The sequence below is a fragment of the Cydia fagiglandana genome, chromosome 20 (genome assembly GCF_963556715.1).
Source record: "Cydia fagiglandana chromosome 20, ilCydFagi1.1, whole genome shotgun sequence".
Classification (NCBI taxonomy): domain Eukaryota; kingdom Metazoa; phylum Arthropoda; class Insecta; order Lepidoptera; family Tortricidae; genus Cydia; species Cydia fagiglandana.
In genome coordinates, this window is record NC_085951.1 from 14,753,949 (window position 1) to 14,998,714 (window position 244,766).

General features: G+C 38.3%; 22 protein-coding genes and 2 long non-coding RNA genes across 25 annotated transcripts; 14 read left to right on the top strand and 10 right to left on the bottom strand.

The window, feature by feature from the left end:
• Positions 1-714: 714 nt before the first annotated feature.
• Positions 715-9,290, bottom strand: LOC134674689 (probable ATP-dependent RNA helicase DDX55 homolog). The gene is made up of 9 exons (XM_063532811.1): positions 8,913-9,290; positions 8,531-8,725; positions 8,020-8,154; positions 5,592-5,734; positions 5,043-5,243; positions 4,407-4,647; positions 3,238-3,376; positions 1,678-1,886; positions 715-959 (listed from the first exon to the last, which is right to left on the bottom strand). Exons 1-9 carry the CDS (start codon positions 9,207-9,209, stop codon positions 732-734), a joined length of 1,788 nt encoding a protein of 595 aa, XP_063388881.1. The 5' UTR covers positions 9,210-9,290; the 3' UTR covers positions 715-731.
• A 401-nt stretch (positions 9,291-9,691) lies between these two features.
• On the top strand, positions 9,692-16,788 carry LOC134674698 (transmembrane protein 134). Of its 2 annotated transcripts, XR_010099657.1 has the most exons (4): positions 9,692-9,968; positions 11,636-11,877; positions 12,484-12,810; positions 12,935-16,788. XR_010099657.1 is itself a non-coding variant. In XM_063532821.1 (3 exons), the coding sequence occupies exons 1-3, from the start codon at positions 9,814-9,816 to the stop codon at positions 12,585-12,587; spliced, it is 501 nt and encodes a 166-aa protein (XP_063388891.1). In that variant the 5' UTR covers positions 9,692-9,813; the 3' UTR covers positions 12,588-16,788. The 2 variants fall into 2 exon arrangements, 1 of the variants encoding a protein (XP_063388891.1); XM_063532821.1 differs by having other exon boundaries at positions 12,484-16,788.
• Positions 16,035-18,621, bottom strand: LOC134674706 (uncharacterized). Its single transcript, XR_010099658.1, has 2 exons — positions 18,506-18,621; positions 16,035-17,956 (listed from the first exon to the last, which is right to left on the bottom strand). It is a non-coding gene; the product is annotated as an uncharacterized LOC134674706 (long non-coding RNA).
• A 5,184-nt stretch (positions 18,622-23,805) lies between these two features.
• LOC134674924 (translation machinery-associated protein 16 homolog) lies at positions 23,806-24,427 on the bottom strand. The gene has a single exon (XM_063533084.1). The coding sequence runs from the start codon at positions 24,307-24,309 to the stop codon at positions 23,818-23,820; it is 492 nt and encodes a 163-aa protein (XP_063389154.1). The 5' UTR covers positions 24,310-24,427; the 3' UTR covers positions 23,806-23,817.
• Positions 24,428-24,696: 269 nt separating this feature from the next.
• Positions 24,697-28,416, top strand: LOC134674663 (RNA polymerase II-associated protein 1). Its single transcript, XM_063532785.1, has one exon. It carries the CDS (start codon positions 24,773-24,775, stop codon positions 28,343-28,345), a length of 3,573 nt encoding a protein of 1,190 aa, XP_063388855.1. The 5' UTR covers positions 24,697-24,772; the 3' UTR covers positions 28,346-28,416.
• A 1,320-nt stretch (positions 28,417-29,736) lies between these two features.
• On the top strand, positions 29,737-37,333 carry LOC134674821 (cell division control protein 45 homolog). The gene is made up of 11 exons (XM_063532972.1): positions 29,737-29,928; positions 29,998-30,288; positions 30,929-31,006; positions 31,822-31,953; positions 32,216-32,389; positions 33,535-33,692; positions 34,190-34,324; positions 34,813-34,879; positions 35,639-35,833; positions 36,228-36,391; positions 37,169-37,333. Exons 1-11 carry the CDS (start codon positions 29,878-29,880, stop codon positions 37,314-37,316), a joined length of 1,593 nt encoding a protein of 530 aa, XP_063389042.1. The 5' UTR covers positions 29,737-29,877; the 3' UTR covers positions 37,317-37,333.
• Positions 37,334-38,610: 1,277 nt separating this feature from the next.
• On the bottom strand, positions 38,611-42,762 carry LOC134674668 (venom serine carboxypeptidase-like). The gene has a single exon (XM_063532790.1). The coding sequence runs from the start codon at positions 42,690-42,692 to the stop codon at positions 41,310-41,312; it is 1,383 nt and encodes a 460-aa protein (XP_063388860.1). The 5' UTR covers positions 42,693-42,762; the 3' UTR covers positions 38,611-41,309.
• A 2,507-nt stretch (positions 42,763-45,269) lies between these two features.
• On the top strand, positions 45,270-46,729 carry LOC134674666 (venom serine carboxypeptidase-like). Its single transcript, XM_063532789.1, has one exon. It carries the CDS (start codon positions 45,317-45,319, stop codon positions 46,712-46,714), a length of 1,398 nt encoding a protein of 465 aa, XP_063388859.1. The 5' UTR covers positions 45,270-45,316; the 3' UTR covers positions 46,715-46,729.
• A 1,637-nt stretch (positions 46,730-48,366) lies between these two features.
• LOC134674907 (venom serine carboxypeptidase-like) lies at positions 48,367-49,650 on the top strand. The gene has a single exon (XM_063533064.1). It carries the CDS (start codon positions 48,367-48,369, stop codon positions 49,648-49,650), a length of 1,284 nt encoding a protein of 427 aa, XP_063389134.1.
• Positions 49,651-54,046: 4,396 nt separating this feature from the next.
• Positions 54,047-55,879, top strand: LOC134674908 (venom serine carboxypeptidase-like). The gene is made up of 2 exons (XM_063533065.1): positions 54,047-54,170; positions 54,608-55,879. The coding sequence occupies exons 1-2, from the start codon at positions 54,047-54,049 to the stop codon at positions 55,870-55,872; spliced, it is 1,389 nt and encodes a 462-aa protein (XP_063389135.1). The 3' UTR covers positions 55,873-55,879.
• A 2,740-nt stretch (positions 55,880-58,619) lies between these two features.
• Positions 58,620-60,314, top strand: LOC134674767 (venom serine carboxypeptidase-like). The gene has a single exon (XM_063532899.1). It carries the CDS (start codon positions 58,733-58,735, stop codon positions 60,167-60,169), a length of 1,437 nt encoding a protein of 478 aa, XP_063388969.1. The 5' UTR covers positions 58,620-58,732; the 3' UTR covers positions 60,170-60,314.
• A 958-nt stretch (positions 60,315-61,272) lies between these two features.
• On the bottom strand, positions 61,273-62,894 carry LOC134674648 (ATP-dependent RNA helicase WM6). Its single transcript, XM_063532768.1, has one exon. It carries the CDS (start codon positions 62,748-62,750, stop codon positions 61,473-61,475), a length of 1,278 nt encoding a protein of 425 aa, XP_063388838.1. The 5' UTR covers positions 62,751-62,894; the 3' UTR covers positions 61,273-61,472.
• Positions 62,895-64,302: 1,408 nt separating this feature from the next.
• LOC134674703 (nucleoredoxin-like) lies at positions 64,303-133,053 on the bottom strand. Its single transcript, XM_063532828.1, has 7 exons — positions 132,184-133,053; positions 104,856-105,086; positions 102,316-102,425; positions 69,078-69,282; positions 68,071-68,161; positions 67,688-67,891; positions 64,303-64,520 (listed from the first exon to the last, which is right to left on the bottom strand). The coding sequence occupies exons 1-7, from the start codon at positions 132,592-132,594 to the stop codon at positions 64,303-64,305; spliced, it is 1,470 nt and encodes a 489-aa protein (XP_063388898.1). The 5' UTR covers positions 132,595-133,053.
• LOC134674650 (uncharacterized) lies at positions 72,248-73,965 on the top strand. The gene is made up of 2 exons (XM_063532770.1): positions 72,248-73,741; positions 73,840-73,965. The coding sequence occupies exons 1-2, from the start codon at positions 72,568-72,570 to the stop codon at positions 73,881-73,883; spliced, it is 1,218 nt and encodes a 405-aa protein (XP_063388840.1). The 5' UTR covers positions 72,248-72,567; the 3' UTR covers positions 73,884-73,965.
• Positions 74,807-78,644, top strand: LOC134674649 (uncharacterized). Its single transcript, XM_063532769.1, has 2 exons — positions 74,807-78,097; positions 78,184-78,644. The coding sequence occupies exon 1, from the start codon at positions 74,836-74,838 to the stop codon at positions 78,040-78,042; it is 3,207 nt and encodes a 1,068-aa protein (XP_063388839.1). The 5' UTR covers positions 74,807-74,835; the 3' UTR covers positions 78,043-78,097; positions 78,184-78,644.
• Positions 79,824-81,555, bottom strand: LOC134674651 (uncharacterized). Its single transcript, XR_010099649.1, has 3 exons — positions 81,208-81,555; positions 80,886-81,110; positions 79,824-80,046 (listed from the first exon to the last, which is right to left on the bottom strand). It is a non-coding gene; the product is annotated as an uncharacterized LOC134674651 (long non-coding RNA).
• On the bottom strand, positions 87,441-88,808 carry LOC134674833 (venom serine carboxypeptidase-like). Its single transcript, XM_063532985.1, has one exon. The coding sequence runs from the start codon at positions 88,806-88,808 to the stop codon at positions 87,441-87,443; it is 1,368 nt and encodes a 455-aa protein (XP_063389055.1).
• On the bottom strand, positions 89,077-90,471 carry LOC134674834 (venom serine carboxypeptidase-like). Its single transcript, XM_063532986.1, has one exon. The coding sequence runs from the start codon at positions 90,469-90,471 to the stop codon at positions 89,077-89,079; it is 1,395 nt and encodes a 464-aa protein (XP_063389056.1).
• On the top strand, positions 91,018-92,447 carry LOC134674835 (venom serine carboxypeptidase-like). The gene has a single exon (XM_063532988.1). It carries the CDS (start codon positions 91,018-91,020, stop codon positions 92,407-92,409), a length of 1,392 nt encoding a protein of 463 aa, XP_063389058.1. The 3' UTR covers positions 92,410-92,447.
• On the top strand, positions 92,637-94,040 carry LOC134674836 (venom serine carboxypeptidase-like). The gene has a single exon (XM_063532989.1). It carries the CDS (start codon positions 92,637-92,639, stop codon positions 94,038-94,040), a length of 1,404 nt encoding a protein of 467 aa, XP_063389059.1.
• Positions 133,054-136,092: 3,039 nt separating the features above from the next.
• Positions 136,093-143,167, top strand: LOC134674297 (crossover junction endonuclease EME1). The gene is made up of 10 exons (XM_063532326.1): positions 136,093-136,327; positions 136,452-136,544; positions 139,116-139,307; positions 139,805-139,935; positions 140,482-140,655; positions 141,187-141,427; positions 141,922-142,027; positions 142,457-142,539; positions 142,691-142,803; positions 142,960-143,167. The coding sequence occupies exons 1-10, from the start codon at positions 136,282-136,284 to the stop codon at positions 143,113-143,115; spliced, it is 1,335 nt and encodes a 444-aa protein (XP_063388396.1). The 5' UTR covers positions 136,093-136,281; the 3' UTR covers positions 143,116-143,167.
• A 169-nt stretch (positions 143,168-143,336) lies between these two features.
• Positions 143,337-153,816, top strand: LOC134674682 (required for meiotic nuclear division protein 1 homolog). Its single transcript, XM_063532806.1, has 8 exons — positions 143,337-143,818; positions 144,906-145,064; positions 145,419-145,496; positions 145,632-145,709; positions 146,483-146,609; positions 146,801-146,956; positions 148,682-148,845; positions 153,685-153,816. The coding sequence occupies exons 1-8, from the start codon at positions 143,448-143,450 to the stop codon at positions 153,779-153,781; spliced, it is 1,230 nt and encodes a 409-aa protein (XP_063388876.1). The 5' UTR covers positions 143,337-143,447; the 3' UTR covers positions 153,782-153,816.
• On the top strand, positions 148,836-152,689 carry LOC134674681 (titin homolog). Its single transcript, XM_063532805.1, has one exon. The coding sequence runs from the start codon at positions 148,865-148,867 to the stop codon at positions 151,970-151,972; it is 3,108 nt and encodes a 1,035-aa protein (XP_063388875.1). The 5' UTR covers positions 148,836-148,864; the 3' UTR covers positions 151,973-152,689.
• Positions 153,817-156,170: 2,354 nt separating the features above from the next.
• LOC134674941 (apolipophorin-3-like) lies at positions 156,171-161,880 on the bottom strand. The gene is made up of 4 exons (XM_063533099.1): positions 161,780-161,880; positions 159,217-159,420; positions 158,299-158,457; positions 156,171-157,021 (listed from the first exon to the last, which is right to left on the bottom strand). Exons 1-4 carry the CDS (start codon positions 161,819-161,821, stop codon positions 156,872-156,874), a joined length of 555 nt encoding a protein of 184 aa, XP_063389169.1. The 5' UTR covers positions 161,822-161,880; the 3' UTR covers positions 156,171-156,871.
• Positions 161,881-244,766: the final 82,886 nt, after the last annotated feature.

A 244,766-nucleotide genomic window follows, 5' to 3' on the forward strand; every position in this document is an offset into this window, starting at 1 on the left:
TTTTACTATTTTCATTGCTGGTATTATTTGTTATCCTAACCTTTATTATTTTGTCAGTCAGTCAGTTAGTTGTTCACAATAATCTACAATTAACATTATAGTTATATTACATTAAAAGAATAAGAACTCATTTATATCATTTTGTCCCGCTTCGCAATTTTCTCTGCTGATTGTTTGAAAGCAGGTTGGCTATAAAATGTACTAAAATACTCTGCCTTTTGTATATATACAATTATTCGTAAAAGTTATAACAAAACTTTTTTAATTAGCGGGCTTTGACCGCCAAAGATTTCAACTGATGCGCGCGGCTTTCCCAATACAAACCTTCGTGCATTCCGACAATGATCACGATGACGCGCTGCACATGATAGGCATGGCGTAATGGCGTTCAAAGGGTTTTAAACTAAAATAATATCTAGACCCTGGTCACGGCACCAATTTATAAAGCATCAATCTAAACAATGTTGCCAGTGCAATAGTTTGTAAAATAGTAAATTCCTTTTATTATAAATAAATACGCTAAGATATTTTTATTGGTAACTTTACTCCTACGATTAAGGAAAGCACTTTTATTTACTTATTTTTACATAAATACAAGACGCGCTAGTAAAAAGTGGCAACATTGTCTTACTTTTTTTGGTCTTGAACTACGGTTTTCAGTTTAGAGTTCAAAGAATGGATTGAATTCTAGACAAAACTATCAAGATAAAAACACAAATAATATTACACATTTATTTATCCCCATCGAACTGTTCGTCAAACTGTTCTTTGGTGATCTTCCGTTTCTTCAGCTTCTTCATCAGCGCCACATCGGCCGCCAGTTCGTCTAGCTCCTCCTGCGTCACCGCCCGTCGCTTCTTGCCTTTCTTCCCTTCCTGCTTCTCCACTTTGCGCTTTTTTCGGCGTTCTTTCTTCTCTTCTTTGTTCTGTTTTGCTTGCTCCCAGGGTTGAGTTTTTACCTAAAAATAAAATATATTATTACGATCTAAAAGAAAAACAACATAGAACTTCTAAACCTCTAAAACTTCCGCGTCAAGACTTGACTACGCACAGCTGAACAGTCGCCAGTGTGGCCATGGAAGATAAGTTATTTTTCTTCTCAGTCATTACACTCTTTGCAGAGTGTCGTGGTCAGATGTCGGAAGGAAGATAAGTCAGGTACCTATTAGTGTTATTAATCAAAATGGCATTGGGCAAAACCATAGACTAGGAATCCTCTAGACTTAGTTTAGAGCAATTATTTCATGCAACCGATGACGCCAAAAATGCGGGGGTGCGCGGGACGAGGTGAGCGAAGTCCCGTGCCGTGATTGTTCCTTTCAAAGACACGGACGTCACACAAAGACACTTTCGACTCGAACATGGAGTAAAATTACCGTATGCGTGGCAGAGGGGGTAGCGCGACTATGCTCAGTCTAGAGCAGCGGTCGGCAACCAGCGGCCCGCGAACCTCTCACTTGCGGCCCGCGAGCCTCCCTGGCTATTTTGTATGTAATATTGACAAAAGACAATGTCTGATATAGTCATAAATATTAACAAAGTGCGGCCCGCGTCAACTTCGGTAACTACTATTTGGCCCTTGGCTGCTAAAAGGGTGCCGACCGCTGGTCTAGAGGATGTTTTGTCTGTGGGTACCTATTAGTGTTATTAATCAAAATGGCATTGTGAAAAACTTACCATTTTCTTTTTCTTCTTACTCGGCCAGACCCCCGTCTTCCTATACTCCTCTAACTTCTGCAACCTACTAGTTTCCTTCTGTTTATCCTTGTACGGTATGCTGTTGAGGTCCACTTCCCCCTTGGGTCCCACGAACTGGTCTTTGTGTTCCGGTTTCAGTTCCGGCATGAGAGGGAGCTTGAGGAGACCGTAGCTGGTCGCTATGTGTCCTGCGATAAAAAACCGGTCAAGTGCGAGTCGGACTCGCATTCCAAGGGTTCCGTACATAAGTCCGACTCACGCTTGACTGCACATTTCTAATAGGTTTTCCTATTATCTATAGGTATAGAACTATTTTGTAATTTTTTCAAAATTTTAGGCCTACTTTCAGAGATAAAGGGAGGGGAATGGTCGAACAGACAGAGAGACGCACGAGTGATCCTATAAGGGTTCCTTTTTTTCCTTTTGAGGTACGGAATCCTAAAAATAATAATTGTGACGTTCTATATCAAAATGTACCACGTTGGCGCTTGCTTTAAGGACGCTCTGACAGATTATTCGTCTTTTATCAAATGTCGTCTTTATGCTAACCGACTAAGTGGTATCTTTTGATTGAGAACGTCACAATTAATATAGCTGAAGTAAGGACACTAAGCACGATTAATTTCGTACATTGACCCGCCTGTTCCTTTCCCTATCACACGCGTAGTTATGTTACTGTCGCGCTCGCACAGTGGCATTGACCGCCGGCATCATGTGATGTGGCATAGAGATAGCAACAGGCGTGAAATTCTTCGTGCTTACCGTCCTTACTTTACACACAAAAGATATGTGCATTTTGCCCAAGATGTCTCGTTGTAGTCACTGTAAAGGGGCCCACTGATTACCAGTTCGCCGGACGATATCAGCCTGTCAGTTGTTTGGAACCTTTTGCGATTAACAGACTGGCTGATATCATCCAGCGAACTGGTAATCTGTGGGCCCCTAATGTTAGACTCTACCGTCTGTAGGTACACCTATAGGTAGCTGCTTGAACCACATGAGCAAATTGCACTCGTGTGCGATAAAATTATATAATGTTAGCAGCTCCACAGTTCACTGACCATAGTGGTAAACCTTATAGCTGCGAAATAATCCCGATAAGGGGTCATCCATTAATTACGTCACACGAATTTCTAGGTTTTTTTTACCCCTCCCCCCTGGTGTGACGTCACATTTTTTCAACGAAATCGGCAAATCGGATTAAGTAGGTCGTACCTATTATTAATATGTTATCATAATATTTTTGAATGGAGAAATATTAAATTAAATAATTATACGCTAGTTATAGTTCGTTCTTTTTAGCATTAGAAATAAGGTAAACAATCTTGATGTGTCTTTTAATTGAAAAACACATTTTAAAAATAAGTTACGGCAAATATGTAACAATTATGAATCTAATACGATCATTTATATTCTTCTGTTTTTATAAGTAATAGTTTTTGATTTTTAAAAAGCGTTTTTCAATTAAAAGACATGTCAAGATCGCTTACCTTCTTGTAAGTTCTTTCTAATGCTAAAAAAACGAACTAGAGTAAGTACCTAGAGGTAACTGCTTAAACTGTAGTAATAAGTTGCACTCGTGTTTGGTGTAGGCCCGCATGTGCGACACAAAAGCTCGTTGGCCTTTGTCCAAGATGGCGCGGTCCCGCTTCTGGTGCTCGTGGAGAATCGATGTTACCTGGAGAAGGGCTTTTTTATTTCTTGGATTAACATTCCTTCCATTCTTAATGTGAGAGCTTTGCTCGGAAAACATATAAAAACTCAAAATTGCGCGTTTTCCCAGAGATAATTAAGACATATAGCTGGTCAAGCAAATCTTGTCAGTAAAAAAAGGCGCGAAATTCAAATTTTCTATGGGGCGATATCCCTTCGCACCTACATTTTTCAAATTTGCCGCTTTTTTCTACTGACAAGATCTGCTTGACCAAGTATAGCTAGATTGATTTTTCGCCCCCGGAAACCCCCATACTTATAGCAAATTTCATCGAAATCGTTAGAGCCGATTCCGAGATCCCCGAAATATATACATATATAAATAAATTAATCAAGGATTGCTCGATTAAAGTTATAAAATAGGAGGACGTGAAAATGGTGTACATTTGCATGTATGAAATGATTTCAACATGGAACGTATCTCCAGTCACAGAAATCAATTTTATCAAAAAGATAATTATGTGATTGTGAATGTCAATGAGTTTCAAAACAAAATTTATTCAGGAACGTGTAGGCATTTCTAGGCATTGTGGATAAGAATTCTCGTGTTATATGTGTCTGTCACTCTAAGATTTTATGAAAAACCGGCAAGTGCGAGTCGGACTCGCGCACGAAGGGTTTCCGTACCATAAAGCAAAAATAAACGGAAAAAATGCAAAAAGAAAACGGTCACCCATCCAAGGACTGACCACGCCCGACGTTGCTTAACTTTGGTCAAAAATCACGTTTGCTGTATGGGAGCCCCACTTAAATCTTTATTTTATTCTATTTTTAGTATTTGTTGTTATAGCGGCAACAGAAATACATCATCTGTGAAAATTTCAACTGTCTAGCTATCACGGTTCGTGAGATACAGCCTGGTGACAGACAGACGGACAGACGGACGGACGGACGGACAGCGAAGTCTTAGTAATAGGGTCCCGTTTTACCCTTTGGGTACGGAACCCTAAAAACGAAAGATTAAAAAAAAGGTAGGGTACGGGAAGAAAACTAACCTTGTCTCTAAGTTTCTGCGTAATCTTAATTTCATCTCCCGACCCTCGCCAATCTTTCAGCTCGACCTTCTGATTGGCCGCTATGAACGGCACATACGTGTCTTCACTAGGTAGAAGCGGCAGCAGCGAGCAGCCCGCCGCGCCGCCGCGCGCCGCGCGCCCCACGCGGTGCACGAGCGAGGCCGGGTGCGTCGGCGGCTCCCATTGGAGCACCCATTCTACCTCCGGGATGTCGAGGCCTCTGGGTGAAAGATTAAAATCAGTAAATAGGGGGTTAAAGTCGCAAATCTCTCAACCACACTGAAGAAAAGAATTTGAAACTTAAATCACCAATAAGTAAATAAAATTGCAAATCACGTAACTCTGTTTTTGGGGACACGAAGTTTGCGAGAGACGAAATGTACCTATGTTTCTTAAATAAATAATAGACGAGAGAAGCCAAGGGCACATAGCACCTTATGGTTTAATATTAGGTATCCGTCGGTAAAGACGGCATTTGACGTCAATCGTTTTTTGATGAAAATTACTGAAAAACACTAAATTTTAGGTTGGGATTATTTATTCACAAAACTAAATTTTAAGTCAGTGGCACGGCAAATAGATGCGCCGTTTGGCGTTCAAAAAGTTAAATCTCACCTAGCCAATAAATCCGTACACAGCAGAATAGTCCCCTCGCTCTCTCGGAACTGGTCGAGGGTCCTGCTCCTCTTCTGCTTCATCTTGCCGTGGATGGCGAACACCTTGACGTCGGGGAGGAAGGCGGGCAGCACGCCCGCCCAGTAGTCGACGCACGCGCAGGTTGGTAAGAAGAATAGGCCTTTAACTATCTTGCGGTTTCTGCACAGAGGAATATTTTGGCTATAACTTAACCCTTTGCCGCATACGAAGCCATATATGGCGGATATGATATTCAACTATATAGGTGGTGTACTGACCTGCCCAAAATGCGATCGAGTATTTAGCAAGAAGATAGGGTACGTGAGCCACCTAAGGGCGCACCAGAGAGAGGATCAGCTACAATCTAATAACACGCGTTAAAAATTGCCTACTCCAGAGCACACAGTTGCTGTGGCCGAAATCGGTCAGGAGAGCATCATCATCATTATCAACTCTATTGACAGCTATTAAAGTGTAAATTTAAACATTTTTTTTATTACATGCAGTAAGGGATTAATTCCAACATACCTGATAAAATTTAACAGAAAAAGGAATTTGTCCTGCGGTTCCACGATGACGTAGTAATTCTCCAGCAATAGAGGGGTTGATATCGTGGATTTTTCCTTCACGCTCACCACCACTGGGTTCCGTAAACCCGCACGCACCAGATCCTGAAAGAGATTTTTAAATCAAGGGCCTGCCGGCCTAGCCAAGGTTACAATCGCTATCGCTTCGACAACGAAAAGCATTATGTCTCTCTATCACTCTTCCATATTAGTGCGACAGTGACAGTTGCGTTTCGATCGCTACGGAGCGTAAGCGATCGTTATCTTGGCTACGCGGCCTGTAAACTAAGCCCCGTAATGAGCCAGATTCCATAAAAGCTGACCCACGAAAAGGGCTTCAAACCCGAAAAAGCTTTTGAAGTTTTAGAAGCATGGGCGTGGAAATCGTAAAAAAATTTGGAGCATTAAATCATCATTGCTTCACAGCATCCTTGTAGCATTTTCTTACGGTTGACAGGAGGCTGGTGACCGCTCGGCTAATTTCAAGAATTGGCACATCGTTGTACAATGTCATAATCTGGCACACGAAAAAAGAGTGGAATAGCGGAAGTAGTTATAAAGTTGACCCAAAATTTTTTTATTAAGCTATGAGCTTCATCACATATGTTCCTTGAGTAATTCTAAGCATTTCAAGCCTGGGAGGCAATAAGAAATGTGTGTCTACTCGGATTTGTAATGGATTTAAACTTTCAACCCCTTTTTAACCCTGTTAGGGGATGAATTTTACAAAACGCTGAAATTACTTTTCCTGTCTTTTAATAATATCCCCAAATACAAAGATTCAAGTCCCGCGTTCGAAAATTTTTTTGATATCCATACAAACTTTCAACCCCTTTTTCACCACCTTAGGGGATGAATTTTCAAAAACGCTGAAATTAGTTTTCTTGTATTTTAATAATATATCGTTTTACGAAGTTTCAAATTCCTAGCTTAAAATAAAACTTGAACCCCATACAAACTTTCATCGCCTTTTTAACCCCCTTAGGCGTTGAATTTCTCAAAATCGCTTCTTACACATTATAAATGTAATCTAGTGTGCAAATTTCAACTTTCTATCTTTTGTACTTTCGGCTCCGCGTAGCAAAAATCTCCAACCAAATTTTTCACCTTTTTACGTTTTTCTTGTAAAATTACTATGAAACTGAAAAAAACAAATATCAGCAATGAATTCTACGTCTTTGGTTTATACGAAAATGATACCAAACTTGCCCTAGTACCTACCAGGATCAGAATAGATTTTTTTTAAAGATGACGGGTGGCGGCCGTCTTTGTACCCCACCCTCCCCCCCCCACCCCAGGCTAGAAATGCTTAGAATTACTCAAATATCAGATGTGATGAAGCTCATAGCTTAATAAAAAAAATTTCGGTCATGTATGGCAGCGTTACATAACTGATTCCAGTAGAAGAACGGAAGGCCTAGCCGTGGCCCTTGACTCTAAAAGTTTGGGGATTCCTACATTAGGCAACGAAATGATAATGTACAGCCAAGGACTGAAGAAAGAGACTAAGGGTGGGTTGCACCAACAAACTGTTTGTAATCGTTAAAGACCGCTAAATTTTATTGTATGGGATAAGTTTCATAGTAAACCTCCGCGCCGCAACGGGTGACGTCGATCAGTCTGTCAAGTGCAGATGGTGCAACTGGCACTAAGTGATTAAATATCTGGGTGACTGGGTGGTAAAAATTCTTAAAAATAACTAGGACATGTCGACTGGGATTATGGACTGTGATTACCATTTGTATTGTTTTCGAGTTCCGATATTTCGACGCAGCTACATGCATCTTGTAGTCCAGTGAAACTAACCGTGAATCATTCAAAACTCTTAAAAATCGCAAACAGGCCCAGAAAGCCCCATAATGGCATTGTTTTCTTTTTTACCCAAGATAAAGAGATAAAGATAAAAGGATAAAAAATAGTTTATTCAAGTAGGCATATTACAATGCGCTTATGAACGTCAAATAAACCTTTACCGGCTCCAACCGTACACCTCTGCCCCGAGAAGATTTAAATCCCCCCTCAATTGGAGGAGGGTATCCCAATATGGGACCGGCAACAAACTCGGCGGGACACATCTTTTCAAAACATTATTACATCTTATAATTAACATGCATTACGAGTAATTAAGAAAAATACAATTTAAATTACTATAGAATTCATGCAATTATACTCAGTGAGTACATAACTTTATAGAATTTGATATAAAAAATAAACATATATGTACATGAAATCACAAATACGTAGCTCTTTCAGAAAACATATCAAATCTTACAAAAGGAAAAGAAATTAAAATCAATAAAAGAAATGAGAATACATATTATATGAATCTGACTGACCCAATGAACTTACGTCTGAAATAAAGGATTTTTTTATTATATTTTTTTGAATACCTGCAGCTGCTTGGTCTGTGTGGCAGAGAAGAGACCAGTGCGTCGCTGGCGCGGCAGGTACTGCAGTATGGTGGTGAGTGCTGATGAGAATCCCAGGTCCAGGAGACGGTCTGCTTCGTCCAGGACTAGGAACTCCTAGAACCAAACCATATATCTGAATAAATTTCTTCTATTCTATTCTATTCTATTCATATAGATAAATTAATGTTTTAGGGTTCCATACCCACAGGGTAAAAACGGGACCCTTTAAGACTACTAATAACTCAGAGACTATTAATCTCTTGAGCCAGTTGAACCAAACCATATCTCTTCGTAAAAAAATTAGCTTTTAAATTGATTATATTGAAAATTCATAAGTAAAGTAGTTTTCTGGGAAGTTATATTCGTCCAAGGGCACTCCTAGGGCCAGCAAACAATGGCTTGTGAGCCACTTGCGGAGATTTGAAGGTACAATTCTGGCTCTTGTTTGCATATATTCTGATCAAACAAAAAAAATTATTGAATTCCTCACCAATTCCCTAAGTCTTCCAGCCAAGTTAGCTTGTTTCCTTTCCGCCAACAAGTCCTCCAACCGTCCCGGAGTGCTGACTATGATGTGCGCTCCTTCCTGCAGACTGGCTATGTCCATGTCCACGGAACGGCCTCCGACGAGCAAGCAGCGGGTAACGTGGGAGAGCTCGGGCTCTTCAAGGAATAACTCTATAACCTTGGTTAAAAATAAAAATACTTATTGATAAGTATAGGGCCGAGGAGACGAGTGACACAAGCATTGGTTGGCACACTGCTTTATTGACGTAAGTAAATATGGATAGTGGGCACAGCCACACACACATGCATACATATACAACACTAATAAAAATTTAAAAATACATTCCTGTTTTACATTTACTCACTTTCAAAATCTGTGTGGCAAGCTCCCTCGTCGGGGCTATAATAACCCCATAAACAAAGTCCTTCCGCAGCGGCGCCTCCTTCTGCTTCTTTAGCAGCATCTCCAGCAGCGGTACCACGAACGCCAGCGTCTTGCCCGACCCTGTGACGGCCTCCGCCACCACATCTTTACACGACAAAATTAACGGTATCACCGCGGCTTGAATAGGCGTCATAGACTCGAAACCCTGCTTCTTTATGCAGTTTAGCACGGGCGCCGACAGCCCAGGCTGCACTTTTGACCAGTCCTTATTCACCATTTTGATTATTTACATTAAAATCAAAGAAAAACACAAAATATCGCAAAGCTGCGGAGTCCCATGTGCGCTTGACATCTGATAGATGACAGCTGATTTTGACGTTTGCAGTGTTACAAGATACGAAAAAGGGAAATATTGAAAACTTTATCGATGAACTATTCAGTAAATTTTACATTTAAACTAATAATGTATATAAAATGTACTAATAAGAATATAAATACATCAATAAATTTAGTATAAACATCCAACCAAAGCAAATCATAAAGGTCGTTTTTTATTGTTTTGTTGACGTTCTGAATCCTCTTGTGATGTGCGCGTAGTTTCACTCGCGCGCCATTTATTTAAAGAGTAGTGAGCGGAAACGACGTTACTGCAAATAATTATTCTTTGCTGTCTAGTGCGGTTCACAAAAAATATTCTGTAACGAATAAATAACATACAAAAATACATTTCAATTTATATAATTTGATTAGTAATGGTTTTTGAACATAGCGAAATCAATATGGCGCATGTTGATATGACAAATTGACAGCATTGTTTTGTCTTTGTAATAAGTTGTAATGTTTCTTTTACATATCCAATTAAAGAATAATAAAATTTAAGAATGACGAGATCGTTCGGTAATAGTGACAAACGATTTTCAATCGACGACGCCTTCGAGGAGGAGACAGACGAAGCTATAAAAGTGTATGGCGCTACGGGCGACAGATCGCCGTTGCAGAATAATAAATATAAGAATGGAAGTGAATATTTGTCCAGGTAATTATTTACTACGTTATTGTTCTATAGCGCAACAGCTGTGAGTTTAATTGGGCGTCATTCCGGACATTTCTTTGTGGCATACTGTCGCGGTCTTGACCTTTACGTGAGTCAGAGACTGGCCTTAATGGGGCAAAAGGCTTTTGAACTGGTCTAATCGAGGCAGCCGTTACTCGCGCCCCGCAGACCTACTTCACACTTCATTTTACGCTAATTATCGGTCTAATTATTGCTAATTATAACTAGTGCAATGACCTGTATTTCCTTGTTGACAAGATTATTGTAATGAGAAGTGAAGTAAGTCAAGTATTATCGAAATATCGGTCATTGTTTAATCGGCGATAACTTTTATGTTTTATTATTATGTGTGATAGTTGTTGCAATACGCAATGTGATTATAAGATTATGTTTTACAACTTGCCCTGTTGAAACAGTTAAGTAGACACTGTAAATACTTTGATAACAATATGTGTGCAGCTTATTGCAAAATCTTAAACCAACAACATTGTTGATATTTACTTCTCAAATATGCTATAGCAAATATGACACCAACTTATTAGATAGTGACTACTACGCTAACTGAAAGTGTGTATTTGTCTGATTCAGATATAGACATTTTCAACCAAGGCAACAACATGAACAAAATTTAAAAATGATGTTGAATTTAACTATTAAGTATGACATTCTCTTCAATCTTATGGTAAAGTCAATGTGGCTAATTCCGTCATAGGGACTATTCCGTCCACAAGCATTTATATTTCTTTGATTTTCAACTGTAGGAATAAAAAAACCATTTGCTTTTGATAGCTGAAACTAAAAGCAATTGCTGCTTTGTCTATGAAATTATCAATTTAATTCCTTGTTCAACAAAAATCCTAGTAGACAGAATAGCCCCTATGACATAATTAGCCACATTTAAAAGATTCTAAAAGTGATAAAGAAAAAGAATTCATCCAACATTGGAAACTTACCAAATTAACGTAAAATAAACATAAATAAGATCTTAGTATAATAAGCATTACAGTAGACTAGGGCTGAGATCACTGACCTCAATATTAATTAATGTAAAACCAAATTTAATAACTTAAAAATAAGTTTAAAAGTCCATTTCCAAAAATACATTTTATTTTGAGGTTTTCCTGTAAATGTTGAGGTCATTTATGAGTTTTATGACATATTTATTTTGATCTTCAGTCTGTTCTCATAGAAAGTTGATTCAGAGTATTCAGAATGAATTATGTTTCTTTATGAGTTGCATACCTATCATGTTAGTCTGACATTATTAGATCTGTGTGCTGTAAAATAATTGTCATCTGAAGAAATAATGTTGTTCTGGAATTCATTTAGATGTAACTATAACTAACTGCATTTTAAATACCTGCAGAATGTAGAACTAATAACATCTTAAATAAATGTTTCATTCGTTGGGATTATTCATTAATAAAGCCAATAAGTTAATTAATTAAAAAGATAATATGTGTTTATCTTAATAACTCCTTCATGTAACGAAAGTTATTCTTTTAAATTTATGACAAATTTTTGTTACATAATGGAATCAATTGTATATGAAGTAAGGCTTTAATGTACCTGTAAAAATTTACCCTCATTGTTATTTACCCCATTTGTACCTGTTTTGTAGCACAAATGAATGTTATTTCTTTTTCCAGTAATAAAACATACAAATGCACAGACGACACGACCTCCCGAGACTCTGACTCTCTAATCCACGAGTATGTAGAGGCCACACAGGCAACATACTGCTGGAACCATCCCAAAGTCAGGGAGAACTGGAAGACGGTGTGCGCAGCGGTCATTCTGTTGGTTGTTGGCGTGGGTTTACTGGGGATGGGAGCCTTTGCTGTTGCTGAACCGGAGAATGGACTGCAGGGAGCAGTGTTCTTCGTAGCAGGTACTTTAAAAAAAACGCATTACCCAAAAACTTAGAGGATATAACCAAATGGAGTAGCCATTAACAAGTGTTCCCCTCTGTCGAAAATAGGTCTATACACATTGTATGGACTGCCGACTGATGTATATCTGACATGGCTATTTTTACGTTGCGTATACATTTGACGTCGCCCTTTCCCGCAAAAAATGGGCTTTTTTGAACCGAGAATTACAGACAAGGCGTCTCCATTTGGTTATATCCTCTAAACCCAAAAACTACTACAGTCGCACCAAACAAAGTCTGCATCGGATTTGATAGCCCACGCAGTGTAAGTGTTATGTATACGTCATAATTTCATAGAAGTTTGACGTTTCAAATGACACTTGCACTGCGTGGGCTATCAAAATCGCTGCAGACTTTTTACGGTCTGAGTCTGACTATATCAGGACATTTCTATATACCCTCAAATTGCATTTTAGATTTAGGAGTTTTATAATTTTTCCGCTCAGAATCACGAGCTCTTTCGATCCTAATACGAGAAAAAAAAGAGTCCCCAAAATGTCATACAAATTTTTTTGTACGTTTTACGGTCAATTTACTTAATTTATCTTATTTACTTTGTTGTAGGTATGATTTGCTTCGTCCCCGGCGCGTACCACGTGGTGTACATCTGGCTGGCGGCGCGCGGACAGCGAGGCTACGACTTCTACCATCTGCCGCTCTTCACCTGATCGCCTCGCGTAAGCCTTCGAATTCATCTCATCTTGTTAGGTAGGACCAGTCAGCTGCTAATTTAATGTGTTCAAAATTATACATAATTGTGTTTTTAATTAGTTAGAGTTTTTTTAATTAGAGCGTTTAAATAAATTCACAAATAAAAATTAAACATCACAATAAAGCCTAGTTTACCCTCTGGGTTGGAAGGTCAGATGGCAGTCGCTTTCGTAAAAACTAGTGCCTACGTCAAATCATGGGATTAGTTGTCAAGCGGACCCCAGGCTCTCGGAATGAGCCGTGGCGAAATGCCAGGATAACGCGAGGAAGAAGAAGACAAATATAAATTAAAATAAAAACATAGATAACCGTTTGAACGCTACGCGTGCGTGCGCTGCGCGTCATCGTGAACCTTGTGGGAATGCACGAAGGTTGATATTGGGTTGTAGCCGCGCGCGTCAGTTGACGTGTTCGGCGGTCAAAGGGATAATTTGTGTGGAGGTCCAAAATTGTCGGTTCAAACCTCGGTTCTGCTGTATAGAGTAGAAAAAATCCTTCTCGATAAAAATGTTAATAAAGACTCAAAATTCGGTCAGGATTTTTATCATATACACATACAATAGGTTTCATTTATACGCCCACGCCCAGAAACGTCAATTAAACTCTAGTTAATTAAAATATCACAGTTGTCTTGATCTCCTAAACATAAAATGTAATTCTGAACACTTAGTAACATTTGCTGCTGACTGTACTATCCTGTAGGAACTTTGGAATAATGACTGGTACCATATTGGGAACATTCCTAACATGGGAATATTCCTGTAAATGGCATATCAGTATTCGCTATAAGTGTCATCCGCGGTTAGTGATGCTTTGTCACCACATTTTGAAAAATTCGAATTGTTTGGTTTTATCTTCTCTTAAGTTCTCTTAGTCTTCTCTTTAAGAGGAAACCCTTCAAGAGAAAAAAGAGTACCTTATTTATAACCTACTTATTGTCTTTGGACTATAAATTGAACTAGAATTGAATTGAATTCAGTTCATATCAGTGTTTAAAATAATGTAAGCAATCAAAACTATCGGACCAATTCGAACTTTAAGATACGTCAATTAATAGATCTACAAACGATATGGATTAGATATGTCAGTGTGAAATGCAAACAAAAACTTCACTTTTGACACTGACACATCTAATCCATATCGTTTGTAGATCTATTAATTGACGTATCTTAAAGTTCGAATCAGGCAGTATGTGACTTTAACATTCTGCCATTGAAATAATACCATAGATACAAATCACTATTGTTCTATTAATCTTAGAATCCTTTCATATCGATGGTATTATGTCATAGGCTAAATGAGTCACTCAGTCATGTTTGTCTGTAAACATTCTGTGACTATATATGACATAAAAGAAATGGAGCATTTTTAAAATTAAATTAATATTTCATCAAGTTATATTAGTGATCCTCCTACTGGAAGGAATAAAAGATAATGACGGATTTTAATTTAGAACAACTTAAAATTGAGGCTTATTTAATTGATTCCATTATGTAACGAAAATTTGTCAAATTTATACTACAGGTTACTTCGGTACACAAAGCGTAAATTAAATTGTAGAAGAGTAGTGCTTACTGTTTGGGCATCCAGCTTGATATTTTAATTCGTCGTTCTGTCAATAAGGATACAAAATAAATATGATACAATTTCTTGCGGAATGGTCAGAAATATAAATAAACAACTTACACAGAATGTATTAAGAATTATTACCTTTCTTAAATTTTTCGAAAGAACCTCGGTTCCGCGCACGCCTCCGCAATATCAAGAATGCCATTGTTCTAAGAATGACGATCTGATAATAAAGAATTTGATTGATTTATATTCTTTGAATAACTAATTAACTTTTACTCATAATTTAATATAATGTAAACTTATAGATAAAGTTAGAGAAAAATACCTACCATATAAAATACCATTATTTTCATGGAATTAAAATAAAATATTAGGGCAGAATCAAAGGTCCCTCTTTGTAACTTGACAAACATTGAGTTTTGCTCTCTATGTGTCCGTGTGTTTCAGTAATGATTGCAGTCTATCATGTAAATACATGATATTGGTTTAAACTGCAAAAAGATACAATGTAGCTTGTTCCTCCCCTTTGAGGTATTTTTGCTGTCAAATTTCATGACATAAATTCGATGACGTCGCAATTATATAATGCTATACATACAGGGATAATTTAAAATAAGCGTTTGAAAAAGAAGCGATGTTTCGAATTAGGTACTCTGATATTCGTAACTAATTAATTAGATCACTTTGTCCTATTTATGACATTTTGTTTTGATTTATTAATAATATAACGAAATACATAAATGTTTTAAATTATCTCCTTATTATATTATATCCATTTATACAATTATTGAGTCAAGAAAATAGAAAAATAAATAACTGCATCCATCTCCAAAATATTTAGTTAGTTTAAGAGTTTTTTTACATGTTAAGAACTTAATTTGTGTATAAATCAATTGATTCCACTGTGTCACGAAAATTGGTCATTCATTTAACCTAATTTTAAAGGACTATTAAATTATGTTACATTAAGTTTCAATTTAAATTATTATAAATACGTGGTACAGTATTAGGTACGCGGATTAAATTAAAGATATGCAAAACAGTTCGAAAAACAAAGTTCTTACACAGGCACATAACACATAACAATGAGTAGGTACCTTTACCTATCTAGTGTTGTATGGATGAATAATAAAAATACACAGTTAAGCAATTTAATTGGTTAATTCATGTACTGAAAACAAATTTTATGACTAATGAGCGTTACACAATGGAATTAACTCGGCGTAATTAACAAGGGAGACGCCATGTCTAAAATTTTCGGTACAAAATAGTCTGCCGTTTTTTGCGGGGGAGGGGCACATCAAATGTATAGGTACGTCATGTCAGATAAACGTCAGTCCATACATATGGTTGACCATTGGCCGCCTATTTTCGACAGAGGGGAATGCCTGTTAATGGCGGCTCCATTGTTAATTACTCCGAGGGAATTAATGACATTTTATAACCAATTAATGCCTTAATGTGTGCAAAAAAATGAAATTATATTGTAATATTAATATGAAAGAATTGGGGTTGTATAACTGTCTAGTCTATATTTTTTATCCATTAAATCTCACTTGAATAATCCATTAATTTGCCATGCGTTAGAAATGTATATCACTACTATATGTCTTAGACGCGTAGGAGACACATTTAATAAGTTTATATTCATACGGCACCTAATTGAAGAGTAAAAATGTGTTACCTTTACCTGAGTACTTCACAGGTGTCAGATTGTGTATACATTTCGTCAGTGTTTTGTGTTGTGTATTTTTTGTGTGATAATTTGTATTTTTATAAATAAATCTGTCCGACTAATATGTATAAAGTCTTATATTAATGTATGTATTTAGTATTAATCATTTGTAAATATATCATTAAATTATTCAAATTACTCTAAAATTAAGATAAACTGGAATACTTAATGCTTATTGTAATAAAGAAAATATTATTCACGGAAAATATGCTGTACTTGAAAAAATAGTAAAAAGCCAAAAAATGTGTTGTTAGAATGAAGATTCTTTAATATCAGTTATTATAATCCTTGATACTCGTAATTTTATCTGAATACATTATTGCTTAATATTATAGTTATGGGCTTGAATTTTAACCCTACGTTTTATTTTATATCATAGGTTCTTGACATACATGTATTAATTTCAGTTGTTTCCACGGTGTAACGAAAGCTACCCTTATTTATTTATATTTTCGTTACACAAATGAATTGGAAAACTATTTTGCGTGTATTTAAATATATGTATTTGGGTCGTACAGACAAGCAAAAGTTGTATCTTCATTTTTCTTTCTTAGTTGTGAAAAATTGCCGCTGATAGCGACGATTTTTGACAAAACAGTGAACATTCGTTTTTCCCATGTAGCGCGGTCAAACTAGATAAAAAAAGCGTTTTGAGGAATTAATTCCCAGCAAGCTAGAAATCATTTTAATACCTTCATTTGGTCCTAAATGCGTATAATCCGAGTTTGCTCCATCCCAGGAAGTGTGGATAAATTTTGGGAGCCTTCGGAGATACATTTGACCTTGGATTGACAAAACCGCTCGATGTAGAAGAAACCCACCATCAATTACAATGTCACTACCAGCAAGGTTGATGTGGACCTGACACGGGTGAAAAAAAAATCGGATTTTTATACAAAGTGGCGGCTATTTTTTACAATCTTTGGCTATGAATATATAATAAAACCGAAATAAGGTACCTTTCGGATCCTCAGATGTTAATTTTTATCATGATTAGAGCAAATTTTCCGTCGGACGTACCGTTTTTGAACTACAAGCAAAAAACTGAAAAAAGAGCAATTTTTTCCCTCAACTCTTGGAATGGAGCAAACTTGGATTACACTAATTTAGAACCAAATGAAGATATTAAAACGATTTCCAGCTTGCTGGGAATTAAATCCTGGGAAAAATCTAATTTGACTGGCCTATCTATAAAATAATGTTGGCCTGTAAAATAATCGTAAAACATGATAGTTAGACCAAGAAAAGTCTGCAGCGATTTTGATAGCCCACGCAGTGCAAGTGTTATTTTAAACGTCAAACTTCTATGAAATTATCACGTACTTATAAATAACAGTTGCACTGCGTGGGCTATCAAAATCGCTGCAGACTTTTTGGTCTAACTCTAACATCCTTAATTTTCAAAAATAGACAGGACCTAAACATCTGCACATACTATATTAAATATTTTACTATATTTATAAAACTCTCAGAGAATTTACTTGAATGTATGATGTTGACTGTACAAAGTCCATCCAAAAGAACAATCTTCATTAAATCATTATGTTTAATGTACAGTGGCGTTCAAAAGTGCATGGATAGATGTCGACCATAATGCCTTAATATTACGGTTGAACATAGAGGTACAATAATATAGAGAAGACATGGGGGAGGGGCCAAATGACCGAACGAGATACACTTATAGAACTTTCAGTAGGAGTAGCGAAAGCGGTACTATTGCTTGTCCTTGTCACAGTCTCACTTTTTGTTTGTTCCCCACCTTTTTGTTAGTATGGGCTATGGTGGGCAACAAATAACCCGACCGAATTACGTAGATTGTTTTTGGTATATTGTCAGGAATGTTAAAACGTGTTTTTAATATGTTCGCATTCCGTATGTTTTGTCCCTCACGGAGGCACGCGCACACCACTTCTATAGGATGCTACTTCTATGCGGTTGAAACATGTCCATGCACTTTTGAACGCCAGTGTACTTTGGAGGCAATTGTTTAAAGTAATTAAGTTAAGTAATGTTATAGACCTGGCCCCAATTTCACATCGGTGACAGGTGCGACGAATTGTAAAATCACTGTTGCTGACGTCACAGGCATCCATGGGCTACGATTACCGCTTACCATCGGGCGGGCCGTATTCCTGTTTGCCACCATCATTGTATTATTGAAAAAACTTTACGATATCGGAAAAAAACAGATATTTCTCTTGCTAAGTTTATGACAATTGTCACAAGAAACACTACAATTGTCACGAAATTCCGACATATAACTCATTACCTGTCAAGAATTACCTACAATTCTTCTAAATCTTTGACAATTGTCAGAAACTTCGCAGGAGAAATATCTGTTTTTTTCCGATATCATAAAGTTTTTTTTAATAATACAATGATGGTGGCAAACAGGAATACGGCCCGCCCGATGGTAAGCGGTAACCGTAGTTCATGGATGCCTGTGACGTCAGCAACAGTGATTTTACAATTCGTTGCACCTGTCACCGATGTGAAATTGGGGCCAGGGGTCTCCAAGCCGGGCCACCGCCGGCGCCGGGCCGGGGTTTAGAGGCCCCTGTCATAGACTATTCAAAGTGCCTAGACATATGTTTGAGATCTAAAAGCATCATTTACATCCTTTCCTCATTAGTATAAAAGCAATAAAAAATGTTTAAGCTGAATTGTGTTTTATTTCTATGTAATAACATTGGTTTTACATTAATCTTTCATATGCTGGAAAAGTATGGCTGTTCAAAACATGAACTTATATTGATATGCTTAAGGGTGGTATTCCACCTATCCAATTTCTTTCTCCAATGTGTACAACAATATAGAAATGACACAGGGAAACCAAACGACCGAACGAGATGCACTTATGGAAATTTCAGTAGGATTAGCAGAGAAAGCGGTATTATTGCTTGTCCTTGTCACAGTCTCACTTTTTGTTTGTTCCTCACCAAAAATTTAGTATGGTTTTTAGTGGGCAACGCTTTGCGTATTATTTGTCCCTCACGGAGGCACGCGTATAGCTCATCCATGTAATACTAGGTCTATATTTTTAATGAGAGAGTGAGATGCACTGACATTGGACAGGTGGAATATCACCCTAAGCAGGGGTGCGAAGCTCCTGACTTCGGCCTAACTCGGCTCCGCTCGGCTCAGCATTGCTCCGAGCAATTTTTAGGGTTGGCACCACTTGACTTCCTTTTGCGTGCACGACCACAGATAAGATAATCACTTAAATTTTGACAACCCTAAATAGCCGAAAGGGATAGTGCCATATATTAGAAAGGGATAGTATGATTCGACCCTGAACCGCTGTCAAACTTCGGTTTTGTAGGAAGCTTCCTTTCTGTACGGTAGTACTATTATTTATTCTGTGCCCTAAGTTGAATGTCATATGTTAACTGTTGACTTGGGATACTTGGTATCCACTGAAACTGGACATTGAATATTAGTTAAAATATGAAATATGCTGCCACACTCGGCATAACTAGTTATTGCAAATGCTTAGTGTCTAGTTAGTCCATACTATTTCTCACATGGTGTCTCATTCTGTGTGAACCCACCTATTGTCAAAAGATGACCACCATATCAGGCAGCTACTTCTCATTACTTTAGCGCACCAATTGAAGGTGCAAGTGTTTTGTTATTGTTAAAAATTAAATTGGGGACAAATGGTGACACAAATTGATAAGTAACTAAATACTAAGATTGCCATAGTCACAGATTGAAAATTAATGGCTATATAATTGCTAATCCAAATATCTAGACACGCGGCAGCCTGTCAAGCCAAGTTCAAGCAAAGGAACTGGCTAGCCAGCGCCGAGTGTAATATTACACGAACCACTTGGTGCCACTTTTGACCCTTCTATAACTCAAAACATCTTTGACGTAAACACATAAAACTACGTGTGTTTAATTATATCCATAAGGATATCTAGAAGCCCAAATTTCATGAAGTTAGCTCAAACGGTTATAAAGGTATGAAGGTCAAAAAGTCGTAAATTTTAAGACTGACTTATGACTTATAGTACCTAAACCTAACCTACTTCCAGATGACCTAGAAGGATGAAATTTGGAATCCAGCTCAGTTATTGTGTGAAAGCGTAGGAAAAAATCTAAAAATAAAAAAAAGTTATAAAATAGGGGGGGTCCCCATACAAAAAAAACCATTTTTTATTGTGACTGACATATAAGTACCTAAACCTAACCTACTTCCAGATGACCTAGAAGGATGAAATTTGGAATCCAGCTCAGTTATTGTGTGAAAGCGTAGGAAAAAATCTAAAAATAAAAAAAAGTTATAAAATAGGGGGGGGTCCCCATACAAAAAAACCATTTTTTATTGGGACTGACATATACCTAAACCTAACCTACTTCCAGATGACCTAGAAGGATGAAATTTGGAATCCAGCTCGGTTATTGTGTGTACCCGTAGGAAAAAATCTAAAAATAAAATAAAGTTTAAAAATAGGGGGGGTCCCCATACAAAAAAAAAACATTTTTTATTGGGACTGACATATAAGTACCTAAACCTAACCTACTTCCAGATGACCTAGAAGGATGAAATTTGGAATCCAGCTCGGTTATTGTGTGTAAGCGTAGGAAAAAATCTAAAAATAAAAAAAAGTTAAAAAATAGGGGGGGTCCCCATACAAAAAAATATTTTTTTATTGTAGCGTTGGAACCGTTACAAGCAGATATTTGAAACTACCCCAATATATGTATTATTATATTTGCTATATTAAAATAAAGTTTAGTCAAAAAATAAGTGGTGTCCCCATACAAAAAACTTGTAATACGCTCTAAACAACCGGCCAACGGTGTGTCGTCGGCGGCGCGCGGCACCACATAATTATACAAAGAACAGAAGTAAAAACCATACAGCGGAAACACAAGAAAAAACATTAAATCTCAATACCTGCCTAGTTTTCTTTACAAAAAGTATTGATATCCCACCAAAAACATAAATGTAAAAAAGGAGAGCCAAGTTCAATACAAAAATTATGCTTGGCTGTGGGGCTCGCCGCAAAAAGAATGGAGATCTAAATGAGTGCCACTGCCAAGTTCTATGCAAAATCCAAATATGTATTTATAGGAACAAAATAACATTATAAACAAGTATTAAACTCTATTTCTTTGCTTTATTGGATACCTATAACAATTGCTGTTATTTAAATAAAATGTGAGATCTTAAAGTAGGTTAGATTTGGCTTGGCCAGATTTTATCAGAATTACAATACCCATCAAAAACATAAATGTAAAAAAGGAGAGCCAAGTTCAATACAAAAATTATGCTTGGCTGTGGGGTTCGCCGCAAAAAGAATGGAGATCTAAATGAGTGCCAAGTTCTATGCAAAATCCAAATATGTATTTATAGGAACAAAATAACATTATAATAAATAATAATAAATAAATAATAAACAAGTATTAAACTCTATTTCTTTGCTTTATTGGATACCTATAACAATTGCTGTTATTTAAAAAAAAATGCGAGATCTTAAAGCAGGTTAGATTTCACTTGGCCAGTTTTCATTACATCAGTCATTTTATAAAGTTATTCAACATACATATTTTGTAATTTTGATAAAAACTGGCCAAGCCAAATCTAACCTACTTTAAGATCTCACATTTTTTTTAAATAACAGCAATTGTTATAGGTATCCAATAAAGCAAAGAAATAGAGTTTAATACTTGTTTATAATGTTATTTTGTTCCTATAAATACATATTTGGATTTTGCATAGAACTTGGCACTCATTTAGATCTCCATTCTTTTTGCGGCGAACCCCACAGCCAAGCATAATTTTTGTATTGAACTTGGCTCTCCTTTTTTACATTTATGTTTTTGATGGGATATCAATACTTTTTGTAAAGAAAACTAGGCAGGTATTGAGATTTAATGTTTTTTCTTGTGTTTCCGCTGCATGTTTTTTACTTCTGTTCTTTGTATTAACTATGTGGTGCCGCGCGCCGCCAACGACACACCGTTGGCCGGTTGTTTAGCGCGTATTACAGGTTTTTTGTATGGGGACCCCCCCTATTTATTAACTTTTTTTATTTTTAGATTTTTTCCTACGCTTACACACAATTACCGAGCTGGATTCCAAATTTCATCCTTCTAGGTCATCTGGAAGTAGGTTAGGTTTAGGTACTATATGTCAGTCACAATAAAAAAGAAATTTGTATGGGAACCCCCCCTATTTATTAACTTTTTTTTGTTTTTAGATTTTTTCCTACGCTTGCACACAATAACCGAGCTGGATTCCAAATTTCATCCTTCTAGGTCATCTGGAAGTAGGTTAGGTTTAGGTACTTATATGTCAGTCCCAATAAAAAATGGTTTTTTTTGTATGGGGACCCCCCCTATTTTATAACTTTTTTTTTATTTTTAGATTTTTTCCTACGCTTTCACACAATAACTGAGCTGGATTCCAAATTTCATCCTTCTAGGTCATCTGGAAGTAGGTTAGGTTTAGGTACTTATATGTCAGTCACAATAAAAAATGGTTTTTTTGTATGGGGACCCCCCCTATTTTATAACTTTTTTTTATTTTTAGATTTTTTCCTACGCTTTCACACAATAACTGAGCTGGATTCCAAATTTCATCCTTCTAGGTCATCTGGAAGTAGGTTAGGTTTAGGTACTATAAGTCTGTCAGTCAGTCTTAAAATTTACGACTTTTTGACCTTCATATCTTTATAACCGTTTGAGCTAGCTTCATGAAATTTGGGCTTCTAGATGTCCTTATGGATATAATTAAACACACGTAGTTTTATGTGTTTACGTTAAAGATGTTTTGAGTTATAGAAGGGTCAAAAGTGGCACCAAGTGGTTCGTGTAATATTACACTTGGCGCTGGCTAGCCAGTTCCTTTGCTTGAACTTGGCTTGACACGCTGCCGCGTGTCTAGATATATAAAATGATTGATGTAATGAAAACTGGCCAAGTCAAATCTAACCTACTTTAAGATCTCACATTTTTTTAAATAACAGCAATTGTTATAGGTATCCAATAAAGCAAAGAAATAGAGTTTAATACTTGTTTATTATGTTATTTTGTTCCTATAAATACATATTTGGATTTTGCATAGAACTTGGCACTCATTTAGATCTCCATTCTTTTTGCGGCGAACCCCACAGCCAAGCATAATTTTTGTATTGAACTTGGCTCTCCTTTTTTACATTTATGTTTTTGATGGGTATTGTAATTCTGATAAAATCTGGCCAAGCCAAATCTAACCTACTTTAAGATCTCACATTTTATTTAAATAACAGCAATTGTTATAGGTATCCAATAAAGCAAAGAAATAGAGTTTAATACTTGTTTATAATGTTATTTTGTTCCTATAAATACATATTTGGATTTTGCATAGAACTTGGCAGTGGCACTCATTTAGATCTCCATTCTTTTTGCGGCGAGCCCCACAGCCAAGCATAATTTTTGTATTGAACTTGGCTCTCCTTTTTTACATTTATGTTTTTGGTGGGTTATTAGTTACGTCAACGATTGGTCACAAAATTTTAGATTTAATAATTGAATGTTTTGTTTTGAGTCAACCAACACCATTCTATAGTTCGTTTTTTTAGCATTAGAAAAAAGGTAAACAATCATAATGTGTCTTTTAATTGAAAAACACGTTTTAAAAATTAGTCACGGCAAATATGTAACAATTATGAATCTAATACGGTCATTCATATTCTTCTGCTTTCATAAGTAATAGTTTTTGATTTTTAAAAAGCGTTTTCAATTAAAAGACTTGTCAAGATCGCTTACCTTCTTGCAAGTTCTTTCTAATGCTAAAAAAACGAACTATAAGTAATGTAAACAGTGTATTGAAGTGTGTGTATGTTAAAGTGAGAAGGGCGCATTAAAAGACAGTCTTCTACTTAAAATTATATTAAATGCTTTCTAGCAAATCTTTTAAGCTTGAAATGCTGCAGAAACCTCAGTTCTCCGTTCCAGTTCCTCAATACTTGCATCTGCTCCGCATCCAGGAGGTCCGGCATCTCCAGACCACACGTCTCAAACTCATCCTGCTCCCTCTTCTTAGTAATATTAATGATGTCTTCCCTACTCGCGTGCTGATGACGATTCTTACGGTGACCAATAGAATTCTTTAAAGCAATCTGTTCTAGCTCTTCGTCAAATCTTGCTAAATAAGTTTCTATCAGCTCCAAAGTCTGCTCCCTAGTTAATACTAGACAATCTTCAGGAATCCGCTCCTTGAACCAGAGGATTTTCTCACCAATTAAATTCTGTTTGATGTGAGTGCCGAGTTTGTTGTTGTCTTTTCTTTCGTTTCTCTTCATTTTCGTTGCTAGTTTTTGAGTTTTCCTGCTGTTTGGATGTTTCAGTTTCTCCATATTTTTCTTCATGTTAGGCATTTTGAGGTTTATTATATTTTATCCTTTACAAACAAAACTAAACAGTAGTGATTTCAAAATAAAATCCTGCCCTAACCTATAAACCTTATGTCATTGTCACGTGTTCGTTGAAATGTCAAATTGACAAGTTTTGCGTTTACGAATAGCTCTATTTAAAAACCATGTCACGAATACTTTTAGATTATACAATAAAATTATCTCAAAGTGATATTTTGAACTTGACAAAGTAAAATTATAAACATTTCATTTCATTTACAAGAGTTTTTCATTAAAAATATTTATAAGTTGACGTGTTTTTGTTGACTTGGCTTGTTATGATCGTATAGAATAGCAATCTTCACAAACCTTGATCTAATGTCACATCATAAAAACAATCTGAATCGCACTCGCAGCATTTCATAGCGAATTTATCGTTATTAGCACATTTTTGTCGATATATCGGCAATATTATTTAATATACAAAATGCTCAAACGTCCAAACCCTGAAGAAGATGAGGACGACATTCTACGTATGCAAGAAGAATACTTACGTGAAAAAAACAAGGACAAAAACTTTCGCCCGTCGGCTTCAGTAACAAATCTGCGGCCACAAGTGTCGGAGACTCCAAAACCCCCAAGCAGTAAGTCTGAGAAGTCTGTTGGGCGTAAGCCTTCAAAATACGCACAGTCTAAGGGTCTCAAAAATGAAAAGCAAGTCCGGTTCGAAAGCAGTACTGGCTCCGTTATGGGAGATATTTTGGAGAAGAATATCGAAGAAGTTCCCAAGGAAACAGAAATGGACGATGATAAGGTATACTATCCTAAAATCATACCTTCAGTTATGAGCAATATCATAGAAAAAAACACAAATTATGATGTAGATTTGAGTTTCAAACCAATGCCTACTCAAGGCTTTCCTGTAGCTATGAAATGCGATTTTAATGTAGCTCCTGGTTCAAAAAGTATCCATTCATTATTCATTCAAAAGAAGCAGCAAGAGAAAGCATCAAAAATGGATATTGATGAGCCATCACACTCAAGTAAAACAGACCTATCTAAACAGGTTAATCTTCCAGAAAAAAGTTACATTGTATCTTCAAAAGATGCTGATGTCATACATACTGAAAATGTTAATCTGTTAAGTAAAATGTCTGAAAAGGAAATATTGGAGGAACAGCAGAAGCTACTTGCTGAAATGGATCCTAATTTGATAAAGTTTATTAAAGCTAAAAGGAAAAATGAGAACCCAATCTCGGTAGATGATAAAGGTACACCAAAGAGCCTGAAAATGACACCACAGGATGTACCAATGGAGTCATCACTCACTGATGATGGAGCTTGGGATAATGACATATTGTCACACCCAAATGTCAACAAATGGCTGCATTTTGACTCATTAGAGAAGGATAAACTTGAGTGGATTAAAGGCATTGAGGAAAGCAATAACATTACCCCTGACAAACCTTATGAAGCCCGCTTTGATTTCAAAGGGTACCTGTTACCATACACATTACCTTATACGGAAGAAACCAAAACTCTTTTCCATCACGGTGAAGAACCTCATAGACCGGGATACACGCTTACAGAGCTCTTTGAACTGACTCGCTCCATGGTAACTCAGCAGAGAGTCTTTGCTTTAAACACATTAGCAGGAATACTAGACTACTACTCCGCAGGCACTTACAAAGGCATAATAGACATACCACTCAGTAAAATACTTTTTGTATTACGATTTTCATTAGATGACAAGGCAGAAGGTATTATTGAACCCTCCTTGAAAGCAATAAGAAACCTAATTTATAATAGGATAGATGAAGCAGGTTTAGATGCCTTATTAGGATTTGAAGCCGGCCTGCAGCAGCCTTGTCTCGAAAATGACAAGTCAGAAATTGAAGAACTGGAATCAAAAGAGTCAGAATTAAAAGATTACCACTTGGCTGAAGTAGATATTATAGCAGCTCTATTAAGAACTGATATTCTTACAAGAATACAGTATGTTTTAGGAAATATAAAACCAGATGTGAATTCTGTTCAATATTGCCTGCAAATTTTGACTAGACTTGCTAGAGATTCACCTGAAACAGCAATGACAATAGTTAAAATGGAACATTTGATGAACAATGTTAAAGATATCTTTAAGAAATACAAGAATATCCAGTTGTCACAACTAGCTATGAGGTTACTCAGAGTCCTTTCTTTACAATCAAGAGAAATCGGAGATATATTACTATCAAAATACTCTATATTAGAACCTGTTGTGGAATGTATAAGCACAGTAGCAGACAGGACAAGTGGCCTACGCGTCCAAATAGAAGCCTTCTGCATCATGACTAACTTGCTACATCATAATCTTGGTGTGGATGAATCCCTATCCATATTCCCCATTTTATTATCAGCTTTATACATACATGTCCAAAACACAGATGTGTTTGTTACATCATCAGTATTGAATGCTACACATGCGGCAGTCATTCTACAATTTGCGAGCAAAATATGGTGCACTCAGAAGCTGCCAGATAGTAATAAAGGGCAGCTCTGTATTTTACTGAAAGAAGGAACGAGAAAATGGTTAGCACAAATATCTCAAAGTGAAAGTTACACTTGTGGTCATCTGCGCCTGCTCTGCTCCGTACTGGACTGCTGTAAAACAATTATTACATTTGATCAAGTGGATATGGGCTTCTTGAAGGAATCCCTGAGCAAACTTTCGATTTCTGCTGGATTTTTAAACATCTTAGCACACCTCGAGTCCAGTTCGAATCTGTTATCAGGAATAGAAACTAAAGATTTGCATTTCACTATAAACTTGATGAGCCTGGGATCTTCAGTTGTTGACTCTGAACTAAAAACATTACCGATACTTAACAGTTTGTCACCTGTGCCATTCTTAGCATCCTTGTTCAATCTTCTTGAAGCTGTGAACGACGATAAAATTGCACAGACTTTCGTACAAAACCTTGAACCGTATATCGGGAAGCTCGCTCAAAAATCGCCGAGTCTGAGTGACAATTGGTTTACAAGAACGGAGACAGATCTTGTAATCAGCATAATAAAAATTGCCGTGAAAATTGACGTCCCTGAATCTAAGAAAGACTTATTATACACTGTGGCTAACAAATTATGCTACATTCTTAGAGTTGATAAGAGTGGTGACCTGGAGTTCTTGTTTAGAAACATCGTGTTCAATAAGCAGTGGTTCACAGCAGAGAGGTTAATGAACCTGGTGTCTTTATCTGACGCCGATGGCTTCTCGAAAGCGCTCACATCAATAGAAGAGATAAAATTGTGTTACAGCACAGTTATAAACCTTAGTTACAAAGACACTGGCGCTAATATTGTACTCAGGAAATGGCAAGAACCGATTCTACCAAGAGACTGGATATATTTACCCATTTTACATCTGTACAGCAAGAGTCAAGAGCAGACTCCTCAAAAAGTTCTTGGATTAAACGTAAAAGAATCAACAGCGAAAGAGTTCGTCATCAGGAGCAGTTTAGAATGGATCTTATTCAACGAATACTGCTTTCCTGATCTCCTAAAAGACATAAACGTGACGGATAGATTCTGTCGATTAATGTGCGTTTTTCTGTGTGATAATTCCTTATTCTTGGATGCGAGGATCAAGATATTGTTACAGAAATGTCTTGAGGTTTTGTTTAAGAGGAGTAGCGAGTTCAACTTCGATCAACAGCTTACTGGATTGAGTAATTTCCAAGGATTTTACACGCAGTTCCTTGAGCAGTTCCAGTCAGTTAGTTATGGAGATTGTAACTTCGCTGCTTGTGTTTTGGTACCTCTAGCTCAGAAGCATGATGTAAAATGGCGGAAGCTCATTTGGTCTGAGTATGCTGGTTGCTTGAGGGCTCTGGATTGCCCAGAAGACCGCTTGTGCTATGAATTGAAAGACTATTTGTATCCAGACGAGACTGAGGCGTCTCTGATAAAGTCCTACCAACGCGCTTTGACATCGAATCTGGTCAGACCTGGTACAACTGCGTATGTAATAGCGCAGCATCACGTTGAAGCTTTGAATCGCCGGAAAGATCAGCAGATCTAGTATATTATATGTACCTAGATAAGAATCAAAAACTCAAGCTCCAAAAAGAAGTTAAACGTCTAATATATGAAAATCTAGCTTTCTAAGATTTAATTTTGTAAATGCTATTGGCCTATTGTATTGTAATTACAACTGTCCAACGAAAAAATGTGTTTAATTTTATTTCTAAAACACTTTACTGACTAAGGCGATATCGCTACCCCACCTGATATTTTAATACCCCAGCCCCACAGTGGTGTGGGAAGTAGTGAGGGTAGTATGGCGGGCGACGACGAGTAGCGCGGCCACATTACGTCTCTACGTAATTCTCTCGCTACTTCCCATGCCACTCGTCGTGTATGTGGCCGAGGTAATATATTGCTGCAGTATGGTTAATCGGTGTGGTATGATAAACCTTCTTTTCGAGCAAAGTTCTTGACACATTTATCACAACTTTATGGTTTCTCCCCAGTGTGAATTCTTATACGTCACGATAAGGCTGAACTAGGAGAATATTTGTGTCATTTTCAACCTTAAGGGCACTTATTGTCGGTTGTCAATAAGGCGCTATATCCATATATCTATTTGAAACTAACCTTATCAACAATCTTTACCTTAGGGGTTGTGCACAAATGACACGAGGTATTTTTGGCTACTTTTTGACCCCCCCTCCCCCTTGGTGATATTTGGTGAGGTTTTTGGCTACCCCCCACGCAACCTCACATGTATTTTTTGATTTTTTTTCATTCGACCTAATTTTAAGATAAATAGTATTTAGAAAATATTGTTTATTTTTCTATTTTCGTTAAATACATTCGCTATTTTTAAGTGCAGAGTGAAGATTTATGTTTAACGAAACCGAGAAAAGGTATTTACTCATGTGGTTGGTTTTTTTTTCTTAGTTTTATTTACTGTAGAAAAATACACGTGAGGTTTCCTTATACCCCCCTCCCCCAACGTGATCTATCGCACAGATCTATCGTCAGTTTTTCGTGCCCCCCTCCCACCATTGAACCTCGCGTGATTTGTGCACGACCCCTTACCTTTTGGTTAAAAAAGTCACATTTAATACGCTTTAAGCTCCGTGTGCAAGTATATGTTTTTTTATAGCTTGTCTCATTTCAATCATAGACAGAGAGAATCATACTATCTTTGTCTTACACTAGTACTAGCACCCAAAAGAAAATGATGAGTATAGTTTTCTTAGTTCTTACTGACTGACAAATTGGTTTGACCAACTATAGTTTATTTATTTGAAGCTATAAAATTATTGTAAAATTAAATACAAACTTGAACATAATGCAAAATAAATGAATCGCATATATTATTTATTGTACTTTCAATGGATCCCAATATACGCATGCTAAATTTCTGAACGAACGGAAAGATTTGGCGCGAAATACGTGACATTTCTCTTCTGACAGATATTTTCGACTCGACAGGTGTTCGTGTTTTTGTCCTGCGATAACGGTGAAAATAAAATAATATCGTCCAATTTTCAAAGCAAACATGAAATCCTAATTATTCGACAATAACACCCGTGTAGATTGAAAATGTTCGTCGAGGACCTAAAGAACGATTTCTACAACGTACTTTTAGGCAACGTAAGTAAATTGTGTATTTACGTGAATGCGCTCACATTTCACGCGTGTAACTTTAAATATTTCTTGCAGAGGGTGTTGTTGCTGGTCCACTACGACGTCGACGCGATATGTACGTGCAAGATACTCCAGGGTCTGTTCAAATGCGACAATATTTCGTATACTTTAGTGCCTGTGGGGGGTATTGCTGAATTGAAGCAAGCTTACGAAGAGAATAATGAGGAGATAAAGTATGTGTGCCTGGTGAACTGTGGGGGCACTGTAGACTTGGTGGATATCCTGCAGCCCGAGGAGGACGTGGTGTTCTTTGTGCTGGATTGTCATAAACCTACAGATGTGTGCAATGTTTACAGCGATGGACAGGTTTGTGCATTTATTTTTATTATTTTAGCTAGTGTATATTTGTGTGTAAATACTTCAATTATTTATTAATGTATGATGTTGAATTGACTGATGATGATTGTGTTTTCTAAGAATGTTTTTATTGTTGAGTAGAAACATGTAGGTTTCAATTTAATCTTGTCATATTAACACTTTGACTACCGAGAACCCGCCTGGTAGGCACTCGTAATGTTTGCTCAGATGCTGGACAACCCGCCCAGCGGGTTCTTTTGTACGCAGATATAGACGACCGGTTTCTGGGGTAGTGCGCCGTTTTTTGCCCGGTTGCGAAAGTGTTAATATTATAAACATTGAAAGTATTCTAATTTCATGCTAATCTAATAGGAGTTAACATATTTATGGACACAAATGCATGCACGAATGATGAATGCATTCGCATAATTTTTTCATTTTTTGTTTCTTTTGGCCTGTGACACATGATGTCATTACATTGTCCGCGAACATGTAATGATATTATATGTGGTCAAATAATTTCAAAACAGAATCCAAAGCGAGATTAATTCCAAAATGAACATAATATTTATATGCTACACTAACAGTATATGAGTTTATCTATTGATTATGCACTCATTCTGCATATGAAGCTATCATAATATTTCAGGTGAGACTAGTGTACAAAGATGAGGAGGAGAAGATCCCGAACTTTGATGACATCTTCAGGGACGATGATGATGAGGAGGTCAGTTGTAGTCATGTGTATAAACTATGCATAACTTAAACAAGAAGTTAACTAACACCTGCATGTGTTATAATATTGCTTTACAGTACATCTCGTGTTCCATATCATCAGGTGTTCCATTACGACACCCTGTGCTATAAATAATAAGCACATTACGTTACTACGTCGAAAATTTAAAGGGCCATATGTAATGAAAAACATTGTACAATACATGTAAACACACACACACACACACACACTTGTATCGTAAATACCTATTTTAATTTTTAATAGTGCTTTAAAATTCTAGAAACTAATATCATATATTTAATGCATAGTTATAATTTAAATAACTTGTAAATTTTATCATACTAACCAAATCCTTTTTGCTTGCAGTCAACCAGAGGGATGATTAGGTATACACAGTATATTGTATAGGTAGTTGTTTATTTTCAAGAGTCAACTTACTCCCCTAGGATATCTTTTAGGACTGTGGTGGCCGAACTTTCCTCACGAGGGGCTTGAAGGAATTTCAGAGGGTAAAAATGGATTTATATTATAAGGACGGCGGGCCGGAAAAACCCCTTTAGCGAGCCGTACTTTGCCCACCACTGCCTTAAAAATAAAATAAAATAAATAAAAATAAAAAGCCTTTTATTTCGTTTCGTTATACATAAAGTTTGTTAATATAATTTTGTTAATTTAATTTGTAGGAACCCGTTAGGTGAAGCCACTGCCTTAGGAGAATAATACCTTTCGGATTTTCATTGTTCTCTAAAGAGTCTAAAGAGTTCTTCTGTGGTGATAGGCCATAAGTAAGTAAGGTGTTATTTCAGGAGGAGGAGTCCTCGGGCGGGCGCTCGGGCCTGGAGGCGCGCGTGGAGCGCCGCCGCGCGCGCCGCGCCTGGGAGGAGCGCCGCGACACGCTCATGTTCAACTACACGCAGTTCTCATACTACGGCAAACCAGTAAGTCTTAACCCTACTGAGGCGCTTTTAGCACACTGGATACGATTCGCGCGTCGTTCCGATGTTTGAGCGAGACAATGCTATGCTTGTATTATAGTGACATGCCGCTCACACATCAGAACGACGTGCGTACCAACCATATTATCCAGTGTGCTAAGCGTCATTCTTATTAATCTCGGTCTAGTCTAGTCTTCAACTCCTAGATAATCCTGAAGACATTTTTACAAGCACAGTTTGATATTTTTTTTTTTGTTGATTGTAGAGCGCACTGGTAGCCCTAGACTTGTCCTGGCTAGTATCCCGCCTAGGACCAAGAGAAGCCTGGGCCGGGGCAGTAGCGAGTGCGGCGCACGAGGCGTGGGGAGCCCGAGGGGCGGCCGCCTGTCTCCTGGACGCAGCTTTACTGACCCGAGCGAGGAGCCACAGCAGTGATAATGTGAGTACTGCCCGAGCCCTAGGGCTGCAGCCTGGGAGCGGTCAGCGCAGCCCACGAGGCGTGGGGAGCCCAAGGAGCAGTCGGCGTCTGCTCAACGCAGCTTTACTCACCAGGCCCCAGAGTCATGGCACTGAAAATGTAAGTATTACCCAATAACCACCAAAGATATCACGTTTTCACGTGAACATATGTAGTGTTGGCACCAGAGTTGAAATCACGTACACGACAACACGTTTTGCTATGGAAGCAGAATTTTGAAATTACTATTCGTTTTTGTAACAACAGCAAGTTCAACAACGAACTCCAAGATGGGCCCTAAAGTCACGTTCCCTCGTTCATTTATTCACGGAAGTTTTTGCAATATGTAGCTGTATGTGTAATAATTTTGCCAACAATGCAAGTTGAACTTTTCATACAATAATTGGCTACTTTCCTACTAGTCAAATCAGCTTATTTTTGAGACCTTTTTTTTATAACTTGTGTATCTAAAATCTATTGCATATTAATAAAACAGAGATTAAAATTTAAAACTGTCAAAACGATTAGTTAATACGGAATGTACGTGAGTATTATATTCTTTCATCCTGGCGTTATCCCGGCATTTTGCCACGGCTCATGGGAGCCTGGGGTCCGCTTGACAACTAATCCCATGATTTGACCTAGGCACTAGTTTTTACGAAAACGACTGCCATCTGACCTTCAAACCCAGAGGGGAAACTAGGCCTTATTGGGATTAGTCCGGTTTCCTCACGATGTTTTCCTTCACCGAAAAGCGACTGGCAAATATCAAATGATAATTCGTACATAAGTTCCGAAAAACTCATTGGTACGAGCCGGGGTTTGAACCCGCGACCTCCGGATTGAAAGTCGCACGCTCTTACCGCTAGGCCACCAGCGCTTATCAGAGTATTAAGAGTATTATATTCTTTAATGTACATAAAAACGTGTGTAGTGACGTCACGGTTAACTCACATACGTTTTATATTTCAATCAAAATTAAATAGAAATTGTGGTTAAAAATAACTGATATCTTCGTTTTTCTAATAATTATCTGGTGTTTTATTTCGTGCACAGTGTGAAATAAATTATTTTAAGTAGAGGAAACTACCCAAATGATGTTTTATTTTAATTTTCACTATTTTCAGTCAGTGGAGCTAGTTTTAGAGAAAGATGCCCCTCTGCCGCTATACCGCTGGTGGTCCCTAGAGAGCGCGCTGAAGCACTCGCCCAGTATCGGGCCGTTCCTCAAGCTACACTCCCTCGCCGGGGTCTCCAGATTACGGCAACTGTTAGCGGACATGGGGTAATATAATCTTGGATAATTTTACATTACTTCCGACTGTCGGGTAATTCCTAAAAGAATAATGAAATTAAGCTAATTTTACGCTTTAACTAGCGTATTTTATTTACTCGCGCGACATGTTACGGAGAGGCTGGGTTTCATTTTTAGGGTTCCGTACCCAAAGGGTAAAAACAGGACCCTATTACTAAGACTCCACTGTCCGTCTGTCTGTCACCAGGCTGTATCTCACGAACCGTGATAGCTAGGCAGTTGAAATTTTCACAGATGATTTCTGTTGCCGCTATAACAACAAATACTGAAAACAATAATAAATATTTAAATGGGGCTCTCATACAACAATCGTGATTTTTTTGCTGTTGCGTAACGTACGGGACCCTTCGTGCGCGAGTCCGACTCGCACTTGGCCGGTTATTAATGTACTTAATCAATTTTTTTATTGACGATTTTTTTTCTTTATTAAAATCTGGTTAATAATAATAAAATTGTCGTAATTTTAGATTCCCGTTACAACAAGCACGACAAGCATACCGCTCCATGGATGTAGAGCTACGACGGGGGCTGCTCGAAGCCCTGGAGACCGCCGGCGGCCGCCTAGGGCTCCGCGATGTGTCCCGGACCACGTATATACTCAGGTAGTTACTGTATAGCACGGCAGATTCCTTTCTTATGCCCTTCACTGCGCTCAGTAGTCAATTTAGCACTCTCGAAGCTGTAAAACTGTATAGGGACTGTGCGCGTTGGAGGGTCTGCCATCTCGTGGCCTGAATCGGAAGCATATGTGCACATGTTGGTTGCCAAAGCACTGCCATCTACCGTTCTCGTTGGTACGTTTCCTTGTGCATAGTAGGTTATGCCATCTTGTGGGCTACATCGGAAGCATAAACGAACATTTACGCCTCGCGCCAAAAATCTGACGGCTCCTATGCTGCCCCCTATAGTTCATGTACGCCCCTATACAAAGATTGAAGCGTTTTCGTTTCAGTTTAAGTGCGTTCGGCTGTTCTCTACATGTAGGTCACATTTCTCAAACGATTCTGGTGATTTTTTTTGTCGATTCAGCTTTAGGAGACTGTATTCAAGATGGCGATGTGTGATATTATGGTGATATGTATGTTTGCAGACGCGCGCACGCGCCGCCGCTGTCGGCGCTGGACGCCGTATACGCTACTGCCGCGCTTCTCGAACACGTGAGTCCGTCTCTTTCTCAAAAGAATAATAACATAAGCAATACTAATAAAGTAAGGACGCTAAACACGCAGACTTTTGTACATTGACCCGCCTGGTCCTTTCTCTATTGATTCGGTTGCACAGACAAAACATCCTCCAGACTAGCATAGTCGCGCTACCCCCTCTGCCACGCATACGGTAAATTTACTCCATGTTCGAGTCGAAAGTGTCTTTGTGTGACGTCCGTGTCTTTGAACGGACTAATCACGGCACGGGACTTCACTCACCTCGTCCCGCGCACCCCCGCATTTTTGGCATCATCGGTTGCCTGAAATAATTGCTCTAAACTCGGTCTAGAGGATTCCTAGTCTATGTTAGGTTTTGTTCTAATGTATGAGGAAGACAAAAAGAGATGGGGAAGAAGATGGGACGCTAGTGTGCGTAAAGTACCATACCCAAAGGTATCCTACTACATTCATTGAATGCTAGCTTTAATTCGTTTTTCAAAAATACACAATTTGACCGATACATATCGCACGCGCATAAATTATATTTTAGTTCCGCCATTCTGTTAATGTAAGTTAGTCAGTAAATAAATAAATTTTTGCCCGCGGTCAATGCCATTGTGCAAGCGGGGCAACAGTAAAATAATGCGCGTGCGATAAAGATAGGAACAGGCGGGTCAATATACGAAATTCTTTGTGCGTCGCATCCTTGTTTTAGGTAAAATTCAATTACGCAACAATTATGCAAAGTATTAAATTACTTTTTCATTTCAGGAAACTATACCCCGCTCCGAAGGCTTCCAGCTAGCATTATCCGCCTTAGACCTAGAAAGCCAAAATGAGAGTCTACGCCTAGGCATACAATCCGCACAACGGTCATTAGAAGCTGTGGCTAGACTGGTTAATGCTACATTATCAGCGAGAGCGCTACATTTGGCCGGACCCTTCACATATTTCATCGTTCATGAGGTAATATTTAGGTTAAATATAAATGAAAGGGCAAATTTTTGTGATGGCCGCTGGTAGCTTCCGTTTTTCGTGATTAGGTCGTTGAAAACCACCGAAAATCGCGCCACGCGTGCCCGCGCCATTATTGAGTAGGAATCCCATAATTTTAGCATCTAATGTTTTCTTTAAGTCCAAATGTCTTTCTGTTTCTTCATGTTCATGTCTCTGCACATGTATAATTGTATATAACTGTAATGATAATAAATTATTTGTATTTATGTCGGGTCGTTATTTTTTTCAATACGTTTAACAGGAACTTACGAAATCGCACTGAGGTATTAGAATTCGATCGAGACGTAATTTAGGGTCGGTGAGGCGTCAGGAGCTTAATTAATATTATAATGTTGTCTGGCAGGGCACTCCGGAGGCGGCGTGGGTGTCGGGCCCCACCTGGCTCGCGGTGGCGGCGCGCTGGGCGGCCGACGCGGCGGGCGCCCGGGCGCTGGTGGCCAGCGCGCCGCTGGACGGCCAGCGCTGCATCATGCTGGGCGTGCCGCCGAGGAGACAGGAACCCGCTAAGTAAGTCTATCGTGCGTTTCCATTTAAATCCATACCGCAGAATAAATAATAGTACTAGGTCCGGAAGACTCCCTCTCTAACGAAACGCGTCTGTTACGATCGGCGCAGATGTGGCCGCTAGGTGGCGACGGCGCCACGCGCGGCCTATGGCGAACCCCAAAATTGGGGTGGAACGGATGTACTTTTAGCTACCTGTAGCGAAGCGACGAAATCGCGGAGTGAGCCACGCCCGTCCATACTAATATTATAGAGGCGAAAGTATGTCTGTCTGTTACCTCCACGCTTAAATCGCTGAACCGATTTAATTAAAATTTGGTATAGAGATAGTTTGAGTCCCGGGGAAGGAAATAATCCCTGGACAGAGTGCAAAGAAGGGTGGAACTGAAAGAGTTAATGAATTGCCTAATAATTGAAGTGAGCGATGCGCACATTGAATGATTGCTATTAGCATTATCCAGGCTCTATACCTACTTTAGCCGCTGTCAGTAATTCCACGCAGTCGAAGTCGCGGGCAAAAGCTAGATATTAATAAATAAAAAAAATCGTCTATGAATTAAAATCTCATTTCGGCTGCTCGGCGTCGATCGAAAACAAACAAACTGAACTATATAAAAATCGAAAATATGCAATTCAAATAAACGTTGAATGTTGATACAAGGCGAGATTCCACCAGTGTAATTTTCAGTACAAAAATGCTTGTGCCTCATACTGGTGGAATACCGCCTTCACGAATCGATGAACAAGGAAACAAAAGTAAAAAAAACGTTTTTTTTACAGCTTATTCGGCGCCGCCTTCTCCCAAGCCGCCGCCAAGAGCGGGGTGTCAGTATCCCTCGACCACGTGGACTCGTCCGTCGTGACGCTGCCCACGGCACAACGGGCCCAGTTCCTGGACGCTCTCACTGCGCTACTCGCCGATACCTGAACCAGACCTTGCTACTTGCACCATCTCACTAGCCCGGGGTTAACCGGGGTAAACCGTTCACCCAGCGTCAAATTGTACTGGTAACCATGGTAGCTCCAGGTTTAACCGGCTCACCCCGGGTTAGTGAATGATGCAAGTGGCCCTAATTAGAATTTTAAAAAATGGAGAGTCGGGCCAAGGTAACTGCATGGCAATTTCTATGAAAACGACGTTTTTAGTAACTTCCACTTTGTTCCATTTAAGGGCCCGCCCACATCTGGCGTCTTTCGAGCGTCGGCGTCTACAATTCTATGGCCAACGTCGACGTAGCGTCGACGCAACTGCGCAGCGACGTAATTTTCCATAGCGCTGGACCGACGCCGACAGACGCCGACGCTCGAAAGACGCCAGATGTGGGGGGGCCCTTAAGTCAGTGCAAAGTCAGTTAGACCAGGAGTCACCTGAAATGGCGGACCACGGTCTGGATCCGGACTGCCGACCTATATTATTTTAATACTTATTTAATAAACTCAAGTAGACACGGACCGCGATGGTCATGTTATTTAAAAAAATCGGACCCCTGAGTTACACCAAGAAAAGTCTGCAACGATTTTGATAGCACACGGTGCAAGTTTTATTTCAAACGTCGAACTTCTATGAAATTATGTTGTATATATAACACTTGCACTGTAGTATGCTATCAAAATTGTTGTAGACTTTTCTTGGTCTAATTCTAGCTGAGACGGTCTCGGTCTAACCTAATATGGAAGTTCTCAAATTGAAGTCATTTAATAACATGGACTTTACGTGAAAACTGGATGTTCCATCTATATTCTAGCTAGACCATTCAGCTGAGGCCACATTCATTTTATCATCGCTTTCTGGGACTGTATATAGTGGAAATGGGTTGGTAAAACAGTGTTATTCTAATGAAAATAATAAATTGTAATGATACTTATGATAATAGTGTGACCCTTGGGTGATCCTTACTTAGAAATACGGAATATGACATTAATTCTGTTGCACCAATTAAATATCCATACAAATTTTGATTCTCTATGATTGTTGATTAATTATGATTTTTTTGCTGAATGGAATAATAATGAATCATTATTAATGAATAACAAATAAAATAATTAAACTTGAAAATAACAGCCAAATTAACCTCATTTCTAATATAAGTTTAATTGTAAGTATGTATTTATTAATTAGATAAAGAAAATAAAAAGTAAACAAATTAAAATGTATTTTATTCGTAAAAAACTTAAGTAGGTAAGTATACCACAAAATTGTATAATAATACCTACTACTGTACAGTCAGCAGCAGATATACCTGAGCGGGCAAGGTGTCCAAGAAAACATATACACTTCAATCGTCACAAAAATAAGGACATCTAAGATGTCATTTTCACGTAGGCTTTCAGTTCGTCACAAATACCTTAACTTCTGAGTTTTTCTTTAACACATACACCCTTATTTAATCACAATGACAATAACGGTTAAAAAGTCAGTGGTAACTAAGCAATCAAATTCAAGCTGCTGTCATTAATACCTACACGCACTGCCAATCACGTACGTCAGCAGCCAGGGTGCCACCAGTTGCTAAGCAGTTGTTATTTCAATGGTAAACTAAGCATCAACATTTTATCTGTTTAACTTTAAAATAAATACTGTAGCACTACGAATTGACACCTCCTTTCTTAAAGAAGTATTTTATCGTTAAGTGTCAAACTTATACAATAAATAAGTAGGTTTCCTACTAGAATGATCGGTTTTTTTATTTTAACTGTCATATGCAGCTTTCTTCCAAACCGTTGATCATATTATATACCTATGTTAATATATTTATTTAGCCCACTTATTGTAGTAAAATATACTATACAGGGTGGCCCATTTAGATCGGCCAGTATGGGAAAATCTGATACTATACGATATACACCGATCTCTTCTTAGGAATCATGTCATCGATTTTAGTAACACGAAAAACTGCATTCATACATTAAAAAAAATGTGTACTCAGCTCGGGAATCGAACCCCGAACGTTTTGAAAAATAAAACTAAGACTATTTCTATTTAGATATCGATTGTGTAGGTCTTAAGCAATAAATGTTACTATGAAACATGATGTCTGAAATTAATAAAATGCATTGTTTTCATATCCTTTAATTTAATTTAAGGTACTTGCGCCTAATAAGGCCCACTTTTAACTTAATTTTTTATATTTATCATTTTTGATATGAACTTGCAATTTTGTCTATGGTACTAACATGAAACATGATGTCTGAAATTAATAAAATGCATTGTTTTCATATCCTTTAATTTAATTTAAGGTACTTGCGCCTAATAAGGCCCACTTTTAACTTAATTTTTTATATTTATCATTTTTGATATGAACTTGCAATTTTGTCTATGGTACTAACCAAACATGGGCGAGAAATTTAAACTCATTTACACTTATAAAAGTATAAAATTTTGAAATTGAGCAAACTTTAAAACTGGGCCTTATTAGGTGCAAGTACCTTAGTCAGTTTTCGAAGAGACCAGCATTTTTAGGGTTCCGTACCCAAAGGGTAAAACGGGACCCTATTACTAAGACTCTGCTGTCCGTCCGTCTGTCCATCCATCCGTCCGTCCGTCCGTCTGTCACCAGGCGGTATCTCAGGAACCGTGATAGCTATAGACAGTTCAAATTTTCACAAATGATGTATTTCTGTTGACGCTATTATAAGTAACAAGAAATACTAAAAACAGAATAAAATAAAGATTTAAGTGGGGCTCCCATACAACAAACGTGATTTTTGAGTAGTAAATATCAAATGGCATTCCGCACAGGAGTAATCTAAGTAACGCCCACTGCGGGTTCAAACCTACAACGTCCTGATAGAAAGTCGTACATACGCTACATGTGACATTATCTTCAAAAATTATATAAACTAATGCGAAATTAACATAAAACTAGAAGACACAAATTAATAATAGAAATGAAATCCAAAAAAAACAAAAAGCTGTAATCTCTAGGTGCGTACGACTGAGATTTGAACCCGCGGTCTCTGCTTTGAAAAGCAAACGCCTGTTACTGAGACCACGACGTGCCTTGACAATTGGCTCTAAACTCGGCTTCAGTTAGCTTTTGCTATGTGTCATTCGTCTTGACGATTCTGTTAAAAGAAATAGTTTGCAGTAAGTTGACCGAGAGGCTCCTGTCAAATGGTTGAAGGGCAAAACGTGAGATAGATGTATGTGATGACAAGACTGTACTGCTTTCGATGATTGTCAAAACGCTTTACCTGAAATTAGCATGGCTATCTTTTATTCAATATTCGACCATACTTGTATGCTTTAAAGTCTATTTTTCCATATTGTTCAGATATATTTGACACGTTGACCGCTTAGATACCATTGGTTTTTTGACAGCTAAGGTATCAATGACTTGTTGTAAGTATAGAAATTAATGAATAGCGACTGTTAACATATTTGTGACACGTTGAGCGCTCACAAGTAAATACTACCATGACAGTCAACAACTTTTTGACAGTTTAAACGTTTACCTCTCTCTGAGCACCTGGAGTGTACAGCGACTTCTGCTGCTGACTGTACGTACAGTGTACATAACCTATACAAAAACAATGTCCAAGCCAATCCTGGTGGATTGGCTTGTGGTGCAAATATGGTGGTCCATATTTATATAATAAAGTAAATAAAACCTTCGAAAATATGAGATTCATATTAGTTACAATTTCTAAAATGTTTCTAACTTGTTACTTAGCTACCATAGACATTAACTGACTTGCATGGCTACTACCTAATATCGTACTATCCTAATAATAAGCGACTCGAATCTTGCCATACAATTAAATAAATAAAAACTACCTAATATCAACCTTCAGGTATTGCCACAAGGTTCACAATAATGCGCCTCATTCATTCACAGCATACCAAGGTTTTTAAATTAAATTATTTACTACACAATGAGATAAGTATAGTGTAATATTGTCATGTATATAATGTAATGAATCATATTTTGTCTTGAATAAAACGCGTGATCATATCAAATGCCCACTTGGGCTGATCATGTGGCACCATATGGCCCGCATTTCTCACTAGCAGCTCTGTCAAGTTGCCAGCTTTCTTCCTGTACCCTGCCACCTCATTCTCGACCCACCATATCTTCCTCGGAGCAGTTTTATACTCCTTGGCAGAGCTGAAGTCTAAATTCTGTAGAAACTTTTCCGTTAGCGGATAAGCAACAATTATATCTAACTGTCCGTTGTATATAAGTATTCGGTAATGAGAGAGCAATGTTTTAACGTACGGTGCTACAGATTTCAGTATGTCCAATGCTAAATGTAACTGCACTTCTTTACCGGCGTGGAAAGGCAGGTTTCCAACATGAATGCTCTTTCGAGCTTTGTCGTCCTGCAGCAACTTGGCAAATATAGTAATATCTACTTCACTTGTTTTAAGAAAATTATAATAGTTATCAAAACCAGTGTAGTTCTTGAAGTATGAGAAGTTTTTCACGTTTCCGTCCATCATTAGATCCATCAGTAAATCTGCTTGCACCCAGTTCTCTTTGCCTATTTCAGCTGCAATCTTCGCTTCAAACTTCTCAAATACTTGTAGTTGATTATAATCTATAAGTCCATGTTGATACAAGTAGTTACCGTAATCTAGCTGGTTAGCGGGATCACAGTAAGCATTTCCCATTGCCATACCTTGTAGGTTAATTTTATTAACAGCTTTAGGATTCCGATTATGTATCACCATACCTAAAGCTGGTATATACTTCCCCGCATAAGATTCCCCAGTTATAAAAAACTTGTGGCTTCTTAAATCAGGAAATAGGGTGAAGAATTGTTGCATAGCATTGTACAAGCCGAGTGCAACACAGTTTTCATCAGTACAATAACCTTCTTTGTCGTTAGTGAAACTAAATCCTGTGCCAACAGGGTTGTCAATAAAAATAAGATGGCTGTTCAATGCCCAGTGGTGCTTCCTCAATTTGAAGCCTTTTTTAGTTGCTATTAAAGGCCCTATTTCCGTGAACAGTCCGAATAAGGAGCTTCCGCCGGGCCCGCCTTGCAACCACAGGATAACTGGTGCATTTGGATCTTTGGAAAACGTTGGAAAGTACCAGAAGTACAGGTTAGATTGATAATGTTCGTCCACCGTAAAGAAGCCGGCATGGCTCTCGAAGCCGAGTTTGGCAGTCAAAGACACTCGGGAAAGCTTTTGTGCCGCGTCTATGGAGCCATTTTTCAGGAATGGCGTGAGATATAATGGTGTCCCGGCATCTCCAGTGAGCGATGCTGCAAGTTCAATCTCAGGATACACGTAAGGAAACAAAGCAGATGCAAAACTTATGTATGTAAACAGAAATAATAAAATTAAATGCATTTCAACAATAAACAATTACATAAATATCTTCAAAACCTTCAAAACAATTTACTGAGTTTATTTTGACGTTCGACGTCGGCGTCAACTTCAAACGTCAATTCAACCCACAGACAAGATAATCTCAATCGGATTGTACCTTATACAGTGGGGAAAGATAAGTCGGGCCCTGGAGGGAAACTACCTTAAATCCTTAAGCTGGCTCATTTTACTTAAAGGAGACATTCCTTTATTTTAAAAAAGAAACAAAACTGCATTTTCAAAGGTTTTTCATGTTTTTCTTCAATTTGGCTTGTGCTTGTCTAAAAAAATCTTAAGTATTACTAAATATTAGATTTTATGGATATTTTGTATGACAGACGAGTGTAAGACCTAATGTTTCTTGGAGATATGTTATCATTAACATTAACTGTAACGACTACTAGAATAAAATTGCGAGTGTTTATTTTTTGGAATTTTTAGTAGGTTCGAGTCCCGGGCGAGGCAAGCAAGTATTAGAAAAACTTTGAATGCAGTATTGTTTCTTTTTAAAAATAAAGGAATGTCTCCTTTAAATAAAATGAGCTAGCTTAAGGATTTAAGGTACTTTCCCTCCAGGGCCCGACTTATCTTTCCACGCTGTAGTTTACATCCGTGGTAAGTTGGAAAGCCTCGACAACTCAGGGACGCAGTTATGCATTTAGAGATTTTAGAGGGAGCAAGCGATATTGCTATCTCTTTCAACCGCCCGCGAAGTATTTTCATCGTTTAATTTATACAGAATGATTTTACATAACGTGATTATAATAGTTATTTGTTTTACAAGGGAGCAAAGTTGTTGTTTAACCGCTCGTGCTAATATTGATATCCGAGCAAGCGAAAGATTCCAAAATGGAACCACGAGCGTAGCGAGTGGTTCGAAAAATGGAATCTTGAGTATTGCGAGGGTTTCAAAGCACGAGGGTTAAACAAAATTTTCCCCCGAGTGAAACGCAAAATTTTTCACCACACCAACCCGAAGCAAATATCAAATGTAAAATATCAAATCCAAATGAATGGTTTTAAATATTTATCATCCAAAATCATCATTTAATAGTCAATTCTACTAGCAAACATAAGAAAACAACTCAAAATTTGCATTTGATTACTTTGCCTCACATGTGAATAAAATGCAACTTTGCTATCAGTTTTTGAAGTGCAAAGCTGCAAAGTATGCCTTTCCGAGCTGGTGTGGTGAAAATTAGTTTATTCGGAAAAGCTGAGTAGAACCTGTATAGAGATGGGTAGTGAGTAAATACTCACGGGTAAATACCGAGTAAATACTCAGTATTTACTCAATATACCCGTATTTACTCGTTTATACCCAAATTGGTGGGTATAAACTATTTAGAGTGCTGAAAGGGGTATATAAATTTGAAATATAGGTGTATTTTGTTAGCCGCTACTGGATTAAGTACTTAAAATTGTAAGAAATGTATTTTTAAGAGGGGCACTCCATACATGTAACTAATTGTCACAAAAAAAATTTCTCAGAAACCACCAACATGTTGCACGTCATTAAATGGGTCTTTAAAAATAACTGGAATGTTTCTAAGAACATTTTTGGATAAGTTGAATATTTTTGGAAAAAGACCGTTTCGAAAGGCCAAAATAATGTTTATCTCTCTATAACTTTAGAACCAAAGTTCAGAAAAAATATGAAAACATATCGGGAGATTAGCCGTATAATAGAGTACAAAAAACAATATTTTGAACATCATCGGTTGAGCTATTTTTGAGTTTTCTTTAAAAAACCCTTAATAAAAGGTCGTAAGTGCCGCGTAAGTAAACACGCACTTTTGGGCGACATGCACTTATCTAGAACATCGGCAGAATTTAAGTACTCATATTTTTAAAGTAAATACCTTCTTATTTAAAACAAAATTGTTAACAAAATTTGCCTCTCACTAATAATTACGTTTTTTTCCTAAATTAAGCGTCCTCTATGCTTTTTATTTTATAGATATTGTTAATACACGTTAGCACTCTTCAATAAAATACAATTTTGTTCTTAAATCTCACTTGTTGAATATTTTATAAGCAATCGTTTTTACCCACCTAAATGAGTAAATACGGGTATTTATCGGGTGCTTTGAGTAAATACCGAGTAAATACTCAGTATTTACTCACCCCTACCCATCTCTCTGTATAACTAGAGGCCCTAGCGCAAACAATGAAACTCGAAATTTCTTTATTTTCTCTATCGCTCCAATATGCATAATCGTAGTGAAATAAATGTTTTTGTGTGCTGTCTGTAGGTACCATCGCCCGCACTAAGGTCCACCGATGTACAGTTAAGAATGTCGCTGTTTGTACATGGTGTAGCCCATATAAGTTAAAAAAAAATTACCTACCTTTAACAAATTAATATATTTACAAGACATGTCGTATTGATGCCTGTTCATTTCGCATTGTTACGTGATAAAAACGAACAATTGATGGTAATCCATAAATCATTGTTTGCTCTTTTATTATACATATTGTGTGACAATATACATAGTAAATCATGCTTAAGAGATGTACATAACTACTTTGCCTAGAGACTAACTTTATATAAATACCACTGTCGAGAGGTACTTTACTGGAGTGTTTGATCACAAACTGTAATAATGAAGGTTGTTCTGTGGATTATTTTTCAAATCATTGCATCTTCCCAGTGCCTTCATCCTTACCCGAAGATAAACCTAAGCAAAAGGGCTGTCGGAGATTGTGGTGAGCCTCTATTACTAACACCACATATTGAAAATGGTCAAATAGCCGAAGCGAAGCAGCTAGCGCGAGTTTCGATAACAGATGACTTGGGCATCGAGAGCTACGCGGGCTTTTTCACGGTCAACAAAACCTACAACTCGAATCAATTCTTCTGGTACTTCCCGAGCGTGGAGACGGATAAAGACAAAGCGCCTGTACTTTTATGGCTACAGGGTGGCCCCGGAGGCTCATCCATGTTCGGTCTTTTTAAGGAAAATGGACCAATACGAGTGAGGAATGGCAGTTTTGAGCGTAGAGAATACCACTGGGCGTTGAATCACCATCTCATTTACATCGACAATCCCGTTGGCGCAGGATTCAGCTTCACAAACGAGGAGGGATATCTCTCTGATGAGATACAAGTCGGCGAGCAGCTATACTCCACCCTGACTCAGTTCTTCAAGCTGTTTCCAGAATTACAGCAAAATGAGTTCTTCATTAGCGGAGAGTCTTATGCTGGAAAGTACATCCCAGCTCTAGGCTACACTATCCATAACAAAAATCCTTCAGCGGAAAGCAAAATAAACCTCAAAGGGTTAGCCATCGGCAATGGTATAGTCGATCCTGTGAACCAGGTGGTCCTTTATAGCGAATATTTGTATCAAATAGGGCTTGTCGATTTGAACCAACGAACAACAATTGAGGGATATGAGGATAAACTTAAGAAGCATATAGAAAACAGTGAATGGGACCAAGCGAGCGATATATTTGACAGTCTTCTTGGGAGAGACATGCTTGAAGGCAAAAGCTACTTAACCAATGTGACCGGTTTCAATTCTTGGTTTAATTACTTACGTACAGAGGACTACGGTGACGGAGAGGACTTCGGTCCCATGCTGCAGAACAGCACTCTTCGGAAAGGCATCCATGTGGGACAAGCATCTTACAACGAGTCATCAACGATAGTAGAAAAACGATTCAAACACGATATAATGCAGTCAGTCGCTCCATGGTTGTCAGAACTACTAAGTCACTACAACTGTCTTATTTATAACGGGCAAGTAGACATAATACTAGCTTATCCTTACACGGTCAACTACTTGCGGAAGCTGAACTTTTCAGGGTCAGAGGAATATAAAACAGCTAAACGTAATTTTTGGAAAGTGGACGGGGAGCTGGCCGGGTACGTGAAGCGAGCCGGGAATCTGGTGGAGGTTCTGGTGAGGAACGCTGGGCACATGGTGCCAACGGACCAGCCGAAATGGGCCTGGGACATGATTACACGGTTCACACATCATATGTCCTATCTGACTTGAAGTTGAGGAAAAAAACTGATAAATTAATATTTATTTTTGCAAGTAAGTAATAAATAAAATGTACTTAGCGTTTAAAGCGTACTCCTTTATCGGATCTCGAAACTAAACTTTCCAAAAGCCACTTTACAATTAATAATTTATTATAAACCTTCAGCAGTGCTACGCTGAAGTAATTAGGCGAAATATAATTTTGGCTCGTAAATTATCAATTAAAAACAAATGACAAAACTTTTACAACACACGCAACTATAAGTTATCATTATCACCTATTTAAGTAGGTACCTTCACCTGAATTGCCTCCTTGTGATGGCGCAAATTTGGTGCCTGCCCTGGGCGCCATATACTCTAGCTACGCCCCTGCTTGTGATGTCCCAGACGTGGAATGGTCTGGACATAGCACTTTTCTGTGGGACATAGGCATTACGTTCTGCAGCTAAGGGACATCTTCACGTCATACGAATTAAGGGGGGAGGAGCTCTGGAAATATCACCAAACCTCACCATGGGAGAGAGGGGAGATAGTCAAAATATTTTGATAAAATAGTAATAATACTTTATTCGATTTGCCGATTTCGTTAAAAAATGTGACGTTACACCAGGGGAGGAGGGAGGAGGGATAAAAAAACCTAGATATTCGTGTGGTGTAATGAATGGATGACCCCAAACGGGGAGTACCAAAGGATCTTACTACAGTTTATTAACCTTGAAAAAGCCCAACTTTCGCTAATTGTCGCCTGGCCTCAGGGTTTTGCCTGCTTTCGACGTACCTATGTACTAATAAAAGATTGGCGGACCTTATATCTGATATTGATATCATCTCGTAGCAATAAGAACTTATAAAAACATTGATTTTCCAAATTATCTATCAACATCTTTGTCACTCTTACTTAAAATTGAAGTACTTAATGAATTTCAGAGTTTTCATAAATATACCTACTATAGTGTACGTTCAATTCTAGATAAAAAGTAATGGATAGACACGTGCAAGCTGTAAATTTTAATTTTTATATTCAAACATACCTCATAGACACTATAGACAGATATCTTTTACAACGCCTATACAGGTTGAATAAATAGGGGGAAAATAACAGAAACATTATTATATGCGTAATACTAATACATCATTAAAGTAAGTTGTAAGGTGGTTGTAAGTGTAAGTATAAGGTTTCCAAAGTCATCAGCTAAATACAATATAGGAAAATAAGTAAATAAAACCAATAATGAATGCGTTATGGTTTACTTTAGTTTTTGACATAGTCTTTCTTAAGGACACAGAGTGTGTGATAATTGAAACGTTTCTTCATGTGCCCCGGATTACTCAAATTGTTTATACAGGAGTTTTGGTTAGTACTGGAACAATCACGAACGTTTCAGGGGGCTGACTAAGGGGCTCAAGGCACCTACCAAAACCTACCATACCTCTTTACGTTCAAGTCCCCCTCAAACAAAAAACCTGGATCCACCACTGCCATGAACTGGGTGCAAGAACCATACAGACAAACACTCGTCAGCTTTCTTACCCTAGTCACGTTCCTAATGTTAGGTATTTTTTTAAAGAATGCGAGTTCAGATAGTATATTATCGTATCTATTTAAAAGAGACATTTATTTATTGAAGTCGTATACTTTCAATATTATGCTTCATGTCGAAATAATGTTGCATATATTGTTGGTGTTATTAACCTGTACCACATTATTATGTGGCCTGCTCCAAGACGCCACAGGAGAGCGTGTGCCCGTGACTGACGATACGGGTCCAGGAGAGCCCTTATTTCTGACGCCGTATATCGAGCGAGGCGACATCAAGGAAGCGAGGCGGCTGGCACAAGTTACGCTCAACGACAGCTTAAACATAGAGAGCTACGCGGGCTTCTTCACCGTCAATAAGGCCTACGACTCAAACCAATTCTTCTGGTACTTCCCTAGCATGTCCCCGGACAAAGCCAAGGCACCCGTGCTCGTGTGGCTGCAAGGTGGTCCAGGAGGGTCATCGCTGTTCGGTTTATTCGTCGAAAATGGACCCATTAGAGCAGTAAAAGGACAGTTCGAGCGCAGGAAATACCACTGGGCACTGAATCACCACCTCATTTACATCGACAACCCTGTGGGCGCAGGATTCAGCTTCACCAATGATACAAACGGGTTTTGCACAGACGAAAAACAGGTGGGTGAACAGCTATATTCAACCTTAACACAGTTCTTCCAACTTTTTCCGGAGCTGCAACAAAATGCTTTCTTCATCACGGGTGAATCTTACGCTGGAAAATATGTCCCAGCTCTTGGTTATACTATCATGAAGAAGGGCTCAACGGCAACAATTAAAGTTAACCTTAAAGGTCTCATGATTGGTGGGGCTTGGATAAATCCCGACAGTCAGAAACACTATTGGGCATTTCATTTCTGTGACCACAGACACAATGTTCAAAACCTTATGAAAGGAAATCAAACGTGGACTTTGAATAGCTTTAACGAAGAAGACGAATACATTTCAGTATTAAATAAAAACGCTGTAAGAAAAGCTATCCATGTTGGGGACTTGTCGTATTCTAAGTTGAATCACTCTGTGTTTTACAAAATGGACGTTGATTTTTGTCAATCCATGGCTCCCTGGTTGTCGGAAATACTAGACCATTATCCAGTAACGCTTTATGGCGGAGAATTAGACACTATAGTACCATATGTTGGGATTGTAGATTTTTTGCAGAACCATTTCAATTTCACGGGCGCCTCGGAGTACAAGTCTGCAAAGCAGTACGAGTGGCGGGTGGACGGCGAGCCGGCGGGGTGCGTGCGGCGCGGGGGGCTGCTGACGGAGGTCTACGTGCTGGACGCGGGGCACTACTTGCCTGCAGACCAGCCCAAGCGCGCCTGGGATATGATCACGAGGATCACGAGCGGGAAGGGCTTTGACCAAAAAGAGATTTGCATTACACCATGATAAATAAGTACGAGTAGATAATAACAATTTAACATTTATTTTTGGTTCATATGAATGAATGTTTTTTTTTTTATTTCAGGCAACTAGTGGCCCATACAAATATTCGTGTTTAATTTGATATAGCTATCTATTAAACTGTTTAGGATTATTTTGTTTTTGCGCAACTCATATGTATAAGTACGCTAAATTTAATAATTTTCAACTATTTCTCAGAAACTTGTCAGAAACAATATTTCTATTACGATTAAGTAAATTTACAAAAAAAGTTTACTTTCGGTAAGTAAAAGTAAATACATTATTTTGGGATGTTTTTCATGGTTCTATTTAATTTCTACCCTGTATAGCTACTAAAAAAGAATTGCTTAGAGGACGTTTCGTGATTTTGTAACGCAAAAGCTACAATATCTAATATTGTAACTGCGTATTACTTATATACGCTACAATACTATTTAGGATCCATGTATAATTTTTATAATATTGGTTAACTATGAGCAATTAGCAATAAATTGTAATATTATAGAGCCAATAAGATACTCTAAAGGCTCCTCCTACACGATGTGCCAGCGCCGGACACTCCATGGGACGCATTTATGCATTAGAGGGAGTAGAGTACGTGATATTGCTATCTCATTCTACCGCATGGCTGCGTACCTTGGAGTGGCCGGCGTATGCCCATCGTGTAGAGGAGCCATAATTTGCGTATTTACCGTTTGGCTTCAAGAAATGGTTGTAGCTTAGTCTTGAAACATGAAAAAAAAAAACAATTTAATCAAAAAGTACCTACCTAAGGCCCCATTCGCACGACAGCTTAAAAAGCGTTGCGTTAAAACCCGACGTTGGCGCTTTTTTACCGTTTCCAATATTTGTGTTCATATGAACGCTTAAAAATCACTTGTGAGTCGTACTGCCACGTACGCATCTCAGCAAAGCCATACTTTATTTGCTATTAAGACGTATTATTTGAATATAGCTTGAATATTTCAGGAATTTGTAAGCATAAGTTGACATTTTTAAGGTGAAACTAATAATAATCTTGACGATTGACACCAAAAATTGACACTTGACAGCCAACTGACAGCAGCGCCGGCGCTTTTTTAACGCTTGTGAGAACAGATACACGGAGTTCCGTATGCTCTATTCAATTTGACGCCAACGCTCAACGCCGAAAATCGAACAGTGCTCGATAAAAAAGCGCCGCGCTTAAAAACCGCCTTCGTGTGAATACATACATGGTTATCCATTTGTGTCATTCAAACGCTTTTTTAACGCGCGTTGAAAAAGCTGCCGTGCGAACGGGGCCTAACCCTCTCTCCCTGTATTTCTGCCTCTATTTCCCTTGCCTGTATTTCTGTGCTCTGCCTGTATTTCTGTTTTCTTTTGTATTGTCTTCTTTTATTGAGGTGTGCAATAAAGAGTATTTGTATCGTATTGTACCTAGTAATATTCAATTTTGATACCCTCTTTGCCGAAATATGAATTAAAAAAATAAGTGAACATGGACCATGAATCTAGGATATACCTGGATCTGGCATGAGTGGTGGGGGTAACTGACAGAACGGGATAGTCTTATGTATCTTTCAGTAGGAGTAGCAGAGAAAGCGGTATTATTGCTTGTCCTTGTCACAGTCTCACTTTTTGTTTGTTCCCCACCTTTTTATTAGTATGGAGAATGGTGGGCAACAAATGAATTCGACCAATCACAGTGTCGCATTTGCGTATGTTTTGTCCCTCACGGAGGCACGCGTATACCACTTCCATGCGATCCTACCTTCTATGACATGGACAGATTCAATTCGAAATTGTAAGAAAGGTAAAATATTTGGACATATAATATTGAACTACTTACATAAGCACAAGTAGATATTAGGCGTTTGCTTTGCTTGTAAACTTGAACGTAAAGTCTATACAAGAATAAATAATGTTATATTGATATGATATTTTATCGACAATTGTCAAAAAAAAGTAGTTACAAAAAAAAATCTAAATTTATTAGAAACATAATATGTATTCCAGTTTCAAACACATTTATGATTCAAAGCCCAGATATTTCCTGCGCTCGAATTGTCCTTTTACTGCTCTAATGGGTCCATTTTCGACGAATAAACCGAACAGCGATGACCCTCCTGGACTGCCTTGCAGCCACACGAGCACGGGTGCCTTGGCTTTGTCCGGGGACATGCTAGGGAAGTACCAGAAGAATTGGTTTGAGTCGTAGGCCTTATTGACGGTGAAGAAGCCCGCGTAGCTCTCTATGTTTAAGCTGTCGTTGAGCGTAACTCGTGCCAGCCGCCTCGCTTCCTTGATGTCGCCTCGCTCGATATACGGCGTCAGAAATAAGGGCTCTCCTGGACCCGTATCGTCAGTCACGGGCACACGCTCTCCCGTGGCGTCTTAAGCACATTGTATTGTTGCCTGAGCAATAATTACTCACAATAAACTTGCCCTTGAAACGGTGGTGAATTAAATGATGGAGGAAAGTGTACCAAAAAACTCCATGTATAATATTGAGCAGAGCTCCTCCCTTCCGACATGTTGCAAGCCGGCGTTGAGCCTCCTCGACACTCGTGCGCGAATCGCGGCGCGAAGCCGCGAACGCTAGTGTGGCGTCGATTTTCGCAGACAGCGAAATCGACTCCATACTCGCATTCGCGGCTTCGCCCGCGATTCACGCGCATAGTCTGGAGGGGGGCTTTGGTCGAAGATCTACATTCTACATCTTTGCCTCTCTAACTAAAATTGAGATAGGTACTTAGTGAATTTCAGAAATATACCTACGATAGTGTGCGTTCAACACTTGATAAAAAGCGGTCAAGTGCGAGTCGGACTCGCCCATGAAGGGTTCCGTACCAGTAAGAAACATAATAAAATTGCAGTTTACGATTTATGACGTATTAAAAAAAACTACTTACCAGATCAAACCAATTTTCGGTGGAAGTTTGCATGGTAATGTACATCATATATTTTTTTTAGATTTATCATTCTCTTATTTTAGAAGTTACAGGGGGGGGGGGGACACATTTTACCACTTTGGAAGTGTCTCTCGCGCAAACTGTTCAATTTAGAAAAAAATTATATTAGAAACCTCAATATCATTTTTGAAGACCTATCCTTAGACACCCCATACGTATGGATTTTATGAAAAAAATTTTTGATTTTGAATTCTAAAGTATGGGGAACACTCCAAAATTTATTGTTTTTTTTTCTATTTTCGTGTGAAAATCTTAATGCGGTTCACAGAATACATCTATTTACCAAGTTTTAACAGTATAGTTCTCATAAAGTTACGGAAAAAAGTGGCTGTGACATACGGACGGACAGACAGACAGACAGACATGGCGAATCCATAAGGGTTCAGTTTTTTGCCATTTGGCTACGGAACCCTAAAAAGTAATGGACTGACAGTCTGACACGTGCAGGTTGTAAATTATGTATTTTATATTGAAACATACCTCATAAGCCCCCTCCACACTATGCCCGTGAATCGCGGGCGAAGCCGCGAACGCGAGTGTGGAGTCGATTTCGCTATGGGCCCGGCCACATGTCAGCGGTGCGTAGCCGCCGCCGCCGCGCGGCGCGGCACCGCAAAAATCTGCGGTGCCGCAAACCGCTCTGCGGCAACGCACGCCGCACCGCAAAATTTAGCGGTGCCGCCCGGCGGTGCCGCAAGGCGGTACGTGGCGACGCGCGCGGTGCCGCAAAACGTCGTGCGCGCCGCGTTGCATAAGAATAAAATTCGCCTACCAGACATGGCAGACATGGATCCCTTCACACGTGTTCTGCTTATTTAAGTTATTTTACAACTGTTACTTGGTTTTTCGAAAATTGTGCAATTTAATAGTATTAGAGACAAGAATATTGGATAAACATATTGTAATTAAATAGATATTTATTTATTTTGTTTCATTTGTTAGGAAAACTTACAAATACAAATAGAATAACAAGTTAGGTGATAACATAGAAACAGTGATTTTGGCACAAAATACAAAACAAGGCCAGCCCTGGCGGGGAAATATTTCGTACAATGTGATTAATTTCTCATTTAATTTGTGTCATCTACTGGCTACATGTATAAAATTAAATCATCAATTTTAATATAAAAAATGAGTTTGTGGTGAAATGACAAAACACGTCCCCATTATTTATTCCTGTTCTCCAACATATAACGAAACCAGTAATTAATTATCAATTTTTTTTTCAAATCTCTTCTCAGAAATTAGAAGGTTTGGTCAATTTTCAGTACTTTGAAGGCCATTTTCTCCTAACAGGTTGAGTTTGGGCAGCTAAAAAAAATACGTGTTCGTTATTTTAGACTACTCTATAACATGTATCAAAATAAATCAAATCGGAGTCGGACAGTTGGGTACCCTTCCTTGTTAGTCGAATTTTATTCTTTACTATGCAACGCGGCGCGCACGCCGCTCGGCGGCACCGCGCGCGGCGCCGCGCACCGTTTTGCGGCACCGCGCGCGTCGCCGCGCACCGCCTTGCGGCGCCGCCGGGCGGCACCGCTAAATTTTGCGGTGCGGCGTGCACCGCAGATTCCGCAGACCAATAATGAATCCGTTATGGTTTACTTTAGTTTTTGTCATAGTCTTTCTTAAGGACGCAGTGTGTGTGATAGTTGAAACATTTCTCCATGTGCCCCATTAGCCCATTACACAAATTGTTTATACAGGAGTTTGGTTAGTACTGAAACAATAACGACCGATTTAGCTAGGCGGCTCAATGCACCTACCAAAACCTACAGATTCTACAGAACCGTACAGACAAACACTCGTCAGCCTTCTTATCCTAGTCACGTTCCTAATCTCAGGTATTTTTTAAAGAATGCGATTTCAGATAGTATATATATATATATATATATTATCATGTCTATTTAAAAGGGACATTTATTTCTTAAAGTCATATACTTTCAATATTATGCTGCATATCGAAATAATGTTGCATATATTGTTAGTGTTTCTAGCCTATACCACATTATTATGTGGCCTCCTCCGAGACGCCACAGGAGAGCGTGTGCCCGTGATTGACGATAAGGGTCCAGGTGAGCCCTTATTTCTGACGCCGTATATCGAGCGAGGCAACATCAAGGAAGCGAGGCGGCTGGCACGAGTTACACTCAATGACAGCTTAAACATAGAGAGCTACGCGGGCTTCTTCACCGTCAATAAGGCCTACGACTCAAACCAATTCTTCTGGTACTTCCCTAGCATGTCCCCGGACAAAGCCAAGGCACCCGTACTCGTGTGGCTGCAAGGCGGTCCAGGAGCGTCATCGCTGTTTGGTTTATTCGTCGAAAATGGACCCATTAGAGCAGTAAACGGACAGTTCGAGCGCAGGAAATATCACTGGGCGCTGAATCACCACCTCATTTACATCGACAACCCTGTGGGCGCAGGATTCAGCTTCACCAATGATACAAACGGGTATTGTACAGACGAAACACAGGTGGGTGAACAGCTATACTCAACCCTAACACAGTTCTTCCAACTTTTTCCGGAGCTTCAACAAAATGCTTTCTTCATCACGGGTGAATCTTACGCTGGAAAATTTGTCCCAGCTCTTGGTTATACTATCATGAAGAAGGGCTCAACGGCAAAAATTAAAGTTAACCTTAAAGGTCTCATGATTGGTGGGGCTTGGATAAATCCCGAGAGTCAGGATCACTACTGGCCATATCATGCGTGTGACGACAGTCACAATGTTCAAAACTTTATGAAACGAAATCAAACTTGGACTTTGAATAGCTTTAACGAAGAAGACGAATACATTTCAGTAATAAATAAAAACGCTGTAAGAAAGGCTATCCATGTCGGGGACTTGTCATACTCTGATCTTGACTCGACTGTGAGATCTAAATTGAATGTTGATTTTTGTCAATCCATGGCTCCCTGGTTGTCGAAAATACTAGACCATTATCCGGTAACGCTTTATGGTGGAGAATTAGACTCTACAGTACCGTATGATGGTATTGTAGATTTTTTGCGGAACCATTTGAATTTCACGGGCGCCTCGGAGTACAAGTCTGCAAAGCAGTACGAGTGGCGGGTGGACGGCGAGCCGGCGGGGTGCGTGCGGCGCGGGGGGCTGCTGACGGAGGTCTACGTGTTGGCCGCGGGGCACTACTTGCCTGCAGACCAGCCCAAGCGCGCCTGGGATATGATCACGAGGATCACCAGCGGGAAGGGCTTTGACCAAAAGGAAATTTGCTTTACACCATGATAAGTACGAGTAGATAATATCAATTAAACATTGACTTTTTTCTCATATAAATATTCGTGTTTAATTTGATATAGGTACATAATAAACTGTTTAGGATTATTTTGTTTTCGCGCAACTTACATGTATAAGTACTATGCTAAATTTAATAATTTTGAATTATATATTTCTCAGAAACAATATTTTTATTACGATTAAGTAGATTTACAAGAAACGTTTATTTTCGGTAAGCAAAAGTAAATAGTTACACTGTTTTGGGATGTTTTTCATGGTTCTATTTATTTTCCACCCTATATAGCTACTAAAAAAGAATTGCTTCTAGAGGACATGTCGTGGTTTTGTAATGCAAAAGCTATAATAATATTGTAACCGCATAGATAATACATATGTATTAGTTATAAATTCAACTTGTTATTTTATGATCCAATGAAATGATATATTATTTTATAAAAAAATATATTTTTGAAATTCTCAAAACGAGCTCTTCCATTTGATAATTATGTATATATTTTGTATTTTATTTTATTTTTTTCCCCTTTTTATCTGCAATCGGCTGTTTCAGCCATAATCAGATGTTCTGTCTTTTGAGAGTTCTGAGAGGTATTCCATCAAATACTCTCTCTTGACTTTGATAGAATTTATCTTCTAGTGCCTTTGGTCTAGCCGCAGTATTTGCCACCTTTTCAGCCTACTCGGATTGTCGTTGGTGTTTACCAAGTCCCTTGCAAGTTCGTTTGTATGATTTTTTAGTCGTTCTTTGTATTTAACACAATATCTGTTAACTTCCTCTTTGATTGTTGGTATCTTTACGTATTCATGTATCTCTGTATTTTTTGCAAACCATGGTGCACATGTTACAGCCCTTAGGACATTATTCTGAAACCTTTGTAGAATTTCGAGGTTTGAGTTACTGGCCGTTCCCCAGAGTTCAATCCCGTATGTCCATATGGGTTTTATAATGCATTTATACACTAACATTTTATTAGTTAGTGTCAGAGGTGATTGTCGGCCGATCAGCCAGTACAAGCGCTTGTAATGAAGGTCTGCTTCTTTTCTCTTTGTTTTGATGTGAACATCCACATCCACATCAAAACAAAAATTATGTATATAACACGATATTGTTTGTAAAACTTAATTTTTAACGTTCTCATTTACTCCCCAAAAGTGGCCCCCATGATTAAAATTCATCTGTTTAGTGTTAACGCTACATGTCCGTCTTTGGGTCACTAATTTACATATGTGTACCAAATTTCAATTTGATTGGTCCAGTAGTTTCAGAGAAAATAGGCTTTGAAAGACGGACAGACACACAGTCGCACGAGTGATCCTATAAGATTTCTGTTTTATTCCTTTTGAGGTACGGAACCCTAAAAATGATTCGAGTCTTAGGTCTTATTGACGGTTAAGAAGCCCGCGAAGCTCTTTTATGTTTATGTTTAAGCTGTCGTTGAGCGTAACTCGTGCCAGCCGCCTCGCTTCTTTGATGTTGCCTCGCTCGATATAAGGCGTCAGAGATAAGGGCTCTCCTGGACCCGTCTCGTCATTTGCGGGAACACGCGTTCCCGTGACGTCTTGAACACATTGTAATGTTGCCTGAGCAATAATTACCCACAGTAAACACATCATTGAGACGGCGGTGAATTAAATGTTGGAGGAAATGTACCAAAAAACTTCATCGTTCTATTTAAAGTATTGAAATATGAGCAGTATAATTTAAGCTATGAGTTATCTAAGCTTCGCATACTTTTGTAAAAATATTTGAGTTATTAAAATATGATTATGAAAGAACAGATGACGGGTGTCCCTACTCATAGGCCCCAGACCTTCCCGGTATAATCAAAAGCGACGAGATACTTACGCAACCCAGAGTATGTCTTCGCCTCCAACACGACTGCTCGCCACTGATCCCGGTCCTGTGCAGTTTCTTGACTTTCTTGCCAGTTTTCAACCCGAGCTCGCGCAGATCAGCGTCCACCACATCCGCCCATCGATAACTAGGTCTTCCAACCGGCACAAAGCGACGAGATAGTTGTTTTGAATTCGCTTGATATCCCATTTATTTTCCACCCTGTATACCCGTAGCTATTTACTATTCCCAGGTACATTGTCATTTGAATAGTGCTGCTGACGCTGTAGCATGCTGCTCAAAGATGCCAACTCCCTGATGACGTGACGTGGTGACGTGATGAGACATATTAAATTATTTTAAAGTTACCTTAATAGCAGAGAAATGTTTATTTTTGTATAATAATTATGATAGATATAAAACAAGTTTTGAAAGTTTTACGAAATGTCATCTACTTCCACAGATAAAGCAAACAAAACAATCCAATTTAAGGCATCTCCAGACGAGTCAATTTTTCGCCAATCTGATTCAATTGTCCGATCGAATCAGGCCGTGCGGACGCAAACGCCATTTTTTTTTTGCATTAGAGACTCATTAGAGGGCTCTGATATCACCATTAAATCTAAAATTGGTGATCAATTCGGAAATTGACGCCATTTACATTTCTGATCAAATCGGTCGATTTGATCACTTCGTCTGGACTCCAATAAAACGTGTTTATGTTGTTTAATTATTTGCAGTTCTTCTAAAAAAATTACTTCACTTACTTCATTTTACCGTTGTGGAAGGCACGGAGCGACTTTCTTATAATTTCAGCTCTGAAGTTAACTAGAAAATAATACCTAATCCAATTTAAAAATAACTACACTGGGCTTGCTACACTGATAAGTGATAACCTACGGTTTCTAAACGGTCATATGTCAACATGAAGTTTTGCGTTATCATAGCGGCCAAGCGTTATTTAATAATATTAATTAGCTGCTTTGTTAGTCAGTCAGTAGTTTACACACTTTCAGAATGGCAAGGTTTCTGGGGGTGATTTTAATCGTTCAAGCAATAGCTTATTCTCAATGCTTCTTCCATCGTTATCCAGAGCTGAATTTGGGCGATAAGGATGGCGGAGACGCCGGGGAGCCGCTATTCCTTACTCCGTACATCGAGAGCGGGAATATTACTGAAGGCAAGCGGCTGGCACGCGTGCCGTTCACAGAAAGTCTGCGAATCAAGAGCTATGCCGGCTATATCACTGTGAACAAGACTTATGACTCAAATCAGTTTTTCTGGTACTTCCCGAGCATGTCGCCGAACAAGGAGTTGGCGCCGGTCATCGTGTGGCTGCAGGGTGGTCCCGGGGCGACGTCTCTCTACGGCCTATTCACAGAGAACGGCCCGATCCGCGTGAGGAATAACAAGTTTGAGCGCAGGAAGTACAATTGGGCTTTGAACCACCATATTATTTATATTGACAACCCTGTCGGCACTGGATTTAGCTTCACTAAACACCCGGAAGGCTACTGCACTGATGAGACACAAGTCGGTGAGCATCTATACTCTACTTTGACTCAGTTCTTCAAGCTCTTCCCGGAGCTGCAGCAGAATAAATTCTTCGTAACAGGGGAGTCTTACGGCGGGAAGTATGTACCTGCGCTCGCCTATACTATTCACAAGAAGAATCCTACAGCCGAAACCAAAATCAACCTAAAGGGTATTACAATTGGTAATGGGTTAAGTGATCCAGAGCATCAGCTTATTTACAGCAAATATTTGTACCAAATAGGCCTCATAGACTGGAACGCACAGAAGGTTTTCGAGGATTATGAAGCTAAGGCTAGAAGCTACATTCAAAATAACCAATGGGATGAAGCGTTTGATACCTTTGATACACTCCTGAATGGAGACCTAATTGATGGGAAAAGTTACTTCTACAACGTCACTGGATTTAGCTTTTATTTCAACTACTTGCACAGCAAAGATTATACTAGTTCCGAGACTGGAGATGACTTTGGACCTATGATCCAGAAGAGTGCTGTCCGCAAAGAAATCCATGTCGGAGACATGCCATTCAATGATGGAAAGGAAGTAGAGAAGCATTTAAAACAAGATGTTATGAAGTCTGTTGCTCCATGGATCTCTGAACTACTAGACAACTATTACTGTGTCATTTACAATGGACAATTAGACATCATTGTCGCATATCCTTTGACTCTTAACTATTTGCAGAATCTGAACTTTACTGGTGCAGAAGAGTACAAGACAGCTAAACGCTACATCTGGCAAGTGGACGGAGAGATTGCCGGCTATGTCAAGCAAGCCGGGAAACTTGTGGAAATCATGGTTAGGAATGCTGGTCACATGGTTCCTGCGGATCAGCCTAAGTGGGCATTAGATCTTATCACTAGGTTCACTCACGAAAAGACCTTTTATGATAAGAAAACTGAGTATAAAGGTCATTAATTATACTGTAATTTAAGTATACTTGTTATTGAGGCTTAGGTGTTTTGTTACTATGTAAATGAGTACTCATACATGAGTCATGTTCATGTTAAGTTTATGTTGATTTATCGTTTTGTACTAAATACCTACTTTTATAACAAAGCTGTTTGAATGTGCTCCTTTCATTTAATTGTTTTACATTCTCAGGTGGCAAATAAAAACTTGTTACCTACACATGTTAGTAATAAAGCTTTATCATTAAAAATAACTTGCTTAATGATGCACTATACAAGTATTTTTAGAACATAAAAAAATAACTAACGGGCTGTAACTGTGCAACTATAGGTAGCTATTTATGTATGGTATGGTACATCATAAGTACCGTTCATACAATGGAAGGTAGGTGAATAGTCTTATGGTTACTGGATATACATAGATAGTAATTAAATTGACTAAATAGCCCTTATAAATGGTAATTAAATTCAGACCTGAGTATTTTTTGTTCTATATCAGGCGTGGCTCAGTCCGCGATTTCGTCGCTTTGCTACAGGTAGCTAAAAGTCCATCCGTTCGACCCCAATTTTGGGGTTTGCCATAAGCCGCGCGTGGCGCTGTCGCCACCTAGCGGCCATATCTGCGCTGATCGTGACAGACGCGTTTTGTTAGAGAGTGAGTATTCTGTACCTAGTACTATTATTTATTTTGTGTCTATATCTAATTAAATTTATTGTTCTTCAAGTATTCATGATAGCTATAAATTACTTAACTGATGGTGTAAGTTAGTAACTTTGTACACCTAGCAAAAAACAATAAAATAACTTATACTGTTACTTTTTTTGTTTTTAGGTGGAAATTAGCATGTTTTGTTATGTTATGACACATTAGGTGATATATTATTTTTATTGAAATGTATAAAATACTATAATTTTGAAAAATATCTTTAATTTCAATATTTTGGTACTAAATGTACAAATTTTAATAAATGTAAATGTGTCTGAAAACTTGTTGCTTTTTGGATTGGATCCAAATTGTTATGCATTGTGCAAGATTATTTATTTTTATAAAGCATAATTCCAAAATACAACAAATTTCAAGTATGGTATTGATTGAATAATAGTCTGAAGTCACAATATCAAATGTCACTTTAATTAACTTTATTTACTTAATTTCTACTATTAGTAATTTAAAGGTATTGACCGTGGGGCCCTACACTCAGGTAGATGTAACTTTTACAAACCAAACAACTTATTCTAGTCACTGTAGTGAGGAAAACAGTTATGATTAGGTAATTACAAAATTGGTATTATGGAATGGAAAGCTAAATCTATCGCCCTTCAATGTAGGTAGATAACTCAATCTCTTCGGGTAGCTCGGTAATGTTGACATCGAAGCGGTCTTGCACTTCATTCAGGATCTTAGCGTCACCTTCGTCAGATACCATGGTGATGGCCAGGCCTTTGGTACCGAATCGTCCGGCGCGCGCCACACGATGCAGGTAGGTGTCGGAATCTTCAGGCATATCGTAATTGAAGACTATGTTGACTCGTTCAATATCCATGCCACGTCCAAACAGATTAGTAGCAACAAGGATTCTCTTTTGGAAGTCCTTGAATTGTTGGTAGCGGGACAGACGCTCGTCCTGGGTCATGTTGCGATGGATTCCAATAGCAGGGAAGTTCTGGTCGGTCAGCAATTGAGCTAGAGCTATGCAGCGCTGCACAGACTTCACAAATATCACTACTTGGTTAAATTCCAATACATCCAGCAGCTCAAACAGTTTCTTGTTCTTCTCGTTCTCCTTTAGCTTAACATAGTGCTGCTGCAGACCATGCAATGTCAGCTTAGCTTCGTCATCTACGTACACCTCCATAGGATCTTGCATGAACTTCTTGCACACTGGCCTGATTTCCTTGCTCAATGTAGCGGAGAACATCATCACTTGCTTCCCGTGGGGTGTATTTCTGAAGATCTCCTGGACGTCTCTTCTCATGTCGAGCGACTCCAACATTTTGTCACATTCGTCCAAGATGAAGTGTTTCAAATGCTTCAGGTTGAGCTTCTTGCTGTTGACTAGGGCCAGGATTCTGCCCGGCGTGCCGACGACGATGTGCGGGCAGGCTGTCTTCAGCACCTCCTCGTCCTTCTGGATCGGCATTCCACCGAAAAACACAGAAACTCGCACGCCAGCCATGTATTTTGAGAAACGCTCGTACTCTTTGCTGATTTGGAACGCGAGCTCACGAGTGTGGCACATAACGAGCACGTACACATGGTTTTCCGACGGCTCGATCTGTTGAAGCGTCGCTAAGACAAACACAGCTGTCTTACCCATACCGGACTTGGCCTGGCAAAGGATATCCATACCGAGGACGGCCTGCGGAATACATTCATGCTGCACTTCTGAGGGATGCTCGAAACCGCAATCGACTATAGCTCGCAATATTTCGGGTTTTAACAAGAAATCTCTGAAGCCGGAGCTGTGGATAGATACGTAGGATCCCTTAACCTCTTTCTTTGGCGCCGCTTCCGTCGCTCCGTCGGCGGTTTGCTGCTCTGCCTGCTCCTCGTCTTCGTAGTCCAAAAGATCGTCATTGTCAGCCATGATTTACTAATTACGTATATTACGGTAACTGTGTTTTTAAGTTTTTCACGCTAAATACACGTGAATTTTATTTTCAAAAACACAATTTTGTGATTTCACAATAATGGCGTCGGCGGCGTCGTGAGAAGAGTGTTGCCATATAAAATTAGTTATTTCTACTATCTTGCTTCTTATAAACCTTACCATTCACGTATAGACTTTTAAATCTTTTGTTTACAGTGTTCGAAAGGTGAGTTATTTTGTTGAATTCTAACAATGAAGTAAAAAAAACATAGTTGGTCAAACCAAATTTGTCAGTAAATAGCAGCAAATTAGATTTGCCCTATGGATTTGCCGGATATTTTGGCTGAAATATTGGAAATATTATATTTATTTTATTGTGGTAACTTTAGCGGGGAAATGTCATCTTCAGGGCGGCAGCAGTTAAATTATTACCCTGAATTTGGGGTAAAAAAAGTATGATATTATGAGCGTAATTATTTTATTTTCATAAAAACAAATGATCACAGTTTTACAAAAATACAAAACTTATTAAATAAAACTACAACATTAATGAAAACTATCGCATTCTACATGCCTACACAAAACTGTTTTTCATTCAGATTTTATTTTACTATTTGAAACACTACTATTTTCGACATACATAATACTGAAATTCTAATTAAAACATTTCTAGCGTATATAACTATTAATTCATTTATTAAAATGATTACAGCCAAGATTTTTCCTTATATAAAACAATATTCTTAAAATTCCAAAGTTAATCTTGACTCAATTTGATTGTAACATTTAACTTACATTACTTTTGCATAATTGAATACAACCAGCGGCTGTATTGAATCCTAAATTACTGTAATTGAATGTGATAAAGTGAATTGTAACCCTTAGGGCTAAACTACAATGAGAAGATCTTTCATAGTCGAACAAAATTATTTATACGTGCAACTGTGGCGCTGTCATCGCAAAACCGCTAACATTTAGTAGGGGGAAACGTTAGTTTCATTTGTTGCCACTGCAGCAGAAAAAATTGTACGGTAAAGCCCCTTTTGAGGGTGATTTGGGAACCTATTTCTGCGCCTGAATGCATCGCCGGCTGATTGTCCGGGTGTAAAGGGATTATTTGATTAGGTTTGCCGAGGGTTTTACAGTAATCAGTTGTTTAATTGTGTTATATTTCTATGCTTTCTCATCTTCGCTTTTGTTACTTTTGAGGAATAACCAAGAATTTGAAAAATGCGTGAAATTATTCGGTGGAGTTGGCGGTAATGGCGACGCACATGGGGCTTAGCTAAAAATTGTTACTTTATGGTGTAGTCTTTCTTCATAAAGTAGACTTTAGGCGGAAACCCACCCTCCACAAGCTTTTGTAGTAGTAGTAGTAGTAATCACTTTATTATACACAACACAGGTTTACTTTTTTTGCAGGGCTACTTTTTGATTCGGTTCCAGTCCTTACAAAGTTTACGGAGTTGATTTATAAGAAATCCACATAAATGGAAACCCTAGTTACAAACGAACAAAAACATTTGACTGACAAGTTTTCCTATTAAATCTAACATTTATCCGTCTGTGGTTGTAGAGGCACGCACGCCGCCTGACCGCTCAAGTAAGCGTCGAGAAAGTGCTGCGTGGAGTCGGCGGTGATAGCGGCGCCGACGCGCATGGTGGCGGCGCGCCGCTTGGGGAAGTCGACGGCGGTGAGCAGCGGCACGGCGTCGTCCAGCCCGACGTGTTCGCGGAGCATGTCGGCGGCTTCCGTGCCGTCTATGCCTGGGGAAAGTAAGCAAGTTACAGCTTGGCAAAAAAGAGTAGAAATTTTTAAAGTGGTAACACTGTTGTGTCGTCCCCATAGACTTATAATATATAGAGACGGTGTCTCAGCGAGCTGTCACTGTTGCCACTTTTGTTTAGTGTACGATTAACAATTTAACACCACCTTGCTGTAGCCATGTCGATAAAGTCATATCGATAAACTATCGACATTTCTTACTATTTTAATTTTACTTCAAAGGTTTGACGATATCTAAAATGAACAAAAACGCTTTTATTCTTTATTGTGGTTATCAGATCACAATTTTATCGTCACGCCCCAGCAGGGAACCAAGGGAAAGTTCGGATATTTAATTAAAATACATAAATACCTACTAAGATATGTGTTCCGCAATAATTGAAATATTTTATTATATTCTAATATATTTATTATTCATTAGCATTTCAATTATGTATATGTTTAACGAAGATATTGAAGCTTCAATTAATAGCTATTTCGTTCCGCTGTGTAGCGTTTATCGATATATAACATGATTAAAATCGACTTTTCACATCCCTAAAAGAGCACACATACACGTTTTTACGCACACATACACAGCCTGGATGCATCAAAAAAGGCAACACTTGATTTGAAGTTCACCTTGTCAACAGTATGGTTGTCCTTTTTTAACAAATGGCATTTTAAAAGAGCGAGGAGAGAGAAATGATATTAGTTGCTGCGCCGTGAAAGAGAACAGAAAACGTAGGGGCCTTGGTCGTCCCTTTCAAACCAATTTATATAAGAAAACGGGACGACACTACAGTGTTGCCACTTTTTAATTTCTACTCTTTTTTGCCAAGCTGTAGTTTTGGCGTTAGGTAGAGTTAGACCAAGAAAAGTCTGCAACGATTTTGATAGAACACGTAGTGCAAGTGTTAATATAAACGTTAAACTTCTATGAAATTATGACGTATAAATAACACTTGCACTGCGTCTGCTCGTTTCATCGTTGCTGACTTTTCTTGGTGTAACTCTACCTACTGTTAAGGAGAGACCACAGGAGAGACCCTACACTAGCATCTCGCGTCAGCGTCTAGTCAACTCTATGGCTGATAATTAATTAAATTATTAATTACCTAATCGTCATCGTCAGAGATGTGACTTATTTAAAATACTTGTATTTAAAATGCAAATACAAAATGCAAAATACCTATTTTGTATTTTACATTTAAATACTTTTTGAAGAAAACTATTTTGTATTTTATTTGAAATAGTTTTTGGGACCTATTTTCTATTTTCAAAATACAAAATACTTTATAGTAGGTAGGTAATGTAGGTAGGAGTTACAATCTCTTCTGATGTTACAATCCTGGCAACTCTCTCATTCTTTTAACATGGAACTGTTGAATCTTCTGTTTAGTAACGTCGCACATGACCACAAGCGTAGCAAGTGGTTAAAAAAGTGGAATCTTGAGTGTTGCGAGGGTTTTCAAGGCACGAGAGGAGAACAAACTTTTTGCCCTGGTGAAACACAAACGAGACGTTTTCATCACACTAACGAGAGGCATTATATATTTGTATTTTGTATTTAAATACTTTTTATAAAGTATTTTTCACATCTCTGGTCATCGTCATCAGAGGAGATCTGGTACGGGCAGAGAACCCTGGGAACTGGATGCTGCACTCCTCGATATCTAATGGCTGTTCATCCTTTAGGTCCCATATTACTTCTGTTGGAAGTCTTATATACATATAACCAACTTACCACTGTAGAACATGACGTGTTTAAACGGCTTCTTCTTAACGACCACGTGACGTGGGATAGTCAAAGTCCATGGTATCCTCAACATAGGAGGTCTGATACGAACCAAACCCTGATACTTACCTATGTAGAACATGACGTGGTTAAACGGTTTCTTCTTAATCTTGTGAGCCCGTGACGTGGGATAGTCAAAGTCCATGGTCTCCTCAACATAGGAGGTCTGATACGAACCAAACCCTGATACTTACCAATGTAGAACCTGACGTGTTTAAACGGCTTCTTCTTAATCTTGTGAGCCCGCGACGTGGGATAGTCGAAATCCATGGTTTCGTCATCAGAGGAGGTCTGCATATTCAATTACACAAACGGGTCTACCGCGATATAATTTCATTGTTTTTACCTTTAATTCCGACGTTTCAGCTGAGTTGCATCAGCTGTGGTCACGGAAAGACTGACGTCCCAACAAATGTCAACGGAGATATTAATAAAACAACACTAAACTACCCGAAATTAGTTTATAAAAATGTTCGGGGTAGACAAAGAAATTGCAGCTACCCGTCAAAGTTTAATGTTTATTGTCCACGGCACGACACACAACACTCACAGTATCCGTACACTGGTCCGAAGATATATCTGCTGGTTTCAACATTTGAATCACTGGTCCCCAAGTAGACGATAATTTGTAACCGTCCTCTCGATTGAAATTTTTAGGGTGTTTTTTGATTTCAATCGCCTCTCTCACGATCCGCGGATAATAGTGTCGCTCGTTGGAGAGGACTTTGGGTTTATGTAGCTCAATCCAGTGATTCGTTCCTGTTGTCAGCAAGTGCTCAGCTATTGCGGATTTGTTTACATGGCGATTTTTAACAGCTGCTATGTGTTCCTTTACCCTCTCTTGAATACTGCGCTTTGTTTGGCCAATGTACGCACTTCCACAACTGCATTCTATCTTGTGTGTTGTGAGAGAGGCGATTGAAATAAAAAAACACCCTAAAAATTTCAATCGAGAGGACGGTTACAAATTATCGTCTACTTGGGGACCAGTGATTCAAATGTTGAAACCAGCAGATATATCTTCGGACCAGTGTACGGATACTGTGAGTGTTGTGTGTCGTGCCGTGGACAATAAACATTAAACTTTAACGGGTAGCTGCAATTTCTTTGTCTACCCCGAACATTTTTATAAACTAATTTCGGGTAGTTTAGTGTTGTTTTATTAATATCTCCGTTGACATTTGTTGGGACGTCAGTCTTTCCGTGACCACAGCTGATGCAACTCAGCTGAAACGTCGGAATTAAAGGTAAAAACAATGAAATTATATCGCGGTAGACCCGTTTGTGTAATTGAATATGTGTACAAAACGCGAGAGTTTAAAGTGTTATAGAGGAGGTCTGGTACGGAACGGACAAAACCCTGATACTTACCTATGTAGAACATGACGTGTTTAAACGGCTTCTTCTTAATCTTTTGAGCCCGTGACGTGGGATAGTCGAAGTCCATGGTCTCGTCATCAGAGGAGGTCTGGTACGGGCAAAAGCCTGGGAACTGGATGCTGCACTCCTCGTAGTAGGACTCCGCTGAGGGCGTGAGGACGGACTCGGCGAATTCTATCTCGGAATCTTCGTCATCTGCGGATGAAAATAATTTCATTCTAAAAACCCAGAAGTTTTTTGGCACCTTTAGACTGAAATTTTAGTTTTTTTATTATTATTATGAATGGGCTTACTCATGGCCACAGACTAGCCGAGGCGTAGACGTGGCCTACGATGGAGCGAGCTCGCCCAGCGGAGCGGATGTCAAATCTCACCTATAAATAATACGACTGCGGGATGTCGCGCCATCTTCAACAGCGCCTGTTCGGTCAACACCGACACCGGCCGCTGCGCCCAAGGGAAGTTCTGCAAATAAACAATATCATACATGATGCTTGAATGCTCATATTTCATGCTATAACTCGCAAACATTATAAACAAAAAAAAACAGATGAAAGTTTACCATGGTTACGTTGACTCTATTTTGAAATATGGTGAAACACTATGGGGAATACTTGTTCACAGAATACTTGTAGGGTAAAAACGGCGTATAATGTTATTTAATGTAACCTGCAATAAGGGGTCATCCATTAATTACGTCACACCAATTTCTAGGTTTTTTGGCAAACCCCTTCCCCCCGTGTGACGTCACATTTTTTCTACGAAATCGCCAAATCGAATTAAGTAAATACCTAAGTATTATTAATATTTTATCAAAATATTTTACGATATAAATATTAGTAATTTTATAACCCAAAACCTCTTAGGAAAGAAAATTAAACGATTAAAAACTATTTTCGTTTTAAAAACTTGTTATTTAAATGTACAACGAACTAAATAATTTAAATAAATTTTCGGTTACTGATGAAGTTAAAGTGACGTCACAAAGTTTGTGTCTCCCCCCTCCCCCATGTCACAATATGTCACATTTTCTTGACCCCCTCCCTCCCCCTAAACGTGTGACGTAATTAATGGATGACCCCTAATATATTTATATTACACAACGAAGGTCTCAAAAATATCTGACACGATCTTATGTGTAGAGCCATAAGAGCGTGTCACATATTTTTGCGGACTTCGAAGAGTAACATAAATATGAGAAAATAATGCAGGACTGTACGTGTGTTAGGAGCGTGTAATTCGTGTTTGTTGGCTTATATAACTTATATTACAAGGCTGTCAAAGGCCTTTGTGATACCATTCCGAAATAATTAATTTTGCTTCTAATTCGGGCACTCACAATTGCGAAAAAGATATCAGTTTCTGAAGTAATCATGCTTACCAATCCTAAAGGATCTCCAGCAAGATGCTGTCTTCCGTTCACAGTCAGCACCTTCCCTGCCGAGTCCGTGATGACCAGGGCAGGGATCCCAGCGACTCCCAGGGCCGCCGGGAGCGCCGCCCGGGCTTCGGCGGCGTCCCAGGGCACAGCGAGAGCGCCCACCGAGGACACGGACTGGACTGTGCGGGTGAAGGATTGCTCGCTCCTGGAACAAATTATCACAATTTAAATATGTGTAAATAAAAATAAAAACTACGTAATCCTTGGGATCACATTGAAAGCGGAATTTCATGATATATGTTAGGGCAGGCGCGACTCTCTCCGCGATTTCGTCGCTTTGCAATATGTAGCTAAAATTACATCCGTTCTACACCAATTTTGGTGGCTAGCTATGGCGTGGCGCTGTCGCCACCTAGCGGTCATATCTGTCCTGATCGTAACAGACGCGTTTTGTTAGAGAGTGAAGTCTTCTGTACCTAGTACTATTATTTATTCTGTGGTTAGGGGTAGGTAGAAATAAACTTCTACGAAATCACGGGCAAAAGCTTATAAATAGTGTATGACATGAATATCTATAATCACATCCATGCTCCAGGTGATTTTAAATACAAAAACCTCCTGAAAACAGTCCTGTCTCTCATCCTAATCTCTGTTCAACCTGAACACAAAGATTAAACGTGTACCTGGATTAACATTTCAATATCTATCCGCTCCCCAAACTATAAACCAACACCAATACCATTCCAAATTGAACCTTACAACAACTGCATAAAGTTTAGAATTACACTAGCTTTAAACATAGATTTACGTCCGTTTTCGTGTGAAGAGTTGTCCCGCCGGGGTCGCATGTTATGCTTTAATAAGGGATGTATCGATATCTCGTGTTCGTACTTGATACCCATTATAGACAGCCGAAGGTAAGGTATACATTTACAGCCGTATTCATAAACAGTTAGAGCATTGATCATCAGTTGCTGATAACCGGATGTCACAAAACGTGATTCATAAACACTTTTTAGCGCTAAACAGTTGATCATCTCTTTATTAAATCCTCGGAAAGTTACGGAGCCGAGGACCCTTCTTTATCTGTTTATTATCTGCTATTTTACAAGATGGCGGTCACAAAACAGCTGATTTTGGCAAGAATCACAAGAGCAAGAGGAAAGAGTACGTTTTGGTTAAAATTCCAAATGTGAATGAAAAACAACTTGAATATGTGCAATTAATTACGTATTAGATATCTGGATATAGTACGAAAATGGCGCGAAACCTAAATATCCCGTTTTTTATAAGTTGTTTATGTGATTTTGTGTATGGTGATTTTCGTTTAACCAAAATATCGATGGCAACAGAATTCTATGATCGCGTAGTCGGAAAAATGCATCATAAACGGAGCTAGTTCCTCCCTCACAGCTATTAGGCGTTTGGAGAAATAGCTAGGTAAACCCTCAGATTCACTTAAATCTATGGCGGCCAGCTTCATTGCGCGCCATACAATCGCATTTAATTTTCGAAACCAAGTTTGGCTTGGCAAGTAATATTAGAGCGTTCTATTTATTAATTTAAGATCAGGGTGTTCGCATTTCGCAAACTTAAATTCAATTGAATTTCTGGCGCACATTTATACCTACCTATATAATATTATAGACCCTGTTGTCGCGACGTACGCGATCCTCAACAAAATAGCAGGTAAGTGTATGCCTTGGACAGTTTTAATTGTTTATACTGGCAGCACTGACAGAATGTTTTTAAAACGGTTAACGAATCTTTGACAGTAGGAGGAAGAAGAGATTTTTTCCCCAACGGAACAATGTTCGCGTGGCGGGAAGTAAGTTGAATAGAAAGAAAGAAGACCTGCGGGTTTAAATCGGTGAGTGTTAGAAATATAGTCTCATCTGTGATTGTATTAGAGAGATGAAGGGATAATTAAGAATGAAGAATGAGAATTAGAATAGAAACAGCCAAGAATAAGCCAAATGGTTGTGAGTGGACAGGGTCGGGCTATAAGGGGAGTTGTGGAGGCCCGCGGCGGAGAAAGAATCTCCGCCAAACAATCAGAATAGAATTTACGTTGTATCAGAATCTAAAATGAGTATAAATTTGGAAATCACTTCATCTCTCACTCTGTAGTATTATGTTGTATATTTTCAGATATATATCTTGTCGTTATGTCTCGTTAGAACTCAGGCATGGTTGATACTTTGGTTGTCAACCTTGCATATGTATAGACGTCACGACAAATTGGAGGAGATGCTGTGCGAGCATATTATTAGTAAGCGAAGCATGTACAGTAGAACTTATACCTTTTCGTTTGGCTCGGGAGGCTCCGAGGTAGAACGGAAAGGTGTTAGAACAGAACGGTGGAGACCTAGAAACTCACAGGACGGTGGAGACCTAGAAACTCATAGGACGGTGGAGACCTAGAAACTCACAGCACGGTGGAGACCTAGAAACTCACAGCACGGTGGAGACCTAGAAACTCATAGAACGGTGGAGACCTAGAAACTCATAGAAAGACTCAGAAGTTAGATGTACGTTTCACAGTTAGACATACATGAGGTACAGAGTCCATAGCCTAGGAATCCTAGTTTGGTCTCACATTAATAGAACGTATATATTTTTGTTGTCATTTAGAAGAACCCTATGCTAGGAATCCTAGCTCGGGCTCATTAATATAATATACAAAAGAAAACAATAAATACAAAAGGAAAATGTGTGTTTTATTTAATTGTGAATTTATTTGATGTATTTACCAGCTAATTATTGTATTTTGAAATGATGCGATATACGTAACGATGTATAAGTGTAAAGTAAAATGTCACAGGTGTTGGAGAGTGTGAAGTCGATATAAAAATCGATAAGAGTTGTAGGCGAAAAAACGCCTCATGTTCGTTAGGTTGGCAGCAGTGTGATGGTTTGTTCTTGTTACCATAAATTTATCCTAACAAGATCTAAGCGTTTCTTATTGGCCAATTTAGAAATTAAGGTTATGTTATTGGTTATTAAGGCCGATTACCAGATGACATATGGATTTGTAAATGGAAACGTACTTGTCAGCTTTGGCGCTCTTTTAATCTAAGGATAACTTCAGACGGATGTTTTGTATGAAAATGTTTGGTCTGAAGTCAGGGTATGAATGTTCGCAATCGTGATAAAAGTATAGAAAAAGAAAAGAAAAAAGAAAAAACATGGCTTGGCTAAGATTGTTATTGTTTGCAAGCGTTATTTAGATTAGTGGTTATTGTATTGTAAGTAATCTTATCGTGAAAGCGTAATAAGTATAGTTAACCACGGAAGATACACTGGGCCATTATTGTGCTATAGGCATATTTGTGGATAATCAAAGGAAGCAAGGATATAAACGTAAGTTTTCTCTAAGTTTCTTATAAGAATCCAGTACCACGCTAGTTTGGCAAACGTTATACAAATGAAACAAGAATTACAATAGGCGTAGGATTGTAAGGTATTATTTACTTTCAGTACGTTCAAAATGGATGACGCCATGCTAGTTCGTCTGGAGCTCATCCATGAGCGGCTAGCCAACTTGTTGAAGCAAAGCGCCGCCATGGAAACTGTCACTGAAGATGATCTCAATAAGCAGATCCAAAAGGTTGAGGAGTGCAATTCCAAACTGACGGATGAAATTCATTTTTATTTGGAGAAAAGTAGTCGAACATCAAGCGAAAGTTTGAAAATGTTCACCCAGACGCAGTTTCAAGCAGAAGAATGGAAAGTAGAGATGAAAGGTCTTATAAAAGGTCACTCTTCGGTCACAAAGAGCACAGCCAAACTGCCGAAACTCACGTTACCAACTTTTAAAGGAGATACTCTTAGGTGGGCCGAATTTTGGGATAGATATAAGAGTAATGTACATGACAAGGACTTACCAGATTCTGAAAAGATGGCATATCTTCTCGGCTGCCTGGAAGGGGAGGCTCTTCAGACAGTGGAGGGCCTCGGTATAACAGCAAAGAATTATGACGTAACATTAGGAATTCTAAAAGAAAGATTTGGGAACCAGCAAAAGGTAATTGATGCGCACTACGATGCCATCAACAACCTTCAAAGAGCAGCGTATAATGCCACAGACTGTAGAACGAATTTCAACATAGTAGAGAGGCATTTGAGAATTCTCCAAAGCTTAGGGGAAGTCATAAATGGTAACCATTTAAGATCGGCTATATTGTCCAAATTCCCAGAGAAGGTGGTTTATGAGTTGCACCTGTTAACATTGACAGACAACATAGATAACATACGAAGCGGTCTCCAAAAAATAATTACAGCAATGGAGATTGCGAAAGAAGTTCCAAGTAGTAGTGAAAAAATCTCCACAGCTGCACTACATATTTCTGCCTACCAGCGGAAAGGGAGGCCGGATAGCAGGAGGATATCACACAAAAAAGGAACCCTTAAAAGAAAACTACCTGACACGGAAAAGACGTCGAAAAATAAGAAAGCTAAGATGGCTTGCATTTTTTGCCAAGGCGAGCACTACAATGCATCCTGCACAGTGGTTAAGGATATAAATGATAGGAAAAAGAAGCTCGGCAAAAGATGTTACACTTGCTTCAAGGAAGGGCATAGAGCAACAACATGCCACAATAGGAAGCCGTGCTACTTCTGCAAAGGAAGTCATAATCAAGCTTTATGTCCACAAAAGCCAGGTAGGAGTAATAATAATATAGAATTATCTATGGCATCTGTGTCATCATCTAAAAATAATGACATCAATATTAAACATAATAATTGTTCTTACCCACAGACGGCAATAGTGGAGGTGGGGCAGAAGAACTCAAAAAAGACTAAGACACGAAGACTGATTCTTGACAATGGCAGTGGTCGCAGCTATATTACCAGGAAGCTTGCACAAGAACTTGACTTAGCAGCAGATCAGGAAGATGAATTGATGGTATTTGTCTTCGGTGCTGACGACCCCGTTAACATTTCCAGCCCATCCGCTGACATCCAAATCAGAACAAGAAGAGGTATCAGAAGAGATATTCGAGTAAACATTGTGCGCCGTATAGCGAATTATCTTGGTCCTCCCATGAGTATGGATGGAATTCATGGAGTAGATGTTATAGCTGATGACGGGTCTGCTAGTGAAGAGCCACAACTTTTGATAGGTGGTGACTATTGTTATTCATTTTACAGAAAAGAAATGATATTGCTGAAGGATCACTTATATTTAATTAACACAGATTTTGGCTGGACAATTGCCGGCAAGGTCCTACAAGAAGAGAATAACAATACACTATCTGTCATCATGTACTGCCAATGCCAAGATTCAGTAATACCCTATTTTGTAACACCAGACTTGCCACTCCGGGAACCAGACATCAGGTTTCTTTGGGCCTTAGAAAGTATTGGGATTGTAGACTCTCCTAAAATAACTAGAGAGGAAGAAGCAATCAAACATTTTAACGAAACGGTCAAATATGAGGATAAGAGATATCAGGTGAAGTGGCCCTGGATAATATACCCACCTGACTTGCCCACTAATTATGGTCTTGCTTATGGGAGACTGTCGAGCTTAATTAGAAGATTAGAACAAGATGCCATGGAAGAGTATGAAAGCATTCTGAAAGAACAACTGGCCGCAGGGGTTATAGAAGTTATAGATCCTTCGGAAATTGATTCTAAGACACATCCTGTTCACTATCTTGCCCATCATATTATCCTTCCAAAGGGAAAGAAAGGGCGTGTGGTGTACGATGGTTCAGCTAAACTTAAGAATAGTAAGAGCCTCAATGAATGCATGTACAGAGGACCTTCGATGCTTGAAGACTTGACCGCTCTCCTTTTGAGATTCAGAGTCAACAAAATTGGAATAACAGCAGATGTTGAAAAGGCCTTTCTTCAAGTAGGGTTACAACAGGAGGATAGAGACGTGACCAGGTTTTTATGGCTTAAAGACCCCAAACAAGGAGTGACTGAGAAGAACCTTCTCCATCTGCGCTTCTGTCGTGTCCCGTTTGGGGTAATATCTAGCCCATTTTTGTTGACGGCTACAATTCGACATCATTTGTCAAAGGGGGACCAGAACCTTATGTCGAAAATAGCAGAAAGAACCTACGTGGACAACCTAGTCACTGGAACAGACACGTTAGAGGAAGCTCGTGATCTTGTAAACAAGACTAGGGCGACGTTCACAGAATTGTCGATGAATATAAGAGAATGGACATCCAACAACAAACTATTGTTGAAAAGTATACCAAAACAGTTTCGATCAAAAGACACTGAATCAACAAAGGTATTAGGACTCAACTGGCACATGGGAAAGGATACACTGAAGCTAAGGGTAGGTGATGTGCTCTCAGACACAAAGCAAGACAAAACAACTACAACAAAACGAGGAATATTGCGAACTCTTGCTTCATTATATGATCCTTGCGGATTAGCGGCACCCTTAATTTTGCCTGCGAAGCTCCTCCTTCAAGAATTATGGAAAAGGAAAGAAAAATGGGATTCTCAATTGCCAGAGGACTTAGAGGAAGAATGGCAGAAGGCAGTAAGTGCTATAAAGACTGCGGCTGAAATAGAAATTCCTAGACATGTTGGCCTGTCACCAAATGAAGACACAGAATGTGAACTTCATTGCTTCACTGATGCATCTAAAAGAGCCTACTCAGCTGTAGTATATCTGAGGTTAGTAAATAAGAAAGAAAAGAGCACTAAAGTGATGTTCATCATGGCTAAATCTCGGGTTACCCCGATAAACCACACAGAAGACCTCAAAATACCAAAATTAGAATTACTTGGATTTGTCATCGGAAAGCGACTCTTAACTTATGTAAAGAGCACCCTTAGAATAGAGTTGAAACGACTATGCCTTTGGTCCGACAGTGAGATAGTTTTATACTGGATGAAATCAGAAAAGTTATTGCCGCCATTCGTCTGCAGAAGAATAAACGAAATTAAACAAAATAAAGATATAGAGCCTAGATATGTCAATACAGAATTGAACCCTGCAGATCTAGCAACACGACCGGAACTTTGGCACACGAAGAAGGAATTGTGGTTCAATGGACCTCAATTTCTTTCGCTGAGTGAGGAGGGCTGGCCGAAGTTGCAAGAACACAGCCAGTCAGCTCTTTTCGCAGGAACCGATTCGACAACGGATACCATGGAGATGGACCTATCATCTCAAGCAGAAGAATCAATCGGAGGAACCATAGAACAGGAAAATACGGAAGGAATGACAATACATATAGAGAATATAGAAGACAATGGCCAGATGCAGGTTTCGGCTACCGGGGTTGATACAAATTGCACAGAGATAAAGAATTTACAAAAATTATACTTTCCACAAGAGGCAGCAGGAAAGAAAACAAGCCTATCAAGGAATTTAGGACTATTTGTGGATATGGATGGATTATTAAGATGTAAAGGTCGGCTTATGAACACAATGTGTTCATATGACACCAAATATCCGATACTGATACCTAAGAACTCAGAATTTACAGACAGACTGATCCTGGAGACTCATCAGAAGTACTACCATGTGGGAGCCCCACATACACTAAGCATTATTCGCCAGAAATACTGGATTCCTCAAGGAAGAGCTAAGGTCCAGCGAATAATTAGAAAATGCCAGCAGTGTATTAAACACGGAGGTGGTCCCTACAAACTTCCGCCCACACCAGCACTGCCAGCAGAACGTGCTAATTATAGTGCTCCTTTCACATATACCGGAATCGACTATTTCGGGCCAATCTTTGTCACGGAGGACGGACACATGAGAAAAAGATGGATTTGTCTGTATACATGTCTGGCTGTACGCGCAATTCACATGGAAGTAGTTAAGGATTTAACTGCAGAGGAATGTTTACTTGCAATGAGAAGATTCATATCTACACGAGGAAAACCAGAACTCATAGTCTCGGACAATGCATTACAGTTTAAATTAACTGCAGAATTATTGACGAACACATACTTCGTGGACAATAAGATAAGGTGGAAATTTATCCCTCAGCTCAGTCCATGGCATGGAGGGTTTTATGAAAGGCTGGTCGGCGTTGTGAAGAATTGCATGAAGAGAACCTTAGAGAAGAGAGTTCTAAATGACTCACAGCTAGGTACAGTTGTGAAAGAAATCGAAGCTGTGGCGAACTCACGTCCACTTACTTGTGTTGGGTCTGATATAGAATATGTTTTACGGCCGGCAGACTTTCTAACCTACGGGAAATGTATAGCGATTGAACCTTCTATACAAAATCCTCATCCAGGTGGTACAGTCACAAAAGAAAATCTAATTGAAGGATGGAAGAAGGGTAGAGTGATCCTAGAAGAATTTAAAAGAATGTTTCTGGGACAATACCTTTGCAGTCTACGTGAAAGGTACCAACATTCACACAAGGAACCCCGAGTTAAAACTAACCAAAGCCCTCATATTGGTGACATAGTCCAGATTAAAGGTGACTCTAAAAATAGAGAGAACTGGAAGGTGGGAAAGATCATCAGTTTAGAACGAGGTGCCGACGGAGAGTGCAGAGTTGCAAAGGTCAATGTTGAAGGAAAGGAATTTATAAGGTCGATAGGTCACTTATATCCACTAGAGGTGGAAGAAGATACACTAGAAGATCCAAGAACCGAAGAAAGAATCCTAGAAAATCCAGATGTAAGGGAGACAGAGGAATCTTCACTACAGGAAATCCCAGAGATATCTGAAAGAGAAACCAGATGTCCTGAAAGGGAATCAACAGAACAGATGCCACAAGAAATTGCAGTAGAGGATGATGTTAGATTGGAAACCAATGGTTCAGACGAAATGCTCACTCCCGTAGAACGTGTGCAGAGAAATGGCAGTGTTGAGCGTGCTAACGTGGTGACTGAAGGTGACGAAGAGGTAGAGAGAGTAGAAACTGTGTCAAATGCGAATGAAGAAAGAATTAGGAGAGCAGCTGCTGTCCGGGCGAGAGAAAGGATTGCCCAATGGACTAGCCAGCTGATAGCCCTGCTATAGAAACTCGCGCCGCTGGGGAATGTCGCGACGTACGCGATCCTCAACAAAATAGCAGGTAAGTGTATGCCTTGGACAGTTTTAATTGTTTATACTGGCAGCACTGACAGAATGTTTTTAAAACGGTTAACGAATCTTTGACAGTAGGAGGAAGAAGAGATTTTTTCCCCAACGGAACAATGTTCGCGTGGCGGGAAGTAAGTTGAATAGAAAGAAAGAAGACCTGCGGGTTTAAATCGGTGAGTGTTAGAAATATAGTCTCATCTGTGATTGTATTAGAGAGATGAAGGGATAATTAAGAATGAAGAATGAGAATTAGAATAGAAACAGCCAAGAATAAGCCAAATGGTTGTGAGTGGACAGGGTCGGGCTATAAGGGGAGTTGTGGAGGCCCGCGGCGGAGAAAGAATCTCCGCCAAACAATCAGAATAGAATTTACGTTGTATCAGAATCTAAAATGAGTATAAATTTGGAAATCACTTCATCTCTCACTCTGTAGTATTATGTTGTATATTTTCAGATATATATCTTGTCGTTATGTCTCGTTAGAACTCAGGCATGGTTGATACTTTGGTTGTCAACCTTGCATATGTATAGACGTCACGACACCTGTAAGAGTACATCAATCTCGTTCATAGTTTGCTATTGAATAACTTACCATTATACCTAATGAGATCATAATATTTACTACAGTTAACTTGTTTTATAGACATATTTAAACAACTGTGTTTAATAAATATCACAGGTAAGTAGGCACTACTTAAAAGTATCAACTTATTTACAGGTAAAAGAAGTGTGCACTCTGTCAGTCTGATAAAGTAATGAAAAATCTGAAGAAGTCACCGGTATATGCAGTCATTGCATAAGCAGTTTGCTCAATATTGGCTTTGAGCATAACGATTTGGCCTCCAGGTAAAAATATTGCATTAAATTATAGTCACCATCATGTTATCAATAATTAGTTGACGTAAGCTGAACTTCATAGAATGAAAGTTTCATTTATGTCAACTAATTATTCAGTATAGTTATCCAGGTTGGATTCTATACCTACCTGTTCTTGACGCTCCGGTTTCCAGTGCTCCCAAAAATGCACTGTTGGCTATTTGTAACTCCGCTAGTTGCCTGTAGGCTGCAGTGCTTAATATCAGATGGGCAGCACTAAACTTGTCTTGTCATTGTCTGGTATTAAAAAATACCTTTTAATTTTATTCTACATAAGAACCATTAATTACCAATATTATTTTTGAACTTCTTTGAACTAGGTACATAGCATGTAAGTACCTATGAATATCTACTTTATAAAAATTGTACACTTTCATTAGAACAATATTGCAAACACATGAAAATCATAAATATGTGCAAAATAGGGTCCTACTTTCCTTTTAGTTTCCTTTTTAGAACTCTCAAAATGATTTGCTATTTATGGAATTTATATGAACATTTATTTTCTAATAATAATCTGGTGTTTTATTTTATGCATGGTATGGTGTGACATAATTTATTTTAAGTACAGGAAACATCCCTATTAGACTGCCATCTGATATGTCTAGATACATTTAAGATTTTATTGCATTGTAATAAGAAAAATGGAATTCTGAGTATTTCAATATAGATACAGTCGCCTCCAATAATATGTTACTCTTCGAAGGCAGCAAAAATGTGACATGCTCTTATGGGCCTTTGTCGTGTAACATATTATTGCAGGTGACTGTACATCATTAATAACAATTGTACAAACCTTAACAAGTCAAAAAATATATTTAAGTAGTAAAATAAAACACCAATTAAATTAGAACAATTTTATTACTTCAACCTAAATCAAGGTTTCCATTTTGATGTTTTTTTTTTCTTTTAGGTTTCTTGCTGATTTCCTGCTGGGACTTGCAGTGTACGGAGTCAGTTACACTTCTCCGACCAATATTCACAGCTGTTCGCAGGCCACAGCTTTTCTTCCAAAGCCTGGAGTTATTCAACAGTAACAGTGGCTAAAGATGGTACTTTCAGGATCTGAAAAGATGCAATAATTTGAATAAAAGTATTTTTGTATTCAACAATTTTCTTTAATTTTTAGCTTATGATGTAGTTATGGTAAACTAAGTATCATTTGAAGCTATAGACAGAGATCAATATGACTTCATTCATTACCTATTAGGTACTATAATATGATATCATTGTACATTGACCTTGCAAACTCTCTGGAATAGATGTCCAAACTGTCTGATGAGATATAGATTAGCCAACTTAATTATAACCAACTGTACGCAGAAAACATCTTATTTTTAATCAGCAGGTACACAGTTATTTAAATACTGCCTAATTTGTGAACCATCCTTCCCCGTAGTAAGTAGGTTGGCTAGGTGGCCGAGTATAATAACCATTGCATTGTTCCATGCATAAATAGCATTACAAAATTATTACTAACAAAAGTTGCACCTACAAGTAAACTCGCGACACAAAGGCTTGTTACAATAAAACATCACTTGTACATATAATTATCATTTGGTTCCATTGTATGGTTAAGAAATATAATACCTATATTAGGTAGGTATGCATAATTTTAAACAAATACACCAAGCTCCACAAAGCACGGATAGATTTACCAAATTTATAAGTTTTATAACCTTTAAATAATGTCAAAGCTGTCAATGCAAGTGTCATTGTTAACACGTTCAGATACAACATTTTATGTAGTTACCTATGTCTATAATATATTATAAATAGATGGTCATGCCCAAAATTTGAACTGTACCTAGAGTTATCATCAAAATCGCTGCAGACTTTTCTTGGTCTAACTCTAAACACTGCAGGTATGAGGTAAACAAGAAAGTATAGGACATTGTTCATACCTGATTTAGTGAGTTTGAATGGACCTTGGTTTTGTTGACCCGTTGTGAATTTCTGCCGCAACCAGAATAAATTAGTGTGAACTCATGAACCATTATTCAATGGTTCTTCTTGCGGAGGCGACTGGAGGCCTGGTACGGTATCTGGCTTCGACTTCTTCTTTTCGCTAATTATGCACTTCGGCTAGAACCCCACTTCTTTCGACTCCATTCCACATAATATTGAAACTAAAAGCAATAAGAGATAGGTATATCAACATTGCAGTGACCTCATATTATTACTTATTGCTGTATAGGATACTTGTCTGTAAACGTAGTTACTTACCAAGTTTTATAAAATTACCGGCCATGCAGCAATCTTTGTTTATTTTTGTGGCACAGAAGCTATTTTAATATGAGATAATTCCGAAAATTAGTCAAAATAGTAAATCAACTTTTTCATGATATTACGATTGGCCGCTAGTGCTGCTGTCAAACTTTTTTTTTAAATTAATGTTCAGCCATATTTTTGTCTATGATGTGCCAAGATGCCAACATAACGCGTCTAATCTGCTTATTAGTTAAGAAGCCCCTAATAAACGTTTATAAATCATGGTTCTTATCAACGGCTTATTAAGCCTAAACAGTGGATTAGCTAATAAGCTGATCATTCCTCATTTAAGGATTTTTTATGAATACGGCTGTAATTTTTTTTATTTTTTTTTATGTTTGTTACTCCATATCTCCGTCATTACTAGATCGATTTTGAAAATTCTTTTTTTGATTGAATGTATATGCATACAGATTGGTCCCGTTTTTGTCAAAACCCAGTTCTGATGATGGGATCCATGAGGAATCGAGGGAACTCCTCAAATCTTAAAGGCATACATATAGTGATTTTTGGGTTTTTATCAACAAATCAAGCATATACACCCAAAAAAGTGACATTTGATGAAGTGGAACTGCTGATGATGATCAGAACGGAACTCTTTAACGACGCATAGTTCACGGTTGGCGATTTGTCCTCTTCGTTATGTTTGTTAAGCAAGTTAAGTTTTTAAGCCACATTTTTGTCAAGCTCGAGTTCTGATGATGGGATCCATGAGGAATCAAGGGAACTCCTCAAATCTTAAAGGCATGCGTATAGAGATTTTTGTATTTACATCAGAAAATCAAACATTTTCATTAAAAACTGTTGCATTTGATGAAGTGGAACTGCTGATGATGATCAGAACAGAACTCTTCAACGACGCATAGTTCACGGTTGGCGATTTGTCCTCGTCGTTATGTTTGTTAAGCAAGTTAAGTTTTTAAGCCACATTTTTGTCAAGCTCGAGTTCTGATGATGGGATCCATGAGGAATCAAGGGAACTCCTCAAATCTTAAAGGCATGCGTATAGAGATTTTTTTATTTACATTAGAAAATCAAGCATTTTCATTAAAAACTGTTGCATTTGATGAAGTGGAACTGCTGATGATGATCAGAACAGAACTCTTAAACGACGCATAGTTCACGTTTGGCGATTTTTCCTTTTCGTTATGTTCGTTAAGCAAGTTGTTTTTAAGCCACATTTTTGTCAAGCTCGAGATCTGATGATGGGATCCATAAGGAATCGAGGTAACTCCTCAAATATTAAAGGCATACGTATAGATTTTTTTGTATTTTCATCATAAAATCAAGCATTTACATTAAAAACTGTCGCATTTGATGAAGTGGAACTGCTGATGATGACCAGAACAGAACTCTTCAATGACGCATGGTACACGTTTGGTGATTACGAATTTCGATTTTGACTTGGACTGGGACCCGGACTCGGACTCATACCCGGATCCAGTTCGGACGGATCCGGTTTGGACCCGGACCTGGACTCGGACCCGGATTCGGACTCGGACTCGGAACCGGACTCGGACCCGGACTCGGACCCGGTCTCGGACCCGGACACGGACCCGGACTCGGACCCGGACTCGGACCCGGACTCGGACTCGGACTCGGACCCGGACCTTGATCCAGAAAACCACTATGATACCTTAACTAAATAAACAACTATGATTACCTACCATAAAATTAATGTAGGTATAAAGTACGATGATGCCAATCTTACTAGCCCCTCCCGCTTAAACCCCCGTACACCGCACGGCATGCGCCATTAAGTGGGTTAGGTTAGGTTTGAACTGCGATCCTCACAGAACCGAACAAGGATTAGGTTAGGTTAGAACTGCGAGCCTTACAGAAACGAAATGCTACTTGAAAAGTGGGTTTGATTAGGTTCGAACTGCGATCCGCACAGAACCGAACTGCTATCTGAGGAGTGGGTTAGGTTAGGCTAGAACTACGACCCTGATGGCTCCTCTTCACGATGGGCCAACGCCGGCCACTCCAAGGGACGCATTTATGCGTTAGAGGGAGCAAGTGATATTGCTATCTCATTCTACCGCATGGCTGCGTCCCTTGGAGTGGCCGGCGTTGGCCCATCCTGTAGAGGAGCCATTATACAGAAGCGAAATGCTAGTAGAAAAGTGGGTAGTTTTACCTCCTTTTCTACATAGTGTACCATCTACAGTAATCTTTCATCGGCCCCCATGGAAGTCGGTTTTTTTTTCTTAAAAATTATTCATGTGAAAGTTAATACTATATGTAGAAGGTGGCGACTGTTTATCAAAGGCGATTCGACACAGGGACCGGAACCGGTTTTATATACTCATATTATGTTTATATACTCCAAATGTAGGACTAAGCTGTGTTTTAAGGTAACGACGTTTTCGTTCCCATACAAAAAATACCGGTATGCTGCGATCGCTGATTCGACATATTACCCTGTAGGTAGTCAAATTGTAATTTTAGGTAAGTACGCTTTCTGTGGCTATGCTCACTTGCCAATCACGCGTCTGATTCATTGATCTGTTACCCAAAATCAAATAATAGGGATTGTACGGGCGCGAGTGCTACGTGTGATAAAAAGCGATTTTTAAATATCTTCATTGAAATACCTACTGTGAATCGTATTCGTCCTGCAAATAACAATAGGTGGTTCCGTTTCAATCCGCCAAGTATAATACGTAGAATAGAATGGAAATAGCTGCAGTACCATGTAGCTATATTTCGTAATACAATGGCAAAACCATGTATAATATACCGCCGTCATCCGCTGAACGTGTTTAATGACCCACAACTTTGTAAGCAGTATTAGTTCACAAAACATTGTTTCACGCGACCCAACTGTTTACGATCGCTTCATTGGCATAGCAAAAGTAGGTGTGAACGTGGTGTGAATACAAACTAAAACCAAACAAAACTAACTTTTATTCCAATTAAAACCAGCGGCTCTGTGAGCTGTAGACCTCGTGAGCTTAACTTAAAATTGAAAAATTTTATTGTTCTGCCATTTCAAAATTTAACAAATAATAAACCGGTACTTAAAAAAAAATTAATCATCGATCCTGGCTCAAAAAGTTTCACGAGAATCGGTACCTAATTATCTATTGAGTATTGCGACCTAAGGAAAACATCCCAAAACCCAAAGCATATGGCAAATATAAGCTGAAACTGAGACCTTCGCTCGCTCGGTCAACTAAAACTAAACTGAGCTAAACCCAACTGTCACGTAATACACAATAAAGTCGGAAGATGGCGTTTTTACGAGCAAACTTCGGCCATAATCCGAGGATATACGACGGGTATTACTGATATTGTCTGATATTAATTTTGAAGATTAGCTGGCTTCTGTTTACTTAGATCTTCGTGCTGATACATTGTAAGCTGAAATGAAAACTTAAGACAAAATCCACAACAAATGGGGCACTATCTATGAAAAGGGACCTTATTGTCGATGGCGCTTACGCCGCACAGCGTCGCGCGGCATTGTATTTATATCGGAGCATCGTTCATAATGGCGTAAACGCCATCGACAATAACCTTTTCATAGATAACGTCACAAATAATTAAAGCTGCACAGCGTAATTTGGACCTAAAATAGGTTTTCGACTCGACTATAAAAGGAAAAGCAGATTTTGCGCGAATACGAGGGTCTATTCTATTTTTTAAGAGACGGCACTGATAGTGGTAATTCTATGAAATCATGACGTTTAAAATAACACATGCTGCTATGCTATCAAACACAGCGATGCAGAGTTAGCTTCGCCTGACTATGTGTAAAAAGTTATACTAACTTATTAGTTAGTATAACTTTTACACGGACGGTACGGTATTCCGTACAGTCAAGATAAAGTGTTTTGTGTAGGGACAAAACTTGGGACAAACGACATCCGACCGGCGCCAGATACCGTCGGCAGATATGTCCGGTTTGTGAGCTTTTTGCTGACTGTACTGTCGGTGATCTGGCCCAAAGATGTAATAACAGACAAATTGCAGGTGACTTTGCAATAAGTAATAATTTATACAAGGAAGCGCTCGAAATTTTAATAATTACTTAAATGTAAAATGGTCCACTGATTAACAGTCCGCCGGACGGTATCGGCCTGTCAGTTGTTCGGAGCTGTCAAATTTTTGTTCTAACTGACAGGCCGATATCGTCCGGCGGCCTGTTAGTCAGTGGTCGGCTTAAGTAATAATAAGCTTGGGCCTTGCCCCGCTGCCTGCAGCACCGTAGGTTAGGTTTTTTTATAACATGTTTATATGTATTTTTTTATTGTATTGTGTTTTTATATTCGTATTATAAATAACCTAACCAAAGATATTAAATGAATAAAGGGAATAATAATGTTGGTTGTATCAGTATGCTTATAGCGGCCCATGTTTTAAAACCAAAAATGCATTGAGTGACCCACCCTGGTAGGTAGGTACATAAAGAATGTTGTGAAAGAGAGTAGCAAAGTGTTAGTAACTAGAAATCCGTAATTTCTGCTTTCTCCTTCGGGAAATAGACGTTGATATTAATTATGTATGTAAATGTACAACCCACGCTTGTAGATAAGGAATGCAAATGTTACTTGCTCTTAAGGTAGTCATTAATTCTTAATGCTATTCATCATCATCATCATCATCTCAGCTATAAGACGTCCACTGCTGAACATGGGCCTCCCCCTTATGGGGGGTGAATGCCATAATCGCCACGCTTGGCAGGCGGGTTGGCGATCGCAGTCGAGTACACCGAATTTGAGGGACGCTGCTGCCCGTCCACCGGTGGTCTTGGACGTAGTTTAAGGACATACCCGGGTCCGGGTCTTAATGCTATTACAGCTAAGTAATATGTAGCTAAAAAAAGATTCAGTTAGGCAGAAAGTATAAAACTTTTTTTATATACCACGTCGGTGGGAAACAAGCATATGATCCGCCTGATGGTAAGCAGTTACTGTAGCCTATGGACGCCTACAACTACAGGGGTGTTACTTGCCTTACATAAAAAAATCTATACACAAATGGTTGTGGAATATCTGAATTTTTTAAATGATATCATAGATTTAGGCTCTGAATCTACTGCGAAAATCGAAAGTAATCTGTATGTGTGTGATGTGGCTAAAAAGAAAGTTAAGTAAGGGTGTAATAACCGCCCAGGGCGGCAAAAGTGAATTATACGCGGTATAATCCAACACGTCGAGATTTACCCGAAAATGTCGGCAATGGAGGGCGATATTCCCGCCATAACTCTCGCACGCACCATTTACCCCCGCTCGGCTTTTCTGCGTTATAAGCTAAATTAAAGAATGAAAAACTGGCCGAATAAATTTCAGGATGTCGATTCCAATTCAACAATTTGTAATGGCTTTGAACTGGTTTTGATACGACCTTGATTGACTATTTGGCTAGCCGATCCCACTATTAATTTTGTAAGTGTGGACGCTAGATGCGATAGACGCTAATTTATTTTATGATCGAATTGGCAATCCGATTGTCCATGGACTGGCCTACTAAATAATTCCATGGTTTCCAATCACAAAAAAAAACAAAACCAGTGTTGCCCCCCTAAACAAATAAATCTACCAATGGCAAACTGCCGACACTGGCTGCGTAGTAAGTAGGTAACAATCTAATTTAGTTAAAGTAATGGAATCCTTTCCGGGTAAATAGGGGTAAGCCAGGGGAGTTTTATCAGGGTCCGCAGTATAATAAAAGCCGTGTGTTTTTATTACGCTTTATGTTGAGCATAAATTGGTGGCTGTTTGGCCGACGCCTTTGCCACTTAACGGCACGTGGTAGAAATAAAATGGTGTATGAATTATTTACCATACCATTAATGTGGCTTATCTTGTTCATAAAGTTTTAAATATTTTACATGTGTGCTATAAAAACCTTGTTATTGCGTTGTAAAAGTCCTAGTAGGTTATTTACACGTTTAAATACCTATTTGAAAATATTTCAGATAATAGTTGTACAAGAGTATCATAATTGTCAAGTGCCTACTACAATCAAAGAATAGACAATAAGTTTAGTCATATAATTATAAATAATAACATTAATTAGTAGTAGTACGAAATTAGTACGCTGATAAAACAGGAAAGCTCTAAAATTTGAGGTAGGTAGGGCCTACCCTTAATATTACACTGCTTTACCATTAATATTCTTCGCCAATAAATATGTTTCCTATTTTTATTTTTCATATGTAATAAGTATAAGAGAGTTGTCTAGCTGTCCCAATGTTTTGTATTATGGGTAAAACGTTGGATCATATCCATTGCCCACTTGGGCTTGTCCCATATTACCGCGTGCCCGGCGTCCCGGACCAGCACCTCCACCAACCTCCCCCCCTGCTTGGCGTACCCCGCTACCTCCCCGTCCACGCGCCAGATCGAACGCTTCGCGGTCTTGTACTCCTCAGAACCACTGAAGTTCAGCTTCTGCAAGTAGTTGAGTGTCAAGGGATAGGCAAATAAAATGTCCAACTGTCCCGTGTAAACCAAACAATAATAGTGATTCAATAGCTCAGACAACCACGGAGCGACTGACTTCATTATATCTGCTTGTAAAATCTTCTTCAATAAGGAACTGTCATGGAACGTCAGATTTCCCACGTGGATAGCTTTTCGAAAAGCGTATTGTTTCAATATAAACTGGAATTCAGCTTTAACATTAGAATCAACTTCTTTAAATTCTGTGTGTAAGAGATTATAATATTCATCGAATCCAGTAAAATTGTTGAATAAGGAATTATCTTCGAGAATAAGAGCGGCATAAGTGTTGAAGGCTTGGATCCACTGGCCGTTTCTAATATAATTCACTGTCTTAGCTTCGTATTCTTCAAATATTTTTCGATGATTTAAATCAATAAGACCTATTTGATATAAGAACTCCCCGTAATTTAACTGGTTTTCAGGATCGGTCATACCATTACCGATAGCTAAACCTTTGAGGTTTATTTTGATTTTCGCTGTGGGGTTCTTCTTGTGAATAGCGTAGCCTAGAGCCGGGACATACTTCCCGCCGTATGACTCTCCCGCGATGAAGAACTCATTCCGCTGCAGCCCTGGGAAGAGCTGGAAGAACTGAGTCAGGCTGGAGTACAGATGTTCAGCGATTTGTGTCTCATTTGTGCAATAGCCATCGTTATGTTTAGTGAAGCTGAAGCCAGCGCCCACTGGGTTGTCTATGTAGATCATATGGTGGTTCAGAACCCAATTGTGCTCTTTGGGTATGAACGTGTGGTTCTTCAGATAAACCGGTCCATTTCCCATAAAGATATTGATCAGACCTGAACCGCCTGGTCCTCCTTCCAACCACAAGATGACTGGGTCGTTGTCCCTTTCAGTGGACATGCTCGGAAAGTACCAGAAGAAGTGATTGGAGTCGTAGGTTTTGTCGACGGTGAAGAAGCCGGCATAGCTCTCGACGTGTAGGTCGTGGAGGAGCGGCACGCGCGCCAACCGCCGCGCCTCAGTCACGTCACCGCGCTCGAGGAGTGGAGTAAGGAATAGTGGTTCACTTGAGTCACCGTCTGCATTTGCCCGTAATATTACAATTTGCAGAACAATGTTTAGAAAAAGGCACTTTTTCATTTTGACTGCTTGTTGCTTAAAGTTGATAGTAAATGAAGGACCGGAAAGGCAAGGTGGTGTTTATAAATGTAATAAGTATTATTTTGTACGTGTTTGACACATAGTTTATTTTATTGAATACAAGTCAACGATAGATCATTTTAATAGGACAGCTTAGGTATAGTTAATAAAAATACATATTAGGTACTTATATATATTTTTGGTACTGTTTTGCAAAACTTTATATAACAAATACTTCACAAATTGCGATGCTAAACAAGAGACTTGTTTAACTGTCCCAATGTTTTGTATTATGGGTAAAACGCTGGATCATGTCCACAGCCCACCTGGGCTGGTCCATTGGGACCCCATGTCCCGCGTTCCGGACCAGCACCTCCACCAACCTCCCCCCCTGCTTGGCGTACCCTGCTATCTCCCCGTCCACGCGCCAGATCGAACGCTTCGCCGTTCTGTACTCCTCAGAACCGCTAAAGTTCAGCTTCTGCAAGTAATTGAGTGTTAGAGGATAAGCGACTATAATGTCCAGTTGCCCGCTGTAGATCAAGCAATGATAATGGTCCAAGAGCTCAGACAACCACGGCGCGACAGACTTCATCATATCTTGTCTTAAATGTTCATGTGGTACAGATCCGTTATGAAATGTAAGATCTCCCACATGGATCGCGTTTCGAACAGAGTTATTTTTCAAAACACTCTCATATTCTGTTTTTAAATGTGCAAAATATATTTTAGGATCCAAGAAATTGTAATAGCTATCAAATCCAGTGAAGTTATTAAAATAACAATCGGGCCCCGCAAGTAATTCGACAACAATATCTTCCGCTTCTATCCACTGACTGTTTCTAATATAATTCACGGCCTTTGCTTCATTTTTCTCGAATATTATCCGTTCATTGAGATCTATGAGTCCTATTTGGTACAAAAAACTTCCGTATAGGAGCTGATGTTCAGGATTAACCACACCATTACCGATAGCTAAACCTTTTAGGTTTATTTTGGTTTCAGCTGTGGGGTTCTTCTTGTGAATAGCGTAGCCTAGAGCCGGGACATACTTCCCGCCGTATGACTCTCCTGCGATGAAGAACTCATTCTGTTTCAGCTCTGGGAAGAGCTGGAAGAACTGGGTCAGGCTGGAGTACAGATGTTCAGCGATTTGCGTCTGATCGGTGCAGTAACCTTCCGAGTGCTTGGTGAAGCTAAATCCAGTCCCCACTGGGCTGTCTATATATATCATATGATGACTCAGCGCCCAATGGTGCTCTCTGCGCTCAAACGTGTAATTTCTTATGGCAACCGGTCCATTCCCCATGAATACATTAATCAGCCCCGAAGTTCCCGGTCCTCCTTCCAACCAGAAGATGATTGGGTCGTTTTCTCTGTCAGTGGACATGCTCGGAAAGTACCAGAAGAAGTGATTAGAGTCGTAGGTTTTGTCAACGGTGAAGAAGCCGGCGTAGCTTTCGATGTGCAGGTCGTGGAAGAGAGACACGCGCGCCAGCCGCCGCGCCTCGGCGACGTCGCCACGCTCGAGGAGCGGCGTCAGGAACAGCGGCTCACCGGGTCCACAGTCGCCATCCTCCAGGTTAACCTCCGGGTTACAATGAGTAAAGATTTTATGCGAAAATAAGGCCTGTAGAAGGATAGCCAATAGTTGCTTCACCATTATTATTAATAAATTAAATTAAGGAATGTCTCGCATTCACTGATACTTGTTGAAGTCTGACAGTAAATGGATCACTAGAAGCATAACAATATTTTAAAAATAAATAAATAACAACATTTTATAACCGTTTGTTAATTATTTGTCTTTTGTCATAGTTTTTAATGAATAATACCTATTCAGCAGAGGCGATAGTAAAATTAACGGTATATTTTTAAACAAGTGACCATAAATTGTTCAGTAATATGACATTTAAACATGCAATTAATAATTTAATTAAATTACAAACAAATAATTTAATAAAATGTCAAATAAATAAACTAAACAATAGGGATGTTTAAGTAACTATTATTAGTCTATTGTCTCTAACCAGAATCACGCATAATTCAACGCTTGCTTTTCAATTTCATGCTGTAACATTAACGTCATAAAAACAAAAGAAAATGCGTCCAGGTATGTAATAAAATGTGGCATGTGTACCTATAGAAATTACCTCCATGAAGCTTCATTACGTTACTTAACAGCCTTTAGCAAACAAGAGTCCTAGTAATGGTGAGTCTATTTGCATTTTTCATACTGCAAGTATTATTGTGGCAATGCTTAGTCTACGGCGATCCGGAGGTTCGACTACAGGATGGAGATAGTGGCCCAGGTGAGCCGCTGTTCCTGACGCCACTCCTTGAGCGTGGTGACGTGGCGGAGGCGCGGCGACTGGCGCGCGTGCCGCTCTTCCACGACCTGCACGTCGAGAGCTATGCCGGCTTCTTCACCGTCGACAAAACCTACGACTCCAATCACTACTTCTGGTACTTTCCGAGTATGTCCGCTGACAGAGACAACGACCCAGTCATCGTCTGGTTGGAGGGAGGACCGGGGTCTTCGGCACTAATTAACTTATTCGTGGGAAATGGACCAGTTTCTGTGAGAAATCACACTTTCGAGCGTAGAGAGCACCATTGGGCGTTGAGTCATCATATGATATATATTGACAGCCCGGTTGGTACTGGATTTAGCTTCACTAAGCACCCGGAAGGTTACTGCACCGATCAGACACAAATCGCTGAACATCTGTACTCCAGCCTGACTCAGTTCTTCCAGCTCTTCCTAGAGTTGAAACAGAATGAGTTCTTCATCGCGGGAGAGTCATACGGCGGGAAGTATGTCCCGGCTCTAGGCTACGCTATTCACAAGAAGAACCCCACAGCGGAAACCAAAATAAACCTCAAAGGTTTAGCTATTGGTAATGGTTTAACTGATCCTGAAAACCAGTTACTGCATGGACAATATTTGTATCAAATAGGTCTCATAGATCTCAATGAACGAAAAATATTTGAGGAATATGAAGGTAAAATTTTAAATTATATTAAGCATGATAAATGGAGAGAAGCATATGATACTTTTGGTATTCTAATTGAGAGACCTGGTTCTTATTTCAGAAATTTTACTGGGTTTGATAGTTATTACAAATTCCTAGATTCTAAAGTATACTTTTTACCTGGCATTAATGAATTTCAGTATATGTTGAAAAATAATGCTACTCGAAAGGGAATCCATGTGGGAGATCTGACATTTCACAACGGATCTGTAGTGTTTAATAATTTAAAACAAGATTTAATGAAGTCAGTCACCCCGTGGTTGTCTGAGCTCTTGGACAACTATCACTGTTTGATCTACAGCGGGCAACTAGACATTATAGTGGCTTATCCCCTGACACTCAACTACTTGCAGAAGCTGAACTTCAGTGGTTCTGAGGATTATAGGACGGCTCGGCGTTCGATCTGGCGCGTGGACGGGGAGATAGCGGGGTACGCCAAGCAGGGGGGGAGGTTGGTGGAGGTGCTGGTCCGGAACGCGGGGCATCTGGTGCCAGCGGACCAGCCTGAGTGGGCCTTGGACATGATCCAGCGTTTTACCCATAATACTAAACGTTGGGACTGTTAGACAACGCCATTTTTTACATCTTTTATATATTGTTATTTTAAAGCGATTAATGTAAGTTCTTAAGAAATTATTAAACACATACAAAATGATTTATGGCTGATCTATGAATGACACCTACCTATCATAAAAATAAGTTACACGTGTAACAAAAATGTTCTGTATTTAAACACATTCAATATCTTTCTAGTTCCTTATTTACTGTCAGACTGCAGCAACGACCAGTCAAAATGACTAAGTGTCTATTTGTGGCTATTGTACTACAAATTATATTATTACGTGCACTCTGCACATGTCTGGAGGTTCAAACAGAGAATGGAGACAGCGGCCCTGGTGAACCCCTATTTCTTTCACCGTATCTCGAGCGCGGTGACGTGGCTGAGGCGCGGCGGTTGGCGCGCGTGCCGCTCCTCCACGACCTACACGTCGAGAGCTATGCCGGCTTCTTCACCGTCGACAAAACCTACGACTCCAATCACTTCTTCTGGTACCTGCCCAGCATGTCAGCTAACATAAACGATGACCCCGTTATCTTGTGGTTGGAAGGGGGTCCTGGCGGTTCAGGAATGTCCAACGTGTTTATGGGAAATGGTCCTGTTGCTCTGAAGAACCACACGTTTATACCCAAAGAGTACCACTGGGTTCTCAACCACCATATGATCTATATAGATAACCCAGTAGGCGCTAGCTTTAGCTTCACCAAACACAAGGATGGTTATTGCAGAAATGAAACACAAATCGCTGAACATCTGTACTCCAGCCTGACTCAGTTCTTCCAGCTCTTCCCAGAGCTGCAGCGGAATGAGTTTTTCATCGCGGGAGAGTCATACGGCGGGAAGTATGTCCCGGCTCTAGGCTACGCTATTCACAAGAAGAACCCCACAGCGGAAACCAAAATAAACCTTCAAGGTTTAGCTATCGGTAATGGTATGACCGATCCTGAAAACCAGTTAAAATACGGGGAGTTCTTATATCAAATAGGTCTTATAGATTTAAACCAGCGAAAAATATTTGAAGAATACCAAGCTAAGACAGTGAATTATATTAGAAACGGCCAGTGGATTGAAGCCTTCAACACTTATGCCGCTCTTATTCTTGAAGATAATTCCTTATTTAACAATTTCACTGGATTCGCTGAATACTCTTACTACAATTACTTACATACCGGATTTAAAGAAATCGAATCGAATGTTTCAGCTGAACTCAAATATATATTGAAACAAAACGCTTTTCGAAAAGCAATCCATGTGGGAAATCTGAAATTCCAAAATGGTTCCTTATTGCGAGAGATTTTGCAAGCAGATGTAATGAAGTCAGTCGCTCCGTGGTTATCTGAACTGTTGGACCATTATCATTGTTTGGTGTATATTGGACAGTTGGACATTATAGTCGCTTATCCTCTGACACTCAACTACTTGCAGAAGCTGAAGTTCAGTGGTTCCGAGGAGTACAGGATGGCTCGGCGTTCGATCTGGCGCGTGGACGGGGAGATAGCGGGGTACGCCAAGCAGGGGGGGAGGTTGCTGGAGGTGCTGGTCCGGGACGCCGGGCACGCGGTAATATGGGACAAGCCCAAGTGGGCAATGGATATGATCCAACGTTTCACCCATAATGAAAATCATTGGGATAACTAAACACATGTGAATTGATATTGATGAAAAGATAAACCAAAACAAGATTCGGCTTTCCTACTGACAATTTTTGATGCCCTTCTATTAATAAGATAACATCTATCTCAATTATTGATAAACAATGTCACCATAGACATTTAGATCAGAATTTAAGACATGTCTGCGGTTCTTCTGTGTAGTCTACATGGATTTTAAATCCGTCTACATAGAGAGGTTAAAACCGAACAGACAAGACCAGAGAATTGCATTATGCAGAAGCTTGATTAGAGCGATAACGCTCCATTACACGCGCTTTGATGTCGCGCCTCTGTCGCGGTTACAGTGGTTACCAGGTGTGAAAAAATGCATGGTAGAGTTACTATGAAAGAATGTAGGAGGAAAAAAAAACAGGAAAACTGTGATCGGTGAAAACGGTTATTTTTTTAAAAGAGAGACCAAAGTAGATTTTTGCTGCGAATGTTAAAAAGATTCCGTACTTTAAAGTTTCTCGAGCATAGCTAGCTAACTGATAATTTTGGACACCAACTTTGCCACTTCTTGCTGATACTGTCTTCAACTTAAGCGTCTTACTTTAAACGTTTAACCTATCGAAATATGCAAATACGTGGAGGTACTTTAGGGGTAAAAAACTTCCCCGCTTTTCCCAATTCCCAACGCGAATTGTATCACGAAATGGAGCTGGTTAAAATTTTACAAGATCGTATCACCTGTTTTCTTATAGTTCCGGTACTTGGTGTGCATTCCCGTTGCGGGTGCAAGTGAGACGAGCTCTCGGTTAAACTGGAGTAGCGTGGCCTTGAGATTCGCTACTAGACGCTAAACATTGTTTTTCTATCCAAGATCCGTACAAGAATCTACTTTGTATTTTTTATTTAGGATTCTAATTAGGTGAATTAGGAAAAAAAAAATTGTAATTTAGGTTTTATTTTTATTAATTTAGTATAATTTTAGTTTATAAGTTTTTATACAACATTTATATCTTCTTTTCTATGAATTAGGATGCTTGAAATACGGTGACATTTTTAATGATGAAGAAGGTAACCCTATGAACGCTATACGTCATAAAAATTAGCGTCATTCACACGCCAACGTCATACGCGCAAGCAAATTAGTGTAAACCAACTTGCAAGTGTGGGTTACTTTGACGCCTTTGACAGCGTACGCCATAACACTTATATGTGTTTATGGCGCTGCGGGCACGACTAGTTACGGCCCCTTTAGGTGTTCTTAGCGTTAAAAAGGTTAATTTGACACTGGTTCGTCAAAGCGCTTGACTCATACAAGTCTCATTGTATATAGGAATAAGTGTAGGTAGGGGGTATGACGTCACCGTCGCGCCGGCTACCTGTCTGCCCCCTCGGTATAGATAGGGGTTCTGGAAATAGGTGCGCCGTTTATTGGTAATTGTCAGGGTATGGAATTGAATAGAAGGGAGACTTCGAAAAACCGGACAAGTGCGAGTCGGACTCGCCCACCGAGGGTTCCGTACTTTTCAGTATTTGTTGTTATAGCGGCTACAGAAATACATCATCATCTATCACGGTTCGTGAGATACAGCCTGGTGACAGACGGACGGACGGACAGCGGAGTCTTAGTAATAGGGTCCCGTTTTACCCTTTGGGTACGGAACCCTAAAAAGGCACAAGTAATGGTGTTATTCATAAACGCGCTGCAACCCTCATTAATAGCTATCGTTTATTTGATATTGTGTATGTAAGAGATGAGATACAGCCTGGTGACAGAGAGATGGACAGACAGACAGACGGACAGTGGAGTCTTAGTAATAGGGTCCCGTTTTTACCCTTTGGGTACGGAACCCTAACAACTTTTCTTTTTGCAGTCGGTTAAACAAAATCCAAGCATTGAATTTCACCGCCGCCGCTTTTGTGAACGAAACAAAAAACGGCCAAATGCGAATCGAAATCTGAACCTCTCTTAGGCCCCGTTCGCACGGCAGCTTTTTCAACGCGCGTTAAAAAAGCGTTTGAATGACGCAAATGGATAACCATGTATGTATTCACACGAAGGCGGTTTTTAAGCGCGGCGCTTTTTTATCGAGCACTGTTCGATTTTCGGCGTTGAGCGTTGGCGTCAAATTGAATAGAACATACGGAACTCTGTGTATCTGTTCTCACAAGCGTTAAAAAAGCGTCGGCGCTGCTGTCAGTTGGCTGTCAAGTGTCAATTTTTGGTGTCAATCGTCAAGATTATTATTAGTTTCACCTTAAAAATGTCAACTTATGCTTACAAATTCCTGAAATATTCAAGCTATATTCAAATAATACATCGTAATAGCAAATAAAGTATGGTTTTGCTGAGATGCGTACGTGGCAGTACGACTCACAAGTGATTTTTAAGCGTTCATATGAACACAAATATTGGAAACGGTAAAAAAGCGCCAACGTCGGGTTTTAACGCAACGCTTTTTAAGCTGTCGTGCGAATGGGGCCTTACTTTAAAAAAATAAAAGTGCTCGCAGGGCAACAGAAATTACATAAACTGCCTATTTAGCTGTTTTTCGCGAACCTTAACTTTCAACAAATTAATCTTTTTTTCAAGTTAATTGGTCCTTTCAACTGGCCGTGTTTATTTTTAATATTTTTAATTACACTTCTTAAATTGTAATAACAGCTAATTAATTTTCTGGATTTATTATGGATATAATATTTCAGTGTCAAAAGTGACGTTTCTGGTTGTCGAAATGTCACTTTATTCGTTATTAATGTTATTATTCAATTTCCATCTAATAAGATTTTTAGAAGCTTAAGAAATTTTTATATAGATTCTGGTACAGTCTCGATAATTTCCAATTTCCTTCTTTTAGGCAACGGCTATTTTTTAACATTTTCCGATTTGCTCATCAGCATTCAAGGAGCCGCGATCGTCCGCTCCTGTTTCAATAAATCGAGATTTTACATCGTCCCCTCCTGCTGTTTTACATATCGCTGCACACCTGAGAAGTTACGGGGATTTAAGTAGATTTCGTTTTCTTCCGAAATTAACACCGATTTTGTGTAAAGTTGGAAATGTTGGATGAACCAAATTGAGCATTATATTGACTAATCACCAGTGATCGTACATTTTCAACCCTAATAATGGTTAATTAGCGTTAATTACGTTAATATTAACCTTAATTTACCATTTCAATTGAAATTGCTGCACCAAAAATGCTGTAAAATGTACGATCACTGCTAATCACTAAAGCAAAAATGCGAAAGCTTATTAGGGTAGCACCTAAATTGTAAGGTATGAGATGGGATGAAAAACTTCCTACAAAATATTTTCTACCAGGTTGTTATAGAGATCGTTTAGGTTTAGCAGTTAAATGTGAGATATTGATTATATTAATTTAGGTACGTAGGTATTTTAAAGAATCACAGTACAAAAATTGAAGGCAGCCGCGAAGGCAAAATTTATCCATAAATGCATGCGCAATAACTGTGTTTGTGGATGTGTTGAAATGTTGAACTGATTTTGTTTTTACATGTAGAAAAATTAAACCCTAGGGGCCAGGGGCCACTTGCGCCCAGCCAGCGCCAGGGTTAAGGCCCCCCACATCTGGCGTCTTTCGAGCGTCTGCGTCTACAATTCTATGGCCGCTGCTCGACGCAACGTCGACGCAGCGTCGACGCAACTGCGCAGCGACGTCATTTTCCATAGCGCTGACCAGACGCCGACAGACGCCGACACTCGAAAGACGCTAGATGTGGGGGGGCCCTTAGCCAACTAAGCCTGGCCGCAGACAGTCGGAATTTTCCGTACGGAATGACATGTGCAAGCGAGACAGCGCTATGCATTTGTAGAGTGAAGTCCCGTTCCCACCCGTCATCCCGTGCAGAAACAGAATGAAAATTCCGAAATTTCGGGTTAAACTGTACTGTATTTAAACGGTTTACTCCGAGTTAGTTGGCTAACCCTAAACGCGCAAGAGGCCCTAAGACTGAACATAGGCTACGGAAAAATAAAGACTATACTGGGTCAAGCAGATCTTGTCATATCAGTAGAAAAAGGCGGCAAATTTGAAAAATGTATGCGCGAAAGGATATCGTCCCATACAAAATTTTAATTTCGCGCCTTTTTCTACTGACAAGATTTGCTTGACCATCTATAAATCACATGCAGGCCATTGCATGCGCAGTCACGGGCACAGCCAGTAGTAAAATATAACAGAATTAAAAAGAAATGGTAGTTATTTTCTTTGTTAAAATCCGTAGATTCAATGAAGGTGGAACGAGCGAGTTGTTGAATATTTCATGACCAGGCTTAGATCATTTCTTCCGGTTTATTACCTTCGTTACGGATAATGGAATCTAGGAGTGGAACGCAAGAATAATTAATAAAAAGAATAAATAATAATAATTCAAGGATTGTATTTATTTAAGTGCATTAAAAGAGAAGAGATACTTGTCTCTTGTTTAAGTAACTTAGATTCGGACCAAGCTAACTCTGCATAGCAGTTGCAATGAATGACAGAATGTGGTTATGAAATTATGACAGTTACAATGACACCCACTCACTTTGATCTATTCAAATCAATGCAAAGTTAGCTTAGACGGACTTTAGGTGCTTAAGTATCAGTCACCTGCAATAATATATTACTCTTAGAAGAACGACAAAAATATGTGACACGCTCTTATGAGTTATGGCTCTACAAATAAGATCGTGTCAGATATTTTTGCGGTCTTTGTTGTATAACTTATTATTGCAGGTATACTGTACATAGGTATAATACAAGAATAATAATATAATATAAATTCTAACGAATTTATTCATCATACATTTATTGTTTTTTTTCCAGCTTTTTGATTTCCTTACGAAGTAAATCGAACTTCTTCCTCGCGTTATCCCGGCATTTTGCCACGGCTCATGGGAGCCTGGGGTCCACTTGACAAATAATCCCAAGAATAGACGTAGGCACTAGTTTTTACGAAAGCGACTGCCATCTGACATTCCAACCCAGAGCACAGATTATATAATAGTTCTTACGAACAGATACTTTTCTCTCAAACAAAACGCAAATACCTACCGTTTTGATACCTACACAAAAATACAATGGAGTGACCTTCAACGCGCCGCTCCCCGCACCGCGCGCACCGGCACAACGCTAGGGTTGCTGACGCTTAGAAATGATAAATAAATACCTACTTAAACAGCGGAGTGAAATAAAAGGAAAGCTAAATCTTAAATTATACCTAATATTCCGATTATGCGTGTTTGCGAAATAGTCATTTTAAAAGGTCATATGTCCCTGCAGTAACCGCAGTGTTTACGCCGTTTTATAAACCGCGCAATAATCCCAGCAAGAATTATTTTAAAACTTCGTGTAATTTAAAACCAGATAGAGATTAATGTTACACAATAAAGAAAAATAATATAAACCCCGTGAATAAAAGTAATTAATTATAAGTTAACCAGAGCAAAAATGAGTAAGTAGGCACTTTCCGGTGTAAAGTTAACTTACTGTCGTTAAACTAAACATTTACCAAAATAAATTAAAAATATGCTACCTATTTCAAATAGATAGATATCTAAAACTATACATTTGTCATACATAATAAACATTACATGTTTAATTAAAGAAATTCAATACTAGGTAGGTACCTACTACGTAGCTTGTAACTATCGTAAAAAATGACAGTGCGGTGCGGCGCGCGGTGACGTGCGTACGTGAGCGCGTGTGGCAACCAACTGGCTTGCTTTTCTACCGTGAACGGGAGCGGATTCGTAGGTATTAAACCGAGCTCGCGCGGAGAGTTCCATAGGCCCAGAGGGTCAAACTAGGCCTTATTGGGATTAGTCCGGTTTCCTCACGATGTTTTCCTTTACCGTAAATCGACTGGTAATAAATGTCAAATTATATTTCGTAGGTACATATGTTCCGAAAAACTCATTGGTACTAGCCGGGGTTTGAACCTGCGACATCCGGATAAGCTACGCTCTTACCGCTAGCCCACCAGCGCTTCTACACGAAGTAAATGGAATAATGACGCCATTATGTGTCAAAAATGTTAAACTGCCGTAATCGAACTTCAAGATATTTACAAGAGACGACACGTACTAGATCCATTCTAGATACGCTATAGTTTAGATATCAACTATAGTTCTCTTTTGCAGCGCAATTCGGGCAACCAATGTCACTTTTACGTTAGATAGAGTAAGATATCTATTAGATATGAATTAGATCTCTAAGTCATATCCTGTTCAAGAGTATCTCCAAAATCGCGCAAATGTCAAATTAGACAGGTTAGATCTTTAACATAATCGTTATCGTATCTTGGTGATGTCACCTCTATGAATTAACTTGCCAAACACTAGCATGTTTCCCTACAGTTTGGCTTCGTAGTTTAATGCTCAGTGATCAAGATGATTGCACAAACTTTTTGGAATCTCAGTAAAAATAACAACCCCAGTGATTTTCCTCTAGCAGTAAACAACCCCTGTTCCCTAAGTACCCTATTCTGAGCCTTCCTGAGCCATTCAGATAAGGGCCGTCCCCTTCTTAGTAAGGGTAGTGGGGGGTTTATACAAGAACATTTCTGATGAATCTCGAGAAGCCACATGCTCTGGTAACCAGTATACTTAAGTTCTACTGTAGCCTTTGATAGTAAGATTTGACAGTTCACCACAGTGTTAAATAAAGGCCTAAATTAATAATGACACAGGTGCTTTTACGTCGTCACGAAATTTTGTACCACAGTAGGTATTAAAGTTTCTTACATTCTTTGTATGAAATTTGACTACTTAATCTATAAAATTCATAAACAATCGAATTGATGCTTTCTCCATTTGATGTCTAACATTGGGGCTGTCCATAAATTACGTCATCGATTTTTGACGATTTTTGACCCCCTCCCCCCTATAATCAAAAATCATGCTTCAAATGACCCCATTTCCTCCTACTTCATGCTACCGTCATCCGATATCCAGACCCCCCCCCCCCCCTAATTTGAAATGACGTAATTTATGAATACCAATGGGGCTAATTGGTCTAATATAGGTGATTTTAGTTTAATTTTGAATTAAAGGATGGAATTCAGATACTCTGTGTGTACATAGACCACCTTAGGCTGGATCGAGTAAGCATTCGACTCGCTTGCACTCGCAACAGTCATGCGAGGGTGAAAGAGCCAGTACGAGAGTATTTGATGAAGGGTGCCAAGCAAATTAAGGTTTATGGCTTGAAGCTTGGTACTAAAGTTAACACAATGGAAGTTTATAGTCTTCTGTGTCGTTTATAATGGCGGGCCAAGGAAATGCGATACGGGACATTAAAGTTAAGCAATTTAAGTGGATTACATTTTATGGCCTCTCCAAACTTCACCGACAGTTGTCAGGTACATCCCATAGAAAATGGACCAGCCAAAATGTATGAAAGAGCCAAATTTTTCGCGATTTCTCGGTTGGTCCCATACTAAAAGTTGCTTAGTATAATCCCCAAAACCTCCCTGGCAATGGGAATGCAGTTATTATTAGTATACGGTACTGTACCTATACATATACAGGGTGTTACTGACCATGGGGCTTTAAATTCAGGGCTCGATTCTACTCGCTAAACTGAGCTACTTTTATTATGATGGCACCAACCCCGAAATCCCGAAATTTTTTTTTACTTTTTCATACATTTTGGCTGATCAGATGTCGACGTTTTCTATGGAAAAGCCAAAAAATTTTCCCCGATTTTAGGGTTGGTCCCATAGTAAAAGTAGCTCAGTTTAGCGAGTAAAATCAAGCCCTGGAATTAAAGCCCCATGGTCAGACACATACTGACCAACACAAACATATTTCTCATTCAGACAGGACTCATAAAGGGCTGAAGTTGATTGCTTCAGAAGTCTTTTGTCACAAGTTAGTTAACATTCGAAGTTCTTCGCAGGAGTCGGGCTTCAATAAAACTGTCTGTTTGTTGTTTGAAACTCCTCCAGTGTCGCTTGGTATTCTTGACTCTTCCAAAATGAAGTAAGTTGGGGCTACTTTGACAAGGTGACATTCATTTATTACGTAACACGATTTTTGGCAGTTTTTGACCCCTTCCCACCCTTTTTAAAGGAAAAATGGTTGACCGCCCTACGTAATAAATGAATGGCGCCCAAGAATTTCGTACATTCAACCGCCTGTTCCTACAATGTCAAACAAGTGTCAAAATTGACGTTTCTTCAAACAAAAACGTCACTTCTGACACCCGTTTGACACTGAAATCCATAATTATCCTTTCAATATCTAGTATTTGACGTATCTCATTGTTCGAATACCGCTGTGTGCTACCAAAAGCATAATTTACCTGTCACTGGAGACGAGTATGAGATGTGTGTTCGCGTACTTGGCGCGTCGCTTGCGCACCGCCGATAATGCTGCGCAGAGGCTTGGAGCGAACGCGCGGCATGGCGGACACTGTAAAAAGTGACATTATATAAAATGATTGAAAGTAAATCATAGAGTTAGACCAAGAAAAGTCTGCAGCCATATTGATAGCACGCAATGCAAATGTCATTTTAAATGTCAAACTTCTATGAAATTATCACGTATAAATAACACTTGCACTGCTTGGGCTATCAAAATCGCTGCAGACTTTTCTTGGTATAACTGTCTCTACTAGTGACGATGGAGTTTGGTAAACACTGGACTGGAGTTACTTTACAGATAGAGCAAACCCGGTAACGGTAAATGATACTTAGAAGTAGAGATACTCTACAGACGGGTCATCGGTGGTATTGTTAGTAAATTACTCCACCATCTTTATATATTGAGTTCGGGTAACACAGAAGTAGAGTTACTTTACAGACAACACTAGTTTTGTGCAACTAAGTTACTCCACTTACCCAATGAGCTGCAAAATAGAATACTCTAATCCCATCCCCCAGATCTTTATAGGCTTTACCTATTCCCATCAGATCCTTGAAGCTGCACTCCTCTAAAGCCGACCACTGACTAACAGTCCGCCGGACGACATCGGCCGGTCAGTTGTTCGGAACTGTCAAATTTTTGTTCTAACTGACAGGCCGATATCGTCCGGCGGACTGTTAGTCAGTGGTCGGTTTAAGAACTTCATGTAAAAGCAGTTCCAGGGGAAGCTAAAGCCGGTTGGATCAGTCACTATAGTGACTCTACCAGCGATGAACATGGAGTTTAGTTAATACTGTGCTGGAGTTACTTTACCCTATCCTGTGTGTGATAGCGGACAGACTTGACTGCCCGTATATGAGACACTGCTGCGAAATGCATGTTTCGAGCAGTGTATATATATTGTAATAGTTAATTAGGTACTAACATTAGGAACGTAAGTCTACTAACAAATCTGTATGAGTCCATAGTTGCTCGAAATAAATATTTTTCATTTCATTTCATTCATTTCATTTACAGACGGATCATACTCCAGCGGTAGGATGGTATAGAGTTGGAGTTACTTTACAGACGAGGCAGTGATGATGTTGTCAGTAAATTACTCCACCATCGTTGTACATGAAGTTTGGCTAATATGGGGGTAGAGCTACTTAACAGACGGGTCGTTGCTATATTGTTACTAAGTTACTCACCCAATGAGCAGCAAAATAGAACACTCTAACAGCATCCCCCAGATCCTCATAGGCTTTACTCCCATCTGGACCTTGAAGCTGGACTCCTCTAAGGACTTCATGTAAAAGCAGTTCCAGGGGAAGCTAGAGCCTAGAGATGGGTAGGGGTGAGTAAATACTGAGTATTTACTCGATATTTACTCAAAGCACCCGATAAATACCCGTATTTACTCATTTAGGTGGGTAAAAACGATTGCTTATAAAATATTCAAAAAGTGAGATTTAAGAACAAAATTGTCTTTTATTGAAGAGTGCTAACGTGTATTAACAATATCTATAAAATAAAAAGCATATAGGACGCTTAATTTAGGAAAAAAGGTAATTATTAGTGAGAGTCAAATTGTGATAATGCAAAGTTAACAATTTTGTTTTAAATAAGAAGGTATTTACTTTAAAAATATGGTACTTAAATTCTATTGATGTTCTAGATAACTGCATGTCGCGCAAAAAGTGCGTGTTTACGCGGCACTTACGACCTTTTATTAAGGGTTTTTTAAAGAAAACTCAAAAATGGCTCAACCGATGATGTTCAAAATATTGTTTTTTGTACTCTATTATACGGCTAATCTCCCGATATGTTTTCATATTTTTTCTGAACTTTGGTTCTAAAGTTATAGAGAGATAAACATTATTTTGGCCTTTCGAAACGGTTTTTTTTTCCAAAATATTCAATTTATCCAAAAATGTTCTTAGATACATACCAGTTATTTTTAAAGACCCATTTAATGATGTGCAACACGTTGGTGGTTTCTGAATTTTTTTTTGTGACAATTAGTTACATGTATGGAGTGCCCCTCTTAAAAATACATTTCTTACAATTTTGAGTACTTAATTCAGTAGCGGCTTACAAAATACACCTATATTTCAAATTTATATGCCCCTTTCAGCACTCTAAATAGTTTATACCCACCAATTTGGGTATAAACGAGTAAATACGGGTATATTGAGTAAATACTGAGTATTTACTCGGTATTTACCCGTGAGTATTTACTCACTACCCATCTCTAAGAGCCGGTTGGATCAGTCACTATAGTGACTCTACTAGCGATGAATATGGCGTTAAGTTAATATTGTGCTGGAGTTACTTTACAGCGGTAGGATGGTATAGAGGTGGAGTTACTATAAAGACGAGTCACTGATGATGTTGTCAGTAAATTACTCCATCAGCGTTGTACATGAAGTTTGGCTAATATGGGGGTAGAGCTACTTAACAGACGGGTCGTTGTTATATTGTTACTAAGTTACTCACCCAATGAGCAGCAAAATAGAACACTCTAACAGCATCTCCCAGATCCTCATAGGCTTTAGTCCCATCTGGACCTTGAAGCTGGACTCCTCTAAGGACCTCGTGTAAAGGCGGCGCGGGCCAGGGGAAGCCGGAGGCGGTTGGATCGGCTAGCAGGGCGGCACGGACTGGCCGCCCTCGTATGATGAGGGTGGGGACGCCTACTGCGATGCTGTATTTTTGGGTGAGGCGACGCTGTAAAGAAAATTTAAAGGAATTAGAATTTAGGTATACGCGTACTTTATACTTTTATAAAGTGCATTGGGATAAATCCGAGAGCAGCCGGCCTAGCCAAGGTTACAATCGCTATCGCTTCGACAACGAAAAGTATAATGTCTCTCTATCACTCATCCATATTAGTGCGACAGTGACAGTTGCGTTTCGATCGCTACGGAGCGTAAGCGATCGGCATCTTGGCTACGCGGCCTGATCTTTTTTAATAGCATAGTATGTATTTTCTGCTGTAGCAACAGTAAGGCAAGATGCTTTGGGAAGTGTTGCTAGTATGAAGTCCTTGTTTTATACATATTTGCTATTTAATTTTTTAACCGACTTCCAAATCTCAAAGAAGGAGGTTATCAATTCGGTTGTATGTTTTTTTTTATTTATTTTTATTTTTTTTATTTTTTTTTATGTTTGTTACTCCATATCTCCGTCATTACTAGATCGATTTTGAAAATTATTTTTTTGATTGAATGTATATGCATACAGATTGGTCCCGTTTTTGTCAAAACCCAGTTCTGATGATGGGATCCATGAGGAATCGAGGGAACTCCTCAAATCTTAAAGGCATACATATAGTGATTTTTGGGTTTTTATCAACAAATCAAGCATATACACCCAAAAAAGTGACATTTGATGAAGTGGAACTGCTGATGATGATCAGAACGGAACTCTTTAACGACGCATAGTTCACGGTTGGCGATTTGTCCTCTTCGTTATGTTTGTTAAGCAAGTTAAGTTTTAAAGCCACATTTTTGTCAAGCTCGAGTTCTGATGATGGGATCCATGAGGAATCAAGGGAACTCCTCAAATCTTAAAGGCATGCGTATAGAGATTTTTGTATTTACATCAGAAAATCAAGCATATTCATTAAAAACTGTTGCATTTGATGAAGTGGAACTGCTGATGATGATCAGAACAGAACTCTTCAACGACGCATAGTTCACGGTTGGCGATTTGTCCTCGTCATTATGTTTGTTAAGCAAGTTAAGTTTTTAAGCCACATTTTTGTCAAGCTCGAGTTCTGATGATGGGATCCATGAGGAATCAAGGGAACTCCTCAAATCTTAAAGGCATGCGTATAGAGATTTTTGTATTTACATTAGAAAATCAAGCATTTTCATTAAAAACTGTCGCATTTGATGAAGTGGAACTGCTGATGATGATCAGAACAGAACTCTTAAACGACGCATAGTTCACGTTTGGCGATTTTTCCTTTTCGTTATGTTCGTTAAGCAAGTTAAGTTTTTAAGCCACATTTTTGTCAAGCTCGAGTTCTGATGATGGGATCCATAAGGAATCGAGGGAACTCCTCAAATATTAAAGGCATACGTATAGATTTTTTTGTATTTTCATCATAAAATCAAGCATTTACATTAAAAACTGTCGCATTTGATGAAGTGGAACTGCTGATGATGACCAGAACAGAACTCTTCAATGACGCATGGTACACGTTTGGTGATTACGAATTTCGATTTTGACTTGGACTGGGACCCGGACTCGGACTCATACCCGGATCCGGTTCGGACCCGGATCCGGTTTGGACCCGGACCTGGACTCGGACCCGGATTCGGACTCGGAACCGGACTCGGACCCGAACTCGGACCCGGTCTCGGACCCGGTCTCGGACCCGGACACGGACCCGGATTCGGACCCGGACTCGGACCCGGACCCGGACTCGGACCCGGACTCGGACCCGGACTCGGACCCGAACCTTGATCCAGAAAACCACTATGATACCTTAACTAAATAAACAACTATGATTACCTACCATAAAATTAATGTAGGTATAAAGTACGATGATGCCAATCTTACTAGCCCCTCCCGCTTAAACCCCCGTACACCGCACGGCATGCGCCATTAAGTGGGTTAGGTTAGGTTTGAACTGCGATCCTCACAGAACCGAACAAGGATTAGGTTAGGTTAGAACTGCGAGCCTTACAGAAACGAAATGCTACTTGAAAAGTGGGTTTGATTAGGTGCGAACTGCGATCCGCACAGAACCGAACTGCTATCTGAGGAGTGGGTTAGGTTAGGCTAGAACTACGACCCTCATGGCTCCTCTTCACGATGGGCCAACGCCGGCCACTCCAAGGGACGCATTTATGCGTTAGAGGGAGCAAGTGATATTGCTATCTCATTCTACCGCATGGCTGCGTCCCTTGGAGTGGCCGGCGTTGGCCCATCTTGTAGAGGAGCCATTATACAGAAGCGAAATGCTAGTAGAAAAGTGGGTGGTTTTACCTCCTTTTCTACATAGTGTACCATCTACAGTAATCTTTCATCGGCCCCCATGGAAGTCGGTTTTTTTTTCTTAAAAATTATTACAAATGACCCCGCTTTCGAACTTACTCCTATGCACTATTTAAGATACAGAGTCGACGTCAAGATACGAGTAAGTTTAACTTAGGTACTCCTTTGTTATAAGGCAATGTTATCATACAAGCCTTCTTGAGCTTACCGTGGGGCTTAATCAATTTGTGTAAAAATGTCCATATTTTGACTTCGACTGTACCTACTGTATTTATTTATAAAGAAATGTTACAGAAATTCGGTACAAGGAAGTCCCCAAAGCAATTTATCGGCTATCAGAAATCGCAAAGCTAAACACACGATTACACCCGGAATGTGTCACAGAACAAAACGCCTTTACGACATTTTTGTATAGCGTTCGTCAAAGGACGTAAATGCCATTGGGGGTCATCCATTAATTACGTCACACGAATTTCTAGGTTTTTTGACCCCTCCCCCCCTCCTTGTCACACTTGGTCACATTTGGCAAACCCCTCCCCCCCTAGTGAGACGTCACATTTTTTCTACGAAATCGCCAAATCGAATTAAGTAAGTACCTAAGTATTATTAATATTTTATCAAAATATTTTTGACGATATAAATATTAGTAATTTTATAACCCAAAACTGCTTAGGAAAGACAATTAAACGAATAAAAACGATTATCGTATTAAAAACTAGTTATTTAAATGTACAGCGAATTAAATAATTTAAATAAACTGGTTACTGATGAAGTTAAAGTGACGTCACAAAGTTTGTGTCTCCCCCCTCCCCCATGTCACAATATGTCACATTTTCTTGACCCCCTCCCTCCCCTAAACGTGTGATGTAATTAATGGATGACCCCTTGACGACATACAGATATAGTACTAGTACATACGCGATGACCCAAAATGAGTCTTGAATATACATATATAGATGTAATGCATAATTATTTTCCATCGTATTTTCACGGAAACATACGAGGGTCAAACAGAAAACTGTGTTACGTCTTTCCTGTAGACATACACAAGAGTTAAGGGCTATAAAGGTTAATTTTCTTATTTAACCCTTATCCACATGTTCTCTCCTGTGGGCATTAGTTATATAACAGCTTGTGGGCATGTAACTTATGATTTTATCATAGTTCTCTAAATAAAAGGAGGACCTTTTCACGTGGATAAGGGTTAAATAAGAAAATTAACCTTTATAGCCCTTAACTCTTGTGTATGTCTACAGGAAAGACGTAACACAGTTTTCTGTTTGACCCACGAACGTGTCTTGCTATTTCAGTCAGTCTTGGTACAAAAAATACTGAGGTTGACTGAAGTAGCATGACAAATACGAACGTTTCCGAGAAAATACGAGGGAAAACAATTATGCAGTTACATCGTGAGCTCGATTCAGTTTAAAAAAGTTGTTATGGTTTTTTACTAGTTTTGATGTGACGGCATGCGGCTCTTTGGTTGGACCTTGGACCTGCAGTACTGTGGGCAATAACCGCGAAAATCGAAGTTCGCCAATTTCACCACTTTCTCCGCCACTCTTTTAATTACGTCTTAATGAGAGCAAAAATCGACAAAAATCGATGACGTAATTTATGGACAGCCCCCTTCTCCCATTCACTTGGGGTCGGCGTCGGCGCAGCATTTCTTTTTCTTCCACACCTCTCTGTTGCCCGTCATCTCATCATTTACTTGCGTTCGTTTCATATCATCTCTCACACAGTCCATCCACCTTTTCCTAGTATGGGAAGTCCACAATTCCACATTCGTTCGTAATACCTTTCTCGTCACAATTCATCCCTCCGCATCCGCATCACACGCCCGTACCACGCTAGGCGATTTGCCCTTACTTTTTCTACTGTGGTTGGGTCTTCACTTCAAAAGTTTGCCGACTCTGACCAAGGTCGTATCAAAACCAACCATACCATAACAAATTGATAAATTTGAATCGGGCGCCCAGTCCTTATTTCAAAAGCACTTACGTCATTTTAAACATTAGAGCGTAAGATCCATTTTCCTAAATCAACGCATTTTGAGTTACGCCATTTTAGTACAAAGCGTGATTTGTGTATAGAATTAAAAAGACTTATACGCTGTTGAAAATCTATGGACTTACACCCGTTCTAAAACGATGAGTTTAGCTATTTATTATGCTGTACGTAACGTAGCGTAGTTCGGGTGTTACGTGATCCTCATAACCGCTCAAGCGAAATATTTTGTTTATGGAACATACAGGGTGACAGCGGCGACGTGCTCAGAAATCGAGTAAACGGTAATTGAGCGTGTACTTACATGTTAGTTTTAACCGACGTATTATGGGAAAGTATTTTTATAAGCCCATTTCACTTGCAATGTATGTATGTTCTGGTCAAATTTGAAAGATAAATTAAACTCATTTCCCATTATCCAATTGAGCTGAAGCTTCACATACCTACATAGGTATGTAATTTAGGTAACAATGCAATATTATGGTACCATAAAAAACTTATTATATCGTATATTATACCGTATTTTACGGCAAACCTGAGTTCTTTTTTATGGTCTGAAAAGGAATAGATTGTATGTAAGAACCTAGAACTGGTTTAAAAAAAGTATTGCTTAAAACTTTGAATTTGGCTGACATAAAGGCCGTCATGAATAATAAATACAATGTGTGGAAAAGCGTGTGTTACCTAAAATTATTCTCACTTTTTCATTGAAATTTAATTGTGGAGTTTTTACTTAATTCACGCAAAAACCATTTAGGTGAAATCTACGGATTGTCGCAAAAGGTCTACACCTTAAATTATGTTGTACCTATATAGTTATCGCAGTTATAGGTAGATAGTTATCTCTCCCACAATCAGCAGGCGTAAATATTATTATTGTGTACACGTGTCAAAAAGTCAGAATGTTTACCGCGCCAGACGTGAGGGAGACAGTAGGCATAATACTCATAATGTGGAGGGGAAATTCTCGTGCGTAAAGGCCCATTTACATTATACAACTTTCTTGCACATTCCATACAATAAAACTGAGGAGATAAAAAATTTCTTAGTCTGTACTCTGTACTTGTTTGCAAGTGTGAATTGTAATTTGTGCACTGTATGTTAGTAATATTTTGCAAAAACCACCAAATACGGCAATGTTTAATTGATATACACTTATAATAGTAGCAAGTAAGTAAATATCCTTTATTGCACCATAAAGTTTAAATAAATACAAAAAGTGAAATAGGTACAAGCTATAAGACTAGCGGCATATTAAAAACCCCTTCTACAGTTCTCAAAATTTGATATCAATGAGGTATGTTCTGTAGATATATTGCCTGAAAACAATTGGTCCTACATCGACTCAATTGAAGACTGATAATATAATGTTTACTATAATAAAAGGTGACCTTTTAGTCAACTTTCTATTTCTACTCCCAGGCCTTTAACCGTATGACCTTACCTGCACTTTATTGTTGTGTGAATAGGTACATACCGTGAGAACACATCAAGTATGAAGTAAAATGTGGGTGAAATTTTTATGCCATCCTGTATAGTTCGGTTTAAAAGTTAAAACTGTACAATTTAACTCAATAAGGAAAAAGAATCACCCTAAAACCTAGCAGAATTCCTCCGCATACAATCAAAAATATGAATGCCTTATTCACCATATTACATACAATGAAATAAGGATCAAAATGGTAGGGATATTATTGACTACACCAATTGCTCGTTTTGTTATTTTGGTTAGACGCAAACCAGACCTGATAGCTTACAAGTAGACGTTAATACCCTAAACACGGTAAACATGTGGATGGAAGAGAGAGGGGATGGAAATAAACAAAAATAACAAGTAATTTACAAGTAAGTATGTTTACCGTCTAACCAAAATAACAAAACGAGCAATTGGTGTAGTCAATAATATATATATATATATGTTTATGTATGTCTATTTGTATTTCGTATATGTGTATGTTTATTCAATGTGATTGTGTGTGTCAACGTAGGCTCCATAATGTTCTCTTTGCAACACCTACTTTTTAGATTAAGTACTTCTCTGTTTCCGCTACCCAAAGGTTGTCTGGAAGAGATCGCTCTTTAGCGATAAGACCGCCTGTTGTCTGCCTCTACATTTAATAAATTGTATTTTTCTTTTGTATCTTTTTACTGAGGTGTGCCAATAAAGAGTATTCTATCTATCTATCTATCTAATTTATACCTATTGCTATAAATACGCCTGTATTTGAGGCTAGTTGTCTGGGCGTGTGCTCCTTATTTTTGTTAAAATGTAAGCACATCCAAAGCCTAAAGTTATACGTATACATATTATACATTGCCAGAAGTAGGTAGGTAGATCATAAATATATTACGAGTAAAATATAAACAATTTAGTAAATGCGACAGTAATTCACCTGTCACCCTTTCATGTTAACAGATTTCGATGAAATTTTGGTATAGAGATAGTTTGAACCCTGGGGAAGGATTTTTTCTAAATTAGACATGATTCCTCCTTCTTCTTCCTCGCGTTATCCCGGCATTTTGCCACGGCTCATGAGAGAGCCTGGGGTCCGCTTGACAACTAATCCCATGATTTGACGTAGGCACAAGTTTTTACGAAAGCGACTGCCATCTGACCTTCCAACCCAGAGACATGGCATGACATGATGTGATGTGATTAGACATGATTCCCTGTTAGTTCAAAATTCCATTTTGCTATAAGTCGTATATGCCATTATGTTTTGCGACTCTTGTATCGCTACATACTATATACTATGCGCACTGTCTGTCTGTCTGTACGCACAATGACAAGCAATCAGGCTAAAAGCCCCGGCTCGGAGATATCGGCGCCGCCGACACCAACCTATCGTGTCATTCCGATCTCGTGTGATGTGATTGTTTGTTCAGAGAGAGTGCTATATGCAACCGCAAGTGTCAACTCTGTAATTATGGGTCCACTGATTAACAGTCCGTCGGACGGTATCCATCAAATCGGTCGATTTGATGGATGATCAAATCGACCGATTTGATCAGAAATGAAATTGGCGTCAATCTCCAATTTAATCACCAATTTTAGATTTATGGTGATATATGGAGCCCTCTAAATTGAAAAAATTCCCCAGAATGAAAATACTGGCGTTACAAATAGGTATTCTTGCGTCCGCACCTCATTTTATCGGTAATATCGGTCATTATCGGCGGTTGAACTCGGCGAACCAAATTAGCGTTTGCGTCCGAACGTCCTGATTAAATCTGTAATTTAATCAGATTGGTGAAAAATTTACTCGTCTAGATACGCCTTAACAAATGTTATGAAAAATATGACCAAGTAAATTCGTAGCAAAACTGTAAATTGAAATAAAAAAGTTAAACAAGCTTTTTGAACGAAAACAATTCCACTCTCAACTTCACGTTTACGCACTGAGGAACAATAAAAATCTAAATTGAACGAACCGACCTAATATCAGAACAAAACATGGCCCCGTCGAAAAAAATTAAAAAGATACTTTATGCTCTAGGGTGGGCGGGGAGGCGACCATAGAGCTAGAACTGTAGGAAATGCTGATAGACTTTTAAACTTAGATTTTAAACTGTCGTCTAACATACTAACATTTAATCATTCAATCATTCACAAAGTGAGTCTAAACCGTAAAATTATTCAATACCAGTAAACTTGTTAATTTCAGAGAAAGTCTTCCTTGGATTGAGATCGAACAAAAAATAATTAATAAAAGCAATTCTTTAAATACATAATCATAAGTCGGTTGTACTGTAGGTACATATAATTATATAGAGCAGAAAAAAATGTTCACAAAAAAATCTTAATGACTAATAAAAATTCGGCCAGGATATATCAAACAGGCTGATTTTGTTAACTCTGACCAAACTCTGAGGGGCATAATGATATGTGGGGCCAACCCCCCCGATTTAACCCCGAATTCGCGAAAAATATCTGCTGTCTCTTACATTTCGATGAATGGACGGACTTTGGCCAGAGATAAAGCCTGACCACTGCTTTATCGCGCTGGTGGCCTAGCGGTAAGAGCGTGCGACTTGCAATCTGGAGGTCGCGGGGTCAAACCCCAGCTCGTACCAATGAGTTTTTCGGAACTTATGTACGAAATATCATTTGTATGTATGTATGTATGTAAACACTTTATTGTACATAAGACAGGTTAAATTACAATGGAACAAAAAATATATATAATGTACAAAGGCGAACTTATCCCTATAAGGGATCTCTTCCAGTCAACCTTTGAGCAATTGAGAGTAAATTAAAACAAACATGATAGACAAACGAACACTATGTACAAAAAAGTAAACTAAGGTTCAATTATTACGCAATAACCATTCCATTGATATGTTTTTCTTGCTCCGTTTTATATTCGTAAATATCGAAACTAGTTATCATAAGCATTGTCCAGACGGAACAGTTTTTCGCACAATCTGATTAAATTGACAATTTAATTGTGTGGCCTGGACGTAAAAATGGTTATGGGTATCATTTGATATTTGCCAGTCGCTTTTCGGTGAAGGAAAACATCGTGAGGAAACCGGACTAATCCCAATAAGGCCTAGTTTACCCTCTGGGTTGGAAGGTCAGATGGCAGTCGCTTTCGTAAAACTAGTGCCTACGTCAAATCATGGGATTAGTTGTCAAGCGCTCCCATGAGCCCAGGCTCCCATGAGCCGTGGCAGAATGCCGGGATAACGCGAGGAAGAAGATAAAGCCTGACCAGGAATATACGATCACGCGCCATGTTGCGGAATTTCACTTCCATGTTTCGGACTGAACTGTCAGCGCCCCCTTCACAATGATCATATACCTATATTACTTGTCAGGCTGTAATACAAAATCATACTGTAATACAGAAAAGAGGTTTAATATACTCTTTTGGGTGGCGCATCACATCTATTGCTACTAGCTCCATGGCCCACCCCCTAAAACAAGGGAGGGTATCGTATCGTCTGGTTCACTTTCGCTAGCGCCTGTCGAAAGCGCTCGAGCGTAACGCACTGAGGTTTGAGCCGGAAGCGAATGGCACTCCAAATTGATTGCAAAAGTGGGAAGTGTTTTTTCTCAAACATGCAATGGAATATTGATGTTATGTTCCTTATAATAGGCTGCGAAGTATGACGTTTCAGGTGCGGTTAGGACAAAAGGTAGTTAATGGAATTTCATACAAATCTTGCAGGCCTAGGCCGGCAAAGTCCTCTTTTTTAATTTTCATTTCACAGATATTTGTGACACAGCATCTTGGCATTCATCCATTAAAAAAAAACTAGAGGCAGTATTTGCTTTATGGTTCGTAATGACACTCTGCCACTACGCCTATAAAAATAACAAAAAACAATGTTTGCTATAATTTGCAGTTTTATTTGTATAAAATCAACATGAACTTAATAAATAATACATTATTAACCAAATTCTATATTTTTTTAAATTATAAATTTAATTACACAAATAGAAACATTTAAAATATTTCATCTAAACGTTTGCGGTAAAAAGGTCTACTCAAACACGCGTAGTTATTTTTTAAATTGTTATGGAGGTAAAGTTGAAAAAAATTCATTCTGTTTTATTGGATTTATGGTGCGTTGTTGATTTTTTTACTTTAATATGAGTTCCGACGAAATAATGAAATTAATATTAATTGTAATCGTAGGTGTTGGAATTGGCAGCGTAAGCAGAATCGATTTTAAATAACTTGCTACCTCTGCCGCCAAGTCAAAGACGAAGTATGTATATGGTTGCTTATGGCAATTTTATTATTTGAGAAACTAAGAAAAATGGCTTACAGTTTATTATAAACAGTTTTGTGGCATATTTTAAATGAATGTAACTACAAATTCGTCAACACTGTGGAAATTATACTTATTTACTCCATGCATAAAGCAACGATGTATGTGAAACATGATATCAACATGAAAAACTATGTAAACTTATGTGACGAAAACGACAGTCAGACGGATACAAGGCGAAAAAATCAAAGATACATGAAAATATACGGGTAGTAAAAATACACGACTCGTGTAAAACATATGCGTGATAATGATATAGGTACGTGTTGGTTATATTTTGGGTGTGGTTTACTTTTAGTTTTTTCTATAAATAAAACTTGGGTTTCGTGGATTTTTTATTTTATTTATTTCATTGCATGTTTGAGAAAAGCACTATACATACCTCGGCGGGAAATGGGGTTGCCCGCGCTCAGACCTATCCGGCCTCGCTTCGCTCGGCCGTCTATATGTCTTCGGCCGGCAACCCCTTTCGTCCCGGCCTCTGTAGTAATGTACTATAACGTTTTGTTACAATCTGACAAGTGATTGAAAGTCGGTCCAGGAAGTGAAGAGATCAAAAGGGCCAAAAATTATTTCTAGTTTATTGTCAATCTCATCTAGAGTTGTATCGGTAAGTGGGATCGGTAAGCCAAATTTTTACGTCCAGGCCACACAATTAAATTGTCAATTTAATCAGATTGTGCGAAAAACTGTTCCGTCTGGACAATGCTTATGATAACTAGTTTCGATATTTACGAATATAAAACGGAGCAAGAAAAACATATCAATGGAATGGTTATAGTGTTCGTCTTGCTCCGAGAAAAAAAACTATTAAGCTTAGAATAAATTTAAAAGTGGAAAAATTACTGTCTTGGGTGAGACTTGAACTCACGGCCTCTGGAGTCAAGTCTCACCCAAGACAGTAATTTTTCCACTTTTAAATTTATTCTAAGCTTAATAGCATCGTTTGCAGACGTTTCTGCTTGTTAGGCCCACTTGCACCATGCCACTAACCCGGGGTTAAGCGGTTAAACCTAATAACCTAATGTCAAATTGTACTGGTAACCATGGTAACTTCAGGTTTAACCGGTTATCCCCGGGTTAGTAGAATGGTGCAAGTGGGCCTTAAAAATAAAAAAAAATAAAAATAAACTATGTTCTTTTTACCCCACTTTTATTAATTTTAGTGCCAAACCGGTAGGTTCAGGTACCCATTTTTTTTTGTTCCTACGTTTAATCTGGCGTGAGTTTGCGTGAATTACCCTCCCCCCCCCCTATTTTCCACTCACAAGACCCGCAACACTCCGCGGTACTTTCCTGCTTTAAAACGCAGCATACTTTACTTCCCTGCGTATAATTTACATAATAATGTTAACGCCAGTACTTTGACTAAGCTCTGATTACCTCTATAGGGGCCTACAGATAACCAGTTCGCCGGACCATAAATCAGCCTGTCAGTTGTTGAAAAATCAAAAACTGACTATTTACAAAAAAAAAAAATGAAAAATCAAAAACTGACAGGCCGATATCGTAATCAGTCTGGTAATAATAATAGACTTGGCTCACGAGATAACCGCTATGTGGGATGTTGATTCGACGATCATTGTCCCTATAGTCGTTTCAGTGAACGGTCTAATAGCGAAGAGTCTCGACCGACATCTTGAGAGACTCTTGCTAGGTGGTTGGATCAAGGGTCAGATGCAGAAGGCGGTGATCTTGGACACGGCGCGGATAGTCCGCCGGTTCCTCTCTCTGCGGCCCTGACCACCGGCAGCTTGGGCCCTGCCCCGCTGCTGGCGGCACCCTAGGTTAGGTTTTTTATAATGTGTTTATACTTATTTTTTGTTGTTTTTTATGTGTTTTTGTATTTTACTTTTATATTCATGTTATAAATGACCTAGCCTAAGAAGAAAAATAAATAAATGATTATAATAAGTTATTACACATTTTTTGCTTTGATGAGACTATAAACCAAAATGAATAAAAAATACTTTCGTGAGACATATTTTAAACTGTTTACGTTTGTCCCTGTTGTGCACGAAGTGCAGCCGCCGCGAGCACTCGAGCCTGAGGAAGGACCCCCGATGGGCCCGAAACATGTCGCCAATAGCGACTAAAAATACAAGTGAAACCGTTGTCATCTAAACAGTTTAATAAAAAATACTGTTTAATCTACTTTAACTGTGGCTAGGTCGACGCCTGCTGTAGGGCTCTTCCTTAATGCAGCCCTTTCACTGCGTTCTAAGGAGAAAAGAAACCCACACGCATACATTATGAACCTTAAGTCTTAGAGTTAAGGTTCAAAATTGTATTGAAAACGAAAGCTAAACAGAGAACACAATATGCATACATTATGTACCTTAAGCCGGTGAGGTAAGGTCTGAAATTGTGTATTTTAAATCGAAGCTAAACACCGAACACGTTTAGCAAAAATACAAGGAAATGTTGGTAAATTCTGTTCAAAGTTTGAAGAGTGCCGTATGTGTTGAAAAGCTACTAAACATAAAGACAAAAGCATACCAAAATGCGTAAACTAAAGTTAAATATTGAACAGAAGTAGATGGCGCTGCAGAACGACGGTATATGTTTTGTGGTAAAGTTGTATCCAGACGAGACAATTTTTCGCCAATCTGATGAAATTCTCCGATAGAACAGGGCCGTGCGGACGCAAATACCAATTTGATTCCCCGATCACATCAGCAGGTGCGGACACAAAAATGCCAATTTTCATAGTAGAATGCAAATTGGTGATTTGACCAATTATTTTCCTGAACAAATCGACTGATTTCGTCAGTCCCGTCTGGATACCCCATAAGTTTACTGGTGCCTAGCCAAGATGATCCTACTTGGTAACCATGGTAACTCCAGGTTTAACGGGTACAAGTGGCCTTAAGACGAAACAGCTGAGTTTTAAATATTTTAGGTAAATATACCTCTCGCTAACGGAAGCGGCTCCTAAAACTAGTGCGATAAGGACAAGGCGAAAAATCCTGCGTAAAAATCTCAAAAATCGAGGTTTCGTACTCGACTGTTTCCTCCTCCAAAACTTAACCAATCCTAACCAAACTTGGAAATCTAAATGATTATAAAATTATCTATGTCAGACCTTTTTGCTTTTTTGGCTAATTGATATCAGTTTTGAATACTACGCCTCTCATTGCGGCATAGTCCATTAGGCCATTATGGCCATTTTTGAAGGGTAGAGCCCTTCAAAAACAAAAATATCAAAAAAATATTAATCTGTGTTGAAAAAATCATTGCTCTAGCATCAAAACAAAACCCATGTAGGAAACAGTCGAGTACGTTTGTATGGAGAAATGACCACTCCTGTTGGCTCTTAAGTGTGGATGATGGTACGATGGGCCAGCGCCGTCCACTCCAAGGGACGCATTTATGCGTTAGAGGGAGCAAGTGATATTGCCATCTCATTCTACCGCATGGCTGCGTCCCTTGGAGTGGCCGGCGTTGGCCCATCGTGTAGAGGAGCCCTTAAGTGTGGATGATGGTAGGTAATTATTTTAGCTGGCAGTGCAGCCAACCGTGCCGCTCCCATAAACTGTAACGTCCAGGGTTCCGTAAGTAATTTACCCTGTCCAGCCGCCTGGAACAATCTTGTTACAACTGTTAAAGTCCTATCGAAATATTAAAGCGCATTCAAATATGAACTCTGTCCTATAGTTGTTACGGTTGATTTTGAATCGAAATAAATAAGAGAGATATGAAGTTTTGAAAGTAATACATGCGTCTGGTACAATAGCCCAAAAAGGTGAACGTTTATCTCATATCAAAACGCCTTTAAAAATGAACTTTAACCTATAGCATATACGGTTTAGTTTTCCTTAATCTAATTGGAAGAGATAGGAGGTTTGTAAATTAAGATATCTAAACGCCGATCGTCTTTTGAAAAGGCTTATCAAGCCTAAGCCGTTAATGTCATTTAAGATGTTTTGGAAGTAAAGAGAGCTTGCGCGGTCAAGCATAGTCCTAGTATTCCATTCCCTTATAGTGTCGCATGTCGCCCTTAAAAAAACCAGTGTAAATAGATCCATGGCTACGTTTATTTGTTATGAATTTCTAGTTCATACTTATAATGGTTAAGTGAAAGTGATGGGTTAGTAATGGATGGACACTGCCCAAGTAGCACAGATAGCTCTATAACTAATCACTTTTAGTTCTATCTAACGCTCTGCGCGTATTAAGACACTTATAACAGCACTATCGTGGTCCTACAGCTGTATAATAGATCTCAGTGATATTTATATACCTTAGGGCTGATTAAAAGCTGCATTACCGCTCTGAAAACTACCATTAATACGCAAAGAGTGATATAAAGGTATATTTGCTACGACCCTATACAGCTTTAAGGGTTATCAAATGCTTTAACCGTTATAAGGTCTGTTTAGTGGATAAAATTACGCTATGTGCTGTATAAGGAGGTAATTGTGGACTTTTATTACGTTGACTTATTAAGGGAGCACAAGTGAACTATTATGAAGCTAATAGACGTATAATGGAACATATGTGGCACATAATACAGCTTGTCGCTGAACATGTTTACCGCTAAGCAGCTTTTATTACGCTGACTTTTAAGGGAGCACGAGTGAACTATTATGAAGCCAATAGACGTATAGTGGAACACACGTGGCGCATAATACAGCTTATAGCTGAATATGTTTACCGCTAAGCAGCTTTTATTATTCTGACTTTTTAAGGAAGCACGAATGAACTATTATAAAGCCAATAGACGTATAATGGAACACGTGGGGCGCATAATACAGCTTATCGCTGAACATGTTTACCGCTAAGCAGCTTTTATTACGCTGACTTGTAAGGAAGCACGAGTGAACTAATATGAAGCCAATAGACGTATAAATGGAACACATGTGGCGCATAATACAGCTTATAGCTGAACATGTTTACCGCTAAGCAGCTTTTATTATTGTGACTTTTTAAGGAAGCACAAATGAACTATTATGAAGCCAATAGACGTATAATGGAACATATGGGGCGCATAATACAGCTTACCACTGAACATGTTTACCGCTAAAGCAGCTTTTATTTCACTGACTTATTATAAGGGAGAACGAGTGAACTATTATGAAACCAATAGACGTATAATCGAACACATGTGGCGCATAATACGGCTTAGCGCTGAACATGTTTACCGTTAAGCAGCCTATATACTACCATTGAGACTGTCTGCATAGCGGCTGTTTAAACGTTCACAAGATGCCTTATAACTGTTTAGAGGTTCACTAGTGTATTGAAATAACGACTTGGACTTTATAGTGGTTCACTTAAGTATCTTTATCAGTCGTATGCTGGATATTAGAATTTTAATGGTTCACGTTGCTTTTTAACATTGACCGCCATTTTATCGTAGATAACCTACAAAATTGGTATTACTTTTTCAACTTTTAAGGGTAATAATATTTTTTTGTGCATGAGTTCTTAACCTAAATCATTAGTTTAGTACTTTCTATAACTTATTATTAACTTTTTATCTCATAATTCTGTCCAAACCACTGAGATAGTTTTTATACATAGCTTATTTATATGATTAATTTAAATAAATACTGATTATTTTCGTGGCGCACTGAAATTTTCTTAGATAATGTATATATATAATGTCAATAAACTTGCATTCCCAAACATCTTTCTCGCATTAATATATAAAAGATCATGTATAACTAAACACTTTAACAAAATGACTTATGGTGTCGTTGCGCTTGACGTTTTCGCTTCAGTATAAATATGTTCACCTCTGCGTTCGTCGTCAATGTCACTATACTAAATAATAGCTGTTTTTTAAGGCAGAGGTGTAAAAGTATGTTATTCATTATCTTTTATTCAGCCCAACGTCAATCTTTCCCGGTATTAGGGCGCACATGTGACATATTAGCTGAATAAAGGGTAACTGGTGGTCTCTTACCCAGTCAATATACACCTCTTATAACTCCTGTTACCCCTTATAATTACGTTAAATTGCTGCTACAACGCTCTTAAGTAGCTATGTGAACTTAAGGCTGCTTAATTTGTGCCCATTTAAGAGTAATAAAAGCTGAAAAGACGCTTATACAGCTCATATGCAGCTTTTTTATCCAGCTTCAAGCGTATTCGTATTTCATTATGCGGCTGCTATACAGCTAATCTGTGCTACTTGGGTGGGGAGTCTTAATCTTGGGGTCGTTGTAAGAAGGTTAGGGTAATGGATTACATAGGTAGTATTGTGTAACGAAACATTGTTTTGTGATTAGGGAGTTTTTAAGCTGATTGCTGTTAAAGTTTTTAATTTTAATTTAAAATTATTATTATTATTTTTGTTCGAAAACATTGTTTTATAAAATTTTTATTCTTGAAATAAATAAAGCGACTATACCTAAAAAAAATTTCAAACAATTTTGTCAGTAAAACTTTGCCGCTTTTTTTACTGACGGAAATGGCTTGACAGACTTTACTCTTACATAAATACCCACTCATAAAAACAATTTTCTCGATCCAAATCATCATTTTCCTCCGCTTTCCACAGACAATGAAAGCGTAAAGAAAACAAGGGAACCAGAATGCGTAATCTATTGTCTATGCCCCATTGTGAGGACAATACGAAATCCAAGCATTTCATTACCCCATTTACCCTGAATTACCCTCGTTTTTTCTGGCAACACTGAAGAATGGGACGTTTCGAGGCTACTTGAATTTCCTTGTAGCTGTGTTCCCTTTTGCACTATTGTGTTTAAGTGTAGGGCAAAGAATATAATACGTGTAGGGCCACACAGAGAAATAAATTGATAACAATTTCTTTAGTAAGTATTACGACATTTATTTTAGTAAAAAAAAGTTTTTTGTTGACTATGGAACTTTTGGAAAACGTATATTAAATGTTAAGTGCAAAGGCGAACTTAATCCATTTTAGCGCTCTCTTTCAGTTAACGGTACAATAGGGTTGGCAAATGTTAAAGGTTTTTAAAGATGGCACCAGCATAGGTTTTGTACAGACCATAAAAAATTGTCAGTATTCGTAGGATTGACATTCAAAACCTATGCTTGCGCCATCTGTAAAATTCTTCAACCGCGGCCAACCCCCATTGATCAATGAGAGAATATTCAAGCTTTGCTTCCCACCTAACTTAATTGTCCAAAACTTAATTATTTGTGTGGTAGGTTCCCATGTTTATATATGTTGATGTTAAATTACCCCGAACAGCCGAGCCCTCGCACGCTGGCAACACCGGACTGACAGATGGCGCCATTAATCTACCCTCAGGTGCTTTTAGTTTATTGATGTTTAATATAAATTACCTTGTCGGTGAACGCATTATTCAATGGGTATTGGGTACCTGTCCCAGCGGTACTGTTAGCTTATGCCCTCGTCGTTTTATGGGATACAATAAAAATGTGTTAAATGTCTAAAAACATTTGACATTGACAGTTACTCCATACATAAATGAGCTGACATAGGGATCATCATTCACCGCGTCAAGTACCTACTTGTTTACTTTCCACCATATTCTATCACCATAGCATAATTTTTTGGTGTATTCTCATTTGTCCCCGCCCTACTTGACAGCCGCCATACAAGTGGGAATGATTAGTATGCAGCGCCTATTCACATCTATGTCCGGCGGGGACAACCTATTTTTTCTTTTCCTCTGGCCAAGTTCAAACTTGTCGGTAGCCAGCTTAGTGGGTAGTAAAATCCTGGCACTCGCCAAGTCCTTCCGCAATCCGGACAAAAGACCAAAAATCCTGTCTTGTCAGAGGTAACACTAACGTATGGCAAGTTGGCAACCCTACATTACCCTCTGCGAAAGTCGACTAGATAACTAAGCGAGCTTGATTAGCAATAAGCTATTCATCAAACCTAATATTTCCCCTATGTCCAAATCGATGCGGACATCCTTTGTCCATCACACAATAGCTCAGCTGAGCTATGCTCAATGCTCAACGCTCGACGCTCAATGCTCAATAATTCAGCCCGCATGCTCAATTGTTTTAGAACTATGGATATGGATTGCTTGACTTTATTAGCGACGGATCTCGTTGGAATCAGGCCGCGTAGCCAAGATGCCAATCGCTTACGCTCTGTAGCGATCGAAACGCAACTGTCACTGTCGCACTAATATGGAAGAGTGATAGAGAGACATAAAGCTTTTCGTTGTCGAAGCGATAGCGATTGTAACCTTGGCTAGGCCGGCAGGTCGGTACGGTACGCAATGCAGTTTTTCTGGTGAACAGTTTTAGAGTTTTAGTTCTGTGAAATAGTTTGAAATGTTATTGATTTTACTTAGTTAAACTGCTTGAAAAAGCATTGGTACCTATTATAATTTATAATTATTAGCTGTCAGTCTATCACTACACTTTATAAATGAAAGTCCTCCGCCGCGTCTGTCTGTTTGTATTTTCGCGATAAACTCAAAAACTACTGAACCGATTTCCATGCGGTTTTCACCTATCATTAGAGTGAATCTTGAGGAAGGTTTAGCTGTTTTTGTTAAGGTTTACCCGTGCGAAGCCGGGGCGGGTCGCTAGTATAATACAAAAAACAGTTCACAATAAGTACATGTTGCTTTCCCTTTTGGTGAAGTGTCGTGTATCATTTGTATCCGTCAAGGGTGACAGAAAGAACCCGCATCACGCGTCAACCTCTACATCTACATACTGCGGTTTGGTAAACGGACGGCAAAAATCATACGGGCATGTACAGTTAGCAGCATATACAGAGCGAGGTGTTCAAATTGGGTCGTTTTGGACCCATTAGAAAAATCGCTGCTACGCATTAGAGTTCAGACCAAAAATAAATTTTAGGCCTATGACATACCTAAGTACGGGTTAACTTATAAGTTTGGCAAGCCATTTCCGTCAGTAGAAAAACGCTGCTGAAAAATGTAAGCGCAAAGGGTCAGTCCCATTCAAAATTTGAATTTCGCGCCTTTTTCTACTGGCAAAGTGGGTTTGGCAGAGTATAACTCTAGCCTCAAAAACAAATTCGAGTAACTACAGCTATTTACCCCGTGTTTACTCCAACCGAGCATCAAACCCTGAACCACCAACTTCATCGCACCATCTGCAGTTACCACAACATCTGCACTATACGAGTATAGAACACAAAATACAGTCTGCATGCGGTACAGACTTCTAAACTATGTACTTTTGACTTTATCTCTAACAAATAAGGTATAAAGTTGTATAGATGTTTTTGCAGCTGATCGAGACATGTCTAATAACAACTTACGCAAGTTTTAGACTCTAAGTCTGGGGAATAAGGTATAAAGTTGGTTAGATGTTTTTGCAGCTGACTTAGCAATAACAATGTAGAGATCGGGGACAAACAATGTCTGGGAAATCTATTTCGTTTATTATACCTATGTGACGTTTTCAGCAAAAAGTTATGGCTTATTGAATGACATGCTCAAGTTCAAAGCGCAAATAGGGTCGTATCCGTTCACTGGTCGTATCCGATATTTTAATTAAGCCATGGCTCAATTCAATTAGCTGACTATATTGTGATGTAATATACAGGGTGGAAAGGCACGACGATCCTTCCCGGAAGTATTAGGTCGTTTAAGTGATACTGAGCAGATTGGTAATGGTAAGAATCGTTAATTGAGTAAAAAATAAAAATACCAAATTTTCTACTTTTTAACTCTGGTGATAACCCTATAGCATGTGCATATGACGGCTAGGTTAAGGATCTCCGTCGGGAAAGCTCGGGACTTTACGCTTTTCTCCGATCGTTGACAGAATGGCAATGATGTATGAAAGACGCATAAATGACAAATAAATCAAATGAATGCAAAAATATTACAAACAATTTTATTACTTCCTTAGATAATTACTTTTTGGCAATATTTAATACTATCTTCTCTTCACATACGCTTTTCAAATGTACCTCCGTGTCTTATAATGTACGCCGCAGCCCGCACCCGAGCCCGCGCACATTGCCCATGCGATAAGTGTATGCTCTTCGTCATTTTTCCTCCGCAGATTGTCACAAGCAGCAATTAGCCTTTAATATCTCATTTCGTCCGCAGTTTCACATTCCGTTTGGTACACCATATCTTTTACACAGCCCCACAAATTTAAATAACCACGAGCATCTAACAACGGCATTTTTATTTGAAGAATATGAAATAAGTGAAATAAAGTAAATATGAAGTGAAGTTCAATGACAATTTAATTTCAAACATCAGACGTCTTGTCTATTTCCTACCAGGCAAGAAGCTTTGTTAGTTAGGTACCTATTTAAGAAGTATTTATTCTTGATTTATTCTTAGTATTTCATTTTTGCAAGTTCATTTGCTGCATCAAACACAACCTACTTGTAATTTTTAATTATTTTAGATAGTTTCCAATTATTCGAAAATAATTTTGTGAAACGTGTTAAGAAACTAAAACCTTTTCATCAGTCAAGGAAACCAGAGATATTTATAAGACGATTGCGTACTTTTGAGTGGTTGTCAATGTCACAATTTGAACTGTCGTTGTAAACAATGTTGTGGTTAGTATTATTAATATTAAGGAATAACATAACTACTTCATTCAAGTATTGAACAAGTGGAACCACTAAGAAAGCGAAAATCCTGCTACGATTCTTACTGTGTTGTAAGCAGACCTAAGAATAGTTGGATGGCAACAAATTATTACAATTTCCTGTCGTATATTGATTGTTTACAAGTAAGTTCATTGACCCTGTCACCTGTTAGGGTTAGAACAAAGTAGTTTTTTTGCATGGATGTTTAAAAGGTCATAATTTAGAAACGGTTGCCCATATTAACATAGTTTCTATGGAGAAAATATAGAGCTTAGGCTAAACAATCCCCCTTTTGCGGAAAGGATCGTCGTGCCTTTCCACCCTGTATAAGAAAAAAAATAGTTATTTCAAACTCGGAAGCCAGTGCTGCTCGAAGGAAAAAAAAGAAATAAGCTGATAATATTACCCGATTTTTGGGGTAGTTGCAGTCAAGTCGCAGTGGGGTAAACTAAAAAGCTACAAAAAAAATACCCGATTTTTGGGGTATTTGCAGTGGGGTAAACTAAAAACCTGTTGTTGACTCTTATTAGTTTGTTTGGAAGTTAAAATGTAAAATAGCATGCTAAATATAACGCTGTTTCAAACTCTAAAGCGGCTTTTATATCAGGATATTTATTAGTCATATCCATGATAAAGTTGCAAGGCTGTAAATGCTGTGATTAAGTTTGCATTCAATGATAGTTTAACTACTGCAAGATATATTTCTTAGTTAAATATGTACATATATTATTTAGTATCGGTACTATCGGTGATATAACACATAGTGGTATTATACCTACAGGTGTGTATACCCTATAATAGTCCCTATAGACTCTTAGTCCTATTACTGGATTCAAATCAAAAGCAAAACGAGGAAAGAATAATGTGTACGTACTATTTGATTAATGGGTGAGGATTAGATTTGTACTAATGGGTTAGGGGTAGTACTAATTAAAAGATAATTCTTAAAAACAAAAACTAAAGACATTAGACAACACAAACGAATGTTATAAAAATCGTGTCTTTATAATTTCCCTCCTGGGTTGAACTGGTACGAGAAAGGTACTTACGTACTTAAGTAGGTATTTACGACTTTCATTTCATACAGTTAATACAATAAGGATAATAACTATAATAAGTATATACAACCCGCCCGCATAGCAACAGCACGTTCCGGATGCCCTTGCATAAAATTTAAATCGAAATCGCTACCTCCAAAATCAAAACAGCCTAAGTCTTAACAAACAAACATCAATATCTGTCGTTTTGTTTTGCGCGACCACGGTACTTTGGTATCGTAAAATTATAAGGGCATAAGTGTCTAAGAGTTGTGGTACGCTTCTACAGTTATGGTTTTACATTAGACTTGGTATGCTTCGTTGAAACAAAAGTCTCAAGTAGGTACCCTATTAATACACATACACACTGTGTGACCAATGCCAATTTTAATGATATATGAGGCAATCGAGCAGATGAATCGCCCAATGGTAAGCGATTACTGTCGCCTATGGACACCGGCAACATCAAAAAGGTCTGTAAAATGGGAGATAGCTCTTTTTTTAAGGTTTTCCCGTAGACACCTACGTAGATAAACGCTGGTGGCCTAGCGGTGAGAGCGTGCGACTTGCAATCTGGAGATCGCGGGTTCAAACCCCGGCTCGTACAGTCGCCATCAAATATATCGGAGCGGCCAACGTGTTCACAATATCTGAACACGCACTCTACGCCGTGATAATAGAGGCGTGTTCAGATATTTGTGAGCACCTTGGCCGGTCCGATATATCTGATGGCGACTGTACCAATGAGTTTTTCGGAACTTATGTACGAAATATCATTTGATATTTACCAGTCGCTTTTCGATGAACGAAAACATCGTGAGGAAATCGGACTAATCCCAATAAAGCCTAGTTTACCCTCTGGGTTGGAAGGTCAGATGACTCAGATGGCAGTAGCTTTCGTAAAAACTAGTGCCTACGTCAAATCATGGGATTATTTGTCAAGCGGACCCCAGGTTCTCATGAGCCGTGGCGAAATGCCGGGATAACGCGAGGAAGAAGAATAGGAACCTCATATTTTACTATCCTGAATACACCTTCTGAGGGATATCTGTAACTTATAAGCGGAAGTGTATTTCTAGACTTTCGCTTGTTATAAAAATTACACTCACTGAAATATTCCGAAATTTCAAAATTCTTCAATAATATAAAATTACTCTCGAAAATCCAAAAATTATGATGTAGGAGCTTAGACAAACCATATCTAATAAGGATTTTTTTTTCTTCATGAGATGTAAGAGAAGCACGTGTACTACACTCAGAAAATGAGGCACGCCTAGCAATGTACAAATTGCAGAACATTCCCAAAAAGCGGAAACGTTCTCGAGAATGTTCTCAGAACATTCCTGCAACATGGAAATTATTGTTTAAACAAGAGAATATACTTGAAATAAAGTTTAAATAGGCATAACTTAAAACTAAATGTTATTATGCACATATTATTGTCTATTACAGTTAGCTATTTTGTTCATGTGATAAATTTACCAATAAGTTTCTTAAATTCTCACTTTATATCAGAGAACATTTCGACTTTCAACAATATTTTCCAAGGTTTTTTTTTTCTTTCATTAGAATCTAGAGGCCTCTATCTCCCGCCATGCCAAATCTCAGCGCGCTCGGACCAACTTGAAAAATTAAAAAAAAAAGTCGGCCATTTTGATTTTTTTTAATGCAGATTGTTTTGTCTCGGGGCTCTCTATGATATTTGGTCGAGCACCCCCCACCTATCACGCACCGTTTAAAAGTTGCCATACAAAATAAAAGTGGCCATTTTTCCCGCAATTGTAGCATTTTTCCAAAAAAAATTTTTTCATAAGTATCTAGGGGACCCCGAGATTCCGTGACCAAAATTTCAGCGCGCTAGGACAAAATTAAAAAAGTTAAAAAAAAAGTCGGCCATATTGAAAAAAAATGGCGGCGTCAAAAACTGCCAGGGTCCCTCTATGACATTTGGTCGAGCACCCCCCACCTAAGTCTGACCGTTTGGCCGGGCCGTCATACATTTTTCTGACCGGAAGCGGACGACCAAAAGTCGGAATTTTCTGGGGGTAAGGACTACACCTAAACTGTCGTGAATATTCAAGGTATAAACTACGATAAATAAATAAATTCTCGTTCTCGAGAACATTCCCAGAAGTTACCGAGAATTTCTCATGTGGAAAGTTTCGCAACTTTGGAAAGTTCTCGTGCGTGCATTGCTAGGCACGCCGGTGGAAACCGAGTTCTATGGACACTCCACCACTGGTCTAATCACGGTATTTAGTGTCCAGATAATGTGTAGATAGATTTCACGTGGTATTTCGATAAAGTTATGTCGTTTTAGAATGTGGCATATTGTGCGTGGGCCGAGTGCAGTGCTCGCGCGTTGAGGCATTACATTTAAACGTTTTGTGGTCTTATTAACGGCATAGGAATAATAAAATAAGAGAGGTTTGCTGTATTTAAAAATAAATGTTTAATAAATAAATAAAATAAATAAATAAATATTATAGGACATTTTTTACACAAATTGACTAAGCCCCACGGTAAGCTCAAGAAGGCTTGTGTTGTGGGTACTCAGACAACGATATATATAATATATAAATACTTAAATACATAGAAAACAACCATGACTCAGGAACAAATATCTGTATCATCATACAAATAAATGCCCTTACCAGGATTCGAACCCGGGACCATCGGCTTCATAGGCAGGGTCACTACCCACTAGGCCAGACCGGTCGTCAACCCCTAAGGGGGTTAAAAAGGGGATGAAAGTTCGTCGTCAGGTGCAAATTTTATTTGAAGCTAGGAACTTGAAAATTTGTAAAAAGGTATTATATTAAAATACAAGAAAACTAATTTCAGCGTTTTTGAAAATTCATGCCTATGGTGGTGAAAACGGGGTTGAAAGTTTGTATGGATATCATGCATTTTTTCGAGCGCGGGATTTGAATCTTTGTATTTGGGTATATTATTAGAAGACAATAAAAGTGATTTCAGCGATTTGCAAAATTCATCCCCTAACAAGGTTAAAATGGGGTTCAAAGTTTGAATCCATTACAAATGCTTTGTAACTTCTTAGAAAGATATAATAGCCGATTACAAAAAAAGTAATTGCAACGTTTTTGGAAATTCAATCCCTAAGGGGGCTAAAAAGGGGATGAAAATTCGTCTTGGGGTGTAAATTTAAATTTAATCTAGGAACTTTAACTTTTTGGAAAAAAGGTAATAAATTAAAAAACATGAAAACTAATTCAAGCATTTCTGAAAATCATCCCCCAAGGTGGTGAGAAAGGGGTTGAAAGTTTGTATGGAGATCAGATATTTTGTGAGTGCGGAATGCGGAACTTGAATCTTTGTATAAGGGCCTATTATGAGAATACAAGAAAAGTAATTTCAGCAACCAACATGTTTAACTTTTATTATACCCGTTCTACTCGCCAAAAGGCTAGAAGTGTAAATAGGTGTGCAAGAGATTTCAAAATCGACATTATTGTGTCGGATTAGAATTATTTTAAAGCTCTTGGAAGCGGCCTAAATGATTTTTTTTTGACATAATAGAAATATACCTAATAATAATTTTTGGGGTAACCGAAGTTGGGCCAACCGAAAATCCACGAAAAATGATAACTTTCACTAAAACAAGTTGAGACTGAGATGTAAAACATAATATAAGGACTCGTAATCACTCGTGATCAAAATCCACTCGTAAGTCAATGCCTTATAGACTTTCAATTTCATTTTTCGAGATACCTTATGTTCTAAAGAACCTCAAGAATGCAACCTCAAAAGCAATGTCCCTTATCTGTAGCCACCCCTTTACATGAAAACACTCGTTCGCCTCTCGCCCTTCGTATCAATGTATCATCAGTGCACCTGTCTCAAGGGCTGGATCCCCCTAGCCTAGGGTCTAGGGTTTTCGCAGTCTACAGATATTACACAGTATTTTGGCCGTTTATGTCCGACCGAGAATTAGGTTTTGCTTTTGTTTCACCCGCAACAGAACCTCAGTGAAGAAAGGATATTGCTCAAACATCTGAAACTTTTTTTACATATTTAACTTGCAAAATGCAAATAATGGTTACCGAGGTGCTCGATGTAAATAAAAATGTGAAACAAAAAAGGATCAATTGTTTTCATTTTTAATGATGATAATTTCTACTTTCTCTCATTGACACGCGATAAATTGGGACCTTTCATAATGTACCATGTAATTAAAACAAAACAAGAAACATTTCTATTAATAAAAAAAATACGTGCTAAGATGAGAAAAAATACGTTTCCATTTCTATGTAAGTATAATTTACTTTACAAGTAAAACCTCCGACACATCTTTGACGTTAATATGCACTTAGAGTACTGATAAATTTATTGTAGTGCGAGGGGAAGAAAGTAATTATGGGGTAATACACGGTAGAGGTGGCAACACCGAGCCCCACGCTTTCACGTAATTACTCGACAATAATTTATATCCGTTTTGGAACGTACGCCCATAGACAAAAGATTCAATGTTGTGTACTTTTTTCGGTTACAACTTAAATTTCGAAAACAAGTAGCGGTTCATGATTTGTTGAGTTACTTTGAGTTTCTAATTAAGATTAATTTGTTTACTTGACTTAAATAAGATATGCGGTAAAAGCCTAGAGAGCTATTTTACGTAGTACTTACAGTTTAACAAGAAATGGTAAAGCGTTATTTTAAAACATAATGGTAACTTTTGTTTTAATTGAAATAAATTATGAATAGTTTTAAACTAACATTTATAATTTATAAAACTCTTAAGTTAAGTAAGTTTTAGTTAAGTCTGCCTGTGACCACGGACGTAATGTCACGTGTAAATAATAAACGTATTAAGTGTACGCGATTAAGTCCCGATTCAAATTCATATAAATTATTTTCAATTTATTACTTAGTACTGAACAGGTCTGCAATTTAAGTTCCGATGGTAAGTTGTAGCTATCCAATTACTTGTTTTCTAATTAGAAAACACAGAACAGTGGTGTACAACGAACTTACAATTAAACTTTTAAAGTTACAGGATTGGTTCTGACTGCAAATACCTAGTAAAGTTTTCAATTTTAAACTTAGTAAGTGTGGTTAGTATAATATTGAAATAATTATACAGGCATTTGTGTTGACTGTTGATCTTAGCCACCACATCAATCACACCAATTCCTTCTCTTATATTTATATGATTTGAGTAATTATGAAAGGAAAAACGATAATTTACAGTAAACAAAAAAGTATTTATCTCATGTTGACCCCAAGAACAACCCTCATGTATTTACCCCCGGCGCCGAGACGTCTATGTCAAATTGTTGAGCATATTTTCCGTGTTGGATACTTATTCGCACTAGAGCGTCAAATAATGTCACGTGACTATTCTTACATTATTAAAATTTTGATTGGCGTTTTATATCAATGATTGTCATTAGGCTATTTCCCCTATCCTCATTAGTGGGTAGTATATAGGCTTATAAGATTATAAATAGGAACTCACTTTAGTATCCACATCGTGAAAGGGCACAGCAAACCACGGCTTCCCGGTCAAACTCCTCCTGAATCCAGCTTCTCTCTCCACTGGACCCTCCGGTGTCCCCACATGGGCCCACAACACCACCTCCACAACCTTCAGCCTTGGAAACACTTTCTTATACACCTCCTCCAAACGCACACCGAAATCATCACTTTCGTCACTAATGTTAGCAAATGAGAAGTAAATACCACAAACAACACCTTCCCCTTCTTCCGCACAGTCGTTTAAGGCTTCCAAAGTTGGAATATTCTCAAATTGTCCATTTTGTCCCGAAGAACACTTTACCAACACTTTCCCAAAGAGTTTCTCGCGCCAATCCATTTTATAAGTCCTGGATATCTTTAAATTTCTTAAAGCATTGATATTATTTTGCATTTGAATTAACTGATCATTGTTTTGATCTCAATTATAATTCCACTTTTTAATTTGCCTAAATAAAAGTTAATTTATGCAAAAACAATTTATGCACGCGTTGATAAAATACAAATAATGAATTTATCACTTGTGTCGGCTTCAGCAAGAAATTATAATTTTAAAAGTGTCGCGCTTGATTTGTTTTAGTTTATGGTTTAGAGCGGATGCGTGACGCAAAGTTTTATTTTTAAAAATGGCCGTCCGCGCGGGCAACGACCCTCCGCGTTGGAGGACAAAGAGCGACTGGAGGGCAGGCGCCCTCCGATATAGAGTAAATATTTGGGATGGAGAGGACTCGTTCTATGCATGTGCAAACAACACACTGCCATGTATAAATTAGAAATCTGAATGGCTGTGAAGCGGTATGAATGGAATACTAATAGAGGGCCGTATTTTTGGTAGTTCCAGGTTTTATGAACTTAAAAAAGCGTTTTGGAATATAGCCTTACTTTTAATTAGGGATATTGTGTGAAAATTAACAAATGGCATAGAAAAGCTAAATTGAATAAGTTATACTACGATGCAAATCCAAGAACCCATGCACACTGCACACTATCGTATTTTATTAGACAGATGTCTTTAATTCTGCGTTTCCTACATATTTACTCACATAAAAAAATACCTCGCTAAATGCTGATTTAAATTACATGGTTAAACTTGGGCTTCCAGTTCCAGCATCATAATAATTTAATTTGCTTTAATGATTTGAACACATTAAGAGAAAAAGTCTCTCCGAGAGCTCTTCGTCTACAAATATGTCCTGCCTTATTCTTTGGCAAAGCTCTTCCATACCTCATAAAAGTTGGCATTGCGTAGCTCAATTTCAGGATTCGACAGAAGAATCAATGGAATTATGGCTGGAGGGCGCCTGAATGACTTTATTAATTCGGTTTGAAAAGCTTTCGAATCGTGCCAAAGTTTACTTGAGTGTTTCCAAAGTTAACCCTAATTTTATACAGGTATTTTAAACAAGTTCGGTTCATAATTCTCTTTCACTTTAGCTTCTTATTATAACTTTCTACTTTGATGATATGCAATGAACAAATTGGTGATGTTAAAGGTGCACTTATGGGATTAGTCGTCTAGTCATTCGTTAAACAGTAAAATTTTCTAAATAAATAATGCAAGCAATTTTTACAAAACCTAGAAAACTTATCCCGAGAGTAGAGATGGTGCAGGCAACTTTACTCTTTGATCATCTAACCTACCATCCACCTTCTTCCTTTCCTTTTAACGCGGTTTTATCCAAATCCTATCCTGTCCATAATAATAGCTCAAATACTGAGTCAGAATACAATTTTTTTTTAATATTAACTAAAATACAGAAAACGATTTACTAATTTGAAATGACGTTACATTGAACGCTGAAAGGTTTCAAAGTGCTCTATTTCACGAGCAATCAATTATTAGTGGATTCGAATTTACTCCGACTAACGCATTGACTAACCGTTTAGTAACAACCGATAAATTAAACTAATTAATTACGAATCCCTCTTAAAGCTCTTTCATTTCTATGCAATATTAGCCTTTAATACGAGTGAACAAAGTTCATATTTACTGAGTTTGACGGTAAAAGATAGGATATTGCGAAAATGTCCAAACAAAATGTATCAGAAAAGTGTACGCATGTGCAATGATTAAAAATTCATGATATGTGTCAGTATTATGCAGGGAAAACTCTGGATAATCCTACAAAAAAAGTTTTACAAGTAAATGAGTGTTGTGATAAACAGGAAAAACGACCTTAATGTTATGGAAATAAGGTTTAAATTTTGATTAACAAAGCACGATACGTGCAAAAGTTTTCCCCTGTATATATGCTTAGAACCCGTGTCGTGCTCGTGTCGATGTCGTTACAAAATTAAAAAGTTAACATTGTCATTATTCACGACTTTTAGTGTTTGCACACAAATAATTTGATATCTTATTCAAACATAATAGAGTTGAATTTGGTATAACAGAATTGGAATGGGTGACGTTCTTGCTCCTAAACGTTCCATTTCTGAAACCGAAGCTGGGGGTGGGGGTTGAGGCATGATTTATATGATGGCTTATGGGAAATCAATACGCGCTTTTGTCGCGCTGTCAAATCAGCCTTTTTATTATCGCTTCATAAGCTGCCGTTTTTTATGAAGATTTAGGGACAGATTGACCGCACATTTGGGTCAAGTGAGGATTTATTGTGAATGATGGTGTATGAATTTCATAAATGCTTTTGAAATATAGTATCCTGCCTAATAAATGTTTAAATAACTTAGAAGAACGGACGAATATATAAATTAAGATAAACCCCTTAATTTAACCGTGGTTTATTGTTTTGTAAGTGTTTTGAAAGCGTAAGCGAAAATCTGTGCATAAGCACGCAACTCCCGTGGTGTCACATGCGCGTTGCTGATATGTAAGTATCTGTTGTGCATATCTTTTTTAAGAACCCCGTATACACTGATATTATGCTGTAAAGTCTTTGAAATAAAACCTACATATGATCGCCTTAAAATATTATATTTTAAAGAGAAGTATAATCTTTTTTTTTTATCATTTTTTTTTAAATACTTCCCTAATTATATTTTTTATAGTTTAAACGTAATTAATAATAAACTTACACAAGGAGTTAAATCTTACACCTCCAACCATTAAAATAACTGTTCCAGTGCAATCTAGGCAGTTTACAATAATTATGACGTCAGTTTATGGGTTTATTTTATGTTTATCGACACAAGAACTTTACTATATGTATAGTGCAACGTGAGTGCGACATAAAGATATTAAATAAAATGCAACTTAAAAACTTTATAAATAAATTGTTGCCATATTTAAGCATTTTATGTCAAAAATGTGACGGTTACCATACGGTTACGTTGGAAGTGGCGCCCTCAATAATTTTCCACAATTTCATGTCGGACTATTTTAGTATTTTAATAATTGTTCAGGGTAAAAGTTTTCTTATACCTGACAACACTATGAATAACTGTCACTTGTCACTTTGACGTTTAACAGTAACTCGTTCGGTCAGTGTTGCCAACTTGGCATAATTGATGCCAGATCTGACATATTTTCATTTGCTTTGGCACCAAAATTTTCCATTTAGCATCTGGCATATTTTTTAGCATAATTTAGTCTAAGCCAAGTTTGCACCAACTTGGCAGCAACAATATGCGCCATCGCCTTATGCGGTTCATATTTTCATATGAATTTTGACTTTTGTGGACGGATGGACGTCGACGGACTATATAAAGTTGGTCAAGCAGATCTTGTCAGTAGAAAAAGGCGGCAAATTTGAAAAATGTATGTGTTTTAAGTATCTAATTTCAAGTTCACATATTAGCATTTTTTTTAGGATATTTCAAAAAACTTTGGCATAATCTAGACATTAGTCTAGCATTTTTTCAAAATCCAAGTTGGCAACACTGCATTCGGTTATGCTGAGACAGTTCGGCTTGCTTGTTTCTATTATTTTTTATTTACATTTAGAAAGAAGTTTATTTAATAATAGATTTAAGATTTTATTAATAAAGACTTTTATGGTAAAATATTGCATCTGTAAGTTATGTCAAATTTGTTACGAAAATGACTGGATTTGAAGACAATTATTTCACTGCGAATTAATATCTAGTTTTCACGAATAATTAATAATTAATCGAATTGAAAATGAGTGTTTACGTATTGTCGGATGATAGTGACCACAGTAACTATGGTGAGAATACTATAATATTAATAATATAATCAATTTTTCTAAGTTTATTTTAACTTATTTGCGGCATGTTACATTCAAACTTACGAAAAAAAAAGAAAAAAAAAATCATTCAAACTTTTTTCAGAGGACATCGATGTTATGAAGAAGTACGAAGATGATGCGAAAGAGGAGTGTGTTGATTTAACTCAGGAGGATTTGGAACTTGATACTGAACCGTGTAAGTTAGAATTTCGCTTACTTACTTTATATAATCAAGATATTAAATAAAATGGGTGTGTAATGATCGATATAAAAATAATTAATATATTTTCTGTAGATATAACAACATTTAATATAATTTCAGAAAATATAATAACTCATTTTGTATAATATACATTTGGTATATTATTAAAATCTTTCATATCATTTTGTATAATTATCTTTTGATATAACACTCATTTATTATAAAGATCATGTGATATAATGCTCATTTATTATACAAGTATTATTATATAAGCATTATTCGGTATAATATTATAGTAAAAGTATTTTTATGACGACATATGTGAATGTTTAACGCAGATTAGGTAGTGGTTTGTTTTGTGTAATGGGCGCAATTCTAACCTAACCTAACCTACTTTTCTGGTAGCGGTAGGTTTTATGTAGGGGTCGCAGTTCTTAACCTAACCTAACCTAGTATTCTGGTAGCGGTTGGTTTTGTGTAGGGGTCGCAGTTCTTAACCTACCTACTTAGTAAATAGCAGTTCGTTATATGTAAAAATAGTAGTTTTTTGTAGTGTGTAATAGTAAACGTGGAATTATATATCTAATACATTATATTAACAATTCTACTTTAGATGAAATAACTTTATATCATAAATTCATTATAGAAAATATGCATTATACTTGAAGAATGTTATGCTAAATGTTATTAGATCAATTAATCTTTATATAAAATGATAATTTATGTCATATGAAAATATATTAAGTGTTGTTATATCATTTAATAATTATACTAAATAAGCGTTATTGCAACTGATATTATAATAAAAATGTTTATAGCCATCGATACGCACCCAAATAAAATATAATGAAAAAGTTCACAATGCAAGTACCTACATGTAAAAGTCGTTTTAAATATTTGCATAATAAGAGTCATATAATCCAATGGATGCTCAAATTGCACAATAGAATATTGTACTTAGAGATGGGTAGTGAGTAAATACTCACGGGTAAATACCGAGTAAATACTCAGTATTTACTCAATATACCCGTATTTACTCGTTTATACCCAAATTGGTGGGTATAAACTATTTAGAGTGCTGAAAGGGGCATATAAATTTGAAATATAGGTGTATTTTGTAAGCCGCTACTGAATTAAGTACTCAAAATTGTAAGAAATGTATTTTTAAGAGGGGCACTCCATACATGTAACTAATTGTCACAAAAAAAAATTCAGAAACCACCAACGTGTTGCACATCATTAAATGGGTCTTTAAAAATAACTGGTATGTATCTAAGAACATTTTTGGATAAATTGAATATTTTGGAAAAAAAACCGTTTCGAAAGGCCAAAATAATGTTTATCTCTCTATAACTTTAGAACCAAAGTTCAGAAAAAATATGAAAACATATCGGGAGATTAGCCGTATAATAGAGTACAAAAAACAATATTTTGAACATCATCGGTTGAGCCATTTTTGAGTTTTCTTTAAAAAACCCTTAATAAAAGGTCGTAAGTGCCGCGTAAACACGCACTTTTTGCGCGACATGCAGTTATCTAGAACATCAATAGAATTTAAGTACCATATTTTTAAAGTAAATACCTTCTTATTTAAAACAAAATTGTTAACTTTGCATTATCACAATTTGACTCTCACTAATAATTACCTTTTTTCCTAAATTAAGCGTCCTATATGCTTTTTATTTTATAGATATTGTTAATACACGTTAGCACTCTTCAATAAAAGACAATTTTGTTCTTAAATCTCACTTTTTGAATATTTTATAAGCAATCGTTTTTACCCACCTAAATGAGTAAATACGGGTATTTATCGGGTGCTTTGAGTAAATATCGAGTAAATACTCAGTATTTACTCACCCCTACCCATCTCTAATTGTACTCGAAACAACCAACAAAATGTTGTACAAATAAAAAATTAAAACAATTTTTGGTCAAATGCTACAACTTTGACATTTTAAATATACTTATTAAAAACGGGTCACTCACATATTTTAAGTTGAAAAGCGCTTGACATGTTTCACTCCGTACTGGAGAGTGTCATCAGGAGCTTGCATTGATAGACTGGCGCAGACTGCGAGCCGCAGCCCTCAGCTTTGACATTGGCAGTATCTACCTTGCTAAAATCACCAGGAGTAACCTTCATAAAAAAACTTTTTCACACCACCTATTCGGAAAAGAGCTTTTGCTTCCCTGCTAGGAGGGATCAAAGTGGCACTTTTCTTCCTTGCTAGGAGGGATCAAAGTGACACTTTTCTGTTCAAGCACACTGTTCTTACATTCATTTGTACATTATTTTTTTAGCTTAAATAATCTGTTTTAACATCACATTGTGTCAACATTAAGATTTTTTTATTTTTTATTTTCCTCGTAGTTGATGTGAAAAGCAGTATGTGTCACACGGTATCAAAATTATTTCGTCTTGGGCGTTAACACTTGAATCCCTCATTACGCTCTCGATTCTACTTTAGAATCCATCGCTTCATTCAGGATTCAATGTACGCCCTTGACGGAAATATATCATTTTGATCCCTTGTAACACAAACTACTATTTCCATATTTCCACAGACCGGTCACCCTACAGCGACCCATATGAAGACCTGCCTCCGGTCCAGCTGAGCGGGCCCGTGGCCACTTTGAGCTCCGGGAGCTCTACTGTGCCAGTGGCCAGTCTAAGTTCTGGGAGTACTAACTCCTCTGGTACCAGCTCTAGCGGATACGGAGGGTCGGAATGCTCTAGCGGTAGTAAGAGAGGAGCTGGTGAGTTTTCTAAATATTTACTTTGAGTAAAGAAGTTATTACACAAATCTTTTCTTTCTCCCATTTTTTGCTGGAAGGGACTGTGATATGCCCCTAAAAAAATACTAAATGAAAAAGTAGATATAATTAGCCCTCATATTTTAACTTAATTTTTTTAATCTCACTTTGCTGAACATTAGCATCTTCTATATTTACTAGCCTCTGCTATTTAAATAATAACTGAATTCTATTATAAAAACTATCACCTTATATGTCTTGAATTAAAACCAAAATATTACTTTGCTAATCCGCGTAAAAGATAACTTGCTAGTCAATCAGTGCTAACCTGTTATACTTACTTGCTTACGCGGATTAGCAAAGTAATATTTTGGTATTAATTAATATGGATTTCCACAAAGTAACGCCTGATTCTATTCACTAGCATCCTCTTGATAATGATCATATCATATATCACGGGGTAAGGCTTTAACTCATCTAGATATTTCCTTTCTGTTTAGAAAGCAAAGATGCTAAAAGCAGGAAGAAAGCTGATGTGGAAGCCAAGAAGCAGAAGTTGGCTCAGGAGCGAGCAGCCAAGGCAGCTGCCGCTGAAGCCAACAAGGTCTACAAGCCCGGAGAGTGCATGAAGGTAATATTTTATTCTTATTATGCCGGCACAGGATAGAGACACGTGGAGAGAGCTGGAGGAGGCCTATGCCAAGAAGGCAGACTAAAATATTAAAAACAATGACATTAAAATATATTTAAAAAAAAAATTATTAGGAAAGATATTGAAACTAATATAATGATAAATGAAATGTGAATTTATGTAAATGCAATATGTACTAATTCTATTTTGGTCAATAAAGGCTATTCTTATCTTATCTTATGCCGGTCAACACAGAGCCACCTTGCATATTTATTTCATTATTATCATTTATTATATTTGACATTGATTTGTTATTTGAATATTTTGACATGCCTAATATTTTGTGATGGATTTATATACCATTGTATATAACTACTCCTAAACTATAATATTAATTGTAATTGAATTATTTGCTTTGTAAATAATTGCTTATGTATTCTTTTACATTAACTATGAACATTCTATTGAGAGATAAGTAAACTAAAACTAAACCAATCTTTCGAGGAAATAGTGTTAAAGTTTTCAAACCTTTTATTATTGTTTCAGTTCATGCACATAGAGATGCACCCATCCCTGCTCGAGCAATGGTACTGCGCTGACGTGAGCCGAGAGGCGAGTGCGGTCGGTGCCAAGATCGAGGTTATTAAAGACCTGTGCGAACCGGCCCTGGTCATGTGGAGTCGGAGGGTTCCGAGGGCGCTAACGGCCGCTAATGGACAGGTTGGTACTTGCTCCCATCCCATAGAAATCAGCGGTATCACATCAGCCGGAAACCGTAATGTATGAAACAGCCAAAATTTTTTCGGGATTTCAGCATTGGTCCCATAATAAAACTTGTCAGTATGTAAAGTCACTACGCAGAATATGGCTGGTGGTTAAAGGCGTCCCCAGACGGGAGACGGGGACAATTTTTCGCCAGTCTGATTAAATTGTCCGATCAAATCAAGCCGTGCGGACGCAAACGCCATTGGTCCGCCGAATTCAACCGCCGATTATGACCGATATTACCGATAAAATGTGGTGCGAACGCAAGAATACCAATTTGTGACGCTAGTATTCGCGTTTGGGGGCATTTCTGTAATGTAGAGCGCTTAAATATCACCAGTAATTTAAAATTGGTGAAAGTGGCCATATTGGCGTATGGTTCCGCACCACTTGATTTGATCGGACAATTTAATCAGATTGGTGAAAAATTGTTCCCGTCTGGACAGGCCTTAAAATTTCAACCTGTATAATATTTTAATGTTGTAGGTAGAACTATCGCCCGCCCGGCAACGTTGTGGCCGAGCGTTATACACAACCACAATGGCAGTCATATCGTCTCTCGTCCGCAACCGATCTCTATCGCCACATGTTAAACAAGCGGCAGTGCTTGCGGAGTGCGAAGTCACATTGGTGGTACACGGGGTTAAGGACTATTTTAAAGCGGCGAATCGGAGGCAGAATAGTAAAGATTTGATCACGGAAATTGAACTTGAAATGGCTTTGACAGGTAATCCATCCCCGTTATAAAGCGCGGTTTACAGCTTGGCAAAAAAGAGTAGAAATTAAAAAGTTGCACACTGTAGTGTCGTCCCGTTTTCTTATATAAATTGGTTTGAAAGGGACGACACTACAGTGTTGCCACTTTTTAAGAACTTGCATGCAATTTTCATTACATTGCGGTATCTGATCCAACTTATGAATGCAGTATACCTCAGTAGTCAGCTATTGGGGTTGGCCGAAGTATTTTACAGATGGCCAGCATTGGTTTTCCTGAAAATCCTAAGAAACGTGTCAAATTAATGTTTTTTTTTTGGAATTCTGTGGCTTGGGTGCTAGCGCTTTATGCCAAATCTCTTAGAACCAAACTAGAGGCAGATAAAACCTATGATGTTGCTATACTTTGCCTCACACGTGAATAAAATGCAACTTTGCTATCAGTTTTTGAACAATCAAGAGAGCCTTTAACAGTTGGTGTGGTTAAAATAAGTTTTTCTATTTCAGATCTGCTGGTGACCGCCGGGTGTGATGCAGCGTTGGTAGACACGCCAAATGAACTGGCTCTACTTATTGTACAATTCACCAAGGCAATAGCCGAGGAACCATACAGGTAAGCAATTGTTTATTATTTTGAATTATAAGATTTATAAGCTGTATCTTTCTCGCTCTCACTTATAGTTGCGTCCTTAACGGACATACGGCGGACAACATTCCACTAGATCGTGACTCTAGAAAATAAAAACCGGACAAGTGAGAGTCGGTCTCGCCCACCGAGGGTTCCATACTTTTTAGCACTTGTTATAGCGGCAACAGAAATACATCATCTGTGAAAATTTCAACTGTCTAGCTATCACGGTACATGAGATACAGCCTGGTGACAGACAAATGGACGGACAGTGGAGTCCTAGTAATAGGGTCCCTTTGGGTACGGAACCCTAAAAATAGACATTTCTCAATCGCTCGAATTTCCTTACTTACCTACTTAATTTTGGACTTTGGGGTCATAAAGAGTACTTACTTACCTTGTTTTGTTATTAAGGAAAATAAAGCGACGCTTCGACGAACAAGCCGAGTTCTACATGAGAGGTGACAACAAGAAATGCGTTCCTGTTGATAAAGATGGTAAGTTTTTAGTATATAATTTTTTTTTTTTAATTTAGGACCCTATATTTTGGCTTTATAAAATATAGAGAACTCATTAAAAAACAAAGAGTAGTGACTAATATAAATTATGTACATAAATATCTGCAATAACCTAGTGTTTTGTTACCAGGGAATGGAGCTAGTAGATTATGGCAGCAAATGATAGCTGTGCTTCCTGGATCCAGTTTAGAAACTTCTAGATCTGTCTGCGGGCAATACAAATCACCTCTTGCCCTTTATCAGGTAAATTTTATTTTTGGCTGTTTGGCAACAAGCTATTCCAGTTCCGTTGCCTTTTCTATTTCAGCTTATTAAAAAAAAACTTCAGTGTTGCTATTGCTTATGTCAGTAGTAGAAATGGTAGTTTTTAAATTATTTGAATTGTTTTGGTCGTTACAGGCGCTGCAACTTCCGAATGGAGTAAATGATTTGGCTGATATAGGAGTTTCAAGAACGGGAGTCCCCGGATCAAAAAGTCGTCGTCTTGGGCCCGAGTTTGCTAGAAAATTACGAATATTATTTACTGCTGAAGATGGAGACGTATTAATAGACTGATAAGTTATGTTGTTTGTAAATCATGTAAGAGGAATAAATATTGTTTTTACGTTATGATTTGTTTTCTTGTGTTTTTTTTTGTTAACATCCTTGAATGGTTATCATTATCACAGATTCTGAATTTCTTTGTATAAAATTCGTAGCAAAATTGCTATATAGTCGTACCATGAATGGTCGCCTTTAGTTATTTTATACTCTGGCAATAATGATCTTAATGTCAAAAAACTTCATAAACTTCAAAATAAGCAGATAACCATACATTTTATGTAATAATATCTTGAATCGCAATTAATATTAAGTTACATTACCCGTAAATGTGAAGAAATATCAAGATGTCTGTGTTTTTATCTAGAATTATATTAATTCCGACGCGGAGCGCGTTTGCTATGAACATTTCGCTAAAACCACTAGCGAACCTAACGTCGTTGAAACAGCACAATTCTCTTTACCAAGCCGGTATATTTTCTTTATCCCGTCAACTAGGAGTTAGAGGCTACAGTTCAGATTCTATACAGCCGGTGATAGCTTTGGAAAACGCGACTAGTCCGGTTAAAAAGAAGACGATATACAAGAAAGCAGTCTTAGAAGATGTTAGTAAAAAAGAGGGGCATTACTTGGCTTTGGCGTACGCGACTGCGAACGCGTATGACCTGAAGGGTCTTAAGGAAGCCCTGCTTGAGCAGAAGCTGTATGAACCTGGAACGTAAGAATATTATGTTTAATTTCAAAGATTTATCATGTATTTCATCATCATATTTTGTCACATGTATTTTCTTACCTACAATTTTTGCATTTAAGGGCCCCCCCACATCTAGCGTCTTTCGAACGTCGGTGTCTGTCGGCGTCTGGTCAGCGCTATGGAAAATGATGTCGCTGCGCAGTTGCGTCGACGCTGCGTGGACGTTGCATCGAGCAGCGGCCATAGAATTGTAGACGCCGACGCTCGAAAGACGCCAGATGTGGGGGGGCCCTAAACCAGTAAAGCAGTGCTCGACTGCAACATATAAACACAATAAAAATAGGTCACATTGTGTGGCAATGACTATACAATATTAACTATTTTTATTGCTCCTGTGTGCACACTGTATATCTGTGCCAACTTACCTATTTGGCTAATTACGTATTTAGGATTGATGTCTCATTATACTACTTTTATAGATTTTTATAGTCCATTGTTTCAAACTATTCGTAATTGGAAATTATGTCTGCAAATATAAATTGGCTAGTTGCCAAAAAACAATCTCTATTAATTTTATAAAACCGAAAGTAACTTTGTCTGTCCAATTTAAATACAGTTTGGTATGGATATAAATTGGGGCTTGGGATAGAAAATAGGATAGTTTTTTATCAATAATCTTCATCATACTGATTTAAACTTTCACGATTATTAAACATTATCAAAATGCACAACTAATAACTTAAAACTAAAACTTTTTAACTTAAATACGCAATTAAGTCCTGTTGTGCAGTTTGATAATCTTCATCATGTCAGAAGGTAGTGATTTATAATAGGATTCAAATGAATATTATGGTTGTATCTTTAAATTACTCATATAGAGCACATTGCCATAAGTGTAAATGCAACAAGGTAGCTTGTTCCCAAACCAAATTAGTATGGGAGAGCCTATTACCGTGAAATTGTGTGAAATTGTTTTATATGTTTCGCCGGATTCTCATACACTCGGATTGTGACATGCTGAAGTAAATCCGGCAAAACAGGAATACGGCGAAACAAAAATCAGGCGAATCGGGTACTAACCATCTGTAGTTGATTTAATCTGTGATTTCAGATTAAAAGCTCAAGAGATTGACGATGATGTGGTGATAGCGAATGCAGTATACACAGTAGGCTCGGAGCCGCGGGAAATAATTTTCTTTAAGGAGGGGGCTGTCGTCTTCTGGAACTGCACACAGCTTGAAGCCAGCAATGTACTGGACTTTGTCCGGAGGTTTGTTTCTATTTTATATACTTATATTGATATTATTTATGTGTTTTTATTGAAAAACACTTCAAATAAGTCACGGCAAATATGTAACAGTTATGAATCATATACCTATGATTATTTACATTCTTTTGCTTTCATAAGTATTTTGTTAATTATTTTAAAAAGCGTTTTAATTAAAAGACGTCAAGATCGCATATTATTTTTTTAATGCTAAAAAACGAACTATAAAGCAGTGCTAAACGACTTAGGCGCCAACCGCTAGAAGGTAGCTTTACGCATGGAACGCCACATTTGACAAAAGGTATTGTAGTAGTTTCTCAATTTCAATAAATTTAGGAGTTTATCTTGTTGTTTCAGGTATGAAATGGAGAGCTACCCTCGGGATGTGGTGGAAAGAGAGAAAGAAATCATGACATATGTGTACCAGCCCAATGCGTAAGTTGACACTAAATTCTGTCTTGTATTTGAGTCACTTTATTTGAATAACTATTGAGTATGATTATTATATTTTCTATTTCTATACTCATTATATTAATACTGGATGCTAATAGTTTTTTTTTGTATTTTCAGAAAGAAGTGCAATTTACAGGAGTCATATTTCGTCATGGCACCCAATAGAGATAACTCTTTAGAAAAATATACATTTAGGTAAGACATTTCCCCCATTGCCTCAGTTTTAGTACCCATATAATATGTTTCATTACTCATAAGAGATATGTGTCATTACTCGCATTATGACTGAATACTCTAATTTTGATTTCTAACACTCAATATACAGTGTGGAAAGATATGTCAGGCCCTGGAGGGAAACTACCTTAAATCCTTAAGTTGGCTCATTTTACTTAAAGGTGACATTCTTTTATTTTTAAAAAGAAACAAGACAAGACAAAACTATTTTTTTATACAAATTTCGGGGGGCACCCCCCCTTAAGTCAAAATTTTGCATCAAAAATCCGGTTGGCTCCCCTTCCTAAATCAATCTGTGAGTCAAAAGCAGCAACCCTGCAAAAGGAAATTCCATCATCATCATTTGCCGTATATCACACTTTGTCATGAGCACCACGGACTATGTTACGAGCAATGACGCCAATAATAAACTTTGTATTATAAATTATAAGCCTTGTTGTCTGTTTCAAAATTTAACCCAAGACGTCAACTGACGCGCGCGGCCACAGCCCAATATCAATCTACAGTGCATTCCAGTAAGGTTCACAATAACGCACCGCGCATGATAGGCGTGGCGTACAAAGGGTAAAATGAAATGTAGTTGGTCAAGCAGATCTTGTCAGTAAAAAAAGGCGGCAAATTTGAAAAATGTATGCGCGAAGGGATATCGTCTCATAGAAAATTTGAATTTCGCGCCTTTTTCTACTGACAAGATTTGCTTGACCATCTATAAGTGATAGTCGTATTTTTGGCAGTCACGCGATGGCGCAGTCGGCGCGGCTGGGCGCGTGGGAGGCGCGGCTGGAGGCGCTGGCGGCCGCCGCCAGAGCCCACACCCGCACCATGGAGCAGGACGGCACTACACATCTCGACAAAAAGGAGGTAAGCTTAGAATAAATTTAAAAGTGGAAAAATTACTGCAGTGGCAAAAATCTCGTCCTACCTGGCTAGTGGATGTCCTCTCTTTCTAGAAGCCCTGGGCCTGGGGCCCCTTCCATTTGGTCACCTTTTCTGTCCACCTCCGGACAGGACAGGCCCTACATACTTACATAAATTATGCATCCCTTTTACAGGTGGTCCGCAAGCTAGGCGAGTTGTTCTCCCTCCGGCATCGCATCAACGTGGAATCAGATCTCCTGGATACACCCGATGTGTACTGGGAAGAAGAAAGGCTGGAGCGACTGTACTCGAACACCGTAGCCTACTTCACCATACCCCGGAGGACACGGGTAACTATTTAAAATAATATAAATTGTGAAATATGAAATTTAGAATACCAATTAGGTTTTATCTGTTTTTAAAAGACCTGTTAAACAAGGGTATTCAAATATCAAATATCAAATATCAACATTTATTCAGCAAATAGGCTACAAGGGCACTTTTACACGTCAACATTGAATTTACATAAAAGCAAAAATAATAACATCAACAATTTTATAAAATAAAACTAACAATTCAATCTAACGTATTACAATTACTAAGAGATGTATATGGTCTCTTAATGTCGAATTACATACAAAATACAGATAAAAAAACACAAAAAAATCTATAATATTTAGAGGTGTAAATGTCTCTAGGTGTCAGAACTATAAGATTATATAGTTTATCAAGTTATCCTTAGAGATGTATAGGATCTCCAAGAGTCAATATCCTGTATAATTAATACATTCATTAAGAGAAAAGAAACATACGAGAACAGAATGAGGCGTCTCACTGTAATTAATTAATAAAAATTAAGTTACTAAGTATAATAGCTCGTGTTAGCTTAAACAGACCAGTCTCCACAAACAGCACCCGTTCACGAGTATGACGCGTATCTCAGCCATCGCCTCCCTCAACCTTCATTCGGGAAAGTGGCGACCCGATCAACGACGCCACCGTAAGCAAAGACTTTTAAGCGAGCATGACATGTTCAAGCTACCGGCCTATATTAATATTAAAATAGTAATAACATGTAGCTGTAAGACACGGCATTTTGTGCTCATATGTTACATAAAAAGACAATATAGCTTCACATAATTACTAGCCTAAGTTGACTTAGAGATGTAAAGGTCTCTAAGTGTCAGAAACATTAAAAATATTGGTATGTACAATCAAAAATAAAAATCAAATAAATAAATATGTACTTAGAGATGTATAAGGTCTCCAAGTGTCCAAAACTAAAATTAAATTAAACAATATAATCAAGCGAGAACATCATTGTCTCATGTGTCAATTCTACTGGACACTAGCATATTTAATTCACAAAGTAAAAAAAAATATTGGCACAAAATCATCCATTCGAACTCTTCAAATGGGCCTATTTAATTGTAATTAGAAAATGCCCCATCCGCCAAAAATCACATTCACAAAATGTCCTTCTGTCTCAGTTTTCTTTTTTGTCTAATAATACCATTTGTGGAGGTTGAGTGGAGGAAAGGAGGGGAGGCCTTTGCCCAGCAGTGGGACACTAAACCAGGCTAAAAAAAAATTTGCCAAGCCGGACATCAGAATCGGGGATTTTGCGAACGGGAATAAAAGCGAAAAATAAGATTTATCAATTCAATATGATATTAGCATATGAGGTTTTCAAAGGGACTTCATGCGCCCTTAGTTAGTAGGTACTATTTTATAGTCCCGGGTTCTGAATGCGCTCCAACCTTTAAGGTGGTTCGCTTTCCAAACAAAAAACAATTAATTAATTATACACTATTACTACATATTTATGTGCGCATCTGTCTAATTTCAAATGTTTATTTGCGCTAAATTGATAGTAAAACTTTGTTTTATTTTTATTCTCCGGGCGAGGATGTGGTAGGCCCAGACGGAGATGGCGGGACGACCTGGACGCATATCTTAACGACTGGCCGGAGATTGCCCAAAATCGAGACAAATGGAAATCAAGGGGGGAGGCCTTTGCCCAGCAGTGGGACACCGTATAAGCTTATAATATAATATAATATATTATTCTCCAGGTACTGAACGAGCGCCTATCCCACTGCGTGGAACTCCTCGAGCTGCTCTCCTCATGGGCGGCGGACCGTCACCACGTCCGGCTCGAGTGGATGGTCATCGCCCTCATCCTGGCTGAAGTCTGCTTCGAGCTGCTGCATGTCTTCGAGCGATACGTGCTGGACAGGTGAGGAACGGACCATGGGATGAAGGGAGATGGAATAGGTGTGAGCGGGATTGATAGTGCAGAAATAAGTGGTGTAGATGAGATGGAAGGTGTCAGTGAAATTAAAAGTAATGCGGATGCAATGAAACATAATATTGTAGGTGTGAGTGAAACAAAAAATAGTGAGGATGTTATGATACAGGCGATTGATAGTGTAGATGGTAAAAAGGTGCGTGAAATGAAAGACGATATGATGAACGTGAATATTGAAGTAAAAGAGGAATATATGCAAGTAAAGAGGATGAGAATGGCAAATATGGAAGGTATTGTGAGAGATGGAATGAAAGTGACGGATGGGACAGTAGCAAGAATTAATAATGTAAAAGGGATGAATGCGCTGGGTGTGATTGAAAAAGGTAATGATATGAAAGAAAAGCAAATAGAAAATAGTGATGGTATTGATGTAGGAGCCAACCAAATAGGATTAGAGAAAAAAGGGACAGTGAAATTGGCAACACCAGAAACAGTTGCAGAAAAGAAACCACCGACAGAGGTCAAAGTAGAGGCTATAAACACCGATACTGATATAAAACACGTCGACTTAGAACAAGCAGGTATAGAAAGATTAGCAAAAATGGAGCGATTAGCAGAAAACGAACGGCAAGCAAAGATAAAACGAAGAGAAGAATTAGATCGCGTGGCAAGATTGCAACGTATACTGGCTCTTGTGCGTGCGCCTGAATTGGACAGTGTGGCTAAGATGAAACAAGTGAATTTGGATGAGAAAGAAATAAAACGTGATGAGGATATAAATGTTTTAAAAGAGTTGAGTATAAGTCCAGAGCTCAATTCAAGTATAGATCGTTTGAGTGTAGATGAAAAACAACTGACCAAAGTGGAAACAGTAAATGAGGCACTGGCAAATAAGAAACAAATCGAGTATGAAGGAATAGCAAAGTTGGAGCGTATGTCGAAAGAGGAACGCATTTTAGAGATACACCGTTTAGTGAATTTAGAGCTTGAGGCAGAAGCTAAACTGAAAGCAGCAATTGAACATGCTGCACAATTAGAACGAGAGGCTGAATTAGAACGTGAGATAAAAATGAAATATTTAAGAGAATTAAATCTTAAAGCAGAGTTGGAGAAGGTAGAGAAAAAACGTTTGGCGGAAATAGAGCGTCAAGAAAAGATGAAACGAAAGGAAGAATTAGATCGCATCTCGGAAATAAAACAGGCAAAGTTGAATCAAACTGTTGAGATGAAACGTAAAGAGGAAATTAAACTTTTGGTGGAATTGGGTATTTTGCCAAGACATGAAGGTACTGAAAAGGATAGTGTGAGAAAGTTGGAATCAGAGGGAAAGGCAAACCTTAACCCAGAGATCGATATTAATTTAGTCAAAGAGGTCAAACCAAAAACAGATGTGAAAGAGGAAGTTGCGGATCCAGTGAAACGAACCATTTCAATATTAGAAATAAAAGAAGTGGACCCGATTGTAGATCTAGAAACAGGGGCTAATGCAGAACAGACGACACAGAAAGAAAGTGAATCAATGAACGAATTGATAGAAGATACACAAAAAGAAGCTAATAAAAATCAAGAAGCAGAAAGTAAGACAAATATATATAACGAGGCAAGAAAGAAACGTAGGGAGGAATTAGAGCGTGTTGCAAGATTACAACGCATAATAGCGACGGTACGCAATGCAGAGCCAAATGGCGTTACACAGGTAAAAATTGATGTCGATGTAGATAATACACCGGATTTGAAACACGCAGAAGAGATGCAACTATTAGAAGAGTTGGGTATTGTGCCAAAGAAGCACGTGACACAGAAAGAGAGTGAGATTGACGGACATGTGGAAAAGTTAAAGGTACAACCAAACAATTTAAATTCAGTTAAACAGATGCACCCAGATTCGGATGTAAAACAAGTTACAGAAGTAAAGGCGGATGTGAACATAAGCACTGAGCCAAATGCAGAACAGTTGACTGAGAAACTGGCTGAAATAAAAATGGGAAAAGCAGTAGAGTCAGAAAGAGAGGCTAAAATAAAACGTGCGGCAGAAATGGAACGCAAGGCAAAAGCAAAACATGAGGCAAAAATAAAAAGGAGAGAAGAATTAGATCGCATGGCAAATTTGCAACGTGTTGCAGCGTTGGTATCTAATGAAGAGTTCGATCATGTTGCAAACATGAAAGAAGCAGAATTGATACAAATGAAGGAGAATAAACGCGAAGAAGATTTGAAAGTTCTAGAGGCATTAGGTATTGTGCCAAGAAAGGAATCCACACAGACGGAAAGCGAGACGAATTTAAAAACGGCAGATAAAAAGGAGATTTTAACAAAGACAGAGAATACAACCGATGTAAAATTTAAAATAGATAAAGGTGGCGTTGATTTTGGACCTGCAAATGCAGAAAAAATGCCAGAGCGTATAGTAGATATGGAAACAATGACAGATAAAGAAAGAAAGGCTGTGAGGCAAGATGTCGAAAGACGTATAGTAGAGCTACGTGTAGTGCAGATGAAACGCGTAGCAGAGCTAGGAAAAGAGATGAAACAGTTGGCAATGATAGACGAAGACTTAAAATCGAAGCACAAAAATCTTAAGCAGATGAGCAAAAATGAGCATAAAAACAAGGATGTTACAGATGAATCTAAGCAGATAATAAAAGATGAGTATAAAATCGAAGATGCTAATAAATCTAAGCAATTAGAATCTAAACCGATGGTAGTAACTGAGCGTAATATCAATGTTACAGATGTTAAACGCATAAAAGAAAAACAATTAGATTTTAGTCTGGCAGAGATCAAAGGTATTAAACGTAAGGAGGATGAGAAGCCTTTAGTAGATTTAAACTCGGAGAAAGAAAAAGATGTAAAATGTAACGAAAAAAATATATTTACAGATTTCGAAACACCAGAGGTAAAACAAGAAAGGGTTGAATCATTAGGGATGAAAATTGAGAAAGGGTTGAAATCAACGGCTGTGCCACCCTTGATAGAAGTGAAGTCTGAACCAGTGATGGAATTAGTGGAGTTGAAACGTTCCAGTGAGATGAAAGCGGGAGGAATGGAGCGAGTGAGACGGCGCGATTGTGAGTGGGATGGACAAATGATGTATGTAGGTAGAGAGCGCTTATAATAATTTGCTATCATTGTTTCGAAATTAAGCTACTTATTTATAGAGAGTTAAAGCTTATAATGGCGTGAATAGGTTGACTGGTTATTCGCTCTCCACTATAGAGTTAGGTTATTCTAACTATATTTATGGTTATAGTTGTTATATTAGTCATATTCAAATATTTGTAGCATGTAAAACTTTGTACAATTTTCTTCAATTCTCACACATGTAATAATATTTATATGTTGTTGTTTTTGTTGTAAATGAAATTAATGTATATGTAACTAGATACGTAAGTACATACCTAATCTAATCTAATACCTTTAAACGAGCAATTCTTGGATATCTATATATATTTCGGGGATCTCGGAAACGGCTCTAACGATTTCGATATAATTTGCTATATGGGGGTTTTTGGGGGCAATAATTCGATCTAGTCGTATCTCTGGGAAAACGCGCATTTTGAGGTTTTATATGTTGTTCGTATAAGTAGGTATATGTAGTATATTTCCTAAATACGATGCCATTGTAGAAATAACTCTATGTATACTTGTATTATCTATAGCACATATAATTAATAGGATTAATGACTAATAAAATTGTAATAGGCTTTCAGTAAGTATCGTTAAAAATAAAATATAGAATGTAGTCTAATATTTGCTTATAATGTAGAATGTATAGTAGATTATGCATTAGATATAGGTATCTTGTTGAATATTAATAAAAATGTAAAAATAATCTATGTATTTTGTATAATTCCTTCCAATAGACCCCTATATTTATTTATTTATTTATTTATTTAGATATTTAATTCAGGCAACAAGGCCCATATTACAAATACCTTACAGACTAACATACATATATATTAACATACATATATACATCGAATGTACAGTCGGCATCAGATATATCAGGGCGGCCAAGGTGCTAACAAATATCTGAACACACTCCTATTATCGGGGCACTAGAATGCCAGTTCAGGTGTTTTTGATAGAGATGCAACGGATAGTTGTTGGCCGGATACTGGATATTCGGTCAGACCATCGGCCGAATAATCGGTATCCGGCCGCCGGAACTATACCTACATCACAGAATAAATAATAGTACTAGGTACAGAAGACTCACTCCCTAACAAAACGCGTCTGTTATGATCAGCACAGATATGGCCGCTAGGTGGCGACAGCGCCACGCGCGGCATATGGCAAACCCCAAAATTGGGGCCGAACGGATGTACTTTTAGCTACATGTAGTAGCATAGCGACGAAATCGCGGAGTGAGCCACGCCTGCCTACATTTCGGTTTTTCAGGTGCGCATTGTGTAGGTTTGACCTGTTTCCAAGTGAACGTTCCTGCGGACACACATTTCTATGAATTCTAGGTTCGAAATGAGTGCGCGTGCAAGTCAGTGGAATGTTTATTATTTTAAAACAATAAGTACGATGTGATTGTATCTTAAATCCAATTTTTTTACTCCGATATAAAGCAATGTTACTATCCGGTATCCGGCCGGATATTAAAATATTGGCCGGATAGGCCGGATACTGGATATTAAACGAATATCCGGTGCATCTCTAGTTTTTGAGCACCTTGGGCTCTCCGAGATATCTGATGATCCGTTTTATTGAGTTAGTGAAAACACGAAGTGATTTTCATAGACTTCAAAATAAATTCGCGATTGATCCGCTAAAAGTATGATTCAATACAACCTACGTAATCTCCTTTTACTCACTTAGGTTATCAAAAACAACCGAGCGGCGGCGAGGTCGCTCAGCCTTCGCGGACGAGTCGGAAGAGTACATGTTCCAAGATCTCTCCATATTGGATACCTGAGGAGCTTAGCCTCAGACCAAAGAGAATTGATTGTGAAAGAGATATAATTTAAAGGGGACGACTGACTAACAGTCCGCCAGACGATATCAGCCTGTCAGTTAAACGCAAAAGGTGATAGTCCCGAACACAGACAAAACATCCCCCAGACTGAGCATAGTCGCGCTACCCCCTCTGCCACGCATACGGTAATTTTACTCCATGTTCGAGTCGAAAGTATCTGTGTGTGACGTCCGTGTCTTTGAACGGACCAATCACGGCACGGGATTTCGATCACCTCGTCCCGCGCACCCCCGCATTTTTGGCATCATCGGTTGCATGAAATAATTGCTCTAAACTCGGTCTAGAGGATTCCTAGTCTATGGTCCCGAACAACTGACAGGCTGATATCGTCCGGCGAACTGGTAATCTGTGGGCCCCTTAAGAAACAAACATGGCCCTTTTTGACATCCAAAACAGATGGCGCTGTACTGCGCCATCTGTTTTGCGGCTACTGAATGTAGAACGTCAACTTTTGACAATCAGAGTTACTGCAAAATGTATGGTGCTGTGCCGGAGCTTAGAGCATTTAATAACTGGAGTCGCCTTTAAGAGCTTACCCCTCTGCCGAAAACCTTGCTCAATTTTATTGTGGAAATTTTTGTATGGACTGACATGGCTATTTGTACGTTACCTACGTAGAAATAGCAATACATTTGACGTCCCCTCCCCCGCAAAAATCGGCACACTGTTTTGTACAGAAAATGACAGCCATGACGTCTCCAGTTATTAAATGCTCTAAGGCCGCGAGGAACAGCGCCATCTCGTTTACCTGTCAAATTCAAAGCACGATTGTCTTAGATTTTACGTATCTTACTCAATCAATGTATCTTTGCCTCAGACTAAATGTAAATACAAGTGACAAAAAAGACTGAACAAGTGACAGAAAAAACACAAGTTTTTCTTAAGATCGTTAGATTTTATGTAAAATATAATAGATTACATAACTAAATAAATGATACTGTTAGAATAATGTTGTTTTAATAACAGTGGCACAAAACAGATAGGTACAGAAGTCAATCACATGTATGTACTTTACTTTTCATACCTACGCTCGGCGGTCGCTGTAGGGTTGCGAACTATGGCTTATACACAAAAAACTATCGTGGTAGTGGCACTCGTATCTATCGTATTGTATCTCGTACCTATCTAGTTGTTTGATTTATTGTTGAGGATGCAACGGGAAGAATGTAAATATAAATTAATAATAACATTAATAACTCAAATAGGTATTGAAATTTTAATGTCATTGTTATATTACAAATTTGTCACAGAAAATATCTTGCGATGATTTCGAGATTGGCGAAATGCACGATTAATATATTTTAAAGTGTAATAAATTCGCATTCTCATGTACAATGTAATAAATTCGCATTCGCATTCTCTCTGAAACCACTGCTAGCTAAAAAAACGACAATTCACCGTTTAATGTTGAATTTAAACAACCGTCCACTGTACAGTTATAATAACTTTTTGTTTTGTTTCTCCATTATTGCACAAAAAAGTTCACAGACGCGTGTCTCAAGCGGATGGCACTCGCGCTCGCAGTGGTCCCAACTGGTCCGAGATATCGTGTCCGTGAGCAGTGTCTATGTGTGCGTTGCTCGAGCGCGCTTTGTATGTAGGTTGATTTCTGTACCTATCTGTTTTGTGACAGTGGTATAAGTTGAAAAAGGTCCCGAGGTTACGATTTGAGCCAAAGGCGAAATTATTTTGAATCCGTGGGCGGTCGTGTCTTATCATCACGATAAAGGGGACCTAAATCAGGCGTCGTTCACTCCGCGATTTCGTCGCATCGCAACATGTAGCTACAAAGTACATACATCCGTCCCACGTCCCACACCAATTTTGGTGGCTAGCCATATGCTTACGCCACCTAGCGGTCATATCTGTCCTAATCGTAACAGACGCGTTTTGTTAGAGAGTGAATCATCTGTACCTAGTACTATTATTTATTCTGTGCCTAAATGTAGATGTTTGCAGTAGCTTGTAGTTTTAATGGACCGAATTACCAGAGGGGTTTTATTGGAGGAGGAGGACAGGACCATACAAAAGGTTAAGTGCTTTGCCGGCCTTTAAGATGGGAGTATGGTCTTTTCTTGAAGGGATAGTGCGGAAAAATACTACCTACACATTTGTCAAAAACTGGCAAAAATCGTCTTACGTAATAAATGAATGGCACCATTTATGATGTAATGCAAATCTAAAAGTTTAGACTACACGTTCGTGTTACTTTATCAGTATTTCACCTAAAGGCCACTGACCACTATCAGTATTTCACCTAAAGGCCACTGACCACTATCTACAATTTCGGCAGCCTGATAACCAGGGTCGAGGGCGACAAAAACAACAGTTTGTGATACTGATAAATATAATTCTTTATTAAGACGAAAGTAGACGCCGCGAAATCGCTTTTTCATACAAATGTCCTTATTTTCCTCTCTGTATATTTACATTTTTGAAAATATTTAGACGTACTTAAGTATATCACAGTTTTAACTTGGTTTGATTTTTTTTAATGTCTAATTATTTAAAGAGTCAAGGGCATTTAAAAAATTGTATGTAATTAGTTTTTCGCTCCTAATTCTTACAATAATCAATTTTCTTCTTTTTCTTTGGTTCATCACACTAGGGTGGGGTCCTACTCTCATTCTTATAATCAATCAATTGTAAAAATATTTTTCATAATGTCAATATCCAGAAAAAAATAGGAACAACGTTTGTATGGAGAAGCAGGGTGCCTAGCCAAGGTGACAATCGCTTGCGCTTTAACGAAACGCTTTTCGTCTCTTTACCACTCTTCCTTAGAGTTAGACCTAGAAAAGTTTGCAGCGATAGCTCACGCAGTGCAAGTGTTATTTACACGTCATAATTACATAGAAGTTTGGCGTTTAAAATTACACTTGCACTGCGTGCGCTATCAAAATCGCTGCAGATTTCATGGTCTGACTCTAATAGTGCGACAGTGACCGTTGCGTTTCGTTCGCGAAGCGTAAACAATTGGCATGTTGGCTACGCATATAGGCAGCGTCTTTCCTATTAAAGTAAATGTTCTTATTGCTTGTTGACTGCCTCTTGCACCTTCTTCTGGACGACCTCTGCCTGCTTCACGAAGTCGTCGTAGGCCTGCTTGAGCTGGGGGGCGAGCTTCTGGTTGGTAGCCTCAGCGTTAGCCTGGACCGCCTTGGCGAGCTTTTGGGTCTCCTGAACGGAAAGTTACATGATTAGATTCCTATTTTAACCTGCCACATTTTTTTTCGATGTGGCGCGCGCACAGCTCTTGTGAGCAAGGACCCCGCTAAGGATACGGGCGAGCCTTGCTCACATGCATATCTGTCGCCAGCTTTCCCTTAGTCGCCTTATACGACACCCACGGGACGAGATGGGGTGGTGCTATTCTTTTCTGATGCTGGCACCACACGGCACAAAAAACTAGCCACATTTGGGAGCCGAAAGGGGACATCCATTAATTACATCACACGTTTAGGGGGAGGGAGGGGGTCAAGAAAATGTGACATATTGTGACATGGGGGAGGGGGGAGACACAAACTTTGTGACGTCACTTTAACTTCATCAGTAACCGAAAATTTATTTCAAATTATTTTATTCGCTGTACATTTAAATAACAAGGTTTTAAAACGATAATCGTTTTTATTCATTTAATTTTCTTTCCTAAGCAGTTTTGGGTTATAAAATTACTAATATTTATATCGTCAAAATATTTTGATAAAATATTAATAATACTCAGGTACCTACTTAATTCGATTTGGCGATTTCGTAGAAAAAATGTGACGTCACACTAGGGGGGGAGGGGTTTGCCAAATGTGACCAAATGTGACAAGGAGGGGGGAGGGGTCAAAAAACCTAGAAATTCGTGTGACGTAATTAATGGATGACCCCAAAGATGTTGTATAGTCAGCATCAAAAACAACGGACCAGGATACGCGTCAAAAGTATCTAGCATTCTCACAGCTTAACAAATAGTGTTGCTACAATTGATGCTACGTGCTTTGAGATCAATAGATTTTTTGCTTTATAACTTAAAAAGACTCATATGTTTTGACAATAATTATCAGTTAGTATAGGTAGTTCTTTTCTTGATCACCGATCTTAAATTATTTATCAAGACAAGAAAAGAAATTAACATTTCCCCTTTCCTTATGGGTATCGTCTTGGGTCGTTCCATTCGTTTTTCGTCAAGTTCTTAAATTAGTCCTATTCTGCTTTCGTCACGCATTCTACATTGAAAGCCACCGACGATTGTGACGAATGTAGAATGGGTGACGAAAGCAGAATAGGACTAATAACAATAACAAGGAACTTGACGAAAAACGAATGGGAAGACCTAAGACGATACCGCCAAGTCAAATGCAATTTTGATTAGTCAAAACAAAGATTCAAATTAGAATGGAACGGGAGACCTTTTAACAGGCCTCTGGGCGGATAGAGGATATAGACGAGAGCTTAAAAGTAGTTAGTACCCCGACGGTTTGCTGGACCGCCTGCTGCAGCTTGTCGCGAAGATGGGCCGCCTGCTGCTCGACCTCAGGGTGCTGCCTCTTCAGCTCGTTGACTGTCTGTTCGATCTTCTGCTTGGTCTGCTCCAGGGCTTCCTTGGTCTTACCGGAGGCATCGTTGATCTGGAACAACCACACTCTTAGATGATGATTCACTATAAACAATGTTTGGGATACCTACACTGTTTCTGAAACTCTATGCAAATGTTTACAGAAACAATGTTTCGGCTCACAGAGTGTGGACGGTCTGAGATACAATGAACTTGGCGATAAACATCATAATTTCATAGAAGTTTGACTTCTACATTCACTGCAGAGTTAGCTATGAATGAATGAATGAAAACATTTATTTTCAGGCAACTATTGGCCTATAGATGTAGACCTTAAAACTAGCATACATATTATTACAAAATAATATCAACCTCTAGCGGCCCACCACACAAGGAAAATTGGCAATCCAATTTGAATCAACGGTATTAGAAAATAGAGTTGAATTTGTTTAGTTTTAAAATCGAACGAAACGAAATAAAAGAAACTCTATTCCATTTCATTAAGATTTAAATTTCATTGGAGGTAATTTGTACTAGTATTAGGACATTGAACCCCAAGAGGTTAAAACTAAAAACACAATTATGGCTCCGATGCAGTTCGCAACCCCGCAGTGTCAGGGAGCCATAAGGTAGGTAACCTACCTATAATTTTTATTTCAAGTCACATAGATATAATGTTTTTATTAATCGCAGATCCTAAATTCAATCAGTTGCGGGCGTCCTTAGGCTACGGTGACTGCTTACCATCAGGCGGGCCGTTTTTGCCACCGATGTGGTATAAAAAAAATCAGCTTGGTTGCTCTAATTTGTCACAACTCTCACAAATACTTACAGCTCCTTGCAGGGCATTAGAGAAAGACGAAAGCTGAACGAGTACGGAGTCCGAGCCCTCCTTGAGCGACTTGGTGACCTCCTGGGTGCTCTGGCTGTTCACCAGAGCGTTGAACTGTTCTGTGAACGTCTTCTGGAACTCCGCTGCATGCTTCTGGATGTCTTCGAGAGGGTTGGTCTCGCGACGGACCATGCGGGCGTTGGCCTGTGGGAAAAATCACCGAGAATTTAGGTTAGGTTATGCGTTGATAGCCTATAACGGTAAGGGAACGCAATAAATCCCGAGGCCGCGGGTCAATCAAACCACGGCGCGTACTTAACACATTCAATACCACTAAGTGCTACGGGTTACGCTCGTAGCGCGTAGCCACGGTTTCGTCGTATGTAGCGCGTAGTCGCTACGAACAGTGTACCCGACAGTCGGGTTCTTGGTGTTGAATGTGTTAATATTAATGAGTTTTGAAGATATTTAAATTTACTAGTCGCAGAATAAATAATAGTACCTACTAGGTACAGAAGACTTAGGGCCAGTTGCACCAACCACATTTAACAGACTGATCAACGTCAGCCAGCGCGCCCCGGCGCTTTACTATGAAACTTTCCATACATATAAATTTAGCGAACTCTTTAACGATACGAACAGTTTTGGTGCAACTGGCCCTCACTCTCTAACAAAACGCGTCTGTCACGATCAGCACAGATATGGCGGCTAGCTGGCGACAGCGCCACGCGCGGCTTATGGCAAACCCCAAAATTGGGGTCGAACGGATGTACTTTTAGCTACCTGTAGCAAAGCGAAGAAATCGCGGAGTGAGCCACGCCTGGTTAAGGAGAATTTCTGATGAACAACTTCCAATAAGGTGGAAAGGTCAGATGGCTTTTGTAAATAAAGGAGAAGGTACTCCTTTCCTATATGACCCCTAAATGTTGTTTACTATTGTCCACAGAAGGGATTCTTTTTGTTTTATAATCTAGTTACCTATAACTCTATTAGCTATGGGTAGCGGGTACGATGTGTAAGATAATAGTCGGTAAAATGCTATTCAATTTGCAGAATATTGCGTTATTCTATAAGTATCACAATTTCGCAGTAATGCATACAAGTCATGTAATATGCCTACTACTATTTACAAATGCGAAAGTCTGTCTGTACACTTCACGATTTAGCTACAGAAGATATATTTAGGTAAAATATGGAGACAGTTTTCGCACCGGGGAAGGATAGGAAAATTATTATTTTATGGTTATTAATTTTTATTTCATTCGAGTGGAGACCACGGACTAGCAAGCGCAGCGTAGGACGTCTACCCACAAGATGGACAGACGGCCTTGTTAAGGTCGCCGGAGGACGCTGGATGCGGGTCGCTTCCAACCGGTACGAATGGAGGTCCAAGGGGGAGGCCTATGTTCAGCAGTGGACGTCTTATGGCTGAGATGATGATGATGAATTTTTATTTTTATAAGTCCTTAATTCCAGTTGGCATTCGGACCTGGTGCAAAGGCTGGCCATCGTTATCCAACGTAACGCGGCAAGTGTGATGGGCACCTTTGCACCCGGTACAACTCGCGGAGGTCTTTTAGATTAAAATATTTTAATATTTTGTCCTTCCGAGGTAGGTGAGTAGGTAAGCCTGGTTATTTGAGGGGTAATTAGGTAGGTTGGTAATTTTAATATTTAGATATATTATCATCATCATCATCATCATTTCAGCCTATATATACGTCCCACTGCTGAGCACAGGCCTCCTCTCATGCGCGAGAGGGCTTGGGCTATAGTCCCCACGCTAGCCCAATGCGGATTGGGGACTTCACATACACCTTTGAATTTCTTCGCAGATGTATGCAGGTTTTAGATATATATGTATTTAAGTTATTTTTGTAAGATTTTTTATATAGCATTAACCTTTTGTATAAATTAATTTCTTTTGATATTTGGCATTAAGTCCGCCATTTGTACATTGTTATATATATTTTGTGCAACAAAGTTTAAATTAATAAATAAAGTAGGTACCTATTTATTTTTTTAGTTAGTAGGTACGTATTTTTTTGGCTGTGAGAAAATTTATAAAATGTTTACTTAATACAAAAACCTATTTTTTGAGTTATTAATAAGTATACATATTAAATTAAAAATTATTATCATAAAGGAATTTTTCAAAATAGTTATTTACGATACAAGTGCGGGAAAGAGGAAATTCGAAACGAGTGGCAATAAATCAAAACACGACCGAAGGAAGAGTTTTAAATCGACACGAGCTGCGAATAACTTAAATATTCGCACGTGTATCGTACAATGTTTATTTTACAGTACATATGGCCCTTTAAACTTGACATACGCACGGGAAGTGCTCTTTCCCCAAAAAATGTGCCTCCCCCCATCACTTGGCGATTCTATTGGGAATATTGGTTTTTTGTAATAATAAACTGATAGGCCATTGACCCACCTGACCTGATCGAAAGTGAAGACAGCCTATGTTTGATGTTTGATTAATTAAATAATTCAATAACACCTAAATCTAACTATTATCCAAAATCAATAAAAATACACAAAGTATGGTACTCACCAGAGCCAAGAAAGCAACGAAGATTACGAATTTGGCGGCCATTTTGTTAGTGTCAGCTCTCTCTTCCACAGTAGGACTGATGACTCCAGGGGGCGAAGCGCGTTATATAGGCGACAATATTTGCTTATCTATATTCGCATAAGCACTACGACTCATATTGACCAGTGTAACTATGGCCATGACACCCGGAGACTTTACTAAGAGCAGATCTTAAGTTGACCATTGGAGGATCTTAAAGACTTTGAAATAAGATTTGGGAATAGTTAGCGAACAGTGTACGTAGACTGAGTAATCGGAGCTCATTCTTTTAATAGTTTAGGATAATTAAATGCTTGCTAATGTTGTTATAATAACAAAGTTTGAACAACGATTAATTAACGTTACAAGGAATACTATCTATTGTTTTAAACCCGGATTTTGAGACGGAAATGTTTCGTGCCCTCTCGTCTGTCACGCCTATTTTTGGGTTATCAAAATCCGTTTCACCCAGAAATGGGGAAGAAGGATAAGGAGGTCAATAAAACTTAAAGATGGTTAATTACCTACCTGATTTTTATTTTACTGATTTTATGAATATGTAGTTAGAGAGTTGATTGCCATTTACCAAAACAAATACACACACAGTTATATTTTATAGTTTTGTTAACAACTAAAAAAACTCCGAATAGCATTTAGGGCTTCTATATTTTTTGTCTTCGGCTTAAGGATGACTCCCGTTAGACCGGGCCGTGTCCGGGCCGGAGCTTCAGGCGCATCGTTTTCTATGGAAAGCATCACGTGATCGTCTGTCATGTCATAGGAAAGTAAGCGCCGGAAGCTCCGGCCTGGACACGGCCCGGTCTAATGTTGAGTCATTCTTGAGAGTCAATGAGTCATTCTTTACACGACTAACACCCTTACCTGACCTAGAGAGGCCTAGAGGCCACCACGCTGAACACGGCAGCACTCATCACAAATTCTCGAGTATATAATGTAGGTATCTATTTCTTTTGTCATATCTTTGACCAACTCTAAAGGATGAGGAGTACGTGCTAGCACCTCCCTTAGGGGACTATGGTGCTGCCATCTATACAACTAGGAAACAGTACCGTCAACCGGGGTGATAATTTAACTGCTCACACAAATTGTATCCTACAAAATATACTACCTACACATACATATACACATACATATAATCAAGCCTATTTCCCGGAGGGGTAGGCAGAGACCACGGATTTCCACTTGCTACGATCATGACATACCTCTTTCGCTTCCTTCACCGAGACTCACTTCAGAGAATGTATAAGGGAGAAGTGGAAGTTGGAGTTGGAAGGGGTAGACCTCGGCGGACTTTCTCTGATCAGATTGGGGAAATCCTGAAGAAAGGCCAGGACAAGAGCACCCTAAACCGGCGAGCGTGTATGAGGAATGTTATGAAAGTGAAGGATATACTACCTAAGTACTATTTTCAATCGAATGATACAATTTTTATGGGTATTTTGTAAGAAATTGTCAGGGAAATGTTCTCTATTCACCCCAGCTATCACTATTCACCCCGGTTGACGGTATGTCATGTATTTTTATAATTTATAGTAACTAATAAATCAAAATATTTAATAACAATAATTTCATTTGTTCCCTAGTTGTACTTAAGTAACTTTTCATACCTACCTAGCACCTACTATGCCTACCTCTACCTACATTTACTACATATAATACATATATCCGCCTGATATTTTTTACTTCACTGCCTAAAGACTAAAGGTTATCTATAACTTTTTAGCGATAAACTTAGTTTTAATTGCCAGCAAAAAAGACGGATTTGCAAGTGAACTCAGATTTTACATGTTATTTTACTGGTTGTGTTATGATGATGATTTACCAAGATTATTCTAAACCTAGGATGTACAGGATACACTTACTGACATATTTACTAACAGGGTAAGTTAAATAAAAGCCCATAAAAAATAATTTCACAAATTAACAAACCATCATTTGTAATTAATTAATAAACTATTACCACAGAATAAATAATAGTACTACCGTACAGAAAGGAAACTTCCTACAAAACCGAAGTTTGACAGCGGTTCAGGGTCGAATCATGCTATCCCTTTCTAACATATAGCACTATCCCTTTCGGCTATTTAGGGTTGTCAAAATTCAAGTGATTATCTTATCTGTGGTCGTGCACGCAAAAGGAAGTCAAGTGGTGCCAACCCTAAAAATTGCTCGGAGCAATGCTGAGCCGAGCGGAGCCGAGTTTGGCCGAAGTCAGGAGTTTCGCACCCCTGCTATTACATACAACATACAACGTCAATCGGGTCAGCTAATAAGTAAAAGCAAATTTAATAAGATTAAATGAATCAATATTAGGAGACAAACTGACCTATTTTCGTTAATTAATGTTCTTGGTACAAACAGCAACATTTAACTGTCCATCGGTGGACTGGACCTTATGCCTTTTGGAATAAGGTTTACCGATATACCTACAGTCTACAGTTAACAGAGTGGTCGATGGTACAGTACCATAATTTGTAATTTCACTGAACAATTTATTTATTTAAACTTTATTGCACAATACATGAAGAGTACAAATGGCGGACTTAATGCCAGAAGGCATTCGATCTCTACCAGTCAACCATGGGCTAAACCGAAAGATCTAGTTGGTAGATCTTATTTCGATGCAATAAGGCTGGAATTAAGTGATCATTTAAGAGGATAGTGGAGCCCTTCTGCATAGAAACGTGGGGACTACCTGGATATTGACATTATGGAATAATAGATTGTTAACCAAGGGATGAAATGGTGAATTTCACCTGAGTTACACTCTACTTTCCATTTCGAATACGAGGAAAGTAAAATACATGCATTTAAAAACACGGCTAAATATAAACTTCAGAAGCATTTTTGAGGGTTTCGGTTAACAATTTAGGTAAAAATATCGTTATTTAAATAAGTGCTCTAAGTGTCATACTCATACCTACTTAGTGTCTTGTGGCCGTAGGTCTCTTAAATCTGGGCTTGATTGTCTCCGCTATTAAATGAATCGTATGTCTACATCCTCGGGACTCACTCCCCATACTAAATTTTATCTAAATGTTTTCAACGGTTTTACATTGAAGAAATAACGGGTCTCTGTTGTTTCCCAAATAGTTTTAAGTCATAATAATATATGTATATTGTTTGTCCGAATTTTCGTTAGTCATAATTGGTTTTTCTAAGAAACGCGTATCTTTTCAGGACTGCTATAAAACAAACCTAACCTAACGTATCTATAGAATAACCTTACGAAAATCCTGAAAAGTTAACGGTTTCAGTTTTATGACTAACGATAATATGAGAAACAATACATTATGACTTAAAACTTTATGGGAAACAAACGGACCCAAGTAATAACATAATATAGGTATACACACAGGCAGACATACAATACCTAGTTTCACATTTATAATATTAGAAACGATAACAATATAAAATTGCTCTCCCACACAACATCGTACCCAATTAATTTTTGGTTGTTATTCATAATTTATTAGTCCCATAGGTGACCGCTAACACTCTGGAGGGGTTATTTTTTATTGCGAGGGTATCTACTTATAACAGGAGGGATGAAAACACGATGACAATATGTAGCTACTGTTGGTGACTTTTTACACACTTTTATTTAGGTTCACTGCGTGTCCCTACCTACCTACCTACCTATATCTCTTTGTATACCGGGTATGGCCTGTAATATGAGCTAAAAATTTAACTGTAGGCTGTATTATATTCCTCATACTGATCAACATTTGTTCAGCGACTTTTAAAAATAATATGTAGTTTGATTTTTAATACACTTTAAAAGTTATTCAAAGACGCAATGTATTGCGAATTTTGTTATATTTAAGACTTGACAAGCAACGTCAATCACAATGATATGGCGTGGCGATGGCGTCCATTGAAGATAATATTTATTTTGTATGAATAATAGGGAGTCTAACTACTTAATATTTTTTTAAACTTGTTGAACAAAAGTGTTACCGTTTGAGGAGTACAATCTATGTTTTAATTATTTGCTCGTGTTACAGGCCACACCCGGTATATGGTGGTTCAAATCTTTTAACTTAACCACTTCCGGGTGTCTGATTGGGCTGAAATTTCGCATACTTCCATATTTGCGATGACAAATGCAATAATATGCTAACATGGATGCTGCCGGCCTAGCCAAGGTACAATCGCTATCGCTTCGACAACGAAAAGCTTTATGTCTCTCTATCACTCTTCCATATTAGTGCGACAGTGACAGTTGCGTTTCGATCGCAACAGAGCGTAAGCGATTGGCATCTTGGGTACGCGGCCTGATCTGATGATGCAGTCGGAAGGTAGCCAAAGGAACTAGTCCATGGAAAAACATAAACACATTGAGTTTAGGCTCATTTGAAAGGTCTGGAGAAGTACTTGCTTGATAGACATGCAAAGGAGAAAAAGTACAGTCGGCAAGATTTTTTTCTTACACATCTGTTATTTAGGTACTTACACAATGTACTTAATAATTAAAACTAGAAACATTTACCTTACATATAATATTCAAAAATTCCCCTTTATCTTATAAAGAAAGTAAACGTTTGTTGAAATTATCAACTATGTATATATGTATGTATATGCTACAGTGAAAGAATTTGTCAACACATTCTTGGCCACCCTGTATGATCCATCCGTGCGCCGCAGTGGGCTTCCATTTCACAATGACATTTAAGATGCATTTGTTCCAAGATGCAAATGCATAAGAAAATAGCAAATAGCCCCTAGCCACCCTCGCAAACTACCCCTAAATAATACCCTAATACGCATGCGCGAACCACCCGCCTGTCACCTAGCCTAGTCAGCTGTCATAGACCGAAGTAACACGTCGCGAATTTTACTGAAAAACGTATCAAATATTCAATTTTAGATATACTGTAGTGAATAAATAAATAAAGGGTTTAGGAGAGAAATAGTTGAAATGGTGTGAAGTGGTTAATATACGAAATGATCATATGAAAATCGTGTGTGGATTTCTATTGCGAAAACTGTGATTTTTATAGCTGTGAATATTAAGTATTTAGGTAAAGCTGTGTGTTTGTGCTTATTTCGTTTGATTTTTGAGATTTGAAGCATCCAGGTAGAGTGTACTATTAAGTATTAATACTGCATTAAACGCATACTAAAGAGCTTCGTATTATATTAAATTCTACGCTAGGTATCTGACAATTTATAATGTAGACCTTATTAAAAGGAAGCAAGAACGTTTGTAACAAACATCTGACATGATAAGTGTTTTATCTCTTTCAATTTTATGAGATGAGACGAGAAAATTGATCTCTTTTATAGGTACTTCTAAGAGCAAGTACAGTAGAAAAATCAGAGAGTTACAATTAGAGTCAGATCAAGTAAGCAGAGACCTCTGCGCCTATTTATCAAGTAACAGAATGTGGAAGTGCCACCATAGACTTCAAATTCCTATGAAAATATAATGTCTATGGATAGCCCCACTTTTACACTTTTAAGCCTGTGCTGAGTTAGCTTAGACGGAGTCTATTGGCTCGATTCGGGAAATGATAGAGATTCACTAGATATGAAATAGTAAATATATGTGACGTTTCACGGCAAAAGGTACCTTATGGCGGCTGGCACCGCGATTCGGAAAATGAATTAGAGGTTCACTAGATATGAAATAGTAATGTTAATATATCTTAATCTCTAATTCATTACTCGAATCGCGCCGTATTTCTATACCTTTAATGTGGTACAGGATTTAAAATTTTCTAATTTCAGTAGGTATTTCAAATGGGTCTCTATTGTTTCCCAAAAAGTTTTAAGTCATGTATTGTTTGTCCGTATTTTCGTTACTCATAATTTGTGTAGTTCAGAAACGCGTAACTTTTCAGGATTGCCATAAAACAAACCTAACCTAAACTATCTACATGATCCTTACGAAAATCCTGAAAAGTTAACGGTTTCAGTTATTGGACTCATGGTAATGACAAATGTATGACAAACAATACATTATGACTTAAAACTTTATGTCAAACAAAGGGACCTCATTTTAAATTTCAGATTAATATCTGGATATTATACCTACCTATCTCTAACTGGATGCTTCTTCCAAAGTATAGTTTTAAAGATCAAATCATTTCATTTGTGTATTTTAGTGTGTATTATCTAGGTATGTGATAAAAAAAAATTGTGTAAAGAATCGGTCTTGAGCTCGGTCTTGGGATAACTTTGCCAGTGTCAGTGATAACTTGATAAGCTAGCATATGTGGTTGAAGTGAGTGCCATTATGAGTCGGATGGACGTCGAGACCCACAATCATTTTGAGGTAAATGTTTGCATACTTAACAGACGCCTGTTTAGTTCAGTCTTTATAGTTGTGTGTATTAGATTGAATTCAGACCAAATTGCCTTGATTGACGTCTCAAAATGAAGCTTCTCAACGTCTTTAGCCATTCAATAAACGTCCCCGTGCCCTATTATCGGAATTTAAGGGGAATCGTGCAAGTTTCGCGCTTGGCTGAGCGGAATCTCCCCAAAAGGGGGTATTCGTTCACATTTGCCGGATTTGAGGCGAATTGAGGGGTTTCAGGCTTACATCAATTAATCGCGTAATACGTGGAACATATTAGGTCAAATATTACTTATATAATATCTTTAATAATACGTTCTCCTAAACTAGCAATGAGAAGTACTTAAAGTAGGGGAGACCGAGGTGAGTTGACACAGAGGAGAGTTGGAACATCGTCGATTTTTTGGAGAACTAGAAACTAGGTCGCAATAGCGCGCGTTTGTTAGTTCAAGTTACGAGCTAACAAACGTACACTGTTGCGACCTAGTTTCTAGTTAATAGATTCCAAAAAATCGACCATGTTCCAACTCCCCTCTGTGTCAACTCACCTCGGTCTCCCCTATTACGAAATCTATTACTATACAGGCGACCTAGCCAAGGTAACAATCGCAAGCGCTTCGCCATCGACATTTTGTGTCTCTCTATCGCTCTTCCATATTAATGTGACACTGCCCGATTCGAACTTTAACATATGTCAAATATAACGTCTAGATTAGAGATGGATTATATATGTCAGTGTCAAAAGTGACGTTTTTGATTGAAGAAACGTCACATTTGACATCTAATCCATATCGTATCTAGCCGTAATATTAGACGTATCCTAAAGTTCGAATCGGGCCGTCAGTCGCGTCTACGGAGCGATAGCGATTAACGTGTTGTCTACGGGGCCTGAGGGCTTGCCGCGAACCATGTTCGACGTGTTGCCTCTCTATCGCACTTGTAAACAGGGAGGCAACACTTCGAACGTGGTTCGCGGTAAGGTCCTCTGATAATGTAAGTACATTATATTCATTCATCATCCATCCTTTCTACCTCTTCTCTTCAGCCGGACGTCACCAATTTTAGCGAAGCAAGCTATAATAATATGTATGTCTGCTCCTAAACGCACAATAAGTACATATCAATAGCCTTTGGGCTCGGGGATACAAAGTAATAGGTTGTTCCCGTTGGGACGACGTGAAAGGTGAGACTACCTGCTTGCCCTTAACTTAAATATATACAAAGTTTTTTGGAGGATTGGGTTCGGTAGGTTATCTTATTTATTTATTTATTTACGTAAGGCGATCCGACAGCTAACTAAATGACAATGGAATCTTAAATATCTATTTGCTCTATATTACTATTGGCTAATTGGCTCTATATTAATTACAGGAGCTCAGAATTAGAATTATCCCGATGTTTTCATTTATATATATATATAAATGAAACCGTGTAGGAAATACACTATATATAGTGTATGTCCTATTTGGAAACGTACTCAAATAGGTAATGTAATCTTTATTGCTCATAGTAGAATACCTACGTACGTACGTTTGTACATTTGAATCAAAATAAAAATGACCATTCAATTAAAACTATTAAAACCCATGCCGAAAATCTATTTTATGCCAAAAATGCCATCATTTTGGAAAAGAGCTGATAGCTACTCTTCAAAATGCTGGATCGATTTTTATCGAACATAGCTAAGAACCACCTCAAGGAAACTCGCTTCCACATTAAAAAACTGCATCTAAATCGGTCCACCCTTTGGGAGCTACGATGCCACAGACAGACAGATAGACATTGCCGTCAAACTTATAACCCCCCTCTTTTTGCTGCGGTTTAAAATATAAATGTAAGATCATCGACACGCGGGCAGGCAATATGCCATAGTGCCCACGGTTATTTATGAAAATGTACATTAAAAAAAACTTAAATCTAAACTGTTCTTCAAGAGTCTGATGGCTGTGGCGACTAATTTAGTTCGAGTCACAGCAAGTGCTGCATTTAACGCTTTGCTTATTTATTTTATTAGGCGCTTATTTTATAATTCGTATCAAAAACAAAAACTAATTTTAAACTCTGTTTATTATTCTGCTAAATACAAACAATTCTGAGTCGCTAAAGTTTCTTTCTCGTTTCTAAAGTAACCTTTTTATTTAAACTAAAAAACGCCTAAGATTTCTGAGCGCACTTTTCGACGTTTTCACAAGAGTTCTCAAAAAGGAGCCCTAATTTTTTCTAAAGAACGTGCCAACCCAACTACTCGCCGACTCAAAAAACAAAGACAACACAATGCAACACCTTTTTATAACCGTCTAAGAAACCCAATAGACTTTGTGAAATCAACCTTATAATTTTTAAATTAAGGTTGAGTATTGACTGTCAAAATACGATTAAGGGGCTGGCTGATGGTGTGTGAATCTTATTTTTTCTGAGATTTGAATATATGAATACAATTAAATGGAGCCCTTAGGCCTTGGGTTTAACATGCTAAACAAAATGTTCCGATCAGACTATAAAAACGTAGTAGAACTCGCCAATGTTACTGTGATCATGATCAAAATAAAATACGGTTTAATTAGACCAGGTAACTATTCGGTTAACGCTTTTCACAAATCAACCGATAGCAGTGTTGCCAACTAGGATTTTGAAAAAATGCTAGACTAATCTCTAGATTATGCCAAAATTATGCCAAAGATTTTTGAAACGCCTATGCTAAAATATCACTTGAAATTAGACACTTAAAACACATACTTTTTCCATCTTTACCACCTTTTTCTACTGACAAGATCTGCTTGACCAACTTTATATAGTCCGTTGACGACGTTGACGTCCATCCGTCCACAAAAGTCAAAATTCATATGAAAATATGAACCACATAAGGCGATGGCGCATATTGTTGCTGCTAAGTTGGTGCAAACTTGGCTTAGACTAAATTATGCTAAAAAATATACTAGATGCTAAATGGAAAATTTTGGTGCCAAAGCGAGTGAAAATGTGCCAGATCTGGCATCATTTATGCCAAGTTGGCAACACTGACCGATAGGGAGAGCTGCTATACCAACGGCGGGGTAATGCCGAAACTGGCAAATATCTACTAAACTAGAAACACTTTCTACTGTAGCAACAGTACGCAAGATGCCAGGTAAGCGTTGCAGCGGCGTAAGTGTTGCTAAAGTATGAACTGTTTCTAGTTTAGTAGATATTTGCAAGTTTCGGAATTACCCCGCCTTCGCATTTACCCCAATGCACCCTACCTATTCCATGGAAAAATTGATGTCAGTTATTGTTGATGTCCTCAGTAATGATAGACCTTCTTAGAATATATTTCTTTATTGTATTGTATATAGAATATGTATCGTATTCTTTTTAAAGCTAAAGTCAGTACAGTACTTGATTGACAATGGCTTATGATATAGGTGTACATATATACATTTTAAGACCTTGTCCTCTTTTCCATGTCTACGATACCCAGACTGTATTAGGTATTAATGGATTCCACGACATTCCCAGTTACCACGAAACAGTTAGCAGTCTATAACAAAAAACATTGACCATTGGCGAATCTTATGTCTTCGAAATAAGGTAGAAAATTGGTAAGTTTAGTGGTTAGGTTAGGTATAATTTCATGTTAACAATCGTAGAATTTTGTTGCGTGCGCCGCCCCCCTGTCTGGCTGCCACCCCCACCCTTTGGCCACAGAATATAGCAAGCCCTAGACGAGTAGACGTACCCTATATCACCCAATATGCAGGTTATGATTCTTTAAGAAATTCACAGCATATTGTTAGTAAGTTAATAATAATAACTGAGGGCCTATCGCCAATATAAAAAATCGTTCAATGCATTGCGAGAGACTGAAAGCCAATAATATTGACGACTAAAAATATTATATACGGTGTAAACAAAAAAAAAAAATTTTTTCAAATCGATCCATCCACCTGTAGATCTAAAGCCGACCACTAACTAACAGTCCGCCGGACGATATCGGCCGGTCAGTTGTTCGGAACTTTCAAATTTTTGTTCTAACTGACAGGCAGATATCGTCCGGCAGCCTGTTAGTCAGTGGTTGGCTTAAGTTTTCGAGAAATCGGGGCGCATACCTTCATGAAAATGCCAAAAACAATGATTCCAACAAATTTAAAACATCCTTTTTGAAGTTTTATTAATTTATTTAACCTTTATTGCACAAAAGAAAAACCTTACAGTACAAAAGGCGGACTTAATGCCATATGGCATTCTCTACCAGTCAACCTTTAGGCAAAGCAGAGAGATTGTGAGCGGTGCTACTTTAACAACAAATATAGGTAAGGAAGTTGATTAGAATCATTACCTACGTGCCTCATACTCTATGTGCAGCCTTCTAAAACATTTGTAGAAGTGGCGCCGCGTTTGACATGCAATTGCCTACAGCGGGGGAAAAGGTTGTAACTTCAACGAAACCTTACAAATGAAACACAGTTTTACCACGCAAATAGTGTGACAAATTGTGACGCTGAAATGTTTCTTTTTATAATCAGAGGCACTGAAACTCCACATGCTTTCGTATTTGAACACGATATGGGCACTTTAATTAGTTATAGTGTACGTGCTTTCATGGGGTGCAAATAAAATTGGTTTAGGGGTCATTCAGTACAGAATGTAATCTTAATATGACATTAATATTAACCCATTATACCCTGAGTTTTGTTAGATATCAGAATTGGAAAATTTTCTGGTATATTGTTCTAGAAGTCATTTTTGGTCATTTAATTCTTTATCATTTTTCCATACAAAATATGGCCTCCTCATGTTTGTACTTTATAAAAAACCAAAAAATAGTTCATTTATTTTCATCTTCCTTACTGTCCAGTACGGATATGATGGTCGTATATATTTGTCTACGTGACAGCGTGATAAAACGGTGTCCGTCTCTTTCTATCCCGCAGAGTTAAAAAGTGATAGTTGTTTTATCACGTGGATAAATGTGGATAAAGCGATCCATAATAGGCTTGCAGTTCTACTTTGGCAATAAAAATACTAAAACTAAAAATTAGATCAGGATCTTTAGACAGACACAAACAAGAAGACATACACAGACAAGAAGTTAATAGGTACTGGTATTTATCTCTGCTACCTCCTTGTTTTATGCATTGTTTATTGCTTATAATGCCGGCTTAACAATTAAGGAAAAACGCCTCTATTACATATACTAAAGTCACCTTAACATTTCAAATATTTCATTATCTATTCAATAAAGTATTGACCGTAAGTGCCCCTCGAAAGTAAACAATAATTCCCATTCACTCACATCCGGCGTCCTTTGTGCCGTTAAGTCGATCATTCGCTCATTCATTCACTTCCGCTCGGTCCCTGCTAGAGTGGAACCGGATATCGATAGATTGTGATAGGAATATTTTAATATTTGAGAAGTGATTTTGGGTTAGGTCAGTTTTAAGAGACCCAGTAAAAGAATTATTTATTGTTTTTCTAACATAAAATATTGCAACATTAAGGTCTATAACCTTAGCATAATGAAGCCTTACTATTAGAAGTATTAGAACCTTCGAGCAACACGGAAGGGAGGCGGCATTCGCACTATTTCCCCTCTGCCGAGGTACAAGATTCGCGCGTCAATTTAATCTAGCGCGGGTAATAAAACTAGTTGCACTTGGATTTTTCACTAGACCGAGTCCAGACGCGCGTGTGAACACTGCTGCACAAAAATGCCTGTTTGCTCGGTTTTTTGCTATAAAAAGAGGTCGGGGACATCAAATTTACAAAAAGAAAGTGTTACATTTCACATGTAATATTTTTTTTTACATATCATACGTTTAATTACATTTAAATACAATTATTATAGTTTAGTCTCAAGTATTTGTTGGATTTATCGATTTTGCTCGCTCAGTACAAATTGCGGATCGGTCGAGCGACAAATCCGACTTCTCATCTTTCAGAATACAATGACATACTTCAACGAAAATGTGTTAGTGTGCGTGTTGTGACACTAGTCACTCGTCCGTACACAAAAAGAGAACGAGGTTTGCAAGATTTGTCTTTGACGTGTGTCATTTTCTATGTATTTGTGTCGTCATTACAGAGGGCCTACCGCGAACCACGTTTGACGTGTTGCTTCCCTGTCACACTTACGTATGAATTTACAGTGCCATAGAGAGGCAACACGTCGAACGTGGTTCGCGGTAGGGCCTCTGATTGGATTTTGTATGTAAGTGTGTGAGAAGTGCGACTGTGTGCACCTTCCCCCCGCGAAAAATGGCAGAAAGATTTGTACGGTGAGATATCGCTTGGGCCCCTCCCTTCCGACGTGTCGGAAGCCGGTGTTGCTCGAAGATTAGAACAAATTAAATTATTCTCAGAAATATTCCAGCCTGGGGCACTGGAGGCCTTGGTTACTTTTTCTTAGTATATGACATTTATTTCAGTTTATAATGAAGCCTTACCTAATTCGTCAGTGATCAGAATAACCAAGACTCACGGGACTTGACATGTATCTATAGTCAATGTTCAAATGCCCTTACAGGGATTCAAACATGGGACCATCGGCTGTCACTACCGATGGGTCACTACCCACTAGGCCAAACCGGTCGTCAAACTACGCCTACGGTAAATAGTAATCTTACCGCAAAATATGGATATTAAATAAAAGCCAATTAATTAATTTGGTCTGTTAATTGTGTTATTATGTATTGTAATAAGTACATAATATTTCGTTGTGCCTTACCTCTCTTTTAGTTGGACGTAGTTTAACCCGTCGAAATGCCCATCATACAACAAATTGATGCAAAGCAATTTTACTCGTCTTGATCTGTAGTAACATACGTGTTACTAGTGCACTCCACGGGTTGAGGACATAACTGGGCCCAAATACACTGTGCCCTGCCTCTCAAAATAAAAATTGTTGTCATTAAAAATATTAAATGCTTTTGACACTTCGTAAAAATTACCTCGTTTTACATATCATGCTAGTAACCTTTTAACTTACAATTATACGCTCATTATCGATATCAATTATCTTATCATAATCGGTATCAATTAAATATAAGCCAATTTTAAATTCAATCGGCCTTTTGTGGCGATATTGCATCATAGCGGCACGAGTCATTAGAATCATTATCTTTCATTGTTTTAGTTAATGCAACTAATTTATTCTGTATTAATTTAGATAAAATCGACCCACGAATAATATGGAAACATTACATAAATATAAAACTTGCAAAAAAAATGTTTTGATAGCCAACACTACCGTAAAATTTAAAGATATGTAAGGTTATGCCTACATAATAAATTAATGTTGAATCTCTCATATCCTCTAGCCGCCCAGAGACCTATAAAAAGGTCCCCTGTTTCATTCTAATTTGAACTTTGTGTTGACAAAATAAAATTTCATTTTGCTTGGCAAGGTTTGACGTCTGGGCGGCTAGAGGTTATCTTCCTCCCATCTTTCCTCCTAACTTTCAAACAGTATACATCAAAAAAAAAAAAAACGAATGAATAAATTAACAACTAAGAATTACCCAATGAAATTGTTTTTAAGAAGATAGCGGGAAAAAACTATAAAAGGGCGTAACGTAAGTCTTGACTTATGGAAAATGCTCTCTTTTGCAATTAAATTGTTTGATTTGTCGTACGATAGTACGGTAACTACGGAACTCTATAAGTATTGCACATGGTCCGACACGCACTTGGACAGTTTTTATCAATTATTCTTAATAGAAACTAAGATAAATTATGATAATTATTTTCTGTTGGTATCTATTTTGTTGTTTATTGCCTTCGGCTTCGCCGATAAATCGTAAAGTTATCGATACCATCCCCCTCTCTACTTCCCTCCGGGTCACTCGTTAACTGCACTCTAATGCACTCAACTGCATTTGTCTCCTGCATGGGGTCAAGTTGCAATCGCATCAAAAATGGCGGATCTTCATGCGTTCCTATTGGCGCTTAGGGCGTTTTAGGTGGGAAAAGCTGCAATTGAAGGATTGTCTCGAATGTTTTAAGTGGAATATTGTTGTTAAGGGCTTGGAGTGGGTCAATGGCCTGAATGTAAGAGCTATTAGGGCCAAAGTCAGGGCACTCTTAATTTTGTCGTTTAATTGATAGACTTACTGGTATTGAACTGTTAAATTGTTTAAAATCTATTGTGAAACAGGGTTTTTTCTATAGTCCTCACGTCCGATGCAGATTGGGGAGTTCATTTATGTTTTTTAAGTTCTTAGGAAATGTATTTTTCTTTCACCGAATCACCGAAAAGCAACATACCTACATCAGATGATTTTTGCAAAATGTTTCTAACTTCTTCAAATCCCAGGCTCTAAAAAGTTCAACAGAACTCAAGTCTCGAAAATTGTAATGACTAAAGACTTGAAACCTTAGGCCAGTTCTCAGTAAGCTCATTCCCACTTCTTAGATACATGGCACCCTAAGAATAAGCGGGCATTTCGTTCGTTTCTTTCCAAAACCTGCAAAATGTCACCTCCTGAGATTTCTTTACGACATGGGGTTCTTCAAGAAGCGGTTTTTTCAGGGTTCTAAATGGCCAGCAACGCATGATGTTGCTGCACCCAGCAGCAGCAATCCCTAACAACGTTTGTCCTAAAGTCACTTGCCCTAACTGGTTTGTCCTAATGGGCGCATGCCCTAACGATCAATTGTCATAACGATTATTTTATATTCTCTCTGTGCCTCCTCTTTTAACTTCTTCTTTTTTGAATCTTCCTCTCCTTTCTAGAGTTCTGTATAAGAGACTAACTCATGTGGTAGTTCACGTACTGGTCCAGTAGTGGATTTGCAGTCTTTGCTGCCCCAGGCCCAAGGCCCTGTACCCGCCCCTTTCTCAGCACCCATCACATTGACTACATTTTGAGTTATTTCTAAATATCATCAGCGAATTTTTTTGTCACAATTTGCAGCCCCTAATATCTATCCTACCGCCCTAGGCCCAGGTCTATTTTGTCTTAGGGCAAATTTGCCACTGCACTGGTCATATGTTTTTAGGGTTCCGTATCCAAAAGGACCCTATTACTAAGACTTCGCTGTCCGTCCGTCCGTCTGTCACCAGGCTGTATCTCACGAACCGTGATAGCCAGACAGTTGAAATTTGTATTTCTGTTGCCGCTATAACAACAAATACTAAAAACAGAATAAAATAAAGATTTAAGTGGGGCACCCATACAACAAACGTGATTTTTAACCAAAGTTAAGCAACGTCGGGCGGGGTCAGTACTTGGATGGGTGACCGTTTTTTTTCCGTTTTTTGCATTATGGTACGGAACCCTTCGTGCGCGAGTCCGACTCGCACTTGCCCGGTTTTTTCTTTGTCGAAATAATGTGGTATGTGAGCATTATCACGTAGTCCCACAGTCCCACGTGTGACGGAATGACACCGATAGTAGTTTACGGCTTATTATTTGTTGTTATCAGTGATATTCATGATACGAGGAAGCGATACCGGCTGTTGTTTTGGGCGTGGGATTGTTAATGGATTAGTAATGCAAGATGCATTTAGAAATGTATCAAATCCCAAGCAAAATTTTGACAGCAACATCATGTATAAAACGGTTCATCACAAATCCACAGAAAACCATGAAATTCAAACTTTATTGGTGGTTTATCAGTTTAATCTAAATATTCAATTTTGAAAGTAAAGGAAAGGAAAGGGGTAAACATTTCTTAGTAATTATTATTAGAATAACATTGTTGAAACGAATTAAAATGAAATTATTTATTGTTTTATACATGCAGTATACTATGAATAAGGTAAAAGTACGCTCCACCGAACGCTCAATATCCGTCCGTATTACCGAATTTCTTCTATTTTAGGCTGTAAGTCGATTATTTACAGCTGATATTTACTTGCGTATTTTTTTTCCACGAGTTAAATACCTATCTCTTCCACTATGCCTCAGAGTCGGCCAATTTGTCCCGCAGTTGGGACGTGGCAACTGATCGAAACGGATCGTTGCTGCCGATTGCCACTTTGTATGGGCAACCTTAAAGAAATCGGTAAGAAGTTGCGTATATTTCTTAAGGTCATAAAACCTTTTAAATTTATTTCTGTGTTTCAAAGTATGGTTTTTCAGTGTGACTACTTAATTAGTTTGTGTATTTTAGTAAATTTAATTAATTTAGTGCAGTCATATTATCAGAAATTAAGCTTAATGTGAGTTTGGTGATGAGTACACCGACAATTTGATTGGAAGGTATTATCGAACAGCGTCCGGAATCAGGGAAAGCGTATGTTTATGAAATTATTTTTTTAATGGTTGATTACGAACTATTTAGATTAACTACCTAATTTCACAAATAACTTAATGTATTTGTAATTTTATGAGCAATTGCCGAACAACAAAACCTATATATATTATTATAAAACTGCGTTTGAAATGTTCATGTTTTACGACTTTTTGGCATCAAAATAAGGTTTTTGGCAAGACTATTATCAAACAATAATTTTAGATATTTTACGTCAGTATTAGCAAGAACTTTACACATGTACGGTTTTGTAATGGATTCAAGTATTAAATTTAATGATAGATTTGTAGTTATACCACATTGATTACGATTTAAATACTATTTTCAAAATCCGTTCGCGAAATAGGTTCCACATATTTTTCATGTTTCGTTCACCGAACGGCCGTTCGGTAAATGGTACCCATGGTCTCTGCTACCGAACTCATGTTTGCGTTGGCCATGTTTCTATTCGACGTTCATGAGAATATAATCCTTATTACGATAACGGCTAGGTCGATATTTATATGTTTATTTTTTGTGACCATTATTTCAATGCCAGCGCTTTTCAAACTTTAGACATACTTATTGGACGCCTGATAATAGTCTTGGAATGTGGACAAAAAAACTGAATAGGATAATAAAAATAATGAAGCAATAATATTTTATACAGGGTGGTCCGAACCTAGATGTCCACAAAATTTTTTTTAGATTCCTCTCGTCGTGGGCGATTGTGATATTTTAAACTTTTATCTTTTGTTATGAAATTCCGGGGTTCCCATACAGGGTGGCTAAAAATTAACTACATTCCCATTCCCAGGGAGGGATTCCCACTTTTACTATGGGACCAACTCCGAAATCGTGAAAAAAAATTTACCCTTCCATAGAAAATGGACGAGCCAAAATTTATGAAACAGCCAAATTTTTTTAAACACATGCGTACATGTTTTATAATTGTTGCGTACCTTACTTACTGACTTATTTTTCAAAAGTATTTTTCAATAAAAAAGACACGTCAAGATCGCTTACCATCTTTATAATGCTAAAAAACGAAGCATAGTAGGGATTTAATAGTGAACTACTGAAGTTTGAGCACCACTCAACACCATATTTTCATACAATTATTTCCTAGTTCGGTAATGCGGGCTCCCTATTCGGTATAATGTGCAAATCACGTTTCTTAGTTCGGTAAACGGTACAAACAAGGAAATTGGAAGAAATGACTTTAAAAATGTTTTTAATACACGTCCAATCATTTCAGTAATTTATAGGTATGTTTAAATGAGGACAAATTTATCTATGTTTCTATTTTAGTATTGAACATATTCGTAAGAAAATATCAGAACTAATAAAAAAATTAAACGTAAGTTTAGGGCTTAAGCATTCGGTGAAGCGTACATTTACCTTATAATTCATACTAAATATACTACATATATATATATCTACATACTTTTAATATTATTTTATGTGAAACTATGTCTGTCTGTTATTTATCATTGTCATGAGATTTGTTTTGGAGATGTTTTGAGCTCCGGCAAAGGACATGGATTAGTTTTCATACCGGGAATCATACCTTAAGAAAATTAAAAGGGAAGTGAATTTGACTATGGAATCAGTATATTACGGAAGTACTGATTCTACGCAGACAAAGTCGCGGGCAAAAGCTAGTACTGAATTAATTCTTAGAATGAACAAATACTTTATTATTATAGATACAGCCCAGGAATCCGTTTGGCAATAAGACCTAGGAACCAGATCCCAGTCAGTAACTCAGTGCAACAAGTTGCATTGTGCAACTTCATGCTAATTGCATGCTTTAATTGTGGTCTGTCTGGACACTTTGATAACGGCTGCATAACTAATGAGATATATTTGTTTTGGAATCAACAAGTATTGGGTCGTAAATTGAAATATAGGTATATCATAAACTAAAGAAAAAAATTAACAACAACGGAAAAGTAAACAAACACAATAAAACTTACTAAGTACAAAAAATAGATAAAAAAATTAGCCCAGATCGCTGTTAACGGGCAAGGCTGAATGGCGATTTAGGCTGTGCAAAGTAATGGCTACCCTCTGGTTACCAGCAGCTTTTATTAGAATTATTAGGCACGCCGACAAATCTTTATACAGCGAAACGCGGACTTTACCCCTATGGGCCTAAAGTTTCAATGCCGAACTTCACAATCATGTAGCTGCTTGTATTTGCGGTGCTCGAGGCTTTCGGCCGAGGAGGAAGCTGTAGCGCTAGCAGCATCTTTGGTGCCTGGAACATGGGATGGTGCCAGGCAGGGGTCGGACAAAAAGTGCGGATGACGTAAAAATGACGTAATCTTGCACACAGGATGATGTTTGAGTTTGTATTTAAACTTCCGTGTGACATGTAGTAACAAAGTAGTATTAATGAAGTAACGGAAAATTGCCACAATATTCGAGTAAAGATGACATTTTAGAGCGTTTTCTTATACATTAGTAAATATAAATTTTAGCTAAATATAATCGTGAAGATACAATAGCTAAACAATAACGAAGTCAATTTATTGTTCATCTGATTGACAATGTGTCAGTCAAAAACGTACTTACTCATTTCAAGTGGCGATATCGTTTAATAAAGAGGTTGATAAATGATAAGTGATAATTGTTTATGAAAATCAAAACTACTATTTGAAATCATCCTATAAGTGGTTTGACGTCATCCGCACTTTTTGTACGACCCCTGGTGCCAGGGTATCAACGCAAGTAGCGTCCCAAACACGTGGTCTGGGGAGCATGGGTTCTACAGGCACCAATGTCATTCCGTCGGGCCTCTATCCTCCCTGGCCAGACCGCTGGGCTCCAGTACCGAAAGATTGGCACTAACTATAGTTAGATTTTTAGCATTAGACATAAGGTAAACAATCTTGACGTGTCTTTTAATTGAAAAGCACATTTAAAAAATAAGTTACGGCAAATATGTAACAATTATGAATCTAATACGATCATTTATATTCTTCTGCTTTCATAAGTAACAGTTACTGATTTTTAAAAAGCGTTTTTCGTTAAAAGACATCTCAAGATTGCTTTCCTTCTTTCAAGTTCTTTCTAATGCTAGTAAAAAAACGAATTATAGGGCCCGATGGATGACATCATTACCTAATACTAACGCTGAGGGTGTTCGTTCCAGCGCTTCGAACGCATGAGAGTCCATTAGTTCTATATTATTCCATGTCTTTACATCAGCTTTACATGCGGGAAATAAAAATGATTTCATTTTGTTTTTTGAAAGATTTATAATCACAGATAACAGTGAAATTACCTCAATAAAAGCTTGTATAAATCAAGTTGCAAAGATCACTTAAAAGGGCGCATTTTTGAGCAGTTATTGACATTATGAAACTGTTAAATTGAGATATGTAATAAAAGCATTGAATTAATTATACGGTAGGTCGTCCTTAACATTCAGCCGAGTTATGTGTGTCGAACCCACGCGCTGCCGGCGGTGCCTATTGTGCCGTACATGGGACATAAAGTATTAATACGGTTAAAATACACTTTTATTAACTCGTCTTTAATATGTTTTAGGTAATCTGGATCATAATAAAACCTGACAAAGAAAAGGAAAAATAATCAGAAAACACTTTTACTAATTTGATTTATATATTTCAATTTGTTGTGTTTGGTATTTACATTCTATTTTAGTTCAATATGTAGGCAGGTATAAGTATCCTATATATTATTCTGTTTGAACTGAACTCCCTGTTCTGTTTGTTTATATGTATATGTTTTACATATCTGCCATGTCATGCTTCGTCGATATACAGACTTCAGCTGCTAGTATATTAAACAATATAATATAAAGGCTTAGACTATCTAATTTTAGCATGATAAAAGCATTATCTAAAAAGGCTTTACCCAAAGTGCAAAGGAGACTGAACAGCTAAAGTATTAAGGAGTTATTTCTACTTAATAATAAAAAGATTAATAACATTAATTCCAAGATTAATCCATACTTTACAATTTAATCTCAAAGCTGGTTTGATTAAACCAACCTAAACATGCTACTAAAATTTAATCCGTCTAATATTACGTTTACTCGATTTACTAAATTGCTCCATAAATCGCTATAAATATTAATGTGTACAGCTCAATGAATACCAATAACAATAATTGTCAGACCAATCCGGAAGTGACATAGGTCAGATGTCAATGACAGGCGAGACACTGATTTGACATGTTGGCGAGTAAATGCCTGTAAATGTCAATGTTGCGCGTAGGCTCTGACAGAACGTACAAGTTGGTGGACGAGATATGAATGAATTAATAAATGAAGATTAATTGGAAGATTTTATTATATAAAGGGCTTTTTTTACTATTTTATTTTATATAATTGTAAGAGTTTCTTCTTTATTTGCCTGGCTCCTTCCCATTTACTTGGGGTCGGCCCTTCTAATCATGCGTCGCCAGGCCGGTCGGTCCTGGGTCGTCTCTGGTCTTAGATTTCCATTCTTCACGTCTTTTCTTACAACTGCCATCCAGGTTGTCAGGGGTCTCCCTGGTTCCCGAGCTGCGACAGCCATATCCAGGTCTTTTTGGTCATGTGTTCTGTTGGTCGTCGCATCACATGGCCATACCACCTTAATCGGCTCTCTACGAGTTTTTCTTGGATAGGTTTCACCTTGAAACTGCCTCAGATTGTTTCTCATATGATCAAGCCTTGTAACACCGCCTGCCCATATGCGCATTTTCATGTCAGAGCAGTGTAAGTATCTTATTTTCATGCTGCTTTTTGAGTGGCCAGCATTCAGGCTCATGTGAAACATGGAATATATTTCGATTAGTTGAAATTTCCCGCAGTCGAAATGCCCCCCCCCTGTACCTTATACGATTCTAGTAGTAGTAAAACACTTTATTGTACAAAAATCAAAACAAAACAGGAAAAATAACATTCGTCATTAGTACAAAGGCAAACTTATCCCTTTAAGGGATCTCTTCTGGTCAATTAATCAATCTATCAATTAGATGACGAAATCGTCACATTATATTGATCCGTATATCGCATTGTCAGTCCATGTCAGTATTTGTCGCCGTCACGAGTGATGGAGACAGCCTACGCGGTACGGTAACTGTGGTTTTGTTAAACGGCCAGGTGACCGGATGATCCAGTTTTATTAGAGTTCTGTCGGCAGAAAATTCTATGAATAGAAAATATTAGAAAATTAGGTCTACGCCTACGAGAGAAAAGCGGCGACCCCAGGTCCGGCGCATTTTTAATCCAGCGTATTTTAGCTAGTCGTGCAAAGAGGAAACGCCAGCAGCGTGCTAGGTACATTTAGCCGGGTACCTATGGCCTAATAGCATATAATACCCTTAATTTATATATTTGCCTAGTTATAAGTTTTTAAATATCTGTACATATTTACATTTCATTCAGTAATAAAATATTTTTTACTAAATGAAATTGCTTCTTCTATGAATATTATGAATATTAAACTGTACATTTTCATGTTTGGGGGTAGGGTTAGGTTATATTCGTGATATGTGATAGGGGTGATAAAATATATACAGAGTAGGTACCCCGAAATCAAATGTTTTCTGGGGCAGCCAATATTTTTTATTCTCGATTCCGTTTTGTTCCCATAGTAAAAGTTATTCAGTATGACCTATTACATATTCACATCGCAAAATATTGCCGGTAATTAAAAAAAAAACTAAATACTATTTACAGGATATTTTGGCACCCCTATCACAAAACCGTATCGCGCTTGGCCACTCACACCGCGATCAAGTACTTATCGTTTCGTCACCGGCGCGCGCGCCGATCGATCACGGCGCGCAACGTAGGGCTGTCAGCGATTTAATTAATTCCATTTCGAATTACGATTATAGAATTAATGAATTCAATTATAGAAGACAAGGTCGAGTATGACGGAAATAGTGCACGGTTTTATGACGGGTATATAGGTTCAAATTGTACAAGTACATATTGTTGCATTTAGAATTTTAGATTTACTACATGTGTACATGTACATGTCGCAACTTCGAAATATATTTTTCGATGTTTCATTTGCCGAATTTTAATTTGGCCGAAATCGTTGTAACCGTTAAAACCGTTAAATTTCCTAAACTTTAGAAAAAGACACCTGTAGAAGGTGAAGGTGAAGGGTTGGTTTAGGTTAGATTGGTGACAAAAAATTAAACTATTTAAAAAAACGTGTTCGGTGAAATGAAAATTACGGTATTTTAATAATCGGCTTTAAAGTTTTCGGAGATCAGATAGGTAACCGATCTAAAATAATAATTATTATTCTGCTATGTTGTCACAATCACTGCAGTAATTCCAATAGTTAAGTAGATATTTTAATTTTTTTAAGGTTTTGGTTTTTATCTTTTTACCACCTGTCATACTATTGTATTTATAGATCTTTTGAACTGTAGTGCATTTCACATATAAGCTGTCTTCAGAACGCTCCTTATAATTCAATTTTTTTTATGTATATGGGGTTACTTTGACCAGTGTCGTAGTTGGTGGGAAAAAACCCCATTCGCCCACGGCCTCGCACTTTAGGGGGGCCTCGCGCTTTAGGAGGGCCTCGCAAAGCCAATCTTTTTATTACCTTGGGAAAGCACATTGAAAAGGGCCTCGCAGATGTGGTTTTCGCCCACAGCTAGACTGGTTCACGCTGCGCCACTGACTTTGACACCTTACTCATCTTGACGACCGGTCTGGCCTAGTGGGTAGTGACCCTGCCTATGAAGCCGATGGTCCCAGGTTCGAATCCTGGTAAGGGCATTTATTTGTATTAAGTATGATACAGATATTTGTTCCTGAGTCATGGTTGTTTTCTATTTCATTAAATTCATTAAAAAGCGCTGGTGGCCTAGCGGTGAGAGCGTGCGACTTGCAATCTGGAGGTCGTGGGTTCAAACCCCGGCTCGTACCAATGAGTTTTTCGGAACTTATGTACGAAATATCATTTGATATTTACCAGTCGCTTTTCGGTGAAGGAAAACATCGTGAGGAACCCGGACTAATCCCAATAAGGCCTAGTTCACCCTCTGGGTTGGAAGGTCAGATGGCAGTCGCTTTCGTAAAAACTAGTGCCTACGTCAAATCATGGGATTAGTTGTCAAGCGGACCCCAGGCTCTCATGAGCCGTGGCGAAATGCCGGGATAACGCGAGGAAGAAGATATTATACATATCGTTGTCTGAGTAGGTACCCACAACACAAGCCTTCTTGAGCTTACCGTGGGCCTTAGTCAATTTGTGTAAAAATGTCCTATAATATTTATTTATTTATTTATTATTTACTCATCAGGGGAGAGGCCTTTGTCCAGCAGTGGGTCACTCAAATAGGTTAAAAAAAATAATATATAGGGGTCCAAGTCTAGCATAAACACATTCATCCCTCTTTGAGCAGCGTGGTGATATGTGCCACATGCTAGGGAGCTGAAATGCATTCAATTTAAATGTCAACTTGTCCGGCCGCGAGACAGCATCCGTTTGCCCAGACGCGCGGACCGATGTAAATACATTGAACTATTATTACTTCATGGCTCCTCTACACTATGGGCCAACGCCGGCCACTCCAGGGGACGCAGCCATGCAGTAGAATGAGATAGCAATATCACTTGCTCCCTCTAACGCATAAATGCGTCCCTTGGAGTGGCCGGCGTTGCCTCATCGTGTAGAGGAAATAGGTAGTACAGTCACCTGCCATAATATGTTATCATCAGAGCTCGGCAGGGGTGAGCCATTTTGACGTCACTTATGTCAAGTGTAGATATGAATAGAGATACACCTTAGAAAGAAATATTACATTATGTATAAAATAAAACTTTATTAATTATAATTAAACTAAAATGACAATGCCTTATGTACAAATAAACTTTAATAGTAGCATATGGATGGATATACATATTATTTGATGAGGTTTGCTAAAAAAGCTTGCTATAAAATTCATTAGTTTTAATGGCGACGTAAAGATCGTAGCAGAAAGGCGGCCTAAATAAAATAATTTCTTTAGTTATTAAATTACACCACATATACCATCAAATGACAAGGCATGTCCATGTTGTGCAAACTCTGAAAACAGCTCACCCCCGCCGAGCTCTGGTTATCATATTGTATGCCAGCATGGCAAGGTCCTGCCGTGCCCCAGATATAATCACACATACTAACCAAGTAACCACCTTAAAATAAATGACATGTTCTTAAATAAAATACAGGTCAACGACCTTATCTAGTTGCACCGATAACAGCTAGGACACATGTTTGCTCGTGTGCGCCGAGCTTTGCTTTGTGAGTCATCGTGTGCGCCGGGCTTTATTAGCTCAGGATCATAAGGGTTCATACACATTATTAAGTTTATTAAATACATATATGTATAATTGTGAATAAAGTGCGTTTTAGTTACTACGCTTTTCGGACCGACGAAGACTGCGAGCTGTTGTTTATCTATATTATGCATGGTATAATAAATATAATAATATACTCCACCTGGTACTCTCTTCCCGTCTTTTCTAGGTCACCTGACTGACACAAGCCTACGTCATCGTGCGACAGCGCTATATGATAATATGCGATAGCGCTATATAAAGTGTGACGTAGGCTTGTGTCACTCTGGGAAGAGAAGACCATGTTTTATTAGACTATGATTTATTATGTATTCAATATTATCATCATGTCTGAGTTTTGTTTAAGTTATCAAGTAGCCGGTTCAGAAGCTTTTTCGTTGCTTGTTATCATGTTGATGACTTGCTAAAAGCGATTACTAAGTTTATTTTGATGCCATGTTTTTACCCAGATTGGCAAAATTCCGGTGTATACATTTTATGTATTGATATGTAGGTCACCTGCAATAATATGTTACTCTTCGAAGGCTGCAAAAATATGTGACACGCTCTTACGGCTCTACAAATAGGATCGTGTCAGATAATTTTGCAGCCTTCGTTGTGTAACATATTACGTATGTAAGTATGAGTATGTGTGAATGCATTTTTGCATAAACTGCTGCTCATTTCGATTCTATTGCTGGATTTTAACCGCTCACCGCTCCGCTGTCTCGCTCCGCTCCACTGAACAGGCACCCTCACAACAAGCGGTAGCGGTAGCGAGTCGTGAATACAATCTGACCCTTACACTATAAGGGCCCCCCCACATCTGGCGTCTTTCGAGCGTCGGCGTCTACAATTCTATGGCCGACGTCGACGCAACGTCGACGCAGCGTCGACGCAACTGCGCAGCGACGTCATTTTCCATAGCGCTGGACCGACGCCGACAGACGCCGACGCTCGAAAGACGCCAGATGTGGGGGGGCCCTAAATAGAGCACGAGCAGGACCAAACACGGAGCAAAGCATGGGGCATTAATGTTAACGCTAACTTATTTGTACAAGCTTTGTTACTCGTGGATTAAAGTTAACGAGGGTTCACAGAATTTAGATTAAGTTCTCGTATGGCTGGCATTTTGGCTATGTGCATGTGGAAGCTATGAGGTTAGAGTGAAAAATAGCAGTGTGAACTGTGAAAAGTTGTGGAAAAAAATTACAACTTTTTACAAGCTTTTATTTAGTTTCACCTGACCGTTGTCTTTCTGTCTGTCTGTAATCAAATCTTGCAAGTTAAATTTGATCCACTTCCCAGTTTCCGATTGAGCTGAAACTTTGCATGCATGTATAAATCGGATGACAATGCAATATTATGGTACCATCGAGCTGATCTGATGATGGAGACAGAAGGTGACCATAGGAACTCTGTGGTGAAACAACGCAACCTAATTGTGTTAGGGGTTTTTAGAATTATCTCGATGAGTATTAGTTGTCTGTAGTAAGAAAAGTACAGTCAGCGAGAAAAGCTTGTACCAAAAATGAAATTTTTGCCAAAAACTTATTTATATGAAGGTAAGTATAGTAAACGGCGGCGGTCGTTGCGATTCTTTCGCTGTTTTTTTATATCGCTCACCGCTCCTCAGCGTCGCTCCGCTCCTTACCACAAGCGGTAGCGGTAGCGAGTCGTAAATGTAACCAGACCGTTAACTCTATAAATAGAGGAGGAACATAGCATGGGGGCATTAATGTTTAACACTAACTTATTTGTACAATGTTTATTACTCGCTGGATTAACGTTAACGAGGGTTCACAGAATTTAGATTAAGTTGTTGTGTGGGTGGCGGATTGGCTATGTGCAAGCATGGAGCCATGAGGGTGCAGTAAAAGATTGCTGCGTGAGCTATGGCAATAATAACATAAGAATCACAGAATAAAACACATTTAAGAAAAGTGGAATTTTTGGTAAGGGAGTAAAGTTGTTGTATAATGCCTCGTGCTAATATTGACACCCGAGCAAACGAAAGATTCCAAAATTGAACAACGAGCGTAGGTAGTGAGTGACTGTGACTGTTGCGAGGGTTGCAAGGCACGAGGGTTAAATGAACTTTGCAACCGAATACTAACTGTAAAATATTACAAATCAAATGTACTTAAATGTATGATACTAAATATTTATCCTTCAAAATCATAATTTAAAAATCAATACCAAAAAAGCAGCTTAAAATTTGTATTTCATTACTTTGCTACTCTTGTGGATAAAATATAACTTTCTAATCAGTTTTTGGCGCAATGAAGAGCTTTGCGAGCTGGTGTATTTAACATCAAATTCCACAACTGTGCAATATTTATGTTATGAAACACCATACACCATAAACTGCTGTTTATGCATGCATGCTTTACATACAAACCGAACATCCCATGTTTGTTTACTTTACTTTTTACTGCAATACTTAATCTTTTACTACTAAACTTCCTTTCATGGCAATAACGTCAACTTACTTTGCTTTCTGTTCAATAATCTACCCTAAATACATCCATATAAAGTGCTATTTCAAATAATCTGAAATGTTATGAATTGATATGTGAAATTAGGCTTTAATGTGGTAGTTTTAAAGGGTAAATTTGATATTGTGGTGTGGCCTGTGATCTATTTCGGTGGTTGGTAAAAACATGTGTTTTTGTGATGCAAGACATTAGGTTTTGTCGTATAAGGAGGAGTCTGTGTTTTGAAGATTTTTTTATGGCGCGGAGAAGGAAAGCAAGTAATGAAGTCAATCACAGACAGCCGGGGCAATATTTACAGTACAATATTTTCAGTAACTAAGAAAGCTGTAGGTACAATTTACAGAAAACTTAACTACATTGGTACTTAATTTACCAAATACATGGTATTTGTACTCTATTTATTTATAGGTACATAATATATTTCGGGGATCTCGGAAACGGCTCTAACGATTTCGATGAAATTTGCTATATGAGGGTTTTACGGGGGTGATAAATCGATCTAGCTAGGTCTTATATCTGGGAAAACGCGCATTTTTGAGTTTTTATATGTTTTACGAGCAAAGCTCGGTCTCCCAGATATTAAATCTGTCTGATTGTCTTAACTATCGCGCAACTTGTCGTTTGAATACTCGTAACTGTGTTGGCTACCTACAGGACAGGCACAGCCTAGTGTAGGAACCATGTATAATCTACTCTTGGTTTATGTTATTCGAGTACCTGCTTATGCCATATGTTTAATACTTATGTTCAATATCAAATATGTACTGAAATAAAGATTTACTTTACTTTACTAAATGTAATTTATACCCAGGGGGAACCTAAAAATTGTAACCACACATTTGTGAATCCGTGAATGGGGACAGTAACAATAGCTCAAAGAATTGGTTGAGAAATGGAACCTGGTAGAAGAGAACACAGCCTTTTTGAAAGCATTTTTGCGCACGCTGTAACGGAGACCTACGCTCTAGCTCGGGCAATTAGTCCCTCACTACTACTCATTCTTAATAGTCGAATAAATCCATAAATGTTCAATGTTAAATTCGCTTGTATTAAGTTATTTCTGCGTACAGTTAATTTAACACAAAACAGAACCCTCCCCTTTGTTCTAGGAAGCTAAACAGGATGTCGTAGCGCCGGGCGTTTAGTGTGGTCCCGGGAGGGGGTGGGGGGAGGGGATGGATCGCTTTTGGGCTGCGCGCGCGCCGCATGCGGGCGCTAGGGGTGACGCTTCTAATATATTCTATTATACGTACTTTTGGGAATACGTAACATTTTATATCACGTATTACATGGAATTTAATTTAGTTATGTGTAGCTAGCTGTTAAAAGAAGCGGATTTATGTTTTATATTCTATCAAGCCATTCCCGTCAGTAAAAAAAAGCGGCAAATATTAAAAAAATGTATGCCCGAAGGGTAGTCGTCCTATAGCAAATTTGAATTTCGTGCGTTTTTCTTCTGACAAAGTTTTATGACCGGCTATAAATAGGCTTCTGCCCGTGACCTCTAAGTTAAATCGTTATGAATACCATCAGAGGTCGGCGATTATTAAAATTTTCAATTATAAATTATACTTTATGTTCTAACGTATTGTTTGTATCTCCTAAATGCAATTGTTGTCCTAAATGCAAATGTTCGGCATTTTTTTTTGTGGACATAGGATTAGAAAAGTGGCAACCCTGGGCTAGTGTCACATTACACAACCGCGTTATGAAGTGCAGATGGCCTGTACATTTCACTGTTCACCACAATATAAATATTTACAGTTTACAGCTTCTTATTATACCGTAAATATAACCCAGAACCACTACCACCAGTTTTGACATTGACAGATACGCTCGCGGCTAAGTAACTCACTTTCTATGCATCTCGCTTGTACTCGCATATTAGTGCAAGCGAGATGTATATAAAGTAATTTACGTAGACGCGAGCGTATCTGTCAAAGTCGAAATTGGTGGTAGCTGTACAGTGTATTCACATTTCAAAACCATACGTGCCTATGTCGAAAATATAAGGGACCATATGTACTGTAAAACATTGTACGATATACGTGCGAATAGGTAATTTGCAGCTAGTGTTGATTTAAAACGAAAGGAGTGCCTTTCGGTTGTGTTATAATTTGAAAAATTTAATAACAATGAAGCATGAGAAATAAAAAACTTTTCATTACCGGTCATGTTTTTCCTACAAATTCAAGCAGCAAAATATACTTGATAAGCTTCTGAGACCACGTTTCTATACCTATTAATCTAAAAGCGTCATCATCGGCTATCATAATTTTGATTTAATATGTCATCGTACTGCTCCTAATATTTTAACTGCAACTGCACAGTGTGGTAAGTACAGTTAGATGCACAAATGCACACGCCTTATATGCACCCTTTATCTTGCACACGCGTGTTCGTGTTTAGATAATTTGAGTGACGCAACTGCAAAACAGAAAACGTTTACGTTTTTTTAGATTGTTGAGATAGTTGGTAGAGTCTGTTGGTACTGAGGGCCTACCGCGACCCACTTTCGACGTGTTACCTCCCTGTCACATTTACGTACGAATTTACAAGTGCGACAAAAAGGCAACACGTCCCTCTGGTCCCAATAAATTCCACGACTCTTCTCTTTCCGCACTCAGTCTAATGTCTTTCAGTATTTTGGTAACACTTGAGTTTATTGGTAAGTTTTTGTCTTATGTCAATCGACACGTTATGAGGTGTTTTAGTTCATTTTTTTTTCCTGTTTTGAGTTATTTTGCCGTTAAATAATAAAGAAACACTAAAATACGTAATGGACAGTATTCTATTGAGAATGTTTTTGTCGTGTTTTTTTCCTCGTGTTGGTGTGGGGTAAATTTTTGTGTTTCACTCGGTAGCAAAGGTGTTAAACAAACTTTGCTATCGACTACCTCGTGCCTTAAAACCCTCGCAACGCTTAAGATCCCAGTTTTCGAACTAGTCGCTACCCTCGTGGTTCAATTTCGCTTGCACAGTTCACAACAACACCCCGGGTCGGGTGAACAGTTAATTTTGCCTCTCTGTAAAACAAATAACTATTTCGATGTGCTGTCACTGCTAGGACGTTACAAGAAACTCGTCCGAAAGTATAAAGTCTCTCTTCAAAGTCGCTTATAATAGACAGTTTCATGAATGAATAAAAGGCGTGAATTTGCCAGTCTGTGACTTCATTCTATTTGACAGCTGACAGTGACAGCGGAAGGGCGTTCCGCTCGTTCCAGGCCGGATTGACAGCAGGAAGTGTGAATTGACAGATTGGAGTGTCACTAAATGACAATTGATAACAGTTATGTAAGTTTGCAGCAAAGTTATGCAGTATTATATGAACTGAGGTTACGCTTAGAGTCTGTGCAGAAATAGAAGAGTCGTGGAATGTATGGGAACCTATACAACTACGACTCTACACTACGATACGAGGACGGCGTTGTCCCCGTGGTCTCGGAGAAGACTGGCTCAAGTTGACATCAACATCTTCTAGCCGCGCGAGTTTTCTGAACTACCCGCACTGGAAACGAAACGAACGAACCTCCTCCTCCTCCTCGAAACGTCGGAGGTAAATCTTAAAACTTTAATAGGCGATTAAGTCCCGTTGTGCAATTTAATAAACTACGACTCTTCTCTTTCCGCACAGAGTCTAAAAATAATTGAGTTGCTTAACTTCAAACTTGGGTAAATCCAGTTAGATTACGCGATTTTGGTATTAAAAGAGAATGATTGAGAAAAGGTAATAGGGTAGATATTTATTAACTCACATTATAGACGGGTCTAACGCGAATTATATTCAATTACCTTTATTTACCGACGTTTCGACACAGGTTTCACTGGTCGTGGTCGCGGCTGACTGATATAATTCGCGTTAGACCCGTCTATAATGTGAGTTAATATGTATTCAAAACGCGAAAGTTTAAAATATTATAGGGTAGATATTTGCTGAGAGGGTCTTATGGATTTACCCGAGTTTGAAGTTAAGCGACACAATTGAAGTGGGCAAAAGGGAATCAAGTAGTAACAAATGGAAACTGTATAGTTTTGCGTTTTGTGTTAGTTCGCCTTTTGTACAATTTTTACTGTGCAATAAAGTTTAAATAAATAAATAAATAAATAAATATCTCGTGACAAGTGGTAGACAGACAGATATATGTATTATGTAGTTTACTTGTAATTGGTATTGTTATCTAGCACTTAAGTTTGTCAAATCGAAGGGCGGCTACATTCGCGACTGTTAAGAATGGTGTTACTTAATGACTATTGACCATTTTGTAAGTAGGTACAGTAGAAACTCGGCAATTCGACCCTCCAATAATAACTTAACATTTAAATAAAATAATGGAAAACACAAAAAACAGAACATAATGTAATGTATAAATAAATGTAATTTTTTTTACCACATCAGCTCGGAAAGGCTTACTTTGCACTTCATAAACTGATAGAAAAGTTGTACTTTATTCATATGTGAGGCAAAGTAATCAAATGCAAATTTTGAGTTATCGAAGTTCGCAAATTGCGGGCATCTTTATCTGTCACTCTTATTACGCCTTCATTAAAAATTAATTGAAAATAGTAGATTGCCCAACAAGGGCATAAAGTGACCCATTTTTACCCGAGGCAATTTTTTGGTCTGAGCGAAGGGAAGACCAAAATAGTAGACGAGGGTAAAAATGGACATTTATGCCCTTGTTGAACACTCTACTTTTCACTTCGATTGCGAGGAAAATAAATTATATTTTTCACGGCAATTTACACCACGAAATTGTCGTAAAGCGAAAGAACATAATACATAACCAATTCCCGCCAACTAACTCTTTAATATATATTTTTTAATTTTTAACATGTGACCAGAGTTTCAGACGCTTGGTTTTCTGCCAAGTCAAACATTTCGGAGCATTTTTGAACGATAATCGACTCCTATTTTAAATATGTGATTTACTAAATTTAATGACAGAAAATACGGATTTCTAATAAATTGTAGCAAAAATAAAATAATGTAACAAGTTTTGTCATCCAAACAATTTTATTGCTCAGTAAAATTGTGCAATATGTTTAACTGTTTGGCTGTTGAGACCGATTACCTTTTTTTTTTTATTATGAATGGGCTTACTCATGGTCACAGACTAGCCGAGGCGTAGACGTGGCCTACGATAGAGCGAGCTCGCCCAGAAGGTGCCTGTTCACTCTTGATTTACCTTCACTCTTGACCTTAGTCTTAGAAGAAAATTTTACTTTTATGCTCTAGAGCATAAAATGCGATTTTATGTCGTCTACGCACGACGTAAAGGTGTACTTTTTGAGCATGAGAAGTGAAAAAGATTTTTTCGCGGTAGGCCCCCTGCTCTTTTGAAGAAGAGACCATTATTATATACCTAAGTTAAAATAATTTCGTTAAACATAAATACTTAATCCATGAATGTCAATAGATACCTACTTTAAAAACAATGTACATGTACATCTGATTCTGATTTAATCACGTAAGAAAATTACAAACAAAGTAACCCGTTTGATTTATTCTTGGGTGTATCATACAATTCATACATTATGGATGAAATTAAAACCTACTAGAACCTCTATCTATAAGGTCATAGCTAATTACATTACGATTAAGGGTCTCAACGTCAGCAGCTGACGTATTCGCACTCATTGGCATTCAAATAGCTATACGACAGACTATAGTTGAATTAATTATGCAGAAATCTATATTTGACTGGGGTTAGTCATATCATACGGAGAGTTAGTAAATCCGTATGAAATACCTAGGGGTGTAGGAATAGTTTTTTATGATACAAGTGCGAACAATAGGAAATTCGCTTAAGCGACACTAGTTGCGAATTACCAATTTGCACATGTACAACGTTTTACAGTAGGCAGGTACAGTCAAGGAATTTAAATTCCGACCCATTTTCGTACTTTGTCACAGTGACAATCAATATGAAAGCCGCTAGAGACCTCATACGGTTGTCACTGTGACAAAGTACGAAATGGGTCGGAATTTAAATTCCTTGACTGTACATATGGCGGTATATTTTAAACTTTTGCTTTTTTTGATACAGTCACGATATACTAATTAATTCGGACTAGAGCGGTAAAGTAGCACCATATCTACTGTAAAAATAAATAAAATATTTGGTCGTATCCTAGGACTAGGACCCACCAATAGGTAGAGGGTTGCGAGTTCATGGGGCCTACTGCCCGATTCGAACTTTTAACCCTTTATAAGGCATAAGAGTGCCAGAAATTATGCAAAATTGAACCCTATTACTTTGAAATAAAGTGCAAAATCAGATGGGAAATATATTCCCTCTGCCTTATAAAGGCTTATAAGATACGTCAATTAATAGATCTAGAAACGATATGGATTAGATGTGTCAGTGTCAAAACTAGCGTCTTTGTTTGAAGAAACGACCCATTTGACACTGACATATCTAACTCATATCGTTTCTAGATCTATTAATTGACGTATCTTGAAGTTCGAATCGGGCCGATAGCCTACTTCGGCGCTTTTGTGCATTCTTCAATACCTACAATACACATGTATGTAGGTATTACATTGATACTTATGAACTTGTCGAGTCTCCGTAGTGTCTTATAAATGAATTTATTAAACACGTGTCTGATATTATGCATAACACGTGCCTCGCATAGTGTTTCCTGGAAATCTCCAGATTAAATGTAATTCTAGAAACCCCTATCTATGCCGAGGTGTGCTTTAATGAATTAATTTATGCATTAAAATTTTCAAGATTTTCATACCTACATCGTAAGGTGAACTGGTGAAGGGATTAGAAATGAATGCAGAGGGATGTACCTACTTATGAGGTAAGAAAAACCAAGGAAAAACAAGAGGACTGTGTGAAAGATGATATGAAAAGACAGCAGGCGAATGATAAGATGATATTGAACGGAAAAGACGTATTTAGGTTAAAAACATGTTGCGCCGATCCCAAGTGAATGGGAAAAGGCCAAGCGAATGATGATTCAAAGAAAATCGCTTAGAACATACCAACATATTGTTTTAATTTTAGTGCTTGACTGAAAATGGTATTTGGTACTGAGACCAATTATTGTTTTTTTTTTCGACCGAAAAACAACATCGATATTTTGTCGGGAGACTAAGGTACGGTGAGATAGGAGAGGAGAAACACTGGGGCAATAGAAATACTTGTAAGGAATCCTCATACGATGTCTTTACCTTCAACTGACCTTACATTTATTCATAGCATACCTACCTATATTTCACTATCTGTAAAAGTTAAATAAAACTACCTATATTGACGTGAACTTTTTAGACAGGTCAAATCGCACGAGATTCCCTGACAGCTATCAATTAGAACAAATGTGACGCCTGTTGGAATATCAGTTAGTGTCAATTAAATAAGTAACTGCAGCACGTGGCTAGCTGGTATAGCTACTGTAGCTGGTAATTGCAGTAGGGAGTGAGATGAAGATTTACGAGACCGCGGGGCTACGCGATCAATTGTGCGCTGTGTTTGTAAACATTGTACATAAATAATGTATACTCTGTATCTTTAGGTACTTAAATAAAAGTAAACAAATAATTTGTACATTTTCGGGTACTTAGTTATAAGTAACATTTATTAATAAACTTATCTTTTATTTAATAAAAGTACCAGATTTTATGTTTCATTATGACATTGTAATTTTCAAATGACAACAAAACTACAAATGTTATTATGTTCATTCAATTTCAATTGATCTCTCCATCCACTATTAAAGGTTTAATGCAACTTTACAGCATTTTAACACAATGTTAAGGACGCAAAATGCATCGCCGCGACAGAAATTAGCACAAATTATACTTAACCTAATTTATGAGCGCTGGATTGCCAATATACTGCAGTTAGGTCTCGAGTGCTTGGAGGTTATAGTCCAGTAAATGCAGTATTAATATTTATGTTTTTAATTATAGTAGGGTTGTTAAAATGCCCGAAATGGAGGACTGGAATGGACTGTATGTGGCAGTCCCAGATGCTGAGTAATGCTGCATTTAGGTTGCCTAGTCATATTTATTTTTAGTATGTCTTGTAGGCTATTTATTATAATAGGCTTATTATTATTATTTTGTAATTTAAATCACCAAAACAAAATATTTTTTTAAAAGCGAAACTTATAAACTTACCCCCTTATTCATAAACGTTTACTAAAGTTGACAAGCCGATAATAATCGTTTGTCCCTTTCTGACGTATTGGTATGATGGAAAGGGACAAACGATTATTATCGGCTTGTCAACTTTAGTAAACGTTTATGAATAAGGGGGTTAGAATATATTATGCTGAAGCGATCGACATATAAATCTAAGTAATTTGTTAAGATTTAATTAGTGGAAACCGTTTCCTCCCGAAATGAAAATTTCATCAAAAAGTACCTATTGTCAGTAGATATTCTTCCCTCTAAAGGAGCCCACAGATTGTCAGTTCGCCGGACGATATAAGCCTGTCAGTTGTTCGGAGCTGTCAAATTTTGCGTTTGACAGGCCGATATCTGGCGGACTGGTAATCAGTGGGCCCCGTTAACATAAGTTCTTCTTTCCAGTCGTATCCTCATTGCTGAGGGTCGTGATTACCAACGCTTAAGCGGAAAGAAAGTGGTATTAATTAATACCACTTCCTGGCAATCCTATCCTGCGCGATTTGCAGTAAACATAAGTAATACTGTAATATTAAGAGCCCTTCAACGTGCACACTAGCGCCACTGCTAAATAATCATGATTATTTAAATTTCACGAAAGATATTTAAAAAAGGGGGCCGCTACGGACTGTATTGTGTATTTAAGTAGAACATAAAAACTAGTATGATGTATTCAAAAGGTTTTCAAAAGGTGCACGTTGAAGGGCTCTTAAAGTGTACCTTCGTGTGTACGTACTCGTATATGGGTGAATTTACGACTCGTAAAACGTTCTCGTTGACTGGGTTAGCTTGGATGCATTTCGCTGATTGGTTTAAATGTAAGTAATGTCGGAATGCGGCCGGAATTGCATTTGACAGTAGCCATTTTATGCCAACCGCATTGGCTGTTAGGATCGGATGACAGTTTACTGGGTCGTTTCTGCAATTACTCAAACTATGAGTACCTAGTGTACCTATATTTTATATAGTAAGGAGCAGAAGTTTCTAAGCGGACGTGGTTTTCATAATGATCTGAACACAAGTAGTAATAGTCCGTTTTCTATTGGGAAACAGTATGACATTTTGGAGTACAGCAATGCCATTTGGTACGAATGTTATACGCGTCCATCGTCCACCTAAGCCCAAAACGCTAATATACCAGTAGTAACACAAAAATGTATTGTATTATTTATAACAATTTATTGTATTACATACGAGTATTTCTGATCATATTTTTCATACAAAATTTCTACTCGTTCGCAATTTTTACATAGACATGTAAATGTTCATGCCAAGTTTCATGTATAGCGTGTTGTTTTAAAATGAGCGTAACTTTGATTTTATGGGAGCGCCTTTTTGGCGGAGGCTTTGTGAGACTCTTAAGGAGGATACAGATGGACTGCAACCCGACTGCAATTTCTATGAGAAACTGCCAACTGCAACGTCGTCGGTCAATTTTAACCGTTATAAAATTCCAATATTAACAAAGCAACTAACTTGATGGTCCTTAGCAACATTCATTGGGACTTGTAACTTGTTCAACTTTGCCCACGCCACCCCCGCTTAAAAAACTAGATTTACATATCCCACTACCTTTTGGACATTCAAATAAAGTTCATTATCGCTCAACTCAAATGTAAATATATCTTGGTTTACATCATTAGATTTTTTGCAGATTATTTTAGAACTTTATCGCATTAACTTAACTACACTGAGACGTTGAAATGTGTCAAAGCAGATACAACGACAAGGTACTAAAATGATAGTTGACAATGATAACAATATATGTTTCTAAGACCTTTTTACATTGATATAAAGATTAAAATTGCTTGACAAAACTATAGATTAGATTTTTTTGCACGTTTTAATCATGTACCCTTTATTAGGAGAACTACGGACGTCTATTAATTAAATGATTTAGTTTTTATACGAAGCTTCCTTATAAAATATCTCTAAGACGTAGTTTAGAGCATTGTGAAAAAAAAACATAGTAGGTAGGTGCCTAGTCTAGTCGGTAGGACAGGACCATACCTCAAAGCTGGAAGTTCTGATTTCTAATATCAGAAAAAGCATTAGGTACCTACCGCGGGACTAGGTCAATATGTGCAAAATTGACCTATAATAAAAATAAATAAAAACCCTTATACTTATATTACTTTATTTGTTTAATTTTAATATTTATACCTATATTTTTTATTTGAATCTATGCTAGGTATATTTTACTGATCCAATTCAAGATTTGAGTATGCTCAGATTTGAGTATGACAAGAGTATGCTCAGGCCATAAAAAAGGTCAATTAGGTACGGCATTCACTTAATAAGAGATTTCCTTTGGCAGAATCAATCTTTGTGTTCCTAAAATGTATTTAAGAAGTGGAGCCACCCAGATTTTTGATGCAGGTGGGGCATGGGTAAGTGAGTAAGTTTCTCCCAAAATTTACATAAGTATATATTTATTAAAAAAAATGGTATATGCACTGAGAGAAAAATCATCACCAGGAATTAAAAAACAGTTCTGTACTGGGGGAAATAATGAAGTTTTAGTAATAATTATGGACGTTTCACTATTTCTGTAAAGTTTATTTATATCTACAAACAGCTCAGTAATCCCAAATATAATTTCAACAAACAGATAATAGAAATTGCAAGAACTAATAGAAATTGCAAAAGTCAATTTGTTCCTAGGTATTAGTTAACTCTCCTTGTCCCCGGATTAAGTTTATTTTTGTAATTCTAAGTGTATTTTTGTTGTAGTTTTCTCTCAGTGTGGCTCTTACTACACAAGTGAGCTACATTTTTGGCCCTGTTGTTTGTTATTTTACACATTACAACTGGGCAATCGGTAATAAAATAAAAGAAATATGCCGCAATCTGTTTATTACGTCCATACTCGTATAAGGTACCTATATTTAGGTAAAAACATTGCGTCATGTAAGATGTTAAGTGCGTTGTACACTTGACAGTACATCCGGTCGCAAAATGGTGATTCCGAGCGTTTTATTGTTATTTTATTGTTTTTACGAGGACGGCCTGCAGGTTGAAAGTGTGCGCCTAAAAAGGAGTAAGAATGTATCAAAGTCTTAATACGGTTGCAGGTTAAAATTCTGTAAGTCACCACGATGAAGGCAAACAAATGTTTTTTTTTAAATATGCAGTAGACCATTATATTTTGAATAATAGCTCAAAATAATTATATTATACTTATGAGAGATGCAGATGGAATTAGAACTACATCTTGTCATTTTATTTATTTAATTATAATTGCTTATAGGTCTTCAGGTCTTCTTTTATTTGAGTAATAGATTTCTGTGTAGGTATTGTAGAGAAGACCGTCTATCAAGTAAGATCGTCTACAAGCTCTTTCGTCACTTCTAACCACAGACCAAACATCCTCCAGACTGAGCATAGTCGCGCTACCCCATCTGCCACGCATACGGTAGTTTTACTCCATGTTCGAGACGAAAGGGTATTTGTGTGACGTCCGTGTCTTTGAACGAACCAATCACGGCACGGGACTTCGCCCACCTCGTCCCGCGCACACCCGCATTTTTGGCTTCATCGGTTGCATGAAATAATTGCTCTAAACTCGGTCTAGAGGATTCGTAGTCTATGTCCCGATCAAAAATTTTACATGCCGTTTTTCCCCACATTGCCATATTTACCTAAGATATTATGTATAACGTCGTCTAGTAGCCAGAATAGAAATTTCATTGATCTCACTGCGATTTGTGTAAGATTTTTAAATAATCTGTTAATATTGTCGATACTAGCACTGGTAGGCTCTATTGCGTTTTATATGTAAGTATGTAGATACTGCCTTTCGCGTTCGCACTGGACCATATGTTTAATGACCTCTGAATTGGTTCTCGTGTGAATTTGAACGGTTCCGTATGAGCCACTTCCGACTATCACAATAATATCTATATTTGGACGGAATGCTCGCCTTTGTCCTTCTACATAGGGTTGTCAATAGATTATTATTTAAACTTTTACTATTTTCACGTGGTTTTCAGGGGCCAAGGTCATGATTGAAACATCTAATCTATTTAAGTACCTAAGTCCTGTTTTTTTATTAATAGCGATAGGTTATATTTAAGATAAGCTTAACCCACACTCCACCTGGTTGGCAACACTAGAGAGATGCAAATTCATCATTTCTGTTTTTAGTATTTGTTGTTATAGCGGCAACAAAAATACATCATCTGTGAAAATTTCAACTGTCTATCTATCACGGTTCGTGAGATACAGGCTGGTGACAGACGGACGGACGGACGGACGGACAGCAGAGTCTTAGTAATAGGGACCCCCACTCAGCGTAATGCTACGGTAAGCCGCAGCGCTGATAGAAATTCCATTCCTTAACTGTTTATACTAAGAAAGACGAAGCAAATCGCTCTGTGGGATCAAATGATTTCGTAATCATAACACATTCCTAATAGTAACCTTGATCTACAAAATCGCACACACCATCTCATTACAATTACCATTATAATTAAACACATACCAATACTTATACTCTGACAGCCCTAATGTAAGAAAAAATCATAAAAGGTCATCTCAGTTTAGCCGCTAGGCCGACTGAGAGCTTTTGTCCAAATCGGGCGCTGGCCGCGGTGATATGGCCTGGTGAGTAGTAACGATCAAATGTGAGCGCGTTTCCATTATGTTACGTGACTTAATTGATAGTGAAAATTCTAGTAGGATGTCGGTATCTTGTCGGTGGACAAATGCACATGGGAAATAAATATTACCACCTACTATCCCATAGTCTCAACGTAAGATCAGCGCTGGAAGACGCCAACATGATGAAATTAGACCATTTCGTGGCACTTTCATTCGATTTATTTGTCTAATAGCCGTTGTTGCGATACAATTTTAAGATATTCTGCGTCCCGTAAGATAGTTTTCATCCCAAAAATCATCCCTTAAGATGAGAAAAGGGGGGGTTCTTTCCACTCTTCCTTGTACGACCAGTCGCTCTATGGAGTCGTTATATCCCCTAGAGACTATAGTATCGTATCGTCCAGTGCAATGGAAACGGCCAATCAAGTGTCTTTTAGCCGGCCATTCCGCCCACCGCTGGGCCTCCGTGGGCGAGGTTTCGCAACTCCCAGGGTAGCGAGAGCAAATGCCTGACAAATTGACAACAGTTTACAGGTTTTTATCTTACTGCAGTTATTTGTTAACTTGAATTTATTGTTTTTCGACTTATGTGAGTTTAAGTCGTTAAAAAGAGTATTTAATTATGCTTTATTTATTTATTTATTTAAACTTTATTGCACAGTAAAAATTGTACAAAAGGCGAACTTAATGCCAGAAGGCATTCTCTACCAGTTAACCTTTGGGCCAAACAGAGAACAAGTAGTAATAGGTGCAAGAAAAATTAAAAGTACGAAAAATTAACTATTAAGTATACATTTTTATGTTGAACAACATACAATTTCAAATTTATATATATTGCTATAATATACTTACTTATACATACATAATATACTAACATACATATGGCTACATATAATATAATATATATATATATATATATATATATACCTGCTTTAATAAGGGAATGTAAGTTTTTATTAAATTTATTTATTTATTAGAGGTTATTTTACTGTAAAACCACTCGGCTTTAGTAATTTACCTACTATATTTGTAAGTAAGTAAATAAGTATGTAAGTGATTAACACTTTATTGTATAAAACAAGGGTAGGTAACAAGAGATATATATGTAATTTAAAGTACAAAGACGAACTCATTTTTTGTGAAGAATTTCTGCCACCTTAACATCAATGGAGCTCTTCTGTGCATCGATATTTTTTTATGACGTGGTTATAAGTAACAATGGTTACATTTTCTACTGACTTTGTTTTGTACGAAAGAAACCATAGTCGCTTAAAAGTGTTTAAATAAAGAAATGTCACTAAATTCTGTATCTAATTGTACAGAGTTTGCATTCGTCTGCGTCTGTCAGTCAGTAAAACACAGTTACGTTATTTTTTTATAGGCACAGATAAGGATCAACGGCTCAGATACCCAAACCCAATAAATCAACTGGCCCCATGACCTGTCAACTAACTGTCACGTTAGCTTATTAGCAGGCAATGCTGACAGAGTTAGTCATTCGCATGAGTAGTAAATTTTAGTACAGTCGGTTTGTATAAATCCCACAGAAGAAGGTTAGAAAATAGAAAAATGTAATTTCATGCCTGATTAATTTTATTTTACTTATATTATATTATAAATACGAAAGCCTATCTGACTGTATGTCTGTTACCTATTCACGCTTAAACCACCATCTATATAATTAATTTGATAGTTTAAAGCACGGGAAATCAGTTTTCATTAATCATCATTCCACACAGACGAAGTTACATGAATAAGCTAGTATTATATAATTAAGAGAAAACCACGAACATTTACAGTTTTGGGACCTAATTTGAATGTGACGGATCCTACGCCAGATAGAATTCATAGTTATTTATTATGTATAAAAATGTGTCTAAAAATAAATCATTTAGGGGACATTAGACTTATATCGACCGGCATATGAACCGTGATTAACTTTTGTATTGTTATTTAATTACACAAACGGGTCTACCGCGATATAATTTCATTGTTTTGTCCGTGACCACAGCTGGTGCATCTCAGCTGAAACGTCGGAATTAAAGGTAAAAACAATGAAATTATATCGCGGTAGACCCGTTTGTTTAATTAAATATGTGTACAAAACGCGAGAGTTTAAAGTGTTATTTTTTATTGTTTCCGAGCTCCCGATATTTCGACGCAGTTACGTGCATCTTATTCACGGGTAACGGGATTTATTTATTTAAACATTATTGCACAAAAGAAAACTTATCGTACAAAAGGCGGACTTAATGCCAAAAGCATTCTCTACCAGTGATGATAGCGGTAATAATACAATAGGTAATCAAGGTTCATATCCCGGTCGATATTTAAGTCTAGTGGAACTAACCGTGAATCATTCAAAACTGTAATTTTGGGACATTTTGGGTCGCTATCGACTATAGCCTACAGTGAGCTATGAGGCCGTCATATAAAGTACCTACATACTACGCCTCGTCATGTATTATAAAGTAGGTACTAACATACTACGCCTTGCACTCATATTATTATAACACAACCCGACCTGTTGCGTAGGTAGGACAAACAGATCTTTAAAGATACCGACTGTACAGAGTTCACGTACACACGCTAACACCATAATGATGATGTTTCCGCGAAAATGTTTGTTTGTTCGTGCCAATTTCGACTTGTTTGTCTTGATTCCTTGCTGATTATCTCTTTATACGGATGTACTATTTTTGAACAAATAAATAATTATCAGATAATATTTAGTTAATACTAGGCACGCAAAATGGGATATTGTAATTCAGTACTATCTGAGTAAATTTTGTTTTGTTCTAATATCGATGTCTCTGTTATGTAAACTGTGTTAAAACCTTCATAGTTGCTAATGTGATGTAATGTTACATTCTGGCTGACAAGAATTTGAACTTTTGAAATGTGCATTCTGTGTCAATATTTTTTAATATACTGCCCTCCTAAGCTAAATGGACGTATTTTCAATGAAAACTTAATGCAAATACCGCTTTTTAGATAATTGTTAAAAAAAAAAAAAAAACTTAGGAGGGCAGTATAATGGTTTACTGAATATTGAAAATATATGTTAAGTATACGATTATGATTGTGATTAATTTTATTAAACTGTAAGCTACGCTGTGTTACTTTGCCTGTGCATTGTATTTTCGTAATTTGTTTATATAGGTACTCTAATACAAAACCTTCCGAATCATGCAACCAGAAATTATATAAGTAAAGTTTTTCTCTGAATACACATCCAGCCCACACGATTCTGATTTAATAATTTATTACGGTTTTGATCCCACTGGTGCATGCAAAATTTGCATGCAAAAAAGTGAACTGAGGTCTGACAAATCCCCAAAACAATCGTCAATATCGTATCAAAACCAGTTTAAAACCATAACAAATTATTAAATTAGAATCTATCTCACGACACAGACTGCTAAAATCATGACATTCATGACTCTTCCCGTAGTCAAAACCAATCTAATTATTCATTAATACAAGGGGTTTTCCGGTCATTTACTTCTCAGCTTCTCACTGTCTTAGGCCTTGGACTCTGACGCCTTTATCGAGTTGAACATAGTCGCTATTCGGGCAGTGACACCGTATGTGCTTAGATTGCTTATGCCGATGCGGCTGTCCCGCGAATATAAGAGTATATACGTATTTAGATACAACCATTATGTATTTAAATACGTATAGACTCTTGTAGTAGGTACTTTCCCTGTGATTTTCTTCTCACAGTCTCAAAACGTCATAAAACTTATCGAGTCATAGACTAGGAATCCTCTAGACCGAGTTTAGAGCAATTATTTAATGAAACCGATGATGCCAAAAATACGGGGGTGCGCGGGACGAGGTGAGCGAAGTCCCGATTGCTGAGCGGAGTGATTGGTCCGTTCAAAGACACGGACGTCACACAAACGGCTCAGCCACGACATCGAGCGACTTGCGACGGCGGGAGCGATAACCATAGGTTGGAGCGTGACACAGCAATCGGACCTTTCGCTTCAACCTATGGTTATCGCTCCCGCCGTCGCAAGTCGCTCGATGTCGTGGCCAAGCTGTAAGACACTTTCGACTCGAACATGGAGTAAATTTACCGTATGCGTGACAGAGGGAGTAGCGCGACTATGCTCAGTCTGGAGGATGTTTTAACTGTGTATCGAGTTGAACAGGGCTGTAACCGCGAAAATCGAAGTTCGCAAATTGCGGGCATTTTTCTCTGTCACTCTAATGACGCCTTCATTGGAGTAGAAGAGAAAGATCCCCGTAATTTGCGAATTTCGGTTTTCGCGGTAGCCCCTCAGAGTGCCATTCGGGCAGTGACACCGTACGTGTTTAGATTGGGTATGCCGATGCCGCTGTTCTGTGAACTGTTGTATGGAGATTTGTTCTAGAATCCGAGTAACTGTTACCCTGGTCTTTGTTAGGGCTTGGTATTTTTATGGTTATTTATAAACAGCAGTAGGCCGGTGCGAAAGAACTTTTGACCCCCGAGCGGAATTATCCGTACCGCTAGTTGACACCAGATGTCAGAAGTGTCGCTACTGGCGAAAAATGTACTGCTAAAACAATTTACAACTAATATTATAAGCAGAAGGAGTTGAAAATAGAGTTCCGGTTAATCCGGTTATAATATTAGCTGAAAATTGTTGAGCATTAGAGATTTCGTTCGAAGCGACATCTATTGTCAACTAGCAGTACTGATAAATTCCGCTACTTGACGCTAGATGTCGACTACGAAATAACGCGCGTTTTGGTAAGAAATCTGATGGTTACCAGTGTTGCCAACTCGGATTTTGAAAAAATGCTAGACTAGTGTCTAGATTATGCCAAAATTAAGCCAAAGTTTTTTGAAATATGCTAAAAAAAATGCTAAAATGTCAACTTGAAATTAGATACTTAAAACACATACATTTTTCAAATTTGCCGCCTTTTTCTACTGACAAGATCTGCTTGACCAACTTTATATAGTCCGTCGACGTCCATCTGTCCACAAAAGTCAAAATTCATATGAAAATATAAACCACATAAGGCGATGGCGCATATTGTTGCTGCCAAGTTGGTGCAAACTTGGCTTAGACTAAATTATGCTAAAAAATCTGCCAGATGCTAAATGGAAAATTTTGGTGCCAAAGCAAGTGAAAATATGCCAGATCAGCATCAATTATGCCAAGTTGGCAACACTGGTTACCACTTTTTCATTACTCATATTTCTCTATGGTTTAGATAGATAGATAGATAGATTTTTATTGGTAGTAATCATACACTGTCAGCTACATATAGTTGATCAAGCAAATCTTGTCAGTAAAAAAAGGCGCGAAATTCAAATTTTCTATGGGAAATTAACCCTTCGCGCCTACATTTTTTAAATTTGCCGCCTTTTTCTACTGACAAGAGTTGCTTGACCAACTATAGTTAGTAATAATTAATTACAAAACTATTATAAATTTAGATTCTCATGTCAATAATTTATAATTTAAAGGGCTTATTCGCGGATGGTCTACAACGCAAAAGGACTACTGTAATATTTCGTCTATAGGAAACCAACCCAACTGAGATACCTACCAAAGCTTTCAACTGGGCCGAACATCTCCTTTAATCCTTGATTGTAAATGTCTTCAGGGGCCTAACTATAGACCTCTATTAAGAGCCATAGATTAAGTAAACTAGACGCTGCAATCATCCTCAACCGCATGAAAACCAAATTATAGTCCAGATTTACACCATAAAAACAAATTGTCATCCAACCAATATGAACGTTTTACATAAAGCTCCAAAATAAACGCGAAATTAATGCAGCTGCCAAAAAACTTAATTCAAAAGATTAACGGACACGTGTTAACTGTTAATTAGTTGTTTATGTTAATTTGTGTACATTCAATTAACGATATTATGTAACGGCCGCCCACTAACTGACGTAAAAACTATTTGCGCATCTAAATGGCACTTAAAGTTTGCACAGGGTATGAAATTAACAGTTTATTTTTAAGAATATTAAAACCTAACTTAAGTTACACGGATATGGATATATGTATGTATGTAATATCTTTACACTTGAATAAGTTTACACACAGCGTGACAAAATACGCTTACAGCGTACATGAAATCTTTATACTTAAGGTGGTTCGCCTAGGTTACTCAAAACTTAACTCTTGCTAGATGGCACCACTTTTGCAAAATTTCAGATTTTATTTTTTTGTAAAATGGTCTTGGTATTTGTATACTTAAAAGTATGTTTCGCGCACTCTTTAAGTAAATATTGAACTATTAAAATAAACATTGAATACTTCATTGTGCAAAAACCACCTTTTTAATTCGACGGAGTGTTGCTGTCACGCTTTTTCCTACTATTACTCACACATGCAAACAGTGTTTCCGTGATCTTTGTATTAGACAATTTCACACAACGTAAGTATGTTGCAATAGCGTAACGGTATGTTGGTGGAAATACGTGCAAGAGGATTGGGGTTCAAGACTGGTGCGAGTAGGTAATTTCTTTTTGTTTCTCCTTTGTGTTATGAATGAATGAAAGCATTTATTTCGGATACAAATACATCCATATTATGTTAGTAAAATTAAGGTAGGTGTGTTAGTAAAAAGTATAATTATAATTACAATTAACATGCAAGGACATCCAATGAGCGAGGATAGGGCTGTCCATCCTCTCGGCGATCACCTTCAGGAGAGTGTTGGTGCTGCCCCGCACGCGCTCGCCCAGGGACGCCACCCGCTTGCGCAGCACGGCTTGGAAACCATCGGTTCTCCACGCGGCGAACATTCCTGACGCGCTGCAGCTTATCTTACCTTTAAACGAGCAATTATTATATATATAATTATTTATTTATATATTTGGATGGTATCGGAAACGGCTCTAACGATTTCGATGAAATTTGCTATAAGGGGTTTGATCTCTTAGCTAGGTCTGATCTATGAGAAAACGCGCATTTTTGAGTTTTTATGTTTTCTAAGCTTTGGTCGGTCTCCCAGATATTCAATCTTCTTCCTCACGTGGGGTCCGCTTGGCAACTAATCCCAGAATTGGCATGGGCACTAGTTTTTACGAAAGCGACTGCCCTGACCTTCCAACCCAGAGAGTAAACTTATTTGGATTAGTCCGGTTTCCTCACATTGTTTTCTTTCACCGAAAAATAGGTATCGGTATATAAATAGGTATCAAATGCTATTTCGTACAAAAGTTCGAAAAATCATTGGTACGAGCCGGGGTTAGAACCCGCGACCTCCGGATTGTTTTCCGCTAGGCCAGCAGCGCTTCCCCAGATATTCAGTGTTATCAGGTATTATCAATAAATTACTTTATCAACGTTTTAAAAAAAAAAATTCAATACCTGATTTTCACAGATTAAGATCTTTTTGGGTTCTTCCAACTCAGAATCACTAGCATATTCTTGTTGAATCCTGATGCTAATATAAAAACTATGTCCCAAATATTTGTATACAAGTTTTAGTTTCCGCTACGTCACGCAGGCTGGGAAACATTTTTGATACTAATACCTGGCCCCAATTTCACATCGGTGACAGGTGCGACGAATTGTAAAATCACTGTTGCTGACGTCACAGGCATCCATGGGCTACGGTTACCGCTTACCATCGGGCGGGCCGTATTCCTGTTTGCCACCATCATTGTATTATTTAAAAAAACTTTATTATATCGGAAAAAAACAGATATTTCTCCTGCGAAGTTTCTGACAATTGTCAAAGATTTAGAAGAATTGTAGGTAATTCTTGACAGGTAATGAGTTATATGTCGGAATTTCGTGACAATTGTAGTGTTCCTTGTGACAATTGTCATAAACTTAGCAAGAGAAATATCTGTTTTTTCCGATATCATAAAGTTTTTTTAAATAATACAATAATGGTGGCAAACAGGAATACGGCCCGCCCGATGGTAAGCGGTAACCGTAGCCCATGGATGCCTGTGACGTCAGCAACAGTGATTTTACAATTCGTCGCACCTGTCACGTTGGTGAAACAGGGGCCTGACGTGATGGAACCGACATTTTAGGATATCTTTTTATGCTAGTATGGAGAATACCTACTGACGATTCTTAGCGGAATGACCCCAAGGAAGTCCAGGTTTGTAAGTGTCAACTGATACCTGCAGGTATCAGTTGTTTTAAAGAGCTAATAGTTAATTCTACAAGTAAAGCAATCCCTTACTGCTCAGCCTCTAATAAAGTAGTAGGTAATTGTAAAATAAAATGAAAACATTTATTTTAATTTTTTTTATTATGATTTCAAGTACAGTACATTACTAAGACTTCGCTGTCCGTCCGTCCGTCCGTCCGTCCGTCCGTCTGTCTGTCACCAGGCTGTATCTCACGAACCGTGATAGCTAGATAGTTGAAATTTTCACAGATGATGTATTTCTGTTGCCGCTATAACAACAAATACTAAAAACAGAATAAAATAAAGATTTAAGTGGGGCTCCCATACAGCAAACGTGATTTTTGACCAAAGTTAGCAACGTCGGGAGGGGTCAGTACTTGGATGGGTGACCGTTTTCTTTTTGCATTTTTTTCCGTTTTTTTTTTGCTTTATGGTACGGAACCCTTTGTGCGCGAGTCCGATTCGCACTTGCCCGGTTTTTTCATATTTGTTATCCGTACCTGAAACCTGAAAGAAATTGTATAATATCATGATAGGAAAAAATCTCTAATGTAATAGAAAGAAAGATGATGCAACATTTGCAACAATATGGATTCTAATAAAGTTATAATCAAGTTATAATTTACTTATCTGGTAGTAACTATAGTTCGTTTTTTTTAGCATTATAAAGAACTTGGAAGAAGGTATCTTGACATGTCTTTTAATTAAAACGCTTTTTAAAAATCAAAAACGATTACTTATGAAAGCAGAAGAATATATGTAAGTGATCGTATTAGATTTATAATTGTTACATATTTGCCGTAACTTATTTTTAAAATGTGTTTTTCAATTAAAAGACACGTCAAGATTGTTTACCTTATTTCTAATGCTAAAAAAACAAACTATGGTAATAATTGTGTTTTTCATTCATAGACAAAATCCATTATTTTTAACCACAGGAAATTGTATACACTTCTTTTTTATTGCAGTGAGGATGTCCTCATTGTAAAAATCAGAGAGATTAGGTAGAGTATAATTTCTAATTATCTTTGTAAAAATAAAATAATACGTGTAGCCCATACTTAATCAATCGATTTATTTTAATAAGAAAGATTAAATAAAAATAAAAAAACAATACGAAATTTAGATGTAACAAAAATACAAAAAGTTATGTTCCAGCATACAATGACTGGGGATCGAACCGGGAATCTTCCGTTTGCAAGCAAAAAGCGACTATTTGCATAACACGCCATGATAGTTCTTAGCTAAGCTGACGAACTTCGGGTACATATTCTCGCTTAGGTCAATTAACTACCTGTCAAATATCAGTGTCAACAAAATTGCACTAAACATGACGGCACTCCAAATTCGAGCCGTGGTCAGCCCGGCAACGTCGGAAATGGTATGGCAACGTCGCAAATGTATCTGTACACGACATTTGTGACACACACATACGTAAAATTGATGAAAAATTAACTATGATTTTTGCATGATTTCTGTATGAAACATTGTTTTCCTGTTAATTTCGCGCAAACGAATATTCGAAAGAAGATAAATGCGGAAATATTTATGTACTAATAGTGTGTAGTTACTTAATGAGCTTTGATTGAATTTTGTATGAAAAGCGAACCACCTTAATGCATCAAAATGATATATGCAATTTTTCTTCCGCAGAAAAGTTATCGTACATTATGACAAAGAATAAACATTTATTTATATACAAGATAAACGAAATTGATAACTAGCTTAAATCTAAAATAGGTACTCGCTGTATCGCAATGCGTTGTGCGAGATAGCCGCCAGCTCTTCGGGCGATTGTGCACTACAATGAATTTTACTGTCCGGCAGTCCGAGTTTTCATGGTCCGATATGGCATGAAATAAAACGGATGATTGGCTTGTGCACTTGTTCGTCTTTTTACTCGCAGGTGCGGCGCAGTGGCATTAAAAAAACGGATGATTGGCTTGTGCACTTGTCCGTCTTTTTACTCGCAAGTGCGGCGCAGTGGCATGAAACACACACCTACCCCCCTTAGCTCGCCCCCGCCCGGCCAAGTCATGAACAATAGGTACTAATTCCAGACGCAGTGCACAAGCATAATAAACACGTTTTTCATACCTGTCATCTAGGACCGGAAAAAACTGTCCGGAATCGGGAAAAGTAAAATGCCGGACGGTAAAATTACGTCTAGTGCACAAGCTACTACGAGTATATACATTTAATGGCGTGCCATATCGGACCGTAAAAACTCGGACTGCCGGACAGTAAAATTCATTGCAGTGCACAATCGCCCTTCGGTCACGGTTTTGTGACAAATACATTGAACGTTAAAGAAAATACATATATGTGACGTCCCACGGGTAAAGGTATGGCGGTTGGCGCTTACGCTATCATTAACCGGCGTTAATTGGAGCGGCCTCCAATATTATTGCGGCGCTATGCGACGTAAGCGCCGGCCGCCATAAGGTACCTTTTTCTGTGGAACGTCACATATATCTAGTCAATGTGCCATTCGTGCATGTTTACAATGTCAGTGGGCCCGATTCGGATTTTGAAATAGACATCTATTAGATATCTTTTAGACATCACCAAGATAACATAACGATATGTTTAAGATCTAACCTGTCAAATGTGACATTTGCGCGATTCTGGAGATACTCTTGAACGATTTCCACAGGATATGACTTAGAGAACCAATTCACATCTAATAGATATCTAACGTAAAAGTGACATTGGTTGCCCGATTTGCGCTGCAAAAGAGAAGTAGTTAATATCTAAACTATAACATATCTAGAATGGATCTATTAGTACGTGTCGTCTCTTGCTGTGAATATCTTGAAGTTCAAATACGGCAGAGTGTCACTTGAAGCTTAACGTAGCATACTCTGTAACCATTTCAAAAGCAGACGTCCACCGCCGACAGATTTTGCCATAAACGGCCCAAGTTTTTCCGTAACCCGCTAATAATCAATTTGTACGTTAACCGCGCAATCAATGTAAGGCTTTCGGTTACGACAGGGGCTCTTGATGAATATGTTTGCCTTTTTGTGTACATGCTGTGAATTCACTTTGCAAGTCTGATGTGGTAAAATGTCGGTTTTTTACCATTTTCAGCTTTGTTTACTTAAAAGTACGCACTGCACATTGGGGCTAAAATTAGTTGCTATTCAAGTGAATATGTTGGAAAGGTAAAAAACATATAAGGAGCAAATTTAATAGTACATACCGTAAAAATTTACAAATTTGCCTTCTCAACATAGTTTTGCTTTGCCCCGGGTAATTTCCCTACCGCAAGTTTTAGGGCCCAAAGATTCCCAGCTCGCCGGACGATATCAGCCTGTCAGTTGTTCGGAGCTGTCAAATTTTGCGTTCAAATGTCAGGCTGTTATCGTCAGGCGAACTGGTAATCTGTGGGCCCCTTTAGATGCGCAAATGTTTTACACTAGCCAAAAGTAGGTAAAACGTTTCTAAGCACATTTGGAGCTTTTTTTTTAATTTCCACGCCTCCTTTGGAGCTTACAACCAATTATTAATTCATAGTTTGCTCACTGTTTTTCAAAAAACAAATGTATATACATAATACACGAAATCATTCCCGCACCCAAAACCCCAGGATAATTTGATTCATTCACCTTAATAGTTAATCGTATATCATCTTAACTTTAACCACATGGCGTTAGGGCTTCATTACAGCATCAAGTGCATGAGTCATGTTACGCGTGCATGCGTGCACTCGAGTCACGTTAGGTCGCACCTTGACCGCGCTACCCGTTAGTTTGGATTAGCTACTGTGCCCACTAAATATAACGGCTCGGCCACGACATCGAGCGACTTGCGACGGCGGGAGCGATAGCCATAGGTTGGAGCGTGACACAGCGATCGGGCCTTTCGCTCCAACCTATGGTTATCGCTCCCGCCGACGCAAGTCGCTCGATGTCGTGGCCGAGCCGTAAAGTACGTACAATCATCTGCAGTAATATGTTACACAACGGAGGCCGCAAAAATATCTGACACGATCTTATTTGTAGAGCCATAAGAGCGTGTCACATATTTCTGCGGCCCCCGAAAAGTAACATATTTATGCAGGTGACTGTACCTACTTATTCTTTGTGTGTTTTCGGCTAAGTTTTGATCCTCCCTTCCCCTTGGTGATATTTGGTGAGGTTTTTGGCTACCCCCCTCCCCCCACACTACCTTACGTGTATCTTTTGAATTTTTTTCATTCGTCCTAATTTTAAGATAAATTGTATTGTATACAAAAAAATCTTGTTTATTTTTCTATTTTCGTTAAATAGGCTCGCTATTTTGAAGTGCAGATTGAAGATTTATGTTTAACAAAACCGAGAAAAAGTATCTACTCATGTGGTAGGTTATTTTTCTTAGTTTGGTTCACTGTAGAAAATACACGTGAGGTTTCCTTATACCCCCCTCCCCCAACGTGATCTATCGTGATTTTTTCATGACTCCCCTCTCCCTATCGAACCTCGCGTGATTTGTGCACAAGCCCTAAGTTCTTCGGTATTAGAGGTGTAACCCGCCCTTACTATATCATGCCGCCTTGATGTCGGCTGCATAAATAAGTGAATTGGTTTCCTAGAATTGTAATAATTACTTACTCGTCTATAAATAGACTGCCAGTGAGTAACCAGGACGAGAAAAAACCTGTCGCCAGAACTGATTTAATTTAGGGTTCCATACACTGTAATAAGTTTTTCCTCAAGTATCTATCAACCACAGTAAACTCAAATGAGTTATGTGTTTATTTTTTATGACATAGAAGGCAAACAAGCAGACGAATCGCCTGATGGTAAGCGATTACCGTCGTCCATGGACACCAACAACACTAGATGGGTCGTAAGTGCGTTACCGGCCTTTGAGATGAGAGTATGCTTTCCTTGAGTCATATCGGGCCGAAAATACCGCATACATGTTTTCAAACGGAATCTTCGACTAAATTTTACAAGAATACAACTAATGGCCTGTGCACACCGGCTGCGTGTGCGTGACATGCACGTGCGGCGTTGTAGTATACAGATCCTTATGAGAGATGGCACACCGCTTGCGTGACGTGTGCGTGTGCGGCTCCAACATTTTAGCGCACGCACACGCGCACGTCACGCACACGCAAGCCGGTGTGGCAAGGCCATAATACTACTCATTTTAACATGTTACAAGTTTTTAGACTCCGATGCCGTTAGGATATAACATTCTTACGGTAGATGTCGCTTTGCGCTTCCCTAAGTCACGTAAACAAAAGGGAAGAAATGGAAAGACTTGTATTTAAGTTCCTGGCCGCGTAGCCAAGATGCCAATCGCTTACGCTCCGTAGCGATCGAAACGCAACTGTCACTGTCGCACTAATATGGAAGTGATAGAGAGACATAATGCTTTTCGTTGTCGAAGCGATAGCGATTGTAACCTTGGCTAGGCCGGCTGATAAACTTTCTTTGCTCGATAATTGCGATCGGACCGTCGTTTCGAAAATCGCATGTTTGAGTCTTGTCCGAAGCGGTGAATATTTTTACCTACAATATATATACAGTGGTACAACTAAACGAAATTAATAACTAGCTTAAATCTAAAATAGGCCCCTGAGGCATTGTACCAAGGATGCTGGCGGCATTTCCCCGCTGTATCGCAATATTTATTAAAATGGAACCCTTCACTCGCTAATTTCATATTCGCTCTTGTCCAACTGTTTCTAAGCGAATTAATCTCTATTTTTTGCAAACTGCAAATACCTACCATATGGGTACGGCGGCGAGCGTAGACCGCATACCTCTACCATATACACACCGTCGATATACAGTGACTATTAATATGTCTTACTGCAACGTAATAAGGTATATAATCAGTTGGACTAACTCTACATGGCATTGTAATGACGTCGACGCGAGTGTGGCAATGTCTTTATTGACGTGAAATTTCTATGAAAATAATTATGACGTTTATCACATTTTCTTACTGGGTACTATTATTATGATATTATTATCTTCTTGGGGATTAGGCTGAGGGTAGTTAAATATTTTAACCGATTAATGGTAACATTCCATTTCTAACCGCAGCTGCACTACCGGTACTGAACGCATGAACGCGTCGCTGTCATTGTCAATTTCCATAGTAAAATTGACAGTATTGCAGCTGTCGTTGGAAATGGAATGTTACCTCCAAATACTTATGTTACCTTAACCGATATTTTTTTGGGGATAGTTAGAAACATGGATTGTTTATGGTATTCAATAGGTAAATAAGCTTCTGCCTGGAACTCAAAATTACTAATCATTATTACGCCCCGTTCATGAACTAAAGGGGGCAGCAATGGCAGCATAGGAGCCGTCAGCAGGGAGCCGGAGGGCTGTGTTCAGCGTTGAAAAAGAAGTATAAATAATGGAAATACAGTTCTGCAAGTATGGAATGTTTGATTGGAAATATCCTCCTCTTTTATAATGTTAATTTTGGTTTCTTAAATATTAATACTTATTGAGATATTTCGGAAATAAGACAAATCTACTTTTTTCTCCCTTTTTTTGTTAATAACTTTGAATACATTTATCTAGACATCATTATGAATCTAATGAGGTATCACACGTATTTTTAGGAGTATTATCTATATTTTTCACCGTTTTCCGTACCTCGAACAGACTATGGGGTAATTGACTAGATGTGTCGTGTCGTAAGTAAGTATTTATTTGCAAAGAATAAGTAGCTACAATAGTGTCTTAGGTGGTAAGTGGCAGTTGGTTGCTTACTTAATATTCTGCTATTTGTACTATACAGGTGTACTAGCATGCTCAAATCTTAAAACTACTACATCTGGCTGTATATCCTCAGAGAGGAAATCTTTTACACTGTAATAGTTTTTATCAGTCAATAGCTTCATCAATTATTTCTAAATCTACAGGGTGTCCCAGAATTCGAAGTCAAGCCGTAAACGGATGATAGACCAAGTCATAACAGTTATCATAAAAATACAAAAAAAAAATCCAACTTATGTTCTTTAAAAATTATGGTCACTTTAAAAATTCACTAAAAAATCCACACCCTGTAATTATTCAAGATTACACAATGATAAAAAAATTTGAATAAATTATGGAATTTGTAGTAACAAGAGGGTTGTGGATTTTTTAGTGAATTTTTAAAGTGACCATAATTTTTAAAGAACAAGTTGGATTTTTTTTTGTATTTTTGTGATAACTGTTATGACTTGGTCTATCATCCGTTTACGGCTTGATGTCGAATTCTGGGACACCCTGTATGTATAGGTAGTTGTCTTATAGATTTTGATAGTTTGTGAAAAAGTTTCATGCACATAACAAAACAGTGATTATAATATAGTGCTGTCCTGGGAACACAATTGAAGGGATGTTTACAAAAACCGGGCAAGTGCGAGTCGGACTCGCGCACGAAGGGTTCCGTACCATAATGAAAAAAAAAACGGGAAAAAATGCAAAAAAAAACGGTCACCCATCCAAGTACTGACCAAGCCCGACGTTGCTTAACTTTGGTCAAAAATCACGTTTGTTGTATGGGAGCCCCATTTAAATCTTTATTTTATTCTGTTTTTAGTATTTGTTGTTATACTTAGCGGCAACAGAAATACATCATCTGTGAAAATTTCAACTGTCTAGCTATCACGGTTCGTGAGATACAGCCTGGTGACAGGCAGACGGACGGACGGACGGACGGACGGACGGACGGACAGCGAAGTCTTAGTAATAGGGTCCCGTTTTACCTTTTGGGTACGGAACCCTAAAAACAACATAACTGCTTAGAGCGGTTGACACTTTTTTAAGAACATTGTCAATCGTTTCAGGTGTCAACCAGTGTAGTCAGTTATGTTGTTTTTGTAAACATCCCTTCAATTATGAACCAGCCTTCCAGGATCCCGTTGATTTCTAAGGGGCTACCGCGAAAACCGAAATTCGCATGTTGCGGGGATTTTTCTCTTTTACTCCAATGAAGGCGTAATTAGAGTGACAGAGAAAAATGCCCGCAATTTGCTAACTTCGATTTTCGCGGTTATAGCCCTAGTAGAGGCGCTTTCAGCTAGTATAAGTCAGGAACATACATATTATTACAATTTAACTTAAAACATTTTAATATAACATTTATAAAAGGAGTAAATGATAGGATAACATTACTGCACATAAACAAATTCACCCTAATTCTAGACACATTCACATTTGATTCAAATAAAAGACTGGCATATACAATTATTGATTGGGAGTTAGAAAAACCGTCATACAGCCATATTCGAACAATGAGATACGTCAAATACTAGATATTGAAACGATATGGAATAGATATGTCAGTGTCAAACAAGTGTCAAAAGTGACGTTTTTGTTTGAAGAAATGACAATTTTGACACTTGTTTGACACTGACATATCTAGTTCATATCGTATCAATATCTAGTAATTGACGTATCTCATTGTTCGAATACGGCTGATAGGGCATTCGTATAGATACGTACTTCGCTCAGACACAGTCATGAAGATAGAGCATCGCTCCTTCTGCTCTCCCGACTTACTGTAAGTCGAGTATATGTATAAACACGAGAGAAAGAAGCTACGAAAGAGCTTGTTGTAAATAGACCGTCTTCCTCCCATTAACCTTAACTACCAGTTTTATAATTTTAGGGTTGATTATAAACAAGTTTTAGCCAACGTACTAACGCCCATTGCTTACACGCGTGTTGCCAATGCGCAGGATATTGCCAACAAGGCAACGTCAAAGTTGCAACATCATAAACCTCAGCACCATGAATTTCCCGAAACGCCTTCACTGCATTCCCTGGCTTGCAACCGTCTTCACAGTCGCATCCAAACATGTTGCAGTCCCCGACCCCACAGTCCAAGTGAACCGAAGGAGCTGTGCCATCCCCACACACCATGGCGTAGCACGAACCATCACGGTGTCTCTCCGCTTTGTAATCATAGCACCATTCATATTTATCATTTAATTTGAACTGTATAACTTGTGGATAGCAGCAATCGGCGAAAATCGACGGTAAAAAGAAGAGAATTATAAGATTATACAGCATTACTGTATTTTTAAATTATAATTTTTTTATTGGAGAAAATAAGACTTGTCAGAGCGGAATCAGAAGGGACGGTGAACTAAAGCGTGGCATTATATCATCTGACCCTTACAATTACATGTTTACTTTATTTATCTATAAATATAATAGTAGTTATTGTTCAATAGGTTTATTTATTTATTTACAGAGCAGGACTTATCGTGGTAATTTTGAATTGACACAGGGACTTCTCATTTATCGACTTCCGACACACATAATATATCGATACGATGTGGAATACAACATAATTAAGGCCCACCATCCAAGGCCCACCATTGCACCATCTCACAAACCCGGGGTTAAGCGGTTAAACCGCTAACCCAGTGTCAAATTGTACTGGTAACCATGGTAACTCCAGGTTTACCCGGTTAACCCCGAGTTAGTGGAATGGTGCAAGTGGGCCTAAGAAGGTTAAAAGTCGTGTCTTATCGCTAAAGAGCAATCTCTTACAGGTAACTTTGGAATATAACCTGAATGGTTCGCAATAAGGGTCTCCCCAAATATATCGACGCGCATTCGGCAAAAGCCGATAGGAAAAAGCTTTATGTCCGCGCAATAAGAGCGAAAAAGTCGTCGTTCGGCTCGGCTCGCATCGGCCGGCGCCTGCCGACGCGTCGTCGGCTTCTTCGCTCTTATTGCGTGGACATAAAGCTTTTTCCTATCGGCTTTTGCCGAATCCGCGTCGATATATTTGGGGAGACCCTTAGTAACAAAACTCCCATGAGAGTCCACAGATTCACACGCCGTCTATGAGTCCAAATTCAGAAATATTAACTAAGATTCATCAAAGAGTGAACTATAATAGGGCACCCTACTTTAGTCCGACCAGTAAGGACTATTTATTCCATCTTTGTCTCAAACGCCAGTCAACGGAGCATGAAAACGTCTATTCATTGCACACCCGATATCCTACATCCGTTCTGGATGATGGCACAGAAAACTAAATATAATAGAAGTTAAACTTCTTCGCAGCCAAGAAACTACATAATATGTAGTATAACAATACAATTTTCGCTTTTAATCGCGAGAAATAATAGGAATACATTAAATGTAAATAAATAAAGTGATTAGCGTCTTGATAACCCCAAAAAATTTTTTTTGACAATCTCGTATAAGCAAAAGCATTGGCTTACTCGCAAATTTTGAATACAGATTACTGGGTTCGACAGTGATTATGGTTACTCTATAAACCTAATCATTTTGAGTTATTTTACTTAGATAACGCCAACGCTATACCCATGAATAATTACTTTAAAAGTACTAGTAGGTATGGGCGATTCTCAGAGATGACATTCGGTGCCTGACTTCGGTGCCAAAAATTTTTTTTAACTTATATAATATGCGAGTTTATGTCCTAAAATCTACCCTTGATATAAAAAATATTGGTAGTGGAGGCCTCCATTAGAACCTTATAGTTTTCAAGATATTTGAGATTTAAAAACACCGAAATCATGTGCAGGCACTGAAATCAATTTTCGTCACCGAATTCAATAATGCTTACACCAAAATCACATTTAGGTTTTAAATCTCAATTATATAATTATTTTAATCATATTTTTCAATCCTATTTGTTGATAAGCGATGTAACAAGGCTAATGATCTCGAAAGCTTACATAACTTTAATAGATATAGACTCAAGATTTTAAAATAACCAAATTACGGCTTGTAAATCAACATCTCTAGCAGATATCCCACACTATATGACTGGCCTCATATAATAGGGTGATGTGTGGTCCTGAAACGAGTTTCAGACGTGTCGACATTGTCGACCACAAATTCGTACATTATAATCATTTATTCATTGCATTATTATATCCATGAAGGAGAAGATGTTTGTTTCACGCAATCCGACCGCACACGCATCTAAAAAAAACTTATGTTACCTGCACCCGATAAACAATACACTCTTGAGTGGTGTTCAATGCTCATTAAATATTTAATGTACTTATAAAGCAATGTGATGCAATACGGAAAACAAGTATTTTTTTAATAAAAGAGTTTAAAAGCGTGAACTCTAATCTAATATTTGAAGTAGTCGAGTAATGCTTGAAGATCCAATTACCAATTAATTATGATCTCCAGCACCCTCAAACACTTGAGCTTAATTGTAACAAAGTTGTTGACAAAGACATAAAACATTGAGGATTGTTAAAACATTTGCTGTGTTCAATTTGTGTCTATGGCTATCCTTTAGAAATATCGATCAGTAGGTACGCTCAGTGCCTTTGAAGCGATCTCAACATTAGAATGCTATTTTATTTTTAATCCCTTGTTCTGTACATCCCGTCCCTTGGGTTCACCTTGCATAGTACTTACATACACAAGTTATTTTAAAAGAAGTGGGATCTAATTGACTACATTTATTTAACATGGCTGACATGTTTAAAGGTATCGAGGTGTAGGGCCTCCGGTGATACAGAGGACAACGAACATAATTTACTTAATTGGTTGGAAAAGAATATCAAGACAGAGAAAGAAACATTGAGTCTATACGTCTGGTTTAAAAAACTACTCACAGTGAACTAGTGATTTTGTGTACCTACTATGACATAATTTACTTACAAACATAATTTTACGTTTGTACAACGTATCTTTCACTTTTTAGACATGATAAATTAGTACAACAAACTAGTTTACAAAGCAGGATTTGAATTCAGTGATCACTTTTTTGATATCGGTGGTCAAAAAATCCACCGAAACCAGGGAAATCAACACCAGCGATATCAAAATTAATCGCTTTTTAGCAATTACAGAAATAGCATGAACGATACAGAGGAGATGTAATAATGGTGGATTTACGTACTTTCGATGACTTCTTAATCACTTACATAACGATAATTGCACTAAAACTTTCGGAGTAAATTGCACCACCGATCTCAAAAAAACATAGGACCAAACCCTGCGAAGGACGGAGAAACGTTTAAAAAATCACTTTATTGTACTGTGACTGTACCTCTACTTTATTCAACGGTTAAGGCACAACTAAAGCATACTATGTTTGAGACACTGAGTTCCTGGTGTACAACTTTCAAGGAGTACTGACATGTTTTGCAAATTACACCGATATCAGTCACTAGCCCGGGACACATCGTAAATTTGGTTTTATTCAATGTGTTGAGCAAACACATTATTGTGGTATAAAGAATATGATAAGCTAACTAATACCCTATGCGTGAATACCCATAATAACTCCGATCTAATGCCCCATCTTGAGTAATAATTTTTTGTTTCATAAAATCTGGGTGCGGGACACGCCCACCGAACATCATTTTTGGCATTTGAATTTTTTTTTCTTGTATTATTTAAATAATAAATAAATAATTTGATAGTGTTCCAGACAGAATATAAGCTGAAGATCATGCCTAAATTAATTCAGATTTATTGAACAGTAAATTCAATCAATTACTGCCCCGGACACGTAAAAACGGCCCTCCTGAGAAATGCCCGTATATAGTAGGTATAGATTGCCCCAAAAATCACAGTTAATTATTGGATGCATTTAAATAACTAAGTTTTTCGATAAAACATGACGCTGACGCGTAGTCGTAGTCGCTCCACACATCCAACCAGGGATGTTGCGGATGCAGATTTTTTGACATCCGCGGATGCGGATGCGGATGCGGATATTTAAAGCCTCACATCCACGGATGCGGATGCGGATGTCAAGATTGGTAGTTAAAAAACGTCAAATATAACATTTTTAGCATTTTTTATTTAAAAAAACCGAAGCGTTTAGTGTTTGAGCAAGAATATAGGTGCGTTTTATTTAATAAACAGTAACTTGGCCGACTTTTCGGGATCTAGACGATTTCGTTATATATAATGACGAAATTACCTAGCACTTACGCCGTCGGCACCGTCGCTAATACGCTAATACGTTCCTGTTACCGACTTGGTCAACATCCGCATCATGCGGATGCTCCGCATCGATTTTATGCGGATGCGGATGTTGAAAATAATGCGGATGTTCCGCGGATGTGGATGCGGAAATTCGCAACATCCCTGCATCCAACATGTAAACATTGATTTTAGTCAACCGTCTGTTATTATGTTTTATGTGATCCTGGAGCCATCAGAAATGGGTCACGTATGGAACACACGTGTTATCTAATCAGAGTCGTTGAACTCTGATGCGTTCATGAAAACATAACAAAAAAAACCGGGCAAGTGCGAGTCGGACTCGCGCACGAAGGGTTCCGTACCATAATGCAAAAAAAGGCAAAGCTCCCATTTTTTATCTATAAATATGTGTATATAGTTGTTAGAGTTTAGTTTTAGTTTTAATTTTAATTTTTAGTTTAATTATTTTGTTAATTCTTTTATTTTTGCTACCTCAATAAATAATTGTCTTGAAAAAAAAGGCAAAAAGAAAACGGTCACCCATCCAAGTACTGACCCCGCCCGACGTTGCTTAACTTCGGTCAAAAATCACGTTTGTTGTATGGGAGCCCCACTTAAATCTTTATTTTATTCTGTTTTTAGTATTTGTTGTAATAGCGGCATCATCTGTTAAAAATTTCAACTGTCTAGCTATCACGGTTCGTGAGATACAGCCTGGTGACAGACGGACGGACGGACAGCAGAGTCTTAGTAATAGCGTCCCGTTTTACCCTTTGGGTACGGAACCCTAAAAATGACTACGCAGTACATTAAATGCAGCATGTGCACCAAGCTTAGAGAATATAAATATAACCAAACGGAGTAGCCATTAACCAGGCGTCCCCTCTGTCGAAAATAGGCGGCCAATGGTCATACACATTGTATTGGCTGACGTTTATCTGACATCAGGGCTCGGAAACCGGTTTTTGCTCCATACAAAAATACCGGTATTATTACGTTCTTTTTCGTTCTTTGGTTTATTATTTCTTTTTTAATTGGACAATCTGATAACACAAATTCGTTACCTAAATACATGATCCAGTCTTACGTAAAGAGCATAAAATAATTCAAAATATTGGTATATTTGGGGGTTTTTTAAAAATACCGGTTCCGAGCCCTGTCTGACATAGCTATTTTTACGTTACTTATACATTTGACGTGCCCCTGCCCCGCAAAAATCGGCAGACTGTTTTGTACCGAAAATTACAGAGAAGGCGTCTCCGTTTGGTTATATGTAGCCCCTAAGGCAGGGGTTTCCAAACTTTTATACCTGAGGGCCATATTGTGCCTCAGAAACTTTAGGGCTGAATCCCTGGAGCCTGGCTCCCGGAGCGGGCCAGACGCTTTAGGTGTGGGTGGGCCGGATTGGAACGCGTCGCGGGCCGGATTTGGCCCGCGGGCCGGGGTTTGGAGAGCCCTGCTCTAAGGCACCAAGTATAATTTTACTCCTTTGAACACCACGCATATCGCGGCGCGTCATTGTGAACTTTATTGGAATGCACGAAGTTTGATATTGGATTGTAGCCGCGCGCGTCAGTTGACGTGTTCGGCGGTCAAAGGGATAATTCAGGGTGTTGTTAAAGACAACGGACGGAATATGAACAAATTTATAATGGCAGATAGCAGACTAACAGTTAAAACCTGAGAATAAACTTCACAGCAACAAGTTTTGGGCAAAAATTTCATTTTTGGTACAAGCTTTTATCGCTGACTGTACTTTTCTTACGACACGCAACTAATACTCATTGAGACAATTCTAAAAACCCCTAACACAATTAGGTTGCGTTATTTCATCACAGAGTTCCTATGGCCACCTCCTGTCTCCATCATCAGATCAGCTCGATGGTACCATCATCATCATCATCATCTCAGCCTATATACGTCCCACTGCTGGGCACAGGCCTCCTCTTGAGCGCGAGAGGGCTTGGGCTATAGTCTCCACGCTAGCCCAATGCGGATTGGGGACTTCACATATACCTTTGAATTTCTTCGCAGATGTATGCAGGTTTCCTCACGATGTTTTCCTTCACCGAAAAGCGACTGGTAAATATCAAATGATATTTCGTACATAAGTTCCGAAAAACTCATTGGTACGAGCCGGGGTTTGAACCCGCGACCTCCGGATTGCAAGTCGCACGCTCTTACCGCTAGGCCACCAGCGCTCCTGGTACCATAGATGGTACCATAATATTGCATTTTCATCCGATTTATACGTGCATGCAAAATTTCAGCTGAATCGGAAACCGGGAAGTGAATCAAATTTAACTTGCAAGATTTGATTACAGACCGACAGACAACGGGACAGGTGAAAGTAAATAAAAGCTTGTAAAAATAACTTCATGAAAATGTGCTTCACCGTGGTCTGCAATTTGATAAGCTTTATAGGGTTCCTCATCAGGAACGAGACCCTTATAGGATCCTTCCTGTTTAGACTGTCCGTCAGTCATGGGCAATTTCGTCCTAAAATAATGTTTAACCACAGAATAGGAGCCCCACGAGTCTATCCGGGGAGCCGGCAGGCCTCGACGGCGATGGCGGGATAACTTGGACTCCTTTTTGAGAGGCTGGCTAGATATAGCACTAACAGCTAGAGACGAGTGGAAGAAGAGCGCACTGGGCCCCAATGCTGGGCAAAGGGGAGGAGGCCTTTGCCCAGCATTGGGGCCCAGTGCGCTCTGAATAATAATAATTAGGTATCTTGTATTCCACATCATATCGATATATTACGTGCGTCGGAATTCGATAAATGACAAGTCCCTGTGTCAATTCAAAAATACCACGAGAATTTCCGCCTCTGTTAATAAAATAAGTAATACCTATTGTAGTAGTTACCTATTGTATTTATAGACAAATAAAGAAAACATGTAATTGTCAAGGGTCAGATGATATATCGCCTCAGCATAGGTGTTTGTGTAGTCTTCAATTGAACGCTTTAGTTCGCCGTCCCTTCTGATTGCGCGCTGACGAGTGTTATTTTCTCCAATAAAAAAACCAGTAATTTAAAAATACAGTCATGCTGTATAATTTTATAATTCTCTTCTTTTTACCATCCATTTTCGCCGATTGCTGCTATCCAAAACCTATACAGTTCGAAATACTCGCAAGTGCCAAAAATAAATCGTGCCATGATTACAAAGCACAGAGACACCGTGATGGTTCGTGCTACGCCATGGTGTGTGGGGATGGCACAGCTCCTTCGATCTACTTTGACTGTGGGGTTGGTGACTGCGACCTGTTTGGATGCTATTGTGACGGCGGTTGCAAGCCAGGGAATGCGGTGAAGCAGTTTGGGGAACTCCATGGTGCGGAGGTTCATGATGTTGCAACTTTGGTGTGGCATAAGCCTTGTTGGCAATATCCTGCGCATTGGCAACACGCATGTAAGCTATGGGCGTCGGTACATTGGCGAGAATTTGTTTAAAATGATCCTTGAAATTATAAAACTGGTCTTCCTCCCATTAACCTTAACTAGGTTAATGGGAGGAAGACCGTCTAATTACAACAAGCTCTTTCATAGCTTCTATCTCTCGTGTTTATACACATACTCGACTCACAGTAAGTCGGGAGAGCAGAAGGAGCGATGCTCTATCTTCATGACTGTGTCTGAGCGAAGTACGTATCTATACGAATGCCCTATGATGGTCTTTCCAACTCCCAATAATTGCCAGTCTTCCCCGCGTTGATGTAGACTTTTTTATTTGAATCAAATGAAAATGTATCTATAGTTCGTTTTTTTAGCATTAGAAAAAAGTACAAAGAAGGTAAGCGATCTTGACATGCCTTTTAATTGAAAAACGCTTTTGAAAAATCAGTAACTATTACGTATGAAAGCAGAAGAATATAAATTATCGCATTAGATTCATAATTGTAACATATTTGCAGAAACTATTTTTAAAACGTGTTTTTCAATTAAAAGACACATCAAGATTGTTTACCTTTTTTCTAATGATAAAAAAAAACGATTTGATTTCACGGGCCTATAAATTATTATTATTTGTATGTCTTTCCATATCTCGGGACCATGGGGTCCCAGACCTTTGGGCGGCATGCGTGGGGCCAAAGCCAACAGCACAGAGGCCCTTTAAGACAAGTTTGATGTTATTATGTAATACACCAGCTAGAACCCATTCACGGGTACAAATAGATACCCGTAAATCGGTCCCAGCTGGCGTAGGAGCTATTGTTAGTACAGTGGAGAAGAGTGCCGGTTATGGTGTTGAAGTTTGGCTTGTCAAAAGATTGGGCTATTGCCGAGAGATCCGGACACCTGCCATAACAATGTTTCTACACGTTATCGAGGCAGGCGGTGACTTGCCACTAACTAGGTGGGCCCCGCAATGGCCGCACGCACAGTGCGACAATAGCCAGATCCCGGTAATCCGTTCAGCGGGCCGCCGTCGTTAACGGCGTTACGGCACTTAAACCTGGAGCATAGGTCCCGCTCTTGCGACTCCACTCTGGCAGACCAATCAAGGAAAGCACAGAGGCGAGGGCCAAAATAGATGACAGGGCCCTCTGGAATAGGGGTCCGCGGTGTCGCCACTCACCGTCAGCTCGCCACAAGCTGCCCCCGCGGGGTTATTATTATTATTGCTCCTTTTATAAATGTTATATTAAAATGTATAAGTTAAATTGTAATAATATGTATGTTCCTGACTTAATAATGTAATATTGTCTTCAGTTACAGCGATAATTATTCATGTAATAATACTATTTAGACTGATAATATCGCGTATTTATAAGGAAATTAAAATACATAAACGTAAACGTCGGGAAGTATAATAAATTCATTATAACATAACGTGATATATTCACGTTTTTTATGTTTAATGTCTTTGCATATGACTACTGTACTTTTAATTATTATATAATTGTTTGTTTGTTTGTTTGTTTGTTTGTTTGTTTGTTTGTTTTATATTATTCGGTCATGCTATGAAGTCTCTAAATCCAACAGACAAGTGTATTTTGTAATACTAAGTATACAATAATTTGTTTTCTAAAAATATTTTAGTTTGTGCTGTTTATGTTAGGTATAACCAATACTATAAACTGGAATATATGTTATTTACGAAATAGTGATCTAAGTTTGTAATCTGGAGGCAGCTTTCGATTCTAGTTTCGGATATTGGAGGTCTTGGTCTAATTTTATCTAGTATAATGATGATCACTTAATAAAAATCTCTGTTACATTGTGTATTTATTTATTTATTCAATATTTTATTTTGTAAGGAGTACCAACAGCTGCAAAAACATTCTATAGATTTAGGTAACAATATAAAGCCAATTACAGGTACTCACAGATAGAAATGAAGTAGACAATATATCAAACTTTGCGCGCAATTTCACACATGCTATCATGTTTTATACATTTACAAAATATCAAAAAATAAAGAGACACTTAATTTGTAGAACTCATAACTTATCTAGGATGGACTGCTAACAATACAAACAGTAAAAATAGAGGACACGTAATAATAATAGAGGATAGGAGGATTTATCTCCATATAACAAAAAAATATTCGTACAAAAATAGTTTACATTAATGCTATAATATTGCGATCGTGATCTATTTGGGCTGACACACGCTTTGAATATTAAGTGCACTCGGGAGAATGCAATAAGAGTTCGGATGTGGGCGCTGTTCTCATTGCACCGAGATGAACATGGTCAGGCGTGGCTCACTCCGCGATTTCGTTGCGTCGCTACAAGTACATGCAGCCGACATCAATTATGGTGTCTAGCCGTAGTAGTTGCCGCGCCGCTGCGGATCGGACGTCTGCTCGCGCTTGCGCCACCAAGCGATCATATCTGTTGTCAAATATGCGTTTTGTTAGAGAGTGAACCTTCTGTACCTAGTACTATTTATTTATTCTGTGACTTGGTTCGGGAACCAAGCAGCCTAACCGGCCGGGCGCCAACATCATCCTCATCATCCTCACGTTTTGGCACGGCTCATGGGAGGCTGGGGTCCGCTTCGCAGTAATCCCAAGAATTTGCGGAATCTAGACTCAATAAAACTTGGAGCCCAAAAGCTTAATGACATTATATGAAAAAGCCCATTCGTTTTTAGATTTACAATCTAAATTTTATTAAATACTCTAGCCTGTTTTTTAACTAGGTAAAAAGTACCACGTCATACATTTTCTATGCAAGAAACTAATGCGCGTTCCATACTATCGACTATAGGCAGTACTTCATATCATATAGAATGAAATTCGGAACAAACAGACTACGAGTAAAAAACATCAGGGTATCAAAATGTAGAATAATTATAATGAAATTGAAGTCATTTTGAGCTGGTCATTCGACCGTTCGACTAGCAGTCAGGACAAGACAACCCACGTCCAGGAATAGACAGACGGACAGAACGTATTAATAGCGCGGCGGTTCAAGAGCAGGAATGTACCGGGATAAACTAGGATTTGTGCGTTCAGCTTTTCTGATGAACCAGACTGAATATCCATATTATTAATTAATTATTAATTATTATTAATATTATAAATATATAATATTATAAAAGCGAAAGTGTGTCTGGCTGTCTGTTACCTCTTCACGCTTAAGCCGCTGAACCGATTCAGTTGAAATTTGGTATAGAGATGGTTTGAGTTCCGGGGAAGGACATAGGATAGTTTTTATGTCGTAAATCATGCCTGAAGAGAGTGCAAAGGGCGGTAGAATTGAAAGAGTTAGTAAATTGCCTGATAATTGAAGTAGGCAATGCGCGAATTGAATGATTGCTATTAGCATTATCCAGGCGTTATACCTACATTAGCTCTTTCGAGGGTAAAAGCTAGTCTTAATATAAATGTAGCATATTTTCTCGGAGGGAAATTTGATATACGAGTACACTCCTACCAATACCTACGTTTTGGTATGGAGTGAAACATGTCGAGCAATTTCCGACTTAAAATACGTGACACCCGTTTTAATATGTCTGGGGATTCACGGAAGTTTTAATATTATAAAAACTTTTTACAAAAAAAAGAAAACCGACTTCAAAAAGGATGAAATAAAATATTATCCTTTTTAAGTCTATGCGTTACCAACTGATATGTTTGAAGTCGGTGCCAAGCCAACTTTTGAAGCATACCATGATTTTGGTGCGATTCTATAATGATTTACGTTGGATTGCCTTACACGACGACAATGAACGTACTTTCTGTAGGTACAGTCGTCGTTAAAAATATGTTTACACCTTTCGTCTTATATTACATATTACAAAGGAGTACGGTGCAAAAGTGTAAACATATCTTTGAAATCGACTGTACCTAAGAACACACGATCAAACCTTCTTGGTACAGTCCGTACCATGTTTGTCGGCACGCAAGCGTGGGATTGGGACTGAGTTATTTCCCGTCCCTTATTCAGAGGACTACATTTCAAAATATAAAACAAATCAAGGAATTTACGTTCTTGCCAAATTTCACCTAAAGCGGTTCAGTTGTTTAGCCATGAAAAGGCGACAAAGAGGCAGACAGAATTACTTACACATTTATAATATTCATTAGTACAGTTCTAATAGGGTTTAAAGCTGATTATTTTTGACGGGTATTGTTACTACTTGGCTTGGCACCGACTTCAAACATATCAGTTGGTAACGCATAGACTTAAAAAGGATAATATTTTATTTCATCCTTTTTGAAGTCGGTTTTCTTTTTTTTGTAAAAAGTTTTTATTTTTCCATTTTTAGTTTTTAACGCATTGTTAAGTGCGCGACGCATGAATGAAAAACAACATCATGATTAACACTAAATTCGTGTACCTACTTTAATAAATATGTACTTAATCAGGAATTTTTTCGAGTTATGTCAATGTCAAACTCGTGACATTATCGAGAATATGTCAATGTCAAACTCGTGGTAAGGCTACACTTGGCTACAGTTGCACTACATCAAATTGGCGGTTTTCGGAAGCAAATGCTCGAGTTACTTTAGAAAACACCAAAATCACTTTACACGTGCCTTTAAAAACTGAGGAGTTCCCTCAATTCCTCATGGATTCCATCATCAGACCAGAACCAAAAATAATACGGGAACACCTTGGAGGTAACTCCTTCCAAACAAAAAAAGAATTACTCAAATCGGATCACAGGTGCCGGAGTAATTGCTGAACATAGTACATTTAAAAAATCATCATCATTATCATCAAAACAATCATCATCATCAGGTCTACTTCATTAAAGTGGTGGTTTTCGGGAGAAAATGCTCGAGTTGCTTAAGAAAACACCCAAATCACTATGCATGTGCCTTTAAAAATTGAGGAGTTCCCTCAATTCCTCATGGATTCCATCATCAGACCAGAACCAAAAATAATACGAAAACACCGTGGAGGTAACTCCTTCCAAACAAAAAAAGAATTACTCAAATCGGATCACAGGTGCCGGAGTAATTGCTGAACATACTACATTTAAAAAATCATCATCATTATCATCAAAACAATCATCATCATCAGGTCTACTTCATGAAAGTGGTGGTTTTTGGGAGAAAATGCTCGAGTTGCTTAAGAAAACACCCAAATCACCATGCATGTGCCTTTAAAAATTGAGGAGTTCCCTCAATTCCTCATGGATCCCATCATCAGAACAGAACCAAATTAAAATGGGACCAACTCGGAGGTAGCTCCTTTCAAACAAAAAAAGAATTACTCAAATCGGACTACGGATGTCGGAGTAATCGGTGAACGTACATAGAAAAAAAAAAAAAATAGCCACAACCGAATACAGAACCTCCTCCTTCTATGAAATGGAAGTCGGTTAAAAATAAGAATTATTATAAAAATATCAGTTAGGTATATAATTAATAAAAATACCAAAATACCAAGACTGCCAGGATAACTCACGTTTAGACCGGGCCGCGCCCGGGCCGGAGCTTCCGCGGCTTCGTTTTCTATGGAAAGAACTACGTGATCACCTGTCATCTGTCATAGAAAAGTAAGCGCCGGAAGCTCTGGCCCGGTCTAATGTTAGTGTTAAATATTGGAACGGGGAGCACAGACAAACGCAAGGCGGCCATTTATGAACTAATATATTTTCGAGAATGACGGTGGACGCAGCCACCGTTGCATGCACTTACAACTACCCTACAACTACCCTTTACATACATAACAGTTAGTCATCCTTTAGTGTGGAATATTTCGCTTGCACGGGATATCTGTGCATTTTAAGACCGAAATTAGCGTGGTCGATTTCTACAAACACTCCTACAAGGATTCGAAACCAGCAATAGCTGTCTTTAACATATTAGAAACTATACAAGCTCTAGGAAATATGCAAAATAGCTATTGTCAGTGACATGTTAAGGGGGTAAAAGTGGGGAAAAAGGAAGTGTGCGTGTAGTCAATGTTGTCGCACATAGTTAACGGACTGGAAGCTCATCGAAGTAGGTTCATCGGTGGATGCAACTTATAGGATGAGAGCGATTTAGTTAGACTACAGTACCGAACAGCATAATCGACTTAATATCTATTTTTTTTGGTATAACTTTCGGCATACTTATTCCGAAACAAGTTAACTTTTTTCAAGCATATATTAGACCGCGGGCCAGGAGCAAATATTCAGTCATTTCACCGCTATAGAACCGGCTGACGGTTTTTTTATCTATAATAGCATCTAAATTATCATCTGACAATGTATCAAATGGGAGGCGATGACAAAATTCATTTTATTTTTTTACATATTTCGGTGGCTGCAATTCCTCAACCCATCAACGGAGCGGCAGCTGACGTCCATGAGGGTTCATCAAACATAACCGTTAACCAATATGCGAGTTATCGCCCGGGACTCCCGGAAGGCGATTGTTCATGGAAATCTGTTCCTGTCTCGAGGTCTACCAGGTTTAACTGTGCCACCAGGCCCCTGTTTCACCAACGTGACAGGTGCGACGAATTGTAAAATCACTGTTGCTGACGTCACAAGCATCCATGAACTACGGTTACCGCTTACCATCGGGCGGGCCGTATTCCTGTTTGCCACCATCATTGTATTATTTAAATAAACTTTATGATATCGGAAAAAAACTGATATTTCTCTTGCTAAGTTTATGACAATTGTCACAAGAAACACTACAATTGTCACGAAATTCCGACATATAACTCATTACCTGTCAAGAATTACCTACAATTCTTCTAAATCTTTGACAATTGTCAGAAACTTCGCAGGAGAAATATCTGTTTTTTTCCGATATAATAAAGTTTTTTTAAATAATACAATGATGGTGGCAAACAGGAATACGGCCCGCCCGATGGTAAGTGGTAATCGTAGCCCATGGATGCCTGTGACGTCAGCAATAGTGATTTTACAATTCGTCGCACCCGCACCTGTCACCGATGTGAAATTGGGGCCAGAATACACCCTTATTTAACTAGCTTCTGCTAGTTTTTCGATTTCGATTTTGTCTGTGTGAGATGATGAAAGTGGGAATTAAATATCTTATATCCTTCAGAATAGACAAGAAGATTATTTTATTGTAAAAATGTGAGAGTAGGACATGTTGGAACCCGCCTATGTATGTGTTTAAAATTGTGAACAATATGAACTGCCCCACATTGCACGTTGCATAGGCTAAAGTAGAATAAAGTTACACCAGTAAGCTCTAAAGTTAACTATGTAAACAAAAGTCACTAGTAATTTCATCATTCTTTGACAATTTCAATATGGCGGTTTGTTTGTTACATAGTTAGCAAGTTCCATAGAATGACCCTTTGCCTATATATTACTTATGATTGTTATAATAAATGCTTTAGTTGATAATATTTATATTCTTCTGCTATCATAAGTAATAGTTACTGTTTTTTAAAAAGCGTTTTTCGATTAAAAGACATGTCAAGATGACACTGACAGACTTTATACAGACATTTTTTCCTCGCTGTGCTCTTTTGCCTTGCCCCACGCCACATAACGGTACAGGAGCGTCGTGCGTGCTAACGCGGCCAATTTTCATATGTTTGTGAACATAGGAAACATTGTCAACCCGCATAATTATGTAAGTGAAGATAAAAAGCTCATTTTCTTGGTGAAATAAGTAAGTAATACAAATAAGTAGGTACCTAAATGTTGCTTCTAAATCATCTAATGATCTAGACTTCTAGAGCTTATGGTAACAGAGCGTTACTTTTATTTATTGCCATTTTTATATATCGTGACCATTTTTGCCACTTTTGTGTTATTTCTACTCAGGATCACGAACTCTAGCGATCCTAATGGGATAAGAAATGTCTCATAGTTTTTTTCCTATTGTGTTACCATTTCCCCACATACTTTGTATGGCGGTAACAAAAAGGAAACTTTGAAAACTGTATCGAAATTTTAAGACACTTATTTTCTCCTATAAGGGCTCGCGATCCTGACAAAAAAAAACACAAAAGTGGCAAAGAAGGTCACAATATATAAAAAAATAGCAAAAAAATACAACTAACACCAGTCATGAAAAGTGCGTTATGGTTCTTTTTTGCCAGCTTTTAGTTATCTTCGAATATAACATATGGAACTTTTGAAATAAGTAATATTTTACCAGACAAAACAAAATGCTCATAAACAAGTAAACAAAAGCTCAACACGAACTGAAACAATGCGTAGAAAGTCCGTCCGTGTGTGATGGATGCTCGGCGCTTGACAATGCTGTCTGTGTGATCTATGCGTTGACATTTATTTGACATGTCGCAAATTGTCTGGGAAGCGCCTCCGACATATATGAGCTTCAAATATATATGGTGCTAACAAATTAGTCACGGATATTTTAAGAGATAATACATTACATTAAAACAATTAATTAAGGAACCTTTGTATATCATTTTTTTGTTTTCATTTACCGAACAAAAAAATTAATTATATTAATTAATTTTTAAAATAATCACCCCTATTATGTTTAATGTCAAGATGTTTAACGCTGTCTGTCATGTCACGTCAAAAGTTGTTTTTTTAAATGTCATTATGATTCGGCGGGCAATGATAGTTTGAAGAGGTTCTAGAACGTCTAAAGAGGTCTCATTTAATTATCTTATTAACAGTGTTTTAACGTAGCAAATTTGTTTCCTAATTTTCTCAAAAAAAAATATATAACAAAACCAATGATTTCATACTTAAATGTACTCCGAGAACCGAGTACTATCAGCTGTAAAAATATCCGTGACTAATTTGTTAGCACCTTATATTACTATAAGGTGCTTTCAAAGTTATTTAAGGTACAAAATTATATACCTTATACCTTATACCTTATTATTATACCTTATAATGTAAGCTGTAACCTTTTTTGTTTTCTCTTTGTTCGATTTGTTGCTGTAAGTTTTGTTGCGACAATAAATGACTTTTTATTTTATTTATTTATTTAAAATTTTGGATAAATTAAATTTTGATGATGATGATATCCTGATATCCCTCATCAGGGACATAGGACATTGACCCTAAGACAGCGTGGCCTCCTCCAGCTCCGCCCAGCCGGTGCCTGGTGCCGCCTCTATTTCCACTGTGCACCTCCAGGTGGTACGTGGGCGACCTTGCCCTCTCTTTCCGGGAGTTTTCCAGGTCAGCCCTTGCTTGGATAGGTGGTTGTTTGGCCTCCGTCAAACATGTCCTATACAGCGCCATTTCCGCAAAAATTAAATTTTAATTACAATAAATTAAATTTAAAAGCCATTCGCACGCAGCCGTCATTTCTCTCATAACATCATTAATTGCCAATAAGCCACTGTTAGTAGTTTCACTTTCCATGTCGGGATTTGAACCCGGGCCCATTTAGAGGCGGATATGATTAATGTCACTTTCGTTCTCATATGTGATAGATATGTTACATGTGTGGGTTATTACGTGTGGTGATAGGAATTACGAAGGGAATTGTTTGATGGAAAACCATCTTTGTAAGGTAGAGGGAATATATGTCCCACCTGATTTAGAACTTTATTTGAAAGCGATAGGGTTCAATTTTACATAATTTCTGAACCCTAATGCCTTATAAAGGATTAATAAACTGAACACAAGAGTGGAAACTATTTATTCCTTGTACTAATCACACAAATAAATGTTGCTACCGACAGGAATTCGAACCCAGAACTAAATATGTATGTACTAGGTTCGCAGGTAGTGTTACTAAACTAACTAATTTCGCGTAGTTTTGTGGTGTTTTATTTATATCTCCGTTGACATTTGCTGGGACGTCAGTTTTTCCGTGACCACAGCTGGTGCAACTCAGCTGAAACGTCGGAATTAAAGGTAAAGAATGAAATTATATCGCGGTAGGCCCGTTTGTGTAATTAAATAAGTGTTACTAAATACCAACTTGTCCCATTGAGCTTTATTGACCCTTGGTCGAGCCTAGCCCAAAACTCTTATTTTATCTAAAGTAACTTATATTGTCATACGATATGATTGATATGTCAGTCATGCGATAACTATACGTAATGCGACCATTACGGGTCATCGGATTGTTTCGGGTCATGGGATTAATTGATTGTAAGTATTTTGACAGATCCGCCATCTTAAAGAGGCCTCTAAACTATTCATAATATCCGTATACTTTATTATTAAAAAAGGAGTCATGCCGACAGAGTGCCGACAGCGCCAAAATATAAATTTTTAGGTGAATGCATGTTCCTGATAAAATAGAGTTAATGTTATAATTGTGTCACTGTCAATATTATAATGTTTTTACTACAAGTCAAGCGAAATAATAAAAAAAAAATCTTAGCTTCGGAGAAACGAAGGTCCGTTGAGATACAAGTTCCTTGATGACTTCTGTTTTATACGATGACTTTAAGCTCCACTTACCCGGGGTTAACCGGTTAAACCGTTAACTCAGTGTCAAATAGTACTGCTAACCATGGTCCCCGTTAACCGGTTAACCCCGGGTTAGTGAATGGTGCAAATGGCCCTACAGGTTTTCTGCCTACAAAAGGTTTAGTAGATTAGACTCTTTTTACAGAACCCTAAAAATGAACGATAATAGCAAAGGATCTATCTACACTGGTTTATGTTTGCGCCGCGGGCATCTCATAATAAGCCAAATGATCGATAGATCACATTATTGTTTGCTATTTGACGTGATATACCGTATCTATTGATCTGATGTGGTTTTAGCATGTTAAGATTTACCTTCTCATCGATCTATCCTAAGTTTTTTTTCGTTTTAAGGGTAGCTATGTTTAAGAAGCGCTGGTGGTCTAGCGGTAAGAGCGTGCGACTTGCAACCCGGAGGTCGCGGGTTCAAACCTCGGCTCATACTAATGAGTTATTCGGAATTTATGTACGAAATATCATTTGATATTTAACTAGTCGCTTTTCGGTGAAGGAAAACATCGTGACGAAACCGGACTAATCTCAATAATGCCTAGTTTCCCCTCTGGGTTGGAAGGTCAGATGGCAGTCGCTTTCGTAAAAACTAGTGCCTACGTCAAATCATGGGATTAGTTGTCAAGCGGACCCCAGGCTCCTATTAAATAAAATAAAATAAAATAATTCTTTATTTCAGGCCTGTGGCCCATAAAAAGTTGTTAGTAACAATGCCTTAGTCTATGTTAGTACCTATACAAACATTTAAAATAACAACTAAATAAATTAATATATTTTACACAAGCCCGAGCATTATTTGCCTCCATTTGTTATAAATGTGAGCCGTGGCAAAATGCCGGGATAACGTGAGGAAGACTAGCTATGTTTAATGTTATGTGTAATGTTACGTACATTGTGCGTGTGATGGACACATCAGTTATCACATGATAATGACAAGATAAGGGATCTTTTCACTGAGCGGTGTCAAAAAGTGACGTTTGTTCTATCACGTCGTTATCGCCATGTGAAATCAGGGGTCGGTAAACTTCTTAGGCCCACTTGCACCATTCCACTAACCCGGGGTTACCCGGTTAAACCTGGCGTTATCATGGTTATTAGTACAATTTGACACTAGGTTAACGGTTTAACCGCTTAATCCCGGGTTAGTGGAATGGTGCAAGTGGGCATTAGAAGATAGACTGCTATAGTCCTGTTGAAATCATTTGAAGTAAGCTGTGTTATTTTATACGCATCAACGTCTGTTCGTTTGCTTTCTATCATAAAAAAACCGGACAAGTGCGCGTCGGACTCGCCCACCGAGGGTTCCGTACTTTTTAGTATTTGTTGTTATAGCGGCAACAGAAATACATTATCTGTGAAAATTTCAACTGTCTAACTAACACGGTTCATGAGATACAGCCTGGTGACAGACGGACGGACGGACAGCGGAGTCTTAGTAATAGGGTCCCGTTTTACCCTTTGGGTACGGAACCCTAAAAAATCCCTTAGACTAGTTTCCCCTCTGGGTTGAAAGATCAGATGACAGTCGCTTTTGTATAAAATAGTGTCTTAGCTACACTCATTCTTGAGATTAACTTACCAAGGCCAGGGGGGCGACACTCCTCCTTCCGGGCATTCTCGGCTCCGTTCGGCTCATCATTGCTCCGGGCAGTTACTAGGGTTGGCACAACTTGACGTCCCTTTGCGTATACGACCCTGTGGTCGTATGCGCAGGCGGTGTGCCATCTAACCAAGGACCGGAATACCCCTTTTCAAGCTTAATCCTATCAATTCGGTAACCCAATCGATTCGGTTACCTTATCATTCGGTAACCCTATCATACTGTTACCTGATTGTAATGGTAAGCTTATTGAAACGGTAACCCTAACCTTTAACCGAGTTAATCTCAAAACCCCATCGCGATAGGGTTTTCGTTAAGGGTTTTTAACATGTTTTCATTCGGTTATGGTAATGGTAATTATCTGTATAATGTCTTGAATTTTGACTACCCTAAATAGCCGAAAGGAATAGTGCGATAGATTAGGAAGGGACAGGATGATTCGTCCCTGAACCGCTGTCAAACTTCGGTTTTGTAGGAAGTGTCATATCTGTACGGTAATACTATTGCTCTGATTTAGGAAGTGCTTGGCTGCCGTCCTCTTCTCCTCTTCTCCCACTAAACTGATGACACCTGCCTTAATCCTCTAAGTTTGTTTCATTTGTGATGTTTAATAGTCTTTATAATTTAATGTAAAGTTCGTTACTCGTTATATTGTAATGTTTACATAGTTATTTCTTCTCTGATATTTTTCACTGTAGCTATAATAAGGTGTTAATTAGTTTGTAATATTTCCGCTCAATTGTAAAACATGCTGTGTACACTTGTTTTGGATCTCGTGCTAGATTTAAGCCACAATGTGCAAATGTATTACCCATGATATTGTACGATGTCTGTTTAGTGTACCTAATAAAGTAAAATAAAAAAAATTTAGACGATGCGAGAATTCGCATGAGAGTGTCATACCATTGCGGGTTTTGATCGGTCGGTTGAATTGGACGTAACCGACAGTCCGCAATGTAAATATAATCTCGCATGCGAGTTCCCGAATTCGCGCGCCATACGCGCGGCACAGGGCTATAACCGCAAAAATCGAAGTTCCCAAATTGCGGGGATTTTTCTCTGTCACTCTAATTACGCCTTCACAGAGAAAGATCCCCGCAATTTGGGAATTTCGGTTTTCGCGGTGGCCGCTCCGAATCAGCCCTGATTCTGTGCCCAGGCTCCCATGAGTCGCGGCAATAAGCCGAGAAAAAGCGAGGAGGATGATGATGGGCTAGACTAGGGGCTCGATTCGGATTTTGAAATAGACATCTATTAGATATCTTTTAGACATCACCAAGATACGATAACGACATGTTTAAGATCTAACCTGTCAAATTTGACATTTGCGCGATTCTGGAGATACTTTTGAACGATTCCCCCAGGATATGGCTTAGAGATCCATTTCACATCTAATAGATGTATCTAAAGTAAAAGTGACATTGCTTGCCCGAATTGCGGTGCAAAAGAGAACCAGTTGATATCTAAACTATAACGTATCTAGAATGGATCTAGTACGTGTCGTCTCTTGTGAATATCTTGATGTTCGAATACGGCAGTAGGTCAACATAGGTACCTGGTACCGTTGGCACAGGAGGTATGCTGGCGCGGCGCCAGTGGCGAGGCGTTTCCGCGGACGGTGCGTTTTGTCGCATAGCGCATACAGGTCACAGGTCAATGACCTGATTATTAAAACATCATCCTTAAATATGATGTTTTTTAAGTATGAAAATTTTAGGGTGTCCATTGATGACATCAGGCGATTTATCTATTTGTTTGCTTCCTATTTTTTTTTTATTAGCCTGTAGGAGTGTCCCACTGCTGGGCAAAGGCCTCCCCTCTTTCCCGCCATTTGGTCCTATCCGATGCACACTCCCGCCACTCTTTACAAAATGTGTCAAGGTCGTCCCGCCATCTCATATCATTCCTAAATATCATTAAAAAAATATTCATTCGTATAGACCATAAAACATTTCATCACAATAAAATAAACTAGCATCACATTTCTCCTAGCATCATCTGACTAAATTCTCAAAATAAAGTAAAACTTCAGTGTTCCTGAAATCCTGAATCACTGTAGTAAAGTCCGTAGTTAATGGATGAATCACAGTATGTGTCATCACTAAAATGTTGAGTAGATTTCGCCGCCCGCCCAATGGAACATTTGACCCACTATAATATTATAGGTACGCTGTTTACATGAGAGCGACATAATGTCAAAATTTAAATTAACTAACTATTTTGGCTCAGCGATCCAAAGAGAATCCTGGCCTCCGAAACGAGAGCGTGCCACCTGTCCCGATCCTGCGCAACTTCCTGCTAGTCACCGACGCGAAGCTGATAGCTGGCCAACGCCGGCCACTCCAAGGGACGCATTTTTGCGTTAGAGGGAGCAAGTGATATTGCTATCTCGTTCTACCGCAGGGCTGCGTCCCTTGGAGTGGCCGGCGCTGGCCCATCGTGTAGAAGAGCCATGAAGCAGATCCGCCGTCACACCGTCCTCCCAGCGATACCAGCCGGCCTAGCCAAGATGACAATCGCTATCGCTTCGACAACGAAACGCTTTGTGTCTCTCTATCACTCTTCCATATTTGTGTGATAGTGACAGTTGCGTTTCGTGCGCTACGTAGCGTCAGCGATTAGCATGTTGTCTACGTGGCCAGAGCGGCTACCGCGAAAACCGAAATTCGCAAATTGCGGGGGTCTTTCCCTTTTACTCCAATGAAGGTGTAATTAGAGTGACAGAGAAAAATCCCCGCAATTTGCGAACTTGACAAGACATAACTTGACAAGAGTGAACAGGCACCTTCTGGGCGAGCTCGCTCCATCGTAGGCCACGTCTACGCCTCGGCTAGTCTGTGGCCATGAGTAAGCCCATTCATAATAAAAAAAAAAAACTTCGATTTTCGCGGTTATAGCCCTGGGCTGACCCACCGGACGGCTACCATTCGGTCGTCCCAAGAACAATTTTATTTAAACATCTTCAAATTATGCCTATAAATCCTGAAACCTTGAATCACTGCAATAAAGTCCATAGTAAATGGGTGAATCACAGTATGTCTGCCGTATTCGAACTTCAAGATATTGACAAGAGCTACGACACGTACTAGATCCATTCTAGATACGTTATAGTTTAGATATCAACTAGTTCTCTTTTGCAGCGCAATTCGGGCAACCAATGTCACTTTTACGTTAGATAGAGTAAGATATCTATTAGATGTGAATTGGATCTCTAAGTCATATCCCGTGGAAATCTTTCAAGAGTATCTCCAGAATCATGCAAATGTCAAATTTGACAGGTTAGATCTTAAACATATCGTTATCGTATCTTGGTGATGTCTAAAAGATATCTAATAGATGTCTATTTCAAAATCCGAATTGGGCCCTGAATCACAGTATGTGTCACCAGTAAATTCTTGAGTAGATTTCGCCGCCCGCCCAAAGGGACATTTACACCCACTACTGGATGTGTGCACGACTGGGGCTGTTAGTTATAATGCAGTAGACGTTTTCAAATAATAAAGTGAACCCTGCTTCATTCATTCATTGTTTGTTTATAATTTTGTTTCTCAGATCAATTATATCAAAACTTCTTATACCGGGTGTGACCTGTAACACGAGCAAATAATTAAAACATAGATTGTACTCCTCAAACGGTGACACTTTTGTTCAACAACTTTTAAAAATGATGAAGTATTTAGACTCGCTATTTTTCATACAAAATAAATATTATCTTCAATGGACGCCATCGCCACGCCATTATCAATGTGACTGAAGTTGCTTGTCACGCCTTAAACATAACAACATTCGCAATACATTGCGTCTTAGAATAAACTTTAAAGTGTATTAAAAATCAAACTACAAGTTATTTTTAAAAGTCTCTGAACAAATGTTGGTCAGTATGAGGAGTACAGCCTACGGTAAAATTTTTTGCTCGTATTACAGGCCACACCCGGTATTGCTATGATGCTGGGTAACGACATACAACTGTAAATAAATGAAATTTGTTATTATGACTTTTTTCAATCGCAAAGTTTTTTATCATTATCAGTAAATTCTGCTTACAACTGTCCCAAGACCACAACGATTGTTGGCAATAACAATATTCTAATCTATTTGTCACTGCAATATGTGTAATGACGCATGTAATTATAAAAAGCCCCGACTTGGCTATTCTAAAAATAGGAAAGGAAACGTAGTAAATGTCACACTATCGATTGATAAGTTATCAGTATCGTGATAGTGTACTAGATAGATTCGTAGCTTCGTAAAACAACAGAAAGGGTGACAAGGGTGTATGAGTAGGTATGAGTAGGTACTTACGCATCGCGATTAGGCACAATCAGGTGTAAAAACTCTATAAAATATGTCCTTTGGTTGTCTGAAGTAGCATGACAAACAGGTGCGAACGTTTCCGAGAAAATACGATGGAAAACAATTATGCACTACCTCGTATCTCAGTACGAGACTCTAAGACAATATAGAGCTGTAGTTATCATTATCAATCAGATTAACATCGAAAACATTTTTAATTGTGCATGGGTAGATAGATCAATATTTTTGAAAGACACATACCTAGTAACTGGGTGAAATCATCCTCTGGGCCCAAAATCATCGTACAAGATGAAAATTAACAATACCTATGAGTATTACCATGGTATAGTAATATACTCCGCCTGGTACTCTCTTCCCGTATTTTCTAGGTCACCTGACTGACACAAGCCTACGTCATCATGCGACAGCGCTATATGATAATATGCCATGGCCATGTTCTTATGACGTAGGCTTGTGTCACTCTGGGAAGAGAAGGCCATGTTTTATTAGACTATGAGTATTACGATCTTTTTTGCAGTAAGTGGTATAGGTAAAAGTGAAACTATAACAGTAGTGAGAGTGACGGGTATTAAACTGCAGTTAACCAATAACCTGTCTCCTTCACACGTTAATACCCTTGTTAATTTTATTACCTATTTTACTGTGTTCCCGCGCTTTCAGCTTTTCCAATCATTGACAATGGGAAAATCGCGGAGAAATCCACTCATGCGCATACTTGCACGTCTGCGCGAAATATATGCGCAGAAGGTTATGGCACAATAAAATAGAGTAAAATATTTAGGCTGCGTTTCCAACAGAGATGTGCGAGGATGCCTCCTGATCCTTGTTATTAAAATAACACATTCACTGTTCCATACTCATTATTTCTGTAAGATCTTTTATGTATGGTTTAGAAATTCTTAGTTAAATGTTACCTGCCTGGAGCTTCCACGCGAATCAAATAAGTTATATTTAAATCGTCTGAGCATACATTTCACTATTCATTAACAAACCATATTGAATTGATTTAAGGTCTATTCATAGTCAATAGTTTGTGTCTTCATTTTGAAACATAGGACGTTTCGGTTTTAGGCGAATAGAGGGATGCATTCTCGCGCCACCGACCATTTTTTGTTTCAATTCTTTTATTTGGTATCAATGCGCTATTCAGTATACTTTGCTATTGCACTATTGACAGTTTTTAGACGTTTCACGCTGTATAATTAACGTTAGAATTTAAAAAAAACCGGCCAAGTGTGAGTTGGACTCGCGCATGATGGATTCCGTACCATTTACGCAAAAAACGGCAAAAAAATCACGTTTAACGCTACGTCTTACGTAGGCGAATAACGCGCGAACGCGGCGCGGCGCGGCGCGGCGAAAGCGGCCGCCGCCGCGCCGCGCCGCGCCGCGCCGCCTGACATTCGCGTGCAAATCGCGCCGCACCGCGTTCGCAACGAGATCGCTTACGTAGGACACTTCTATGGCCATCAAAGGATTGATTTCGCCGCGCCGCGCCGCGCCGCGTTCGCGCGTTGTTCGCCTACGTAAGACGTAGCGTAAGGAAGCCCCACTTAAATATTTATTATATTCTGGTTTTAGTGTTTGTTGTAATAGCGGCAACAGAAATACATCATTTGTGAAAATTTCAACTGTATAGCTATCACGGTTCATGGTGACAGATAGACAGACAGACGGACAGCGTAGTCTTAGTAATAGGGTCCCGTTTTAACCTTTTGGGTACGGAACCCTAAAAATGGGCATAATACTACGCGAGCACACGACGCAACTTTAGATTTTGACTATTTTAAAATTACATAAAAGGTAACGGTCACTTCTGAAAACAAACGTACAGTCACCTGCAATAATATGTTACACAAAGAAGGCCGCAAAAATATCTGACACGATCGTATTTGTAAAGCCATAAGAGCGTGTCACATATTTTTACGGTCTTCGAAGAGTAACATTATTGCAGGCGACTGTACGTACGTTTGTCAAAAAGTTTGTATGAAAAGGCGTTTCAGGACGTCCACTTTCGTCTTTTGGTCAATGTGGATAAGTGTGGCTGGCCTTAACATTGGGTCCTGTTTATACATTGATTAGTGTTCATTGATTGTAGTCTCTTGCTACTTTCTACTTGCATTTACTGGCAAAT

Coding starts and splice junctions, on each gene's coding strand:
- LOC134674689 (XM_063532811.1), bottom strand. CDS start 9,209: ATGGTGAATAAGGACTGGTCAAAAGTGCAGCCTGGGCTGTCGGCGCCC. Junction 4,648..5,042: donor TGTACGGATTTATTGGCTAG/GTGAGATTTAAC, acceptor TCTTTCACCCAG/AGGCCTCGACATCCCGGAGG. Junction 3,377..4,406: donor CGCAGAAACTTAGAGACAAG/GTTAGTTTTCTT, acceptor GCCCTTCTCCAG/GTAACATCGATTCTCCACGA.
- LOC134674698 (XM_063532821.1), top strand. CDS start 9,814: ATGACGAGATCGTTCGGTAATAGTGACAAACGATTTTCAATCGACGAC. Junction 9,969..11,635: donor GGAAGTGAATATTTGTCCAG/GTAATTATTTAC, acceptor TTCTTTTTCCAG/TAATAAAACATACAAATGCA. Junction 11,878..12,483: donor AGCAGTGTTCTTCGTAGCAG/GTACTTTAAAAA, acceptor ACTTTGTTGTAG/GTATGATTTGCTTCGTCCCC.
- LOC134674924 (XM_063533084.1), bottom strand. CDS start 24,309: ATGCCTAACATGAAGAAAAATATGGAGAAACTGAAACATCCAAACAGC.
- LOC134674663 (XM_063532785.1), top strand. CDS start 24,773: ATGCTCAAACGTCCAAACCCTGAAGAAGATGAGGACGACATTCTACGT.
- LOC134674821 (XM_063532972.1), top strand. CDS start 29,878: ATGTTCGTCGAGGACCTAAAGAACGATTTCTACAACGTACTTTTAGGC. Junction 31,954..32,215: donor TCTCATACTACGGCAAACCA/GTAAGTCTTAAC, acceptor TGTTGATTGTAG/AGCGCACTGGTAGCCCTAGA. Junction 34,325..34,812: donor CGGACCACGTATATACTCAG/GTAGTTACTGTA, acceptor GTATGTTTGCAG/ACGCGCGCACGCGCCGCCGC.
- LOC134674668 (XM_063532790.1), bottom strand. CDS start 42,692: ATGCATTTAATTTTATTATTTCTGTTTACATACATAAGTTTTGCATCT.
- LOC134674666 (XM_063532789.1), top strand. CDS start 45,317: ATGAAGGTTGTTCTGTGGATTATTTTTCAAATCATTGCATCTTCCCAG.
- LOC134674907 (XM_063533064.1), top strand. CDS start 48,367: ATGTTGCATATATTGTTGGTGTTATTAACCTGTACCACATTATTATGT.
- LOC134674908 (XM_063533065.1), top strand. CDS start 54,047: ATGCAACGCGGCGCGCACGCCGCTCGGCGGCACCGCGCGCGGCGCCGC. Junction 54,171..54,607: donor CGGCACCGCTAAATTTTGCG/GTGCGGCGTGCA, acceptor ATATATTGTTAG/TGTTTCTAGCCTATACCACA.
- LOC134674767 (XM_063532899.1), top strand. CDS start 58,733: ATGGCAAGGTTTCTGGGGGTGATTTTAATCGTTCAAGCAATAGCTTAT.
- LOC134674648 (XM_063532768.1), bottom strand. CDS start 62,750: ATGGCTGACAATGACGATCTTTTGGACTACGAAGACGAGGAGCAGGCA.
- LOC134674650 (XM_063532770.1), top strand. CDS start 72,568: ATGGATGACGCCATGCTAGTTCGTCTGGAGCTCATCCATGAGCGGCTA. Junction 73,742..73,839: donor TTTATGTCCACAAAAGCCAG/GTAGGAGTAATA, acceptor TCTTACCCACAG/ACGGCAATAGTGGAGGTGGG.
- LOC134674649 (XM_063532769.1), top strand. CDS start 74,836: ATGTACAGAGGACCTTCGATGCTTGAAGACTTGACCGCTCTCCTTTTG.
- LOC134674833 (XM_063532985.1), bottom strand. CDS start 88,808: ATGAAAAAGTGCCTTTTTCTAAACATTGTTCTGCAAATTGTAATATTA.
- LOC134674834 (XM_063532986.1), bottom strand. CDS start 90,471: ATGGTGAAGCAACTATTGGCTATCCTTCTACAGGCCTTATTTTCGCAT.
- LOC134674835 (XM_063532988.1), top strand. CDS start 91,018: ATGGTGAGTCTATTTGCATTTTTCATACTGCAAGTATTATTGTGGCAA.
- LOC134674836 (XM_063532989.1), top strand. CDS start 92,637: ATGACTAAGTGTCTATTTGTGGCTATTGTACTACAAATTATATTATTA.
- LOC134674703 (XM_063532828.1), bottom strand. CDS start 132,594: ATGCAAAATAATATCAATGCTTTAAGAAATTTAAAGATATCCAGGACT. Junction 105,087..132,183: donor TTCACGATGTGGATACTAAA/GTGAGTTCCTAT, acceptor TTTTCTTTACAG/CGTCGCCTCACCCAAAAATA. Junction 67,892..68,070: donor CGCAGTCGTATTATTTATAG/GTGAGATTTGAC, acceptor TTTCATCCGCAG/ATGACGAAGATTCCGAGATA.
- LOC134674297 (XM_063532326.1), top strand. CDS start 136,282: ATGAGTGTTTACGTATTGTCGGATGATAGTGACCACAGTAACTATG. Junction 136,328..136,451: donor TAGTGACCACAGTAACTATG/GTGAGAATACTA, acceptor AACTTTTTTCAG/AGGACATCGATGTTATGAAG. Junction 136,545..139,115: donor GGAACTTGATACTGAACCGT/GTAAGTTAGAAT, acceptor ATATTTCCACAG/ACCGGTCACCCTACAGCGAC.
- LOC134674682 (XM_063532806.1), top strand. CDS start 143,448: ATGTCTGTGTTTTTATCTAGAATTATATTAATTCCGACGCGGAGCGCG. Junction 145,710..146,482: donor TTAGAAAAATATACATTTAG/GTAAGACATTTC, acceptor TATTTTTGGCAG/TCACGCGATGGCGCAGTCGG. Junction 146,957..148,681: donor CCATACCCCGGAGGACACGG/GTAACTATTTAA, acceptor ATTATTCTCCAG/GTACTGAACGAGCGCCTATC.
- LOC134674681 (XM_063532805.1), top strand. CDS start 148,865: ATGAAGGGAGATGGAATAGGTGTGAGCGGGATTGATAGTGCAGAAATA.
- LOC134674941 (XM_063533099.1), bottom strand. CDS start 161,821: ATGGCCGCCAAATTCGTAATCTTCGTTGCTTTCTTGGCTCTG. Junction 159,421..161,779: donor TCGTTGCTTTCTTGGCTCTG/GTGAGTACCATA, acceptor TTTTTCCCACAG/GCCAACGCCCGCATGGTCCG. Junction 157,022..158,298: donor CGGTCCAGCAAACCGTCGGG/GTACTAACTACT, acceptor CTTTCCGTTCAG/GAGACCCAAAAGCTCGCCAA.